This window comes from Aspergillus tubingensis, assembly GCF_013340325.1.
Source record: "Aspergillus tubingensis WU-2223L DNA, scaffold_14, whole genome shotgun sequence".
Taxonomy (NCBI): domain Eukaryota; kingdom Fungi; phylum Ascomycota; class Eurotiomycetes; order Eurotiales; family Aspergillaceae; genus Aspergillus; species Aspergillus tubingensis.
This window is the reverse complement of record NW_023336288.1, coordinates 1-231,917: the sequence shown is the minus strand read 5'-3', so window position 1 is coordinate 231,917 and position 231,917 is coordinate 1. Positions and strand designations below refer to the sequence as shown.

Sequence of the window (231,917 nt, the reverse complement as noted above, 5' to 3'; positions counted from 1 at the left end):
TTTATAATAATATTTTTTAAGAATAGTTCTATTATCTATATTACTATTATTATTATTTTACTTAGTATAAGATAAATATATTTAGTAAAGTGGTTAATAATAACTATAATAATATTATATTTTTTTAATTCAGGTAATAGGTTAATAAAGTTAATTATAATCTATTTTTATAATTATTATAATATTTTCTGTATTTATATTTATTTATAAAATTAATATTTTACAGATTTATTTCTAATGTATATCTTATATTATTTAATATAATTATAAATTTTTTATCTGAGGTTTAGAATATAGTAATTTCTAATAATTAATTCTATAGTTTTTTTAATTTCTAAATATTTTTAAGTAATTTATTATAATATATAGTTATGATTTCTATCTGCATGGTAGTTAATATAAAAATTAATTTATAAAAATAAATTAATTTTCTTTTATTATTAATAATTTTCTCTGGTAAGTCCTTGCTTATTTCTTAAAGTATTTTATTATTTTTAATAATATTAATTAATTATTTAGTTAAATTATTATCTATTTCTAGTATTACTATGAGATTAGTCTTATTATAGCTAATTAATCTATCTTTATTTTATTTTAAAATAGTTAGTTTAATAATCTTTTTTTCTATTTTATAGTCTAGTCTGTAACTTAATATATTTATATATTTATTTTCTATTTCCTTGTAATATATAATATAGAAATTATATTATAATAAGATTTTTATTTATTTTGCCTGCTTTCTAGTTAACTCTTTAATTATTATAAAATAAGTTAAGTTCTTATAATTTATTTTTATAATAATAATATGTTTTGCTTTTTCAAGATAAACTTTTTATTATTTAAATATTATTACTATAACTAGTAATTTTTTATTATAAATATTATAGTTAAGTTCTATCTGAACCAATTTCCTTAAGTAAAATATAATTAATTTAGATTTTCTATTATTTCCTGACTATGTTATATATATATTAATAGTATAATCTAATATATTAGTTTTAATAATTATTTCTTTTTCTGGATTATGCTGCACTAGTACTGGTAATATAATAAATTAATATTTAATATTTTTAAATATATATTATTATAATTCTTTTTATTTAAACTTTTATATCTTCTTCATGAGTTTAAATAGTGGTGTTATATAAATAATATATTTATCTATAAATTATTAATAATAATTAATTAATTTAATAAACTGCTGAAATTTTTTCAGATTTTTAAATTAAGACTAGTCTTTAATAGCTTGTACTTTAGCTTATTTAATATAAATTTCTTTTATAAATATTTAATATTCCAGGAATTTTATTTCTTGAATATGGAATTTATACTTTTTAGTTTATATTATAAATAATATAAATATAATTTATATAATATAAGTTTTATATATTTAATATATTTTTTTTATTCTTTAAGAAAATCAAGATATTATCTAGATAAATAATTATAAATCTGTGAAGATATTCTTTAAATACTTTATTAATATATTATTAAAAGAATATAGATATATTAATTAACCTGAATAATATAACTAAATATTTAAAATATTTATATTTTATTTTAAATATAATCTTCTATTCTTTATCTTCTGTAATATATATATAATAATATATATTTATAATATTAAGTTTAATAAATTATTTTACTTCTTATATTTTATCTTGGATTTTTAAGATTAAAAGTAATAAATATTAATTTTTAATTATGATTATATTAAATAATCAGTAATTTATATATAATTATAAATTATTATTTTTTTTAATATAAATAGAATTTTATATCCTGCAGGTAATTTTAACAGTCTAATATTATTTTTTATTAATTAATTATTAATATATTCTCATAGTATCTGTGATTTTTTTTTAAATATTAAATAAATTTTTTTATATACCAGAGACTTTCTTTTTTTAATAGAAATAATATAGTCATGTTTTCTATATTGAGATAATTTAGATTATTTTAGCTGTTTGAATAAATTTTTAAATTTTTTATATTATAATAAAATACACGGGTCGCTTCTGGTTACAGTTAGAAATTTTTATAAATTTTATAACTTTGTATTAGTATACTCAGATTTTTATTTATTTTAAATTTTTAATTTTATATTATTAGATTTAGATTCTTATATTTAGATCTCTTGTTATTCTGTATTATTAATTTTAATTTTTTATTTTTATATTTTATTTTCTGAGTCAGTATTCTTGATGCTGTACTTTTAATATTTATTTATTATTATTAATATTTATTCTAGTAATTTCTTAAGCTAATTCTGTTATAATAGCTTGGTTATTATTATTATTTATATAATTATATTTAAAATATTACTCTTCTTTAAATTTTTTCTAGTATCTAGTATATTAAACTTCTATGATATTTTTAATTTTTTATAAGTTATTTAGTTCTTGTTCCAGTTTTTTATTGGCTAGTAGATTATATAAATCCAAATTTTATATTTAATTTTTATTAGTATTATCTTGAATAATTATAATTTATAAATTAGAGATTCTTAATTTTTTAATTAATTTATAGATTATAATTCTTGAGTTATAGAATTTTTAATATAATATTATACCATTCCAATAATATTATATTAAAATTTATATATTTATAATAATTTATTACAGCTATAAATATAGTTCTTGATTTAACTGTTAATATAAAAGTTTCCAGATTTTTTTTATTTAATTCTATAATTAGTTTTGATTTTTTTTTTATTTTTTGAATATATTAAGTTACTGTATGAATTGCAGGTTTATAAAGTTTCTGATTATATTAAAATTTACTAGTACTTAGATTAGTTAACTTAGTATAATTACTTAGATCTTTAGATACTTTTCTGATTTAGTAGCTATTAATTATTAATCTGGCTAATTAGATTCTAGTTATTTTAAATATTTTCTTAGAAATCTTGAATTTTCTATTTTTATTATATAATATATTATATACTAATTATTAAAGTATATTATTTAATATATTATATTATAGTATAAATACCATCTATATTTTATATATAAATATTTATAATTAAAATATAAATAGTGACTTTTCTTGGCTTCTATTATTTTCAGTATTTTTAATTAGTAACTTATAATATACTTCTAGTTATAATATATAAAGTATATATTTATGTAGTATATAATTTAAGGAAGTTTATTATATTTCTAGTATTTCTTATTTTTATTAAAATATTTATATAAATATTTTCTATAATTATATTATGGATTTATTCTAGCTATTTCTATTTTTTAATTAATTTTAAATAAATAATAATAATAATCTAAGTTATCTTATCCATATATTAGATAAAATTCTAGATAATAAAAATATTTCTATAAATATATTCTCTAATCTTTATTTTATAACTTTTAATATCTTAAGTTTTAATATAAATAATGTTACATGATCTTCTTGAATTTTAAATAAAATTATACTAAATTCTTTTTAAATTCTCTTATAATACAGTTTAATTAATAAAAAATATTATTTTTATTTTTTTAATTTTCTTTATTCTTATTCTAATATATTAAGCATAATTTACTGGTTTCTGATAAAAATTTTTCTAGAATATTAGATATTTTACTAAGTCTCTTCTTACTGGGTTTAAGGTCTTTTAATTAAATATTATACTTTTTATCTAAAGAATTAAACTTATTTTAAACTATATCAGAATATTCATTCTCTAAAACTGGCTTATTATTAACTTTTATAAACTAATTAAATAATTTAAATAATCAGTAGGTTTCTCATAATTCTGATAATACTATTAATTTATTTATAGTAATTTATTATTTTAACTAGCTTTAATATATTCTGCTTACTGGTACTAGCAGTTATCTTTATTATATAATATATAGCTTCTTGTTATCTAATATCTGTATTATAATTTCTGTTTATATTCTTAATAAATAAGCAGTAATATCATAAACTTCTTTAACCTGATTTTTAGTAGCTCTCAGCTACTTTTAAGATTATTATTATTTCTACTTATAATTCTTTAATTAATAACCTGCTTTACTGCAGTTAAAATATAAGTAATTTTTTTTATATCTTTCAAGCTTCTTCTTAAAGATTTTATTCTATTAAGTCTAATACTGTATTATATTTAATTTTATTAATTTTAATTTATAAGAATCCTTATACCCCAGGCTTCTAAACTATATTAATTATTTATTATTAACTCAGTAATTTTATTAGTTATTTTATTAAAATATAAATCTACTAGTTTATCAGTCTTCCTTCTATTTCATATTATACTTATATAATTTATTATTAATTTTAACTATTATTATAATTATTTATTATAAAGTATCTGATTATTCTTACCAAATAAATTTTTTTTAAATCTTTATTTTAAATTCTTTTTTAAATTATATAATATAAGTATTTTTGTCCTAATCTAAGTAACTGATAACTTATAGAAATTTAGATATATATTTAAATATTAATCTAGTCTGCTTAAATTATTATAATTTTTATTTAATATTATATACTGTATTAATATCTCTGAATATTTATTCAAGATATTTCTTAAATTTAGTATAATTAATAAATATTTTCTTAGTATTATCATCCTGGTCTTCTACTAGTTTTTTTTAGTATTTATAAATAAATAACTTAAATTAATTAAATACTGTTCCAGTCAGGTAGGTGGATATAAAAAAGATCTTATTAATTTTATTTTTAAATTTTTTTTTATTTATATTAAAATACAAGTTTAACTGAGTTAAGAAAATTCTAAATTTTAATTAATTATTATTAAATAGTTCTGGTAGCCTGACTTTAACAGATTTAATTATTAAATAATTTTTAAGTAGCTGGTTCTGTTACTTTAAAATAATAATATTTTTTTATAACTAATTAATTATATTTATTAATTTTTGTATTATTAATATATATAATTAATCTTTTTTCTGGATACTAGAGCCCTGCTGTAAAGTATATAATAAATTTAAAATAATTAATATAATAGATAATTATAATTAATAAATACTTGTACTGACTAGTATTTAATATATTAAATTTTAAAATTATTTTTCTATTCCTGTTAGCTTAGCTTTACTAGTATATATATTATTAAATTCAGTTAAAGAGATATCAGATTAATAATTATTTAAGAATAACTAGTTTTAGATAAGAGAAGAGAAGTAAAATTAAATAATATTATATAATTATTTATAAATAAGTATAGATGAGTATTTTTGTAGCTAAACTTCTAAATATATAATTATTTAAAAATAATATTATTAAATATAAAGAACAGAACTAGTTAAGTATATAAAAAAGTATTTTTATATATTTTATTTTTTATATATTATTATCATGATATGTTATGCTGCTAGTAAGTTATTTTATATTATTAATATATTCTGATTATAGTACTGTTATGTTATAATATATTAATAATATATTACTGTAGTTACGTGGTATATAGCTGTTTCAGGCATTATAAAAGTAATTTAAAATTATACTTATTAATAGTTTGATTTTGCCTGAGTGCTGCTCTTATCAGTGCTTTCTGTCTGGTGAGTCTGTCTTACTAGTAGGTTGACTAGCAGGGGTCTGTAACAATTGAATTATTCTTAGAACTTATTTAAAAAGATTTATATTTTTCTAGATTCTTTTATAACTATCTCTGTAATAGTCTTGTGGATTAAAGAATTAAAAAATTTAAAAGATTTTTTATAAATATAGTTTTTAATATTTTATATAAATATAATTTAATAAATTATCTCACAGGGTTTAAGCAATAAAATTATAAGAATAAATATAATAAAATAATATAAAGAATATATCTTATTTATAAATATAAAATATGGAGTTAATTTTTTTAAGATATTATTATTAATTATTTTAACTTTATTTATAAATAGCAAGATATTCATGGATAATCTATAGATTTTATAATAAATACTAACTAAGCCTTGTAATAAGACTATTATTAATATAAGTATTTCTTATAATAATAAGTATTACAAGGATAATAAGGATTTGGATCCTTACAATTTCTAATATTAGAAAAGATATTATCTTTTGTTTTTCTCTCTTCTTCTTCTCTTCTTTATATAATTATCTGACTCTTGCTATTCCTGTTACTTTTTATTTATATTTATTTATATTATTAGATTTAAAGATTATATAAGCTGTAGTAATAATAGCAGAATAAAAGATTTTCTATACTTTTAATATAAAAAATAATAATTATTCTTGTAGTTCTTAACTTAATAATAACATAATTTTAATAAATATATACTTTTAAATTATTATATCTTAACTACTCCTGATAAATACTATAGTTTAATTATCAGTATTGATAATTGTAAGGATCTAAATCCTTATAACCCTTGCAATACTTATTATCGCGAGGAATACCCATACTGATAGCAGTCTTGTTATAAGATTTAGTTAGTGCTTGCCACATGACCCACAGGCTATCTATAAATATCTTATTATTTATAGACAGAGATAAGATAGTTAGCAATAATATTTTAAGAAAATTAATTCTATAATTTATATTTATAAATAAGATATATTCTTTATATTATCTTATTATATTCACCCTTATAATAATATAAATACTAGTAAAAAGAAGAAGAACTTCTCTTTTTTCAGTAAGAAAAATAATAATATAAAAAAGACTTTATCTGTCTTAATAACTGGGTTAAGATTAATATATATTCTAATTTAAATTTTAATAATATTAAATCTTTTTATTAATATATCTACTGGACTAAACTCACCACTGAAAAGATTAATATTATAATCTTATTTTTTATAATATAAATTTTATTATTAATTTAAATTATAAATTTTATTTTATAATATCTCTTAATCTAAATCTTAATTACTCATGATTAAGACAGATATTCTATTTTATATTGTAAAATATCTGGGACTTGTCTATTTATTTATTATATAATTATTACTTTATTTATATTAAGTAGAAACTATATCTCTAAATTAACCAATTTCAAGAAAGATATATTAATCTATATATTAATTTAAATTAGATTTTTAACAGAGAAACTGTTTCTAGATAATATATAGAGTGGTTAACGGGCAGGGTAGGATAGATTAATGGAAAGATTTATACCTGCTATCAGATTAATAATTAAATATAAGATTCTTTTATAGCTAACCACAGAACAGCTAAAAATAGAATAATTAATCATTTTAATTACTCTTAATATTAAAATAAATTTATTATACTTTTTTAAATCTTAGCACAGGTAAGATATATTTAGATTAATAATTATTTATTCTAATTATTTATATCTTTTTAAATAATTAATATAAAACTAATCTTCTTAGTTCTAAAAATAATTAGGAGAAAGAAAATAGTATATTTTATTTTATTTTAATGTAATTAATCTGAAATCACCTCAGGTAGTAATAGAAATTAAATTTTTAAAGAATTTTTTTATAATATAAAATAATAATAAATATATATATTTACAGCTCTGTTTTAGTTATATATTATTTATAGATTATTAATATTTTTTAAACTATTTCTCCAGGCTGGTAAATCTCTCTGAAAATCATTTTTTATAATAATAAATATACTTATTATTCTTTTTACAGACTTGAAAAGACTTCTAAATATTTTTAATAGATCTAAATACTATAGTGGTTAACGGCCAGGGTAGGATAGGTAAATAGAAAAATTTATATCTGCTGTCAGGTTAATAGTTAGATATAAGATTCTCTTATATCTAACTGCAGAACAGCTAAAAATAAGATAATTAATTATTTTAAATATTTTAATATTAGATTATATCTGCTATACTCTTTTAAGCTTTAATATAAATAAAATATATTTAGATTAATAATTATTGATTTTATTTATTTATATCTTTTTAAATAATTAATATAAGATTAATTTTCTTGATTCTAAAAATAGTCAGAAAAAAAATAATATATTTTATTTTATTTTATTTTAATTAACCTAAAATTACCTCGGGTAGTAACAGAAATTAAATTTTTAAAAAAGTTTTTTTTTATAACATATAATAATAATAAATATATATATCTACAGTTTTAATTATATATTATTTATAAATTATAAATATTTTTTAAATTATTTTTACAGGCTGGTAAATCTCTCTGAAAATTATTTTAAATAATAATAAATATATTTATTATTTTTTTTATAAATTTAAAAAGACCTTCAAGTATTTATAATAAATCTAAATACTATAAATTATCTTTATTATTAGATTATAATATTTTATATTATTTTATTTATTTAATTTATCTGGAAACCTGTACTTCCCAATAATTATATATATAAAAACTTTAAAAGCAGTATTCTACTAAGATTTATAAAAAACTTTATAAATTCTATTAATAATAATTATTATAATAATTATAGAATATCTCTATAGAACTTCTATTTATATTATTAAATAAAATCTAACTATTTATTATATTAGAGATATTTTATATAATAATTACTAGATACTGCAAAATCTCATCTATAAATAAGATTAAAAAATATTTTTAATGAAAACTTCTTATTATAAAATATTTTTAATATATGTAAATATAATAGATTATATTTATATTAATATACATTTAAGAATAAAATAATATTATACTAGTTAAGGTTTTCTTATTCTTTATTTTTTTAATTATTTATATAAATGGACAATCTACTATAAATTAATTATAATTTATTAAATTTATTTTTAAAAAATATTATTTAATTCTCTTTCTTTATCTTACAGATTTTTATAAATTATAATAATATTTGAATAAAGAATAGTTTCTTAATTTATATTATTTCTTTTTTAAATTTTAATATTAATTATATTATAAAATATTAGAATATTATTTTATATCTAGCTCTCCTGGATAATATTCTTATTTTTTAAAATTAATAATAAATAATTATTTTTAACCAGGCTTATTGTTACAGACCCCTGCTAGTTGACTTACTAGTAAGGCGGACTTGCCAGGCAGAAAGTACTGATAAGAGCAGTACTCAGGCAAAGCTAAATAGTTATTTAATATAATTTCAGATTACTCCTATAATGCCTGGAATAGTTATATATTATATAATTATCTACTATCAAAGTCTACTGTCAGAAGTATACTTAGGGTATATTAGTAATCTAAGATTATAATTAAATCAACTGATAATCTATTTTAAAAAGTATATAATATAATATACAGAGAATAGGATATATAAAAATATTTTCTTATATATTTATTTAATTTAGTTCTTCGTGCTTAATAATACTGTCTTTAAATAATTATATATTTAGAAAACTTAGCTATAGAATATTTATCTATATTTATTTATAAATAATTATATAATATTATTCAGCTTTATTTTCCTTCTCTTATCTAAGACTAGTTATTCTTAAATAGTTATCAGTCTGATACTTTTTTAATCTAGTTTATTAATATATATACTAGTAAAGCTAAATTAACAGGGACAGGAAAAATAATTCTAGAATTTAATATATTAAATATTAGTTAATATAAATATTATTAATTATAATTATCCACTATGTTAATAACTTTGAATATATTATATATTTTATTACAGGACTTTAACACCAGTGGAGGAGAATAGTAATAATAATAATAATAGTAATAATAACTACATATACTAATAGTATAAAAATTAATAAATATAATCAGTTAATTATAAAAAAACATCACTGTCTTGGAATAATAAAACCAGTAATTTAAAAATTATTTAATAATTAAGTTTATTAAAATCCAGCTACCAGAACTGTTTGATAATAGTAAATTAAAATTTAGGACTTTTATAACTCAGTTAAACTTATATCTTAATATTAACTAAGAAAAATTTTAGAATAAGATTAATAAGATTTTTTTATATTTATTTGTCTGACCAGAACAGTATTTAATTAATTTAAATTATATATTTATAATTACTAGAAGAAACTGACAGAGGACCAGGATAATAATATTAAAATTATTTTTTCTAGTTATAATAAATTTAAGAAATATCTTGAATAAATATTTACAGATATTAATATTATATATAATATTAAATAAAAATTATAGTAATTTAAGTAAACTGGATTAATATTTAAATATACTTTTAAATTTTAACAGATTATCAGTTATCTGAATTAGGATAATAATATATATATTTTATAATTTAAAAAGAATTTAAAATAAAGATTTAAAAAAATTTATTTAATAAGAATAACCAAAAATATTACAGAAAATGATTAAAATAGTAGTTAAGATTAATAATAAGTTATATAATTTTAATATAAAACAGAAAGAGGACTAATAAACTAATAAATCTATATTTTAATAAAATAATTAATAAAGTTATTAAATTAATAATAAATAGCCAGTATAGTCTAGAAGTCTAAAATATAAAAATCTCTATAAACTAAAATTAATAAAGCTAGATATAATATAATATTAGACTTGATAATACAGAATTTCTAAAAAAGAGTTTAAAAAATATAAAAAAAATTATTTATATTTTAATTATAGTAAGACAGGTTATCAGTTAAAGGATTATAAGTAGAAATAATAATAGTTTTAAAAATAATTAAAAGCTACCAATGAAAATCAAGCTAGAAAAATCTATAATATTATTAATAAATAACTAGAAATTTAGATAGAAACTAAATTACTAAATAGCAAGAAGTTATGAATTATATAATAAAAATAATTACTAGTATTAGTAAGCAGGATATACCAGAACCAGTTAAAATAATAAATTAATATAAATAAGTTAATAATATTAATAGAATTATAAGAAGTCCACTGATTATCTAAATTATTTAATTAACTTATAAAAATTAATAATAGTAATAAGCCAGCTCTAAAAAACAATTACTCTGATATAATTTAGAATAAGTTTAATTTTTTAAATAAAAAATATAATACTTAACTAGAAGATCTTAAATTTAATAAGAAGAAATTTAGTAAAATATTTGATATTTTAAAAAAATCTTTATTAAAAACCAGTAAATCATGCTTAATATACCGGGATAAAAATAAAAAAAATTAAAAAATAATAAAAAAGATATCTTCTATTAATTAGATTATATTATAAAAAAATTTAAAAAGAATCTAGTATAATTTTATCTAGAATTTAAAAAGATTATACAGTACTGCTTATATTAAAATTTAAAATATTAAAAAATATAGAATAAAGACTGGAGAATATATTTATAAAAATATTTTTATTATCTAGAATTTTATTTAATATATAAATAAGATAATATAAATTATTACTACCATCTATTTGAGATTAATAGAAAAGTGGAAGTAGCTGGAATAGATTTATAATATAATTATAAAAAATATTTATATAAGTACTTTAAAGAAAACAAGAGATATCAGAGATATAATAAATTTCTTTAAATTATATACTACATAGATATATATTCTGTATATTATAATTAAAAATATATTATAAATTATCAATTACAAGTACCAGAAATAGTAAATACTAGAAAAAGTTATTATTTATATTTTAATTATAGATATTTATACATAAGATATAAATAGTATTTATACTATAATATAATATATTAAATAGCATGCTTTGACAACCAGTATATAATATATTATATAATAAAAATAAAAAACTCAAGATTTCTAAGGAAATATTTAAAATAATTAGAATCTAATTAGCCAGACCAGTAGTTAGCAGCTATTAAATTAAAAAAATATTTAAAAATCTAGATAACTATACTAGATCAACCAGTTCAAGTACTAGTAGACTTTAATATAATTAAAAATTATATAAACCTATAATTTATACAGTAACTTGGTATATTCAGAAAATAAAAAAAAAAATTAAAACTGATTACAGGACTGAATGGAGAAAATCTAGAAATTCTTATATTAATAATTAAATCAAGGACTGTATCTATAGCTGTAATAAATTATTTTAAATATATAGATTTTAATATAATATTATTAAAATAATATAATATTATATTAAGAATTCTATGGCTCAGGAATCATAATTTATAAATTAATTAAAAAAATTAAAAGTCTTTAATTTATAAATTATAATTATTTAAAATAATACTAGTAAGAATTAGATATAGAATCTAGATTTATATAATTTACTAATCAGTATAAGACTAGAGCGAGGACTAAATAATTTATAAAAAAATTAAAAATATTATAAAAATTTAATATACTAGACACCGGAAGAAGCTCAGAGAAAAGTAATATTTTAAATATAATTATATAAATAATAATAATAACTTAACTATTACAATAAAATTAGCTTAAGAAATTATTAGGATAAGTACTGATAATAATAAATAAATATTAAGAATATAATATCAAGAATACTAACTTAAAAACTAAGATATAAAAATAAAGACTTAAGACTAACAGCATGGAATAATAAGAAACTTAAATATAAGAATCTAAGTTTAATAATATAGATTAAAGAATCTAGAGTAAGTAGGAATCTAAATATATTAATATAAAATTATAAAATTTATAAAAATTTCTAATTATAACCAGGAGTAATCTGTATATTTTATTATAATATAAAAGATTTAGAAATCTATTTAAATAACTAAAATAATTTAAATTATTTTAGTATAGAAAGCATGACTATATTATTCTTATTAAAAAAAAAGTTACTAGTATATAGAAAGATTTATTTAATATCTAAAAAGAAATTACAGGCATTATAAGAATATATTAATAATTAATTAATAAAAGATAATATCAGACTGTTAAAATTATTCGCAGGATATAAAATTTTATTTATACTAAAAAAAAATAATAGTTTATAATTATATATAGATTATTAATTATTTAATATAATTATAATTAAGGATCGACACCCGCTACTCTTAATCTTAGAAATCTAAGATAAGATATAAGAAGTAAAATAATTTATTAAATTTAATATTATAAATATATATTATTATATACACATCATGGAAGATAAAAAATAAAAAATTATATTTAAAATAAAATACAGATACTTTAAATATTTAATTATATTATTTAAATTAATTAATATATTTATATTATTTTAATAATATATTAACAAGGTACTTGGAGAATATCTTAATAAATTTATAATTATTTATTTAGATAATATCCTAATTTTCTTAAAAACTGAGAAAAAATATATTAGATATATAAGATTTATATTATATAAATTATACTTATATTAATTATAATATAAATTAAAGAAGTATAAATTCTATATACAGAAAATAAAATTTCTGGAATATTAAATATTTATAAAAAAATCTATACTAAGTAAGCTAAAATATAAGTTATTAGAGACTAGTCTTAATCTAAGAATCTGAAAGAATTATAATAATTTATCAAATTAATTAATTATTATTAATAATTTATAAACAGATATATTATTTATATAATATTATTATTTAAATTTATAAAGAAAATATAAGAGTTTAAATAGAAAGAACTACAGCAGTATATATTCAAAGATATTAAATATTAATTTATTATATTACTAGTACTAGTGTAGTATGATCCAGAGAAAAAAATAATTATTAAAACTAATATATTAAATTATATTATTAGTATGTATATAATACAGCCAGAAGATAATAAAAAATCTAGATTAATTATATTTTATTTAAAAAAGTTAATTCAGGTAGAACTCAACTATAATATTTATAATAAAAAATTACTAATTATAGTAATAGTATTTAAATAATAAAGAATCTATCTCAAAGAAATAAAATATACTATTACTATAAAAACAGATTATAAGAATTTAATTTATTTTATAATAATTAAAGAGTTGATTAGAAGATAGGTAAAATAAATAAAAATTTTATTATAATATAATTTTTATATTATATATTACAAGAAAACAGAAAACAGATATGTAAATATATTAAATTATAAACTAGATTATAAAATAAAGAAAAAGATTATTAAGTCAGTTATTCTAAAATAAAATAAAAATAAATTAATCAGTTATAATAAAGCTAATCTTATAGTAATACTGGAGATTAGTAGTAATCTAATTAAATAATTAATTAATATTACTAAAAAAAATAAGATACTTTAAGAAATAAGTAAAGACTCACCAAATAAAGTTATTATTAATAAAAAAAAATTAATTTATTTTTATAAATTAATTTTTATATTAATTACTATGAAGACTAAAATCATGGTTATATATTATAATAAATTACTTAAAGAATACTTAGGAGTTAAAAAAATTATAAAACTAATTATTAAAAATTACTATATTCTGAATCTCTGATAAAAAGTATATGATTATATTAAATAATATAAAATATATATTAGAAATAAATTTATAAAATATTAATTTTATAGATAAATACAAGTACAGGAAGCATTATAATAATTATAAAAATAAATAATAATTAACTTTATTAGTCTATTATCTGAATTAAAAGAATATAATACTATTATAGTTATTACTGATTATCTTACTAAATATATTTATTTTATATTAAATAAAATAATAATAATAATAATACAGATAGCAGAATTATTTTTAGAAAATATTATTATAAATTATAGAATACTAAAATATATTATATTAAATAAAAATAAGTTATTTATCTTAAAGTTCTAGAAATTACTTACAGATCTTATAGAAATTAAAAAATAAATAATAATAACTTATTATCTATAAATAAATAGCTAAATAGAAAGGGTTAACCAGATAATTAAATAATATTTAAAATATTATATTAATTATTAATAAGATAATTAGATAGATCTGTTATCTATAATACAGTTTTTATATAATAATATTAATTATTTGATAATCAGAATCTTATTATTTTATACTAATTATAGTTACTATTTAAGATTCTTAGAAATATTATTAAAGAAGTAACCAGTTGCTGATATAACTGAAGATATTATTATATTTATAAAAAATATATATATTTAATTATTTTAAGATATTAAATTTATAAATCTATAAAGCAAGATTTATTATAATTATTAATACAGAAAGAAACTAGATCTAAAGAAAAAAGAGAAAATATTTCTATTTTATTAAAATATTAGAATAGAATAATTAAGCCAGAAACTTAATTATTATAAACTAAAATTATTTATTATTAAAAAAAAGAAAGAACTAGTTAATTATAAACTAAAATTACTGAAATCAATAAATAAAATTTATTTAATATTTTATATTTTATTATTAAAACCTGTATTAAAGAATACTAAAATTACAGAAAATATAGAAATCAACAACAACACTAAATAAGAATATAAGATTAAAAGAATTCTAGATTATAAGAAAATCAGCGGTAAATTATATTATTTAATAAAATAGAAAAACTATAATATCTCAGAAAATATATAAGAATTTATTAAGAATTTGATAGACTGTTATTAATTTATAAAATAATATTATTAGTAGACAAGTCAAAGTTTGTCCAGAAAGAAGAGAAATTAACTAATTAAATCAGACTAAAATTATTTAATATAATAATAAATTAAATAATATTATATTTATCAGCCAAACACTCCAGCTTCTAGAGATTTTTAGTATTTAAAAAATTCTTTTTATTAAGATATTTTATTAAACTTGAATTATGCTCTAATATTCAACTGCTATACTTTTTAAGAAATTATTATTAATAATAAAGATATATTAGTTTTATAAAAATCTTTATAAAAGTTTTTTTAGTTTTTATAAATTTTTTTTTTAATATAATCTTATTCATGATTTAAATTACACTATTTCTTATTATTATAAAAATATTTTTTATATTTATAACTATAACAAGTACAGGCAGTACAGTTATAATTTTTTAAATTTATAATATAATTAAAATCTTAGTCACGACAGAAGAGACAAGAACTTAAAATAATAATATTATTATAAATAATTTTCTGATACTGGGCTAATTAATTAGTAATATAATTAAATATAATAGTCTATTCTGAGAAAAAAAAGAAATTAAAGAATTTAGTTAATTTACATGGGAGGATATATATCTTTATATTTTTTAAAAATAAGAAATCTTAAAGAAGAGAGAGTGATGTTACAGACTTTTACTAATTAACTTACTAGTAAGATAGACTTACTAGATAGAAAGTACTGATAAAAACAGTATTTAGATAAAGCTAAATAATTATTTAATATAATTTCAGATTATTTTTATAATACTCAGAACAGTTATATATTATATAATTATTTACTGTTAAAGTCTATTATTAGAAATATATTCAGAATATACTAGTAATCCAGGGCTATAATTAAATTAACTGATAATTTATTTTAGAAAGTATATAATATAGTATATAGAGAATAAGATATATAAAAATATTTTTTTATATATTTACTTAATTTAGTTCTTCATGCTTAATAATACTATCTTTAAATAATTATATATTTAAAAAGTTTAGTTATAGAATACTTGTTTACACTTATTTATAAATAACTGTGTGATATTATTTAGTCTTATTTCTCTTTTCTTATCTAAGACCAGTTATTTTTAGATAATTATCAGTCTAATATCCCTTCGACCCAGTTTGTTGGTATGTATATCAGTGAAGCTAAGCTAATAGGAATAAGAAAAGCGATCCTAGGGTTTGACACTTATATATAAAACTGTAAAAAATAAGTATCCTAATATATTTTTAAAATAAACTATTTAAATAATACTAGATAAAGAATTATTATAAATATATAATTACTAGTAATATTTTTATAAGTATTAATTCTGGAATTTTATTTTTAAATAAAATTTCTAGATTTTCTAGTAAATTAATATTATTAAGATTTATTATATTATTTTTAGACTCCCGCTGCCTATGATAAAATAAATTTTCTTGATTAAGTATTATATTTTATTATTATTTATTATTAATTAATATATACTATTAAATATATTCAGTTTAAATAAATAATTAGTCTTATTATTCTAATATTTTTTAAATCTTTATTTTTTTTATTAAATGCAGATCAAAGAATATCTTTTAAAATTATTAAAAAATATATTTAATTATTATTAAAGTTTCTAAACAGCAGGTGCATGTTAATTATAATTAATTATTAAATTAATTTAAATTAAAAAATACTTCTTACTCTGACTAGATATTTTCTGATAAAAATATAGATTATTATAAGATTTTATTAAAGTTTTAACTGGTATCTAGATTTTATATTAATAAAAATCTAGCTAAGATTATCTTAGAAATTTTATAAAAATATTATCTTATGTACTGGCTGTTGGAGATAATTAATAATAATACTAATAATAATAATATTATATTTAATATTATTATATCAGAATTCTAGATTTAACTTAATTAGAATATTTATTTTTATAATATTATAATAGACTCTAATCTTACAAAAATTATCTAAAATTAGTATTATATTTTTTATTTAATTTATATTATTTAGTTTTCTGTTAATGCCTTTCTTTAAAAATTATTTATAAAAATCTTATAATGTAAAATATTCTAGAAATTATTTATAAAAAACTTTTATAAATAATTTTTATAATTTATTTAATATTTCTTATCTACTTTTCTGATTTTTAATTATAAATTTAAAAAATTATATATTTTATAAATATAAGTCTCTAATACTAGAAGAAATTTTAATTTATTTAATAATTAAAATCTACTTCAGTATATTATCTTTTTTTTAATTATAAAATTTAATAAAACTTAACTTATTTTATAATTTATTATATAATTAAACTATATCTAGTTATTAAGAGTTTTATTTAATATTAAAATTATAATAATATCAACCATCTTTATTCTACTATAATAGAATAAAAATAATTAAAATATTTATTTACACTTTTATATTTTTTTATTTTTTATTTATTAGAGAACAGTGGACCTACAATTTATAAAATTTATAAAATTTATAAAATTTATAAAATTTATAATATTTATAATAAGTTTATTTAATTATTTTAACTAATCTATTAATTAACTAGTATAGAAGCAGATATCTTAAAAAAAGATTCTCTAAAATTTAGAAAATATATATTAGAAACTTTATAAATATTACTACTAGATCTACTAGGTTGAAGATTATATTTATATAATTATAATAGTTCTAGATTTTATATTAAAACTTAAAAAATTCAAGAAGGGTATCTAACTAGATAATAATATTAATTAATATTTTAAATTTTAAATTATTTTTAAAAAGATTTTTTATTTTTATTATAAAAGAATTTTATTATTAATATATTATTTATAGTCTCTAGTATACTTTCAGATCTGGATAAGATCTTTTATAATATCTTAGAATACTAGAAGTTCTTATTTTTTATAATAATATTCAAAAAGCTCAAGATTTATTTTAATATTAAAAATATATAAATTATCAAAAATCATAAGATTAAATCAACTAATTCTAAAATTAAATATATATTAATAATTATTTAAAAATTATTAAATATTCTCATATACTTACTTATTAAAAATTTTATTATTTTAGATATATATCAATTACTTTATTATTATTAAGAAATATTAGTATATTCTTAATAATCTTTTTCTAGATTCTATTATATTTATAATTAAGAATTAAAAAATAATAAGTTGATAATAATCTTTTATATTAGTAAAAGTAAGAATATAGATAATCTTAATAATAATTTTAAAAATAAACTATTATTAGAAAAATTAAATTAAATTTTTTAATTTAATAGTATTATATATATTCAGATATAAATATATATTTAAATTATATAATTTTTTTATTATTATAACCACTGACCAGAATAATATAAAAAATAATTTAAATAATAATCTATATATTTCTTTTTAGTAATCTAATTTAAATATATTTATATTTCTAGTATTATCTATAAGAGTTTAATATAGAAATTATTAAATTACTAAATTACTGGATTACTAGCTGCTGGTTACTATTATTAACTAAAAAATAAAATTCTTAATTAATAATTAATTTAAATAATATCTATTTTAATAGTACAGTAATTAAAAATATATTATTATTAATATATTATTTCTATAAGATCTCTACATAAATTATTAATTAATTTATAATTATTAATTTTTTGAATATATCTGATTTTCTTGACCTGTAGTTAAGATTAATCAAAGTAATTTCTTGATTATAATCTATTCTTAACTGTACAGTTAAGAGGATTCTTATATTTTAATCTAACTGTCAGGTTACAATTAAGGTTAGGTTAAGATATAACAATTAGATATAACCACTCTAGGGAGAGCTCATTCATAGACTAGGGCTTTCTGGAACAGTCCCACTAATGCTTGGATTCCGTCACTGGTATCACGACTTGAGCGCGACGGGGTGTTGCTTAATGTAGTACCATCTCGTGTGATACTCGTGTGATGACTGATACGTGGAGTGGGTAGCGGAAGAGGTTCTCTACGTCGACACCTATTGTTAGTCTACATCACGAATTGGCAGATGAAAAGACAAGGGGTGTTAGAAACAGTAGTGATAGGGTTGAGAGAAAGAGTGAGCTACGAAACTTGAGCGACTAGAGCGACGAGTATGATTCAAAATATAATAGATCAATTCAGAGAAGCTATCTAAAGACAACAAAAACTTATAGGGATATCATTAACACGTAAATCGGACAGTAGGGTCAAGGTACGTCTTCGTCTCCTCAGACGGGGCGAATGGCGGCGCGGTTTTGGCACGGAAGAGGGAGTTCCCATTCATTCCCTCGTAGAAATACATGTCCGCCTTCCTCTTGCGCTTTGTGCAGCGGTCGAGGTAAGCGTGGTATTCTTCCCGATCTAGAGTGGCAAAGAGATACCGGGGATGGACACAGAGGGCTTGCGCTCCTTTCTGACCAAAACCAAAGGAAGTGACGGAAACGGCCTTGATATCGGGGACACGGATCGGCCGTTGCACGTAAGCGATCAGATCAGCAAACTCCTCGAGCTTCGAATCGATATTATCAGCGTTCCGGTTACCAGGGACCAGTCCCGAGTCGAGCATCTGGAGGGCTCCATTGAGCATCCAGGCGCCCGCGGCACCCTTGGAGTGACCGGTCAGGGATTTTTGAAAGACGCTGAGGATGAGGTTGCCTTTTCGTCGACCCATAGAGCTCAGTTGCTGGTGAATGACACTGGATTCATTCTTGTCGTTCATCACGGTCGACGTGCCATGGAAGGATGCCACATCTAGATCATCGATGGTAAGCCCCCACGTAGCTAGGGCGCCGGCAAGTGGTGCGATATTCGGCTCGTTGCGCCAGAAGTCGTTACCCAGATTGAAGCGAGCATCCTTTTGATCGCGTGCAAAGTCAGCCGCTATCTGCTGTCGACGCTCATGGACGTAAGCCTCAACATCCACAGTCGAGCTCTGTGCTACCACCGCGGCCACTTCGAAGTCGAGATCCTGCAAAGCTACGTCCCGTGCTTCTGCAATCTGGCGGAGGCGGAAGTCCAACCGCTTCCGGCGATTGCGGATATTCATGAGAGGTGATGGTACCCTTGAGGCGATGTGCTTGGCGTTGGTAAGGACACCCTTTCCAGGAGCTGGTACCGAGCGACCGGCCTTGTCGCTAGATGTGCTGGTAAAAGCAATGATCCCGCGAATTGGTAAGCCCATTTTCACCGCCAGGGCTGCCGTTGTGAGCACCTGGAGTCCGGAACCTTGGGATTCCACAAAGCCGCTGCGAGTGCTCGTGGTCGGTCGGGACATTTCATAAGGAGCTCGACCTTTTGCTAATTCCTCCTCTGCATTGCTAGTCGCTTTCATGTTGGCAAACTCCTGAGAGGTCTCTGTCGTGAAATCATCACAGCCGCCGACCAAGCAGAACTTAGCTTTACCAGTGACAATGGTATCATACCCTAATTCCAGGGACTCAACAGCTGTGGCACATGCACCGACTGGGGTGCGAAGTGGCCCACTTGCCGAGAGTAGAAGCATATTGACCCAAGCCCCTGTGGTATTAATGAAAGTCTCTTGTAGGATATCTTTTGGAACATCGTGAGTGCTTTGGCGCCCATTGAACATTTTGTTCAGGGAAGTGGCACCTCCAAGGCCCGAACCAATACATGTTCCTACCTCAGACACGTGGATGTATTGGTATAGCTCATACGGATCAGTGATCCCGGAAGACAGTAACGCTTCAACCGTACACACTAGTGTGAAAAGCGTAACCCGGTCGACCTGAGACACGATCTCCTCGGGGATACCATAAATACGTGGATCCCAGCCAGTCGGTATGAGTCCAGCCACGGTGCGAGTGGATTGCATTGCACGAGGGATATAGAGTCTGGCACCCTTGCGAAGCTGAACCGTGAAAAGATCTGGTGTTGTGGATTGTTGAACTGCGGCGAACTCTCCATGTTCCGACTTCATCTGCTCAGCGAGCGACTCAGGCATATCGAGAGGTTCCAAGTCCTCTTGCAATGTAATCTCATGCAGGAAAGGCTTATTATCTGACTCAACTAGACGGATCCCGGTATGAGTCAAGATTCTTTCCTCGTAGATTGATTTCACATCGATATCGGCGACGGGCTTTTTGGTCGTAGTATCTACCCACCCGGAGTATGGAGCCCCATCGATTGTTCCAGCGAAGTGGCTGATGTATCCCATGAGCCAGGCTAGTTCAATGGTGCCCTCGAGGGAGAATTGGCCATATGCCTCCATCTCCCATCGCGTGCGAGCATTGCCCACGGGCCCTAACTCCGAGAACCCAGTCACCACTACGGTTCGATCTAGGTCCACCAGTCCCTGGAGGTCTGATCCAAGAGTGCGTATATCGCGATCGTAGTCAAGCGGCTTGGGGAAGTCCAAGCGCACATGTGCTCTCTGCTCGAGACGGTCCGAGCTGGTGTTCGGTTGGGACAAGTGGCCGGTAGTAGAGCATTGCTGCTCTAGTATCGATTCAGCGAGAAGCGCAGCCTGTATTTCGCTTCTTTCCTTGAGCTCCTGACGCAGCGTTTGAAGCTTTTCTCCGAGCCCCTGCACCTCTGCCATTCGGCCCGTTAGGTCTGCGTAAAGGGGTCTTTCCTGACAAAGCTCAGTCATTTCCTGCATGCAGAGGCAGACCAGAGCATAGGCCATCTCCTCCTGAGAAAAGGTCCGCATGCCTGCCGCCTCAATGCCCTCTGCAATGAGATCGTTCTGGTTCATCAGACCTGTTCCTCTTGTCCAACCGATGACAGCGCCGCAGATGGACAGGTATTCTTGCCAATCCTCTGAGTGCCACCGATTGAACAGCGTCTCTAATCCCAGTTTTGACTCACCGTATAGGCCATCCCCACCAATGGTTCCATGATTGGGAGACAGAGGCAAGATGACATGGGTCGGATTGGTATGACAGTGGTACTTTTCCTTGCTGGTTTTGACGGTGCCCAGCAAACGTAGAACGTTTGTGAGCATCAGACGGTGGGCAAGCTCTGATTTCGAGTCAATAGAGTCGAGTCGTCGGCCAGCCTCACTAATAGCAGCGAAAGGAATAAAGCAGTCTATGTCCCAGCCAAGACCACCTTGCGAATAGATGTACTCGATCAACGATTCGATGTCCTTAACACTGGCTTGGTTGAATGGGACAACAACGAGCTGAGATCCCTTGGCACCGTGGTCCATATAGATACTCTGGTATACCTTCGCCACCTCGGGGGTCAGGGATGAGGTTGTGACAACAACTCTGGCTCCACCCTGTAGGAAGTGTCGGATCATCGCAGCTCCGATTGAACCAATTCCCGCTCCCGTCATCAGCACGGTTTGCCCATTGAAGGACGAACCTCGGTCTTGCACCAGAGTAAGCGCATTCTGGAATTTTGCGGTCAATGCGCGACTGTAGTACCATGCACCTCCCTGCTGTTCCCTTAGGTGGATATAGGGAAGAGCACCATCCTCTGATGTTGGCGATGCCAGCTGAGCAAAAGGAATTCTATCTTCACGTTCCTTTTCGTGATATCGTATGGTTCCGTCTTTCTCGATAGTTGTACATGGCGCCATCTGTCTGGGGGATCCTTTGAAGGTTGGGCCGAACTCCAGCACATGCTTGCACAGAGCCTTTAGATTAGTGAAGATCGGGCGCGGAACTGCGGAATTTCCAAGCTTTGCCAACACCTCATTGATAACATGTAGTAGTGTCTCATCTGCCGCATTGGCAATTGCGTAGCACGCCTGCAGGACATTTTCTTGATCGAGGGTGACTTCATCTCCACTCTGCGCTGAAGTTACCAGCTCGGACAGTTCGAGGAGTCTCTGACGGGTCCAACTCCATGCCGAATCGTACGTGCGGACTTTACGGGAATCGAATCGTGGCCTGATACCGTTGGCGTAGTCTTCTCCGTGTTCCTCCGTCCAGAGATCCAGCTCTGGTTGCAGCCCGGTTTTGATGTCGTTATGGAGAGCGTCTAGTGCTTGTCGATCTGCTCCCAGGTCTAGACCGAGCTGAGAGGCATAAATGTTAAGGAGCTGTCTTGACACCGCTTTTTGAGCCTCAGACATCGCTTTCAATGCTTCTGGGTCGACCATGATGTTAGAAGCCGAGGCTCCGTCCGCAGAGGCGTGAGATGTCGGTAAAGGAATACCGTTCTTCGAAGCATAGCTCTCCACGATTCTGTCAATGTAAGCTTTTGCGTCGGGTTCAGACGAAATCCTCGTCACGGGTGCCTCTGTCGTTGCAAGGAGCAGACAAGAATCCTGCCGCCCTTGTTTAAGACCCCATTGTGTCTTAAGTCGATCTCGCGCCGCAGCGGTGGTGAAGCCACTGGGCAGTTTGGAAGTGAAAAGCGAATTAATCATGTTTGTGGACACTTTTCCGAGTACACCACTATGGCTTGCCTGGATCGCCTGCCACACCTCAGCCACAGGTGTGTCTTCAACGCGTTCTGGGAGCGAGCCGAATTCTGCATGGAGGTCTCCAACGACCTCATTTTCCAAAGTTGAGCGGCCTTGAGCTCATCAGCATCCGCAAAGAATCAAAAGACTACCCTGGACTTAACATACCGCCAGCAAGAACTTTGATAGACTTAGTCCAGTCAACATCAGACGGCGCCTTCTTAAGCGCTCGTGACACTATCGCGGTCACAATCAGCTGTGCCTTTACTCCTTCATCCTCGATTTCTATCGTTGTTGGCTTCGGTGTTGGTGCCGATATCGTCTCTGGTTGCGCTACCGGAGCCACGTCTGTTTTGACAGATGGTTTAGCAGCTGGCTTTGCTGCGTCATTTGTCCTTTCCTTCGGCTTAGATTCAACGACACCAGGTGAGTCTTCAAAATAAACTTCTTGGGTGTTCTTCTCTGAATTCAAAAGTCGTCGGGGCGTAGACCTAGTGCACTCTTGAGTCTGATACTTGCTGTCGATAGTTCGCTGAAACATGCCCGCGAGTGTCGGAGTGGGCCCGATTTCGACGATTTTGTCGCACTCCCTGCGAGAGAGGATTACGTCCTGCGTTTCAATCCATTGTACTGGGGAGGCAAATTGGTATCTAGATCAAGTAAAGCCTGGTGTTAGCCAGTGCGCTTTATGCCACGCTTTGCAATCCATGATTCTACTCACGCCATAAGCTCAATGAGCAGTATGCGAGCCAGCTTGCGCTGGGTATCCATATCGGCAGCCATGGGTGCCTCCTGCGTGCCGACCCAGATTAACGGTTCAAATCAACTCAGAGTAGTGGCAAGAAGATCTCAAATCTCTTTTTCAACTCAGACCGATTTAAATGGAGACAGATGGCATGTGACAGGGCTTCACACCCAGTTGATTACGATAGGCCCCCAATCCACTCATGGCTATGCTTAGCTTCATGAAACCCGGATCCTCTCGAGAAAGCGCCCCTTCAACACGAAGTTCAGCCCTAGCCAGTCTGTTCCGAGCACTATCTAGTAAGACCTCCTGTCAGCATGGGAGGCTTGACCATCCCACCTGACTTGTTTGCCATGTGCAGCGCTAGTGGCTAGCTCATCTCAGCTTTCTGCCTCGTGGCCGCAGCCGTTGGCGGCGCGTTTGGACCCATGGTGGAGTCCATGCTAGTCTCTGCACTTTGCTCAATTCGCAGCGGAAGCTGACGCGAGAAACTAGAGGCTTCCATGGCGCAGTTCATGGCCGATCTTATCAATACTTGATGATGCGGGGTCGGGCAACGAACCAATTACACAGAATTACAGTAATAAATACCGTAAGCACGTAGATGTAACCGAACATGTAAGTATTGTAATATGAACTAAGTTTAGAATTTATGTAATGCAGAATAGTTTCCTAAGCCACACAATTATGCCATTCCGCACTAACCGCTGACTACCGTAATAGTAACCAAAGATGACTTTGTTAAAAACCTTCCATGACGATTTCCATGTGTTTTTGCTTACCTCATAAGGCTTCTGAAGGCAGATCTTCTCGCACGGGCGGATGGTATCCGGTGTGGCAGTAACGCGTCCGCTTCCCGTAAAGTTCCCATTAACTTGCCTGCATCGGGAGGACTGCATAGAGTTGACGCCTGACAAGTGAGTTGCCTTTGATCCGTTTTACTGGCACTGTTAGTGCTGCGTGTATCTGTGCTTGAAAGGTGTGGAAGGACGCCATTCTATGACTTTCAGTGTTTTGCCTCAGGCACCCACATCACAAACCCTCAGGACGGACTTTAAAGCCTTAGCACGGACGATGGCATACAACTTTCTAGACTCTCATCGGATAACCCTTAAAATTTAATAATCTACAGATGGTATAGATGGTTCAGAGACTACCGTCATTGCGTACATAATTCACCAAACGGTTTAATATCCCCATGTCCCATCATGACCTACAGTCATTAGTCGACTCGATATATATAGTAACCTAACATCGGCCTTCATTAAACCACGAATAGCGTGGCGCGTTTGTACCCATACTAATAATAATAACAAAGCTTCATGAAATATATAACTAATCATCACGCTATGGTATCTACATTTATGCATTTTTATCACCAGCTTCCTGCCCAATAGGCAAAACCTGCCATAGCCAGTCCTCGTTCGACTTCACTCTTCCTTTCTGAATGTCGAGAAGACCCTGTTGTAGCTGCTTGCAACCATCACTTGAACCGTCAGTGTTATACGCAAAAGTTTCCTCAGTAGACCTCCGGGTGATCGACTTGATGGAGACCAGCATTGCCGCCGTGCCAACCGCGATGACTTCATCGAAATATTGGAGCTCAGAATATGGTATCTGCATTCGATGTTAGTCTGCGTAGATTACCAATCCCAGTCAAGGCAAGGGGCGTCCCCAACTCGGTGAAAGACATACCGGGCGAATCTCAACATTCCAGCCCATGGATTTGGCCAAGTCTAGGCATGTGGTGCTGGTCACACTTTTCAGGATTGAGCGACTACTGGGCACCACCACTGTGAAGGAGTTTCCAGTTTTCTTCAACCCAATGAACCCGGAGGTACTAAACTCGTCGATCTCGGAATTTGTCCGGCTGTCGAGATGTAGAGTGATGAAGTATCCCTCAGCACGAGCCTGATCACTCCATTTTAGGACGGGTCCATAATTTCCGCCGACCTTGACATGACCAACACCCTTAGGAGCAGCGCGATCCAAGTCTTCCAGGATCAAGGCGGGTATAGGCTGGCTTCCATGATATGCCCTGTAGGGCTGGACGTAGATGCAGAACTTATATCCAGTCCCCGCGGAGACGGCAAAAAAAGGATCGGATCCGAATACCAGAGGTCGAATGTAGAGCGCAGCGTCTGTATCGTGCGGAGGCACATACTCAGCATTCCCGGCAATGGCGAGATTGACACTACGCAGGAAGAGTTCCTCCGGAATGGTGGGTATAGCAACTGCGGAACACGACAAGGCTAGCCGGGCTGCATGGTCTTTGGGGCGGAAGACGTTGATCTGGCCTTGAGGGTCACGATAGGCTGAAATAGAGTCAGTTCCATATTTCTTCAGGCGTCATTCGTAGAGAAAAACTTATGTAACAATACCTTTCATGCCCTCAAATGCTTGTTGGCCTGTGGCGTTGTTAGCAATTGACCTGTAGCCTTCGACGCACATGCCTACCATAATTAAGCCCTGGGGCAAGACCATGGATGCGCAGCAAAGGATCTTCAACCAGTTGGGGCTCGGACCAATGACCAGTAGACACCGAATACTCGCATTCAACATGAGCGTTTACTGCATAGCGAAGAAACTGTCAGTCATATTACATATTCTCGTGTCTCAGTTCTCGTGTCTCAGGGCATATACTGACCATCCATAGGTGCAATACCGAGCTTTTCCCATTCTGCACGATTTGTTAGATTACACACCTGCGGCTGCGAGGGAGACTACTCGCCTAGGGACTGGGTAGGAGGAGGTGGAAAGGAACTCATTGTGATGTTTTGATGCAGCCCAGTTGATAACACTATAGAAAATATCCTGAGATTACAAAAAACCCGGGATCATGAGATATAATTTGGTCTACATTCATCAAACAATCATAAGATATATATCATTTGCTTTGCTCCATCTACTACAACATCCTCGTAATCCCGAAAGCCTTACGGGGGCTGAAACTTATTAGCGGTTAATGAAACACTGTACGAAGACAATGGGATACGCTTGTAAGATACTAAATGAATATCGAAATATTACCGGTCACGTGATGCTACAAGTCTCACCTAATATGTAGTAAGCAATATAGTTAACAACATACCATAGTAAGCACTAGATGTAGTAAGCAGTATGATACTGATTAATTTAGATGGTGAAGATGCTACTTTGAGCCTTACGAAAGATATTAGTTACCACCATGGTCCTGGTACAATGATTCACGTATCTAGTTAAGCGACATCACTCCTTGGCTTACTAGTGAACACAGCCCCCAATGCCACCCCAGTCATGGAACAAAATTCTAGAATACCTTTCACCCCAGACTAGACATGGAGATAGATGATATTACTTCAGCTTAGACTCTGAAACACGCTAGGGACCTGTTGGGCGTAGCCAACTCTATCATCGCTTAGGAAAGTTGGGACGTGCCGGGTACTTTCTGAGGCAATCTTAGCGATTCATTATGTGACCTCCATCTCTGAGATGGATGATGTGTTACACTTGAGACCAAGTTGGTCTTCATAGCACATTTGCTTACCTGCCAGTCAGGGGTCATACCGCTATCCTACCGCGTGGAAAGCTTGGCGACCCAGTCAAAAGCTACGAGGGTATCGAGAAAGCTCAAGTTCACAATGACAAGCCAAGCAACAACTATGAAGACAAGCTAAAAGCCTGCCACAACCGCATCGCTCACTTGATGCGACAGAATAACCTTCTGTAGGGAAGTATCCAGCTGCAGGCCCCAGAAATCCACTTTCTCAGGGAATAAGTTGGATCACCTGCAAAGGCACTCTTACGCCGGCCCAGACTGCGCTCGCACGGGGATCCCGAGCAACTGCAGGAACTAATGCAGCTGCAGGCTGAGCAGATCCACTTCCTCATCGCCGAAAGAGACTACTATCTCCACGAGCGAAACTTCTACCGTGACATTATACCTCGCCTCGTTTCACAGACTGGTTCCTCACAACTGCCGCCGAGACCACCTTCGCCATACGGCACGGGAACGTCCGTTGTACCGGCTTTGTTGATGAGATGGTTGAGTTTGCCTCCGGATTATTGCATCCTTCTCAGAAACGCAAGCGTGAGACGGTGGACGAAAAGATAGGTGTGTAACCCAAGTATTGTGTTCTAGCATGTGGGTATGAACAGTTGCGACCTCTGTCTTTGTATGTTGCGGACAAAAGAGAATATCAATGTATAATATTTTCTAATATTCTACTGACTATTTCTTGTCGAACGTTATCCTGAGTATACGACTCACCCCATAACGGATACTCGTGTAATTTAACAATGTGGGTTGATTTCGAATTATATTGTCGATGCAGACTAGTAGCCTTTGTTGGCCTAACAACACCATATTAGGAGCAGGTCATACTTTGGAGATTGACTTAGTCTAAAACTCTATTCCACTCGTATTCTCATAAACAGCTCGAGAGTCTTATAGATGAAGTTTCAATTACAGTTTGCTGCGATATCGATATACTTCAGTTCTCCGTACTCTTGGCGACCAAGCCTTGGCCTTGGTGGTAAGCTCTCGCAACAGTAGTTTCAAAGCTGGATCCTTGTGTGGGCGCATGATCAAGTTTTTTGGTTCTCCCCGAGTGGAGCGATCGAGCCTTGGCCGTTTGCAGTAACTCCTCGCAACAGTTCCAAGGTTGGATCCCTTGCGGGGGAAGGATTGATGTGTGGAGACATTTAAGCGTTGTTAAAGTTTAAGCATACAACAATAACCACTGGGTCTCGCTTGGTCCACCAAATCGGTCCCCTCTGGCTGTGATCTGGCGCTACCACTCGAGCTTCAACGAAGTTGTCTGCAGTACATTGACTTTCCCCACTTAGCGGCTGATAGATGTTCGTGTAGACACTTGTCATCCAAGGATAAGTGTTGGAGAGAGACAGTCTCATTATAAATCAGGGTTGCATAGGCATGACTGTCTTCTACAACTATATATGCTGCGAATAATCCGAGCTATGGAACGAGGTCTATAGCCATAGACATTTCTATTTCAACATCGTCCGGGTAAGATATTACTACAAGGACATACTTTATATATTACCAACACTTTTTATCCCATATAGATTCTAAGCAGCGGCTATGGAAAGCACCAGAATCTGTGTTGAGCGTATACCCAGCTCAAAGAAGCTGAAGCTCCCTCCTGGTAATCTGGTGTCGCCTAGCTTAGGATCAGGCCCAGCAGAGCTTGCAATGCCCAAAAATGCCTACTGGCGACCGGGAACCAAGCTTCATGTCAGATTTCTTTCTGGCAGCGAGCATGTGAAAAACAAAGTTAAATATTATGCTCAGACATGGGAGCACCACGCCAATATTGACTTTGTGTTCGATGACTCGCCAATGGCACAAATTAGGGTCAGCTTTGTTGAGGGTGGAGGCTCATGGTCTTATCTCGGAGTACAAAATCTCGATATTCCATCTGACCAGGCAACAATGAACTTTGGATGGTTTGACGATAATACTCGCGATGATGAATTCAGCAGGACAACCATTCATGAGTTTGGTCACGCTCTAGGATGCATTCACGAGCATATGAGCCCTTCAGCATCCATCCCGTGGGACAAAAAGAAGGTCTACAGATATTTCATGGGACCCCCGAATTCCTGGTCCAAGGAACAAGTTGACCAGAATCTTTTCCGTCAATATGCGCCTTCAGAGGCCTATTACACCAAATTCGATCCACTTTCCATCATGCTTTATCGTATCTCGAACGACCTAACGCTTGGGGACTATGAAACTCCTAACAACACTGTACTATCAGCCACAGATAAAATGTTCATTCACTCATTGTATCCGGAGCAAGCGCATAGTCAGGCTCGGTTTACAACCCAGGAGTTCCGCCCTCCGTCGAAACCAAACCGCTTGAACGCAGTAAATGTCAATTTTGAGCCTGAGTACAAGGAAGCTCCAAGCATTGCTGTTGGTTTGACTGAGTTGAACCTAAGCAAAGACTTCAACGTGCGAGTAAAAGCATACGCGGATCGCATCACAAAAAGTGGATGCGTTATCCACGCTGATTCATGGGCTGATACTATTCTTTTCTCCGCCGGGGCCGCCTGGTTTGAAGTTTCCAGCACCGACACTGAGTTCCAGACTGGTAGTTTCGACACACTGGAGCTTCATCCGTGGAATGAGGCCAAGCCACAAAATAGAAAACGTGTGGTTTTTGAACGGTCCTTTGCTAAGCCTCCTAAAGTTGTGGTTTGGCTTCAAGGTTTCGATATGGATAAGCGAAAGGACTGGAGAATTGCAGTTCATGCATCGAATATATCCAGTGAAGGATTAGATATCCATATTGACACATGGGGAGACAGCATTCTGTATAGCGCCTCCGCATCATGGATTGCATATCCCGCGGACAAAGATGGCATATTTAGCGGAGCGGTGGATTCCAGTATTCACCAAAATTCAACGTCCTCCGGTCAGAGTAAAGGGGGAAGAGTGGACTTTCCAAAAGGATTATTCGACAGGAAGCATAGAGTGTATACGGCTATCAAGTCATTCAATGTTAGTTGCAAACATGATTTGAGGCTTAATACTCAAACAGAGAACGTCACGAAAGATGGGTTCGATTGGAAGATTGAAGCAGGTGGAGACAGCACGCTAAATGGCGCGGGCATTTCGTATGTGGTGATTTAAGTTTATTGTTCGGTTTAGTACTCATAGTCAATTTGTTTTAACAATAAAAGTTCATCTTTTGAAAGCTGGAACATGGAAATGAAAGAAATGGAATGGAATGGTGGGAGAAAGATGCAGGTGTGGGCTCGCACTGCTGATCGCTTTTTCTGCGACTTTGTTCACGACAATTTCGACTGCTAGGAACTAAACTCCAGTATTTCATTGATTTAACAGGATCCCATCGAGGAAAGCTAGATTATTGTAGAGGAGCAGGCTATTCGTAGAGTATATTTAACAAATATGTGTAGACATGGTAGACGAGCGAGGCTTTACGAGGTGTGGGGGCCCGCCTGGTCACCCGAGGCTGAGTAAAAGTTGTATGATTACCTACAAAAAGCTTATAATTAAGCCAGACAGATACAGGTTCACCTGCTAAGAATCAGCTAGAAATCTAAAGCATTTATTGTGGTAGGATCATTTGTTAGATAACTTGCAAATGCCGAACCATATATGAAGCTAGTAGGATGCTAATTGATAAACTTTAATAGCTTATATCTATATATGAGGCTGGCTCATAAGGATCAGAAGTAGTAAAGAACCAAATTCAACATAATGTAGGTTACTAAATACCATGATAGGCAGGTTCAGTGACCTGATGACTTCATCGACACTTGATCCTTTCTCCCGCAGCTTCCATCACCAAGATAGGCCATAGGATGATACTAATGACATCCTGGAAGTTCATGAGATTGTTAATATTCTGTCAAATTATTTGGTACTGCATTACAGTTTATATTAGCTATGTAAGATATAAGATATAGGGCATAAAACTGTTAGCAATATCACTACTATAGTGTTTATTAGATAGGGTGGCTGACGACCATGTCTGGTCAGATTTCAAACATTCTTTATTTCCACATATTTGCTCTAAGAACCTATATAACTTTACCTAGCGTTGTATAGACAGACAGCGTTGTACTAATATCTGCCTTAATTACGCCAATGAAGGACAAAAGCTAATTGTCCCAAAGATCACCCACTCAAAAGAAACCAACCCATAGACCACGATCCTCAATTCCCCAACCCAATCGGAAACCACAACCACAACCACAACCACAATTAATGTCTCCACTCATCTTCCCTCACTCCATCAATTCGGCAAACCCATTCCGTGAAGAATTCCGCATCCACTATTGTTGTTGTTGATTGATAATCAATTGTCTCAAACTTCCCCCTCCCCGCAGTGGGTCATCGTGACATCAACACAATTACTCCAATATTTCCCCTTCTTTTTTCTTCCTTTTTATCTTCCCCTCATCCTTCACATTCTTCCAATTGCTATCCCACTTATCCGATATACTACTACTACACCTACAACCAAACAAAAAAGAGAAGAAAGAAGGAAGATGTCCCTCACCCAATGGACCACCCCCCTAACGGGCCTCTCCTCGCTCACCAAATCCACCACCAACATCCCGATCCCAACCCCAGGAGATCACGAAGTCCTCGTTGAGATCCACGCCGTATCTCTCAACTATCGCGATGTCGAAGGTACCATCCCATCCCCCCTTTCACCCTCCTCTACCCTCCTCCTCCTCCCCCATCTACCACATACTAACCCTCCACCACCACAACAACAGTAACAAAAGGCGAATACACCCACCACAAATCCACCTCGACCTCCACACCCGAGCACAAAGTCCCCTGCTCCGACATGTGCGGCACCATCACACGCATCGGCCCCAACGTGACCCGCTTCCAGCCCGGCGATCGCGTCCTCTCGACCTTCCTACCCGATCACATCACCGGCCAGGTCACCGACAAGGAACTGGCGAATGGGCTGGGACATCCCCAGCCCGGAGTGCTGGCGACGCATAGGGTGTTTCCTGAACATGGGCTTGTGAAGGCGCCTAGCCATCTGGGGGATGTGGAGGCGAGTACGTTGCCCATTGCGAGTGTCACGGCTTGGATGAGTTTGGAGGAGAGGATTAAGTTGAGGAGTGGACGGGGTGCTGGGGAAGGTGGGGAGGTCGTGGTGCTGTTGCAGGGGACTGGGGGGGTCGCGGTGGCGGGGTTGCAGATTGCGAAGGGGTTGGGGGCTATTGGTATGTTCTCTACCTTTTGGGGGTGGGGTTGGGTGTGCATGCTAATGAGATTGTGTGTGTAGTGATTATCACGTCCTCGTCGGATGAAAAGCTAGAGAAAGCGAAGGCGCTGGGTGCGGACTACACTATCAACTATCGGTCTACGCCGGACTGGGATCAGGAGGTGCTGCGGATTACGAAGGGGAAGGGGGTGGATGTTATTCTCGAGACTGGGGGTGCCAGGACGCTGAGGAAGAGTTTCGAGTGTATTGCGTTCGGGGGATTGATTAACTGCATTGGGTATTTGTCCGGCAAGGTGGATGATCCCGAGGATCGGATTAATGTGAATTTGCTGGCGCTGAGACGGACGGTTACGCTGCAGGGGATTATTAATGGGCCGAGGGATCGGTTTGAGGAGATGGTGGCTTTCTATGAGGAGAAGGGCATTAAGCCGGTGGTTTCGAAGGTGTTTGGGTTTGAGGAGGCTGATCAGGCGTTTAGGTTCTTGGAGAGTGGGGGGCATTTTGGGAAGGTTGTTATTCGGGTTCCTTGATTTTGTCATTATTCATTGTCGGTTTGTGTATAGAGTAAGTCTTAGTGTATAGGTAGTGATTGGAGTTATGCATTAGCTCCATCAGAAGGAGGCAGATCCGACGACTTTCCCAGATCCTCACCCAACTGTTTACCGTCCTCCGCAGAGATAGGCTTGCAGTCCTGCAGCACGAACAGCATTCTCGTCCAGTTCTCCTTGCTCGGATTGCGCCATCCGTGCATCGTCCCCCGCTGCACGGCTATGTCGCCCTTCTTCATCAACACCTTCTCCCCCGAGTCCAACTCCATGATGATCTCGCCCTCCAGGACAACTCCGTAGTCTAGACTCCGCGTGCGGTGCATGAATGGGTCTGTGTTGGGTGCGAAGTCCACCACGCGACAGACGGTGCCGTTGGGACTGACGAGCCCGAGGTTCTTGGATTCCATTTTGGCTGTGTGGGTGGAAATATCGGCGTCATTGTTGAGGTCGGGTGGGAATGATGAGGTGGTGTAGGCGACGCTGAAGCCGAATCGGTCCTCCCCGATGCTGGTCCAGTCGCCTGGTGTGGAGGAGTGGATTATTGCCTCGCCGGAGGAGTTGTGGCTGGTTATGTGACGAGTGTAGTTGGGGAGGCCGGAGGGGACAGCCATGGTGGGTGGTTTTGTTGAGTTGGGTGTTTGGTAGAGTGGGAGAGGAACGTTTTGGGGACGAAGAGCTGGACGGAGGGGGAGGGGTATAAGTGTTGTTGACTCCGTGAGGAATGCTGCAGATCCCCCGCCGCTTGTGGCTGGCTGCCGATATGCAAGATGCGCTGGCATGATCTGGTTTGTTCGGAGGAAGGATAGACCGAGATTGATGAGAATGTTGTGCATGTCTACATCTTCGGTAAGAAGGGTCCTCTTCATCCTACCCCTTGTGTTACCGGTGAGCTGGTACAGTAGTAACACGAGTCATGTGTTGTGGTTGGTCCGCATTATAGTTCCAGACTAGCTTGTGAAGCTGCCCGCACGGACAACCTTTTCAGAGCTTGGGAATGACGAGCATTGACGTAGCAGCAATGGACTGATCCATCAAACAGGAACTCCCTTCCCGTTGACCATGGTTCAAATCGGTCTTCTGAGGTACACCCAGCTTGTGGTGGCAGCCTGGACAAGCCACAGACTCCCAACGTCATCGCCTTCTTCAACTCATTCGTTGCTCAATCGGTGCCACCGATCCTTCTTCTCCATCTAATGCTCCATCCACTTGCTGATCATCCGATGTTCCACCAGTACAAAAGTCGATACAAACGGCCACCACAAAGCTGAAGCACGCACAGACACCGCCCCGGAAGAAGATTCTCTCCAGTCTGAGCTGAACAGCATACCGAGATGAACGGGTTAGAAGTCATACCAGCATCCCGGCAAGAAAGGGAAGGAGAAACCCAGAGACGCCGGTCAATCCTGACTTTGTGGAAAGGAAAGCATCACGAGAAGGTCACTCGTCATGAAGACCACCCAGGCGAATCCCAAAGCGACCTTTCCAAGGGAAAACAGCCGCAAAGGGAAATGCTTGAACAGCAAGTGCCAGAAACCCCGCGCGGCGGCGTGCATGTCCCCACCGCTATCCCAACCCTAGGGACAACGCGCGCTGGCTCGCATCAGAATCCCACACTAGGGTTGGTCGAAGATGCCATCATCCAGGTCAACCATCTCCAAGATAAAACAGTCAAGTCATGGCAGACAATCGACTCCGTGTTAAAGGCAAAGACTGCTGGTATGCCCATGATCAAGTCCCAAGTATACGATCTCGAGTGCAGAGACATGGCCGAGACACTATATGAGTATATGAGCAAGGCCCTCAAGGAGATGACATCGACACGAGATCAAATACACGAAGCTTTCGAGCGTGATCCCGGCCTTCAGAACCACCACCAAATCCTGTGGATATCGGCCGTGCAGGCAGAAACAAAGGCGCAAGACATAATGCGCCTATACAAGGCCCTGGCAGGGGACATCAATCAAACCCTGGGTGCATACCACATGGCCCGCTCGACAGCCATGATGAACAGGGAAACCTTTACGCACACAAAGTTGAGGCAGATCGAGAGCGCCGCTAGAGAGCGCCGTCCAAGCCGAGTGCCCCAAACCCAGTCTCCGGAAAGCCAATACATCGCCCGAACTGCAGTGCCACTCACAGGACCAGCGACCCCTGGGTATGCGGGACATCCCAACCCCATAACTATGGAAGTTCAGGAAGGCGGAGAGCAATCCCCTGATATCCCACTCGTTATGGAAATGCCACACTTTCCACTAAGCCTTCCTCCGAAGAAGACCCTACCAAAGATATCAGACAACATTCCCACCAGTGCACCTAGTATGAATCGTACTATCTGCGACGGACAGCAAACGGAAGAGAACACTAAGCAAGGACGGCCAGGTGTATCGGCCACGAAGAAGATGCACATTTTCAGAACGGTGGGTCAACCCTTGAATCATCTGTTGTTGTCCACTGAGACTCTGTCCTAATTACCTTTGCAGCTCTTGCGAGCCGGCTGAGTTAGCAGTTGAATTGACTTTGTCGAAATTCATTACGGACAAGACTGAGTACGTTTGACGACAAGCGAAGAAGCTTCGTTATGTGCTACCCCAGATTCGACTCAAATGGTTCAGTGGACACCAAACTCCAGAAAGAAGTGATAGCCAAACCACCCCCGCCGTCAAGAACAAATAATGAGAAAGCACCACGGACTTACCCAAGATACTGCGCGGGAAATTTCGCTGCGGTTAGCGTAGTAACCTTGTCGACACAATGGGATTGCATTCCTGAATGTCGAACCAACATCCCTGGATGCTTCGATGAAGGGGATTGAACGAGGGTGGTGGTGGTCGAGGGGAATACTCGAATCTGCGGCACATATATATTTCCGGTCAGGTGGTCGAGTCCCGCACCCTCAGGCAGTACACCACTCGACTTTTCTAGTTTGGAGAATCTACAGTTACCTTTACATACTGCACAATAATGTTGCTAATGTGAAATTAATCAATTCATACATTAACGCTCTAACATGCCGTCAAGAGGATATCCAGCCACCCAACCAAGTAGAATAACCAGCTTGGAAACACCAAGATGACACCAGACATTATGCAGTGTAAACATGAATTGTTGGTGACCACCAACACACAAGAAAAGAAGCGACCCCAGTTCAAACCTCGCCAGCCAGGGGAGAAAGAAATTAACGATGAGGAACCAATTTCTGGAGATGCAAAAGAAGGGTATATGGCGAAAGGTCTAGGTCATGGCAAGGAAATGTGAAGGGCGTGAAATGTGTGCCCGATAACCTGAAAAAACACTGGCAAAAAATAGAAACGATAGCTGTCCGCAGCGTAACGCCCATCAGAACAGCCATTAGGGATATCATATCATCATCAACCTGGTAGTCCGGCGCTCCGGGAAACGTCGCGCGGGAGGAAGGGGTCCCGCCGCTGCATATGGCCCATCGACTGGGCCGGGGGGTCGCAGACCACGACCCCGTCCACGAGGCGGTCCAAAGCCAGGACCGGGGCCAGGAGGGCCCATGTACCCTGGGGGCGGTGGGGGATATCCACGGCCGGGAGGGGCTAACGGAGACGAGGGCATGGTTGGACGGCGAGGACGAGGAGGTGGTGGAGTAGCAGCTGCCGCCCGTCGGGCGTCACGTTCGCAGTAAACCTGGCCATACCATTCAAAGTAATCCCCCTTCAGGGGAATCTGGCAGGTGCGGCATTTCAGACAGTCCGGGTGGAACTTCTGCCGATCCGCGGGCCCACGGCCACGGCGTTCAACAGTCTCAAGGTACTGACCCTCAATGCCAGTATTGCAGGTTTGGCAAAGGGAGCCGTTGCGTTCGTGATAGTGCTGGGCACAATAGGGACGGTCCTCCAGGACGTAAAAGTCAGCCGTCTGGAACGGCGTCCGGCACTGAAAGCACACGAAACAGGCGCGGTGGTATCGACCCGTCAGACGGCCATCGGCCGATGACACGGACTTGCCCATAATCATTTCACCGCAACCACGGCAGGGGCCCTTGGGCCGAGGGGAGGGTCGCGGCTGCGGTGCCGTCGCAGAACGCACCACCTCTTGCCGTGGTGGGCTCTCCTCCTCAGGACGTCGGGGTTTCTTTTCCGAAACAAGCGACAGGCTGCCCTGACTAATGGCAGGGTCAGTTGGCGAGTCCGGGCTGAATAAGGCCTCTGGAATGCGAGGGGGCTCGAGCTCGGTCGGACTTTCGAGGACCGGTTCGTCCAACACAGGCTGCTGAGACTTCTTCTTCTCCTCCTCCACAACAGCGCCCAGACGACCCTGGTCTGAGGGTTTCCGTCGGGACATGCTGGCTTCCGATGGCAGACTAGATAGAGACGTTCCACTCCGGGTGGTGTCGGACGGCGAGGAATCTGACGAGGTGATTGAATCATTCGCGGTGTGGTCGACCTCTAGTCCCAATGCTCGTGCGAAGTTGGAGACGGAGTTGTTTCCCTCGCTAGCGGAATCAGAATCCTTCCTCTGGTTGGTATCCCGCTCGTTGGTGCGACCAGATTCAGCGTCTGCTGGTTGGAGAAATTCAGAGCTTTGTGGCTTGAAGGCCTTGTACTCCCCGTTGGCCGGGGTCGCAGGCGAAGCCAGCGGCTCGTTGGGTAGCTCAAAGTCGAGCGGGGGTCCATAGGAACTCTGGGACGGGCTTTGGAAGAACAACTCTGCTGAGCCGCGGTTGCTGCTCAGACGATCGGAGTTGCTGTTGGTATGCGATGAGACTCGGAGTGCGCTCGCATTGACATGGTCAATCTCAGCCTTGGCGCTCGTCGGCCGTTCCGACACCCCGAAATCGAAGCCACTGTATATTTCACCCCTGCCTTCACGCTTGTCTGCGACTCCGGCTACCGAGGTGTCCGAAATCCTGGAGGGGCGCAGCAGTTGTTGCGGTGCAGCAGACGGAACCGGGGGAGCATCATCCACGAACTTGTACGGATCGCGCGCGACGCTTCCAAACGAAGGCCGGCGGCTCGACATGGCAGTCGACCGCTTGGAATTCCTATTGTCACCATACCGTGTGCTTGCCAGCGATGTCCGGTAGCTGCTTTTGCTGTCTATCGAAGCGCCATGTCTATGCCCAACACCCATGGCCGTCGCCGGAGTATCATCTTTCGGGAGCGGTGGCGGAGGCATATCGTCATCCAGCGCATTTCCGTCCAATGCAGGTGCCAATCGAGCCGATGGCATTGGTGGTGCTGACCTGAGATCCTTTGCGTTCGACATACCACCCGGGCGTCTGTCCGACATGGAACGGGGTAAGGGGAAAGTCGCAAACGCGGTTTCCAGGTTGATCGAATCCGGAGATTGCGGTTCGTCGGGCAACGGAGAGGTCTGGCTGCGCTGGAGCGCTCTGAACGGCGATCGCTGACCTGAAGACGTTGAAAGAGGGGAGGGGACCAACGGGTCGTGGTTGGCGATTGGGCTTGCGGGGTTCAGGAAGGGACGATCTGGAAGGCCGGTGTTAACTGCATGAGACGCATAACTCTAATATATGGATGGCGCAGGCTCGCGTGGTATCCAAATAAACATACTGGCCATTGCAGGGTCAATGCGAGGCGGAGGGCCGGACCTTCCAGACTTGGAGGCCCAGGCATCGCTGGGAGTTCTGGAGGGTAACACATTGTCTGATTTGGGCGGGGGCGGCGGAGGGGATTGAGAGGGCGAAGGAGTCGCTGCAAGGGACTGGTCAACACATTGCATTCCAACGGTGGACAGCATAGCTGAAGTCGAGAACGATTGGGGAGAAAGAATAAGTATTTACCTGGCATTGGTTTAACGCACACATGATCGCCCATGGAGGAGATTTCCACGCTCATTCCACAATTGGAGCATTTAATCATGGGCAGTAGGCCCCCCTCCATGATGGATGCCATGCTGGGCAACGGCGACAGTCTACAATAGCGAAGAGATATCCACCAGTCACTGGCTCATTGGAATGAGCGGGTGGAGGGGGGTTGTGTGAGGGGAAGGGGTAGAAAGTGGCTCGTCCAGGCCACACCGGGCGCGTGCTTTAAGGGTCGTGTGAATCTATGCAGTGCAGGACTCCTCGCATGAGGGGAACAATTTCATCCCCAGATGTCAAGGGCACGACACGACGCGACAGGACGATCTGGATGGAGCCAGAAGGAGTTGGGTTAGAGACGCATGGATGTCGGAACTGAAAAGAGTGAAGGGAGAAAGCACAAGCACCAACCATTGTTGACTGGGGGGGGGAGTGGGAAGGGCCCATCCAAAATACTAATACTAATACTAGTAGTAAACTCTTGGCTGGGGGGGAAAGAACACTAAACAACTAGACTAGACTAGCTTGGTTGCCAGTGTAGTGTGTGTGTCCAGTGGGTGGATAGTTAGCCCGTCTGGGATGCAGAAAAGACCGATTCTAGTTGGGTGGGACTCTTAGAGAACTTCCTCGTGTGTTCGCAGTGAGAAAGTTGGAAGTTTGGGGCGATCCACGAACCCTTCCCGCAATGTTTCCCCCTGATTGGCCCTGTGCCCGTCCAGCCAACACGCGTTGTTGCTTTAGCACCACTTCCATGTCTCTCTCCTTGACAACACTCCTAGACTAGACTAGAAGGGCTCTGGCTGCAGCTCGCCGCGGGTCGGAACACATTCTTCTTTGGTGTCAGGTCAGCGATTGGCATGAATTCTTACTCACAGAAGAAACCTGTAGTGAGGCTGATTTGCTTTCCGATTATGTGTCTTCAGGATAATTATTCCATGACTATCGACGGGTGATTCCTTTGGATAGGCCATCTACGGTGTGTACTGTACACTCACTGACCGAGAGTTACTCCGGTCGCATCCCATACTTTACTCTCCTTTCTACCCTACTTTCTCTCCGAACCTCCCGGTCAAGCCTCTTAATTTTCGTGTTCACACTCAATATCGGTTTGACTCTCATTTATTTTTATCTACCCCTTTCCCACATCCCCAATCAGTTTGCAACAATGGCCGATTTCTTGACCTTCCAGACGATAGTGTTGCCTCCCAGGCATTTTAGCCCCTGAACCATCATCCACCGCAGATCATCCTTCAGGGGCAACCCGCCCCCCGTGACTAACAACGATTCTCCCGTCCTCCCCCAGTCTAACTTGGCAAGTGGAATGGCAACTAGTCTAGCTCAATATGTCTTTTCATGGTGTTGTCCGTCCGTCACCTCCAGCACGGAGGTGTATCCTTCTGTGACTGGACTTGCAGGCCTCCAAATGAAGACGCACGAGCCTCGTCTATCGGTTGGAGGTCTACACCAATAATCTTCCCCTATTACTTCCCCCTATATGGAGTGTTCCGTTTCTAGCAGCATCGATTGCCCTTTACCTTTGAGGAGACCCAGCACAGGCCCCCAGAAGTGACATCTCATGCTGTTATCCCAATCTTAACGCTCAAGATGAGGATGGACTATCACCCCAACCAGGAACCCCGCAAGCAGATGTGATTTGCATCTACCCCATCTCCAACTCCAAAGTATATTCCGGAAGCTTAAGCAGGAAGCAAGGGGCCCAGTTTAACAGAGTGTATATACGCTGTCATTCCTTGGTTGGACCCGACGATCTGGGAAACCGATGGCCTGTCACAACTGGCAGATATATGTTTAGAAACTGTCCGAATTTCGAGAACAGACGGCCGGTCCCAAGGGCGTCGTCGTAACTGCTCGACTGCCCTCACGCATCTTGGTGGACCATTGTCCGGGTGATGCAGATCGAAACCTTCCAGCTGATTCTTAGCTGAGTAGAGTCCAGGAACCGGTGACCTCCGTACCATGGTTCGGCCCCAATAGTACCCGGCAGTCGGCGACGCGCAGTGCTCTCAAGATCGAGTAGGATACCTAAGGATTGTGAACAACGATGGCATGCTTTGTGCGTAGTGGAGGATCGATCTCATGATCTGGCTGACGACAGTCCATGGGTACCTGCCTACGGAATATGCACGGCTGCTGTTTCGAGTCCGATTGGCGGACAATATCCCTCTAGTAGTTGTAGGACTGTGTACTCCGTAGTGTGTACGGTGTACTGGTGCAATGCTCCGCGCAAGCTCTACTCCGTACAAAGCACTATATTCTAAACGCAAAACCTTTCAATGGAACCGCTTCTGGTGATGGATCTAACATGGTCTGACTATATATTCTGCGCGTCAAGCGGATCTCTCACTGTCTGACACTGAGTCGCAGTCGCTCGTCGTCAGCCCATGGCGTCTGAGTCGGTTAGTTTTGCTTGCCGAAGGTCTAGCCGAATCTCTGCCCGAATGTTTCCCGCCCTCCGCCAATCCCACGGCCGATTGTCAGCCTGAGGCTGCATTCCTATCCTATCGGTGCCGTGTTGCCTGAGGACCTTGCAGCGGGCGCTATCACATGATTGTGTAAACGGCAGCGTTGCAGGAGAGCATCATGATTGGTGTGCTTAGCTTGAACCCTACTAAATTACACACAGTCATTGGAACACCACACACACAGCACATGGTGGAGACGAGCACGTATAGCTATTAGCTAGTCCCCCTTTCACAATCCAGGCAGCAGTCCTGTTGGGCCGTTATGCACGCATTACCGATGGATAGTCCAGGGGTCGTGATTCTACCACGGCTCGTCTGCCGAGCTCTCCGCTGCTCCCCTGCCCGCACATCACGAGAGCTTCTTGTCGAGCTTCGTGCCAGCAGCAATTCCAACTTGTACTGACGAATTACAATTTGTGACTATTCCTCACCCATGAAGTACCTTTTGGCATACATTCTGTATTATGAACTCGCACCAATTTCAGCTCTAGTCTGGTGTCAGCGTCGGCAATGAACTGCCATTATCGCGATTCGCGGGCGGAGCCCCGCGACTCCCACTGCCTAAACGACCCACTATCGATGATGGATGGAGCCCAGGCCACATTCCGTCCCCAGCCTGGGGAGTCCATTGCCTGTCCTGAGTTCAAGTTTGTCTTTGTCCCAAAGATGGGACACCGCTGCTTGCTCTCTCCTGGGAATTATGGCACCCACAATCCTATCTCGCCGTTCATGGGCTAGCGGCAGGCCAATGCCGGGAACGGCAGAGCGGGGGGTTATCGAGATACTGCCAGATTATAGCAGATTTGTATGGCGGAATGGCCATTTTGAGCCGGAAGGGAATAGATTCAATGTACTGAAAAGTCACGGTCCGTAAGCCACATTCACTCTGTCGCACTTTCTAGCCTCTCATTCACCAGTCATACTCATGAGTGCCCGGGAGAAATGGACACAGACATGGACACGATCTGCTCACCGCAATTGTCATTTGTGGGATGCGCTGGACGTGGTTGACCTTTTACGCTTTTACGCCGGCACTCGGAAGTCAACATCTCGCTAGACAGTCCCTGAAGCCTGTCATTTGCCAGGAAGGCGGGCTAGTGCACTGTTGAGCTGGTTGGGGGTGCGGAGCAGTTTGGATCCGGATACGGTCAGCAACGTGACCCGCCGTATAAGTACCGTTCCCTCCTCGCTTCCCTCGACCCTTTCTCCTTCTACCACCCATCAAAAGCTTCAGTTCGTTAGCAATCGTCTTCAAGTCGTTCAATTCAATCTTCGATCACACTCTCTGAGGCGTGGTCTGATAAAAACCGTCAAAATTTTCGCCACACTTCTTAACTCGTAAGTTCCCCACCATTCTCCGCGATCTCCCGGTGATGGCTGCCCCTATCCCAATACCCCCAATACTCCAAGAACAGCAATTGGACCTTCCCTCAAGAAATGCCACCTTCCAGAGACCTCTCATGGCTAATCTGTCTACTTTTCTCCAGGCGGCACCACCCGTTCAACGGCCGGCGCTCATCCAACCGTGGTGGGGCACCGGACTACGCATTATACGTCCAGTAAACAACTCGCAGTTTGAACACCCGTATTATCTATCTCGCACGCCAATCGTCAACTGTGAACAATGGCTCCCCACGCAAGCTCGGATGTTGCTGCCAATGGCGCCGTGAACGGGTCCGCTCGTGCCAACGCTCCTTTGTTTACCGTCAACTCGCCCAACGTCGTGTACACCGACAATGAAATCAGAAGCCAGTATGCTTACCATACCACTGATATCACCCGCACTGCCGACAACAAGCTCGTTGCCACTCCCAAGGCCACCAACTACCACTTCAAGGTCGACCGCAAGGTGGGCAAGGTGGGTGTCATGATGGTCGGCTGGGGTGGTAACAATGGTTCCACCGTGACCGCAGGTCTTCTTGCCAACCGCCGGGGTCTTGAATGGGAGACCCGCGAGGGCATGCGCGCCTCCAACTACTACGGCTCTGTGGTCATGGGTTCCACCATCAAGCTCGGTACTGACGCCAAGACCGGTGAGGAGATCAACATTCCTTTCCACGACATGCTGCCCATGGTCCACCCCAATGATCTCGCTATTGGTGGTTGGGACATTAGCAGCATGAACCTTGCCGATTCCATGGACCGTGCTCAGGTTCTGGAGCCTACCCTCAAGCAGCAGGTTCGTAAGGAGATGGCCGAGATGAAGCCCCTGCCTAGTATCTACTACCCGGACTTTATCGCTGCCAACCAGGAGGACCGGGCCGACAATGTGCTCGAGGGCTCTAAGGCATGCTGGGCTCACGTTGAGAAGATCCAGCAGGACATTCGGTGAGTTTGCTGTGGTGTAATTGTTGCTTCCTCACTAACCGAAACAGCGACTTCAAGGCGCAGAACGGCCTCGACAAGGTCATCGTGATGTGGACTGCCAACACCGAGCGTTACGCCGACATTCTGCCTGGCGTCAATGACACGGCCGACAACCTGCTCAACGCTATCAAGACCAGCCACTTGGAGGTGTCCCCGTCCACTGTCTTTGCGGTGGCCTGTATCTTGGACAAGGTTCCCTTCATCAACGGCTCTCCCCAGAACACCTTCGTCCCTGGTGCGATCCAGTTGGCTGAGCAGCACAAGGCCTTCATTGGCGGAGACGACTTTAAGTCGGGCCAGACCAAGATGAAGTCGGCTCTGGTTGACTTCTTGATCAACGCTGGTATCAAGCTCACCTCGATTGCCAGCTACAACCACTTGGGTAACAACGACGGCAAGAACTTGAGCTCCCAAAAGCAGTTCCGGTCCAAGGAGATCTCCAAGTCCAACGTGGTGGACGACATGGTCGCGGCCAACCAGATCCTCTACGCCAAGGACGAGCACCCCGACCACACCGTGGTGATCAAGTACATGCCTGCGGTGGGCGACAACAAGCGCGCGCTCGACGAGTACTACGCGGAGATCTTCATGGGTGGCCACCAGACGATCAGTCTGTTCAACATCTGCGAGGACTCTCTGCTGGCGTCGCCCTTGATCATTGACCTGGTGCTGATTGCCGAGATGATGACTCGTATCAGCTGGAAGGCGGACGAGGCGGCCGAGTACAAGGGCTTCCACAGCGTGCTCAGCGTGCTGAGCTACATGCTCAAGGCTCCTCTGACTCCTCCTGGTACTCCGGTGGTCAACTCGCTGACCAAGCAGCGCAGTGCCCTGACCAACATCTTCCGGGCGTGTGTTGGACTGCAGCCTGAATCGGAGATGACTCTGGAGCACAAGCTGTTCTAGACGAATCTAGTACGTGCTTAGCCGTTATGCTAGGCGTTGACCACCTTTACCATTGTTAGCCAACTACAGTCACTCTTTGAATATCAATAAGTACCATTCGTACTATCCTTCTCATACTTTCTTGTTATCACTGTCATCCGTATATCACCACTCGTATATCTGACCCCGTAAGAGTATCTACTGCGTCTTCCCCAAATCCGAATACGCATTCAACGCCAACTGTCCCCCCAAATGCGCAAACAGGATATTCCCCTGAATCTCCCCCCTCTTCACCAAATCCATCATCCCCGCAAAACTCTTCCCCTCATACACCGGATCCGTAATAAACGCCTCCGTCTTCGCCGCAAACTCAATCGCCTCCCACGTCCTCTTATCCGGCACTCCATAAACACCCCCATGCCACTCCTCCCACAACTCGACATCCTCCTCACTCACCCCCTCCCTCCCCAATCCAATCCTCTCCGCCGTCTCCCTCGCAATCCTCAACACCTGCTCCCTCGTCTCCTTCGGCTTCGCACTCGCATCAATCCCCACCACCCTCGTCTTCCCCCTCCCACTCCCACTCTCCCTATCCAACTTCTCCAACAACTTAAACCCCGCCACCATCCCGGCCATCGTACTCCCCGTCACCGCACAAACCACCACCGTCCCAAACTCCACCCCCATCTCCTTCTCCTGCGCCCGCACCTCAAACGCCCACCGCGCGAACCCCAACCCCCCCAACGGATGATCCGACGCTCCCGCCGGGATGTAATACGGCTTCTCCCCGTTCGCGATACACTCCTCTTCCAACTTCTTGAGAGTACTCTTATGCTCGATCCCGAATCCAGACGGGTCAAGTCGTACGTCTGCGCCCATGAGCCGCGAGAGCTGGATGTTGCCCACTTTGGAATAGTGGGCGTCGTGCCAGGGTACCCAGTCTTCTTGGATTACTCGGCATTTTAGCCCTGTCACGGTGGCGGCCGCGGCGACTTGGCGCGTGTGGTTGGATTGGATCCCGCCGATGGAGATTAGGGTTGTGGAGTTTTGGGATAGGGCGTCCGGGATGAGGTATTCGAGTTTGCGGGTTTTGTTCCCGCCGCCGGAGGCGAGGGGGGAGGAGAGGTCGTCGCGTTTGGCGTAGATGGTGGTATTAGGTGTTGGGGGGGACAGGGCGGAGGTGATTAGTGGGAGGGCGTGGATCGGGGATGGGCCGAAGGTTAGTTGGTGGCGGGGGATGGTGCTGAAGGGGGGTGGGAGGGTGAGGGGGTCTTTGGTTGCGGTTTGGATGGTCATTTTGATAGGAGTAGTAGGGTAGTAGTAATGGTAGTAGTGGGTTGAGTAAATATGTGTGAGATGGTGGATGGTGGTAGTGGTGGTGGTAACGGAAGTATATATACACGGCCATACTAGCAGATAGTAGATACTGATATAAGGAGCAATCCGATCCCGGAGCCGATCTACTCATTTACCCCTCTTCTGATGGCATTAATTACCGAGTTTAAGCGTCTGTTTGCTCGGAGGTTGCCCGTACTGCAGTATAGGTATTATTTTACTACTAATTTTGGATGTGATTATCGGGATGGTGATAAGATTGACAGTTATCTTAGTTGTAGGTGCTGACTAGTAGCGGATGGTGTCCGATATCGTGATATGATAGTGATAGTGGTACTTACTGATTAGATAGGGGGTATCTGTTGTGGAGATGTCTTAGTATATAGTGTATTGTATTTAAGGATAAGTAGGTGGCTAGTAGTGAGGTGAGGGGTTCTGATCAGCGCGTTCGTCTTCCCGTGTACTCCGTACTTGCAGTGGTGTTAACTTGCTGCAGACAACGCTGTGCATTGTAAACCACAAGGTCCTACTATTCTACAATGAGGACCTTGGAGACTACTGCCTATATATAGACCCTCGACACTGCTACATATATATATATAGTTCACAGCTAACTCGTAATTTTTTCATTGATTATCATCAGTGTACATTATGACAGGTTATGACAGGTTATAACAGGTCATGACAGGTCAACAACGCAGCGAACGCAGTCGCCCGCCTTCATCTGCTCAAACGCCTTGTTGATCTCAGACAGCTTCTCGCGGTGCGTAATGAACTCGTCCACCTTCAGCTGTCCGTTCAGGTAGTCGTCAACCAATCCCGGAAGCTGCGTGCGGCCCTTGATACCACCAAAGGCGCATCCCTTCCACACACGGCCAGTGACCAGTTGGAATGCTGCAATCAGTTAGCATCGCGTCATATTTTAGACATTGAAAAAACTCACGGCGAGTGGAAATCTCCTGGCCAGCAGCAGCAACACCGATGATGATACTCTCACCCCATCCCTTGTGGCACGCCTCCAGGGCAGCCCGCATCACACCAACGTTACCAGTGCAGTCGAAAGTGTAGTCGCAACCGCCGTCCGTCATCTCAATCAGCTGCTCCTGGATGGTCTTGCCACCCAGCTTGGTGGGGTTGACAAAGTCCGTGGCACCGAACTTGCGGGCCCACGCCTCCTTGCCGTCGTTGACATCGACCACGATGATGCGGCCAGCCTTGTTCTTCACCGCACCCTGGATGACCGAGAGACCGACACAGCCGGCACCGAAGACGGCAATGTTGGAGCCCTCCTCCACCTTGGCGGTGACAACGGCCGCACCGTAACCGGTGGTGATACCACAGCCAAGCAGGCAGGAACGGTCCGTGGGGATCTTGGGGGTCACGGCGACAACGGAGATGTCGGCCACGACGGTGTACTGGGAGAAGGTGGAGGTGCCCATGAAGTGCAGCAGGTCCTTGCCGCGGGCCTTGAAACGGGAGGTGCCGTCGGGCATCACACCCTTGCCCTGGGTGGCACGAATCTTACCGCAGAGGTTGGTCTTGCCGGACTTGCAGAACTTGCACTCACGGCACTCGGGGGTGCTGGAAACGTTAGCAATCGCAGTCTGCGACTGCAAAAGGTATTTCTTACTAGAGAGCAACGACATAGTCACCGGGCTTCACGGAGGTGACGCCCTCGCCGACGGACTCGACGATACCGGCACCCTCGTGACCCAGAACAACGGGGAAAGCACCTTCGGGGTCCTTTCCGGAGAGAGTGTAGGCATCTGGCTCGGTCAGCCTTGCTCAATCCCGCTGTTTCAAATCACCAACCTGTGTGGCAGACACCAGTGTGGAGGACCTGGATGCGGACCTCGTGGGCCTTGGGAGGAGCAACTTCGACGTCCTCAACGGAGAGAGGCTCTCCGGCGCCCCAGGCGACGGCAGCCTACAAACTGGTTGGCATACTGTATCGTGGAGGTGACTGTTCGAGTGCTTCTTACCTTGCAGGTGATGGTCTAGAAGAGTTAGCCAAAACACACGTCAATGCTGGTCATTGCTAAAGCTGGTACAAACAAACTCACCTGTCCGACAGTGCTGGCCATGATGAATCAGGCAAAGATGGTGGCAATCACTGAACCGGAAGGAACCGGAAGAGGGAATCAAGGGAATAAAAAGGATGAGAAAAGGGAAGAAAAGGATGAAAGAAGAGGAAGAATGAAGCTCGAGGTTGAGCCAGCAATAAATTGGCAGAGTGGTCGGGTCGGCAAAGACGGTGGAGTTGGCCGATGAGGGGAGCACGAGGGGGGTAGAAGAGGGGCGCCGTGAGGGGCACTCCCTTTTTGTTCTGTTTTGCTCTGTTTGCTGGGCACATTCTAGATGTCCGGGTTTCGGGTACACGTCCCGATACCATCAATTCCTCCGTCTTGCATCATTTATCTCGCATACACTAACCATTCATCCCCTCATACCTCCGCATGAGTGTGTATGAGGGTGGCGGGCAGGGTTCGGTCCCGGTATTGTCAGTTTGTAGTGGGCCTTGACTGGAGCTACTGGATGCGTTATCTATCATGGAGGGTCAATCTCCGCCAGAGTAGTCTCAATGCATTCAAGGGCACGTAAGGGAGCTCCATTCTTTTGATATCCCTCTAGTAGAGAAAGATAACTAGATACTAAGTCACTCGTCTGGCGTACAGAATGACTCCATTGGGACAGATGATGCGATGACTCAGGCATAACCCGGTTAGGTAATGTTTTCCGGTTCTCTTGGCCCGTGCACGCCAAGAGGCCCGACGGCTGACTGTCGGCGTCCCGATCGGGTAAGTTTGATTCTCGTTGTATCAACACAGCTCTAGTCACTACTTACATCAAGGCTCGTAGCTAGACCTTTTGTAGAAGTATTCTTGGGGAGAGATCCCCTCACGTCTGTTGGAGAAAGAAAAGAGTTGGAGATATTGAGAACGATGACTTTCATCATCCTTATTTTACATTCATGACTGAAGAAATGTCCAATATGCCTGATACATGCTACAACTAGCCAACACCCTAGACAGCACAGTTTACTCAATGCTATTTCATTCCATATATTACAATCACGGCAGCAACAGTATACCTCCATACTGTGATCTCGGCAACCAAACCTGCTCCTCAAGAGCGAGCGGAGCCCATCGCCGGCCATTAGGGGATGTCATCATTGCAAAAATTCTAATATTTTATACAGAAACCGCCAAAGTCAAGGCAAAGCAAAGCAACCGAACCCCATGCTAAATTCCCATTTACCGCTGTTGTCCCTGCATCATCATGGCCTGGTTCTGTTCCTGGAACCGCTCGTTCAGGCGAGCCGATCCCTTCATGAACTTGTCGACACAACGCAGGACACAGCCCTCTTCGCGGTTGATCAGGGACTTGGTGGTGAAGTCGTTGACGCAGTCATCGAAGCAGCGCTGGACGAGCTTGGAGTACATCTATGGAGATGAGATTAGAATTGAAAAGGCCAGCTAGGGATGATATAGATGGATGATGGATGATGGATGATGATAGACGGAGGGAGGAATTGGATGGGTCAGGGAGGTATAGACGGTGTGTATGCTGGGTTCGAGTTCGACGCAAAAGGATGTCTGTTTATCTCAGGTCTCACGTACGGTCATGAATTCCTTCATCTGGCGTCTCTCCATGCGAGAGGCGAGCTCACGCTGCTCAGAGGCGTTGAGGCTGGAACTTGTTAGTACATGTCTGGGAAACCTGAGATAGAAGGGATGGCAAAGTGAGCTGCTTACGATTCCATTGTGATGTGATTGGGCTGAAGCTAGGTTGATCAAAAAGGGTAGTGTTGATAACAAGAGGCCTGGGTCGTGATGACGACCGTAGCTCCGGAGCTGCTCAACGGACCGCAGGCTCTGATGTGATCACGTGCGCAATTCAACTCCGATCAGGTGACCGGACCCGGACCGCGGGTGGTTGTGCTGACTCATCCAGTGCCAGAACCGAGGGCGATCCCAAAACGGCAAACAGCAAGACAATCTAGCTGGCGCTGTTCCATTCTTTGGGCAAGTTAAAAAAAGCACAACGGCCAGCTGGCCCCAGACTTCCATTCGCCAGAACCATGGTTCGCCGTCCACAACCGGAGGTCCATGAAGTCGAGAAGCAACCCAGAAGGACAAAGATCTTCTTTGGATTCCCACCGCAATGACTCGGGCAGGAGCCACCTTTGGTGCTTGTTGGATGATTCTTTAAGAAAATCGACAGGTCTTAGCCGGCTTCGATCGAAGGATCTAGGAAGTTTTGTTCTGGGGAGAACCATTCCACATTCCACTCCGGAGCTTAGTGGGATCGTGGTCGGGGTGATTTCATTGCTTTTGCGGTGTATCATGCTCAGAGCTTGCACGGGTCGGTTGTTGGAATGGAGCTGGTCAAGTTGTTAGCTGACTTCTAGCGGACCCAGTATACAAAACTATATTGCTGTCCCGTAGGTGATTGCGTGGAAGATGTGCCACCGAGATCAGCAGACCAGTAAGCCACCTATTTCAAGAAATTATGTGGTACCAGCCACTCGGATAGGGGCATGTTGTCTTCCAATGATAGTCGTGAACATATAGCAGTATCTCTGGTTGGTTGTTGTTTTTATACCTACGTAAATTGACCCATTTATCTAACACCACGCTTGAGCTAGAGCTGTATATACATGTCTTGGGACTCACGCGCACTCCAACAGGGGACATTCCATGTGTTATGTGTGCATAGAGTAAGCTTAGTCTTGGATGTTTGAGATTGAATGTGATGATTCAATCAATGGCATAAGCTTCCCCTCATTTCACCATCACATCGGACATTCCTATATTCGGTATGTACAAAGTCGAGCTACTGAAGAGTCGGCCCTACGATCAACCTGGCGAGGGATCCAGCCCAACAGCCTGGTGGGTAAGCTGTTGTAGATAGATGAGTGGCCACCTGGAACTGCACTCCTGAGATCGGCAGCTGACGGACTAGTTCGGGCAAGCGAATCTCGCACCACGACCGAACTAAACCACTAGACGCGGGGTCAGCATTCTCTCGGGCCGTTTGGGATGACAGCCACATCAGTCGATGGTTGGAGAACCGCGGTAAGACCCTGATGGTGCGGCATCGCTGCTCAAGGGGAAGCGCCGTGAGGGTTGCATCAGGGGGTCCATGACCATATTTTTAGCTAGAACCACGAGCAGCCGATGGGTCGACAGGCAGCCTATATACCTTGTTGTAAACGTAGTAGTAGCAGCTTGGCGGAATGGAGAGTATCTTTCCTCTTCTCAATTTATAGTTTTCTGATCGGCCATGAGGAGGCGACAGTGAGTCAACAGGGAGACAAGGTTCATTCATTCACACATCCAGTGAGGGGATCCCCGGTCGGCAAAGAGGGGAGAGAGAGAGAGGGTATTCTGCATTCGAGAGTCCTTATCCGGATGGAGAGCGAGTCCATTTGAGTGTGGTCTCCGGATAGCCTCATGTCTCAGAGGGGCCTTGACGCAATTGGCTAGAACTGGGGCAATCTAACCAGCGTAGCGGAATGATTGAAGAATGGTCCAGTTAGTGTCCCATGCTAGTGTGCCGGAGGGTCGACTAGAACCAGGGCCAGAACCGACGGACCTGGAAAAATAATAAGCAGAGAAGGAACCGAGTCCCAAAAGAAAAAAAGAAATAAAAACAAGAATTGAAAATGGCGGTTAAAAATAAGCAAAATTAGTAGATAATACTCCGTAATAAGGATTTTTTAAAAAAAATAACAGGAGAAAATAAGTAAAGAAAAAAGGGAAAAAGGGCACAAAAAAAAGGGACCTGTTTGGTCGAGGTCAAACCATCAACCCTGGAACCCTGGGGTCTGGTCCCAAGCAGGGCCACTTGCCAGAACTTCAATTCCCAGGAGAGCAACAAATCCATCTCCATGCTTGGCGGGGGGTGTTTTCAATTTCCCATTTCTCCCCCTTCTCGTTCCCATCTTCTGATTGACACATCTATCCTATTTCTATTCTAACTACGTATCTTGGATTGATTCATTCATTCCTTCCTTCCTTTACTTCTGATCCCTCGTTCTGGTGCTGCGAGGAAGAGATACATAGTCTGACTGGTGGATGAACTGGTGACTGAACTGGTCATTCCCTCTCTTCTTGTTCTTTTACCTCTCCGTCTTCCCCTTTGGGTCCCGCCTACAGCACCACGCCTCCAAGCCTGTTCGTCCGGTTGTCACGCAGTTTGGCTGGTTGGTTGTCCGGCGGTTGCTCCATCCTTTCCATTATTTCCCTCCTGTCTCTCCTCCTGTCTCCTCCACAATCATCTTCATTCATCCTCCACCTCCCCCATCATCACGCATAGCAATCACCACCATCGTCACCATCTACAACCACAACGACCAACTCTCCGAAGTATCTATCGATCTGACTGCAGCTCTGGCGTTTCCTTGGTTCAGATGATGGTCATTGGTTTCACCCCCAGACCAGCCAAGAAGCATCTCTGCTGCTGCTCACCCACGCAACCACAGTCCCATCCGCCCTGTCGGAGGGCCCCAAATCAGCCTCTCAGCCTGAGGTTCATTCCTGATTGCTAGACTCCCTTATTTTGCTCATCATTTACCACCACCATCTTCTCCCCCCGAACCGTTCATCGTTGACGGACAGTCCGGCATTCGTTGATTTGCTCGTGTTCTGTCTTGCTTCGTCTCGTTCTTGCCAGCGCTGCCTGCCTGCCCCCATCTTCCCCCCCCTCTCTCCTACATCTACTCCGGCTTCCTGCGTTCCCTTGTTAACCTCCTTTCATTTCTCACTCCACCCCTCCCTATCTCCCCTGTCTTTCTCCTTCGTGCGTTGTCCACCCTTCGCTGTCTTCCATCTCTTCTCTCCACCGTCGGAAAAATTCCCAGTGTCTGTTTTACCGGTTCCCTGCTACTGTACGTGTTTCGGACGGCGCGGCACTTAAAATCCGCTGCCTGACTAGTCCTCGTGCTATTTTGGGATCACGCCTCCCAGCCCCGGAATTTCTCGCGCCAACAACAAGGGCGGTGACGGAGGCCTCGGATTAGCAGGGTCTGGTCCGGTCGCTATATTTCTATACCTTCGCAGGCACGTCGCATCTCGTCTGGAACCCTCGTTTTCATCGCGCACTGCCCACGATGGTTACCACCGGCAAGTCGCACCCGGGTGTCGATCCCCTGCACCGGCTTCCACCCACCGCTGGCCCCCCTGAGACTATCGCAACCTCGCCGCCGTCGAAACGTGATTTGGCTTCCTGGTGGAGACAATTCAAGAGAAATACCAGAAAGGAGGAACCAAAAGGTATGTGTGGTGGTATACTAGGATCTTGGGTTGGGTTTGCTGCGCTGCGGGGAAGCTCGGCGGCGATGCGATCGTGGGGCGTCCGTGGGATCCCATCGCATCGACGCCAGTCGCCTTTTGCAGCATGCAGTTCCTTAGCTACTTGATTGTCGCGTTTGATGGGCTCTACTTTCAACACATGCTAATGAACTGCAGAGAAACCCCAGGGTATATTCGGCATCCCCCTCAACGTCAGCATCAAGTACGCCAACGTCGCCATTTCCCTTACCAACGACAACGGCGAGAGCTTCATCTACGGATACGTCCCCATCGTGGTCGCAAAATGTGGAGTTTATCTAAAAGAGAAAGGTATATCGACCATGCTGGCCGTGCGATAAGATAGGTGCTAACGTATTTCTCGCTAGCGACCGACGTTGAGGGCATCTTCCGTCTGAGTGGCTCTGCAAAGCGCATCAAAGATCTTCAGGAAATCTTCGACTCCCCCGAACGGTATGGAAAGGGCTTGGATTGGACTGGCTACACTGTGCATGATGCTGCGAACGTTCTTCGGCGCTATTTGAACCAGCTGCCCGAACCCATTGTCCCGCTCGACTTTTACGAACGATTTCGCGAACCCCTACGCACGTATCAACGACAGGTCCAGGAACAGATTCAGAACAACGCTCCGCCCGCGGAAACGGAGGCCTTCGACCACGCTAAAGCGGTCGCGGCTTACCAGCAGTTGATCCGCGAGCTGCCCCCGTTGAACAAACAGCTGTTGCTCTACATTCTCGACCTGCTGGCTGTCTTTGCGTCCAAGTCGGATCAGAATCGCATGACGTCGGCCAATCTGTCTGCCATCTTCCAACCAGGATTGTTGTCGCATCCGCAGCACGACATGTCTCCAGACGAATACAAGTTGAGTCAGGATGTCCTCATTTTTCTGATTGAGAACCAGGACCACTTTTTGTTTGGTATGAACGGCACCGCCGCCGACGAGCAGACGGTCAAGGAGGTCGAAGGAGGTCTGGCCCGTCGGCCCACCACTCATTCCAATGTTCGACGCTCGGTGTCGAGTGCCAGTGGCGGTGCGGAGAGCTTCCGAAAGTATGGAAGTTTGCGCCGGAATGTGTCTGTCTCATCGAAGAATTCGCGCAACTCCAATGCTGCAAGCCCTGCAACACCGACCTCATTGGGCGGTGTTGGGGTACATCGCAGCAATACTTTGCCGTCTAAGATGACGCCCGTGATTCCTCCATCACGATATGGACGAGCGGTGGAGAACACAGGGGTCAACTCATCGGCACACACGTCTGCGCAACACTCGCGGGCGTCCAGCCGTGCGCCTGCGCCTGCTGAGGACACCCCTCAGCCTCAACCTCAGCCCCAGCCTACTCAAACCCAGCCTGCTCCTCAACCCCAAATTGCTCCTCAAACTCAGCCTGCCCCTCAACCCCAGATTGCTCCTCAACCTCAGCCCCAGGCTCCCCAAACTCAGCCTGCTCCTCAACCCCAAGTTGCTCCTCAGCCTCAGGCTCAGGTTCCTGAAGCCCAGGTTACACCCCAAACCCAGATTGCCTCCCAACCTCAGCCTGCGCTCCAACCTCAACCTGAGTTACCTCAGACCAATGCTCGGGTGAGCCCTGCACCTAACCAGGCTGCTCAGGGCACTCCGCCACCCACAAATGGTCAAGGCTCCATAACAGAGGTGGTAGAGCCAGGGACTGGGATTGTCTATGTTCACTCGTCCACACACGGGCCCGTACCAAAGAGTGCGCTTGAAAATGGGAATGGGGTTGGCGATACGGGGAAGCCTACGGCACACCTCAGTGTGGAGAAGCCAGCTGTTGTACAGCCGACTATCGAAAGGCCAGTTGTTCAGCAGCCCATCGCTCAAAAGCCCGCTCAGGCGCCTATTGCGGAGAGGCTGATGGCAGAGAGGCCTATCCCACACCCTGAACAGGGGAGTACAGAGAAGCTTGTCGGTGACAGGCCTATCCTGCGGGAAGGACTGCCACCCATAGCTGCTTCACCCCCGCCGGCGGTGGTGACGCCGACGCGGGAACGCAAGCTTTCGAGTCTGTTCTCCAAGTCACCACCACCAAGTGGTGAGCATAAAGAGCCGCGACAGCCGAACCGCTTGAAGAAGAAGCGAATTCCTGGCAGCGCGAGTGAAAGTGCGCAAAGCTCGTCTCAGTCGCTGCAGGCTGCGACATCTGATACTGGATTGGCAGCGATTCTGCATGCTTCCCGACACGCGGAGGCCAACAATGATGCTGGAGGAGCGACGCCGCGAGCTCCTAACACTACGAGTTCCGATGATCTGAGCCCGCCACGAGAAGGCAGGCCGGAGAAGCAGCTGTTGCCGCACGAAGGTGGACAGCAGGCGGGCGACACATCGCTGCGGCCTTATGGCTCACGGACTCCATCGATGAACTCTCGGTCATCGTTCACCGATTACTCAGATGCTGACCCTACTGATGATGCGGCGCGAGCGGAGCGCAAGGAGCATCGCCGCAGCTGGCGGTTCCCGCGCTCGTCCAAACGCAGCAACGAGCACATTGGCTTGGGACTTGCGTCGCCACCGCTCATGGCCACCACACCCGGTGCCGACCGAAGCACCAGCTCGATTGGCAGTTGGCATCACTCGAGCAGAAGCTCGCCCTCGGATCTGCAGCAATTTGCTAGCGATCCGTCCTATCAACCCCTGAGTCTGGATGCGGAAGTCAGTAACAACGGGGTCTCCAAGGACGCTTCTTTCGTGGAACCCGAGAAGCGTAGCCTGTTTGGCAAGTTCAAAGCCAAGGTTGCACAGGTGCGGGATGGTGTCAAGGAGTCCACCGAGCGGGACCGGACACGAAGCCCTGTAAACTCAGAAGCCGACCTGTCGGTGTCGAGTCACACGCTGTCACCATCTGGCAAGGATAGTCTGCGAAACCGACCTGCTCCGATCGACGTGACTAGCTATCCTAAAGAGGGACAAATAAGTTCACCGGTCTCTCCGCTGCCGGGTTCAGGACTGCCTCCGGCGATCCCTGAAGAACCACGGACACCAGAGAGTCCTGTTGCGGTACCTGGCTTAGAGCAGAAGCAGGAGCCTGTGGCCGTGCCCGTTGCCTCTCCACCAGTAGAGACGGAGGGAACGGACGCTGGACCGGGGCCTGCTGTGCCCTCATAGATGAAGAATTCTGATTTTCCTTTTGTTAAGTGGATTAGGATATGGAAATGGACGACATGATTCACGCACAGGTGGCTTGAGGCTGCCATGAGGATTGTCGTTGATGCACTTATGGGTCACGAATGATGTATGTATTGCTTGTGGGATGGCGTGCCATGTGTTTTAAATAGGTGTAGATTATGTACGGTACATGACACTCCGCAGAATAGTAGAGTTTTCCGACTTGCAGAACTACTATATTCAAAGTAGATCTTTAACATCCCCTGACACCTAAGGCACCCACAACCCCGGAGTAACCCATGCAAACAAACCAAACAAAACCAATCCTCTTCTTCCACTTCCGTCACCTCCGAAGCATCTCTTCGTTCCACAGCTCCTAATCAACCTCACCACCTCCCCAATTCCTCCTCCCTTCCCTCTCTTCCCCCCTTAGGCCCATCGCCCCTCCATCAAAATGGCCTCTCCACCCCCCTCCCCCCTCACAACCAACAGCGCCGCCTCCGCGCCGCCCGACACCTCCAACAAACCCGCCGCACCCCCGGTGAACATCCTCCCGACCCAACTCGCAACAACCTACTCCTACATCCACCCAGCAGCGCTCCTCTCCGCCTTCGCCGCGCGATTCCCCGCGCTGGTCAACGACCCGGTCTCCGAAATGGCCCAGCAATTGCCCTTCCTCGCTCTCGCGCACGTCGCCTACGTGATGATCTGTCTTCCCGCCGCTGGCTCCTCCGACTCTGCCACCACCGCAGCAGCAGCTACACCAACATCCCCATCCACCCCTACTATCCCCAGCGCATCGTCCACAGGAACTACCACTGGATCAACAACGAATGGAAACGTGATCCTCCGTCCCGGCCGCGTCGGCCGCCGTCGCACAAAGGACTCGTCTTCGTCTTCTTCCTCGACTGCATCGGCTATTCGTGGACGGGTTGTTGTACGTCCATCCCCACCCCATTCCTTACCCCCCTATATAACCACCATACTAACCGACCATGGGAAAATGGAATAGGCTTCACTCCTCTCCTTAACACTGACAACCCTCCTCGCCACCCCCGTCCTCAGCATCCTCCTCATTCTCTTCGGCGCGCCGTTCACGACTCACCATGCCCAGACGGTGCTTTGCGCAGCGCACATGGCTATTCTCTCGTCTTTGGCATTGGTGTATGTTCATGGTGTTGATGGGAGTGTGTGGAAGGAGGTGTGGGGGGCTAAAAGGCCGGGGGATGTTGTTTGGGGTGGGGCGTTGGGGACGTGTGTGGGTGCGTGGCTTGGGGCCGTGCCGGTGCCGCTTGATTGGTATGTACTTCTTTTTTCTTTGAGGGGTGGTTTGGGGATGTATGTGCTAATGGTTTGCTGTGTTGTGTAGGGACCGGCCGTGGCAGGCGTATCCGATTACGTTGTTGACTGGGGCGTATGTGGGTTTTGTGCTGGGTTCGGTGCTGGGGAGGTCGGTGTTGTTTGGGAAGAGGGTGAGGTTTGAGGAGGGGGAGGATGTTAAGAAGGTTGATTAGGATATCACCTATTTCATTGCTTGGTTTGGGTTGTCGGGGTAGATATCCAGGTGTTGTTGTTGCTTCGTGTATAGCTGTTTTAGTATATCTTAATTGATTTAATTGTTCACTGTTAATGTTCTTCGTAGTGGGTGATTGTATATTTATGACTTTTTTTCTTCAATTGATCTATAAGTCTATTGCTGCAGCCCGGCAGCCTGTCCGTAGATGAAAGCAATTGCTATGTACAGTATCACTCATGCACGCAATCTCATGCAGGATATCATAACCACAAGCAGAACATTTTCAAAAAGAAATAACCAATGAGGGTATGAAGCAGATATGGTCATTAGAGAGGAGAAGGGGGAGGGTGAGAAGGGGAATAGAAGAGTAAGAATGAATGTTGGCATCATATCATCCCGCCAACCTCGACGCGTCGCGCCGACGGCCACCGCGGATGGTACAAGTCTCCCTTCGGAGGGAGCTCCGGGCGCTCCTCGGAATCACTGTCCGGGCAGATCTTTTCCGTCGGCGGTCCCGAGTTGGTCGGAGACGGCCCCAGGGCCTGCCGCATGCGCATAATATCATGCGCGTCAATTGGGATGGGATAAATCGGACCCATGCCCATGGATTCGCGTGCCACGCGCGTGAGTTGCTCGACATCGCTCCGCAGACTGGACACCTGTTCCTCGAGATTGCGTCGCGCAGATTGCTCCCGACGCAGCAGCATCACCAGTGCGCTGTACTGTTCGACGGAGATGGTATTGCATTCGTGCAGCGACGTGGAGGACGGGGCCTGCAATGTGCGTGAGCGGTGGAGATGGTTCGGGCGCAGTGTGCTCGTGCTAGACGGGCGATCGGCGCCGCCGGGCGACTTGGCGCCCGGGGTCTCGTCACTACCCGACGGCGACTGGGCCGACGATTGCTTGCGCTTGTGCCGTGTCGTCGGGGGTGACGGTTTCCTCTGTCCCGACGGCTCGGCCGGCGTTTCACTGCGTCCAGACTGTATGCGTGCGATCGCACATTCCAAGTCGATCAATTTTACCTCCAAGGTGGTCAGTCGCTGTTCCAGCGTCACGTTCTCATCGTGTTGTAATGAGTTGACTAGCGTTCCCACGGTTTGGGGCATCGGCTCCTCCGGTGCGTCTTCCTCATCGTCCTCATCCGGCCCATCCAGGAAGGACGGCTCCGTCGTGGGTTTGGGGGCACTGGCGACCGTGGTCCGGGTCGGGGGTCGTTCCGATGCATCGGCCTCGGACACCGCGCCAAAGGTCGTCGATCCGGCGCACGACTCCAGACTGCGGCGTCGCCATTGAATGGGAGACATCAGGTGATCTTTGGCCATACCGCGCAGGGCGGTCGCGCTGCGGGAGCGACGCTTGATCTGGCGCATCTCTCGGCGGCGGACCTCATCCGGATCACTGTTGGCGTGCGGACTGTTGTCCCGTCTACTGGTCGGTCGGCCCGAATGCACGACCGCCTCCAGGGCACCGCGAGATTCGTCGTCCGAAAAGATCAAGCTCGGCAGAGTGGCCCGTCGGCGGCGGGGGTGCGGTTCGAGCTTGCGCAGGGCCTCTTCCCACGAGGTGACGGGCCCGTGTTCCTGTTGCAACGGACTGGTGGATTTGGCGTTCCACGAACCGGAGAGCGGCTGCGGCTTGTCGAGCGATTGATTCGATCGCGGACTGTGGTTGCCGAACCGACAATCAGCGGAATCGTCGTCCTCCTGCCCACGACTTTTGCGGGTGAAGATCTTCCGCATGACGGTCTTGAGGGTGCTGCCGGTACGACGATGTGTGCTGGGCCCGCGAGCGATGGTGGTCGTTCCGGGATTGTATGGCAGGGTAGTGACGGCGCGATTGGTGTTGCGGAGGTTAGTAGCGATCAGGGAGGATTCGGAAGCACGAGGTGGACGACGCGTGGAGACGACCATCTGTTTGGAACTCATGGGCGGTAATGCAGTATCGAAGCAAGCGTCTGCAGCTGCAGGGTCCGAAGTGGAAGAGTCGGCTATGCGACTGTGGGCGGAGTCACTGCGCGTGGTACTTGTACTGGCACCAGACATGTCGGAACTCGGGCTTTAGAGGGATAGACAACACATGAAACATGCACGCTGCAGACGGGTCCAATGGCATACAAGAGCGCAAGGGGGGGGAGACAGTCGAAGCGATCGGTAAGGACAGATACGAAGACAGGGACAAGGAACGATTGGATATACGCCAAGGCGCAGAGCCACCAGCTGAAAGCGGAGGGGGTGGGAATCTAAGGAGTGAGGCTGCGGGCACCAGCATCAGCAGGGAATCCACTTTGGAAGGATGGATGTCAGAGGGGGAAGCTGACCTTGGCAAGAGGGCTCAAATCATGATCGATAGGTTGGAAGGAAGAAAATAGAATAGAGTGTCGGAAGGAATGAAGCCAAGGAGTCAGCAGGAGGGGGAGGGAGAGGGAGAAAGGAAGTAGAAAGTGGGAAGACGAAGGTGGTAAGATAAAAATAAATAAAATAGAGTAATAATAGCAGGGAAAGTAAATAAGAGTAAATGGACGAAGTGATAGGGAGAGACACTACAGAGTCATGAATTGGGGGGGAGGGAAATTCAAGAGTTTGGGGGCAACTGGAGACGAAGATTCACTAGTCCCCGACACGAGCAACAGGGAAGAGAGTCTCAGAAGTTCAGAAGAAGCGGGCGGGATCGGCGAAGATGGAGCAGAATACGGGAAGTTGTCGAGCTTATCAAACAACCAACAGGGAGGATCCAGGAAGAATATCCCGGGATTGGCGATGGAGAAGGAGTGGGAGTGAGTGAGTGAGTGAAGAAGAGAGAAGCAGAGAAGGAGGAGAGAGAGACAGAGAGAGAGAAGGGAGACAGAAGGAATGGAATATTTGCCCTGATAATAATAATATCGGGGGAGAATCACCAAAGAAGTATAGAGTTGGACCCCAACCAGTAATCAATCAAATTGGCATTAAGAGACGAAGGAATGGAAGGAAGCTGCAAGAGAAGAGGAAGAGAAGACCGGGGGAAAAGCAGACAGCAGACAGCAGCAGACAGCAGCAGCAGGCAGAGACGAAGGAAAGAGAACTAAAAGAGAGAAGCGCATCCCAAAAAGTGGAGCTGAGCTGCTGGTGGATGGAGAAGAAGAAGAAGAAGCGGAGTGGAATTTCGAAACACTCGCGGCGCGTGTCAGGGGGTGTATTTTTAGTTCCAAAATATTTATTTTATCACCACTAACTAACTACTGACTAACTAGTAAATATGATGATTCATTGCTGAGGAAGATTCCATTGTTTGAGTTAGTTTTTATTTTTACTAATTTACTATTCTACTATTTTACTATTTACTTGCTGGTATATCCCAGGGTAATAAAGAAAGGGTAATATTCCATTCTACTACTAACTACTGCATACAGCATATGCAAGAGTTAATTTAATTTCAACCTGTGCCGCGCCAACTCATCACTTACCATCCATGCACACTCACACAACTGAATGTTCCTCCCTCACTCCTTTGGCCCCATTCCCAACTCTTCCCTCCTCCACTAACTCACTCACCCACTCACTCACTCACTGCTTCAACTCCTCTTTTCTTTTCTCTCATCATTGGACCACGATGGCAATCCTCCATGCTGAAACACGCCAAGTGGCCTCCCTCCCCCCCTCTAACCCCCTCCGCTCCCGTCCACAACCGATTAAGTTGGCCCATCAGACGCTCGGAACCGTTCGCTTTTCACTGACGGGCCCTCCCTCCCTCCTTCTCCGTCTCCCTCGGTCGCGGTCGGACACAATCCTCATTCCTTCAATTAGCGAATCACTAGTAGTGTCTATTTAAGTATCTATCTATGCGGTGGACAGAAGCAAGGCTGACTGTCCCGCTCGTGGGATTCTAGATCCTGCACACTTTACTACGCCATGACGCATGATCTCCCCCTTCCCCTCTTCTTTGGCGTCTCCAAGGGAGGGGTTCCCGGAATTCCATCGAGCAGCCACATGGACAATCTAGATTTCTATCTAAACTATGGAATGTGGATGGTTGACGTGACAGGGGAATGCGCCCATGCTATTAGCATTTACTCTCTGGGCAATTCTTTCATCGCGTGTCTGAATTGCCTCCAATGCTATCCCTTGCGCGTATGTTTGGTTGAGTCTGTTGTTCTCCTGCAAGGGACCGTTCGGTGCAGACGTTGCACGACACTGCATCTGATTGCAGGACCTCCCATCGGTGACACTCATGGCCCAAGCAACGTCCGAGGGTACTTCGTAGCTAGTCTATCTAGGTATGATCACAACAGATCGCCAGCATCCGGATACCGCAAATCAGCATGCTCCTCCAGGAATCCCATCCATCGCTTAAGGAATCCACTGCCCCTGTGGAGAACAGTCGACGTCAACAATTTGCCTACAAAGTAAATGCTGACTACGAGAGGGGCACTCACTTGCTAATCGTCTCCGAGTCACCGCAGATGCACAGATGCCGTTTCGGCCGCGTCATGGCCACTAATGCTGTCAGTCCATGCACCCTCGCCACTTGGCAGGGATCTTACCGTTGAGACGACGCCGTTCCCCTAAGAATCCCACTTCGTGTTCGCTGTTACTGCGCACCAGACTCACCACCACCGCTTCCTTTTCACGCCCTTGGAACCCATCGACGCTGCCCAGCTCAATGCTGGGGTATTTCTCCCGCAGCATCTGCGACAACACGGCCAGCTGACCGTTGTACGGTGTGATCACCGCAATGTCTTCGGGGTGTATCCCTGCGTCCACCAGCGCATCGACGTGCCGGCTCACCACCAGAGCCTCCATGTCGTTGCTCTTACTGTCGCCCAGGTGGGCCTTCTTGCCCAGATCCGCATCCTCGGTCTTTTCAGGGAAATCACCACCTTGCGTATCCCAGAACACCAGCGGCTCTTTGGTGTCATCCGTCTCCTCCACTTCGTAAGGTAGGTCTTTCAGCAGTCGAGCCTTGACAGAGTCTGCAGCCATCAATTTCGAGTCATACAACTCGTCCGACGGAAATTGCATAATCTTCTCGTGCATCCGGTATTGCGTCGTGAGCATCCGTTTGATTCCAGGCCCGTGCATCGACAACAGTCGGTCGAAGAGAGTCGTCTCCAGCGAGACATTGTCCAGCAACTCCCCGTTTTCTTTCTTGTCTTCTTCTTTGGCCTTCATCTTCTTGACATCATCTTTGGTCGACTTGACGGTCGGCGGCAGCTGCAAGTGATCACCAGCCAGGACCACCTTGGATGCCGACAGCAACGGTATCCAGCACTGCGCCTCCAGTGCCTGACTCGCCTCATCGATGATGACCACATCGAACTTTTGGTTCTTCAGCTGGTGGCCACCTGCTCCATGCAGCGTTGCCAGCACCACGCTGCTCTCGCGGACCAGGTTCTCCACGCATTTGTTCTCGCGCTCGCGGAACTCGCGCCGCAGTTCTCGCAGATCATCGTAGATGGTTCGTCGCTCCCGCGCTGACCTGGTCTTTCGAATACTTGCCTGCTTCTGGTCGATCTCTTTGCGGACGTCGCGAACAATCTCCGCCGCCTCCGACGTATGCGTCAGCACTTCCAATGAATGATCCAGAACAGACGGCAGCAACCGCGCCGGATGTCCGATGCGCACCACGGGGACCTTCTTCGGCGCCAGTCTCTCCACGATGTTGTCGACGGAGATGTTCGACGGACCACAGACCAGCACCCGCTGCTTGCGCTGCACCATCTGCACGATGAGCTCGATCAGCGTGTGGGTCTTGCCGGTCCCGGGCGGGCCATGAATGAGGGCAATCTCGCGCGCCGCCAGAGCAAACCGAATGGCCTCCTTCTGGGAGTCGTTCAGCGTAGGATCCGTAAACTCCAGAGGCCCGATAGAATCGTAGTCTGGCAACATAGGCGAGGTCTGACCAAAGGCCACTCGCATGAAATGAGTATGCTCAGAGTCGGTCATTTTGACCATTTTCTCCATAGTCTGGTTCATCCTACATCCATCAATAAGTATAGCTTGTAGAATCAATGGATAAGTACATACCGTCTATACGTAACATCATTGGCGAGTTTGATCCTATCCCTATTAGCAACTCCACTCACCACTCTGCTACCAGCATATCCAAAGAAACAAGATAGTAAGTAGCAAGAAAACGAACTCACATCCAAACCTTCCTCCCCCACAACTCCTCCACCCCATCCTCATCCTTACTCCCTCCCCCTTTACCACCATCCTTCCCCCCAAACGCAACCCAAACCGCACTCTCCCCAACCCTCGTCACAACCCCTTCCACACCGCCACCACCACCTCCTCCTCCTTTCCCATCTTTACCCTCTTTCCCCTTCTTCCCACTACCACCACCACCCCCAGAACCAGAACTAGAACCAGAACTAATCTCAACAACCTTAACCACATCCCCAACCCTAACCCCATGCGCACCCAACCTCAATTTCCCATCCCCACCAGCACCACCATTACCACCCTTAGAACCAGAACCAGATTTAGAATTAGTAGATGTAGATGTAGAAGAAGAATTAGTAACAGCCGCATCGGCAACAAACTCCCCCACCACCCTCCCCCCCAGCCCCGTCCTACATTGCGAGAGGACAATACCCGTCAGGGCATGGCCCGTTGCTTGGAGTGTGCGCCGGGTGGATGGCGACGCGGTGGTGATGGCGCTGCTGGTGAAGAGGTTGTTGGAGGTTATTTCGGCGGTTTGTTCGGCGCGGAGGAGGGTGAGTTGGGTTGTTGCGAAGGTGGGGGGTGTGATTGGGGGGGACATTTTGTGTGTGTATTGTGTGTATTTGATGGGGTATGTGTGTGTGTATGTGTATGTAGGGGTGGGATTAGGATTAGAATTGGGATTGGGGGAAATTGGTTATAGTAATAGTTGGAGAATGTTGATAGCGCGGGGAAAATATTCATCTTAGTTGTGACTTGTGAGGGGTGACTTCTGACTTCATGCGGGTACGCTGCTTAGTCATATCTATATATCTGTGTCTCACTGCATGCATGCGTGCAGCATGATAACGAATCAACCCTACTTGGCTACTACTATGTAGGGTATCAACATGACCGTATCTATATCACGGTGAAGGAGGGTGAAAATACGAGGCATTCTCGTATCATCGTATGCTGCAGTTAATCTGCTATGGCCCCGTTTGGTGTCGATTAGTGAGCGAGGAATAGGTATGTTCTTGAGAAGAACAACACGGTGATTCTCTTCTTTCTCTTCTCTACTCTTTCTCTTTCTTCACTGAGTTTATCTTCTGGGTGCTTACTTTTGGTGTTTACTGTTTACTGTTTACTGTTTGCTGTTCAGTTACGTGCATCACTCTACTCTACTCTCTGTCTAATAGGTAAGGATGATGAAAAGACAGACTATCTAGCTGCATACTATTTCTAACTAGGTCACGTCGTGGTGATGGATATCATGCATATGTGACAGGCAGGCACGTCAACACTTGGCTATCTCAGGATGATCTTGACACTGACTCTCTGGATGAACGGCAGGCTGATTCTGAATCAGACTCAACCATCTACATCTCGGGGAGTCAATACCATGAGGTAAGTGTTCGTGTACTGTGAAGAAGGACACATGAGAAGAGAAAAAGAAGAGAAGAAAATAAATGAAAATATCACAGGCATCTATCTGCATCAAGCATCGCTTTCTGCATTAAGCGTCATGATCATAAGAGGTAAGTGTTCGTGTTCTGTGAAGAAAAGACAGATGAGAAAGGAAAAGAAAGAAAAAGAACTAACAGCAGGATAAGCATCTATCAGCTGCATGAGCATCGCTATCTGCATGGAGACGAGTTTTCGTGTTTCATCAAAGAAAAGACACAGGAGAAGAAAAAGTAGAGAAAAGAAAAGAAAACCACACCACGCATCTATGTGCATCAACTCGCTATCTGCAACAACCATCAATCATCGACCATCAAACCATGGAGATATGTGTTCCATGTTTTGCCAGAGACGAGAGTACTTAGGCACAAGAATCACTCGGTCTCAAGGAGCCCATCGCCCCATGACAGCCATCACGGCCTGTCTCTCGAACCCGCGGTCATCTCGCAGATACACCCGGTACCCTCGCAGCCCTCTCATGTCGGTAAACGCCATAAGCAGCCGGCGCAAATATCTCTTGCGGTTGTCCATCGTGTACATTGACGTGGCCCGGCCCTGGTCATGGATCTTCAGGGTTAGGCGCGCTAGATCAAAGTGCTCCCGGATGAAACGGCGCAGAACTGCCCAGTGCCGCAAGTTCGCGTCCGCGGAGCGGGCTCCCGTCTGCGGGGTGGCCCGAAAGCACAAGGGAAAGTGGAAAGTCAAGTTCTGCACCAGTATCGTGGATTCCGTGGGTATGCCACTCAGAAAGCCCATGGTGTAGGTCGGATCCTCCTCCACAAACATAAACTTGTTGCGGCCCCAGAAGACCTGACGAGCGAGCTCATGGAACTCCCGACTAACCAGGAAATAGCGCAATGGCGAGGCGAAGCAGGTGCAGCCCGTCGAAAATACCGTCTCGGTCTTATCACAGAAGCAAATGCCTCCAACCGGCGAGCAGGTGCCACAGCAAGATTTGAAGCGCAGACGGTCGCGGTAATCCAAGACGATCAGGCCCGGAACAGGATCGGCCATGCACGGATCGGACCGACAGATGAGCAGGTGCCCGAGCACCATCAGCTGAAGTTCCCGGGGCAGATACATGAACGGAAACGGCGGCACATCAAGATTGTCCGTCAGGCGGCGCGCCGTGCGCTTCATCGCAGGCAGGAAACTATAGATCTTATCCTGATCATTGCTGAAATAGAAGGCACACTTGAACAGGCTGGGAAACGGATCCATATCACGCATCACACGAACAACCACTTCCTGCTCATAGGCTTTGCATTTGAGGCTGAAGTATCTGAGATTCGGCATGTCGATTGCCGCGAGCTTGCAGAACGCCGCCCACCACGTCAACAATGTTTGGTGGGAACCACCCGCCAGCTTGAGCGTTCGGTTGTCCTTATGACCGAGATCCACATGCAAGTACCGAATATGTTCCATGCCCCATTGCAATGAAGCCTCAAAATTTTTATAGTCTGCCCGGCCGCGAAGAAACATGCTGAAGCGATTATGGGAGAAGAAATAGGCACCGGCCTCCCGGCGCAGGGTGTGACACGACAGGAACAACTGTGTCGGCAGCTTTGGATGGTAGCAGCGGCTGAGCGGAAGCCAAGGGCTGCGATGCGCTCGCAATTCGGTTCTATGACAATAAGGCGGGTCTCGCTTGATGCGGTCCCGCTCCAACGTAAAGTCGATGATACAAGAACGACGCAGGGCAGCGAAGTCGAAGATTCTATTTCTGATATTTTCTGGCAAATCGAACAGTGTAGGGCCCTTCTTTGTGACCTCCATGCTGACAATGTGAGGAACAGACCTTCGGCAAGTCCCAGGTGGCGGCGGTATGGTCAATTGAACGGTATCGAAAGCCAGTATTCAACTGTCGTCCTCGATGACACTGATTTCCATACAACCTGCACATAATCGGACCGAGTTAGTAGGTTCACCGTGTCACACAATTAACCTGATGGATGAACTTACGCTTAACAGCGCGAGTGAGAGCTTAACTCGAGCCGAGCTAGCTGTTAAGCACAGCGATGAAAGTCTTGACAACGTTATCGAAGATCAACGGAATACAACTTGATAATTTGACGGAAGAGATGTCTGGTTAACACAGGTAAACACACGGTCAACAGAGGAAGAAGGCTGGTCTGGCAAAACAGAGTGGTTGTGTTTCCCCGCCAAACAATTGAAACAAAACATTAAGAGTGACTGACGAGTTGCCTGGGGCATTCAATCTCATGACTGGGTTCAACTTCTACTCCTGCTCGACCTTCACCTTTGGCCCCTCCTGCTTCACAGCGTCTCGCTTTGGTGTTACTAGACCCCTGATTTCGCTCTTACAGAGCTTGGTTCCTGCAAGATCGCATTCGCCGCATCTCCGAGCTACAGGTAAGCAGACTGTCTGTCCTAGGCCGACCAGCAGTTTGTTAATCTCGTGCCATTTGTCTTTCGGTAGCCACGATTCCAGCGCCATGCGAGTTTCCTCCGGATTCTTCGTCTTGTGCCATCCCCAGAGATTGGTAATGCGATGAACGTGAACATCAACGCCAATGCCTTCGTGCTTGCCCCACGCCGCGCTCATACACAGAAACGCCATCTTCGGACCGACGCCAGGGAGCTTCATCAGTTCAGGAGCAGTCGACGGGATATCAGAATCGTATTGATCGCGGAGGATAATGGCTGCGGCCTTGATATACTTGGTTTTGTTGTTGTGGAAGCCCACCTTGGCAATGAGCTCGTTGAGGCGCTCAGGAGTGACGGCTAGGATGTTCTCCAGGTTCAGAGTGCTGTCCTTGACCTGGTCTGTGGGCTTCCAGTCATACTCTTCAGGCTCTTTCTTCACGATGCTCGTCGACTGGTCTCCAAGCTCCGTGTGCAACCGCTGCATGGCTACCGCCGTGACCGTGTCTTTGGTTTGGGATGACAGCATCAGTGCAATGAGAGTCTGGAACCGGCGATCGCGCGGAGAGGACGCACGCCAGTAGAGTTCAGCACAGCCCATGGTGTCAACGGGTGCAGTGGGATTTGCCTCTCGCATCTTCTTGACCATGTCATACATAGTTTCCCAGTTGGAGGGGGGCTGCATGGAGTAGGCGCCATCCTCAGTTTTGATCTTGCGTGCGGGCGTCCGTCGTGCTTTTGACGGCTTTTCAAGTGGTTCTTTCTTGACAGGTGCTTCTTCGATAGAAGTCTCTGCCTTGACAAGAGTCTCTTCTTTGATTGGAGTCTCTGTCTTGACAGCTCTCCGGCTAGAGCGCGCATTCGCCCTGGTAGACGTGGCGCTCAACGCACTCTTGCGACGCTTGGCCGGCGGCTCCATGATATCCTCGATATCAACCGTCGGCACAGACGAGAGCGACGAGGTATCATCATCACTGACAGATGCATCCGGGGCAGTAGCACCCCCAAAAGCAAAGCCCTGAAGGCGACCAGCAGCCTGAGCCGAACTGCGAGTTGTTCGTCGAGCAGGAGGCGACAAAGCCTGCAGCACCTTGGCAGTTTCTTTAGATGCCCGAGAAGTGCGCATGTTGATACCAGCTCTAGCTCTAGCTTAGATAAACTGTACTCCGTGCCGTATAAACAATTCTTCACATGAAATGAAACCATGTAGTAAATCCGAGATCGACTGAAATTAGGCTCAACAAGGGGCGAGCGACTCAGTGACGGCGGATTACACATGGGGGTTCGGAAGCCGAGACCGACCGGAAACCAATCAACCGACGGGTAGTCAAGACCCACGGCTGGCATTGAGCCTCGGCGCGACACGAGCAAGCACCGCACCGCACCCGCACCAGCCACCGCGACATCCACCTTATCTGCTTGCTTGCTTGCTTCCTATCTCCATTCATCCAACCAACTATCAATCATTCCTATCAATTCACCCCTCCTCCACATACCAACCTACACACATACACACAACCTAATACCCTCCCTCTTGAAAGGTATAAAAAGAACATGGCCTCCTCACAAACAACGCACCGCCTCCTCCGCGAACTAAAAGACTACACGAACTCCCCCAACGAAGCCCTCCTACACCTCGGTCCCGTCGACGAAGACGACCTCCTCCACTGGGAAGCAGTATTAAAAGGTGTTCCGGGGACGCCTTACGAGAGTATGCCCCCATCCCCATCCCCACATTCCTCTTTACTCTACAACACCCCCACTAACATCTCTCCCCCTTCCCATGGGGAATGAATGAATAGATGGCCTCTGGACCCTCTCCATCCAAATCCCCCCAACCTACCCCCTCACCCCACCGAAAATCACCTTCAAGACGAAAATCAGCCATCCGAACATCAGCTTCACCACGGGCGAGATCTGTCTGACGTTGTTGACCACGGAGCATTGGAGTCCTGTGTATACGCTGAGTAGTACGTTGAGTGCGATTCATCAGTTGTTGACGGATCCGAGACCCGATTCGCCGCTTAATGTCGATGTGGCGGCGTTGTTGAGGGATGGGGATGTGGCTGCTTGGGAGAGTTTGGTGAGGTTTTGGACCGAGGAGGAGAGAGCTACTTTATAATTATAATTTATTGCGGAGCGCGGTAGCGCGGAGGGATTGGGGTGTGAAGAGTGGGATATATATATATACGACGAGTTGGGGTGGTAGTGGATTATGTGTTGATAACTGTAGTTAAATACCCAGGAGTACGATGTGATACGATTATTTAAGTTCAGTCAAGTTTCACTTGGTTCAGTTGGTTCAGTTGGTTCAGTTGGTTGTAAATACACCAGTCAGAGTGACAATTCTAATATGCACACGCTGGAAACATAGTATGTATGTATGTAGTTGTAAATTTGGACAGGGTCATAAAGAGAGACATGTCATCATGAAAAACAAATTCCTTTTCAACACCATTTGTGAATAAGTTGCAACCATTTATGCAGCGCTTTCAAGGAGAGACTGGTATTTGGACGCCGGAGAAATATGCACATGCTAGCTTGTTTGCTTGCTCAAGGATCGTGAGGTATCATAAAACATTTTCGAAATGTGAGAATAAAATTTAACGCCGAATATGCACTTGAATGGTAGAGTATTGTTGTCACAGGCTGAGAGAGGCTACAATGCCATGGCCACCACGGCAGCTCCTCCCATCATGAGAGCGAACTCGCGCGCGAATCCATTGGCAGAGGCAGCAGAGTCGGTCTGCAGTCCCGGGGATGCCTTGGTGCCGGTGGCCACCTCGCGGGCGGTTTCGGTGGGATGCACGACTGTCACGGCTGTCACGGTGCTCTGCTGACCGTCGGGCAAAGTGGTGGTGATCTTGTAGGTGGAGGTGTACGGGGTGGTGGGCTGGCTGGTCGTGCTGCTCGTGCTAGTCGTATCCTGCGATGTGGAGCTCGTGGTGTGCATGGTGGTCGACCTTGCGGTGGATGAGGTCGAGCTGGAAGTGGAAGTGGACGAGGTCGACGAGGTGGTGGTGGCAGGCACGCTGGTGGTAGAAGATGCTGTCCGAGTGTGAGAGGAGGACGAAGAAGAAGAAGTGGATGAAGAGGTAGAGGCAGAGGTAGTAGAAGACGAGGAGGATGAAGAAGAGGACGCAGTAGACGAAGTCGATGAGGTCGAAGAGGTCGACGTCGACGACGAAGAAGAAGAAGAGGAGGAGGAGGTGGTGGTGACAGGAGACGTGGACGAGGAGCTAGACTCACTGCTACTAGAGCTCGACTCACTGCTGCTAGAGCTGGATTCACTGCTGCTAGAGCTAGATGTAGTCTGCACGGCGGTTGTATGCGCGGTGGTGGCGGCGGCGGTGGTGGCAGCAGAGGTGGGTTCGGCCGAGGTCGAGTCAGCGCTGCTGGCAGAGGTCTCCGCTTGAGTAGTGGCCGCAGCAGTCGCCGAAGTCGTGGCAGGTTCCGTCGCCTGGCTGGTTTCTGCAGCGCTCGTCGAATTGCTCACACCCTGTCGCTTGGCGAGGTTGGCCCGGCTGGACCGTGCAGCATCCTCCTCCACAGTCTGGGCGTTGTCATCTGCGGAATGAAAAACTCCGTGACGGAACCTTTCATACAGATGCAGGGCCTTGTCCTCGAAGCTATTGAGATAGCCGTGGGAAGTCGAGTCGACCACCGAGTTGGCGGCATCAGACTGATCGGCAGTCGGGGCCGCGATAGCAGCGCAGGCGATCAACGACAGCAGCAGGAAGTGAAGCAAGCGAGTGAGGAACGCCATGGCGCAGGATCGATGTAATTGAGTTGGATGATAAGATTCAGGGGAAGAGGGTAATCCGACGATGGATGAAACGGAGTTGACTATAGTTCGATCCGACGCCGAATTGGGTAACGGAGGACTGAGTCGAGATGATGGCAGCGAAAGAGGAATAGGAAGATGAGCGATGGCGGGTTGGCAGATAATAAAGCTGGGCGCTAGCGAGAGGAAGGCTGTGAGGTGTCTCACCCAGAGTCTTCAGATGACACAGTGAATTGGGGGTTGAAGACAAGCCACACCGGAAGGATGAGGGAGTAAGAAGACAAGAGTTGGTTGCCTGGCAGTGGATGGACTGATAAATACTAGTCAACGGGGACAAATGACTGGGCAGAAAAAACAAGGCAGGCCTGGTTCGGCTTGGCAGGTCCGAAGTGGAGCTTCGAGAAAATCCAGTCGGTCGAGATGGACAGGAATAGTATCGGAGACACGTTAGTTAACGATGCTACTAGTTTAGTCTTTCTCAAGTACGGAGTATTCCTAGCACACATTGTGGCACTGCACTGCCCATCCTACCACCACTCGGTACTAGTACGACTTGACTACTTTCTAGTATACAACGATACTCACTATTTGCAGGTACGGATAACCGGAGTTTGGACTGTCTTGGATGAATGGCCCTGAACCTTGGGGACCACTTCTTTGGCTCATCCCAGATGGGGAGGGCAGCAAGCGACGGAGGTCCCAACTAAGGTATTGTCAACGTCAGCATCAGAGTCCAGCCATTGCGCCAATTCCCTTGTAGAATAGCGCTGAATGAATGCGGTACCCCGATTGTCTAGGCTTTTAGGGTCTGCAGTCGACACATACTTGATAGATAATAAATAGATAGATAACTGAGTATTAAAGAGTGAAGGGAGTGAGGGGTATCTTCCCTACCCGCGACCGGAAATGTCAATCCGCCGGTCAACCTGTCTCAAATGTTTCACATTTTTTTACACCCCAAGAAAATTCTATAAAGTAAAAAGGAAAAACGGCGGGAACGTCCCGACTGAAAACCCCCGAAAAAGGAAGGCAATCTGAATCAATGACGACACCATGAAATCAGTGACTTTCTTCTTTTCTTTCCAACTTTACTCTTTTCTGGTGAGAAGAAATTGTGATAGGCGCAACTACTGTGAGTTTATAATGGGAGCACATGGAACTTACCGACGATCTATCTATAGCTTGATCAGAGTTAATTACTATGTATTTACTTGGTTAGTAGTTGTACGACATGGTCTGTTCTTCCCTCCGTCACTGTGACTATTGGCAACCATTGTTTGAGTGGACTCTCCCTTTCGTCAGGGGAAGATAGTTCAATCCTACGGTTCCTGGATCCCCTACTTCTCACGAAACAATAAGAAAAAATAATTCCCCCCTTCTTCAACAGCCAGAACCATGATACATACTCAGTCTATCCCAATTACCGATCGCAGACACTTCCACCATCGGTATGTAAATCCCCTCCCGTCTACCCTGTCAAAACCATCATTCCGGACTCCCGAGCAAAAAAACTAGCAAGAAACCTCTCCGCATCCGGTCAAGTGTCGGCGAGGGGGGCTTAGCTCCGATTAGGTCCCACGCTAAACCACACAGAGCCTAGTGTCCACCGGATCGGGGATCTGCTAGGCTATTCTTGGCTCTGTAGCTGAAGTGGTGCCACTATCACCACATTTTATTGGTTCACAGCTTGGGAATGAGGCTTGCACTAGTCTGTCCCTGGATTAGTGCTTTTGATCCTGGTAGCTCATCTTGCTTCTTTCCTTCAGGCAGCGTTTAGGTAGATGAATGGGTGGTGGCTTTGCCTCGTTGTTCCGCGGGTGGCCTAAGACAATATCTTATAATAAAATCGTAGGCACTGATTGTGAATACGAGTAGGAGTCGCTCCAACGCAGTCAGCCACGGCTTATAATACTCCCGTATCTATACGACGTGGCATCAGCACTGTGTTAATTACATTTACGGTAGCTGGTATCTATTGGCTACTATATTTATCCACGCCTTGCAGCCGGCAGCAGCAGCAGCACAGCGGACAGCCAAATATATCTTCCGGTCGGGTTAGACTGTCTCACTTTTACAGGATGATTAGCAAATCGTACTCTACATGAACCGTGTCACATGTGATAGTCTAGTCTAGATTTGCTGGATAGTATGTCGCCGCTCTTACTGCACCACCTATATTCCAATATTGACGGGACATATTATCTTGTACTTTCTACATCTTCTATACCTCAGCGTCTAATTTTTCAAGAACTACCCTGCAATCCGAAAAGCTTATACCCCCAGTGCAAACAAGTACCCGAAGGTATCATCTCCCCGCATGAATCCACTCACACACCGCATCAGACAATGACAGCGGCCATGGGCGTTTCAGAATCGCCCCAAGGCTTGATGTGGACTCCACTTAGTTTTTTTTTTTTTCTGACAAGTCCGTTATCCAATGGGTTGCATCGCAATTGCATATTCACTGTCCAGACGCTACCAAGCCGAGTCTTCTGTTCCTATTCCAGCCTATTCTATCAGTATAATCCTACTAACATACAGCGCGAACATGAATACATCTCACTGATGCCTTAAAAGTCCACGGCAAGGACAATACATGCCTTCAAACATAAGTTGCTTCTGTTCCCATTGACGCATTTCATGCGACCGTCAGACCAGCGATTCCTCTCGCCTTGCAGTCATCGCCAATGGCAAACTGATAGTCATTGCATCTCGAACAACGATAATATGTCCCATCACCGTCTATATAGATTTGACACACGTCACATGCCATTTCCCCTTGATAGCCATTCAAGCGGAGGATAGATTCGGGAAGAGTAGCGATCTTGTCGGAGCAATCTGACAATATGACCAAAACGTCATGAAAACACTTCGCCCTCCGACCTTCCATGAGCGCGCTTCTTAGATATCCATCCAGTGCATCTTGATCAACCTTCGGCGGTTTGAGTGATGCTGCTATCACCCTGACGTTTCCACGTACCGTCGCGCTCATTAAAGGCGTGCGTCCATACCTGTCTCGTGCGTTTAGATCGCATCCTGCTTCAAGAGTGTCTCTACCGATGCCACTGGGCCACTTTTTATGGCCCAAAACATTGGCACTCGGCCATGATGACACCTAATGTTTGGGTTGGCACCATACCGTAGTAATAACCATACTACGGTGTTTGTATCTCCAGTCCCGTTCGTAATCACTGCGCCATGGATTCGTGTTACCCTTTCACGGAGCCCGGAGGTACAAGCTCTCAGCGCCCAAAGAAGTGGAGATTCATCGGACTGGTCAAGACATTCTATACTTGCGCCTTTGGCGAGAAGCATCTTCACGATGGGCTCAAATTCTCCCCCAGCAGCCCACATTATCGGTCTCTCACCGTATTCAGCCTCAGGGTCAGCCTCCGCACCGTGAGATAGCAGAACACCAAACATCCCACTGTGCACAATCCCCAAATTCAACCCAATCATGACGACCGCCTACTTCCAAGCCCGCATCCATCACCAATTGTCCCCCCCTCTCCGCAAGCCCTGAAAAGCCCCGTCTCGCCCTATCGCCCTGCGACAAGGCTGTGTCACCAACACCAAAATCACCCTCATTCTTTTCCCTTCCCCAGGGCGACGCCTCCCAAGCCGCAACAGCCTACAAAGTCGAAGACCAAGACGAGCAGCATACATACCATTTTCACCGCAAGTGGTTGGAAATACAATAATGGTGGCTGTCGTAAATTCTGAGACAGCTCGGGTTTGCCTCTCTTTGAGCTTCATAGGAAGATATCACTGAGAAGTACGTGGGTTATAACCCTCTCCAGGAGTGGAGAATCTAGTCTTATACTGGGCTACGGGTTCTCCCAGGTTTGCGCCTGCGTTTGGGGATGGTGATAGAACGGTTGCGGAGGCATGTGGGAGTATTCGGCATAATGATAAATAGGCCCTTACGGTTGGTTCACGGAGGGGACATCGACCTGTTTTGGATATTGTAGTTACCTCGGGGGTGGATATGGCTTTGGTGAGGTGATGGTGATATATTGCCTTCTTGTTGTTGACTTTATCAGGTTGTAGCTATTGCTATTATTGCCTCGGATCGGGTATTTGGATCTTGTTCTGGCTGAGGGGGGCAGTAGGTCTGTCTAGATGTTCAAGACATAACATAGATGTAGTTTTTCAAATGGATTAATAGTTTTATGACTCTGAAAACTGTCCTGGTTCATGAAAATAAAACTTAGGCAATCGATTAGTTCTCTGTTAGTAGTCTGAAAGCCACTCTCGGTGGATGAAACTCACTTCGCATGTACCATAGAATCCAGTAATCAACAGTTCACTCCCAATATATGGCAACCGTAACTAGAAGGGCCTGGGTGGCTGCGCGTGATCGTCTTCCTGGAGTTGACTTATTCCATTGACGTTTACACGATGTGCAAGCATGTATTCCCCGAGGCCCCGAACCATCCGGGAACAGATTCAACCAGGTGTCATAAAGTTTATTTCCTGAAGAAGTGTACTAGCTTTGCTACATGCCGCTTTGCCGGGCTCGGAGGTGAACACTCGGTACCCGGAGACCCTCGGGCGGCAAAAATTCCGGGAGCATTGATCAAAAGTGAATGGAAAAGGATAAACAGGGATTGATATATGAACGGTGTAATGTATGAAAAAGAGACTTAATATTTCTTCTGGAGGCAAAAGGTTAGATAAAAAGGTATTTACACGTTCTCACAATGTCACACCTTCCTTCATCGCATCTTTCCTGCTCATACTTCAAAGAAGATATCTCCCAGAAAGCACCATGTCCACAACTACTAAGTGCACCACCGACCTATCTCAAGATGAGGTTGCCTCTCATCATCTGACCTTCAGTATAATCCCACAAATCCCTAACCATCGATCACCCTTCGAAAAAACCAAAGAGGAACCATATACAAAGAGATGCCAGTGTACCACGAACTCCACCTCTCTTCCAAAAGTCAAATGTTTCGTGCAAGCACGCATACCAACCAGTTTTGGCGCAGAGCTGCGGCTGCACGTTTACAAGAATAATGTTGACGACAAGTCACACCTGGCATATGTATTCGGAGACCACATTCAGAGCCGAAGCTTGAATCGAGCGAACAAAGACGAGACACAACTGGACCGAATGATTCGAGGAGCATATAAAGGACGATTATGGCCCGGACAGACCACCACAGATGATTCGCAGTTGAGCCATGAAGACACACCTTCTTCGAAGATGAATCCAACATTAGTTCGCGTTCATTCGGAATGCTATACCGGCGAGACCACCTGGTCGGCCAGATGTGACTGTGGGAATCAACTAGAGGCAGCAGCACGCATGATGGCCACATCAAAGAGTGGGGTGATTGTGTATCTCCGGCAGGAGGGTCGTAACATTGGGCTCGCAGATAAGCTCAGGGCATACAATCTTCAGGATATGGGCCTTGATACGGTCGACGCAAATCTTGCCCTTGGGCGTCCAGCAGATGCTCGGTCGTATGGGATAGCGACCGCCATTCTGATGGATCTTGGTCTGGGGAATGATTCAGGCAGTTCTGGCATCCGCTTGTTGACGAATAATCCGGATAAGCTTGGGGAGATCGAAGGTCCCCATGGGGAACTTACGGTGAAAGAGAGGGTACCGATAATTCCATTGCCGGCAGATTCATCGAGAGGATGGGAGTCCAACAGCATTGAGCTTCATAACTATCTACAAACCAAGGTACTACATGAGTTGACTCGCAGATCTGAATTTTTATACTGACAACGATTAGGCAGACAGGATGGGGCATCTCCTGTGAAGAGATAAAGAGTCTGAACAATGAACCTGAAGAGTTCTCGTGTCGAATAGTTATATTGGAAAGGGAACCGGATGATGTTTCTAGGACTAGACTAGATTCTTTGTAACAATACTTAATAGATCATACATAAGAGATTGCATGTGATAGATATGCAGAGATTCGAAAGAATTGATGTTTGGTTACCTACAGCAACTAGCTTGATCACTTGCTAAAAGCTCACATACTTTGTAAGAATACAACTTGCTTTCACCGGTAACTTTGTTAGTGTGTTCTGCTATATAGAAAGCACACTAAACATACGGAGAAAACTAGTAGTCCACCATCTTTGTTCAGATGTCAGAGATCTAACATCCTGTGGAATAATGATAAGTATATGGCTTACGAATAGGGCATGGTGAACACAAAAAGGAGAAGTAATAATCAATTACTTTAAGCCCATTGACATTCCTGCTGTTCATATCTGACAATTCCATCCAGAACAAATGATCTTTGGAACGTTCGGATTCTGATATCAACTTTCAAAAGTTATAGACCTTCCTTCCGCTATCGAGCAGTCTGCAGAGTTTCCACTCTACTATTGACGACTATCATTTCCGTGTTCGACAGTCACGATCAATATGCTTGCGGCATTTTGTGGACAGGAAGCAGAGGTAAAGCAGCATCGAGAGGCGAGTTGGTTCGAGATTCAAGATGATCTCATGACCATAGGAACCGTTCCAATACGTCCTCCGACGATCCCACTCAATAGGGACTAATCCATTGTTGAGATCTCCACTGGGGGAAGATAGTACTGCTAGTAAAAGCATATAAAATACGATAGTTAGCCGAAACGTCAATGGCAAAGTATGCGGTCCGAGTCTCCGAGTCTCCGAGCTTCCGGGCGAAGCAACGAGCAAGAAGCTCAGCCAGATTGTCACCGAACTGAGTCTAGACAGTGACTTCATCACATCAAGATGGACATCTCAATGTTCCCAGAATGTGTATATAAAACACCTGCTCTCATCCTTCCCCAGATTGCTTTTGGCTTCTACTTCCATCAAGCTTTATCCACTGACAATCTCATATCTCAAGTACTCAATATTCTTTTACTCCAAATTATTCCTACCATATTCTCAAGATGGTTTCCCAACACGGTGTTCACCACGGTATTCACCACGTACACGAGACCCCTATTCAGGAGCTACCTCATATGAACTTCCGTTCGTACGTCGAAGCCCTCAAGCAAGACAACGACCTCGTGGAAATCGACCGGGAGATCGATCCGGACCTCGAATGCGGTGCCATCATCCGCAAAGTCTGCGAAACTGATGACAAGGCTCCCCTCTTTAATAACCTCAAGGGAGCACACAATGGCCTCTGGCGTATCCTCGGTGCTCCCAACTCTCTCCGATCAGGCAAAGACAAGTACGGCCGACTTGCTCGTCATCTGGCCCTCCCCCCATCTTCCGGCATGAAAGAGATCTTGGATAAGATGCTCTCGGCAAAGAATGCCCCACCGATTCCCCCCAATGTTGTCAAGACTGGAGCGTGCAAGGAGAATGTGCTGAATGAGGGAGAGTTCGATCTCACGAAGCTCCCGGTCCCTCTTCTGCACCAGGCTGATGGCGGAAAGTACATCCAGACTTATGGTATGCACGTTATCTCCTCGCCAGAGAAGGACTGGACCAATTGGTCAATCGCTCGTGCTATGGTTTACGACAAGGACCATCTGGCTGGCTTGGTTATCCCACCCCAGCATGTCTGGCAGATGCAGCAGAAGTGGAAGGCCATTGGCAAGGACGTGCCCTGGGCTCTGTGCTTCGGTGTTCCCCCTGCTGCTATCATGGCCTCTAGCATGCCACTGCCTGACGGCTGTACTGAGGCTGGGTATATTGGCGCTATGACTGGCCACGCGATTGACGTGGTCAAGTGTGAGACGAATGACCTGTACGTTCCAGCTAATGCTGAGATCGTTCTTGAGGGCACTATGTCTATTACGGAGACTGGTCCTGAGGGTCCATTTGGCGAGATGCATGGGTATGATATACACAGCTTCCAATCTACACCACTCAATAGATACTAACCCTGCATGCCCCTTGATAGTTACGTCTTCCCCGGTGATTCTCACCCTTGCCCTCTTTACAAGGTGAACAAGATCACCTACCGCAATGGTGCTATTCTCCCCGTTTCAAACTGCGGTCGCCTTACCGACGAGACTGTGAGCCCAACTAATTCTAAGAATCCTCTCGATAGCCCCATATACTAACACGGACTGTCTCTCCGTATAGCATACCATGATCGGACCCCTCGCCGCTGCTGAAATCCACCAACTCTGCAAGGATGCCGGTCTTCCAGTCAAGGAAGCCATGTCCCCCTTCGAATCCCAAGTGACGTGGGTCGTTCTTCAAATCGACGGTGCCAAGCTCCGACAAATGAAGACCACCTCTGAGGAACTTTGTCGTAAGTTCGGTGACTTGATTTTCAACCACAAGGCCGGCTACACCATCCATCGCCTACTCCTTGTGGGTGAGGATATCGATGTGTATAACTGGAAGGATGTGATCTGGGCTTTCTGCACCCGTTGCCGGCCCAGTCTTGATGAATACTTCTACGATGATGTCCGCGGATTCCCTCTCATTCCGTACATGGGCCATGGAAACGGTTCTCCTGTTCAGGGTGGCAAGGTTGTCTCTGACGCTTTGATGCCTACTGAGTACACAACTGGACCTAACTGGCAGGCTGCTGATTTCAAGAACTCATACCCCGAGGCCCTTCAGGCTAAGGTCAATGCTGAGTGGGCCTCGATGGGCTTCAAGGCTGATCATTAGAAAGATGTCATTGGGTTTGTGCATTACAAACAGGTGTGTTGGGAAGGTCCAAGACCAGACGAAGTATCTTTGTCTGAAATCTAAATTTATGTACTCTATAATTATTGCTTCACTGTATACTTCATTGAAAGTCGTAGACAATGTTTTCTTGACTGCAGTTGTTATATAGTCAATTATTAACTCAGAACGTTTTGGTTCAAATAGGATTGTAGGCTATGACCATCTACTACCGACCTAACGAACATATGCCAGTTCTTCAAAATAATAAATTACCAGCTTCTGATGTACATAATCAATAACAATCAATTGTAACTATACAACTACAAAACTTACATTATACAAAATAGCTATAAAACTAAGTACATCCACCACACAACCCCAACCCTACCCCCCACCCTCATCCCGCAGCCTATGCTCCAGCCTCAACTCCCCCGGATCATTCTCCTCAAACCCAAAATTCCAAATCCTTTCAGCCATCGTCAACCGTTCCCTATGCTTTCCCAGCGCATTCGTCTTCGAGCTCCTACTCCCAACATGCTGCAATACACTAGGCGTCAACGCCCAGCGAACCTCCCCGTTCTGGTCGGCGTAACTCTCCGTGAGCATATCCACATACCCGACTTTATTCCTCTCGTACCAGGATACCAGGTCTCCGATGCGGGCCTGTGGAAAGACGAATCCCTGAGAGCAGCAGCCGAATTTAGGCATCGCGTGCACGCCCTCGGGGATTGGGAGCATTGTGTGCCGTCCGGCGGCGAAGAAGAGGGTGATTAGGAGGGGGGTGACCACGAGGGAGAGGAGGGTTATGATCTCGTTCGAGAGGTATCTGGCTGTAGAAGGGCAACAGTATCGGGTTGCTGTGGTTGTGGCCACGATGACAGACACGGCGAGGAGGGAGAAGAAGAGGTAGATGGGCCATTCTTCTGAGTTCCATCCGAGGAATATCTCGGTGTAGAAGAGTCGGAGATATAGCCCTGTGACGATATCTCTATTAGCCTATCTCTAATGGAATATCTGGCATCCAAAGGCGAAAGCATATCTTACACTGCTGACCTCCCCCTTCCTCCTCCGCCTTCCGCTCAGCGACATCCAAAGCCTGCTTAGTCCGATGATACCACCCATCCAAGGCAACAACATCATCCTCCAGCATCACTGTATACGACGTATTAAGTGCTCCACACGCTTTAAGAAGATATGTATAATCAAACAGACCCTTCTCACGAGCGAACTTCTTCGCTTCTGGCGTCTCCAAACTGCGAATATGTTCTATATCCACCACAGCCGGATCATACACAAGCACTTTATCAGCGAGAGCATGCAGCCACGGCTCCATATATGCTGGATGCTCCGCTGGATCAGAATGCGCGATGAAGATGATAAGGTACATGTCTTCTCTCTCTGTCGCGGTAAGGCCCTCGAGAATGGAGCCGACTGCGCCCTGGAGGTAGCGTGCACCGTTTCGAGCTACTGAGGCAATTCCGATGCACGTTGTGGGATGGGCGGAGGCTTTGGTCCGGAATTGCTGGGGGAGGGTGTTGCTGTTGGCTTGTTGGATGAGTTCGTTGGCTTGTTCTGTGCGGAGGGTGGAGTAGGCGGGTTTATATGCTTGGTCTTCGGCGAAGAAGGCGGATGTCGGGTCACGCCAGCATGTTAGACGGGCTAGGTTTATTGCGAGGCCGTAGAGGAAGATGAATATGAGTAGTAGGTGGCATGTGTGTGTGTTTAGAATGATGAGGGAACATGGTCGTAAGAGTCGCCTTGGGAGAAGCATTTGGGGCGTGTTGGATATAGTGTCGTGGGTTGGGAAACATTTGACAGGTCGCAGAAGATATTGGGTTGCTTGAATTAAGTAGTAGTGATATTTGAGAGACCAAATATACTCGCTTGGATGATTGGAAGTACCTAATAACGGTTTAATTTGCCTATAATCTCTCTAAAAGCCTCCCCCGGACTACGCTAGTAGGGCCTTGTAGGGATGAACGGCCCCTTAACGTGAGACTCCTTGAAGCGATGTAACATTAATATAATATCTGGACCCTGAGATGCATGTTTGTGAATCAGCATTGTCTCTCGGTGTCCTAGTGTGCAGAAAGTCCCCCAGGTACGTTGCTACGATATCCCCGTAAGCAGATAGAACAGGTCATAAGGACTCTGTAGGCTCGGGTAGAGACCTCTTAATACGATGTTAGTCCGATATAAGAGGGGGAACATGACGTGGGTTACTCTCAATGGTTCGTTCAGGCTGTAAGCGCTGCTTTGCGACGGATTTTCCCGACAGGGCATCCCAGCTCATGCAAGCCGTTCATCCGGCCCAAGCCACCAAGCCGCTAGATCGGGACCAACTCCATCTAATGCGGACTAAGTGATTAGCACAAGGCACGGGTTTCCAATCATATGGCACTCAAGTGGATGACCAGGAACCGAACTGGTCGGGGTAACAAGGCTGCTACCCCCCTAATGCTGGACGGTTCTCTCCCTAATATCGCATTTTTCAACATCTGCACATTTGGACCTCCATAGTAGCCTTTATCAGTTGAACCTGGTCAGAGGATCTCGGTCTCATCGAACTGATGAACAGCCCCATCAGCAAATATCAAATGCGCGGAGAGATCTTGTCCGTAGGTGTGATGGACTGCGACATCGATTACCGATATACACAAGCCGTCAATAGCAGGAAGATTGAGGTCCCCAACATTATCATCACGGTCACGCTGCGTTCCTCTGGGGGCTAAAGACAACGGCGTGGTCCCCTTAATGTCAACATTGGCGGTTGTGATAGTTGCTCTCAGGACCTGGTCGAGACTTTACCTTGTATAGGAATGTACTGGACTTTGCTCTTCTCATGTTTCTCGATGCCAGTTCTAGCTCCGAGCCGTTTTCAATGTCCACAAAAGCAGCTTTGAGTGCTGTGGGTATACAGAAAGTATTTCCGACCGTCGAATTAGAGTCTCGGGAACTCGGGAGCAGACATGATCGCGAAGTTCATCACCTCGTTCCAAGTATGCTATTTGACCAGCTCCTGGCTGTGCTCCCTCGCCCCCTCCTGCTCACCAGCCAGCTCTCCATTGTGTGGAAGATGCCATGCTCCCCACTATCATGTTGATTACCATAGTTTCTCAAGGCTCGGGGGATGAAGTGGTAGCATCAGCCTGTAATTTGGGGTGATGATATCAGAGACCTCATAGGCAAAGACAATAACAGCAGCGATACAGTCTTTGAGTAGGTTGTCGAGCTTCCAAACGTCGTTGGCATGGAGGCAATTCTCTGAAGCCACTCCGATATCCTCAACATTCACCATGGTATATAGATCTGCTTGTTGAGCGTGTCTTCGAGGGTGATCGTGCAGGGAGTGTGGAGGTGCTGAATGCCGTGAATGGCCTCTCGTCATGGACTCGGTTCGATATGTTTTGGTGAGACTTCAGCATCAGTGTAGGATGCTACAACATTGTCAATATTGACTCTCCCCCCCACCTCGCTAAGGGCAATGTCCGTTAGGCTCCATCCGTAAAGCAAGTAAAATTCACAACAGACCGACGAGTGTTAAAATGGTTTCAGACTGTCGATTCCGCATTTCCTGCCATTTCGTGACCACCTCATTCTTGTATCCATCCACAGTTTGTGTAGAGCGATCAGTGATGCTGTTCATCGCGCTGATCATGGAGAACTCATATACTTCTAGGAAGTACATAGACGAGCATAATGTCTGCGAAGTCCGGGACTTGGAGCAGACCGACCGTGTTCGGTATTCTCAAGGGCGATTGGGATTTCGCTATTATAGAAAACTGTTAGTTATTTATCATTGTTGTAGACGCTTATCAACCCGCACGAGAAAAGAGAAGGAAAGTTGATCAATGGAGATGATTCACTTACCTTTGCTAAATGCAAGCAGGAAAAACAGCCGAGGCGGAACCCTAAGTACTTTCTGGTTGTGGGACGGTAAAGCGGCCACACCCGCGGTGTCTTTTACTATTGAACAGGCAGGAAATGGAGACATGACAGTGTCAGACCTTATGTAATGAGTGATATTGAGGATCTTAGCTTGGGTGACTCGTAGCTGAAGAATGAGTGGGTTGCGAGAGATGTTCAGTAAGTGCAACGAGCGATGATGCAGCTTAGCACTGATTTCGCCAGGATTGTTGTTTAGGAATTTATAAATTCTGAGTACCAAGAGTAATAGGAGTTACCACCCAGGAAAGATTCCCAAATTTCTTCGTGAATGGTTATACTAGTAACTCATCAATTGAATGCTACTTGTAGGTTGGGACTTCTCTCGGAACCATTTATAGCATAGTATATATATATATATCGGGTATTTAATGGATGAATAGTAATAGTCTTCACAACAGAGCAGTACTACAAGTCCCAGAGTAGAAGGTTGCAATGACAAGGCTAAGGTGAGATGTAGTAACCACTACGAGTACTAGTAAATACTCTTCTGAACTGGTACACTACAGATGTATGACCAGGGGAAGTAGAGCTCACGATGTGAAATATTATTAGATGCTGCCACGGTTCCAGAACGAATGACTAGGATTACTATTTACTTTTCGGCATTCATAATATCAACTATAATGTATAACTTCGGTCGAAGGAGATGCTAATGATATATTCTACTATCTTGTGTCGATAATTTCAAGAAACAAGGATGGTATGCTAATGAATCATAACTCAGTCGGGCATAACGTAGTTGAGTGAAGGATACATAAAATGGGATCGGTTCAAATTCGCCTCTACAATAGCACAAAACATGTCATTTCAGTCCTGGCCAGTCAATGAGACCAGCACATGCTCGGAAGAATAGAAGCTGCGAGTTGCTGCCTAAATTTGGCGAGTCCCGTCATTTCTGGTGGGTGGAGCTGTGGTGAAATCTAGACTCTTCGTCTCGGTTGCAGAGGGCTAGACGTGGAGTCCGATGGATTTCTTGGCGACCGATTGGCACACGACACTATACCGACGGGTCTGATAGGTATTTAGCAAGATGTAGCAACCAAGGAGAAGATATTAAGACCCTCTGGATTTCAAAAAGGTGTTTCCCTTTAGGCAACTCGCAGTGAAATGAGGTGAGACCGCGGGTTGAAGTGTATGCCTTAGACACCCAAACACACTCTGTGCGAATGCCAAGAATCTCGGCTCGGTCGGACTGGACCAGTCAAGTCTCAGTTGTTTGCAGGCACCCAGATATTTACAGACAGTATGGCTCGTTGGCTACAGTACTAGTAGTAGGTCTTGTGGGAGTGGACTCGCGCCATATCACATGGCTAACGGTTTTGGGTTCCAAAGCGGTAATGTGCCAGATGCTGAAACATGCCTCTTGATTTGGTTTACCGTTGGAGTAAAGACACACCTGGTTTAGGAAGGTCAGCAGCACACAATGGGCGGCGCTAATCGGCTCCGGCGGGGCCCCCGAATCCGTGCGTTGACGTCAGCTTCCTATTTTTGGTGAGACATGGACTGTCGAATAGATAGTAGGCGCGCCATGTTCTTTGATTGCCTTTGTGATAATGCCGGCACTGAAGCCAGACTGTGTCTATATACCTGTGGCAGCGTCCTATGTGCGAGGATTGAAGCTCGAGATATCCCGAAGCAACATTTGGTTCTCAAATTCTGTCGCGATAATAGGAGTGGATGGCAATTGCCAGAGACATAGCATCCAAGTGAATCCGTGAGGGCTTTCCTTCAGTCCAAGTAAGGGAACCCGTGTCGGTCGCACAAAGTCCATGCGACCAATCTATCGAAGCCATGCCACCACCTCAACTAATTATAGAATCCGACAAGATCTTTGGAGGGTGGAAAGCGCTTGCATATAAAGTACGTAGATGCAATTGGTGTTGGCGCTGGCATGAGTGTCTCAGTAGAAGGAAGGTGAGAAGGCGGCACTGCCGTATGGTCGCTGAAGTTCAACCCAACCACAGCATCTGAGAAATGCCCAGTCGCCCAGAGGCAATAGTTCCTGGCATAGAGTCATGGCCTACCATAATACCATCTTGCCATGACCGCCCCAAGGAGTGTTCATCTTGGCTCTCTACCAACCGTAGTCAAGTAGTATGGCTCTGAGGTAAGAAAGCCACACCAGGTCCCTCTGCAGTGGCGAGACAAAGCAGGAGCCACGTTCAGTGCAGTCGAACCGAAACAGTTGGTTTGTAAATATAATCTTTCTGGGAAACCTTGATGGGACCGATCTTCCAGGCACGGCAGGGAGCGGGAAGCCTGGGTTTGGACCCCAGAAAAGGACGAGACTCCTTTTCCGCTGGAAGGTGCCTTGCTTTTGCTACTAGCGTGTGGCGGCAGGAGAGAATTTATACCCAGCCCTTGAGGTTGGGTAATCAGATGGCTGGCTACTCAGGGATCTGACTAGAATGTCAACATCATTTCTGACTATCTCTTGCCTGTGTTAAAGATGTGAATGGCCCGTTGTGAGCGATGGAATGTCAACCCTTGTAACGAGCAACCGAGCTGGTACGGGCCATGAGGGTCCCAAGGGACTTGCCAGGGACCATCCAGGGACTTTTCAGGGACTGGCCCCACCGGGAACTCTTGGCAGGCTGGGGGCCCCACCCACACGGTCGAAAAGACGAGCAGACGAGCAGCTTTCTTTGTGCGCCTCTCTTGGCTTGCATTCTCATTTGTTCCGGCCAGGGCATCGGACGGGGCCAGTCCCTGCAAAGTGGCCACGGCAGCCTTTCATCGGCGCCTTGGCCCAGTGTGAGACCCTTTTTCGCCCACAGGCGATCTGACGATCGGGATGGCCACAATACAATCTCCCCTGGGACTTCCGCTGACCTGCCGTTTGGGGAGTGTTGGATCTGCCCATTGAAAAAAAGGAAAGAATCGCTTGGATGCTTTCCTCATTGGTCCGTAGCATCTAGTTTGAGCGGAACCAACAATTTCCCACACATGCCGTGGCTGCTTGCAGGCGTAATGTTTGTTTGCTTGGCAAGACCCTGACGGATTCACAAAGGCGCGAGTAAATTACCCCAGTGGATGTCAATAATGCAATGCAGAAGGGATGGTCGGCCTGCCTCTGCCTGCTTTAAGGCGTGTGCCACCCACTCCCTCCTCCCCCCCTCCCTTCCGCTTCCATATTCGCTGGCTGTTTTTGCTCTTTCCTCCTTCACCCTTTCGGTCGTTCAACCTCGTCGCCGCTTTTCTTCCGGCATTCTTCAAATTCCTCTTCAGTCACTCGTTCAGACCTCTTTTTAGTCTCTCGCTTCTTCTTCGCTCGCTGTTCTCTAGAACCATCCTATATCCGGCGCCGCCTGCATATTTCATTATCATACCTTCTCAGTCAATTCTCACTGACAGGCCGCCCTGACACTCATTCTTCGTCTTAATACCATCTGCCTTGTATCTTCTCACCCACATCACCATCTCTCACAATGAAGGGCACCGCTGTCGCGACTGCCCTCGCTCTTGGTGCTTCCACCGCTCTCGCTGCGCCTTCGTCGACCATCAAGGCCCGTGATGATGTGACGGCCATCACCGTCAAGGGCAATGCCTTCTTCAAGGGCGACGACCGATTCTACATCCGTGGTGTCGACTACCAGCCCGGTGGTTCCTCCAAACTCGCTGACCCCATTGCCGATGCCGATGGCTGCAAGCGTGACATCGAGAAGTTCAAGGAGCTCGGCCTGAACACCATCCGTGTCTACTCGGTCGACAACTCCAAGGACCACGACGAGTGCATGAACGCTCTGGCGGATGCTGGCATCTACCTGGTGCTGGATGTCAACACCCCCAAGTACTCCCTCAACCGTGCTGATCCCGCCCCGTCGTACAACGATGTGTACCTGCAGTACATCTTCGCCACGGTCGACAAGTTCGCCAACTACAAGAACACCCTGGCGTTCTTCTCGGGTAACGAGGTCATCAACGATGGCCCCTCCTCCAAGGCTGCTCCCTATGTCAAGGCTGTCACGCGTGATCTGCGCCAGTACATCCGCAGCCGCAACTACCGTGAGATCCCTGTCGGATACTCTGCTGTAAGTCCACACATCAACTCCACTACCAATTTCAGTTGGAATAGATACTAATGAGGACCGTTGATGCAGGCCGACATTGATACCAACCGTCTTCAGATGGCTGAGTACATGAACTGCGGTACCGACGACGAGCGCAGTGACTTCTTCGCCTTCAACGACTACTCCTGGTGCGACCCCTCCTCTTTCACCACCTCCGGCTGGGACCAGAAGGTGAAGAACTTCACCGGATACGGCCTGCCTCTGTTCCTGTCCGAGTATGGCTGCAACACCAACAAGCGTGAGTTCGAGGAGGTCAGCGCTCTGTACGACACCAAGATGACCGGCGTCTACTCTGGTGGTTTGGTCTACGAGTACTCCCAGGAATCCAGCAACTACGGTCTGGTGGAGATCGACGGCAACAACGTGAAGACCCTGTCCGACTACGATGCGTTGAAGTCGGCCTACTCCAAGACTAGCAACCCCGAGGGTGACGGCGGCTACAACAAGACCGGTGGTGCCAACCCCTGCCCTGCCAAGGACTCCCCCAACTGGGATGTTGATGGAGACTCCCTGCCCGCCATCCCCGAACCTGCGAAGAAGTACATGACTCAGGGCGCTGGTAAGGGCGCCGGATTCTCCGGCTCTGGTAGCATGAACGCCGGTACTGCGTCCACCAGCACCGCGACCCCCGGATCGGGCTCGGTTAGCTCCTCGAGCTCCAGCTCGGGCTCGAGCGGCACCTCGACGAGCTCCACGGGCGCTGCTGCTGGACTGCAGATTCCCGGCCTCGCCATGGCCCCTGTGATGGTGGGACTGGTGACGGTGCTGTCCACCGTCTTCGGTGCCGGACTCGTCCTGCTGTAAGGAATGAGCTGGGTGAATGATCTTTCGTATTTTTCATGCGTTGGTTCTTTGCGTTGTGTCTCTTTTCTCTTTTTTACTTCTCTTTCTAATTTTGTTTGCTGCCGGAAGGGGGTTTAAGTAGTGCCGAGTGGGTCTCGGCGCGAAGCAGCATTCTGACATGTGTACAGTTGGGTTGGACCATCCTTAGCCGGTGCCAGTCGATGTGTAGAGTATCTAGTAATGAACGGAACCCAGGTAGCATCCCTGCTTTTTTTTTTTACTCTTTCCTACTTTCCCACATGGTGACTGTCTGGAGAGTGCAGCAGAAAAAATCAATCACCTATTCCTGTAGGCTGGCCAGATGGGCCCACATTTGGGGGGCGGACCGGAGTTTTACAGGGAAAATAGATTGCAGCGCCGCTGGCCTGACACTTTGTCCGTCTCAGGTTTGGCCGCCGGAGGATCTGGCCGGGCGGCTGTCTCCATCCCTCCGTCGCAGCAGTCGTGCTCCTGGCAAACTCCCTCTCTCAATCTATCTACTCCATCTACACTATCTATCTATCTACCCCTCATCATGCAACGATCAGTCCGGCTAGCTGACCCATTGAGGTTTCTGACCAGTAAGTCATCCCGGGTCCCTGAACTTGGCCCAAGAACCCCTTGGCTCATCTCGAGATCCATAGCCAGTCTCCCTCCTCGATGGGTGGGTTCCCGGACATTGTCCTGCACCTTGGCAGCCCTTCCAGTCTCTCCCCGACGATAGAGAGAAGAGAGACCGAGACAATCCTGGTGGCACTCGGTCAATTCCGGTGGGACCCCGTTCACGGAGAGAGACGATGGATGTGTCGAGGCCAATAGTCCCCCCGACTATGGGAGGGTGAAGCCAATGAGGAGTACGGGTTTAGTGAGCAATCCACCAGCGCGCGAACTTCACGGAGGAGGAGTGTTTTGTTTAAATGGGCTTGGCTAGGAACGAGCTCCTGGGCGCCATCATGCTCAAACCACGGCGGCCGTTGTGTGAAACTCGTGCCGTTTAGTGAGGCTTGGCACGTCCCACTGAGGAAGATAAACCTCACAGCTAGAAGCGCTCTAGCAGTCCCGCCGGAAATTGCTTATCTTGCTTCGAGCCACTGACAGCCGCCATCCCCCCGTCAGAATGGAGGCCGATGGCCGAGAATGCCCTCATCCATGCCTCCTTTGGGCGTCTGAAGAGTGGGCGTCTGCCCAGCCAGTGTCCACCCACTCAATTTTTTCAATGCATTAGCCTTGCCCTCCGCCCTCCCCCTTCAATATGATTATCATATCACCACCGTTTAATGGCTCCGCTCTCCATGTCATGGCCGTCGGACCATCCCCACGCACCCTGTCCATGATCCCTATATATCAATGGCTCTCGCCGCTGCCATTATGGATTCCTCTTCTCTGTTCTTTTCCCCATCTTCACTTTACTCTTGTTCAAGAGTTTTCATTCTTTTTTGGGCAACTTCTTTTTGCCGCCATTCTTTCTACCTTGGGTTGCTGCTGGGCCAGCTTGACATACCCAATTTTTCGACACTCCTTTTTCAAAATTTATCTTCTTCCTTCGTGGCCTATCTTTTCAACTTTTGCGCTTTTCTGCATTTCGGGTAAATCCAGGAAAAGATGCGTTCCGTTCTCCTCAGCGGCGTGGCCGCCTTGAGTTACGCCTTGGGCGTCTCGGCCAACGCCTACAACACCTCCGCCTACACCGATTCGGCCTCTGGCATCGAGTTCCAGAGATGGTGTGATACCGATGACACCGGCTTCTGTTTCGGTATCGCCCTGCCCGAGGAGACCACCGGCACCGACTTCATCGGTCAGATGGCCGTCCCTCTGTCCAGCTCCAAGGGTTGGGGTGGTGTCAGTATGTCGGGCTCCATGACCAACGTCCTCCTGATTGCCGCCTGGCCCGATGGTGATTCGGCCGTTGGAACTCTGCGTGAGGCCACGTCTTACGTTTCCCCGTCCGTCTACAGCGGTGATGCTTCCATTGAGGAGATCCCCGATGGCACCTCCGTCAACAGCACCTACCTGACCTACACCTTCCTGTGCAAGGGCTGCATCATCGGTCAGCCCACCACTTTCGACGCCAACTCCACTAGCTACTACTTCGGCTGGGCTCTCAGTGCCTCGAACCCCACGACTCCCTCCTCCGCCTCGTCCAAGATGCCCTACCACGCTGCCGGCTATGGTGGTTTCGAGGTGCAGCTGGCCGAAGCCAGGTCGTCCAAGTACTCCACCTGGGCCTCCAAGGCTGTCGCGACCCAGTCCACTGCTACTTCGGCTTCCGCTTCCTCCAGCGCGTCTGCCTCTGCCTCCGCCTCTCCCTCTGCCAGCGTTGCCGCCACGGTCTCGAACACGACCTACGATTACATTGTTGTCGGTGGTGGTGCTGCTGGTCTGGTTGCTGCTGAGCGCCTGGCCGAGACTAAGAAGAGCGTCTTGCTTATCGAGCGTGGTGTGGCCCCGACCGTCGAGCTGGGTGCTACCGACTCCTTGTCGTGGAACTCCTCCCTCACCGCGTACGACCTGCCGGCTCTGGGCACCTACATTCAGGGCTCCGACTACATTAGCCAGTACCTCTGCGATGACACTGCCGGCATGGCTGGCTGTGTTCTGGGTGGTGGTACCATCGTCAACGCCATGTCTTTCATCTACCCCCAGGAGGCCGATTTCGACGACAAGTGGCCCACCGGCTGGAAGTGGAAGGACGTCAAGGCTGCTGCCGAGCGCTTCTACGCCCGCAACCCCGGTAGCACACTCCCTTCGGCTGATGGCAAGCGTTACGACCAGGGCATGTACACCGTTCTCTCCTCCTTCCTGAAGGGTCTCGGCTGGAAGTCCGTCGACTCCCAGGAGCAGCCCAACGAGAAGCACATGGTCTACAGCTACCCCTCCTGGGATGTCGGCAACGGTATCCGTGCTGGTCCTGTCCGTTCTTACCTGCCCCTGGTCCAGGACGCCGACAACTTCCACATGAGCCTGAACACCAAGGTCCGCCGCGTCGTCCGTCGTGGTGGTCGCATCACCGGTGTTGAAGTCGAGAACTCCTCTGGCGGCATCGAAATCATCAACGTCCGCGCCGGTGGTAAGGTTGTTCTTGCTGCTGGTTCCATGTCCACTCCCCGCATCCTGTTCAACTCCGGTATTGGTCCCTCTGAGCAGATCAAGACCGTTCAGAGCGGCAGCACTGGTATCACCCTGCCTCCCTCCGGTGAATGGATCGACCTGCCCGTCGGCGACAACCTCCGTGACCACCCCATGTTCACTGTCACCGTCAACACCAACAGCAACTTCACGCACTTCGACACTGAGAGTGCCGTCTCCGGTGCCACTGCCCCCATCCGCAAGCTCTACTCCGAGGGCTCCGGTGTCATGACCCAGGGTGGCCACCGTCTGCAGTTCTGGACCTCCAACGTCGGTACTGACGGCGTCACCCGCTTCTACCAGGCCTCCTGCAGTACCACTAAGGATGGTGTCATCACCATGAAGCTGTATCTCACCCACGGTGCCACCTCCACCGGTGTCCTCGGTATTGACTCGACCGGCTCCACCACCATTGAGACCTCTCCTTACCTGAACACCGCCGCCGACAAGGAAGCCCTGACCCGCTTCCTCAACGGCCTGATCGCCGACATGAAGAACTCGACCGCTGGCTTCTCCATCGAGGGTACCGCGACCGCGGCGAGCATCCTGAACCAGCTGACCGCTGGTGACCACTACGTCGGTACTGCCAAGATGGGTGTCGATGATGGCCGTGAGGCCAACGGCACCTCCGTTGTTGACCTCAACACCAAGGTTTACGGCACTGAGAACTTGGTACGTCCTCCCTCCCCCTTTATTATCTCAGAGACCATCTCTTCTAACATATTATCTTCTATAGTACATCGTCGATGGCAGTATCCACCCTGACCTTCCCACCGGTAACTCCCAGGCCATCATCCAGATCGCCGCCGAGGCTGCCGTCGCCCGCATCATTGCCCAGGGCACCAGCGCCACCTCTGCCTCTGCCTCTGCCTCCGTCTCCGTTGCTGCTTCCACCCAGGCCGCCTACGTCTCGACCACTTCCGAGGCTGCTGCCGCCACCGAGACTGAGACCGAGGCCGTCACCACCCCTGACGCTGTCACCGCCACCGCCGTCCCCACCTCCGGCACCATCTCGTCCACCACCGGCTCTTCCTCTTCTTCTTCCTCCGCTGGTTCCTCCAGCGAGTCGGAGAGCAGCACCGGCGCTGACGACAACGAGGGTGACGACGATGACGACGAGTACGACTGCGACGACGAGGATGATGAGGACGAGGATGACAGCAGCAGCGGCGCGATCGAGTCCGCGACCGCCAAGGTAGCCGTGGCTACCACTGCCGCTGCCGACTCGGGTGCCTCTACCACCACCGTGTGGGTGACCTCGACTGCCTGGACCACTACCACCGACATGGTGGTGGCTACCAGCACTTCGACCGTGACTGTCTGGCCCACCTATGCTTAGATGGTTGACAGTGGGGAAAGGGCGCGCGCAAACTTGGAATGAAGTCTAGGCCCGTTCCATTCTCTGTTGTGTATCTACCTATTCTTATATATAGAATTTATTTTCTTATTCTTTCACTTCCTCGGTTGAGAAATGGGCTCTTTGAACTGTAGGTCTGATATCGTGCGCGACACATCGATCAAATTAGTTGTAGTGGTTGATTGTAGGCAATCTAACTTGTATAAGATAACACTGATAGCATCGTCAAGATACTATATACAGATCCTGCCCTGCCCACTCTATGCATAGAGTATGTACTAAGCGTTTCTGAGTCTATTAGCTCATTCAAAATCTTCAAGGAATTCTCAATCTACGATGTATACTTCCTCGTATTCCCTGTGATTGGATCTTATTGCTTACTTCCTCACCGGTTGCTTTTCAAGAAGAAAATTCTCTTTTTTTATCGGTGTACCGCGGTTGAAGATTCAGTTCAGTTGTTGAGAACGACTTGCTAACTACTTACTTACGGACTAAGACTCCTCCGTACTGACCGGACGGACTAACTAGAAGTAGGCCACAATTGTTAGACTACTACCCATTGAAAAGTCCTACTATTCAGTACATGATAATGTATGAAATGGGTATTATCCTTATATATGAAGATTTTGAGACCACTGATTAATCGTTTTTGATTAACTTTCTGTTTATTTTTATTTTTATTTCTTGTTTCCTCTCCAGAAAACAGGAATGAAATGTAACTAATAAGATGGTTAGCTTAATCAGTGGACCTCTCGGTTGTGACAGCCCCACTCATATTTAACGATGTTTCCCTTGTTTCATTTTCACGTGCTGGCTGACAATAACCTGATTAAATTTACTTTCAGAGAAAGCAATTTGAGATAACAAAGTAAGTAATACCTCGGGATTTATGAATCCTATGCAGTAAATCAATTCGGCCTGCCCACGCTATATACATGCACATACATGCAATGCAATGCAATGCAATCTTCCTCTAGCTGAACCAGTCAAGTAAAGTAGGTAAGTAGATAGGTCCTGTTGATCCCGACTGGTCCATACCATTTTCTCAGTACAATTCGTTTCTCATAACATCATATACGACCCCATCATTTTCGGACCCCAGGCCTCCCACCGCCCTACCCAAACGACCCTCTCGAATCCACAGAGTAATACTTTGTAGTGAATAATCTGCAGACCCAAGAGGATCCACAAATGTTAGAGCACACCACCATCGTGGTGATCATCATGTAACCAGTCCCAGTCGTTCCCCTGGAAGACGGGATCCGCAGCGAGCATGGTTGCACTGACGTCATCTAATCCCATGTCCTCCAGCGCGTAGATGGCATTGCTGTCTGCAAAGGATACCGCCAGGTCGCTGTACATGCGATGCGCATCCACGATCAGGGGATTCACCATGGACATGGACATGCTGTCAGTGGTGGCGGCCATGGAGCAGAATGACGGTGGGAGAGATGCGATGGGTGGTGGGGAGAGATATCCCGCTGCGGTTGCTGTCGTACTCCCTGGGAGATTCGCCGCAGCTGACACTGCAGCGTACGCGCTAGCAGCAGCCGGAAGTGATGAATTGGGACTCGTCGCGCTGGTACTAGGGGAAACGGACGGCCTCGGGGCAATGGGGAGAAAGGTGGACGGAGAGGCGGAGAGTCGCGGGGATCGGCCAGCAGCTCGCTAGAAGCCACTATATCAGCCTGAACTGCACCAGAAGCCATTCATGATGGGTGAAATGAGGTGTGTAGAAGTATGGTGAACGTGTACTTTTGAGGATGAAGAAGGATGATGATGATCGGTCTCACGTTTGAGCTTGGCGTGCTCTTCGGGGCTTTCGCAGGGGGTGCAGTTGCAGATGGAGCAGGTCGCAAAGGGACGACCTTTGCGGTTGATGCGAATTAGGGGTCGGTCTTTATTTATGTATCACGCTTAGTATAGTTTTGAGAGCAGCACAATTTGGAGAAGAAGAAAGAGATGAGAATACCATTGTGTTTGCAGGTGGTCACACGGTGGCCGCGGACACAAGCTTCACACGCCCACTTTTCGCCGTCGATAAGCATTCCTTTGGATTAACGATTGAATGGTGAGGGGAGTGAGATAGGGAGGGAGTGTGGAAGAGGAGCAGATGGGCATGATGGTGGTGGTAAGTAGATGGGAGGGAAGGGAGGATTTATACGTAGAAGTGGGTGGAGGTGGTGATAGGGAAGGGAAGGAAGAAAAAATTAATTGGGAATGGAAATAATCACGGTGCGATGGAAAAGAGGGTAAACAGCTACGTAGGGAAGGAGTGTAGCTAGGCTAGCTAGACACAAGACGGGGAAAAGAGAAGGGGAGCTGGCACAGCCACGGATCGACTGCATGGATGGGGATGTCACTTCATCTCGGTTGGGAGATTAGTTAGTGGTGGTTGTGGTAGGTAGAAAGAGGTATAGCCATGAGGGATTTTAGAAGATTCGGGAGGGCAAAAAGGATGAGGATCCCCGGGTTTCGATTAGCAAGAGAATCAGGAGAGGATCAAAGTGGAGATGGGGAAGGGAAGAGAGAGAGAGAGAGAGAGAGAGAGAGGAAGAAAATCTAGAATACAGTGGTAATGGTGGTAGTAGTAAGTAGTAAGTACCAAGTAGTTAGTTAGTAGTAAGTAGTAGTAGTCATAGTAGTAGTAGGGAGGGAGGGAGCAGTACTTTTCGCTCCGACGGGCCTCCACCGTATGATATCAGCAGAATCCTACTATACTATAGAGTAAGTTAGTAGTAGAGTAGTAGTAGTATAGTAGTAAGTAATGATGGAAAAATAAACCAGGAAAAGAATGCGGCATTTTCCCATCAAGTCTTCCCGACGAGCTGCCCCATCGGTGCTAGTCTTCTACTCCCTAATGGATGGTCCAGCAAATTCCCGCATACAAAAAATACCATTTTTTTGCTCGCCAGTGCCACCTTCTGGCTCCGTCTCAATTTTCTGCCTTTCTTTTTTTTTTTTTTTTCTTTCATGCTCGGCTAGACTCATTTATTATTTTTTTTCTTGTCTTTTGTTATCGCCAAAATTGCTGCTGCCTGAAAGTTCAGGGACTTGGGACTGAACAGGAAGAAACCCTAGTCAGTTGCCTCATAACCTGCAGGACAACAATACCCCGGAAGGAAGACAACACTACATAGTTACCTTCAGACTACTACTACTAGTACCTACTAGTTACTACTTTACTGGTCTTTACCTCGGGATCACAGCATATGACACAAGCTACAACTCTCTTATCCTCCGAAACCACACACACACACACACACACACACACACACACCAGCCACCCACAACTAGTAGGAGGTGGTTAACTAATCTGGAGGTGGCTGAGCAACAAGCTGAGCTTACTTCCATCAAGATTAGTCGCAACTCGCTAACTCTCGCACGAGCCAACTGCGTGATTATTCTTCCCTCGCTATTGGCTGCGCGGATCACGGTTTGGCGGTTTTTTGGCTGCAGGATCCTTCCAGCTGCCTGCAGCTGCAAGCTGTCTTTCCCTCTCGCCGTCCGAGCTTCTCTCTTTCCTGCACGTCTGGTCTGTCACTCGGTCACCCATCCATCCATCCATCCCCGGCTAAATCATGAAAATTTTTCTTTTCCACCCGCGGCTGGCTGGAGGACTTTCAGTTAGTAGTAGCAGTCTACAAATTAGTCTAGCACTGTAAAGTAGCTTTGGCTGTAGATCCTCTTTCCGATCGGAATCTCGGAATCCCTATTTGGGTGTTTCCTGGGTTTTGATAAAACCCTTTTTTTTTTATCAGAAATAGAGCCTTGTTCCCTCTTCCTTCTTACCTGCTTTCTTTTTGCCTCCTCCTCAGTTTCAAAGCCTCCCAGACTGCCCAGTGCGTTGTACTGTGACTAACAGCTAACCTGACCTTTGGATCAATGCAATCGTCTTTTTTGTTTGCCCGTTTCTTTGGTCCACAATATGTGGTGTCTGCTCATGTGAGGCCATACAGTGCATTGCAAAGGATACTATCACCACACACCTCGTGGATAGAGAAGGAAATGAGTAGATAACACTGTCATGCCATATTCACAACGCGGCACTTCAACAACCCTATGTACAAATATCACCATCCATCCACTTACCACCCCCTGCTAGCTGTGCTGCACTGTGCACTTCTCGCCTCTCATCTACCTACTATCACCTAGGAATATGCCGGGGGATATAGACAGTAGCCAAAAGCAACAACAACGGCCAAAACCAAAACAAGCAAAAACTACAGACAAACCAGCTCCCAGGCTTCCCGATGCAATGTAACAATAACAACCAAATCAAAACAACGTATGTGAAAGGTGCAGCCTGCCTCACCCCCTGCAGGTCGTGGTAATATCATCACACCTCCTGGATGTAGTTCGCCGGTACGCTCTTCGTCACCCCGCCCCGCTCAACATCCGCCCACCCATCTCCGCCATCCCGGTTCACCAGCACGAACCGGTCGCCTTCCACCATACTCCATTCCATGTCGCTGCGCGCGTCGTAGTCATACAGCGCTTCCACATACTGGAGCTTCTTGGCGCCCCGGCGCGGTGCCACAGCTGGCCCGACCCGTTTGTTGCCCCCGGCGCCGCCGCCGCCTGTCAGCGAGGCCGAGGAGTTCGAGTACGTTGAGCCCGGCCGGTCAGCCGTGAAGCCGGGGCTGGCAGACGGCACGGGTGAAGGTGCGGGCCCAGCTTCCACATAGGAAGCAGGGACGAGTCCTTCTTCGCCGCCGGACCGCACGCGCATCCAGCCGGATCCATCTATAATGTATTGGTTAGTGTTGTCAGGGTAGAAGGTGGGAAATGGCGTACCATCTGGCTCCAGGATGACGATATCGTCCCCTTCTTGAACAGTCACCTCGTCAGCTCCGCCCGCTTGGTACGCATACAGCATCTTGCCGTGCTGCTCGTTAGTCCTGGAGCTCAGCGCCGGCGCCGCGTCGTTCGCTGGCGGACCGCTGATGTATTGTGCCGGAGGCGGTGCCAGAATGCGGTTCTTCCGTGCTGGAGCGGGTTTGGTCTCTGCGACGGGTGTGGGAAGCTCACTTGCGGTCGTGGTGGGAGACTGTGCGGCATTCGACATAGATCGGTTGGCGCTGACGGCGTAGCCGGAGCTCAGCGAGTTCATCGTGTCTTTGCGGGTAAGTGATGGCGCAGTGGATGAGCTCGTAGTTGGTTCTAGATCAAGTGGTGCTGGGGTGGCGTTGGCTTGTTCTTGTCGCTCCACTTTCAGCTTCTTCTTTTCCTCCTTGGTCTGCTCACCCGGGCACTCAGCCGGTACCTTCATTTCACATTTACTATGACAGGTGTATCCGCAGTCCCGGCAGTCGAAGCCCTTGGCGGATAATCCCCATATCCTTTCTCCACACAGGTCGCAGTTGGTCGGGATCTTGAACGTCTGCGACTTGAAATTGTGGTTGCGCGCTCCGAGCGAGAGATCGCCCACCGCCGACATGATGGTAGAGGTTTCCACCTCGGCAGTCAGGCGCCTGCGGTCAACTTCATGCAGGGACTCCTGCTGGAAGAATATAGATCGGACAACTTCTACCTCGTTGCGCTTGTCCGTGCCCTGTCGGATGCTCTCCCGGACCCGTCTGGCGGTTTCCACCTCGCGTCGCTTCGTATCCGCCTCGACTCTAAGCTCTCGCACCTGTGTCTTGCTCTTGCTGAGGAGGTTGCGCAAAAAGACCTTGGCCGCCTCGTCGGTGATGAGAGCGTCGTCGTCGTGCCAGATTGGGCTTGGCTCGAAGGTCATGTTGGCCGGCTCCTGTGATTGTGTGACATTGTGGCGCAGGAACATGAGCGAGTCTAGGTGTGGAACGTTGCGCGGAATCTCGTTGATGAGGTTTGCCATGTGGTCCATACTCTTCGACAGGTAATTCTTCTCGAGCTGTGCGGCCAATGTCCAGAGCGAGTTCAGCTTCGTTACACGTGTTTCGTTGAGGTCTTGCAGGCCCTACCCGGGATATTAGCAGATTGGATCCAACCAGTCAAAGCACACCTACATCAAGCAGCTCCGGCACATATTCGTGGTAGAATCGCTCTTTCATCTTGTTTGTCACATTAATGCTGATGAGATATGTGTTCTGCAATGCCGTCAGCAATAGTCTTTGGCATCATCGTAGTAACCGACCTTAACGTTGTTCATCTCCAATATCTGCTGTTGGTACGCTGCCTGGGCCTTAGGCTTACTGTGGTCGAACGAAGATTCCATCTTCTTCCGCCTTGCCTCCACTTCCTGGCACGCGCCATCATATTTACCCTTCGCCTTCTTCAGGTCACTGTACGAGGAGTCCCTCTCCTTCTCGAGCTTGGCATGGAAATCAACATGACACTTCCTGAGCTCTTCGTACTGGTTCGCAGCTTGTTTGAGCGGCTCTGCGACATGTACAAGCAGGTCGTTACCGAAGTGATCCCGTTCAGTGGCATGCGATTCCACGGCGCTCAATTGTGTCGACCACGTGGTAAGTGAGGCACTTTCGAGGGAGCCCGGGGTCATGCTAGGGGTGTCTCCGACACTCAAACTGCTGATTTTCTTGGCTTTGCGGTCGTAGTACTTCTTGCATAGCGCCGTTAACTTTGCCGCATACTCCTTCTCGATTGCGCTGCGCTCGCGGTAAAACTGTTGTATCTCATCCAGCCATCCGATACCATTCGACACCTAGCAAGCATTCTCTTAGTTCTCGGTGAAAAAGATTTCGGCGATCATCCGGGGTATTCAGCTGGAAGGGATAAGGAGGCGGGAAGAGGGAAGTAAGTGCCTACCCAATTGTTGACCGGTTTAAACGAATCCTGCCAAGGTCCTCGATTAGCTGGAATCTGGGGTTGATGCGACAGAGTTATGTCATACCTTCAACTCCGCCCCAAAGTGAGGGGCGACATCCGGGGTAGCCATTCTGATAGATGGTCAGCTTGTCGGAGGTCACGCCGCAGGGAGACAGGCGGAGATGCGACATGGAAGACTCAAAAATGCGTCGGCCTAGCGAGTCGCGAGTCCAACCAGCAGAGCGAATGGAGCAGCCTAACTTACCTTCCACGTGCGGAACAGCCGTTGGCGACCGTGTGTGCTCCGTAGTCCGTACAACCGGATGGTGGGTAGGGGGGGATCGGGGAACCAGGAATCGTTGCCAGGCGCGGCTGGAATGGCTGGAGAGCGATGAGGAAGCGGGGAAGATGACCATACAGGACAGCCTCTGGTTGCCTGTCAGGCCACGTTGAGCCTCCATTGCCCGGCCGGAGGCTCCCTACGTCATCCCCATTTGGGCTGGCAACCGTATGGTATCGTAAGTGGTATCCCTCCACCCTTACCGCCTCCCGATATGGTTAGACTGCAGCGACTCGGCTGCTGGCCCAAACAGGCCTAGTGTCGATTCAAGGCGGTCAGCCGCGTTGGTTTTTCGACCGTCATGGTGATGGAGCTTCCCTTAGCCATTGCTGCTTTACCTGGGTGTTGAACGATCAATCGCCCTTCCTCCTCCATCATCTAACTGGGCACTGTGGAGAACGTGTCATTCTTTTCTCGTGTGCGCTTCATTTGCTGTGTTGAGCGGTTGATTCCTGTTTCAGCGCGCTGTTGATTACCCCGCCATCTCCCCTCCGTCTGGGAAACACGAACAACAACTTGCATCCGAAACATCTTCCCTAACCCCTTATCTATACGTCCTTCACAGTTCTTCTATACATCATCAGGATGGCGTCTGAAGAACCCGCTGCCGGTTCTCTTGCGGACCGCATCACCAAGCCCGAGGAATCTGCTCCTGCCGGTACGATACTAGTCTACTTCTATGCCACCGCTCGTTTCACTTCCGTGTCACTCTCTTACCAGACCCTGCTGGACCCTGACTTATGCGATCATTTCTTGCAGAAGCTCCCGAACAGACCGAAGATATTCCTCAGACCGATGGCGCCGCCGCCCAACAGGGTGGCTCCGACCTTCATGAGCCTGACTACACCGTTGAAGTCAAGCTCAGCGATCTCCAGGCCGACCCGAACAACCCCCTTTTCTCCGTGAAGAACTTTGAAGATCTCGGCCTGTGCGTGCATCCGTCAATTTCGGTTGTTATACTGCTAAAATACGGTGCTAACCCGTTGTGAAATCAGGGACCCCCGCATCCTCCAGGGATTGTCGGCAATGAACTTCCGGAAACCCTCCAAGATCCAAGAGAGGGCCCTCCCGCTGCTACTTGGCAACCCCGCGAAGAATCTGGTCGGTCAGTCCCAGTCCGGTACTGGAAAGACTGCGGCCTTCGTCCTGAACATCCTCAGTCGCTTGGACCTCTCGTCGGAGCAGTTGCAAAAGACCCCCCAGGCGTTGATTTTGGCCCCCACACGAGAGCTGGCTCGTCAGATTGTTGGTGTCATCCAAGTGATGGGCCAGTTCCTTGATGGGCTCGTTATTGGTACCGCCGTGCCGGCAGATACTGGCGCTCGTCCCGCCAAGATGGAGTGCTCCGTCGTTGTGGGTACCCCTGGTACTGTGATGGACATGATTAAGAGGCGCATCATGGTTGCGAACAAGCTCCGCGTGCTTGTTCTGGATGAGGCCGACAACATGCTCGACCAGCAGGGTCTGGGTGACCAATGTATCCGTGTGAAGGCGTAGGTTGCTCTATGTTCACTTTTCGCGCCACGCGTGCTAACGTCTATTCAGTCTCTTGCCTAGAGATATTCAGGTCGTGCTCTTTTCGGCTACCTTCCCTGCTCACGTGCACGAATATGCGTCCAAGTTCGCCCCCCAGGCCAACGAGATCACCCTCCAGCATGAGGAGTTGACGGTCGAGGGTATTAAGCAGCTGTACCTGGACTGCTCGAATGACGAGGACAAGTACCAGACCCTTGTCAACCTCTACGGTCTGCTCACCGTCGGCTCGTCCATCATTTTCGTCAAGGTTTGTACACATCCTCTACGGCATTGCAGTTACTCTAACGCAGGATTAGACCCGTGCCTCCGCCCAGGAGATCGAAAAGCGCATGGTTGCCGAGGGTCACACCGTGGCCTCCCTGACCGGTGGCATTGAAGGATCGCAGCGTGACGCAGTCATTGACCAATTCCGTGCCGGACACGCGAAGGTCTTGATTACGACCAATGTGCTTGCCCGTGGTATCGATGTCTCCACTGTGTCCATGGTTATCAACTACGTAAGCCGTGTCCTTTACATGATGATCATGAGTTTCAATTGCTAATGATGCATATTTTGTGGATAGGATATCCCTGAGCTGCACCAACCCGGCGCCCGTCAACGACAGGCCGACTTCCAGACCTACCTGCACCGTATCGGCCGTACGGGACGTTTCGGCCGCGTGGGTGTATCCATCTCTTTTGTGTCCAACCGGGAAGAGTGGGAGATGCTCAACCAGATTCAGCGATACTTCAACACTAACATCCAGCGGATTGACACCAAGGACTGGGACGAGGTGGAAGACATTATCAAGAAGACGATCAAGAGCTCCCGTGCCCAACTCGGCTTCCGGTAGAGCGTGTCCGACAAACCCTCGACGCGACGCCGCTGTCCGATGGCGGCTGCTCAACCGGGTTGATTGGAAGAGATTGGAATAAGATATGACTATGGTGCAATGTGGATTGCTTATGAAGAGTTATGAGGATTTCTTTGTGTTCAAATGAAAGTCAGATTAATAGATACCAGTTGCTTGCTCAACCTATGGGTGTTTTGGTGGTTTCGGGTTCATCATTTCCAGCCAACCATGACATAGTTCCTTACCGGCAGCCGGACAGGGGAGGGCCATGTGACCCGGGGGAGTCTCGTGATTCGGTGTCCCAACGATGCCACAAATCGGCTAAGCATGGAAGGAGAACCCGTAGCCATGGAATCGGTCGCTCATTCATTGGAGATGATGGCCGAAGTAGCTAGTACCTCAGCTCCCTTGTAGCATTTTCGCCGCGCTTCCCCGCGGAACTCCAACCGGACCGGAATGAGGGGTCGATCATCCGCATCGCCCTCGGCGTCATCGTGCATCCGCAACTTGACCGCGAGTCGGATTGCAAAACAAAATAACCGCCGATCTGGCTGTTGTTCCATTATGATCTCGTTTTAATTAGCAAAGACAACCGGTATGATAGACCAGACAACCATGGTTCAGTCTACGCCTGACCCAAACCGGGGATAGATAAGGCCAGGCCCAGGGGGCGTGAACGATAAGGAGGCAGTGCGGAGAATGAGGGAGAGATGAGGCCGTAAGATTGAGATTCGGGCCCAAAGTCACATGCAGCTGGCATGCAGCGACACCCATCGTCGCCCTGTTTTCTTGTCCCCTCCTCTCCTCATTTCATCTCGCTCTTCCCTCTTCCCTTCTTCATCCTCTTCATCCCATCTCCCCTGTTTCTTCACAGCCTATTCCTTCCCCGCATCGTCATCCAGCACCATGTTGGAGACCGATACCTCCATCAAGCCCACGTCCGACGAGGCGACAGCCCAGTCACCGACTACCCCAACCTCGCCGACTCACTCCAACTCTCGTTACAGTACGCATATTGTGGTAAGTTTGTGGAGCAGTGTCCGACTGGGGTGGGCAAGAATACTTACCCTGTGAGCTAGTTGACCACCTACCCCGGCCAAAGTGGCATCGACCCCATCCCGCTCGAATGGGGCGCCCCAGATGCTAAATCCCGCGGCCCCGTCGTTGTCTCCCGTAGCTCCGCATTACTCAAGCGGCGGAATGCTATGGGCGCACATGGTGGCAGTTACAGCATCTACAACGCCCTCGCCATTGCCGCCGGTGATTTGGAACCGAACTTCCGTCCTGACCTCAGCAACAGTCAACCTACATTCAACTTCCCATGGCAGCCTGCCTGGGCCGACAAGACCAAGATTGTGTCTATGGACCCATGGGGACATGACATTGTTAACCAGTTCCGGGACGAGCTAAGCAAGGGCTGGGATATCCGCCCCACAATGGCGGTGACCCGCGCGAACATGAACTTTGCGGAGATCGCCGACGCGGTGAAGGAGGGGAAACTTGATGTGGACGGTTCCATTGTGGTTGACTCCTCTGGTGAAGTGCGCGTTACCAAAGTCGCCGTCGAACCGGTCTGGTATCTGCCTGGTGTTGCAGAGCGGTTCGGAGTTGATGAGGGGACGCTGCGACGGACACTATTTGAGCATACGGGCGGAAGTTATCCCGAGCTGATCACCCGGCCCGATCTGAAGATCTTCCTCCCTCCCATTGGAGGTCTGACGGTGTATATCTTTGGGCCACCGGAGCGGGTGTCCGACGAGAATGTGAAACTAGCATTGCGTATTCACGACGAATGCAACGGCAGTGATGTCTTCCAATCGGATATTTGCACATGCCGACCGTACCTTGCATTTGGTATTCGGGAGGCGATTCGCGAAGCCCAGAGTGGAGGCAGTGGAGTGGTCATCTACTTCCGAAAGGAAGGTCGGGCCTTGGGTGAGGTGATCAAGTACTTGGTCTACAATGCCCGCAAGCGCGGCGGCGATACTGCCGACAAGTACTTTACGCGGACGGAGAACATTGCCGGTGTTAGAGATGTAAGCTGTTTATACCAAACCTCAAAATAGAACCTCAGACTAACTTTGAATCTAGATGCGCTTCCAAGCGCTGATGCCAGACATCTTGCACTGGCTCGGCATTAAAAAGATCGACCGCATGCTATCCATGTCCAACATGAAGCACGACGCCATCGTCGAGTCGGGGATAAAGATCCTAGAGCGAATTCCGATCCCAGACGAGATGATCCCTCAGGATTCGCGCGTCGAAATCGATGCGAAGATCAATGCTGGATACTTTACAACCGGGAAGAATGTCACAGCAGAAGACTTGGCTGCTGTGCGTGGACGCGGATGGGAGAAGTGGGAGGACATCACGGTATGTTCTGTCATTAGAATGGACCTTAATGAGGACCCTGCTGACAAGTCTAGCACTGATTGGGGTTTCAACCTACATTTAACGACGAACTATGAAATTTCGGGTGCATCATTACAGTTTGGCTGGTGACGACGCATGGCTTGCGCAGCATTACGGGTTATGGAGCGACATTTGCCTGCATGAGCTTTTAAATATAAGAGATGTAGAAAATAAAAAAAAAAAAGGTCAAAATGGGCAACCATCTATTGCCTGGTATATCGGAAAGGGTATATAGTATCAACTATCGTAGTATACACCACCCACAGGTCCAACTGACCTCCTCATTCTATACCATCACTCTCATTTGAAATCCTTGTGCCTCCTTCATTACCCACACCGCCATGATCCCCCTTCAACGCCACCCCGGATAACATATGGAACTTCTTTTTCCGTTTATCTTGTAGTCATTATCAGCACATTATACCCTTCCAAGACTGAAATAATATACTCACCAGCGTAGACCTCTCTCACACCCCGCGTTACAACCGTAACGCACGCAGCTAAGATCCCCACATTTACCTCCACCACAGCCCACAGAGCTAGTAAACTGAACTCATGCATAAAGGATAATCTGCTCTCTTCCTCACTGCTGTTGTATGACACGATGATAGTGAAATATGTCCTTGCGATAGAAATGGCAGTTACACTATCCATCACTTTCATTAGTACACACACCTGGAAAAGGAACCTAGTATGAGAAGGGAGAGACAGGACATACTAAACCCCCACAACGTAAAGACATATCATCCCTATCTTTTTCCCTATCCGCATATTCAACCCAGCAATAACGAAGATAGGAATGATTGTGATTAGTATGTTTGTGATGAGATCGGTGATTGTATACACCGTTAGTAGAATACCCCTGTTTGCGCTTGCGCAGGTGTTACTGTTATTAACATCCTCTATCGATGACCAAATACGAGAAACATGCCCCCCGCACTGGAGGGTCGTCGCGAGGATGAATGCGACCATCCATACCGCCACGGCACCAATGAGGAAAGTACATAGTCGATGAACAGGATGGGTACTGAAGACGCGTTTCCACAGAGTGAAGAAACTCAGCTTGGTCAGGCCGAGGGCGATGATCTCGATGACTTGAAGGGCGAGTTGATATTTTCTTGCTGCGACTTCAGTTTGAGCTGTCGGTTTGGTGTGGTTTGCGATGATGTCGCGGGATGTTCCTGCTAGTAGAGTACTGTTGTATACCAGTGTGAATATCTGTTTAGGATGTTAGATACTAGTACTTTGATGCAACATAGCTAGTTGGCTATTGGGCAGTGCTGGGCTTACTTACCAGTGCAGCAAGCGCTAGCCAGTCATCTGCGAGTAGGTCCAGTCGCGCTAGTCTTCGCGCGTAGAATCGAAGCGTCACGGCAGATAGAGAAGTCACGGTAAATACTGAGGTTACTGCCAGGAGTGCGGTGGAACTCGGGGCGCTGGGAATTGTCCAGTCGTGAGCCATGGCCGGCTGATGTCTCGTATCCTGGCTTTCGCCAGGATTGGTGAGCTAGGGTTTGGTGTCTCTGGCGACAGACGGAAAATATCTAGGGGATCATGATAGGAGCCATGGGTTTCGGTTACTATCGTTCAATGTGAGTGTCTATCGCGTGCTTGAAAGTGACTTCGTAAGATGAGGACATTTGAGGAGAGCTGCGGTGCAGCAGGATGACGGCGCTAAGACTAGGCTGAGGCGCTGCTGTGGCTGATGTTGGACCCTTGCAGTTGGGGGCCATTTCTGCATTGCTTCTTTCTATTTTGAGTATACGGTGTTTAGTAGATGGAGGTTAGATCATGCTATCTGGTATTTAGGTTCAACGTTGATCATGCTCTAGTATTTGGAAAATGTGAATGTGGTGGGTGCAAGTACCACTGTTCTCAGGCTATATATTTAACAGTAGTTGCCACCACCGTTGCAGCCACTACAACGCAACTCAGTGGAGTCCGGCGCATATACTAACCATGTTTAAATCCAAATAACCGCCTCATCAACCCCTCAGTTGTAACCCCCGCACCCACTCCGATATCGTTGAGTGTCAAACAGCATTCGGACTGATTGCCCGCTGATAAGTGTTCGGGAAGACATCCCGACCGGATTCTTTTCCGTCCCCGCAGCCTTCAAGTATATAATCAGCTTCCCACCAGCACGTCATTGACAGAATACTCACTCAATTGATACCCTTATTTCCTATACACACCACTTAGAATTGATAGGACCTCAACATCATCATGGGCTCCTCCGTCACCGTCACCCCTCAACCTCGCATCCCCAAAGCCGGCGTCTGGTGCCCCGCTGTGACCTTCTTCGACCATAGCACCGACACCCTCGACCTCGATGCCCAGAAGAAATACTACCAGTACCTCTCCACGACCGGCCTGGCCGGCCTCGTCATCCTCGGTACCAACTCCGAAGCTTTCCTCCTCACCCGCGAAGAACGCGCCCAACTCATCGCCACGGCCCGTGCCGCCGTTGGCCCCGACTACCCCCTCATGGCCGGCTGTGGTGCTCACTCCACCAAGCAAGTGCTCGAATTGGCCGAAGACGCCGCCGCCGCGGGCGCAAACTACATCCTCGTCCTGCCTCCCGCTTACTTTGGCAAAGCCACGACCCCGGCTGTCGTGAAGCGCTTCTTTGCTGATGTCGCACGCAAGAGTCCCCTGCCCGTCGTGGTGTACAACTTCCCGGGTGTCTGTAACGGGGTGGATCTGGACTCGGAGACCATCACCGCCATCGTGCGCGAGTCGACGGCATCGAGCGGTAATGGGGTCTCGAACGTGGTGGGTGTCAAGTTGACCTGTGGGTCGGTGGGCAAGATTACCAGGCTGGCGGCCACCTTCTCCAAGGAGGAGTTCGCGATCTATGGTGGTCAGTCAGATTTCTTGATCGGTGGTCTGGCTGCGGGCTCTGCTGGGTGCATTGCTGCTTTTGCCAATGTGTTCCCCAAGACGGCGTCGAAGATCTATGACCTTTATGTCGCTGGTAAGATTCAGGAGGCAGTTGAGCTGCAGCGCCAGGCAGCGCTGGCAGAGAGCCCCTGCAAGAGTGGAATTGCTGCCACCAAGTACGCAGCTGCAATCTTCTCGGCTCGCGCGGCAGGTATTGAGGGGGCAGAGGAGAAGCTGAAGCCCCGGACACCGTATGAGGAGCCGGCGGAGGGTGCGAAGAAGGGAGTACAAGACTTGATGAGCGCGGTGGCAAAGGTTGAAGGAAGTATATAAATGTACCTGTCAAAATATGAAGATATGAATATGCGATGCGAACCATAAAATATTTTACCCCAGATTTGGACCGACCAATCACCTGATCTGTTTGCTTTCGTTGTCTGTCCAGCTTTACTCGTCTTTACTGCCTTCCCAAATCCCCTCTCCTCGATGTCTTTCGCATAGCCCTGTTTGAAATACCATATTAACATCAGTCGAAAGATAAAGGCCTTACTTCTTTCCTCGCCCTAAGTGAAAATGGAAGATTTCGCACTTTACCACGAAGCAATGATTGCAATCGTATTGAAGTCACATGCTATCCCAGATCGCAGCTCAGCCACGTTGTGACAAGTGACGATCCCTTGCACTGCCACTCTTACTATCTCTCTCACATCCCCACACATAACTCTATCACGATACTTCTTCTGCATCCGCCCACAGTTCAGTTTAATGCAGAACTATACAGTAATATATCCACTCTTAAGCTACTCCTCCACTTATCTTACTTATGGGCCTCCAGAAACAGCTATGGCTCGGAAAGCCCATTCCCTGCTCAAATATATTCCCGGGGCTTCCCCAAAGATAAATGGGCGAAAAGAAAAGTCCAAGGAGTCGTTGGAACCCACCAATCGCCAAGACAGCCCTGATTCAAGATGCATCTTTGTACTCGAAGATCCAGCCGATTTCCCGCGCTGGAAGGGCATAATCGAGCGATTACTCCAGGTGCGGTATGACCTTGCTGATGGAAATACGTCAACATATCTTAGGAAGGACTACAATTTCTTATGGGAATATGTACCGCGTCACTTCCATCACCACTTCCCTCATTCGAGAGAGTTGGGCAGTTGGGTGGCTGAAGAGCTGTTTTCGACGCTTTGGGAAGCTGTCCATGAATGGGCCGTCAATTGCACTATTTGCGGGCTTGTCAGACGCAAGGTCCTCTCAAATCCACTGGATCCCGTTAAGGCCAGAGAACACCCCACGAGTCGTTTTCTTCTAAAGTCAAAGGGCGGAAAGCGTTGCCAATATTGCAGTTTGGTTTATCAGTGTCTCCAAGGCTATTACCCATCATTCGAGACGCATGAAAACACTCTGGTGGTAGGAATCTATCCAAATACCGGTGGTTTTTCCCTTCTTATCAGAAATACTCAGACAACCTCCTGGATAGAGTCCACATTATGGGCCGAAGCCTTTTCTGGTAAGTAACGCCATTCGCCAATACTGGAACTAGCAAATAATGATGGCATCTAAAAGAAAGCAAGAAAAAGGAAATAGACGATCACCAAGCCGCCTCAGTGTTTGACACAGCAAGCGAAAGCTCGTTTCAGTGGATTCTAAACAGCTTACCTCTAGTTAATGATGACCTGACACTGTCTAGTTTCATGCCTAGACGCTTGATAAATGTAGGAGATCGCGCCTCAACCCCAGTTCTCGTGGACCGGCCAGAAGAGATATTCCCGTACTGTGCTTTGAGCTATTGCTGGGGTCCTACCCAAGCCAATCTGAAGACCACCAAAGACACCTTAAAAAAACACTATAATCATATTGATAAGGAGCATATGCCAAAGGTTAGTTTTGCTCAGATTTTCGACCGGACCTTTCAAGATTAAGAGACTGATATTTCTCCTTAGACAGTGCAAGACGCAGTTGAGGTCTGTTGGCGTCTTGGAATAAAGTATCTTTGGGTTGATGCGCTATGCATTATCCAGGACGACGCAATAGGAGCTGACTGGTATGAGCAAAGCTCAGAAATGGACCAAATCTACTCCAGCGCACATGTAGTGATTGCAGCAGATACTGCTGAGGATTGCTCTGAAGGGTTCCTGGGAACTTCTCACATTCAACAACTTCGAGAAGTCACTGTTGATTGGGACGGCGACACATACATCTGTCGAGAAAAGCCGAACGGCCAGCGTGACGATCCTAGCTTTCTTCTAAGCCGAACACCACTCTCGCGGCGCGCTTGGACACTACAGGAAACGCTTCTTCCCAGTCGAGTTCTCCATTACACAGGCACGGAGATTGTCTTACGGCTTGGCGACACCTTCTATTGCCAATGTGGCGAGTGCAGATTCCATCACGTCGGCATCAACCAGTCAGACTGGCACCAAATTGTCTCCCACTATTCCTTCCGCCAAATGACCAAGCCCTCGGACAAGCTAAGTGCCTTATCTGGACTAGCAGCTCGTATGTCAGACGGAGATAGGGAGTATCTCGCAGGGTTGTGGTCAGACACATTGGTCACAGATCTCCTCTGGCACGTAACCGGATCTGGACTTCATGTGCGACCTGACCCCTGGAGGGCCCCGACGTGGTCCTGGGCCTCGATTGATGGAGGCATCAGTTACTTCACTCGCTTCTCATACTACGACTTTCTCCCCGCATTGGATATCGTGCAAGCCGAGTGCTCATGCACAAGTGTGAATATTTTCGGCCCGGTTTCCTCGGGATTTATTGACTTGAGAGGTAAGCTTGTCCCCGTCGAGATGGTCATCTTGGATAAGCCCTTTAGCAAGCACCAAGGCGAGTACACTGGCGAATGGGGACGAACAACCCGCGTCCATCAAGGCCAGACATCACTTGTACGAGGGTGGGGTACAGATATCTATGAAGTTCTGTGTGACGAGCGCATGGAGCAGACAGATAGAATGGGTGAAGAAGACAGCGAGACTTGGGCTCAGGGCATAGTGGATCGACAAGACCTAGGCGGGATAGTGGCAAGTAATATCTACTGTCTGGAAGTTGGAACGATTATAGATCGTGTAATAGATGTGGATGGTTTCACTGCGCTAGGTCGGAGTTCTAGGGTCTGGTGGCTTGTGTTGAAGAAAGCGGAGAAAAGGGATGAGTTCAAAAGAGTGGGAATAGGTTATAAAAGTAGCAAGGATTTCAAGCGTGACTGTGACCTTTTCGATTCTGCGGAATGGAGTACAGTGCGTCTAGTATAGAACGGGAAACACAGAATCAAATTACCACCTTGAATGCTCATCGTTATATACTAATATATACCTACAACTGAATATATTGGGAATTGATTCTATCTGAGATGCAGGTTAGACTGACCACTACACAAGTCTTCATATCAATGATATCGCTCTAGCCAATCTTGGCACCAAGTTCTATTACTGTACAGACCTCGATCTCTTCACTGCTTCCCGAACATCCTGGAGTCCTCTCCTCTGCAGACCATCTTCATCAAAATTCTCCTTCTCCAGCCACTGCTCCAGCGCTTCCTTAGCCCCCTCCTCCCAGTCATCGCGCACCATCGCAAACCAAGCGGTATCCCGACTTCGACCCTTAATCACCATATGCTGCCGGAACGTACCCTCATAGACGAACCCCAACCGCCGGGCCGCCTTCTGGGACGTGGCATTCAGCGCATTGCATTTCCACTCCACACGGCGATAGTGCAGCTCCTCAAAGGCATACCGCGCTAGCAGACAGATCGTCTCAGTGGCAGCCGCAGTGCGTTGCAGCACCGGGGAGAACATGACACTCCCGATCTCCACGGTCCAATGTGCGGGAGTGATTCGCATGAGCGAGAGGAATCCGATGGCTTTGCCGTAGCTGGGGCTGGAGGCACGCTCGTCGATCACGGCGAAGTAGAACGGATCGGTAGATTCGGATCGGGAGGTGATGGATTGCTCGAAAGCTGAGCGCTCGGGGAAGGGTCCGTCTAGCATGTAGTCCCATAGCCAGGCGAGTGCCGGGTCGTCTCCGCCGATTAGGTCCCAGAGGTCGTGGGCATGTTTGGGTTGGAGCTTCTCGAGCCGGATGTATCGCCCGCGGAGGACGGTTGGCGATGGCCATTGGGCGGGGGTCAGATCGACTGGCGGTCCAAGCGGTCGCGTAGTGGTCATGTTGTAGGACCGGGGGTTTCACGGTTTATGGGTGGGTAGAAGCGATGCCTTCGTCATGATGGGATAGGAGCATGTGTTGGAGGATTTATTTCGTCTGTAGTCATCTTATTGAACAGTCATACATCCTTGTTTCTCTCCCCTCCAGGAAGTGAGAGTCGTTCTGATTCGGTGGAAACACCGACAATCCGCGGTTGACGTCCACATTGATTGGTCTATATTGTCCGCATGGGCCCATTTGGAGGCTTGGCGTTTACACCCGGTTCCTCAGGCATGACTCATCCTGTTTCTTGCCTGCAATACAAGGCATTCATTTCGGAATATACTGGCAGCATTCTCCGGGATTCGTTCAGAAGCGTTTGGATGTCTCAAAATTGAACGACTAGGAAGCTGAGTGCAGTAGGATGATGTGATGAACTATTCTACTAGTCTATCCAGGCTGCAACTTCACTGCTATATGGTATGTTGAGCTCGCTTGGTCCTTGGGACCTATATTTGACCCCATTTCTGCTCAGGCATCAACTATATCCCGGGAGTGGCCAAACATCTATCGGCAGGGCCTCACCCACATAGGACAACCATGCCAGCGTCGATGATAGTACTGCTGCTTGTCGACAGTGCGACAGTTATCATGTAGATGGCTTATTCACCCACGAATATCCGTTGGCATAGAATCCGGCGAGGCATCTGTAACCTCCCATGTCTTAGATGAACATTGCCGGATTCGACCAAGCCAACAGCAGTCAACAGAGTGTCGGGGGCAATGTGCAGATAGCGCCAACGGAGAAGAACGCGTTTTCACAAGTCTGAGGCAAGACCATGACTTCTGTCGTTGTCATCCCAACATTCACATGTGGATCTCGGCGCAGGCATGTCTCATGACTCGCAGTTGTATCCATACACAAATCCCACTGTAGCAGGTTTTCCGCTGTAACCGAACAGCCACCGGGATGGAGTTGGTCGCGATGGCGCCTCCTGTAACTTGCACCTGTGCTTAGAGCATGGCCATAGACCCAACCCAATGGAGTTTTGCTTCGTATCGGCCCCTGCAGACAGCCAACTCAGTCCGCACGTTTCGAAGTTAGTACGTTCCTGGTCTCAAGCAGCTATGGTGTTGTTGCCAGCCCTCTCCCCTGTGAGACCCAGAGGATGGACGCTCTCATCAGAAACACATTTGTCTGTGACGAAGACAGAGTGAGGAAACCAACGAGGAGATTCTTCAGATGTTATTTGATTCAGTTGGCCATGACTTTAGTAAGACAGAAGATTCTCCAACGCGTGGGGAATGTGGTTCTCGACGGGGTCCAGTTCTCACGGTCGGGCGACTGGCGTTGGTTTCGGGCTCCATCACGTCTTATGAGACGCTTTTCTTAGCAACGAGCGGTCGGACGAACTGCCCACGACGAGTAAGAAAAATAGAGGTTCCGTCGTAAATAAATTGAAGGGTGGAAACCCATCTATATGGCGTGGTGGCTGTCAGGGGCAGCCGACAATGGGCCAGTGGGACATTCCCCCGCTGGGGTCCACCCACGGCTTTCACTGGCAGACAAGCATTCCTGGTGGTTTCAGCACTCCAAGACATTTGGATTCCGTTGCCGCTTGGAGTCCTGCCAAGCTGTCAGCTGGCTATACTCATAGCCGCCAAGGTGAGAGGGGGTTATGTTTCGACGAAGAGAAGACAAAGATGCAGAAATCTTCAGGTGTGGTTTGTTTAAGTTGGCGCTGACTGGGATCGTCGATTAGACTCATCCCTGTTGGACCCTAATCAGCTAACAAAGCTGATTAGCGCGCATTTCTGTTCCGCACAGGCAGCCATTGCATTGCTAATAAACCCTATACTAGGTATTATTAACCCCGAATTTCTATTCAATTTTCGACTCCCTTGGACTGCTCTCGGTTGAGGGGATTATTACGAGATTATTTGTCACCCAGAACAAGAATAGACAGAGGCAACCAGCCCTACCCGTGACCCACGCCTCACCCCCAGCCAATTTGATCGTGAAACCAAGACCGTTAAGCCAGGCGCCGGTCGCTTTCTTCGCCCGATTGATTGGACGAGGGATCACCGGCTGGCTTGGGCCTCGGTAGCCACTCTTCTTGCGCGTCTCGAGTTGATGAGGCAGTAGAGCTGTCGACTGCCCGCCACTGACTCGTCTCGGCACTCTCTCCACCCCTTGCATGCCCTCCCCCCCAGCCTATCATGAAGATTCAGAATTCAGTAAAGGCTTTCACTACTCTGCACCACCCCCGCTGACAGGGTCGGTCATCTGCTTTATCTGGCGCTCTGATGGCATCCCGACCACCCTGTCATCTCCGCCGATCCGTTTGCGCCTCCATGTAGTTCTTTACTTAGTAGATAGTATTTGACCGGCGAGATCCGCTCGTTCTCCATCCCGGCTATCCTTGCGTCCATTCTTTCTCTTCTCCATTCTTTCGATCGCTAACTTTATTTTTATCTCTGTTTGCAGTCCTTCATTTGTTTTTCTCCTTCTCTTCTTGCCTCCAGCTAGGGTAATTGTTCTCTTTATGCCATTGTGGCTGGTCCACTCAGTTGACTTTTTACTTTGCATCTTTTCGTTCTCTACACGCTGGGATTCGTCCTTTCATTTCTCTTCCCATTCATTGTGACCCTAACACCGATCCACCATGGACTCCGACTTGTGGTATTCCATGCTCAATGACACCCTCTGCTATGCCAATCTCTGGGTGTTGGCCTGTATGATTGTGGTTGTCTTCGCCTGGCAGTCCTCCGGCCGTCTCTCTGCCCACCTGCGTCGCCTCGCCAGTTTTACCGACCACCGCCAGACCTACCATCGCGTTCCCAATTTCCATGTGGCCTGGTTGAAGAGACACCTTTTGGATGCGCCGCTGCTGCGCTCTCGCCATAACCAGGAATGGCAGCTCTCCCGCGCCGTCAACATGGGCACCCTGCCCAGCCGCTTCCATACCCTGCTCCTGACCGTCATCGTTGTCATGAATATTGTGCTGTGCACCAACACTGTGCCTTATGGATCGAAGGAATCAACTGTTGCGGAGCTTATTCGTAACCGAACTGGTTACATGGCCACCGCCAATCTGTTCCCCCTACTGGTCATGGCTGGCCGCAACAACCCCCTGATCCCGCTTCTGCGCGTCTCGTACGACACCTGGAATCTGCTGCACCGGTGGTTGGGCCGCATTGTTGTGTTGGAGGGGCTGGCCCATGTCATTGCCTGGGGTGTGCCCAAAGTGCAAACCTGTAGGTCTATTCCAGCTTCCTAGGTTCTAAAGGCTAATGTTGAGCAGATGGATGGTCAACCGCACTCGGCACCTTGTCGAAACCCTTCATGTTCAATGGTCTCATGGTACGTCCCCACGTCTCCTATTAGAAGGCAATAGCTGATAACTTGCCCTATAGGGGATGGTGGCGATGCTCGCCATCCTGGTTCAATCCCCTTCTCCCATCCGACATGCCTTCTACGAGACTTTCCTCCACCTTCACATTGGGCTGGCCTGTGTGGCTGTGGGATTTCTCTGGCATCATGTCTACCGTTACTCCTGCCGTTACTATCTTTATGCCGCCATAGCCTTCTGGGCGTTTGAAGTGAGTCCCCCTTGCAGCAGATACTTGGTCCGAAATTAGAAACATCGGCTAACTGCGGCTCAGCGACTTGCGCGGTTGCTGATTCTGATCTACCGCAACTATGGCTTTGGTCGCCGCACAACCGCCTATCTGGAGGCGCTGCCTGGCGATGCCGTCCGCGTCACTCTGCAACTCGCTCGTCCCTGGACCTTCTCGCCGGGCCAGTACTGCTTCGTCTACATCCCGAAACTCGGAGCCTGGACCTCGCACCCCTTCTCCATCGCCTGGGGCGAAACCGGCCAGACCTTGCTGGGGTCGTACAGCGAGAAGATGGCCGAGGTGGAGATGGGCAATGACCACGGCCACCCTGGGCTGGAGTCTCGCAAGGTCAATACGGTTTCCCTGCTCGTGCGACGTCGGACCGGATTTACAGACAAGATGTTTACGGAAGCATTTGCTTACGCCCGCACCCGCTTGCCCCCGGACACGATCAGCACTTCGCCGCGGTCAACTACGACGGATATCTCCACGGCAGCCATGCCGGTCACTGCTTTTGTCGAGGGACCCTATGGCAACCTCCACTCGCTTGACTCGTACGGCACTGTTCTCCTCTTTGCCGGTGGAGTGGGCATCACACACTGCCTGCCATTCATCCGCCATTTGGTGCAAGGATACAGCGATGGCACCGTCGCTGCCCGACGTGTCACTCTCGTATGGGTCATTCAGTCCCCAGAGCACCTGGACTGGATCCGACCGTGGATGACCACGATACTCGGCATGGAAGGCCGGCGCGACGTGCTGCGGATCCAGCTGTTCGTAACGCGCCCGAGAAACCCCCGTGAGATCAGGAGCCCCAGCGCGACCGTGCAGATGTTCCCGGGCCGGCCAGATGTGGGCACGCTCGTCCAGATGGATATTGACAATCAGATCGGGGCCATGGGCGTGATGGTCTGTGGCAATGGTGGCCTGAGCGATGATGTCCGCCGGGCTTGTCGACAGCGCCAGGGCCGTACCCAGTTGGATTATATTGAGGAGAGCTTTACCTGGTGATTCATTGCCCAACGCGCCTGTACCTATATAAATTTATTTTCGATTTGTGACGTGCCAAGTAGATGAGCAGAATAGACCGTTGGCCGTCAAACTAACAAGCCGTAGCAAACCTAACTACCTTTACTAACAAATCACAGGGTCATCCGTTTCTGTGCGCCACGAGAACTGCTATTTTCCAGTCCAGCATCAACTGTAGACATCCACGCCGCAGCCGATGATAATGAACAAACATACCAAACATACACAGTGAAAAAAACAACATACTAATTCGAGCTAGTCCTGCCTATACATCACTACTAATCCTCCCCATCATGCACCACCTTCCTCGCATACCCCAACCCAACCTCACATTGATACCGCCTAAACTGCCTCGTCGGCACCCTCGCCGCAAACATCTCATCCAGCTCCTCAAAGCTCCTCCCCTTCGTCTCAGGCAGTTCAAAGAACAAAATCAACATTGTGACAGCTCCCATGCCCGCAAAGATCCACCCGATCAATCCCCCTAGATCCGCCTCGTCACTGTTATATAGGTACGGCATCGCCACGTTCCACACCGTCGAGAAGAAATAGTTAAATGTGAACCCGATGGCTAGTGACTTGGCGCGCAGTCGCACTGATGACACTTCACCTGCAATGGCCATTGCTGGGCCGATGGCGGGACCGTAGACCCACCAGGAGAGTTCGAGGAAGATGCCGACCACCCTATACTTACGTTAGTATCCACCTGGAGAGAGGCAAAGGGGATGGCAAACCATAACGCCGGACTCGAGCGTGGAAAACACCCTGCAATTCCCATAACCGTGAACAGCGTCGTCGAGAGCCCAATGCCGAACATGACCAACGCCCGTCGCCCACACACTGTCATCACGTACCCCGTAATCAATGAACTGGCAATTCCAAAGGCAATACCTATTTCCGTCATCATTCCCGTCTTAGCAGAGGACATGCCCGCTTGTACGAGAAAGTACGGCCCGTTAGTCATGAAGCTGGACCCAATCACCTGCGACAGAGCATTGCAGTAGAGGATGATCCGCGTGCGGCGCCAGTTGACTCCCTTGAAGCATTCCAGGAAGCTGGCCTCCTTGGCTGCTTCATTGCGTTGTTGCTCTTCTTCGTGTGTGCGGACTATGTCTGCCAGAATGAGCGGTGACTCCGACGCTGGGTTGCCTAGTCGGGATAGCATGCGGCCGGCCTTTTCGCGTTGCCCTTTCATGACGCAAAAGTATGGGGATTCGGGTATGAATGGGAGGAAGAGGAGGATGACACCGGGCCAGACCCAGCCGGAGGCAAAGAGCACCTGACTTGTCAGTTTATGAGGTTAGATGAGGCATATGGGTGATGTACCTTGTATGCAGTATCAGTGGACATTGCCATGCGAGGAAGCGCCACAGATGCGGCGATCAGATATCCCAGATTCTACGATATCCATTGTCAACATCACTGTATCTTGCTGATCTACTCGGCGGAAACATACCATGCAAAAGGTATACCCCGAAAGAGCAATACCTCGCACCTCAAGCGATGTAATCTCCGAAATATAAGTTTGCCCCGTGGTCAGAGCCAGACCCAACGACAAGCCATTGACAATCTTCCCCGCGAGAAACGCGCCCGGTGTCGACGCCGTATACACGACTGCAATGCCAGCGGCAGATAAACATGCCGCGACGAGGAAGGCTGCTCGACGTCCGAATCTGTCCTGGATGGGACCCGCAGCTGTTGATCCGAGCATCGTCGCGACTTGAGAAAGGGCGTTCCACAGGGACTGCCAGTATGCGGGGATCACATATGAGCCGTTCGTGAGCGTGCCAAATTTTTGTCTGTAAAGTCATACCGTAAGCGACTGTATAGATTCTTACCTATGCTACACTGGGGAACACTCACTCAAAAGCAGTCATGGACAGTGCCAGCGACAGAACCAGGTTATCGAACCCGTACATCAACGCGCCGATATTTCCATACAGACAGAAGAGGACCACGATAGGATTCGCTCGGAGTGCCTGCCATGTCGAACGGCCATGCTGGCTAGCCGGGTCGTGGATCTCCAGTGTTCCAGTGTCTGGTCGACGGACCTGCTGGTCCACCACCTCGAGATGGCTCGACTCCGACTTTTGGTCGGTGGACATACTGGCACTCAATTATGAACTCTGCTGCTGACCAAGTCCTGGGTGTGCTGCAGTTGATGATGCCGGACATGCAACGAGGCGTGGGGGAAATATAGCTGAAACCTTTGCCCCATTAATGGGCAGGGGAATGACCAGGGCCCTAGGCAGGGCGGGTCTACCCCATGGGGTAACCTAGCAGCCTGGGAGGACTCGAAAGCAATCAGAACGTCTTCCGAGGAAGCGGAAATGCCGGACCCTCCTTCATGTCGGCAATTCCGGGCCTGGATCGACAATTAGGGGGCAAGCTTTCCATGGAACAGAACGCTGGTTCAGTGCATCTCCACGCGTTCTGCAGATCAGCTTGGGCCCGAGGTGGATGAACTTTCACAAGTTTCATGCCTGAATCCTCCTTTGAGGTAACTCGACCACGTATTCTCATTACAGTATCACGGTAGAAGACCTGGCTTCAAGGATGTATTGTAGGTACAATCCCATTGAATGGTTTTTTAATGCATATACAATTCTACTACGTACCACAACATCCCTACTCAGCAAAAATGACAGGCTCCCCAGGACCCAGTACCCTCTCAACTACCCGACCATCAAGCACAATCTCCACATGAATCTTACTCGTCGCCTCGACACTTAGCGGCTCCCCCGGGGCCCACTGCACCTTAATATTCCCCCGAGAGGTATGCAACAAACCATCAGCTGCAGCCACTAATCCTCTCCGAGGCTCGATACGGACCCGCTCAAAGCCTGGCTCGGCAGGCTTCACCCCGAACAGCTGTGTGACGATCTCGTTCACCGGACTGGCGCTCCACCCATGACAGTCACTGCGGGCGTTCACCTCATCCTCCGCCCATGTCGTTAAATTATTGGCCATCATGGACCGCCATGGATCTAGCATGCTGGGAAATAGTTCGCTGTATATGCCTGTCTTTTCTGCTGCTCGGAAGACGTAGAATTTCATGGCGTATGAGCATTGTGCGAGGGAAGAGTCGGTCACGGTCTGTCTGAGGAGCTGCTTTGCAGCGTCTCCTGTTACTGTTTCGCTGAGGATGGCGAATACTTGCGTATGTTGGCTGTACTGCTCCACTCCCGGGCCGTCCAAGTATAACTGGGAGTTAGACGTGCAGCGCTGATTCACGGCACTCCGGATACTTCGCACCCGCGCCCGATACTCCTCCGCCGTGCTTATCCGCCCGACAAACTCGCACAGCTCCGCCGCATGTAGTAGGGCATACGCATACATCAAACTATTAACAGTGGCCACACCCGCGGTATGATACGCCGGAGGCATGCACGACTTGAAGATCTGCCCCGGAACGAACCAATCCTGCACCCAGTCGACGAACGGCCACGTATCCGGGTCGAACTGGCCCACTAACCCACGATCATCCAGGAGACCCTCAAAATGCTGGATGATGCTATCCACTGTGCTCAGGTACCTGCGCACTAATGTCCTATCCGCAAAGTACATCATGTGGTCATGGACCATCAGGATCCAGAATAACGAGAATTGCGGGATCTGCTTAGAAGCGAAGCCAGTCGGATACTGTGCCATGATCAGTCCGTCTGGTGTTCGACTGGCGTGGAATTCCTCGAGAGTCTTGCGGGCGAGACGGTCATCGGGGGATAACTGGTAGTTGAACAGCATCTGTAGTCGAGAATCGGATGCGAATTGGTTCTGTTCGTAGAAGGGGCAATCTTCGTATGTCTCGTGGCGGCAGTTCTGGAGTGTTCGGAGACTGATCTCCCAGATCTTGTTGAGCTCGGCACCAGCGTCGACTTTGGTGGTGATCCCTAGTGGATAAGATGTCTCTCGCAGAGAGATGCTCGTCAATGTTATTGGATTGGAAGTTGTGGTTATTTCCAGTTGCACGTAGCGAAAACACCGGAACCAGAATGGTTCGAACGAGTGCGTGTCCTGTCCGGAGGTGACAGTATAAAAGTCCTTAACACCATACAGGCGAGCACTCGCGTCCGATCGATTAGATTTGGATCTAGGCATGGGAAATGGTGCGGTCTCCACACCCAGGTCCTTTTCGTAACACTCGGAATACAGGATGCTGATCTTTGCGCCCGCTCCTCCACTGAAAGCGAAGCTGACGAACGCCGTCATCAGCGCCTCGACGCTGAGATCCACGGTGATATGTGTATCTGCTGGGATCACCACAGGCTGGTCCTCCCGAATCAGCGAAGTCCACTCGTCTTCGCTGACAGAACCAGTGGCCTTGACTATTCCATCAAAACTCCCTTCAACCTCCGGTAAATCCGGTATCGGACGCGGTGCCAGCTTCCACGGGCTCACTATAGGAAGCATCTTCACAGCATTGGACTGGAATACCGCCTTATCCCACGTCGCGTCATCATATCCAGGCATTTGCCAACCGGTTATGGTTTGGTCCTCCTCGGCGCGTTCATTGTTTGACAGAAACGGCGGACCGAGCAGGTAATTCCATTCAGTCTGCGGGATAATCTTGACGGATCGTTGCTCGATGCATGTCCATGAGGAGTCACTGGAAATGGCGAATTCGGGATGCGGAGAGTACAGCATGAACCCGGGTAGCGGCATGCTCACAATCGACGAGGAGCCCGGTACGAGGGTAGAATATCGCAGAACACGCGCACTGATTACATTTTCACCGTCACGAAGGTATGGGCGGATATCCACTGTCTCGTAGTACCATTTTCCTGGATAGGACTTGCAGGGACCCCAACTCACGCGGTGACCGTTGACGAAGAGGCGATAGCGACTGTCGGCGGAGACGTGCACAGAGAGGCCTTGTAGATTGTCTGATGGATGCCATTGAAAGGCTTTTCTGAAGAGGAAGAACCGGCCAGGGCGATTATCTTCTTCGAGATAGTGAGGTAGCCAGATCCAAGGGGCTGCGCGAGTCCAGTCGGGTGAAGCCATGGTGACTATTAAGGACTAGATGATTGTCCTGCGTTCAATCTGACAGATTACTTTTCATTCATCGAGGACAGGAGAGCCCTCACATGCTGGAGTATAGCCATCCTGCCTGTTTGTTTTTCGAAGCCAAGCAAGAGTTGCTCCAAGTCGGATATCCCGCTCGGTGGGGATTGCCCCGAATCCGATACCGGGTCAGTGCTTAGCCTAACCGTAACCTTGGTATGGACCATGTAATGCGGGGAGAGCATCCTGTGACGTCACATGACACGTCGCGTCCTCGGAAGATCCGGGGGATTATGCAGAGAAGATGGAAGGGAAGCAGAGGAAGCTCTATTGCTGCTTGGGATAGTGAGAAAAGAGCGAATGGAATCTGTAATAGGCATCTATTGAAGGTTGGTGAGGTGTTCTTTGGTTTCATCCCTTTGCGACCTGTGCCAAAACACCAGAATATATATTAGACCGGCATATTGCAATGTCTGTGCAGTAGGAGCTGTAGATTTCAATGATGAAGTGAATATACTAGGTACGATTTAGTGATATTTACATTATAATAAAAACACTAGAAATAATAGCAGATGACATGTCAAGCCAACAACTCGACGATACTTAGTATGCTGCTATAATGAGAAACAGCGGGACCATCATGTCGGGTGGTAGGTATAGTAGACGATGAACCATCTGAGAATGAACTGCATACTATGCCAGCTGCAGTTCTAGTCAGTCCATGACGAGGAAATGCTATCATGAACAAAAGTCTCACCTCTCGCCACCCCCGCGGTCGCCTGACAACCCTGGTTCCGGCAACCCATTCGCCCCTGCACCCTCTGCTTATAATAGCCACGGGACCCTGCACACACTACCAACTACACTATATCTGTAACTGCCAAAAGACAAATCCAACCACATTAAACTAAAACATCCATCATGCATCAAATGCTCATCGGTCGCTCCCGACCAGTCGTCGGCAACATCAGCCAAAGACTGCAGTCGGCGGGTACGCTGCTCCCTGTGCCATGAATGTTTCAATCTCAAGATCAGCAGCTGAATGCGTCAGACCCTACCCAACGACGACGACATATCATGCGGTCGGATACCTATCGCAAGGATAGCTCGGAACCCGGCCATATCCCCGTCAGCTCCTTACGCGTGCACGGCGCCGCCTGGGCCGTGGCTGGCGCCAGCATGTACGCTACCCTGCATGGGGTCTACATGATGCTCAAGTCCTTCCGGCAGATTCGCTACATCTAATCCTGTCATTTCTTTGAAGAATGGAACTTGTACATGTGTTGATTTGAGCGATATGGAATGACATTAGTTTGATTAATTACCAGAACTTGTAGGATTAAGAAGTATTGGAGAAGGTGGGGTTCTGCAGTGGTCTTGAAATAGTCTCGAACTGGTAAAGGTGGTTAGACTTGCACTCTTAGATATCAGCAAAAAGACCAGTCCTGTGCTGTTTGTCCGTCCGCGCGTAGGAGAGCAATATGTCGCACTTAGGATGGAGCTAACATCTGGCTCCACCACTACAGCTTTGGAGGTAATAATGGTTTCATGCGGTTAGTTATAGTCAGCTGATGTGATAGCTATACCAGGTATCGTTTCGTCATGAGCAACAGATAGAGTAGAGCCGAGACGCCGAAGGTCGAACCTAAGCTCAGTGACTGACACTACCATACCCCAGAGAGTAGCGAATTGCGAACAACTCTTCTGCATAGCTGCAATGCTGGCTGCTGGAAGAGGGTTTGTTGAACTGACTGACTGCAACTCTACGTGAAATCACGTCCGTGGTAGCTATTATTATTGACGTAAGCAATAATTGCGACACATATACCGTCGCCAACGGCGACTTTCAACTGCATCAAAATGTCTCTTGTCGAATGGGACGTCTCGGACAGAATGAGGAGTGAAGGACTCCTGAATTGCGATGCGTTGATCGAACCGACTAACCCCTGCATGGGTCCGCCAAAGTCGACCGGCTGATGATCAGTACAAAGACCCCATCAACTGCTCCTATGGTAAAGTAGTGGCAGTCGTAGGCGAAAGTCCCGGAACATGTTTCAGTGAGGATGTGTCGCATATCCATCGCCTGTTCCGGGGTTGCAGCAGAGGATAGCCAAGATGTGTGAGCGATTTGGACACTATTGCTGACAGTAGCGGCCGAAGAAAAATAATAACTGGACCATGAAGACAGCAGTGTTCTATTTGTTAGGACAATAACTGCTTTGCCAAGAATAGAGGCTGCGGAAGTTGATTGCCTAGGATGGAGAGGTCACTTTGTTCTGTTCTTTCTGTCAACAACATTGGTCGATAATATTTCCGAGGTATGTAGCTATGATGCAGAATGTGAATATGAGAATGGGACTACAATCATGGCAGATAGACAGGCACATATATCTTGATCAGGATCAGGAGAATGAAAGTTTGTTGATGGGTGTTAGAATAGGGCTCTTTCATGTCGTGACGTCATGGACCAGCTTCTCATGGAAAATTCACATGGATTGAACCACCAAAAGCACACAGCAACACAAGAAAATTCCCTATGAGTGCTTTCTGCCTTTCGATTAACAGTGGAAGGTTTCACCATCAGCCACTGCAACCTTGATCGGCACCAGTAGACTCACGGCGCCGCAACCCAACTCTGACCTGGAGCCATTCCTCAAACCTTCCTTTCCCCTTCTCCCCCCTCCAGACACCGAGCCCATGCAGACAATAACCCGACATAACGCGATGGGTGGCCACCCAGACGTGTCGGCCCAGCAGCTGGCCGACATGATGCCTATCGGGTTGGCAGTCCTTGATCACCAGGACGGGTCCGTCTTTGTGAACAAACGCTTCTTGGAATTGACCACCTGCACCTCCGATCGTGCCTTTGAGTGCTGGTGCCAGTCCATCCATCCCGAGGACTTCGATCGCGTGGCAGCAGCATATCGAGAAGCCTCTCAGTCCTACCATGCCCTCCGCATCGAATACCGTACCCGGTTGCAGCCGTGTCTATGGCGCGTGTGTTTGTTGACGCCACTGGAGGATGAGGAGGAGCGACAACGATTCAACCTGGGACCGGAAGGGGGCTTCGTTTGCACCATCACCGATATCACACAAGAGAAGACGGCGGAATTGACGCAGCGTCGCATTGCTCACGAGGCAGAGGACCGCAAGCAACAACAGGAGCGCTTTATCGATATGATCAGCCACGAGGTGCGCAACCCGCTATCGGCCATCCTCCACTGCACTGAGGATATCCTGGAGGCTGTTCATTCCCCGGATATTGGAGAGGAGATGCAGACGCAGATCGCTGAAGCAGCCGATACCATCAGTCTTTGCGTGGCGCACCAGAAGAAGATCATCGACGACGTACTAACCTACTCCAAATTGGATGCTGCCATGCTGACGCTATCTCCCCGACGCGTGCAACCGCGCCGGAATGTAGCCACCGCGCTGGCCATGTTTCGTCCGGAGCTGCGTAAACATGATATTCAATTCTCCTACCAGCTGGACCATTCCTACGCCAACTTGGACATTGATTGGGTCATGGCGGATATGGATCGCATGAGCCAGGTCCTCATCAATCTGCTCTCTAACTCCATCAAGTTCACCGCCAATTCGGGCGACGACAAGCGCATCCGCGTCTCCATCGGTGCGTCTACCCAACGGCCATCCTCCTATCCTCCGAACGTGGTTTTCTTTGACTCCGGCGAGGAGGCACTAAAACTGGACGCGACGTCACAACCCGAATGGGGCGCGGGTGAATACGCGTTTCTGATGGTGGCCGTGAAAGACAATGGGATTGGAATCAGTGACGAGGCGCAGAAGAGGTTGTTTGAGCGATTCAATCAGGCGACTCCGCGCACCCAAACAATATATGGCGGATCGGGACTAGGTCTGAATGTCAGTCGCAAGCTGTGCCATTTGCACGGCGGAGAGATTGGCGTCAGTTCTAAGGAGGGCGAGGGAAGTACGTTTGGATTCTTTTTCACAGTGCGACGCACTGCAGCGGGGCCCGGGGATGACCCTAGCAAGAGCAACGGAACCGCGGAGATTGACCGGATGTGCAGCCAGATCCAAGCAATGGGCAACGAGATGAGTGGAGTGACCGAGCGTCATGCCCGACCACGCATTCCCGAGAATCCCTCTGTCACTCACGTCCCGGAGATCTCGCGACACGCCAGCCGAGACAGTCGGCGGCTGCATACAGTGAAGATTGCCAGCGGAGTCTCCTCCCCGGCGTCGAGAGGTTCACCTGTATCAGAGGACGAGGATCATCAGGCCCCCGAAAAGCCGCGAAGTGAACCGCGGTCACACCCGCGCGAACGGCGCATTTTGTTAGTGGAAGACAACGTCATCAACAAGCGCATCCTCTCGCGCAAGCTCCAGACCTCCGGCTATCACGTCAGCGAAGCGAGTAATGGCCAGGAGGCGGTAGATGCGGTCCAGCAGCAGGGAAGTTTTGACTGTGTACTGATGGATCAGGTCATGCCCATCATGGACGGAACAACGGCTTCCCGGGCCATTCGCCAGTTGGATGGTCCCATGGCGCAGGTCCCTATTCTCGGGGTTACAGCCAATGTGCGGACGGCTCAGAAGGATGAGATGCTGGCGGCGGGGATGAACGACATTATCTACAAGCCGTATAAGATGCCGGATTTGATCGAGCGGATCAAACAACTGCAGCAGAAGGGTCAGGAATGACCCGATGGGCCATCTGTGGAACCACGCCGTACGACTTTGGCGGGTGGTATGGGATCATACACCTTTGGAAGGAATTGGCATATGGATACCCTGCGAGAGATTATGGGAACCAACCAATCAACGATCGTGACGAGGGTTAGCTCATAACGCATTCTCACCCAGAGTTGTACATTGCGTCGCGGCGGCGGGCCTTCGGAGGATTCTTCACTTGCAGGGTTAGCATCCAGAAATTACTGAATTTTGCGTCTTCATAGGACGAATCATGTCAATAGCCTCGATTGTGACACAAGCGATGAATATGCGGCGCATCTAGAGTGGACAGACAGTTGACAGGGTAACACTAAATACCCTGGTCCCTGAGTGCGGGAAGGGAGAAAGCCAACGCCGAAACAGAGACGGCGGCACTCGGTGTCACGCCAAAGCTTTTCTGGTGCTGATCTTGGACGCTGGTTTTGCGGAGCGAGAAGAGCCAGATGACTGCTTCGTTATCGTTGCTCGGCGCGTCATTACCATATAGTGGGAGAATAAGCAGCCAGGCTGGGTTGCTGGTTGCGAGGTTGGTACTTTCTGTTATAACTTCGAACGATGAACGACAGTCGGAATCGATACATTGATGCGCTGTCAATGGAACCTTATCTTAGTATCATCAATCCAAGTATGGGTACACGACGAGCATAACCGCCGAAGGTTTCACTCCGGACTCCGACGAGGATCGACACCTCCCAGCTCAAGATTAAGTTGAAGGTTCAACCTGGATATCAAGAGCAGTCTGATAGTCATCATTCATTGATCCGTCAGCCATTCGGTCGGCCATAGGATCCGAATGAATCGGGACTTCGCTTGCCTGAAGCCAGTGGACCTAGAAAGACACCAACTCACGTATCAACCTTGGACGAGCGAACCTTGTTTCGTGTGAGAATTACAGGCTGGTTCTTTGCAAATAAATCCAGCGCGAATCCAATGCAGACCGTTGTGGAGTAGTCTACATTTCAAGCATCCTGAGCTGAAGAAGGAACAACGCTAACGCCATGGAGAAAGTCAAGTATCGTTGTCGATCTGTCCACCCTCTTACTTGCAATGCCATGGTCCTCACCGGGCTTATTGTGGACGCACATCTAGATGAAATCGTATTGAGGCAGACAGCGACTCAGCTGGTGAAGGCGTGGCCCGTCTTGGGAGGGCAGCTTTACCGGTCGGTCAGTGATTAGTATCCATCATGTAGCCCCGGGCGCAATGCCGATTTTCTGAACTGTGAGACAGGGCCTCCCGTATACACTTTCCACTGGCTCGACTGTCGACCTTGCAAGTCGGACGCTTCCCAAAGGTGCAACATCCTGGAAGCATGGCGTGCTCCAGTCTAGAGAATGCAACCAACCGACGGTTATTGACGCCCTCGACCCTGAAGAACTGGATGCTGCTTTCATCTTCAATGTACCTGCCAGACCTGCGAATACATTCCTCATCCGCGTCACGCTTCTCCAGGACGCCACCCTACTTTGCTTTGGCATCAGCCATCATCTGGCCGACGGCACTGCCGCCTACGACGTAATTCGGGCCTATTGTGACCTGCTCGCGGGTCGGCCTATCACATCTCCGCTGCTACCACCCGATGCTTGTGGTCATCGAATGTCCGACCGAGTGATACTCAACGACGCGCAGGAAAGGTTGGTTCGATCCATAACCTATGCAGAGCATCTGTCCAACTTCACCATTGGGTTCTGGTCGATTCTACTACTGATAGTGAGAGTGGTCTGGTGTCTACTGCTGCGCAAGCTATGTCTGCAGGAAACCTTGGAGGAACGGTACATTTACCTGCCGGATAACTGGGTAGGCGCCATGCACAGACGAGCACTCGCTGCTTTCGCCGCCGCGCCTGTGGGTGCCCAGCCGACCAGGAACAACGTCATTAATGCATGGTTCCTCAAAACGGTCTATGGTCCCCTTCCGAGCAGTCGAGCTGACATGTATTTCTATGGTCCGCTCAGCTATCGGCGTGTGGTTAAACCTCCCCAGCCAGGGACCTACTGGATTCATAACAGCATCGGGCTATTGCGGCACAAGCTGTCGGTGTCTCAGATCCAGAATGAGCCCGTAGCCATGCTAGCAGGCAGGCTCCGTTTAGCCAGCTTGCGATATACCTCTCCGGCGTCCATCAAGGCGTTCCTGCGCATGTGCGAGGATCATGTGTCGCAATGGATGTTGCCTAAAATTCCCGCGAAGGGAAGGATGCCGATGGTTATGATCACCACGTGGACAAGTTTCGATTTCTCAAGCCTGGACTTTTCTGGAGCTGCATGCGATCAGAGCAAACCAGTCAGAGTTCTCTTCGTGCACCCCCTTGTGCGGAGCCTACGACAGGGAGTGTGGCCATCGGCATATACGCTGAAGTGTGCGCAGGAAGGTGGGTACTGGCTGCGAGCCTGGAACACTCCATCGGGATGGAAGGAATCCAGTCAAATGGTGAATGTCGATGCTCTATGATAGTTCAGCCTGGTGAAATTCATCTTAGGTAGATAGCTATTCCCCCTAGAAATCCATACTTCCGTGTAATATACCTCTTCAGAAGTGAGATGATATGTTATTGTGGGACTAGTAGTAACTTTAACTCCCAATATATATTTCTGATCTATGCCCTGCGATACAGTAGGATATAATCTTGATCTGTCCGCAGAACCTAGAATTCCTTCAATGGTGACATTCGATGGTTCGCAGAAGCGAGCACTAGCCGCCGACTGAGGCAATATCAGCAGGAATTCTTGGTACGAGTATGCACCATGATGCCAATTGATCGACGTCTTCATCGGACTACTATTAATTGCTCCCAGTCGGGTTGTCTTCTCCGCAGGGCCATCTAACCCCAATGGGGAAATGATTGTCGCTGCGTAGAGCGGAAAAACATTCCGTGTCAGACTCCAATCCCGCGAGAACATTTTATGAGGAAGAAATACACGCCATGTACTCGACAGGAATTTCAATCAATTGTACATATGCTGAACGATTAACAACACTCTTCTCCACTAAAATTGCAACAAACCATGACATCAACAGAATCTACAGCGAGGAACCCGCCGGTGGCCGCTTGCTGGGGAATCCGCCATTGGGGTGAATGATAACCTTGGTATAACCGTCCACGCGCTTGTCGAATTTGTCATATGCCGTCTCGGCCTCTTCAATTCCAATCTCATGAGACACCACGAAGCTAGGGCGCGCCTTGCCGGCAATGATCAGGTCTCGTAGCTGCCGGTTGTAGGCCTTCACGTTACACTGGCCCGTGCCGAGGGAGAGTCCCTGCTCACAATGTCAGCATCAGTGCATCCTATCCCAAAAGACCAGACGTCTACTATACCTTCTCGAAGAGCTTGCCAAAGCTGAGGCTAATCATCCCCTTCGCAGCCGACGCATCACCCGCACCGGGGTCACTGGGTCAGTCATCAGCCAACATACTCCATCGTAGTCCGAAGCCGGAGTGACAAACCTAGGAACGTAGAGTCCGGGAATACCCAGTCCACCACACGCGCGAGTCACGCGAATCATGTTCTCAAGCACGATGTTCGGTTGCTCGGTCGAGTTATCTTTACCGACAGCTTGGTATCCAACAGCATCCACGGACCGATCCACCATATCTCCGTTGTGTGCAATGATCTGATCGACGGCATCGCCCGCGGTGAAATCAATGGGGGTGGCACCGATCCGCTCCGCTGCCCTCAATCGTTCGGGGACCCGATCTACCACGTACACGCGAGATGCACCGCGCAGCTGGGCGGAGTATGCTGCCATGAGACCAACGGGGCCGGCCCCGAAGACTGCTACGCTGTCACCTGGCTGAAAGCCCGATATTTCAATGCCGTGCCATCCTACTCATATTAGCGGATGTAGTATAGAGGGTGGGATCAACGGGGTTCGTGGAGGAATATACCTGTGGGGAAAATATCTGGTATGCCTATTAGTCAACCGATCAACCAAAAGTGAGAGCATCGACTGCCTACCTGCCAGCAGAATAAAGTCCGCTTCGTGTTCGGTTCCTGGGGGGAGCTTCAGGGCATTGAAATCAGCGTAGGGAACCCGCAGGTACTGTGCCTGGCCTGATGGTTCACTCGATTAGCATGGATCTCTCTAATAGTAAGGGGGCAACACAGACCTCCACGGTAGGGTCCCATAGCCACGTATCCTGTGGGATTCAATGTCAACGCGGAAACACGCACGGCGCTCACTCAGAAGAGACGAACCGTATGCGCCACCAGCGAAGCCAGGATTCACACCCGTGCAAAACGCTGTCTTCCCTTCCTCACAGTTCCGACAACGACCATCCGCAACGTTGAATGGCATGACCACACGGTCGCCCTTCTTCAGTAGGGTGACTCCTTCCCCGAGTTCTTCGACAAGACCGAGATTTTCGTGTCCTAGATTGTTACAACCACATCAGCGTGGGTAGAGATATAAGAGTAGGGTTGAAGGTACCAAAAGTGATGCCTGGCTCTGCCGCCGTCCTTCCTTCGTACATGCTGGGGATGTGTGAGCAACATCTGTGGACGAACTCTCTTCTACCCTACTCCCCAGTTGCACTCACTGCAGATCAGAACCACAGATGGCTGCCTGTTATGGCTGTCAGTAACTGGGCGGAAATCGTGCTAGTCTACACAACATACACTGGTAACCTTGACGATAATGTCATCGGGGTGCTCCAGCTTCGGCCGCTCCACCTCCTGGACCTTGACCGTGAATGGCCCGACATAGTTCAATGCCTTCATGGATTGGACTGCCATTTTTGCTCAAACTGATGAAACAAATCCGTCAAAGGCAATGGTAATTGCAGTGATGTTTGCTAAATGCCGGCCATTCTACATATTTATGGGGGGTATAAATCAATCGAGGAGTGGGGTGAGGGGAACGACATGAGGAGTGGGGGGAAAAGGTGGGGGAGGGGCGAGACGTAAAGACCAGTGGACCGCGTCTGGCTTGTCGATGCTGACCGGGTGCGGAACAGAATTCCCAGGCCGAACATTGAACCGGCTTTAGATGGACAAAGCAAGTTGACGTTGTGATCCATGATGCTGTAGCCGTCCTTCTCTGGGCAACCCGGGAGGAGTTGGCCGTAGAAGGAGAACTCATCCGCGGGCACATCCTCGACGCTAACCCGGAGGGGACTAGTCGCTCGGCCGTCAATTGGGGAAAGTGGAGCGGCCATGGCGGGTTAAATTCCCCGATCGGTGATTTCCCCTGTTAGGAAAGCATCAAAGGAATCCAGAGTCACTTCCAACAGGCAGATCACGATGGCGACATCTACGGAGACCTCCAAAGCATGGCATTTGGTGGTAGAACTAAGCGTCAAGGATCGGCTCTTTGTCATCCATATCCAACCGATTTATAGCTCCGCTATCTCCTCGCAGCCTGCCGGACAAGCTCGTACCAAGCAAGCAAGCAATTGTTGCCCGCGTGCCCTTCAAGAGACCAGCCAAATCCCTATAAAGCTTGCACCTTCATAATTCTCAGTCATGGTTGTTATCTCGCGTTTCAGATCCCTCTGGGGTATTGATCCCGGTCCGGAGCAGTCCGAATGGAGCAAGAAGTTGGTTGAGTTCAAGGCTCACGGCTACGGTAGGCTAGCGCCTGCACTGCAATGCCCCCAAAGGCTAAACTAACGAGATATTCTAACAGATGGAATTGAGATTGATTTTGCTTTTATGACACCCGAGGAACTGCAGCTTCTCCGCAAGAATTGTGATGAGGTGGGCCTGGAAATTAGCATTCTGTCAGTATCTCGACTATAATGTAGTAGCTGCCCAGTGGAACGGCAATTGAGCTGATTGCTTTGCAGCCTCTTCTCCGCATGGCCAAAATATGTCGGCCCCCGCCCTCGTGGCTTGACCCCAGATGCTCACCTCGAGTTCTACCGAGGACAACTTCGCCTAGCGACCATCTTAAAGCCCGTGGTTATCAATGCACAATCCGGAGCGTACGATCCCCTCCACTCCGAGTATACCACGATTGAGATATTGACTCGCTATCTTCCTCAGAGATTACTGGAGCTTTGATGAATCTGTCTACTTCTACCAAAAAGCTCTTCAGGTAGAAAAGGAAGAGGGCTTTGAGGGCATAGTCTGCCACGAAACGCACCGAAACAGATCTCTCTTTAACCCTTATTCGGCCGACTACATTCTGCAGAGAGTTCCAGAGTACGTAAATCTGGTTATGGGTCTTTCCCAGTCCGATACTGATTATGCAGGTTACGTATCACTGCCGACATCTCACATTGGGTGGTTGTCTGCGAAAGACTCCTAGATCAAGGCGAAGAAGACCGTGAGATCCTCGACCGCGTGATCCCACGTGTAAGCCTGTCCCTCGTTCGAACGGAAGTAATACAGAATCAATGATTGACATATCTATCAGGTTGGCCATATCCATGCACGTATGGGAACAAAGCAGTCGTCACAGTGCCCAGAGCCTCTAAACCCTGCATTTGCTCCCGAGAGGCAATTCTTCGAGGAACTGTGGCTTCGAATCGTCAGGTCAAGACAGCAAAAAGATCCTAACTGCCGGATCACATGGGTTCCGGAGTACGGGTGAGTAGCGATTAATCCGTGGTTGTTGAGCATCCTAACATTGTACACAGTCCATTCCCATATCATCCAATCGGAACTGCTCACACCTATGAGGAGCTGGCGGACAGTGAAGGAAAACGACTGCAAGCGCTATTTGAGTCGGCTGTTGCGCAGTCATAGTATGTGATGATCATTTAGTCTGGAACATAGATACTACTGGAATAGACAGCAACTAGACTACGGCTGTGTGCTGATCCCAGACCTCTGCAGTCAAACTAGTAGATTAATATATACTACTGTTCTGTAAGACGGACATGCTATCAATGATAACACGCGTTAACTTCGCCAACTGGTGCATATATGACAAGGTGTTGTTTGAGACTCTGGTAATGGCTTTGCTTCTCTTATTTCTTGCACCCTGATGTTGGTTTTCTTTCAATGACTGGCGCAACATACTCAATCCCAGAAGGCACTGAGAACATCCAACAGAGGATGATTCTTCTTTCTTCTAATACATCTCAAACGAGATATGACTAGATGTAAAAATAGTTTCATGTGATGATACGGCTATAATATATGTCTTTCGGAAAGGTGGCAAAGATATCGATAAGGTGTCTTTTAATCAGACACGCTACGGATCAGGGCTTAGCACCTAAGGAGTAGTTTTCATCAACTTATAGTTGTCCTTTGATACATATTTCAGAGAGTCCAGGCCGTCGACAAAAGGCACATTGCAACAGAAATTACTCGTATTCATCCAAAATTGGTAGCCGAGGGCCACGCAAGCTAATGTAGTGAGGGAGTGAGTATAAAGTATTTAATATTCAACTCCTTGTCTTCGTTTCGGATAACAAAGGATTCATAGCTCCTCGACTAGAGTGATCGTTGGATTATCCCAAACGAACTCCCGGAGCTAGAACTTGGTATCATGGGTGCAGGATCTGATATCTCAACCATCCATTAGACCCAATATCCTGGAAATATGTGATAAAAGCCCCTTCGTTGACGTTGACGTGTGAAAGGACGAACTGAAAGCATAAGGACGAGAAGTTTCTTCTGCTAACAAGGGGCCTTTTTAGTAAAACATGGAATCCCTGCTACTATTATGCATGGAACTCCAAGCCGACCCTCGCATTGCGGAGTGCCCTACAAACCGGCCAGAGGAAGGAATGTACGTCGACTGGTAACTACGTCAATTCAGTGATTAACAGACCAACCAGCCTAATAGACACGAAGAAGATCATGTAGCCGTGTCTGCAGGATGTCTACTAGTTAGCCAGTAGCGTTAAAGCTGTGTTACGTACATGACCAACCAGTGTGGTCGAGGGATAGCATTTGTTATACTGTTAATGAGAATAAGCAATGGAGGCCTCAACGATATGCAGGCCAGAAGCTACTTGGTGGTGGTGGAGGCGTCTAAAAAGCCGTTGAAGGGCGTACCCATTCTTGGATGTCTATTGGGTTTTCGTCACGTCTTCTGGCTCAGACGTATGACTTCCTCCTTATTCGCTCTATAAATCATCGCTTTGCTTCAAAGTGGCAGATGTATGAGGTGTGAGTAAGTGAGATAACATTACTGCTACAAAGAAATACGGGGGCATTTCTTCATTGAATCAGTTTATGCATCATCTTCACTCCAGCTCGTATTCCCTGATGGTGTGGGCAAGCAAGGTAACCCCTAATGATTACGATGGATCTTCAACACCTGCATCCAGAGAGGTGTCGAGCGCAACCGAAAGAATCTATAGTCTAACTCACAAATGGCCCACAAATGCATAGAGGATACACAAAGATCTGCTTCGTAGCTCACAGCGGTTTTTGAACCACGAGAGAACCAAGCATGAAAAGCGGGGCAACTATCCTGTCACGTCGCCTTTCACCGACAATCACTACGACTTTGAGAGGGAAGGTCTGAAGTTAGCTCGAAAGGTTGCATGCCGAGTGATCCGGTAAAGATACGCTTTTTGCGCTAGAAACTTTCAACGCAAGACTTTCAGTCAAAAGGTAGGGAAAGGGAAATTAACGATGCCCGATCATCCTATTCTGCAGCCATACTATGAGCTTAGTGCAGAATGCACGACGCCCCGATAGAGCTACAAAACATCAAGCATTCGTGAATGCAAACTGGTGCACCCGACAGGAACGACGATCTACTTCAAAGAGGTCTTGTTATGACATGAATGATGGCCCATGGTCATTACCTCCGGGATCCCGAATGAATTGAGATTTGGGGATCGTTTTTGGTAGAACCCCAGTCTGGGCATAGCGGCTATAGCCGACTCAAGCTAAAGCACAGGATCGAGAGGGGGGATCGGCGTTTCATAGCATTATAAGCTGTATCCGCTAGACTGTATACAGCGCAGAGACCTACGTGACCCTCACATTTTAGAATTCCCAATCAGATTTGTAATTCATATTGCTAATCCTGACAATTAGTTCTCTGCGGGACGCTACCGAGCAAAACCTGTGACCAGATGCACCTGTTCTACTGCCCTGAAAGAGATACTCCGAGCCGATGCCTTGTATTCGCACAATACCTGCAGGCGAATAACTAGCGCGCAATTGGATATGGGCTGATTGGCCGATGCATTAATTTGCCAGACGCTAGCAGGGCTGATTGAGCTGTACAGGGAGCTCCTGCTCATGCACGCGTTCAAGATGTGATTGGAGATTGCAGCATGCTGTGGGTTTGGGGGGACATGGAGACCGACATTTTCACCATTTTGGGAAGGCGACCTTCAAAGCTACAATACTTCATGGCTCCATCACTTTGGTTATTATGAGACCGAGAAATTCGATGAGAATTAATATTTTCATAGAAAACAAGAGCCAACATGGACAGAAACAAAATATGACAGCTAACAAAGGTTTCAGCGCTCTTGGGTGATGATCAGCGGCGGTTAGATCCGCGAGATCTGCAATTATAGTGGAAACTGTAAGGATAAAATCACATAGCCATGGTCAGGATTTTGGTTCGGCGATCCGAGGGACATGCCTCGGTCAGCACTAAAACATACAAGCTGCAATATTCAGAGATCAGGCATATTAGGCGCAAATCTTCTAGTTATGAATTGTGACGCAACGCCGCTCATCGTTTGATTCCGCCAGATCAATCAATCCCTCATCACAACACCGCCTTGTCCATTACCTTCACCATGCGATTCCTACAAACCGCCCTTGTGGCTGCAAGCATTGCTCTATATTCACCTACCCTGGCCCAAGAGTTGTCCGGTCAGGGGTACATTCAGGTGGCCTCTGAAAATGGAGTGGAGTATCTTGGATGCCTCACCAATAGCGGTCAGTGGGACCTTTCTGCCTGTGCTGCGGTCACAGCCCGTGGAGGGGGTCAGCTGGTTACCCAACAAGGAAACTACTACACTCTCACCGAATCGTTAGACATCACTGTGACTCCGGACGCTGGAGCTGCCAAATACTGGTCTAGCACGGGCTACAATGCTCTTGTAAGTAAATGGGTAATTCACACAACAAGGCTTGGATACTAATAATCTCCCGTACAGGGTGAGCCAAGCAAACTTGAGGCCGATGGTGGTGTTGAACACAATGGGGGAGGCGGCCCGTATTGGTATGCGGCCGCTGAGCCTACCCAAGGCACCCCCGTTACCCTGAGTGCGGAAGAATCGGATGGGGCCCAGCGTGTAATTCTCGTCTGGAGGTCCAGCTATTAGAGGATTTGCTCACGGGGCGTGTATATCTAGTCTATTCTACTTTTTTACCTGCAAAAGCTGGTCAGAGAAAGTTGCCAGACCTGTTTCAGAATCTGGTAAAATTGAGGCGGAATGCGCAATGGCATCTCATGAGGGCTTCTTGATTTCTATGTGTAATCGACCCTCCAACTGCGGGCGTCAGCTTAACCCTTCTTTGTATATAGCATGTCAGACCTGCCATTCTATATGCTAAGTATACGCTGCAGTTGCTCTGGTCTCTTTTTGGGGCATCATGTCCACTGGTCCCGGCAAAAGGACAGGCTACCGTGCCTGTAACTCTATACACTTCGATCTGGTGATAGCCAGGGACTCTGAATAGCCACGAATTTCACTATGTACAGTGTGTACAATATCGCATGTAATGGGCCTAGAGCCTAAATTGTAGTATGAAATTGAGGCTCACAAAGTCATCCAATGGAGTTACACAGCATTACGGGAAAGATTTTCTGGGGCCGGGATCTTTCCGGGGCATTCGTCTCTGGAGTTGTCAATGGTTGGTCAAACAAACTGAACCTGTGTGTCCTTTCAGTCGAGTGCCAGATGCGTTGATTACTTGGCCCAGAGGAATGTCTAACGTGAATGAGCTTCTTAATCAAAAAATGGGTCCTGTGTCTTAGCATGTCTTTGTATTCATTATATATTATGTTGAGGCATTCATGTAGGCTAGTCACGTGCTGCGCTCAGACCTCCCACACAAAGCACCTCTACACATTACTTTATTTTACTCTTTCCTAGATAGCTCAATTCAACTAACTCTTTTACTTCATTCATTTATTTGTTTCATTACTTTTATTGCTTACTATAAAATATATCTTAAGAAATTATAAGTCTGGCCTCTATACTATGAAACTATTCAGGACTTACTACAGCTAGCTGCTTGCTGTTAAATAAGATATTCTATTATAAAATATTTATCTTGATAAATCTAATAAATCTAATTAGATTATTTACACATATTAAAAAAATATATTATATAAAACTACTTATCTACCTGCTTATGCCAAGCATGTTAAATAAATAAAATAATATATAAAATTAGATATAATATATTATTCAAGAATCTCTCCCTGGAAGGGGAGGTGGTAATAATAATAAAATTATAAGTAAATAAATTATCTAAATAAATTCCTGATAGTATTCCAGGATTACTGATCTTACTAAAAAAATATATAAATTTCTTAAAATAAGATTTCTAAGTTAAATAAATACTTAAGAATATCAGTCTATTAGACTTGATTAATAAGAGTTTTTCTAAATCTAATAATAAGTATCTAAAATTTAAGATATAGCAGATTTATTTAAGAATTATCTAGTTATAATTAATTTAAAATTTATCAGATAAGATACTAGATTTATTTATAGATTTTACTGATATAAAAAAATATATTAATAATATATATTAAGTACTTTAAAAAATTATTCTTAGATATAATATTATATTATAGCAAAATATTATACATAACCTGTTTAATATAAAGTAATCTTTATATATTATAATAATTAAATTTATTAATAACTTCTAATCTAACTTTACTCTTAGTAGAATCCTGTAATATAAAATACCTGTTTTTATAATAATATTTATATTTTTATAAAAGATACAAACAGACATACCTGTATAAGTAATCTTAGTAAAAAATAAGATATTAGAAAACTTAGATATAATCTGTAGTAATAGTAAATTTTATACTATTTATAGAAATATAAAGAAATAGTATAGTAAAATCAGTAAGTTAAAGATAATAATTACTATAAAAAAAAATTAAAGCTTATTTAATAAACTACCTGTTATTAAGAAAGAGTAAAAAAAAATTATATATTTAATAAAAAATATTTCTTATGAAAAATATACTATTAAAATAAAAAAAATAATATTTAAGTGTATTAACAGAGCCTGTAACTATTATAAATATATTAATTATAATTAAATAAAATATTAATATATTAATACAGCCTCATGCTTAAGATAATAAAAATTATATATTCTAAATATCTAGTTCTTCAGAGAAAAGTATAATAATTATAAAAAAGAAAAATCAGATTTAAATTTAAATATTAATAATTTTAAAAAGACAGTGGCAGCAGTATCTATAAAGTAAATTATAAAAATATTTATTTAATATATTACTCTGCATGAAACAGAGTCAGATAATAAAAATTTAAATATTTTAAATTTTTTAAGAATAGTAGTTAGAAGTACTGCTAACTACTTATTATACTAGATTTATAATATAAATAATTTCTAATATCTTATATCTGATTATACCTTACTAAATTACTATCATGATCTAGATATTTTTAGTTTTTATAAATATAATATTTCTGATAGAGGAATTAGTATTATTAAATTAATTAACTATTAAATCTTATTTTTATTTATAAATAATAAATATATTAAGATCTAGATTAAGATATTTTATTAATTAAATTTTATTTATAGTCTTCTCTCTGCAGACCTCTTATAAAAGAATTTTAAAATATATATAAATATTAAGAATCTGACCCTACGCAGGAAAAAGAATAATAAAATAATAGATATTTATAAATAAATAAAAATATACTTTTTATATATACTCAGGATATAAGATTAATTTTTATTATAGTTAATCTCCTGCTATTATACTAGTAATATAAATATATAAGATTCTGTAAGATTATCTTTATTATAAAGAATTAATAAATTAAACTTGAACACCGCAAGAATCTTTATTATAATATATATTTATTAGAGAAAGTAAAGTATTTAATATCAAGAAATCTTATTTTAAAAATATTTAATCTTATATAACTCTGGCATATGGATATGCAGTAAATCATTCTAATAAATTATAAAAAATTTAAATATTTTCTGGTAATAGTAAATAATATTATATAATTAATCAGAATAGTTATATTAAAATAAAAAAATAATATCTCTACAGAGCTGATTTAGATAAATAATAAATATAAAAATATAGTTAGCAGATATATTACTTTATAGTATTTTAATAAAAACTGTAAATTTAATAGATTCAAAAAATAGATATACCACGAAAATTAAGGAATTTATATTATAATATCAGTATTTAGAATATCTGAAGCTAACAGACTTATTAAATATTATAATAATTTATTTAATTAGATAAGTAGAATTATAATATTTAATTCAGGTCTGTCTTTAATTCTCTAGCTATTTATTATTAAATTTATTATATAAATTTTTAACTGTCTAGTCTCTGTAAAAAATAAAATTAAAAAAATATTTATTTATTTATACAGATTATTCTATAATTTTCTAAATCTTGATATCTTACTTGAGTTTTTATATATATTTAAATACTACTGTTATTAATATATACCTGTAAAAGACTATATTATCTTTAGAAAAATAAATTCTTGTACTGATACTAATTACTTTATCAGATTTAATAAAAATTATAATTATATATATCTTATTTAATATCCTGCTTTAAATAAGATTAAAAAATTAAAAAATATAATATTCTATAAAGAATATATATATAAAGATAACTGTAAAGATCCTGATAAAATAATTATATTTATTTTTAAAAATCTGATTATACTTACAGGAAGTATCTTGATTATATTTAATAAAATAATTTTATAAAATATAAAATATATAATTAATAATATTAAGACCCTCCCTGAGCAGAATAATAATATTAATTTTATATATAAAAGAATAGAAATTATATTTATATTAATTAAATCTACTGAACCTGCCCTTCCTGCCCTGCTTATATCTATTAATCTAATTTACTTAATCAAGAATTTCTGTGATTATGAAGTATTATCTATTAAATATATAAAATATAATTTCTGATTTATTAAATTTAAATCTTTTATTATTATAATCACACTGCCACAGTAATTATAAAAATAATAAAAAGAAAAAGCTTTTTATAGTTAAGAAATAAATAAATAATTATACTAGAATAGAAATCTGATTTATTTTTTCTGTTTATTCTTAAATAATATAAAATTAATATATTAAATATTTATACAGAAGCCATCTTATCTCTATTTATTTTATATTAGAAAAAAGCCATGACTATATAAATTAATAAAATTAAGTTAATAAATACTTATAAAATAATTAACTAACCTACCAGTGCTTGTGTAATCCCAGATAAATAAATATTTAATCTAAAAATTAATACAAAGAATATTATTATATAATTTTATACTTACTAAATAATTTACAGTAATTATTAGATATTTAATATTAATTATACTGAATTCTTTGTCCTGATAATAAGTAAGATTATTCTTAAAATATTTATAACTAATATAGTACTGAAAAATCTTTACTAGAAATAATATAATATTATCTCTGTTTATCTACACATGTAAATAAAAGATAAATAAATTTATATAAAATAATTAACTAATTTCTATAAAAATCTCTCTGAATATATATATTTATTTAAAATAATACTTTATAAATTATAGTAGGCGGTGTACCTGTAATACTATATTTTTAATAAAAAATTATAAAAAGTTAGCTTTAAACCCCTGCCGGAGAATCTGTATATATATAAAAATAATAATATATAATTTATTATTTATATAAATAACTCTGTTATTACTAGTTCTAAGCAGACAGATCTAATCTTAATAAAATATTATCTAAATAAAATATTCAGATTCAAAGAACTAGATAAACTGAAAATTTTATTTAATTATAATATTCTCTATAATTATAAGACAGGCAGTATCTTACTTAGATAATTTATTTATATAAAGAAATATTTTATTATTATTAAAATATAATTCTGCTCAGGTGTTGCCATCTTTATAATATTTATTTATATAAAAATAAATTATACTGAAATATTAATAGAAGAGATTAATATTAATAAATATCAAAGTCTTGTAAACAGATTGAACTGGCTAATTATTAAAATAAAATTTAATCTATATTTTATTATATTTTACTTATAAAAATATATATATACTTTTATTACAGCAAACATGAAAGCACTAAAAAATATATATAAATATTTATATAATATTATCTTCTATGGGATTACCCTGGCGGCTGATTATATTAAAAAAATTAAGATTTATATAAATACTACTCATACTAATTATAAGAATAATAAATTAATAAAAGAATAGATTATATTTTATACAGATAATTTTATTATCTAGTTATTTAATAAATAAAGCATTATTATATTCTTCTTTATTATTATAGAATATTATGTGTATAATACTGTTATTAAAAATATTCTATATATTAAAAAACTAGTACAGATATTTAATTTTAAGATATTAGATAATAATAAGATACCTCTATTCAGTAATACTGCTAATTTATTATAGATTTTTAATTATAATATCTATATACAGTTTACTAGGTGGCTAGATAACTATTACTTATTTATAATAAATCTTATTAAAATAGATATTATATTAATTTAATATATTATAAATATTAATAATTCTGTAGACAGCTTTACCAAAGTACTAGATCAGGAAAAGTTTTATATTTTTTATAATTTTTTAAAAATAACCTGATTGGCTATCCCCCCTCAGTATCCTAGATATAATACTTAATATATAAAAGATTATTTATCTAAAAAATATTTATAGCTTTATTTAATACTTCTTCGCATGCTCCTTTGCCTAGGAGGCTGTATTAAAATATTTATATAAGCTAGTTATATGCTATACTCAGACCTCCTATACAAAGTATCTCTACGCGTTGCTTTGTTTCGCTCTTTCCTAGATAGCTCAATTCAACTGACTCTTTTGCTCCATTCGTTCGTTCGTTTCGTTGCTTTCATTGCTTGCTGTAGAGCGCGCCTCAAGATATTATCGTCTACGTAAATTGCCATAAGTAGTTCTCCTGGGCAAGCTGTGTCCTCGTTGGATAACGTAACACTTTTCAATAGTATTGGAACACTTCTGACCCAAGTTCATAAAATGAGCATCTTGAAGTGCGAAATAAAATAACAATAAAAGCTAAGTGAAAGCAGGGTGACTTACGCAGGTCTCGCGTAGCTGGAGGACCCACTCTTTTAGTGCGGAGTCTTGTGGAATCATCTTATCTTCGGCCTATCAGAAGCCTTCATATTCTCTAAGGGTATGGCCGAAATACCCATCAGTCTTCAGAAAATAAAGCCTATGATATCTGCAGATCTTGGCTTTAGATCTAAGTAGCAAGAATGTAATATTCTTGATACTTTATCTCTTGGCTTAATTTCTTACCCTCAAATTCTTTTCACCCTAAATCCGATTTCAAGGGTTTTTTCTCGAACCTCCGTACTTCCACGGGTTTACGTAAAAGAATCAGCCAGTGGGGACATCGCAAACATCGCGCCTTTTAGCAAGAATAGAAGGGCGAGGAATACGAGGAGGCTTGCTTGGCAATTTATCGGAGATAGGAACAGTCGAAGCCTCGAAGGAGTAGACTTCCTGGTTAGGAATATGGATCTGATAAGATCTAGCTGAGTGGTGAAAGACGCATCAGCCCTGTCTTGGCATTCGGTCCTACTTCGTAGGAGCTTGTAAAGATAGATATGACCTCCTCTATCCAACCGCAACTATAAAGTCGCGATGCTTCCCTGCATCATGGCAGACCAACACATCATCTTCTTACACTTCAACGATCATTGAGACCTAAAACACCGAATCTCATTCAATATGCAGTTCAAGGTTAATAACATCCTTTTCCTCCGATGTCCGATAATCCAGTCTGACCATGCCAGATCCTTGCGCTTTCCGCTTTTGTGGCCACTGCTGCTGCCACCATTGACGTCGCCTTCAGCGGCTACTACTATGCCGACTGCGTCTCCCCCAGCATTGAGGCCGCCAACGTCATCTCTGGTGCCTGTGGGCCTGCCAACGGCCTCCCTCTCAAATCTTTCTCCGCGCGCATCTACTCCGGCTCCTGCGATGCTGGCACATCGCCTATCTTGAAGATGTACACCTCTACTGGCTGCACCGATGAGTCATTGTACGGCGAATACAACATCACCAGCGATACTCAATGCTTCGCGGTGGATGCAACATTCCTGAGCAATGAGGTTGTTTGTGAGTAATGGGATTATAGTGAGCAAGATGCTCTTTAAATGTATTTACTTTTCCAATAAAAGTACGAAGTTGAAAGTTCTATGCACCCTCCGCCACGACGAGGATATCTGCCAAATCCATTCTGACTGTGGAGGACGATGTGGTAGTCTACATAATGTGAATGTGGAGTTAGTTTATTGACTCGAGTAGGAGACCGGTAGGCCGTAGCTCTATGAAGGGGTGCAATTAATCCACCATATGGAACGGGAAGAAGAAGCTTCTCAATAAAGTTTACATGAGGTGATTAAATACGAGGCAGTTATGAAGGCATGAATGTCTATTTCACGCGAAATCTATGGGATCGGATGAGCATTCCATGGCAGCGTGTTCATGACTATTATCCATTGAGTTCAGAACGGGTCATAAGCAGAAGAAGTGATACCATGGGAATTATTGGGCGTAAAGAACATACTGAAAACCTATGAAATCGTAATCTATAATACCGATTTTGTATTACTGGATGTCATGCTGTCTTTAAAGCGTTAAGCAAGATAGAGTACGTTGGGTAGCAACAATAGATGTCACATACATGTATAATATGACGTAATCAATGGGGCAATGGCGCATCTGGGAGCGCGTCAGACTGAAGATCTGGAGGTGGCCGGTTCAAGCCCGGCTTGCCCCATTCCCTTTTTGAACTCTTTTTTCAATCTTCGTTTTTGCTTTCCTAATAGAGCTCTACGTAGTTTCTGATTATATCTTCATAAGTGAGCAAAACCATTTGTACACAGCAGACTCAGGTAACAGCTAGATAGGCATGGAAAAATATGTTGATGAGCCAAACTCTCATCCGATGGCTCGGGTTGATGTTGCTACAGAGCCTCGTCGTCTGAACTTGAAATATATTCTAACACAAGCTCGTACCACCCACACCTTTATTGCCTTGAGTCATATGGCGTTCTTACAGCGTCTTACAATGCCACCGTCTTCTCCGTCACATGGAATACTCTCATGTCGGGACTCGAGCCTGAACATGATAATTTTTTATTATTTGTATCAGTAGAATTCTCCCAGATGATAGAAGAGATGGATGGAGCTGGAACGAATTCGCCATAATGCATACACTAGATAGGTTACATACTTTCCACACTTGGAAATTTACTTCGTAACAGTGTGGTTTACGGAAATACTACATGTTGAGGATAGGTCGAAATGCAGTATCACCCGTCAGAATGCGAGAATGTGATGAAGCAAATGGAACCCATATCTTTCCTTTTGTCCCTTTTGGGCCGAGTTGGGCCGAACTCGAACTGTACTGTAAAGCGAAATGACAAACCGATCGTCGGACGAGATCCATATGAGCCCGTGTCACTTTGCCGTTTTGGGACATTCGTCGGCCGAATGCTGAGTCATGCATAGCTGACTCAGCTATAGTTTGTCAGCCCTGCAGTGCCAACTGACATGTAATTGGTGATTCTGCCAGCGATATTAACAATCTTCAGTCCCAGCTGGGTCTCCTTTCGGGGGCAGCTGTGATATCCTTTTGTCCATTTAAAATCTATCTTTTTGGTGGTTCCTCTTCTTCCAATTGTTCTCGTGTGATCTCGCTTTCGGCTTTACCATATACTCTTTGCTCGTTGCATCCAATTATTATCTTGTATCCGTCCTAGGGCTACTACCGGCCGTCACTACAACCACGATGGTCAAGTTCTTTCAGCCACAGCCAAAGATCGATCCCTTGCCTACAGGAATTGACCTTACTGGGAAGACCGCGGTTATCACTGGTGCCACTGCAGGTCTGGGTCTTGAAGTCACCAAGCAGCTTTTGCGCTTGCGCCTCTCCACCGCCATCCTCGCCGTGCGCAATGTCTCCAAAGGCGAGGCCTGCATCGAATCGTTGCTGCAGGACCGCGGCATTCAAACCGACAACCCCAAGCCCACAATCAAGGTTATGGAGCTTGACATGGATCGCTATGATAGCGTGCAGCAATTCGCTAAAACTCTCCGCGAAGAGGTTCCGGTGGTTGATCTCCTCATCCTTAATGCGGGAGTTGCTTCTTTAAACTTCGAACGTAGCCCAAGTGGCCACGAGAGGGTGACGCAGGTGAACTACTGCTCTAACATGCTGCTGGTTGCCGAGCTTCTTCCTCACCTGGAAGCCGGTGCGGAGCAGACCGGCTCCCCTGCCCGGATCAGCTGGGTAGGCAGTCGCTCGCACGAGTCACCCAGTTTCGAGAAAAAGGCCCCCATTGAAGCCGACGAGGGGGTTTTGGAGCATATGGACAAGAAAGAAGCCTTTGCTCCTTTTCAACGGTATAGTGACACTAAGTTACTCTGTGTGCTGTTCATGTACAGCTTGGCTCCGCGCCTGGACCCCAAAAAGGTCATCATTAATATGATGTGTCCGGGTATGGTAAACACTGGGATGAGTAACATGCTTCCACTGCACCTGCGCTTGATTATCAACGTCATCAAGGCTATTCGCGCCCGACCCGTTGAGGTAGGGGGTTGGGTTATCCTGAACGCTGCGCTCGTAGCAGGCCCAGAGTCCCATGGGAAGTTTCTGGCGGATAAGGTCATCACCGAGTAAGTCCTGCTTCTGCTTAGTCTACCATAGGCTTCACCACCTGATTTTAATTCTCTTTCAGTAAACCTGCAATCGTTACCTCTCCAATGGGCCAGGAGATTCAAACCAAGCTTTGGGAAGAAACAGTCACCGAACTGAGCAAGTTGACCACTCTTCCTCCCCAGTTTCACTAGACTGAACTGGTTAACATTCCACGACGTCGCACCATGTTGCTGCTGCTTGTTGGAAACCCTTTTGATACCACTTTGCCTCCTTGGAACCTCTTCCTGTTTCTTTCTTCCCCACGACAGTTGCCGTGGTTTTTGTATCTTCCCGTGTCTCTGCCATTCGCCGACCAGTACGAGTGGTACTGTAATGTTCATTATCGCGGCGGAACATTGTCTATCCTTGTGACACGCGCAGCAAATCTTCTCTTTGAAGCTAGATTGAATAACGCAACCCAGAAACTTTACGAGTAAGCAAGAAACTTTTATTTTGATACGATTTTGTGGCAATGAATGGAACATGCAGTCACTGGTGAAGGAGAGACGGGTTTGCGAAGAGAGGACATGTCTTATACGGCGGTGATTTTCCCTGTGCATCGATGGCTACTATCAACAAATACCTGCGGATGATGGATGTGATCTCGACTAATGACGGGGAGGTGCCAAAGGACATTGCAGGAGGTTTGGCCCTGAAACCTTTTTCGCGATTCCGAATGCCGACTGACTTCTGACGTGTCGCGAAGAACAAGATTGATGTCTTTTTTCGGTCTGCTTATTGCTTCCCATTGGTTTGTCCAATCTCTAGTCTGCACTACTGTTCTGTTTTCGTATAGTGATTACTTAATAGCTAAACATAATCTCTGTTTGTGAATCATTATATTGCTTTTTCTAATTGTCTACCTATTGTCTTTTTCTTCTTTTTTCTTGGCCGATCGAACGGGCTGGTAATAGGCACAGACAACCGCCCCCCGCCCACTTATTTTTATCCCTTTCATTTCACCTCAGCAGTGATGAGCAGACATTCAAACTTGTTGAATCAATGCTTAGTTATTCTTCAGCAGAATGGCGCTTGTTCATCTGACTGCATTAGCCACATGTGCGCTTTTGCTGGTAGTTCTCCGCGCCACCTTCAATAGTTGGAGACTACAGCGAAAGCTACCGCCTGGTATGTGCTGACATATGTGGAACTCCTACCACCATTCCATAAACCCTGATAATAGCAATCATAATATACACACGTACAAGAGTCTAATGTGAGACAGGTCCCCCCGGTGCCCCGTTCATTGGGAGCATTCTCCAATTACCCAAAGTTCGCGCGCATCTCAAGTATGCATCAATTTTGGAAAAGGCAAAGCAGTAGCTGACAGGAAACAGATTCACAGAGTGGACCAGGACATATGGAGGCTTATACGGCTTCCATATTGGTCCAGCGACAGCCGCAGTGGTTACGAATCGTGCTCTGGTCAAGGAGCTCTTCGACAAACGGAGCGCGCTGTACAGTTCACGTCCAACTTCACATGTTGGACAAAACATCATCACTGGCGGTGACCATCTCCTAGTCATGGACTATAGCGACAATTGGCGTCTATTCCGCAAAACCATAAATCAGCATTTCTCGGCTTCCATGTGCGAAAAGACGCATGTCCGCCTGCTGGAGGCCGAGCATACACAGATGATGCGCGACTTTCTCCTACATCCCGAGAAGCATATGTTGCATACGAAGCGCACAACTAATAGCATTATAATGAGTTTGCTTTTCGGTATTCGTACTCCGTCTTGGGACACACCACAAATGCAAGACCTATATGAGATAATGGAGCTCTGGTCCCAAATCATGGAGACAGGTGCTACCCCACCAGTGGACATATTTCCTTGGCTGCATTGGGTGCCACAGCAGTGGTTTGGCCACTGGGTTGATCGCTCACAGGCGGTGGCACGTGGTATGAAGCGGCTGTATGGTTCGTTCCACCGACGGGCCATCGAGGCGCGTCGTAGAGCAGAGAGCGCCTCCCAGTATTGAGCCCGCAGCTTCCTCGACGACGTCCTTGATCTGCAAGAGAAGCTTGGTCTTACGGATAACCAGGTCGACTTCTTGGGTGGTGTTATGATGGAGGGAGGCTCGGATACCGGTTCCACAATGCTTCTGGTCATGATCCAAGCGTTGGCGCTCCATCCTGAGATTCAAACGCGAGCACAAGCTGAGCTCGATGCAGTCTGTGGAGAATACCGATCCCCAACCTGGGAGGACTTTCCTCGTCTGCCTTACATTAACATGGTTGTCAAAGAAACAATGCGCTGGCGACCCGTCACACCCTTGGCCTTTCCACACGCTCTCAGCAAGGATGACTGGGTGAATGACTACTTCCTCCCAAAGGGAACCGCCGTCTTTCTGAACGTCTGGGGCTTACATCATGACGAAAATGTCTTTCCAAACCCCGACCAGTTTGACCCTTCGCGGTTTGAGGGCCGGTATAAGCTGGCATTTGAATATGCCGCTTCCTCCGAGTACATGCAGCGTGATCATTATATCTACGGTGCCGGACGACGTCTGTGTCCAGGGATTCATCTGTCCGAACGTAACATGTTCCTTGGTGCTGCAAAGCTTCTTTGGGCATTCAATTTCGAGCCGGCGCGGGATGAAAAGGGCAATCCCATCCCCATCGACGCAGACCCGACCACCAGCTACACCGAAGGTTTCCTGGTCTGCCCGCGACCGTATAAATGCAATGTTGCGCCACGATGTTCGGCTCATGCGGATACAATTCTCAGAGAATTTACTTGGGCTGAATCCGAAGTTCTTTCTCAATATGCGACGCCATAGGTTTTTCGTTCCACACTCGTGCTAGCATTCACTGAAATAGCTTCTATGAGCCTGTTCGTATTAGCTGAGGTTCCGGCTGCTACTTCTTTCTCGGTGCAGCTTTACAGCTGTAGGAGTTGCCTGGCTGACGCTTGAAGGAACGGGTGACATGGTAAGGAAAGAAGGTCTTATCCGACGTGAGGCGTAACGTAACCAGCTACTCAAGTGACTAATCTAAAGGATCTCGTCAAGATATTCCGTCCTAGTAGCTGTGTAGAAGTTCATTTCTCTATCTCGCTTTTAAGCAAGCGTCGGTTAGTCCACTTATGCAATGGGTTGAAGGTTCGTTGGGTTGATTTGCAGTAACTGACGCTGGCACGTGCAGGGGGTCAATAGAGTTGTTTCTTCTGTAAATATCAAGGATCGGACCTTCGGGCCAAAACAATTTTCTGTCGAATATATGACGAATGCGAAATACCTAGATCTTTTCGCTCTGTGTCAGCATGGCATTCTCCAAAGCTACAATCGCTAGTATGACATTCATATCCATTAGTACTTCCAGACATCATTCCAGTTCACAAGGTGCCATTGCTTAATCGCCATATAGCAGGTATAATAGTACACCGTTTACTCGATGCTCTGAATTCTTCATTTCATCGGTGTGGTAGCTTCGGCTTTACTGTTGTAGCACAAGGGAAAAGATAGATCAAATACATATACATTGAGTCCGGGGTAATTGTAAGGTGATCAATATGGTATTACCAGTCATCTAAGCACTATCCCCTTTGCCTAAAGATGACGAACGCGAGATACTTCCAATTCTATCACAAGTTAACGGTGTGGTGCGAGTGTGTTCAGATGTGCTCGGGTACCATTTGGGTCTAGCCAACGAGGATGACCAAGACTCGAAATCAGTGAGACTGGCAAGAACATCCTGATCCAGGCCACTGTCATATTCTACGGCAAATACGTTACTCGTCGGTCCAGGTCTGGTGCCCGAAGGCGTTTGGGGTGCGGTAGCCGTAGACGGGGCATATTGATTGCGGTGGTTGTGGATTGTGGATGACGAAGACGATGAATTCGGCAAAGGAAAGATGCTCTCGTTCACTGTGTCCTTCTCAGTACTCTGACTTCCAAGTTCAAGGGTGTATGGGAAAAGCCAACATTTGTTTTCGTCCAGCTTGTCAGTGATTCGGTTAGCGAATTTCATTTGTGAATCCACACGACTCTTAAGGTCAACGAGAACCTGTATAGCGAGCGGAATTCGCGCCTCTGATGAACCCTCATCACATTCCGGATTATCCGCACGAGATTCTCCCGGCGAATCTCGCGGAACTTGGTAGTATGAAATAGTGTGGTCGATAATTTCTTCGATGCAATATCGAGCCAGCACAATATCTTCTGATTCCGGAAAGCGATGTAAGTAGACGAGGATAAGAAACGCACATTGAAGAGGGCCATGATATTGATAGCAAAACCATACGTAAGGGGAGAAAGCAGGGGTTTGATAGAGCTGCAGGAACATACGCAAGTAGCTCACGCAGAGGTGTGCTACACTGGAGATACAGTGCTTGTCAATAGAGCTGTCGGACCAGATCGTGATGATATCAAGGATTCATACCTGGTCCATGCTCTACATGATTCCGGATCCGCACTGTCCGGGGCAGGTAAGAACGGCTTTTGTAGAAGTATAGCTACCTCCACTTTGAGCAAAATCAACATTATTCTTGTCCAAGCCGCGAAAACAGTAGGATGAGTGCCATCATCCTTATAAAGTGCTGGGTGTGTGATCGGAGATGCTTTGGCTAGTCGGGAGGGAATTAATCCCTGTTCAGGAATACCTTGTGAAGGAACACGGGCAATCAGTTTATCGATCTTCTGTTGAAGCTTTTTCGCCAATGTCACAAGTTCAGTAAATTCAGTCTGAGCCAGGTGTCGTCCAGTTTGCAGGCGCGAAACGATCTTTGACTGCACACGCGCTGTTTCAGCGCGCGCTATGGCGAGTATAACGGCTATGGACTGTTCCGATGGACCAGGAACTAGATCCGGGGAAAAGTGACCAGAAAAGTCACTAATATCATCATCGCATGTATCAGTTATCATGCTGACAATGTCCAGCGCCTCGGGAGCGCAACAAGGGGGTAGGCCTGTGCATATGCTAGACTGGACGTCAAGCCCAATAATATACCACCAGGCTCGACGACGGATTTCCCGATCAACGGGGCTCAATGAAGATGACCAAGTTCCTTCCCGATGCAATCCCATGCTCTGGGCAATGCAGATTGTTGTGCTGATAGAGACCATATTGCGCATTGGCCCAACATGTCGGTCCAAGAATGTTGCAGTCAGCAGCGTAGACACTAGCGTGTTCAATGTCGGGTGTTCGAGGTGTTGGCATAGAGACATACTTGTCGTACAGGCCGACTTCAAGTGGGCTATCGTCGTTTCTTTCCGCAGACTCTGCAGACTGCCGCGTGTCCAGCTGGCCGGCGGTGCAGCGCATGCGCCAGAATATAGGATGGCAAAGAGAAGGCAGAGAAAGGTTGGGTCGTCGCGGATCTTTTCTGGGGGAAGCGCCCTATCGCTATTGCGGCACCAATCCCAGAACCTGTCGTAGTCCGCCCGTAGGGTTGGGCTATGCACCAGAGGGGAAAGAGGCCACACCGCGAAGAAGAATGCATCAAGGAAGGTATCGCTCACAGGCTTCGTAGGTAGGGACCGTAATAGATTGAACATCCCCAAGGAGGATATGTGTCTGAGGGGCCGTTCTGGTGAAGCGTCACGGTTGCAGTCAAAGAAATCATCACTCATAGATTCCTGCCGGTAGCCCAATAATCAAGGTCAGTTCATGCCTGGCCGCCGGGTTTCTGCTTACATCGCTGGGCAGTACTGACTTTCCCGGCCACAAATCCCCAAAATGCTTGACCAATGTACCGCGCACGTGCTCCCCGTCGTACGCTCAGATAGTCAGAACTGATAAGATAATGGTGACTGATAGAGGCACTGGGCGCTCTAGCGGATCCTGAGACTGCAGTGGCGGCATCTTGGGAGGCACTTGGCGTTTTGCTTCTTCTTGCCCTAGCGGAGGCTTGATGGTTCTCGGGCAGCTGGATGGTCTCGTCCCAGGAAGGCACTGTCGGATTTTGCAAATCAACCTCCTGTTGGCGTGATAGTGGTGCCGGGGTGAGTATGGAGGAAGAAAGCCATTGATGAGGAACAGAGCTAGCATCGCATCTAGCTTTGGCAGAATGTCTCTGAGGAGGAGGAGCAATGAAAGAAACGTTGCCACGCGGAAGGGGAGCCTCATCGCCGAGATCTATCACATTTCCAGAGTCTTGTGTCATCCAGTGTGACCAGGTAAAACCTCCTGTTTGCTTCTCCAAATCATCGGCAGAGGATTCCTGTCCATTAGATTTATCCCCCTGGGGTACAGGAGGAGACACTTGGCGTACACGGCCAGTACACTTATCGCGGGCCATATTCTCGTAGACACAATTCTCCTTCATCCGGACACAATTGGCGCATTGCGGATGTTCGCGGCCGCAGCGAACTTTGCGACGACGGCAGACAATGCAACTCAATGATAATCGGGGCCTTTTGATCTGGCGGGGTTTAGGTGGTGGCATGGTGGTGAAAGTCGTACTGATGCAAGTAGTTGGGATGTAATAATGGTGTCCAATAAGTGTGGCGAGATATAAGGTACCTACTATTACTATAGAGAAAGGGACTACCAGCACGACGCAGCAGACAGTAGTGATTATGGCAGTACGGAACGAATAATTACTGCCACAGTCACTACTATACACTGGGATGATATAGCAAGTGTCGGTTTCTGTAGTCGATGGATAATAGCAAGGTTCGTTCTACAGCCAGCCCCACCCGCCTTGTGGCAAGTCAGAAATCGTTGCCTTGTCCAAGTGCCAGTTAGACAGGCATTGAGACAGCAGTGCGGTAAAAAGTAAAATGCAGCGAGCGGCATAGGTCGACCTGATGATGTACTGCAAGTTGTTGATCAAAACCCCGGCGTTCGCTGCTAGATTCGCCAGAGGTCTTGGTCCCGAGGGTCCAGTCTGTCGCGTCCCAAAGGGTAAGCAACGGGATCGGATTAACTCAACCAACTTGCAGTGCGGCGGGCGAGTTTGTCCGAAGCCAGTTCGATGCCCTCTGAGTTCCCGCCAATGACCTGTGTCTACTCATTACACTTTTCCCATCCCGCCCGTACTAAGCTTGACATGGGACCACGGCAAACTGCATGTATGCCACCCATTCCCTGATGATCTCTGTATTGGCATTCATCATTTCAGCGATCCTGCTCAGCCCGAGCTAGTGGATCCCTTCCCTTAATACGGAGCGCACGATTGCACTTCAAGGCTGAATCCCTCGCATGACGAGGAATTTTGCCCGTTCAGCCTTGTACTCACAGCTGAATTAACTTTGACAGTGGCTTTCACCGGTCGGGTATCCTTCTGTGCCGTAGGCATCCGGCAGACGGACAATTTCTCTCACTCTAAGATCGAATGAAGCAGTAGCCACAAAAAAAGAGAGAAGTAATAAAACAAACAAAAAAGATTAACGGAAAAGGTTCATCTCTTTTCAATATATTCAATCAAGTGGAGTAAATCATGGTGATAATCTGAATACCTCTATATCATCATCTACACTATGGACTAGCCGGTACTTTAGGCATTGGGAATACAAAGGTTAACCTGTCCGGATGGTAAGTGCATTTCGGGCTTCCATTGGATTGGTCGCGATTATCCGCCGTTTATGGCTGAAGATTTACAGGACTGCTCTCCCGAGAGCGCAGAGCTGCTCTAAGAAAGCAGACTGGGTTCGTGACTGGCCAGATTGATTTGTATACTTATGCTCCGAGAAAACTCGTGCTTCTACTCTTAGTTCAGTCCGGGTCCGTGCAATGCTGCTGTCTCTATAGGCACTCATTTGCATGTATTGCTTTCATACTCATATGGAAAATATAAGATATACCCCAAGCCAATGCAGGTGTTTATAGATAAAGGTGACAGAGGGGCACAAGACATATAGACACTAAAGCCCCTGCATAGTCGACAAAATGGTCCTCTTGACTGAATTGACATCTAATTAAGCGAGGTCGCTCGCCTAAACATCTTCCGCGCAGAAATGTGAAGATACTTAGTAGAGAGGTATACACTCGAATAATATCATTCCCCCTCGGGGGCAGACGGACGGTCAGCCTGTTCCAGCTCACCCAGGTAACAATCTACTTACCTGCTCCAATGACCTGCACATACTTACGTATCTCGCCATACTCTCATTCCCACACATGGTATGGTAATGAGTGAATAGGTAGTAGGACCCAAGATACACAACCAAGTCATCCTCAGTCTCTGGCAGCTTCTCCCGCTAATACAAAGGCTGTTTCTAACCCTTTCCTGAGTGCAAGAGAACAATCTGTTCCCCAATTCGGTTCGAGGAGATCCAGGTTTCTACTTATAGTATTATTCTTGAATTCAACTCTACCTAGTCTCTTGCCGCCGTAGTGGTGGCCGAGGTCATTAGTATCCTTACTGATCCGATATAAGGCGCAGGTTCTAAGGTAATCATAAATATAAGACCATAATTCTATCTTTCACACCACATCTCGGGATGGTCCCCGTGTGTAGGTGCAAAAGTCTGTAGGAAAACCCCGAGGGAAGAAAACCTACAGAGATCTGAGGTACAGGATTTGTTTTGGTCACGGCAACCCTAGGATACACAATTCAAAATGCTCGTCCTGTCTATGCATTTGGTGGATTTGGGTACCACTCAGGATCTGGGGCTACCCAATCACTCGACCACTCGATCGTCTCGAAGCACGTTGGGACGCGGTCATTATCGGCGGTATCAAAGAAGCAGAATTTCGTTCCCCCCTTTTTGCCAATGAAGTAGCCCGACGTAGTAGGCTTGTAGCCTTTTTCCTTCATCACGTTTATGCGCTCATCCATTGTCAAGGTGCTCATATCATAAGCAATGCTCTGCACTCCCTCTTTGTTGCCGTGCTTATTCAAATAATCTTGTATAACAGACTTTCCCTTTTTGGGGTGCATAACCTCGATAACTGGCGCCTTTGAATCGGGATTATACGCAAAGGCCACATCCATCTCATATAAATCGTCGCCTGTCTCGTCGTAGTATTTCTGATCCGAAACGGTATCGGAGTTGAAGCGGTATACTTGAAAAGGTCCCAAGCCGACTGAACGTAGCTCGTCGAGGGTCTTATAAAAATCTGGTGTGGCAATGCATACCTGGTTGAGGTTGCCTAGAATATTTGTTGAAGACATGTCGAGGGAGCCACGAAGAGGGAAAATAAGAGAATCCGAATTTGTTTCTTCAGAAGGAAGCTCGTCTCTGAGTATATAGTAGCAGAATTGAATATGGTAGTAAAATAAACCGGCCAATGCGGGGGTTCGTCTCGATCGTAGATAGTATTTATATATCGAAAGCTGTCTACTAGCAAACTTCGGCGTCGTAGTAGTCATAGCGATTGTTTTCATCATGACTCCATGCTGTTGGAGGAAGGGTAGTATAGATCCAGAGTATCATAATGATGTAGTGGAGTTACATTTGTATTATGGTTTGATACTATGAGGATTGATGAAGAGAAGGGTTTATCGAGGTGTCATAGTCAAAGTAGTACCCGTTTTCAGCGTGACTCCATGCTATTGGATTAGGTATGGTACAGCGTCGAAGAAGTGCCATGATGTAGTACTATTGTCTGTTAACTATGGCTTTATATGTAGAACTTTGCCAAAGCTATCATAGCAATGGTAGCACAATTTACATCATGACTTTATGCTATTGGGGTAAGTTAGTATAGCACAGCTTCCGTTGGGGTACAACAGTTGGAGTACAGCTACGAGTTGGAGTACTCGCCCATGTTAGTAATCCTGACATCCCGCTACACCCGGTCGGCCACATACCACTGTCACATGTCCGACCACAACAACAGGCGCTTCAAAGAGCCTCAACCTTTTTAAAATGGGCTCTAGCTTGACATTCAGCAAGCCTCCAGCCAGCACCTACGTGTTCAGTATTACGACACATTCCCTGAAGCTCAACATCAATAATACAAGTAGCAACATCCGCTTACTACCGAAAACCCAAAAATCACGAAGCAGTTTCTATGTGGTAGAGAGCCGCTTTGGATATCGAAGTCTCATTTGTCTTCCCTCTATGACGGCATTGAAGTTGTTCTGGGAGATGGCACTAACGGAGGTAGCTCAGTGGAGTAAGTCTTTGGTAGTAAAGAGTAACCTGATGAGTACATGCTGAGATCGGACCCGAGAGACACGCTGGGGAGACCCAATCGGGACTGTACGAGCGTAGAACATCCACAGCTTTGGGCCTTTCAAATGAACACGCCATTGTGAAAGTACCCAGAACCAAACAGGAATATTCTTGTTAAGGTTCTCTTGCTGATCTGGAGCAACTAGCCGATATCGTGAGGCGGCCATATTCCGGTTACGTGCCAGCTGGGAAGCTTTCCAGTGGGAACATTGTGATGACAATAGCGACGAATATAATTTATCGCGAACGCAATCAAAGAAATTCCCACAGTTTCATTGATATTGGAATAGTTGCGTACTACGAGAGCGTGGCAGTACATCCTGGTGTATAGGCTATTCTGGGCGCGAGCCACCAGTATTGAACTTATCGTGTCTAAGCCCCGCCTCATCAAGGGAAAGGCATTTGCACTGCGTGCCTTCCAAAACACAGATATTCTGGCGACCCGTATGAAATTACAAGCCCAGCTGTGCCGAAGAAACAAAATGACTACCCCCCGCACACCTGTAGCCTGTGGCCTGTGGAATCCAACGATATCCCATAGGACAGACACCCATTTCCCGCAGTTTCCTCTGTGCTTCTTCCTCCTTCTTCTTTCGCTCCTCGATCTCAACCATTTGCCGAACAAGCCTCCTAACTAGCTCTTCATATTGACGTCGTTCGGCATCGTCTGGGATCTCTGAGTTGTTTTCCAGTTTCTTTCGCAAAGCCTTTTCCTCATTAATGATCTCCGCATCGTGCTTAATTTGTGCGTCGTGTTGTTTTCGATCAGCTTGCAGTTGGTCCCAAACCTCGTTAGATACCCCTGGATCGCGAGGCCCATTCAGGCCGGCCTCTGTTGGAGGTGCTGCATCTGAGTCAGTGTCTGGTGGTGTCGACGGGTTATCTTGTTGTTTTGCCCAGGAAGCAGCTGTGAAGGAGGGTGCCGCGTGGGAAGGTCCAGCCATCGCTGGCATGGCAGCGAGGGAAGTCGGCAGATTCGGGACGGTCGCCGTCGCCCGCAGCTGGCGCTCCTGAATTGTGGACTGGAGGACCGCATTGATCACTTCTTCAGTGATCACCAGCTGTGTCTGGCCTTCCTCTAAAGGAGATGAAAAGACTCTCCTAATAATGGTGTCCGAGATGGTTTTCACATCCCGGCCGTTCCCCCAGCCAGGAAGAGTAGATAGGCGTTCAAAGGACGCCAAGATGCGCGTGTGAAACTGGCCATCAGGCTGCCGAACAACAGATTGATCTACTTGGTGGACCTGTCCCAGACTGTCCCGCAGAAGTACCCAACATTGAGAGGGAGTCAAGTTCTTGAATGTGACTGTCTCCGAGAAACGACTGGTGAGGCCGGGGTTCGATGCCATAAGGCGATTGATGTCCTCGTCATACCCGGCCAGGATAACAATCAGCCTTTTAAAGAATTTCTCCTTTGTCAAACAATCCACCAGCTGGTCCATGGCCTCTTTCCCAAATGTGCCGTCTGCGAGCCGGTACGCCTCGTCGATGAAGAGAACGCGACCCAGTCCCTTTTCAAGAAGTCTCTCGGTTTTTGGGCCGGTCTGGCCCACATATTGTGCGACAAGATCGGACGATGAGCACTCCACTACTTCGGGGGCCCCGAGAATCCCCATGTCATAAAAGACATGTCCCATACGGTGTGCGGTTGATGTCTTGCCAGATCCTAGATATCTGTCAGTTCACACAGACCTCCGCCAGTACCATGACCGCATAAGTGCATACCTGGGGGGCCGCGAAACAGGAAATTGAAAGGAATCTTTTCCCGAGCATCCAATCCGAGTTTTTTCATGTTCCTAGCCACATGTTGGTAGCCCTCAAACTGCGTAACGAGCTGCTCACAACCCACAACGCCTTGAAAGAGCTTCCGACAGTTAGCGACCGCATTCTGTTCTCGGTCAAAATCAGGATCGAAGTCCTGTGGCTCTAGAATGTCAATGTTCCTAGTCTCTCGCGCGGACAGTCGCTGCTGGTGGCGTAGTTTAGCCTTGTCAAGAAGGATATCTACCTCGCCAGCATTGCCGAAATTCGGTCTGTTTCGGGCACGACTAAGACATTGGCGAACGACTGATTTTGCCTCTGCAGTCGCGCGAAAACCAAGTTGTTCAAGCTTGAGATTCAGTATGTCTTGGAGACTATCGTCGGTGAAATCCTCGAAGTCGAATGCGGCGCTCATAGGGAAACGTCGCGAGAGGCCTTCGTTTACTGTCTGGAACATCCTTTCCATCGCATCCCTGTATCCCAGAAGCAGGACACAGCCATCGTCACCGGGGACGCTTTGTACTTCTGCAACCAAAGTGTCGATGACCGCCGTCTTGAATATATCCGGATTAGTACCCCCATCTGAAGATGAGGACGTACCCCCTAGCATGTACGCTTCGTCGATGACTAGAACCTTACCAAGAGTGGAGGCCAAGATGCCCTTCGTAGCGGCCTCCGAGCCCCCAATGACGTTGCCAATGAAGTCAGATGGGTTTTTGACGACGACTAACGGAGGGACAAGTGTCAGCAAACGGGATCCAATAGCTACAGATAGACAGACAGCCGGTGGAAAATTACCTTCTCCGTTTGAAAGATATCCCATCTCAGCTAGGAGCTTCCCGTATAGTTTTGCGACTGTAGTCTTGCCGGTGCCTGGATTTCCGACGAAGACCTTATTGAGCGAAAACTCCACCATGGGCTTCTCCTCCAGCTCGCGTTGGTAGTTAAAGGAAACCGTGTCGAATAAGGCTTGGACCGATTGCTTCACCTGGCGGAGACCTGTTAATGCTTGCAGCTTGTCCCAAGTGGTGTTCTTCTTAAGCACTGTGCGCGGATCCAGACCGAGAAGATCCTCCTTTGTAAGAAGCAGGTCGTCGGTGGACTTTTTCAATCTTCGTTCTCGCTGTAGTCGCTTGGCCTGACGCTCTGTGATACGTGCGAAGGCATTGTGGACGCTACGAGCGTTTCCGAACCCCTCACGACCGCGGCCGCGACCGACACGCCGTGCAACAATGCGCATGTACAGTCCATCCGGCCCATCCTCCACCCGCATTCGTCCCTTATATTTCTTGTTCATGTGATGATGGAGGATTGTACACAGTTCCTCATCTGAATAGTCCTGGAACTGCAGTTCAATAGGGAACCTGCTTGGAATACCGGGATTGTGGGCAAAGAAGCTCTCCATATTCTTATTGTATCCAGCAAGGATGAATATGACCTTGCCTGTCAAATTCTCCACTTCTGCCAACAGGAAATCAAGAACCGAGCTACCCCCTGCATTGTTGCCGGAGGTTAACTGATAAGCCTCGTCTATAAACAAAGCTCCTCCACCGTTCGACTTTATTTCGTTGAGATGTTTTTGGCACCCGGCAATGCCGGCGTTGGCGAGTTTCGAACCCGATGTCTCAATGAAGAAGCTTCCCGGGATGACCCCAACAGACCCAAGGAATTCGGCATATAGACGCGCCACGGTAGTTTTACCTAGATGTTATAGTCAGTGGTTGGAAAGATTGGGCGAAGATGTTACACGAACCTGTTCCTGGGTTGCCAAGGAGAGCTGCCCCGAACCGCTCGTCAGACAGACTTGCCCCCTGCCGAACGACCACATCCACCTTGGCCTTGATGGCAAGAAGGCTGTCCTTGACGCTTTCGAGTCCAATCATGCCCATCAGTGTGTCCAAAGCTGCGTTCGACTGGCCTTCTTCTGTCTTCTGCCTTTCCCACTCATCTCGTGCAGCCGACTTGAGAGTGACCGTTTTGGGCTCACTGTTATCGCTACCAATGCTACCAGCTGATTCATTCGTCGCAGCTGACCGGGAGGTAGTGAGGCGACTTGCGACCGCAGTCAGGCTCTCAAGCTCCTTTTGCTTTTGAGCAAGAGTCTCTTGATGATCTCGGACCATCTGCTCATTGGTCAGACGTTCCCGCTGCATTTCGATTTTGTACTGAATCTCCGCAAGTTGCTTTGCATGTTCAAGCTGGATCTTACGTCGCTTCTCCTCCAGCTTGGCATCTTCAATTCTTCTCCGCTCTGCCTCAATCGCCTCCTTGTGACAGGTAGGGCAGACCCTGGGCTCTCCTTGGGAGCATTCCCAGTAGTAATTGTGGTTTTTAGGGCAGATTTTATGCATAGTCATTGTGCATTTTATATTCTTGTGATCCTGAGCGCGGTGGCACCGTCGAATACATGTGTGAATCCCACATGGGAGTAAGGTGGAGCTATAATTGCCATTTGAGTTAACCATGGAATAAATGTATTTGGATTGAACGCTGACATACCATGGATCCGAACATCCTCCATCAGGACATTCCTCCTCAAACCTTTCTGGAGACTGGACGACGATCATGCGATCTGGATGGGTTTCACATTTGAGGGGAACACCATCATATACCTGACCATGGGCCTGAAGCATCTCTAGCAGAGGCTTCCACGTGGACTGTCCTTTCCGGCTTGCTAGGAATGTACTCGCGTTCCCAATCATCACCAGGGCATTTCTTGCTCGGGAGAGTAGAACATTGACACGCTCCGGAGCAGCCATGAAACCAATATCCCCCACCTCATTGCTACGCGTCAGGCTCGCAATGACGATGTTCCTCTCTTCGCCCTGGTAATTATCTGCCTGGGTTACCATCTATCGCGGAGTTTGGAAGGTTGGCGCGCTTACCTATGGTTGATATGCGAATTGGATCTCTAATCACCTTCGTACTCCCCGGCAACTGAAGACCGGCCTGTATGAGGTCGTTCGCATCCAGGTCGTTCAGCACCGGGTCATTTGTTTTACTCAGCTCCGTCCGCAGCAAAGATAGCTGGCCCAAGTACGGTGTCAAAATTACAATGTCCTCCGTGCCGTACCCTTGCTGCCCCAGGTACTTGACAACCTTCAACGTCATCTCCACCTCGAATGGATTCTGCTTGCTAGCCTTCAAAGTTGGATCCCTTCTTTCGGCACATTCATGAAGTTCACGCTCCAGATGGCAATGGTTTACGAATACGACGTCAGTTTGGAACCCACGGAGTGGTGGTCGCTTGCACGTCCTCTCCGAATCCTGCAAGTCCGGATATGTCAGATGCCGGACAAGTCGGGATATCTCCGGGCGCATGCGGTGCTGTGTAGTGAGGGAGCTGTGTGGATGGCCCTTGGAGATAAGTCGTTCAAAGAGGGAGCGGTTGAGGTCCAGCCCATCACCTTTTTCGACGGACAAGTTGTAATTGTTGATCTTCGGGCACAATTGCTTGTGGTTTCCGATTAACACCAGCTGCTGCGTGTCCATAGTCATGGCTGTCAGGATGTGACTTTCCAGGATCTCCCCGGCCTCCTCCACAATGACGACGTCGGGTTTAGCGACCCGCAAAGCTGGTGCATATCGAGCGGCTGCGTTTGTTGTGCAGGCCACAATTCGCTTATTTTCAAGAACGGCGCAATGTCGCTTGTGATAGAAGTATTCGTCCAGGTTCTTAGAAAGAACGTTACACCTCCTGACGAGCTCAACCAATTTAGTGGATTTCTCAAAAGGAATGTTTCTCTGCCAAGTCTCTATCAACTCCCGGCGCCTGCAAAATGCCATCGTCCAGATATAAGCGTGCTGAGGACTGGTGAGGTCGCGGAGAGTACCCGCGTCCCGCCCATGCCGCCATGCATCCCAGAGATAGTATTTTCCAATACTTTTGCCTCGTCTTCCGATGCGTTGCATACCAGTTGGCTCTTCGGGAACGGTGAATGCGTCGAAGAAGGTGCTGTCCTCGGACAACTCCAAGTATTCGAGCATGTCATCTTTGGAAATGGAGTCACGGCTGTACTCTGCGGAGTAAGATTGCAACTTCTTCACTGCTTCTTCTAGTTCCTCCCTTTTCTGGCTCACAAAAGACCATGAATCAACGCCCGATGTGCCTCGAGACTGCTCAAACAGCCCCAGCTCCTTTGTACGCGGCGTAGATTTGGAACCAAGCCGTACCATGGACGTGGTTGGGATGCCAATATCCAGAAGGTCCTCAAGGAACTGATCCAGTGCATGGTTCGTGTAGCAAATAATCATGAGGGTCTTACTTGTTTTATCATGCAAAATCTTGGCAATCAGGGCACCGAGAAATGACTTCCCCGTTCCTGTAATGGCATTTGTTAGCCTTAAACATGACAGTTCACAGAGCGGGTGTATATTCACCAGGTGGCCCTTGGATTGTGCTTATGCTTTGCTGCAAACCGTCCAAGAGGGATTGAAGCTGCGATTTGTCCAGGGATATGCTCTTCGTGGTATGGATGATTCGATGAAGTGACTGGCCCTCGCTGTTTCGTATCTGTTCAACAGCAGTTTCAAGATTTTCATCCAACGTCAGCCGCTCCGGTGAGGGAGCTGGCGCAAGCAGTATGTTTGACAATGAGTATTCTATCACCGATTGCAATCGCAGGAGAATTGGCTCATATGCAAAAATGGGAGTGTTGACAACCAGAAATGCAAATTGGAGCCCCATCTTAGCGCATGCGAGAACGCGGTGGAGGGCGGCATCACCAGACAGGCTCAACGCGACCGTCGGGACGTCATCTGTGAGATCTGACGACCCACGATCTAAAGAAGCAAACCCGACAATCTCCATCTTATCCAACAAGCACCCAAAGGTCTGGCGCTTTAGGAAGTTGGGCGTATCACTCAGTAACTGTTCACGTTCGGCCTTGGGCTGGTGAGATAATCGGGGAATGCCTTTTGTGCATTCGAATTGAACACTACAGGCTCTTCGACGGTTCTCCTCCTCACCACAGCTGACGCCCGTGAACTTGAGTCCATAGATGATCAAGGCAGATCTTCGCCCCTTTCTCTGACCACGAGCAAGCTGAAGATCACTTCTTAGTTCTGCCAGCATGTCTTTTCTCAACAGGCGAAACTGGTTATCGTAATGAGCGACCGATCGTTCATCCACTGAAACCTGGTAGATGTCATCCATACGCCGATAGAAGGGCCTCTTCGTCGAAGCGATCTCATCTGGGGTTGGCAGGATAGAGATATCACGAAAGCACTCAAAGTCATTGTCATGTCTGCCACCGGGCCGGAAGTCATCCTTCCGGTCTACCCTAGTTCTGAGGGTCTTCAGGATGCCATCAATGCGATAGCCGATAGTGCGAACCTCTAGGGAGGATGAAACGAGAAATGTCCGGGCCTGCGAAATTTGCTGGGCGGTGGCGATGATTTCACTGGGGCAGCCCTGGGTACTGATTATTTTAAGGAGCAACCATGCAAAGCCTCGATCAGCCTGGTCACTAAGCCTTTTCTGGCTGTGGAGCTGAACAAAGGCATTCCAGAATGTAGGCGGTTTGATGATACTGAAGACAACTTGACGGAGAAATTGTCCACTCCCAAAATCCTCGATTGATGGGTGCTGTATGTAACTGAGGAATGGGGCCACGGAATTGTTGATAAACTCCGGCGATAAATCCAGACGGAAGCTCTTCTGAAGCGAATTGCTCAGAGCGGGGGAAGCAAGCACTCTTTCAATACAGCGTAAATGATTATCTTGACCACAAAGAGCTTCTAGTAGCAGTTTGGCATCACCTGGTTTTGTCACCTGTCTCTTGCCCTTCTCAAGGAGCACCTAGTGCTTGGAGAGCCTATCGGAGCGTGTCGCCATTGGGAAAGGGGAAGCCAATATGACTGATCGCAGAGAAGGGAAAGTGTGATCATTGAGGGTAGATGAGTCAAGAGCAGAGCAGAGATAGCTAAATCCCGCCAGAACCCCGCCTGCAAGGGAGAAAGGGAGATAAGCCAATGTAGGGTGAATGACGAGGCTAACATGTGAATGGTCGCATAATTGACCTGGGTGCGATCGCAGGCCATGCTTTGGTACCCGGCGAGAGCAATCCTCGATCTCGACTATGCCCAACCCCACCTGGTATCATTGGTAACAGATCAATTCAAACAACCTTGAGACTCTATCAATCACAGCGAATATTATCATGTGGAGGGCTCCATCAGGCCTTTATCCACCCAAGCCTTGTGGTGCTCGGCGAGGCTGGTCGGGTGCCAGACAGCCTGGGAACAGACAAGGCTCAGCTGCCGAATCCCCAGCGCCCCCATACGGTCCTCTACTGTTGGAGATTGACAATACCGAACTCGAAAAATCCGAGGAATGCCCCCTAATTACATCCTGCCAGTATGTCAGTTCGTACACATGGCTAGGCCGAGCCACGCCATCGATTCTGGTACCCGGTATGTTTCCCACCTGCCACCGGCAGCCACTGGAGCAATAATAGTGACAGAAATCACTCTGCAAGGCGAACCGCCTATCTGGAGCCCCGCAACTGAAGGCAGCCAGCTAAAACCGGATCGGGGGGAGTACTTTCGCGACCCTAATGCGGCCAGGTATCCTTCTTATCCGTGGCAGGCTTCATTTGAGGCAATTAGAAGGCAGAGTCTGGACTACGATATCGCCAATATCGATATAGTAACCTGCTCCAGTACTTTCGGAAACCTCATCCGGTTCGCTCGAGGCATGGACAAAGACTTCAGGTTCATAATGGAAACGGCTGGAGATAGCGTATGCTTCATCCGAAGGGAGAATTCGCCCAACGATCTAATCCCAGATGTCCGTGGCTACGGACATACATTCCTTGATGAAAATACAACGTGGGGACCGGGACTTGCTGGTTCCGAATCACACCAGCGAATAATCTAAGTATACCTTTGGAGGCCTAGACCTTCTCCTTCGATTTGAATCAGATGGTTATGTTCCAAAGCAGTCCCCGGAGATGTCATCCAGTAACCTACAGGCAAGCAGGGACATCTCTACTGGGGATGTAGACTCCGATATTGATGGCTTGATAGCAAGGCTTCAAGAAGACCACAGTCCTGATCTTGTTGAACACCCCGGAAAACTTACGATTCAGGAAGCTGGGCGACGGGTCGACCAGCGCGATATCATTGATATTAAAACTCGGTCAATGGTTGACTTCAAGACAAAGGCCATTAAAAAAGAAATTGATATGACCGACCTGACCCCTCGTCTGTGGGTATCCCAGATCCCGACCCTTATCGTGGCCTATCACAACCGCGGACTGTTCGAGGAGATCCGGGTACAGGACATGCGAGACGAAATCATTCGGTGGGAACGAGAAAATGAAGAAATGCTGAGACGGGTGGCTTGGCTGCTCCACGAGCTGGTACATTATGCAAAAAGTTCAATGACTAGGCTGGAAGTCTGTCGATCTGGTGCAGGCCCTATCCAAATACGACGAGTCACAGGTGATAGTCCTATGGCTCTAGCGCCGGAAATGAAAGCGAGGTTGACAGGAAGAGTCAGTCCGGACGTATCCAACCACAGATGCATTTCATCGCGTGACGATAACTTTTCTGACCGACGGCTTGGCTTCGATAGTTCAGATTCGAAGTCTGAGTATGGTGCGAGGGACTCGAGGGACTAGACGGCCTGGCCAGTGCACGGTGATTTTCGTTATCTTTGTCCCTTTTCCCCCTGCAACGTCCTGGTTCGTGTCCGGTAAACATACAATTCAATGGTTTGTAATTGGAACTAGCACACAATGTGAAATACAGTAGAGAAGAAATCTTTTTCTAGGCATCGTGTAATAAGGACTGGCGACGTGAAGATACTCATGGTTATAGATAATGAAGCGTATAGAGGAGGCAGGTGGGTATAACGTCTGACAATACTAATATCAATACTAGTAGTAGTAGCTCTATTAGACATTCCTTCACAGCGCATGAATTACCTCTCCTAATATGTAATTCTAAAATAATGCTTATACCTCAAAGTAATTGTACTATCCTGGCTATCCCCCGAGGTAAGAAGCGTTGAGCTATCGAAAATGAAGCTAGTATCACTTCAAGGTTGTAGTGTAGGACTATAATTACCTAATAGGTGTGACCCACACTGTCCTGCTAGAGCACTTGCACTATGAGGCAGTCACCAGACAAGTGGTCTGACAACTACATCGTATTACTGCCCGGTAGCCGGTTATAAATCAACACTTCAGAACAAACAGATCAAGCTGAGCGCTGGCAGAGAATGATTTTAGCTTATATCTGGAAAGTGAAGGCATTAGGGGATGCACGGACCGCAACTCCATGTGAGGCTAAGCAATTTCCAATGTTTGAATGTCTATAATTTATTAAAGTTTGAATCGTGACATAGTAGATCACAATGGCTGGACTTTCGTGGACATTCATTGCCAACATGGCCTGTATCAGCCTGATAAGGGCATCTACTCAGTATAAGTAACTCCTACTATATTGATTGGCACTCTGGCCGCAAATATTTAGCTCTGTCAAAATACCCAAAACAGCGACATGAAGATTAGGCAACTGATGGAATAAGCAGCCAAGGAAAGCTATTTAAATACAAAAAGAAAAGATACATACTAACGGTGGTAAGCCTGATTTAAAGCAGCGCTGACTGAGTGTCGGTAGCAGTCAAGGAATATAGCACTCAAACATAAAAAGGATGCAATTTTAGTTCACACTACATAAATCACCACGTTTGCTCGATGCGAACTTTAGCTTGTGAGGACGGCGGAGTTTCGTTCGAGACCCCTCTACTACATATAAATGCCCTGTTAGCTAAAGTCTACCGGCCGGTGCACCGAATCCCCATCCGATGGCGGAAGAGAATCATCGGCTGGAAGATGGGCATTTTGTCCAAAACTGCCTGTATCCAAGGATGGTCCCGGTTGAGTGTATATTTGGATCGAAAGTAATCGTAAGTCTCCTCATCATCTTGCCAGTCGTAGCCAGGGTAGGGCGGAAGGAACAGCACGTCACGATCCGGAACGCTTACCGGGGCTCCGGCCTTGGCCTCTTCACCCATCCGGTAGAATACATTCCAGACCCAGCGACGGTCAATGTATTCCTTCCACCGCGCGAGTCGGTTACGCAGTGGCTGTTGGTCATCTTCCAGAAGCGCGAAGAACTCTGCGGCGGCCGCCTGCTGGATCTCTCGAGTCCATGGTCTTATAGGAGGGGCAGGACCAGTAGTGGTGCAGGTGGTGATATCAGTGGGGTTTTGCGTCCGCCAGAGCTGATGGTAACGGTCCAGGGTTTCTGAGTCATTGGGATCGACGTAGCGCACAGGGTCCAGCTCGAATTCCCCGAACAACCCGGTCCGCAGCGCTTCACCGTCGTCCTTGAAGTCAAAACTGACAGTCCGTATTAGAACCAACCAGTGGTCTCTCATTTCATACTTGTCCAGTGCGGCAACGCGAACGTTGCCGGCGAAGAAGGGGTCGTCGAATTCCTGCCAAAGGTGTCGGTCAGTGATGGAGATCGGGTTGTGTACTGCTTTCCGAGTCACCGCGCAAAAATATGGGATTGCGTTGTCCTCGTCGTTCCAGAGATCGTATGCGCCCAGGTCTCCTTCGTCCCAGTTGAAATGCAGAATATCGATTCCCGGTCGGAAGACAACGTGCTCGTATGCGGCGGGATAGTACGGTCGCGGGATCTCGGCGTCCGCCTCAGGGTTGTAATATTCTCGAAGAACCAGCAGGCGTGACTCCTGGCACACAGCTGCAAGGGCCGGAAGTCGGAGGTGATAGCGATGATGGACCCCACAAAATCCACGGCAGGGTTCATTGTCACAGATCGGACGATCAAATTCTACTATCTGAGGGCCCGGGAGGCATAATCGCCAGATTGCATCTCGTATTTCCCAAGGCAGCTGTGGGAAGAAGACGAACGACTTCATCGAGCCAGTAGAGGTGAATGATGTTTCTGTGCCGAGAAATTTGTTCTCTCTACTCAACCTTTTCGGAAGGAGAGGAGAAGGGACGAGGAGTGGATGAGAGAAAAGTTGGAATTCAATGCAAGTGGAAATCAAGCATTGGAGTCATTCGGATCCCAACCAATACTACTACGAAAATAGACACACGCTACGAGATTAAGGGGCTTGGGAAAGGAAACTAGTGTGACAACCTGAAGACTACACTGACTAAGCAGGCCAAAAGGAAGCCTGTGTATTTCAAAAAGGGTTGTAAATATAGAGAAAGAAAGAAGAACTATCTACTCTCTTGTGATAGGATCTACGTGCCAGGGTAGAAAGTGTGACAACTAGTCACATGACTACAATATAGTATGAAAACGCATTTTGAGTCTATTAACTCAGATTCTAGTCTTGTACGGTTTTACCAGGTAGTTAACTGAGACTACTGAGTGATTAGTAACCTGGATAATTTATTTCTGAATTATACCAGGATCAGATTACGATTCTTGGTTGAAATAGTCATACATTTAATTCATGCATTAAGCACGCGGCTGATAATCAGATAAACATTTACTTTAAACTAGAAGACAGCAGATGGACTATTGGACTGCCTAAAACAGCCGCAATCAACACCAGTTTTGGCTGTCAATATGCCAATCCTTCAACCATTCCCCTGTATACTTATGCCCATGTACTATTAAGAATCAATTATTATTCTATTCAAATCTCATTAATTCATAGTGCAGTATACCTCCAGATCTACTCTTCTTTTTTTTTTAGTGCTAATACTAACTTCCTATATACCGTGCTGTAGTCTTTAAAAATAGCAATGTAAGTGTATTATATACTAAATATGATTATATTACTATTTTTAATAATTATATAAATATTTAATTATATTATATCTATTTATTAGTGAGACCTAAGATTATATATATATGTATATATTTATCAATTTATGATATCTATACCTAATCCTGTATTTTTTAACCGTTTTGCCTCAAACGGTTAAAGAAAGGGTCTAAAAAAGCCACTCTACTCTTGCAATAGCGGCATCGTCGATCTGGAGTACCTGTGAGTCAGTGGAAAAAGCATGTCTTTATTGCATAGTTGGAACTAATGTTGATATTTGATAGTCTCGATGAAAAGCTAAGTGGTACTTTTTAAATTTGATGGTTCGGTTTGAGTTGTGGGGGAAACTGGGTATCTCTTCAGAATGTGTATCATTTACCAATAAAAAAGAAACACTTCCAACGGATGAAACAGGATGAACATAAAAAAAAAAGGCCGAAGAAAATTCATTCATGGGAGGTCTAGTCGTCTAGAAAGCACGGTGAAGTGAGGAGAACTTAGTTGCGGATAGACCATATCTTCTTTAAAAAACGAAGAACTAGTTCCTCATATGTCCAAAATTTGGCACCTCGGTAGCCAAGCTATGTGCTACAGTCTCTGGAATTTGTCCAAGTGGCCTTTCCGAATAAAAAGCTCTTGAAGTTGCCGTACAGAATGTCTAAGATGTGTAATAGCGTCGTTTACAGTGCATGCTCTTACCGCACTGCAACGTAGTGCCGGATCTTTCTGCCGTCCAATCATAGCAGGTTAGTCAAACCCCACCACTGTAGCCCTCGACGAATGTTATACAAGCTATCATATTTAGCTGCAAGTGCGCGGGGCCGAAACCACCTTTTGTTTTCAAAAGACGTCATACATGTCGACTGACGCGCGGATCCTAATGTCCAAGCACAGTACTGTGGTCTGTGATAAACGGCAAATGCCGCACAAACACCTCGAAAGCAATTTTCAAAGAAAAGGAACAATTTACTCATGTTACTCAGTGGTGGTATATTTGCGCAGGCACGATCCCATTACAATTAGCATCATCTGAGGCGTAGGAAGCGTCATCTTTGCTGATATGGCCTTAAATCCAGACTTAGAGTCTGTTTCTCCGAGTACTTCTACTTCTAAGATTGCCATCCCGAGATTATCGATTCGTGAAGTGGCCGTGGGGCCACGCACTAGGAAGGCGTGTAAGGAATGCAGAAATCGCAAGGCCAAATGCGACGGTCGCCAGCCATGTAGTCGATGCGCGGCTTGTGGAATAGAGTGCGTCTACATTGATGGGAAAAGAGAGACCATGGAGAGGTGCGTTCGTATTCATGCTGCGCTGAGAAATTATAGTGACCGACAGATTTCAGGAGATACCGAGATCTTGAAAGTCAGGTTCAGGTGTACGAGAAACTCCTGCGCCGGGTACAGTTTCGAGTCTCGCCCGAGGACGGGGACCTTATCGCTCGGACTCTTGCCCATGTATGCCACCATCTGAATGACTGTTTATAAGCTTTGGCCCCTACTAATATCTTTCAAGTACAGCGAGACATCTGACATGAAGGGCACCGTTACAGATCGTGGGCAGTCCCAAACAATAGGGGATGGTGCCGTGTACGCAATAGAGTGTGTGCAGGAGGACCTTCATAGTAGCAAAACTTTACAGCCCATTGGATTTATTGGCGGTCCTTCTGAGCTGTCCTGGATTCAGGATTTGAACCAGGAGGTCGAGAAATACACAATATCTTCGGATGGAATCTCTCCGAATGAAGTTCCAACTAATGACTCAGAAGTTTTGAGTAGGGTGAGTTATTTCCTGGATGATCAGGAGCTGGCCATTTATGGAAACATTGATCTTCAGATTCAGCCACCTCAAGGTGTTGCGGAGCGACTGCTTTGCCTATACTTTCAGACTGTGCATCTTTCGTTTCCCATTATCAGCAAACTGTCCTTTACGCAACAAGTGGGCAGATATTACGCCAATCCAAATTTACGTCCGCCGAAGAAATGGCTCGCGATTTTGAATTTGGTTTTCGCTGCCGCTGCCAAGTTTGCCCATTTAGTACCTCAACATTTGATGCAGTCCATGGATAGCCCGACGGAGTATTTCTTCCGGGCTCAGCAACTCGCTACCGCAGAAAATCCATTAATTGAACATCCCAACCTTCAACAGGTACAAATTGAAGGTCTCACTGCGTTTCTGTGTATGGTGTTGGGCCATATTAATAGGTGCGATGGCAGTTTTGCTTACCCTTTGCTTGCCTTTCCTTTCCTCTTCCCTTCTTAGTTTACCTCTGTTCGTCAAAAGCCCCCCACGTCCTCACCGAATCGCAGGTCCCGGAGAGTGTGTGGTATCGCAATAAGGTCTTCCATTGCTATGGGAATAAATTTGCGGAATCAGAGTAAAGAAATATCCAATACTTCTAGAGAGATCCGATACCGTGTTTGGTGGTCACTCTATACACTGGAAAACACACTTTCAGTGATGACTGGCCGGCCTACTGGAACTTCAGATAGGTTCTGTACGACACCTTTGCCAATACCTTTCGAAGAAGAGCAATTTCATCAAGACCCTGCTGTCAGACTCCTAGCGGATTCGGGATTTCGTGCTGAGTATATGCGGGACTTTACATTCTTCGGATGTACCCCTGCGAACAGGCCTCCAAATACCGACAAAATTGGCGGCCGAAGGCCTGACTCCAAATTTCAAGATATTGTCCCCAATACTTCTCGATATTTTCTCTATTTTGTCGAGCTGACCAAGATCATGCGTCAAGCAGTTGATTCCTTGTACAGTCCGGGATTCGCAAGACGTCCTTGGCTTACCATCTATGCGGCCATGATAGACCTGGTGCACGAAACAGACGAATGGCTTTCCGGTTTAGCTGCAGCCTTTAGCTTCAAGGATCATCAAGGATCAGGTCAATTTGACAGGTGGAGGTGGGGCCTTGCCGTCAGATTTCATAGTGTGAGGATTACAATATGTCGGCCCTCCCTTTGTCGGTCGGGAAGGCACAGACAGGGCACCGAGCCTTCCAAGGATCTTCAGGAAACCGCAGATATATGTATTGATTCAGCTTGCCAGCTTCTGGATCTCCTGCCCGATAAGCCTGACGGTATCTGGTTGGCCCAGGTATCTCCATGGTGGTGTGTCCTGCACTACCTCATGCAGTCAGCAACCATACTGCTGATAGAGCTGGGCTATCGCATCGGAACCGGTGCAGACCAGGCCGCTTTCGTCGAATCACGCATTAAAAAAGCGCTAGACTGGCTTTCCACTCTGGCGGCTGATGATCTCGCTGCTGAACGTGCTTTCAGAGTCTGCGATAGTCTTCATCGTCGGCTCCTTCTCCGCTCGATTATCGAACAGGACAGAGTTCCTAGGTTCTCTGCGGCGCTGTCAACAAAACTTACGCCTTCTGACGATGTCCCAAATTTAGTCTCCCAGGCTGAGCACAATTTTACTCATGTTTCCGTTATGCCGCACAGAACGGGAGAGTCGGCATTTATGGACTCAGAAATGAGGAACGAGACAATGTTTCATCCAGCGCTCCAGACACCATACGACGAATTCATGCCGTACAATTTGGACAGTGCATGGAACTGATCATAGAAATCAGCCGTTATCAAGTATGTGATAGAATAATTAGACTATCACAGTTAGAATCATCAGGAAGATATATTACAGTAGTCAGTAAATATGAAGATCATGCGATTATCCATAGGTATCCTAGCTAATCATAATAATTAAAAGATAAGGATCTCTTATCAATTATCATTGAACTGCTACTAATTCCCTAAGAATTAGTCTATTCTGCATTTATGTGAATATAGGGTACCTTTATCTTTGATATGTAAATTTATGATATTTAATAAATAATAATTCATTTCCTACCTACAGTGGTATATTAAAAGTTTGTCTTATCCCTTGTTCCACGCTAGCCATTCCGCTTTCCTAGTTAAGCTATCTAGAACTCCATCTAGAACTTAATAAGGTATATACTAACTATTCACTTAAATGTCTGCTTGTACGTGATAAAATATAATTTAATATAAATTTAATATTTCAATATTTCAATATATATAAGAATATTTTTAGTCTATATGACTTTTGATAGATATACATATAAATAGATAGAATAAATAATTCATATAATGATATCTTTATATAAAAATACTAGATCTTTCCATGAAGATAAAGATCTTATATATTTATTATATTAAAAAATAATCAAAATATTTATTTAATCTTTTTTTCATAAGATATAGTATACATATTATGCTTAGTAATCTGTTACTTTTTAGAAATATATTTCCAAATCATTGGGAATGAGATACATAGTATTACTATTCTAAGTATTCTTATATTTTTTGATAGTTTATATAGTAGAATAAGAAATATGTAAATAATATTTATGGATTATCAGGATTTATTTAACTACTTTAATTTATAAACTCCAGCTCGGATCTCTGGAGTGGTGGAGTTGATTCTATATATAATAATATTTTTATATAGCTTGCTTACTTGTTTCAAAATTTAAGACTTTATATATACTAATTTAGTAGACAGAATAGTTATATTCTAATTTATTTAGGAAGGCAGAAGCAAGAGTAGTTGATATAGAACATAGGATACAGCAAACTTTTGTCATACCACTGCAGACTGACTTGGCTAGATCTTGAGACTACAGTGATGTGGCCTCAGCGGCTTGGATGAGTGCTGTAGACAGCTAAGCAAGGGGGAAATGGTGCAGGTTGGGTCTTGATCGGTGACTCACCTCCAGGAGCTGGTTTCAGCCCTCTTTTGAACCTGCATCCTGTGTATCCCACCTAAGGCCGGCACCATTCCTTCCACCTTCACCAAACAGCCAATCCACTTGACAGGACTTCCAGAGCTAGGGCCGTCAAAAGAGTGACTAGAAACTCAAGGCCTCCTGGGACCCTATATATACCTCTGATAAAAGACAGCGCTGATACACTTAAACAAATTATTGGGTCCTCGCCACAGTGACTCATATTCGAGGACTGGTCGTATAGCCAAGGAGCCTTGATTCAACTACCAGGGCTTAGACAGATACATTCAGCTTTCTGACGGGAATTTCCAAAGGAGGACGACCTTATTTAGCCAATTATGTCTAGCTTCTACCCTCCGTTCTCTAAACGGTAGCAACGATGATATGAAGGAGACGGTCCCAAAATATTTTCGACTGCTACTGACGGAAGAATCATTGATGGTTCCAAACTTCCAAGGTTGAACATCCCAGATAAACTGCAGATAGTATGTCGCAGTGTGAACTACGGATATAATACGTCCCGTGCGGGTTGTGTAAGGGTTCATGTAAATTACCCTTGTGTATTTTTCGGAAACCTTGGCGTTTCCGCAAAAACGCCCGTGGACCTTGTGAGACCTGCGTTTGTCGCGTATTCCAGGGTTGTACTAGGGCCAGTAGCTTGAAAACCATGCATGGGTATAAAGACCCGGTCGCATCCGCATATATTCCACGCTTTGGTTTCACAGGATCAACCTCGGAAATCCAGCCGCGGACGTGAACAACAATTCTGGAGACGTTCGCAAAGCTATCCCTTTCTGCCCATCATGGCCAAAACACTAGAAGAGTTTGCTCAATTAGAGCCTCTCTGGGACAAAGCAATCCAGCATCCAGCGGAAATTTCACCTGATGAAAAACACCAGCTGATGCAATGGCCGCCTTTAGAAGAGATGCAGGCCAACACAACCAAATACTTGGGTATGTCAGTTGAAAACTTGCTTCAAAAGGCAGCTACGGACCGTCAATCCCTCACATACGCGGAATGTCGTCTGATTCAAGATCATTTCCGCATTACGCGAATTCTTGACAAGGGTGATCGATTCGCGTGGCCGCAGATGCGTCCTGATCTTTACGATAAACTGAAACAGGCACAAGAAGCAGCTCTTTCACCAATAGAGCTTCAGGCCGTTCAAGCTGTGAATGAGGTATATCCTCAGAAAACGTATGATCACTTGGAGGCAAGGCATGAAAAGCGAAAACAAGAACCATTCCCAGATCTGCAAGATTGGGTGCGAAGGATTGTCGTTCGTGAAGATGATAAGAGCTGGGGCTTTGTCTTTTATCATCAGAAAGGAATGGCCAGACTGGATGAGTTTAGGGCGCTATTTGCCGAGGTCCTTGAGATGCCTTTCTTTTTTGAGGGATATGAAGAGATACACGATCACAAATTCGCTCAATTTGTCCCATTCGAGGCCGATGAAAGCGACATCAGCCATTTACAGCAGTGAGTTTTCCTACATAATATTAAAGACATTGCTAACAATCAGCCAGAGAATTTCGTGATCGCCGCGAGAGGGGTGACTTAAAGCCGGGTGTTCTCAAAAATGTGTTCTTCTTGTTGACAGACGAGGCTCGTTCAACTTGTGGCACATATGGCCCAGATATGTACTATGGATGGATATGGGCAATTGATCCGGACTGGCCTCTGTCGGGGCCAGATGAGGATGGCTATGATGGCCGCCTCAAAATCAGCATCACCCAGATCTTTTACCGTTTTTACGAATTCATGTCAGATGGTTTCTCGCTCAAAGAAATTTGGCAGGATTTCCATTACGTCAATGCTAACAAATTGTACCCAAGCTCTTGGCGGGAGCCAACTTCCTGGCACTTTACCCGACTTGAGAAAGCCAAATGGCCATACAATTGATTTGATGCATATGTGTCCTTGATGCTTGTTATGTACATAGTACCAGATAGTGAGCATCATATAAACATTGAAAATGTGTGATATCCCTAGAAAATGCATTCTTCCTTTCGCCGATCCTTTCTAGTCATATCATTGGAAAATACTCCACTTTCCTCCTCTTTGTCAGCTAAAAGCCAACTTGAAGCAACTAGCTACCTGGTGTGTGCATATAAACGAAGATTGAGTCGTCAAAAATCACACTTAGTCGAACCGACTCTCTGAGCAGCCTCAGATCAGCCGTGTAGTTTGTTGCGACCTGATATGCGTGCGATCCCGGGGTAGCTGCATTTTGCACCGCTTGCCATGTGACAAGTAGCTCATCAATACGCGAATTAAGCCAATTGGAGGCCCACTGAGCCATTCGTCGCATGAAATTTGTCATGAAAGTTCTGAACAGATTAGGCGCACTGAAGTCTCTTTGCCCGAACACACTGTTGACTGCTTTTTGGAACACACGCAATTCGTTATTAGCCGCGCCATATGTATCAACAAGGTGACGGTTCACAAGCTGCTCGTTCAAGTACTCGAACACAGCTATAACCTGAATTTAACGAATGAAGTTAGCACATAAATGAATAATTGAAGGAGGCTTCGCGTACCATTCGTATTTCATTGATCCCAGCCCGTCCAGCTCTCTCATCTGCCACGTTTAGATTCCTCCAAGTATCATCACCAATCGGCTTCTTCCCTGCGAACAGCTATAATCAACCATTTAGCGAACTTCTCTTTTCTGCATCAAAATTACAAAGAGGAGGCTTATCATAGTAACATACCCTTCCTTTCATCGAGTTCAAGTGAGTTTCAGTATTAACTAATCGAGCGGGGTTAATCTTTGAGCCGAGACTGTCAAATATCCGAATAATTGGAGTTCCAGTTGCTGTGGTATGGCCGCTAGCCCATGTCGAATAATCCTGATTCAGTAGTTGTGCAATGTCCCAGGGCATACGTTTGCTCCCAGTGCTGAAGTCTGGCAAGCCCTGCACAGCAGGTAAAGTTCCAGTAACCATAAATTCAATTGAGCGAGGAATCAATTGAAGCTCGAAAATATGCTCAGCTATGAAGAAGTAGAAGGGTTAATACATGTACCATATCGCCCCATGGGAATAATTCAATGCATCATGATTTGGGAGCACTTACTGACCCACGTCCAAAGATTGTTGGGCGCGTTAGGATCAATAGAGGTATCAGTACATACATGTTGATTTGCGACCGCAAATCGCACTGTTAGTCCATTGGCATTTGCAAGGTTGTCACCATTGCCACCATTTGGATAGGCCACTGATGTAATAATCATGATTCGCTGCTGTCCAGTAATTGGGTCAGTACCGCAATCAACGGTGAAATCCCTGGGAGCTCCATCACGTTTGTCCAGACTGTGAAGAGCTCGTTTGGTTGATGCACCATTCGTTCCGTAGGTATCGGGGTCAATCGAGTATTCATCATCAAAACCGTCAAGATCGCTGATAGCGCAGACTTCATCTAAAGTACTGGGAGCTGTACAATCCTTGATCATCTGGTTCCAGTACTCTAGGTTGCAAATGATGCGACCTGCAAGATCCTCTGCAACTACAGAAAACAGTTCACCTGTAACATCTCTCAAGAATGGTATAAGGGTGGAAGTCGCTAGATAAGTAAACCGAGCGGCGATTACGTCGTTCCACACCTTGATTTCCTTGACGGCTTTGTTTGTCCTGCTCGTCATGCGATAGGTGTAGATGACATCAGTCGCAACAATTAGAATTGAATTGCTTGTGAAGAATGATTGTTGATCTTGACGTTTCTCCAAAGATGTTCCCGAGGTGCCGGCATACCGAGGTGCATATTCTATAGGCAACATGTCTGTGAAGCCTCTTTTATCGTAGCCCACACCAAAGGTATCATCGTAGCCGTACCCATAGCCGGTAGAGCATGTAGGATTTTCCAACCAGTCTTTAAGATCAGCCGTCCAAAGCTCCACCATAGGGTCTACCTTTTTTTGGGTCGTGGTGTAGTTGGGAGAACAGCACTTTGCACGGGAGCCAGTCTTTTTGTTACAAGTATTGTAGTGCTCCATAGCTACCCGTACTTTGTCCTTGGGACAGCTTGAGAAGCAGTAGCCACTCCCACCACTTCCACTACCACCATCGGCAGGAATGACTTGGTATCCTGTTTCGCTATAGTCGTCAAGCCACTCGCAGTCGTCGAAAGTCATGTTTTCATCAGAGCTGTCACAGCAATATTTGCGCTCCTCATTCAGGTGGGTTCTCCAGTCGCCACCGCAAGCCGATCCTCCATTGCCATTGCATGACTTAAGGAGAACATCGGTCTTTTCTGCTGGGCATTTCCATGAATCGCATTCGAATGAAGCACCCCATTCGCATTTCTCATAGAGCGCAGTACTCTTTTGACCACTCGTACAGCAGGCAGCTTGGTAATTACCAAATGCAGTTGAACATCCACGGTCGGTTCCGCCAATTTCAAAACTACCATCTGGACACTTGCCTTCACAGTCACCGTTGTTGAAAGTGTACCAGCCGCAAGTCGGAGCATCTTGATCAGGAGGGCAGCACAGACGATGGTCCTGATTTTTGAAGATACAGCCTCCATCATCAAGCATCCACTCACCATCATGATGTCTATCATCGTCATGACGGCGGAGCAGAACCCATCCATCCGGGCAGAGGTCTCCACAGTTTGTCCATTTGCACTGATCATGTTTGATTTTGATTGTGTCGTCTGTCTTGATTGTGTCGGGCAGAGCTTTAAACTTGCGCTGGGCTGCTTCTCCCAGGGCAAGGGAGTAAGTCCCATTGGTATGGTCATGGCTTACTGCCCATACCATAAGGCCACCTAAGCATTTCCCTCGGGCAAAGTCGGCTTTGAGCTTGAAGGTGTCGATATCATCATAGGATACCCATTGATTATCATCCCATGTGATCATCTTCACTGCAGCATCTTTATCGTATGTGATTCTGGGGCGTTTTCCCGCGATAATCTCGTCAATCTCGGAGTTCATCAGAATCCCAACCTCATGACTGCAGTCTCCAGCCTCCGCCCCGGACGCAAAAAGGCAGCCAGGCTTAGTACATGATGGGTCTGCAATTGTATATGCTCTGCCGTAAAATGCTATTCCAAGAACTACCTGATCTGGTGGAATATTGTTTCGCCATAGAAGATCCAGAGAGGCTTTAATCTCAGTGAGATTGGTATGCGCGTCGAGGAATTCACCAGTCCATTTGTTTCCTTTGTCCCAAGTTCCATGAAGATCGTAGGTCATGATATTGAAGAAGTCCACACTTTTCCTCATATTGCCGATGTCAAAGTGTTGCAAGTACCAGAAAGAGGCAGGCAGAGTTATACTAAGACCATCTCGACCGCCAGTTCTTTTGAGTGCCGCTTTGAGATTCTTCAAGAACTTGGGGAAGTTGTCAAAGTCTTCTGGACGACCACTTCGATCGTCCGCTGCTGGATATTCCCAGTCGATGTCTACGCCATCCAAGTCATATGTGGACATGAACTTTGTGAGGGAATTAAAGAACTTGTTTTGATTAGATGTCGATGCGGCCAGGTCAGAAAATGTCGTTGCAGTTGGGCCAGGGTCATTATAGCTCCAACCTCCAATAGCAATATACACTTTGAGATCAGGATCTTCTTGCTTGAGACGGGCGACTCGCTTGAATAGCTCAATATCTGCAGTCAAAGAAGGTCGAACCTCGAATGTATCTGGGTCAATGACTGCAAAGGCCACATTGATATGGGTATAAATTCCCAAAGGAATTTGCTCCGGCCAGAACTGTTTGCATCGACGCCGAGTGCTCCAAGTCTCATAGTATCCAACGACACGCTCTAATGTGTGCGTTGAATTATTGCAAGAGGGCTGTTTCACTGTTTTCTTCCCACAGAATTCTGACGTTGTTCCACAGAAGCCAAACTTTGAGCAGCATACGTTCAGAGGACAAGATGATTTTTCAGACCAATCTAACCCAAAGCCCGGGTCACATTCTGCTTTTCTTTCACAGCTAGCAACACAGTCATCTCCGCAGACTAAGAAAGGGCTTTTGTTAGATATTGAAAACCAAGTATGTAGCGATCCAAAAACTTCTCATTGAGTACTTACACTCTGGTCCAAGTCCACAGAATCCAAATTTGTTACAACAGCCTTGTGCACATGGGTTGTTGGCATCACAACCCAGCTTGTAGTCGCAGGTATCAACACAGTCTGCGCCACAGAACTCATCACCAGTGCCGCAGTAACCATGCTTCGAACAGCATCCAGTTGCACAGGGGTTCTCTTTGCTACAGTTCTGTCCTGCGGTCTGAGCAATGAGGAAGCACAGGAAAAATAAAAGATACACCAGCCGGGGGCGTGAAAGGAAGCCCATGGTTCCCATAACAGAATTAGAAGCACCAAATGGCTCCTAAAACCAACTCTTGATGAGCTTCCAAGATATGATGGGACTATACTAAAGGTAAACGACGAAAGGCATCCCTAAGTTATCTTTCCAGGACTACTCGTACCATTTGTAAGCTCTAAGAAAGACTAGCTTAAGCGAACCACTGTGTACTAAGACATTGTCGTTATTTTCATCTTAGCTTCGATGCTTTTTCGCGATTGAACAGAAACGTGCGAGTAGTTAGCTAGCGTAGAAACCACGCAGTTAGCTTCAAAAGTGGCAGCGCTGTACGGAGTACCTTGCCATCTGTAGCGGAAATTGCTATGCATGGTCCCACTACTGCCAAGTCAGCTCTAGAAGAACTTGAACGCGATCAAAAACATTAGTCGATGTAACATAGCAATCTTATTAGCGTCGTTAATGGGCCAAATGAAAATGTACAGAGATTTCAGACCGACTCAAACTCGTCCGCTCGCTTAACCCAAACAAAGAGCTAGTAAGTTTGCCTAGTTGAAGCCCCTGACCGGCACTTCTTCTCCTTGGCGGCAAAATGAGTACCTGCCTGATTTTCGTAGTTCTAGATACAATCTCAGTGATAATCGCAACATTCTTCCAAGTTTCTCACGAGGGAAATAATTGCAAGAGACAACTAAGTTCACGATTGTCAAAAATTTTGATCGTATTCATTGCTTATAGTGATGATCTTTGCTTTTTCCTCCCAGGATCTGCCTCACCCGCATCTAAATCTAAGGGTTTTCAGGGTCCGAACCCATTTGTCTTGGCGTGTGTTTTACCGGAACTACCGGAGCCCGGGGGAGGCGGAAAGCTTGGCGTAATTCAATAAAGCCGCTACGTAGTAACTTTCAAGCATCCGTATCTGAGACATGTTTGTCAGTATTGTTATTGTTCCTTTCGCGTGCCACCTGTGAGAGGACTCATTCGAGCACGCGTCAGTTTACTACTAGCACCGACGGTGACTTTGGAAATACTGCCAAGGTGCATTCCATGGTCAGAACCCCTAATATTCAACCAGAAATGCCCTCAACCAGAGAACACAGGCATACTCATACGCTTACCAATGTGACGTGGGTGGTCTTTCAATTAGACCTCGGGGGCCCTGGAGGTTTGCTTTGTTTTTCTTCTCTGTTTCCAAATGGTAAGATTTCAATACCTGAATCCCCATAGAACAAAAAAGCGTGGCTCATTTCAGGGGTAGGCGAGTTCCGTGGTAACTCGCTCCTCTAGTCACAAATAGGCTTTGACAAGTCCCGCAGCACCGGCCAATTACTGGTTCCGGTGCTGTGGTGCTGCGACCATACCTATTTAGACTAGATAATTACCTATATAGGAAAGTGTTCGGCATGGTAATGCCAAGACGGGGCCAAATCAGCATGACTTGTCAAGGCCTAGTCACGAAGCTCTAGTCAAGCCACATATGTTTGAACCTTGGCCCTGAGAACGGAGTGGGCTTGGCAGTTCACTATTTTAGCGGCTTGGTATTCATGATAGAACCAAGACCACCGCACGAAGTATACTAGTATGATACTAATTGACTTATGTGGAGAAATCATGACAACTAATGCTACCTTCAGGGCACCTTCTGCGGCCTCGTCAAAGGAAATTGCACCTCGCCTAGACAACCCACAAGGCCGCGACCTGACCGACATAAGAAATGAGCTGTGGAGAATATACTTGACTTACTCGGAGTGCATGAAAACAAACTAGCGTCCTTGGGATGTCTTAGAGGTGTTGTACAGGGTCGCATTAGCCACCTATGATTAGTGCGAACTAAAGGCTATTCGGTTGTGCTTCTTCGATAACTAGTTACACATAGAGCCAGGCAATCCCAACGCAGACTTTCCAGTGACCAACGACACAGTTTTCCCCGTGTTGGACAAACTGAAGAGCTGCCGCCGAGATGCTTCGACCACTTGTCGGGGTCTTGTGTCTCTTTTTCTTGTTCGGGTGGTTGCCTGGCATATCAGCTTCTCAGCATGGACATCACACCCACCTCCATCTTTACCGACGACATAATGGGACCGAGAGTGCCGAGTCTGACGGCTCTCCCAAACATATTGTTGAAGAAGCTCTGAAAGCTTTGAGAATTGCCAACAAGCTTCGTGTGGAGAATTCTCAATTCAACAAATGGGAATTCCAAGATAATACTTCCCAGGACAAAGGATTGACCGATGTCCCGCTTTCAGACTACTCAGACTCTACGAAGAATGTATCACTGGCTCAGCTGAATAGACGCTCATCTATCAATGATTCAAGCGCACTGGAGTCGAACCCAAAATACGGCTACACCTTATCACCCGCAATAGTCAAGGCTGCAAAGGATGTTGCGGAATCTGAGAAGCCAACCCCTTGGGACATTGACTATGCCTCTATTGCATCAAAAGTTCGCGCGAAATGGAGTGCAGGCACAAATGACACGAACGCAATGGTCCAGAAGCTATCTCGCTCGAACGGATTGGATCAATACACTTCCTTCGGACAGCCAGACGGTCTTCAAGAACCAACTGAAGAAGGCGTCAGTAAAAGAGACACTTCATCGTATTGGATGGCAAGTGTAGAGAAGAATGGTGCTAGCCCCTATGCAGCATTCGGCTACAAGGTACCATACATTCCATACCAGGAATTGACTTCTCTAACAATACGAACAGGTCTGGAGAAATGTGATGGACTATGGAGCTAAAGGTACGTAGCATAATCCAGGCCGAAATTTTATTATGGGATAATCGGTTTAACCATTCATTCAGGAGATGGTGTTACTGATGATACTGCTGCCATTAATCGAGCAATCTCTGACGGTAACCGATGCGGTGCCGATTGCAAATCTAGTACCAGATACCCAGCTGTCGTCTGGTTTCCTTCTGGTACTTATCTTGTCAGCAGTCCTGTAATTCAGTATTACAACACACAGTTGTTAGGAGATGTATGTATCCATTCTCTTGACCAGCCTTTGGTAGAGACTAACTTGTCTTCTTTTCTCTAACTTAGCCTACCAATCTCCCTACAATTTTGGCTGCTTCGAGTTTCGTTGGCCTTGGTGTGATTACGTCCGATGTCTATGTTGGTGATTCGGAAGAATGGTACTAGTTTTGTCACTCAGCATTTGCATGAGTATGCATAATGGGTGCTGATTTGCTAATATTTGTACAGGTATCTCAACACTAATAACTTCTTACGAAGTATCAGGAATTTCAAAATGGATATCACGCGCACTGACCAATCAGCGTACGTCTGCGCCATTCACTGGCAAGTCGCACAGGGTACCTCTCTTGAGAACATTGAATTCTATATGCTGCAAAATGTCGAAGGAAATACCCAACAGGTATGAACAGAGAATCTACTTCTTGTATTCTTCGTTGGCTGACTTTGATGATAGGGTATTTACATGGAGAATGGCAGTGGTGGGTTTCTAGCTGACCTTACATTCGTTGGAGGTAACTTTGGGTATGTAGAGCACTTGAATGATCTACCACCACTAGTTTATTAATCACAAAGCTGACTATATCTTTAGAGCATATTTTGGTAATCAGCAATTCACTACAAGTCATTTAGTGTTTGTGAATTGCAAGACGGCTCTCCAAGTTCACTGGGATTGGGCTTGGACAATGCAAGATGTGGTCATCGAGTCCTGTGGAACCGGAATACTTCTGACTGGAGGTGTAAGCTTTCTCTCTCCTCCCTAAAGCACATTAAACTCTATCACATCCTATCTCGTACACTAGATATACTCGAACCATAATCTAACGAAATATCACCAGGCGGGCGGATCTGCGAGCACCGGACAGTCTCTCGGTTCATTCATTCTCGTGGACGCTATCATAGCCAACACACCAACGGGCATTGTCACCTCTTTATTGGCCGAGAATTCAACATCTCTTCTTTTGCAAAACGTTGGATTCTTTAATGTGCAGAATTCCATCACTGATAGTGTCTTGTCAAAGGTTCTCCTCGCGGGTGGCAACGAAGTTCCAGTTGACAACTGGGGCTTTGGCCGAGTTACCAATGCAAATGGGGAAAGTTCTTTCATCAATGGAGCCAACATCTCCCCTATGAATCGTACTGATTCTCTTCTATCAACTGAACTGGCATATGTCAAGCCTAACTTTTATACTCGTCGTCGTCCCAAATACGTCAATATCAGACAGAGTCAAATTATCAACCTCAAGACCGCCGGTGCTAAAGGCGACGGTGTGACTGATGACACCACAGCATTAAACAGTATTTTCGCTGCAGCTGCAAATATGTCATCTATTGTTTACGTTCCATATGGTGTCTATATTGTTACTAATACTGTTAAAATTCCTGTTGGGTCTCGAATCATCGGACAGGCTTGGCCACAGATTATGGGGAAGGGCAAGAATTTCCAAGATCAGTTACATGCCCGACCGGTCGTTCAGGTCGGTGAGGTAGATGAATCGGGAGTAGTTGAGATTCAGGACATGATGTTTACTGTGTCTGGAGCTACCGCAGGTGCCATCTTGGTTCAATGGAATGTTCATGAGATTACACGCGGCTCAGCTGGTCTTTGGGGTATGAACAAATCCAGTGATACAAATTCTTTTTCCAACTGGAGTGCTGACAATATTTACTTAGATTCCCATTTCAGGGTTGGTGGGGCTGTAGGTTCAGAGCTACAGGGTGACAAATGTCCGAAGGGCGGCGGTATCAACACCGACTGTATTGGTGCATCTGCCCTCCTTCATGTCACTTCTAAAGCCTCCGCTTATATCGAGAATTCCTGGGCTTGGGTTGCCGATCACGACTTGGATGCTGCGGATGAGGCTCAGATTGACATCTTCTCTGGTCGCGGCATTCTTATTGAAAGTCAAGGTCCCACCTGGCTTTATGGGACTGCTTCTGAACACAACGTTCTATACCAATACCAGTTTTCTAATTCCAAAAATGTGATTGCTGGTATGATTCAAACCGAGTCACCATATTTCCAGTCTCATCCTGCAGCGCCATTGCCCATTGTGACTGGTGGATTTCCAAATGATCCTCACTTTGATAACTGCACAATCTCTTCACCAGCTACGTGTGCGGTCTCGTGGGCCGTCCGAATCGTGGACTCCTCCAGTGTCTATATACTTGGCGCAGGTTTGTATAGCTGGTTCTCTAGATACTCACAGGACTGTCTTGCTACTGAGAACTGTCAAGATCGAGCCTTTGAGATCGAAGAAAGCCAAGATCTCTGGATCTATAACTTGGTTACCAAGGCTATTATCGAAATGATCAGTCCTGTAAATGAGAAGCCCACTCTCGCCAATGATAACAAAAATGGGTTTATGTCGTCAATTCTTGCTTGGCTGAAAGGATCGACTGACACAACTGGGCAGCGGGTTTTCGAAGGTTTCACTATCTATGACACTAATATGCTGCCTTCAACGTTTTCGGATGCCTGTATTACTGCTCTCACCGCTACTATCAAGTGTGATCTCCAGGTATTCCAGTTTGGAGAGCCTCAATACCATGGCACATTGGGTAACGATACTTTGACCGACTTGGTTTGTGATCAAAGTTGCGGCGATTCACTAGCGAGATGGTTTACCAACGCGGAGGCAAATTGTAATGGTGCCGTTCTTCTTGATCACCCAGCCACAATTCTGGGTGGAAACATGTGGGAGGGATGGAATGAGACTTGTTACAAGGATCCGACGACAGGCAAATACTGCAATGGTAAGATTGACATTCCTGGATTCATTGTTGGGTGCCGCTAACCTCTTGAAGATGTTATAGGCCAGTTCACGCGTGTTGCAAGCGTGGACCTCATGCCCAAGGATGAGATGTGCTCCTATTGCTACAAAACTAAGCTTCAAATGATGCAATCAAGCCCCTATTCCTATTACAACCAGCGATACAAGTACAATCTTGAAACTGTTATAAAGAACTGTGGTGTCACTTCTAACACTACAATTCCTGATGATCTTTCTGTCACTCAACCGGAAGACGAACCGTTTTGCCCAGATGACAGCTCATATACAACCAAGGATGGCGATACTTGCACATCTATTGCCCTGGACTACTCTGTTGCGTCTGCAGCCCTGTACATGGGTAATCAGGATCAGATACGCGATTGCAATCAGGTCGTTGTTGGGCAAGAATTGTGTCTACCCCTACCATGCGATCACACATATGTCCTCAAATCGAACGACACATGTCGTAGTATTGAAGAGGCCAACGCGGCAATCATGTTCGACAATAGCACGAAGAGAATCATTCCTCTTCGCCAAGTCAATCCCTGGATTGATACATACTGTTCCAATCTTCAAAGTACTTCTTGGGCCTATGGAAAGGTCTTGTGTCTAACCCCTCAGTCGGGGCTTTTCAACGCGACAGATCCAGTGTCTACGTCCTACAATCCTTGGGGCACGGAAAGCTCTGGCTATGGTTCATGGGTGGTTCTCCCTCCAGATAATGCCACTGTTGCAGCCGGAACCACCAAGCATTGTGGGAAATGGCATACAGCCACTACTGGGGATACTTGTACACAGATTTGTGTCCAAGACAGGATCACAAGCAATTTGTTCTTGCAGGTTAATCCTTCCCTGCAGTCTGCAAACTGTACGGGACTTCTCATCCCAGGAAATGCGTACTGCACTGGTCCTATGCGCGGTTGGAATTATACTGTGGCAATCTAATCGTGGCAAGAGGCTACCTAGACTCATGGGTGCAGGCGTATACTAGGTTTCTCGCTGCTCTGTGTGTATTCCATGGTTTGCTGTTGGCACAGACATGAATAGACGCCTGTGTAGCAACTCGATAACAAAAAGTACCATATGTTCTCCCTAGACACAAGATTCACGCTTCTCATACACATTTCACGTGTACATATTCAGTCACAGGTTGTTTTGCTTCTTGCCAGGGTACCAAAACTTGAGGTATTCCCGCTTTTCTATACGCCGTATCAACCTCAATACCTTCGATAAAACGGCAATAGATGGGGCCTGCCATTAGCCAATCTCCGCTCATCAAACTTCGTTCATATGTCCTACCACCAATACAGATTCTCTATCCCCTTTTTCTTAGCGGTCTTTGCTTGACCTGTGGAAAATAAGGACATGAATCTAGACATAATATCAGCCTCTCCGGACGATTGACAACTATTATTTTATCTTAAGAGAACAATGGAATTCAACTTTTTACCAGTAGATCCGCTTGCCGGCGCAGCAAAACTTCTCGAGGGACACGCTTCGCGATTTGGAATTACAAGCACGTTATTCTAAGCCAACGAACGTACGCTGGGAACTGATAGATAGATAGATAGATAGGGACTGGATTACCCCAATACTAGCGCGGCAGGATGTTCTTGCAGGGTACCTACAGCCGGAATAAGTCTCTAAACTATAGAATCTAATTAAACAGGATTTTATTCTTTTTCTATATAATTCTTTGTAATATTACAGTATTGCTTGAATAATATAATTTAAATATAAAAATATTCTTAATTTTAACTAATTAATCAAAATATCTATAGCTAAACTTTTATAGATATTTTATAGATATTTTTATAATAATATATTTCTGTGGGATTTACTTGATTTTATTTCTTATATTCTCTTGATATTTTTATTTTCATTTTTTTTATTTCTGATGTAATTAACTTTGTTAATTTATTAAATAATCAATAATAAAACCTCTTCTGCTATTCTGATCTAGAGATTTATAATTTAATTACAAAATATCTAAATTAAGATTAAAAGATATAGAATTTCTGAAAATTTCTTATAAAAATGTAGAATTTGCTCTTTACTATAGGTAATTAATTTTAATTTTTATAAATCTTTTTTGAAATCTCAATATGCCTTTAGTATTCTAAAAAAAAATTATATTTATGGATTTTAATATATATATTAAAGTCTTACTTTTACAATAGCCGTGAATATATATTTATTAAAATATTAAAATATTAAAATAGCTGATATTAACTAGTATTTTTTGATATATTTAATTTTTATTCTTAACAATAAAAGATTTTATTATTATTTAATTTATAGCAATTAGAAAGCTTAGTACTTTTCACAATAATAATAATAAATTTTAATAAAATAAATCAGATTTTATACTTGAATTTTTTCTTAATAATTTATTTAGCCAGTAACTTGTTAGATTATTATAATATATTTTTTAATTTTTTTAATTGTTTTTTTTTATCGGCTTAATAGAACATTTCTGTAATTTTATTATATTTCAAAAATATGGTCTCTATTTCGACTTTTTCAATTTTTTTAGAGATTCGGTACCTGATACTAAAATAATTTAAACATTGATATCATTTTAGTTTTTAAATATTATATCTATGTTTCTTGCTGCAGAGAGCTCTAGAATTTAAAAACAAAATATTTTTAATATTTTAAAATTATTTATATTTAATTAATGAATTTTTTATTAATATTTTTTAAAGCAATGCGGAAATACTTATAAAAGAATAATAATTAATAATTCTTTAAAAAAGGTTTTTTTCAGGAAAACCTGTATACCAGTTTTTTTATAGAAAAATGAATAAGATTTATTAATTATATAAAAGTCTAAAGATTTTAATAATTATTTATATTTCAAGAAAGCTTGTATATTTATAAGAATTACTAAATTTCAAAAAAAGTTTATTTTCTAGAAATTCAGCTACTTTATATGTTTCTAAAAGTTAATATTTATTTAATAAGTTTTATATCTTTTTATTATTGTTTTATTACTTTTTTATGAATTTCTCTAATTTTCTTTTACTCTTTAGCTAATTTCTGTTTTGTTATCTGGTAAGTAGAGTGGTTATACTGACCGTTATACCTTAATCTAATCTTAACCGTAACCTATCAGTTAGATTAAGGTATAAAAATCCTCTTAATTATACAGTTAAAAATAGATTAAGATTAAAAAATTACTTTAACTAATCTTAACTACAGATTAAAAAACTTAGATATACTTAGAAAGTTAATAATTATAGATTAATTAGTTATTCATACAGAGACTTTACAGGAATAATATACTAATAATAATATATTTTTAATTTACTATATTATTAAAACAGGTATTAATTAGATTAATTATTAATTAATAATTTTATTTTCTAATTAATAATAGTAGCTAGTAGTCCAGTAACCCAGTAGTTTCTATATTAGACTTTTATAGATAATACTAAGAATTTAAATTTATTTAAATTAAATTATTAGAAAGAAATATATAGATTATTATTTATATTATTCTTTATATTATCTGGGTTGATAGTTATAATAATAAAAAAATTATATAATTTAAATATTTATTTATATCTAGATACATAAAATATTACTAAAATAAACAAAATTTAATTTTCTTTTTTTAATAATATTTTATTTTTAAAATTATTAAAAATATATTTAATATTAATATTATTAATTATAACAGTTAGAAAGTCCTAGTTATATAATAAAAAATCAGAAATTAATTATAACAGAATTTTTAATAAGAATATCAGAATATCCAGTAATTTCTTGATAATTATTGATATAAATATAATTTTAGAAATAATTAAATTATTTATTTAGTCTTTGATCATTTATACATTTTTAATATTAAAATAAATCTTGAGCTTTTTGAATATTATTATAAAAAATAAGAACTTCTAGTATTCTAAGATATTATAAAAGATCTTATCCAGATCTGAAAGTATACTAGAGACTATAAATAATATATTAATAATAAAATTCTTTTATAATAAAAATAAAAAATCTTTTTAAAAATAATTTAAAATTTAAAATATTAATTAATATTATTATCTAGTTAGATACCCTTCTTGAATTTTTTAAGTTTTAATATAAAATCTAGAATTATTATAATTATATAAATATAATCTTCAGCCTGGTAGATCTGGTAGTAGTATTTATAAAGTTTCTAATATATATTTTCTAAGTTTTAGAGAATCTTTTTTTAAGATATCTGTTTTTATACTAGTTGATTAATAAACTAGTTAAAATAATTAAAAAATTATTATAAATATTATAATTTTATAAATTATAGATTTACTGTTCTCTGACAGACAGGAAATAAAAAAATATAGAAATTTAAATAAATTTTAATTACTTCTATTCTATTAAAATAGAATAAAAATAGTTAAGATTATTATAATTTTAGTACTAAATAAAGCTTTTAATAATTAGATATAATTTAATAATTTTATAAATTATAAGATAGATTGAGTTCTATTAGATTTTATAATTGAAAAAAAGATAATATATTAAAGTAAATTTTAATTATTAAATAAACTGAAACTTCTCCCGGTATTAAGAACTTATATTTATAAAATATATAATTTTTGAATTTATAATTAAAAATCAGAAAAATAGATAAGAGATAATAAATAAATTATAAAAATTATTTATGAAACTTTCTCACAGATAACTTTTAAAGTATTCTATATAGGACTTTTAAAGGATAATTTCTAAAAAATATTATAGAAACTTTTATAAATAATTTTTATTATATATCTTTTTAATTATCCAGGAAATACTGGAAGAGGTTTCTAGCTTTTTATTATTATTTTTTATATATATTTAATAGCTTTATTAGCAGCCTTGATTCAAAGTTTCTGAAGAAAGGCATTAACAGAAAACTAAATAATATAAATTAAATAAAAAATATAATACTAATTTTAGATAATTTTTGTAAGATTAGAGTCTATTATAATATTATAAAAATAAATATTCTAATTAAGTTAAATCTAGAATTCTGATATAATAATATTAAATATAATATTATTATTATTAGTATTATTATTAATTATCTCCAACAGCCAGTACATAAGATAATATTTTTATAAAATTTCTAAGATAATCTTAGCTAGATTTTTATTAATATAAAATCTAGATACCAGTTAAAACTTTAATAAAATCTTATAATAATCTATATTTTTATTAAAAAGTATCTAGTTAAAATAAGAAATATTCTTTTAATTTAGATTAAATTAATAATTAATTATAATTAACATACACCTGCTATCTAAAACCTTTAATAATAATTAAATATATATCTTTTTAACAGCTTCAAGAGGTATTTTTAAATCTATATTTAATAAAAAAAATAAGAATTCAGGAAAATACTAGAATAAGAAAATTATTTATTTCTTTAAATATATTTAATAATATAAAACAGCAGGCCACAGATAATAAGAAAATATAATATTTAATTAAGAAAACTTTTTTTATTATAAACAGCTGGAGCCTAAAGACAGTATAATAAAAATTAATAATATTAATTTATTAAAAAATTCAGAAATTTTATCTAGAAATAAGATTCTAGAATTAATATTTATAAAAATATTACTAATAATTATATACATGTAGTAATTTTTTATTTGTTATTTATTTAATAATTTACTTAAATATGTATTAGGATATTAAAATTAATTTATAAAACTAGTCTTAAAATTATTAATTACTAGATACTGTAGAATATGCGAGCATATAATATAAAAATATAAAAAGTTTATTAAAAAATAATATATTTTTTAAAAATAAATTTATACTGTTACTGTCTTTTCTTAATTTAAGTAAAAGAATAATCTCTAATCTTATATATAAATATAATTAAAAATAATTATTTATTACTAGTCTTAAAAGATAAAGATTTTTTCCAGAAAAACTAGATATAAAATAATTTTTTAATATTTTATAATATATTTAATATCAAGATTTAAAAAATTAATATAGACTGAAAAATTATTTTTCATTTAAATATTATCATGAATTGTAAAAATCTGTGAGATAAAAAAATTTAATAATTATAAATAATTTATAATAGATTATTCATCTGTACAAGTAATTAAAGAGAATAAAAAATAAGAAAAACTTAATTAATATAATATTATTTTATTTTTAAATATATATTCATATAAATATAATCTATTATATTTACATGTATTGGGGATATCTTATAATAATAAATTTTTATTAAAAATATTTTTTAATCTTATTTATAGATAAGATTTTGTAGTATCTTATAATTATTATATAAAATATTATCTAAAATCTTTATATTTATAGTTATCAGGAAGTACAGGTTTCTAGATAAATTAAATAAATAAAATAATATAAAATATTATAATCTAATAATATAAATAATTTATTATATTTAAATTTTTTATAAATACTTGAAAGCCTTTTTAAGTCTATAAGAAGAATAATAAATATATTTATTATTATATAAAATAATTTTTAGAGAGATTTACCAGCCAGATGAAAAATAATGTAAAAAATATTAATAATTTATACATAATATATAATTAAAATAATTAATTATCCTATTTTTAGCTGTTCTGTGGTTAGATATAAGAAAATTATATATATTTCCTATTAATCTGATAGCAAGTATAAATTTTTTTATTAATCTACCCTATCCTGGCCGTTAACCACTCTACTGGTAAGTTTTATATTCTAATTATCTTCTTAAGAATTATATTAATAATCTTTTGAATCTGGGGATCATGTGACTTATATAAGATAGTCACATGATGAGGTATATAATGACTGTGGTAATGGCTGTACCACATCCCAGGACTTATTGTAATAATACTGTAATGACACATCGCAACCCATAGAATTGCTTGGTCGATCTGGTGATCTGGCAAGATCGTCTGCTGCTTTCCGCCTTCCCACCGACTTCCCCTCGTTCTTCGGGGTAGGGTGTTTTGCAGGTGTGGATAGTGGAGGCGGGATGGTTGGAAATCAAGTGGATGCAATGTGACATCATCAGCTGAATTGCTCTCGATTTTTCAGGTGATATGAGGACGAGCAGTCAATCTAATTGGTTTAGGGCACTTGCTCGGAGATGCACAGTCATCACATTGGAGACCGTGGTGTCAGGAAGTACTCCACATGTTTATCTCACTTACCATAACCATCGACTTGCAGAATATCCTGGACTCACCCCACTTGGACAGTCTGATGGCGAGCTGAATCTGGATCCGTGATCTCCACCAATCTCTCGAAGCAAACACATTTTCATCATCTCGCTTGAACAAATTATCAACTGTAGATACAGGTACAGGACAAATACAAACCTCCTTCCTTCGCTTGCGGGAGAGAAAATGCGGTAATCTGAGGTTACATAGTCAAGCTAAATTCCTGCCCTCTCAAAATACAGCTCCAGTGGATTTTTCTTACCATCCGATCTACAAGAATCCTATGCGTCGTGACTTAGTTCCCCACCATCTAAGAGAAGATCTTTTCCTAATGTTTGTTAACGCTTAGATCATGTTGATCCTTTCCATGTTTTCAATGGTGTTTTCGGGCCTTCATTGATTCCCCTCTCAGACTCCCCAAGATTTAAGTCGCCGGATCTCGCCCGGTCGTGCGTTATGGGTGGTCAGTCACTGAGAAAAATTGAATCTCTCTTCGCACCTATAATCATAACCAATAAATTCTTGCGATATCCTCCACCATGTCCGGCCAAAGCAAAGAGTACGCCGACATCATGGGCCGAGAAACCTCCTTCGGGACCTTCCTCTTCATCCCCCAATGGTTCTCTACCCTGCGACTAGGCTCAGTCGGCTACTTCGACCGCACAGGCGAATGGAACGAAATCACTAACCTGCTCGAGAAAGGGCAGGCCGAAAAGGACGGATTCAAGCCATTTAGCCACGACCTGAAACTGCGCGACGTCCGTGAGACCCATTGGCAGGCAGGATCCGCCGAGACCGAGACAGGCCGGAGTTCCCGTCTCACCACTGAAGCCAGCGGTGCTATAGCTGCTGCGCCCGTTGAGGCGTCCGTCCAGGTTAAAACGAGCTCGTCGACGACGGGCAGTGCGGCGCTCATCACGTCGTCTGTGGTGCGGAACTATAGGTTCCAAGGGGACTTTAAGGGGCCGATTAAAGATTGGGTGGAGGATAACGCCAAGGCACTTGTTGAAAGAAGAAGTGATATCGAGACGCAGGGACTGTGGGCAGTTATGGGAACATGGGTGACGGACGAGTGCGCCATCAAGATGACAAGCGGGAAGGGTCAGGAAATTGACGTGTCGTTCGACCTGGGCGCTACGGGGATTGGGAAGCTGGGTGCGGGCGCCGGGGCCTTTGACAAGCTTAAGCGGGAGGGGTGGTGGACATATCCCAAGAACGAGGTATTTCCAGGTTGCTCCTCTACCATCCTACTGTTGGATACTGATGGCATGCAGAAAAGCCAGGGCTACGTTGTTTCGTTTGCAGGAGTTGAGTACTCACTTCGGTCTCTCCACAAGCTGAGAAGCACAGTAAGCTTTGATTTTCTTGTACCCTCAATGGCTATTGACTGATCCAAACTAGCCACTCAAGGTGTATAATGAGACAATCAGCCTACCCCCTAAACGAGACCAACCTGGGTCCGCGGAAAATGAGCATCGAATGGCGCTGTTATTGAAGTTAGCGCAACTTCATCAAATTGAAGATAAGGAAGAGAAGGAGGCGGAGCTGCGAAGGCTGGCAGAAGAGTATCCCGAGATACACGATCTTCATTCGAAGTCTCAGTGAGGGGGCTCGACGATCCATTTCTGTTCCTATCGCAATCTAATTCTGGCCTATTGCTGTATGCTGTTCACCTGCCCATTGCTTTAACATATCCGCATGAATCTGTGAGATGAGATCACCTGATCTCGGACCTAGTCACCTAGCCACTGGGGAGATTGTATGGGCATCCATGGACTCACGCATGTCAATCCAAGTTTCTCAGAATGGCCGTGGAATGCAGTATGGCAGGGTATATGCAAGAGTATTCTCCTTATGTCCAGCGGTCTATGTGGTTTTGATGTTACTTGTCCGGGTCAGGAGAGAGTTTACTTTTTGTCATTTATATGTTTTCTGCTTTGCTCTCTGCTTGCTTGCTTTTTGGTATGTGTCTCATGTTCTTTGTCATTGTGTAATTGCTTATTCGCTGTTGCCCCTTCAAATAGCTACTGAATTTGGTTCTCGATAAGCATTAAATTTGGCAAGTTGCGTATTGAGGATATCTACAAACCAGGCCTGCGGACACTCCTTGGGTCCCTGGATCCATATTTCCGATACCTACTCGCATAAACATCTGGTGAATACTTCCAGCCCAGGCGTCTCTGTTTATTTCTGACTGCATCCAGCCAGATCTCTCTCCGCGAGACAGGAGTTGGGTCAATGAAGATAAACATTTTATCCACCCCATCATCCCGAAAAGCCTGGGCGCGATCTTCCAGCCACTGTGTATCAGTATAATCTTCCAGATCAAGTGTTCTGTAACCCCACTCCTCCGAGAGGTCCATTCCATCTATCAACTCCTCTAGATCTAACAGGCTTTTGGAATCAATCGCACTTTGCACGTACACTGAGAGCTTGGGGTACGGCAGGCCACCTGGGACAGTTAGAAGATTTCCTAATATACAGAGCTTTATATACTGTAGCATACCTAGACTCCACTCGATATTCTCTGGCTTAACTGTGAGGTGGCAGTAATTCCCCGGAACTAGGAGCCAGAAAGACGCCCATCCAATTGCCTTGAACCTGGGGTACTTGTGGTTCAGCAAATTTGGCGACCTAAGCGGGCTTGGACCACATGGCTCGAGGATATGGCTGTTAGAGCTGAATAACTCAACCGCACGTTGGAATTGCTCATCCGGTATGCATATTACTAGGTCCTGGGCTTATGGCTTATGGTTAGATGGCATTCCCTCATGTGCTCACACGATAGAGGGTCTTCACGTACACGTGGTACACGCGTAGTTCCATAATAAATCAGTGCTTGTTCCTGAACAAAGCAACATTGTATCCCAGCATCGGTCAAGATGGATAGCATCTTAGATACTTCTTCGTGAGGCTGTAGCCCCTCGTTTATTTCTCCGACTGCGAGTGGATCAAGCGCTGGAGAGATGAACACTTTCTCGGCATTCACTTTGGGATGGTCCATATTTCCGACTTGAGAATTTAGATATGGATTAAGTGTCTAATAGTGTTATTATTGTTGAAAGGTCCCCTCGAGAGCTGGAAGAACAATGAGATGCCTGCCAGGTTTAGTTAGGTTGGTAAGAAGGAGATGAGGGGAGACGGGATCAAAGTGGAGCCCATGGTCACATGATGCCATTGCTATCGCTTGCCCACCCAATAAGGCTACAAACAGTTGCTGGTGGGATTTTACAAAGTATAATCAGATATAGGCCTTCTTAAAATTGATTATTGAGATTCTAATTGTGGAGCTGAGAATCTATCACCATATCACACTCTTCAGGGTTATCAAAACACAATATTTCTATCATTCTAATGTCATTTCCTGCACATGTTCCTATATTAATACCTAAGGCAGTAGTTGTGAATCACTAATTACCTGGAGACAGATCTGATACAGTAAGCGTCTTCTCGGGTTATTTACTGGTTTATTATTATTGTGTAGTCTTGTATTGGTTGATTAATAGATTAGATTACTTGTTCTTATCATAGTTATTGTCATCCTTGCATAGAAAAGTAAGGCAAGTCAATATATATTTTAGACATGGCAAACGGGCGAGCCGGGCGAGCTTTAGAGGGTCAGGAATCTGCCTGTTTAAGCTTCAAGCTCTGATTAGCCAGGCTTAGCTAAGTATTAATACTTATTACTGGATAAAAGAGCTCGCCTGTAAGAGTTTATGAAAATTTATTAAAAGATTTAAAATATATATTTTTTATTAATTTAAGTTAAAATGTGTCAAGAGACCTATTTGTTACGGACTCCTGCTAGTTAAGCTACTGGTAAGACAGACTTACCAGGCAGAAAATGCTGATAAGGGCAGTACTCAGGTAAAATCAAACTATTATTTAATATAATTTTAAACTACTTTTATGATATCTGAAACAGCCACGCATCATATAACTATAATATATAGATAAGTATATAGTATATAATATATTATTATAGTCTAGAGTGGTTAACAGCCAGGGTAGGTTAGATTAATAGAAAAATTTATACCTGCCGTCAGGTTAACAGTTAAATATAAGATTTTCTTATATCTAACGATGGAATAACTAAAAATAAGATAATTAATTATCTTAATTATTCTTAATATTAAGATTTATTTATTATTTTTTTATAGACTTAAAAAGGCCTCCAAGTCTATATAATAAATTTAAATATTATAAATTATTTATATTATTAGATTATGATATTCCGTGCTACTCTATTTATTTAATTTATTTAAAAATTTATATTTTCTGATAACTATATAAAGACTTTAAATAGTATTTTACTAAGATTTATGAAAGGCTTTTACAGATCCTACTAATAATTATTATTATAATAATCATAGAATATCTTTATAGAATTTTTATTTATATTATTAGATGAAACCTGACTATCTATTATATCAGAGATATTTTGTATAATAATCACTAAATAATATAAAATCTTATTTATGAATAAGATTAAAGAATGCCTTTAATAAAAACTTATTATTATAAAATATTTCTAATATATATAAATGTGATAGATTATATTTATATTAATATATATTTAAATATAAAATAATATTAGATTAATTAAGTTTTTCTTATTTTCTATTTTTTTAATTATTTATATAAATAAATAGCCTACTATAAATTAATTATAATTATTAAATTTTCTTTTAAAGAATATTATTAAACTTTTTTTTTATTCTATAGATTTTTATAAATCATGATAATATCTGGATAGAGAATAATTTTTTAACTTATATTATTCTTTTTAAATCTTAATATTAAATATATTATAAAATATTAGAAAATTATTTTATATCCAGCTTTCTTAAAAAAAATCTTTATTTTTTAAGACTAATAACAGATAATTATTTTTTAATTAAATTTATATATAAAACTAGAAGCCATTCTTCTACTTTAATTAAGAAAAAACAGTAATAGTATAAACTTATTTTTAAAAAGATATATTATTTCTTAATAAAATTCTTTATATTTCTTATATTATATATTTATATATTTTATAGTATCCAGCAGTTAATAATTCCGGGATTAATTTTATAAATTATTATTTTTATAAGAATGATAAAAAATAAGTATTTCAGTATATTTTTATATATATTATTAAATAAATATTAGATAAAGAATTATTACATATATAATTACTAATAAGAATATACCTTTAGGTACCGGGGTTGTTAAATACAGCCATCCTGGTCACCATTTTCAGACATCCTGGCCCCGGAAACTAAACCTGAAATAAAAACTAATAAATATTATTTTAAAGAGCTAAACTTACACGGGCAGTAATATAATAATAATACAGTTAAACTAAAGTTTACTATAGATCTCAGCAGCCTTCAGCAGCCTTCAATAGCTATACTACTAAGATAATTTAATAAAGATTTACTAAGATTTTATTACTTAGAGATATTTACAGGACTAAAAATAACAAGCAAATCTTCTTTAATAAGAAATAATTATTTTAAATATATATAAATAGCTATAACTGTTTTCTTTTTTTTAATAATATTATTTATTCTCTTTTTTATCTTTTTCTGTTGCTATCAGATAGTTTTTATATATAATAATATATTTAAATTTTTTTTAGAGAAAACATGCTTTAGAAAATAATAATTTTAATTATAAATTTTATTTATATTATATACAGCAGTAAAAACTGTATCTAGAAAATAGATTAATATTATTAAAATACTTACTAAATATTAATATTTCTGCAGTATCAGTGAGAGAGAAATAAATAAAATATTATTTAATTAATTAAATCTCTAATTTTATTATAATATTATTTATTTTTATTATTAATAGATTCTGTACTGAGGTATACCTGGACCTGAATAATTTTTAAAAATATAATTTTAATAAATATTAAATCCTGGTTTAACTAGATTAAAAAATTTTAAAAATTTATTAAAGTTTATAACATGCTTGCTAACTACTGGAGAACTTTAAAAAAATTATAATTTTTAAAAGAATTATTAGAAAATAGATATAGATATAAAAAAATTGTTTTAATATAAATAATAATTTTTAAATATTTATTTATGAGATTTATCTAATAGCAAGCTTTAATATATGAATATTATTAGTTTAAGAATAGCTTTATATAAATATATACTGCTAAAGCTAATAAACTAATTAAATTTTTTTATAATATCTTATATTTTATCTTATGGATTATAATCTAATATTTATAAATAAAAAATAATATTTTTATATTTTCTTAGAGCTTAATCTGTTCTGTATCTCTATTAATTAAATTATATTTTTTTTAATATAAGATATTATTTTTAATTTCAGATAGACAGTACTTTAGTATTATCTATAAATATATTAACTAAAATTAAAATATCTTTATCTTTTATTAAGAAGTATCTATGTAATCTAGATATTAAAATTAACTTATAAAATAATAATTATAAAAAAAAAGACTTAATATCCGAGATAAGCTTATATTCTAATTTAAGAAATTTAAATTAAATAATAATAATTATAACTAAATTATTCCAGTATTATAGATAACAGATATTTTAACAGAAATAAAAAACAGATATTATTTTTAGCAGTATATAAAGTTCTATATTATTTATAATTTAATATCTAGATATTACTATATTTTAACCACTATTATATCTATTCTGTATACTAAAGAGGAAGAAAAAATTTTTTAATTATAAGTTATTAAATTATATAATAATAAAATAATATTATATACTTATTTAATTACTAAAAAGAGATATATTATTAAATATAAGAATAATTTAATATTTAATATATTATTATAGCTTCTAGCACTGATAATGTATAATAATATTTTTAAAACTACTATTTAAAATATATTTTATATATATATAATACTAATTCCTGATTATTGAAAGAGCATTTAACTGAAAAAAAAATTAAATATATCAGTTTTTATAAGCCTGAATATACTTTCTAGAATTATAAAATATTTAATTTATACTCTCTGAAGTCCAAGACCTGGAACTAATATATTAAATAGATTAAAATATAAAATAATTAAAATATAATTTTATATAGAAGATATTCTAGTATAATATAATTAATATTATTAATAATAAGACTACTTTTAGTACTACTTATTTTTTATAACTTATATAAATATTAATTTAAATAATATTTTATTTTTAATTTATAATCAAGTCACAGATCACAAATCTAATACTATAAAATATTATTTAAATAAAATAATTAATTTTAATATAATAGTAATATTTTATAAATATCTATTAAATAAAATTATTTAATATAAGCTGAGATCAGTAATCTTACCAGTAAATAAAATTATATCTATTAAATTAATAATTATCCAGGCTAAAAAATCATTATAAATCCAGAGATCTGTTATTTTTAAAAATTTATTATATATTAATTACAGAAATTTATAACCAGAGTTACAAACATATAAAAAATACTATAAATATTAAAATTAATAAATAAAAAATATATATAAATACTGAGCTTAATAATACATTTACAAGTCTTTAAAAAAGAAAAAAAAAGAATTATTAAAAATATTATAAAAAATAAATATAATTATTTTTAACCAATAGTACAAATTTAATTAAATTTTTTTAAAACTAAATTATAATCTTATATAGCCCAGACTTACTAAATTTTTAAATATAAAAAACTTATTAATCTGCTCCACTATTTAATTTCTATTAAAATAAATAAAGAAACTTATTTTTAACAGTTAAGATATATCTACTTTATAATCTAATAATAAAATTAAAAAAAAGTCCTTAATATAGTAAGCAGTTAATAATTATACTAAAATTTTAGATAATAAATTCTTTATTTATTTATATTATTAAAAATTTTAATTTATTATAAAATCTATTCTGTTTTTTAAACATATATCTCTTATCTATTAATTATATAAAATAAAAAAGCAAAATAAATAAATTTTAAAATTATATAGAAAGAATTCATAAGTAAGAACTTATAATATTTAATTCAGGATTTTATAAATACAGACTATGTAAGCTAAAGAATATTAATTTTATATTATCTAATATATCTAATTTTAAGAATTATATCTATACTATCTATAGAATTAGACTTAGACCCTAGTTTAATTCATTTAAATAAATAAATTTGACTTCGTGAAACTTGTATAAATTTTAATAATTTAAGAATAAAATTCTTGACCACAACATGACAGTATATTATTAATATAATAGATAATATTAAGAAGAAGACTTTCATTACTTTTTATAAATTTAATTACAAGAAAAGTTATACTACATTCTACTAGAAAAATAATAAAATTAATAATTACTCTGATATAAATAATAAGTAGATTAGAACATGCCATAAGAAAATTAGATAAACTTTAATTTAAATAGAATATAATTAATTAGGAGATATCTATAATATAAGACTAGGAGTCTGGATCAGAGCTGGAACCAGAGTTAAATCTAAAAATATTAAAATTAGAATCAGAAAACTACAATATTCTCTATAAGTAGAATTAATCTACTGAAAAGATATAGAGAAACAAGTATAATTTGTTTATTCTATCCTACTAGAGATTGAATTAGGGAATTTATTCTATATTCAAACTTCTTATAAACTGCGGTAAAGTCAATTGAAAGGTTTTTCTTTTACCAGAAATAAATTATAATTTCTTTTAATCCGAACCTTCTTGTGCATGCAAGATAAACTTTTTTATAATATAATTAGAGTGGTTAATGGCCAGGATAGGGTAGGTTAATGGAAAAATTTATACCTGCTGTCAGGTTAATGATTAGATATAAGATTTTCTTATATCTAACCACAGAATAATTAAAAATAGAATAATTAATTATCTTAATTATTCTTAGTACTAAGATCTACCTGCTATATCTTTTTAAGTTTTAATATAGATAAAGTATATTTAAATTAATAATTATTTATTTTAATTATTTATATTTTTTTAAATAATTAATACAAGACTAATCTTCTTGATTTTAAAAATAATCAGAAAAAAATAATATATTTTATTTTATCTTTAATTAATCAATCCGAAATCACCTCTGGTAATAGTAAAAATTAGATTTTTAAAAAAACTACTCTTATAATATAAAATAATAGTAAATATATCTATTTATAATTCTATTTTAACTATTTACTATTTATAAATTATAAATATTCTTTAAACTATTTTTATAGACTGGTAAATCTCTCTGAAAAAGATTCTAGATAATAATAAATATACTTATTATTTTTTTACAGACTTAAAAAGACTTTTAAATATTTATAATAAGTCTAAATATTATAAATTATCTATATTATTAGATTATGATATTCTATATTATTTTACTTATTTAATTTATCTGGAAATCTATACTTTCTAATAATTATATAAAGATTTTAAATAATATTTTATTAAAATTTATAAAAACTTTTACAGATTCTACTAATAATAATTATTATAATAATTATAGAATATCTCTATAGAACTTCTATTTATATTATTAAATAAAATCTAACTATTTATTATATTAGAGATATTTTATATAATAATTACTAGATATTACAAAATCTTATCTATAAGTAAAATTAGAAGATGCTTACTATCTTTAATAAAAACTTACTATTATAAAATATTTTTAATATATATAAATATAATAGATCACATTTATATTAATATATATTTAAAGATAAAATAATACTAGACTAGTTAAGTTTTTCTTATTCTTTACTTTTTTTAATTACTTATATAAATAAATAGCTTATCATGAGTTAATTATAATTATTAAATTTATTTTTAAAGAATATTATTAAACTTTCTTTCTTTATCTTATAGATTTTTATAAATTATGATAATACCTGGATAGAAAGTAGTTTCTTAAATTATATTATCTCTTTTCTAAATCTTAATATTAAGTATATTATAAGATATCAGAAAATTATTTTATATCCAGCTCTTCTAGAAAAGATCTTTATCTTTTAAAACTAGTAGCAGATAATTACTTTTAATCAGATTTATATATAAAATTAAAAGCTATTATTTTACTTTAGTTAAGAAAAAACAGTAATAGTATAAACTTATTTTTAAGAAAATATATTATTTTCTGATAGAATTTCTTATATTTTCTGTATTATATATTTATATATTTTATAGTATCCAGTAATTAATAACTCCGGGATTAGTTTTATAAGCTATTATCTTTATAAGAATTATAAGAAATAAGTATTCTAATATATTTTTAAGTAAACTATTAAACAGATACTGGATAAAGAATTATTATAAATATATAATTATTAGCAGTATTCCCATGAGTACTAATCTTGAAATTTTATTTTTAAATAAAATTCCTGGACTCTCTAGTAAATTAATATTATTAATATCTGTTATATTATCTCTAGGCTTCCACTATCTATAATAAAAGAAACTTTTTTAATTAAATCTTATATTTTTTTATTATCTACTACCTGCTGTTTTGTATTATTAAATATATTTAGTTTAAATAAATAATTAATTTTATTATTTTAATATTTTTCTGAATTCCTACTCTTTTCTATTAAATATAAATTAAAGAGTGTTTCTTAGAGCTGTCAGAGAAGATATATATTTAATTATTATTAAAATTTCCAGACAGCAGGCGGATGTTAATTATAATTAATTATTAGATTAATTTAGATTAAAAAATATTTCTTATTCTGACTGAATACTTTCTGACAGAGAATATAGATTATTATAAGATTCTATTAAGCTTTTAACTGGTATCTGGATTCTATACTAATAAAAATCTAGTTAAAATTATTTTAGAGATTCTGTAAAAGTACTATTTTACTTACCAGTTATTAAGAGTAACTACTGATAATACTAGTAATAATAATATTATATTCAGTATTATTATATTAGAATTCTAGATTTAACTTAGCTAGGACATTTATTTTTATAATATTATAATAAACTCTGAATTAAGACTATTAATAAAACTATTAAATATATATAAAAAATAATAATAAAAAACTGGAAATCTCTTCCAGTATCTTCTAGATAATTAAAAAGATATATAATAAAAATTATTTATAAAAAACTTTTATAAATAATTTTTATAATTTATTTAATATTTCTTATCTACTTTTCTGATTTTTAATTATAAATTTAAAAAATTATATATTTTATAAATATAAGTCTCTAATACTAGAAGAAATTTTAATTTATTTAATAATTAAAATCTACTTCAGTATATTATCTTTTTTTTAATTATAAAATTTAATAAAACTTAACTTATTTTATAATTTATTATATAATTAAACTATATCTAGTTATTAAGAGTTTTATTTAATATTAAAATTATAATAATATCAACCATCTTTATTCTACTATAATAGAATAAAAATAATTAAAATATTTATTTAAGTTTTTATATTTTTTTATCTTCTATTTATTAGAGAATAGTAGACCTGTAGTTTATAAAATCTATATTATTTATAATAATTTTTTCAACTATTTTAACTAATCTATTAATCAGCTAGTATAAAAATAAATATTTTAAAAAAAAATTCTCCAGGGTCTGGAAAATATATATTAAAAATTTTATAAATATTATTACTAGATTTATTAAATTAAAAATTATATTTATATAATTATAATAATTCTAGATTTTATATTAAAATTTAAAAATTTAAGAAGATGATAAGCTTAGAATAATTTTTTATATTAATAAAAATTAAAATATAGATAATCTTAATAATAATTCTAAAAATAAAATATTATTAAAAAGAAAAGATTAAATTTTTTTTTAATTTAATAATATTACATATATCCAGGTACAGATAAATACTTAAATTATATAATTTATTTTATTATAACCACCAACCAGGATAATATAAAAAATAATTTAAATAATAATTTATATATTTTTCTTTAGTAATCTAATCTAATTATATTCAGATTTCTAATATTATTTATATAGATTTAATATAGAAGTTACTGAATTACTAGACTATTAACTACTGGCTGCTATTATTAGCTAAAAAATAAAATTATTAATTAATAATTAATTTAATTAATATCTGTTTTAATAATACAGTAATTAAAAATATATTACTATTAGTATATTATTTTTATAAAATCTCTGTATAAATTACTAATTAATCTATAATTATTAACTTTTTAAATATATTTAATTTTTCTAATTTACAGTTAAGATCAGTTAAAGTAATCTCTTAATCTTAATCTACTCTTAATTATATGATTAAGAAGATTCTAATATCTTAATCTAACCATCAGGTTACAGTTAAGGTTAGGTTAAGGTATAACAGTCAGGTATAACCACTCTATATAAGAGTGATAACTATAAAATCATTAATATTACTAATCTTAAAATAAAAAATCTGAGTATATATTATAAAAATTAAACTAGAGCAGACTTTTATATTAAATTAATTTATCTGGTACTAATATACTATAATAAAGATCTATATAAAATTAATAAATTTAAAATACTAGTAAGAATAAAAAGAGAGTACCTACAGTTTATTCCAGATAAATTAGAATATATATATCTATGATTACTTAGCTGTGATTTTTACTATCTAATATCTTGGAATTATTAATATAATTAATTATTACAATAATAAGAAATAGCTGATAAAAATTAAAAACAATAAAGTAAAGCTATAGTATTATTCCTGATAGAAAAGTCTATTAATATATATAGAATATAGATTGAAGTATTTAATATCTTCCTGATCTTATCTTTTAAGCTATCTCTATTTTTATCTTTATAAACTGTATCTGTTAATCAGTATTAAGCTCCGGAATATCCCTGATATTCAGTATCTTTGAGTAGCTAGTCTGAAGAACTGGTAATATTCAAATAAAAAAATTCTAGTCCTAGAATCTAAAAGTTCCTTTTGGAGTAAACTTCTGATAAAATAGCCATAGAAATCAGAATTTATGTATTGATTCTGTGACTAGTACTGTAAGAATATAAATAAATATTATAATTTATATTACTTAATTAATTTTATTAGCTGTAGGAAATCTGCTACAGTATATAAAATTATAATGGTACTAAAAATAATTGTACAGAGCAATAAATTACCAGTAGATCAGATAGTTTTATTAAATACTGGTCCTCTAGAAAGGACAGCACCATTACTGTACCTATAATAATAATACTTATAATTCCGGATACCAGTCCTACACTGGTATGAAGATCAGGGTCCTCTACCTACAGAGCCATATATAATACATACAAAACTAATAACACAGCTAGCAGAGCCTATTATCTTGACATTAGTCAAGAATAAATGTCCCTGACTGTTATGTTTAGGTTCATTTGTGATGAACACACCAATTTCGCCATTGCCAGTCGGAACAAGCCCAGTTTAACCTGGGCAGTGCGAAGGAAATACAGTCGTTGGGGAACCAGAACCAGGAACAGGGCCGCTGGGAGCAATCCAAAGAAACCATCCTCAAACAGTAGTGTGAAATCAAATGGACAACAGTTGGGGTTAATACAAGGACCGAAGACATTGTCACTGTCTGACAGGCATTCCATGGTGACTGATGATATCATAGTGGAGAAGGGACGAATTGACGGGGATGATGGGGGTGGTGACCTGGATGGTCCCGGGCTACTTACTATAAATACTGGATGGGGTAAGAACCAGGCATCCCCCCCCCCCCCAATCATCCAATAGAGTGGGGCATCCTTATCTGAGCATTTGTTTTACTCCCGGTACCCCTGGCCACTAGGTTAGAACTATCATCACTCACCCTGGCTATTTATCAGACATTTGGTGGAACAACGTCCGTACGGGTCAAGAGTGACAGGATGCTATCTAGGGGAATGGTAGAGGCACAGACAGGCGCTAAGCACTCACAAGCATAGCCAAGCTTGAGCCATCTTCCCCCACTCAGTAAACCGCTGGCCTGGGCACTTTATCTACTACTGATACCTACTTGCCAAGCTTAATATGATCATGATAGGTATCAATAATAAGCATACACCGACTGATGGTACGGAACTTCCTCTTACACATTGAGTATGAAAATATTGGACACTCCACACCTCGAAGGTAACGACCCTGATGGTTGATACCGAGCTAGCTTTTGTTCTCCTCCATCATGAAAAGGAGCGGATTTCGCTTTGTTGAATTGATCCTCACGGTTGACACCTAGGCTGAATAATCGGAAATCGAGCGTTCCGTTAGGCTCGGAGTAAAGGCGACCGGGTCCCTGATTCCCTACTCCGTACATGCTTACGGATTACCCCGCAGATGCAGCAAAAGGATCGCGGGTCATCGGTGTGATACCCGCCGTGGTATAGTTTTTGGTTCAGAGTCGGGTTTACCCTGGAGTCAAATCATAACGAGGGAATTCATACCCATTAGGTACATACACCGTCGGCTGTCCGGACGGAGAATGCTTCATATGCCGTTTGCGTTCTAGCGCCGTCTCAGTTCCCTACAGTCCATGCGAATGTCAGCCCCCCGATACCCCTGTCCGAATGGATCTGGAGATATTGTTGGTGATTACCATTGGCAGCGATCATGGCACGAGCGGCAGGCCCTGCAGGAAACTAAGATTTTTGGTCGGTGACAGCCGTCGTGGTTTCTTTCCGCGTGCATGAAGCCAGCGCTAATAGCGAGACGATGTCACATTACTGCATGATGGCGATAGAGGCTCGATTTCAAGCAAACATTATTGGGGGAGACATATAGCCTAGGCAGATAAGGCAGGATAGTAGGTGGTCTTCGTGGCTCATGCGGTCATTTAAGCGTGTTTGTCGTAATGCATCCAGAAGTTCATCGAACTTGAGCTGCGAGAGCTCTGTTCTTCGATGGCTGTTCTTGTGGGACATGTGAGTTCGTAGATTAATCAACCCCCTCCCCCCTTTTCCGGGGAAAATACTGAAGGCTCTTATAGTTATAGGGGGAACAGCTATATGCACACAACCACTAGGTCCTTCGGCTTCCGGATTCCATCGAAACAATGAATGCAGAAATAGATGCACAGGTGGCAATTGAGGCCCTCCATCGTAGGAGAGTCCAGAATCGTCTTGCACAGAGAAACCGTCGTATGTCCCACGCTTGTGATTCTCTGGCTTAGAAATTCCGATCCCTTTCAAAATGACTAATGACACTGGATATGAAGGCAAACGACAAGCTGAGCTAGAACAGTTGCGAATGCAAAATTTGGCCAATAAACAGCAAGAACGCCCCGAGGAGAGGCGGAATGAGGAGACTATGGCCGCCGACAACAAGTCGGGTCAAAGCTGTCCACCAACGGTGGGAGACGGTGTGACTGGTGAACAAACAAATACAACAGCGGGGTCTGATATGTCAGTTGATTCAACTATTGGAATGCACAACTCCCCGGTTGAACCCCTAGCGGTAATTGCACCTGACAAGTTGTCATGGCATCAAGATGGATATGTCGGTGGAGGCTTGGATTTGAGCCCAAGCACGTTGACTGGGTATGATAAGATGAATGATTCAATCACAACCTTTCTCCTTGACCCGGAATTGGATCTGCCACGGGATAGCAGCACGCCCAAGTTAACCTCTATTAATCCCACGTCCGCCAGCACCCCTCAAGCCCGCAGCAATCCACTTCTGCACCAGGAGAGCGCTATACGAACCACACGATCAAAATTCGAAGTCCACCAGAGAGTCTGTAAGGCTCAGGCGACAAATTGCGGAGTGATTCGACATCAGTGTAAGGAAGGGCTGCCCACTGTTCGAATGAACGTTCCCACGAACCTGTCGGCCATGATGGAGATATGGGACAATGGCAGCCTGCTACACAAATACAGCTCAGAAAGCCAGGGCAAGACAGCCCTCCACATAAGTGCCGAGCGTGGCGACGTTGGAATTGTGCAGTTTCTCCTTATTCAAGGGGTAGACGTCAATTGCGCAGACGGGTGGGGACGTACTGCATTGCATTATGCGGTACGAGCTGCGCATGTTGATATTGTCACGCAGTTGCTTGCAGCGGGCGCCGAAATCGGGGCTCGCGATCATCATGGCCAAAGCCCACTGCATGTCGCAGTGGATGTGGGTTCCGAGGTGATCGTGCGACTGCTAGCAGACGAGGGCGCAGACCTCAATGCCCCCATCGATATCCCAAACCATATACGTGAGGGAGCGTGATATCTTCGTGTGAGGATCCTTCAGGCTGAATGCGCTTCTATGTTTCTTTGGGAACGATATACTTTCCTATAGCCCGAGAGGAAGCACAATGGACATCGTGATATTGACTTGCAAATATCTAATCAGATTGAGATGAATGGCTTTTCATGACTAGCTACATTAGAAACTCCAGTTCCTTATGTAGGCAAAGACGCACCGTGAATTACACATTGACATCTTTCTGACTACCAACAAGCCAAAGAGAGTAAGTTAGTGAACTACGATGACTTCGCTGCTACAGAAGCTAGTACTATATATTCAACGGCGGCAGATGGCGTAGTGGTACTAGGACCTCACCACACAAACCTTCATACTACGGAAAAAAAAAAAAAAAAAAAAAGACTGATTGGGTATTGAGAACAAGTATAATATATAATGGAGGTTTTGAAAGAAATACAAAGTCATAATAACTAGTAGTTAGACTGAGAAAGGGCCCTCTGAAAGGGCGCGCTAGTCGAGTATAAGGCAACCATCATCATCATATTATCTAGTTAGAATGGGGCAATGTTTTCAGACTGTCAATATTGAGGACGTGGGTAGAATTAACGTTTATGATTGTATAGTAGAGACTGTTCAGCACCTAGATGCTATTTTTCTAGGCTCAGAGAGTTGTTCTTTTGTTACAGTATCTTTAATGTTCAGCAGAGACTAATAGGGATAAGTACAACCGGGGCATATACTAGTAAGAAACCCGCCCCCCCCCCAACAAGAAGTAACCGTGCAACGGTAAAATTAACGGATCAGGAGAGGATGATAAAGAGTAGAGTAGTCTACATGTATATCCGCAGAGGATGACTTATATAGCAGAGCCGGTGATAGTGGACTCATGAATGCTAGGACTAGTACTACCGCTGTTGCTTGTAACACACTCCCATGGGCTTTATTAAATCCCCACTGATGTAGGGACGAAAGATGCTTGATCCCCGAACTCAACGCAGTCAATCCAGTCCTTTTTACAAACACCCATGAAGCATTCCAGAGGGTACCTGTCAAGCAATCTCCCCGGATTCGTAGTCACCGACATCCTCGTGGTCAAGAAACCATCCGTGAATTTCCTTGAACTTATGCGTCATCACACGGTAGGGGTATCCGTCCGGCCGTCTAAGGGCGACAAAGTCGTCCTCATCCAAGGCATTCCGCCGCTGCCAATCCAAGATGGTGTCGTAACTCTTGCACTGGTGTTGAATGTTGAAGTCCGGCCATGCATGGTCCAGGGTATCGGTCCAGATATGCGTGTAGACATCTGTGTTGGCCGAGCACATGATATTCTGGGCCAGGAGCCACACGCAGTGCGACAGGTGCAGCCGATGCATCTCGGAGGTGGTATTGAGACCGCCGGGGTATTTGGCGCCGTAGTAGTGGCCGAAGTATGCCTCGCGCCGCAGGGCATCGAGACAATGCATTTGATGGAAGGCGTCGATGCGGCCGAAGTAGCTGTCGTTGCCGCGACCCCAGCTGGGCGGGATGCGGACGGCCTCCGCCGGATCCTTGCCCATCGCCAGGACCTGGCTGCGAGTCAGCGCAATTGGTCGGGTATCATACAAGGCGGCCCAGGCGCGATCGATTTCGATGCTGGGTTCCTGGCGGTAGATGGTGGGGGGATCCCTGTTGAGGAGGGTGGCGTCCATCCGCTGCGGTGCGACCCGTATGTCCACTTCGTCCAGGATCGGGGCTATGAGTTTTCTGGTGCATTAGGGAACAGTGGCTAGGAGTGGCTGGTGACGAAGTTCTACTCACACGGCATGGAGACCTGTTGAAGGCAGTAGTTTCGCTGTGTATCCTCTCCGCGCTCCTTGTACAGTGGGGGAGACGGCGATAGGGATAGCGTGAACATTAGGCTTGATATCAGGAAGAATCCCAGGTTGAGCCATAGAAGGCGTACCGGATCAAGCAAACGTCGTGTGTTGTTGGAGTCTGGAGCAAAGACATCCCCCTCACAGTTGCATTCAACAATCCCGTCTTTTTCGGAAACCAGATGATGAACTTCACCGGAATTTGGCAGAGTTGTGTACAACTGCACAGTGGCTCGGAAAATAGGAGCAGCCCTTGTGGCAATCCATGACTGCAATCTAGTACGCAGTGACTTTCCTTCGGCCATTATGTGTCTTTGGGATTTATGGTGATGTTCTGTAGGTGATGGGGCTGTGTAAGACTACAATGTGCTTTCAGACCACAACAACCCCTCCCCCAACACATTTTCAGACCTCACACGGCCGAGAGTTCTTACTCAGATGTCTTTGTGAAGATAGGCTAATTGAATGATGACAGTGACTTGTGGGTCTGGCTGGTATGACTGTCAGCACACCACCCAGCATGTCAGCATGACATTTTGCCAGACGATTGGCACACAACATGTGCAATGAGACCTTCGTTCCCAACTCTACATCCTAATTCTAACCAGCGTTACCCTGGAACAGGTAGTATGATGGACGGCAAAAGACACAGTTATCACTTTTGGCTCCTGCTTGGCCTCACTGTCACGTTCCTGGGAGCCCTTGCGGTATCCTTTCTCCGCATGAACAACAGTGCCGACTTTTGGATTCCATGGCTAAGGGTATCACATATATCATGCGATTCAGGAGCTCTTGGTCCCTATTTAGAGACATTTTCCTATCATCGATCTGAATCAGAGGTGGCGTCTCCGGATCCCTTCTCTGCCAATTGGATGGACAGCAGTAGTACTGGGTTCGTTCAGATACACGAGGCCGGTGGGAAGACAAAGCACTACGGGGTGTCGATGTTTCATCAACTGCACTGTCTAGAAAGCCTGAAGATGGCCCTTAAGCACGAGTCGCACCATACAAGGTACTGGGAGAGAAGAGGGGAGGGCGAGGGCGAGGGCGAGGGCGAGGATCATTTAGAGCATTGCCTTCAGTATCTCGAGCAGGTAAGATACTATCACATATTACGCACTTGCATATCTTGTGCTGAAATCTGCCCTTCACAAGGCGATTATGTGCGCAGCAGATGACACCATCGAGCCATCCTTTGTCGCTGAGTTACCCACGGGTGAAAAGGCTCGAATTATCAATGGCGACGGCGTTGTGCATCGGTGTAGAAATTTTGACGAGGTCCAACAAGCTATGATACTCAGCGAAAAAAATCCGTTAGTTTTGCAGAGACGATTAGGGGAAGGAGATACGTTGCGTATGATTATGGATTCGGTGCGTTGACCTCCAGCTGGGAGGAACACATGCGACGGCATTAACCACGCCCTATGTATCTCAGTATTCGAACACATAGATGAGGGCTGTGTTTGATGAGCATGGATTTCACATACATAAGTAGAATATCACCCACCGCTTGGACAATACATCTACTGTTCGATATCTATTATGAGATGGAAAGCGCAACAAACTTCTTTGATGGCGACGGCCAATATTACGCATCCTAGGACATGGAACTATATGAAGCAAAGACAAATCGGGTAAATACAGGAAAGATCCATGATCACCCCGTCTATCATCAAAAGGAAAGTACCTCCACAGAGAAACACTCCAATATATTGAACAGCTTCCTTCTTACAGACCACTTGCTGCGGTCTTTTCCCTAGCGGCCTTTGCTTCCTCGGGATGCTCCCGCCAGTATGTGAAGAATGTATTGCCCGGAAATTCCATATACTGGTCATCAATGCTCTCCCACGGCGCATTGTCAAATCCCGATTCCCGCATAATCTCTTCCGCTTGCTCCGCGGTGACATTGTAATTCCAGTAGCTGGCCTTGTGTTCCTTGGCCCATTCCTGGATCTTGGTAAAGTTTCGACAGGTATGCGTGGTTGCCAATCGTGGCACAATGACCTTACTTGCTGGGAAGTTGACCCGGAAGGGAATTGGAGCAACGTCTGCGTGGCACATGAGGGTTTCCCTGATGGAGTCAACACAGTGATCTAGCAATAGATAATTAGCTAGGGGTCAAAAATGTTTCCGCAAACGCTTGTACGGGATGACTCTCACCCCAATGACGGAATTCGATGCTTTCACGGTCGATGACACCTTTGTCATTCGTCACGCCCGCCAGCCCTGGAAACCGTTCGGGGTATAGTAGCATTCGCAAGTCGTTGAGGCAATGCAGCTCGTGCCATACATCAAGCTGTACGAGATATTCGTCGGTTCCAGGAACCTTTAGCGTTGGATGGGGAAGCATCCTCGCCTCATGTTCTGGAATCTTGGAGATTCCGACTTTGATCGGTGTCAGGTATTTTCATCCCCGAGCTCAGCAAGGCCAGCACTTACAGTTATATAGCTCCTGCCACAGGCGGTCCGTTTCGTCGGTCGGAAATCCCATGTATGGGGTCTTCTCAAAGAGCGCAGCACGAAATTTGTGTTGCTTGATATACTCGATGGCCTCGTTGGCAGGTGCTGAATGAGGCAACCTGGGTCAACCATTGGTTTATGATAGCAACATATGAGAACGTACAGTATACTCCGATGGTGGGATCCTGGAAAGGTCGATGCGATAGACTTCCAACCAATGCGGCGATAATCAGTAATAGAATGGCGTTGGACACATAGAGGGTGACAATATGAGCTCTCGAGTATATTCTAAATCGTGGCGGTTGCTTGGTATAGTAAGATTCGATGAGGCTTTCCTTTTCATGGTGACGGATGGAATCGATAGAGGTCTCTGTGGATGATCGCTCGGGCATCATGGCAGAGTACGGAAGACGAGTTGAAAGGGGAGAAGCCTTCAGGGCGCAATCAGCAGGGAAGTTTGTGGGTTCTCGTGGATGCCAAAGACTCGCATGCCCGCAGGTCAGCACATTCCTGAACATGGCGCCTGTCATCCGTGTTCTGACAGCAGCCACTTGATGTGTGCTGACAGTCGTAATCCTATCTGCTGTGAGAGGTCTATCCATATAATCGTGTTCTCCCTCGCCTACCAAGGGAAATATCATTCGCATTGCATCGAACAAACTGAGTTCTGTCTTGAAGTATCATTCACGGTCTCGGACTCTATATATCTTGATAACCGTACAATCCACAATGAAGATCGCTGCCGTTCTTACCCTGGCCATTGCCACTGTTCTCGCACTGCCCGTTGGTATGATCCCACCCGATAGGTATCGAGATTCCGATTATATAAACTAAGAATTGCTAGCCGATGACTCCACTGCGTTGGAGAAACGCTGTGGCACCGGCAAGCGCGACGAAATTAACGTCGCAGTTCGGTCCGCCGTGAACACTGTCAAGCACAAGCGAGAGCTCACGGAGATCGATGTGGATGAGATTTCCGCCGCCCTCTACTCGTCTTGGTGCACTCCATGAGTGCTCAATCTAGTCACCATTGACTGGGCTGCCTTGCAGATGTTTGCGGAAGAAGGATTGGGGAGCCTATGGTCACGGACCTCATGATTTGAACAAGAGATTGAGTGGGGATCTGGAGTGGGAGGGGGTCGGAACATTGGGAATCCGGATGCGCCAGTTACCTACCATCTTTGCGAGGCGATTAGAAGCTGCAGGCATCAATATAACAGGGTGGTAGTTGAACGATTTCCGTTGGTCGTATCTTCTTTGGTCTTTTCGCCTCCTGACGAAATTATTTGCATCTCCTCCAAGTCGGAGATCACGTAGAAACGCACAAAGGTACTTCCGGCACATGATACCATTACTGATGATCTGTTATAAATTTCAGACTGGTCTCTGTCCTTTGTGGCTTTCCTCTGTGGGTTCACCTTTGTGTATATGCCGTCCAGGTTATATCACCCTTTTTGATTTGCCCTTTCTCGCGTGCCTTGATTTTATGCATTTACGTTGGGGTTGAAATGTTGGATGTATCAATCAGATAGAAAGTCATGGGAGGGTACCACTGCAAGACATCAGGCTTAATTCTACACTATGGGTTCTGGGGACTGTTCAACAATCTCCAGGTCTCCAGTCCATTCAACCCATCCCACTTGCGGCATTGATGTGTAGTTCCATATCCACTTAGAGTTCTTTTCCCTGGATCTGGGCCCTCGAGTGTTGCATCCCCGGCGCAGAGGATCGCTTGCCGCAGATAATCAACGCAATGCTCCATGTGGCGTACCGACTCCGAGTCCTCCGCGTGATTCTGTTGTCCATTTCCACCCGGAAAATGTAGAGTCGCCACGTGAAGCTGTTTCAGACAATGCAGTTGGTGATGCACGCTAAGCATGTAGACATTCGCCGTCCCTGCCAGGACATCTTTATTCGGTGGTAAGGAATATAGCTCTGGCCTTTGCACATGCACAAATGCCGTCGTTTCTGGTGCCGTTGTGCCATTAGATTCAGGGAGGGTGCGAGATATAGAATGATGTAACAGGTAATAATAAATGAACGCATACCGTAGGCACCCCAGGCAGCCTCCACTTCAGCAACGCTCGTCAGGTTAGTCATGGTGGCAGTTCGGGTGAAGTTGCGGGAAATCCATGGTACTGATGATAGGAATCAGTTCCGGGCGAGGCAACGAAAGTGAATTCTCACACTTACTCGGCGGAACGGGGGATGCTGGCCAAGGCTGGGACGCATCCGAGTACGATCTCACTAGAAAGAGAATTGTCGAGGCTTCCAACAAACATATTCCAAGTAGGCTAAAAAAAGCAAATGGATGAAAATACTGAAGTGCCGAGGTGATCTTGTAACTGGTTGAAGTCGTCAAGTTAGGGTTTTGGAATGGGCGCTTTCGCGAATTGGCATTCGGCTCATCCCCTGCAACAAGTTCATATGACGGTTCCATATCGAGATATCCACAACGTTGGTACACACACACACACAGAGAGAGAGAGAGAAAGCCAACCGATCACAACTGGACTCAAGTCAAATCAAGTGAAAAAAAAGCTCGGATCAGGCCCGTACTGTATTTCACTCCTTTGGGTTAGCCTTGTCAGCACACAGTGCGTCATTTTGCGATGTTCTAATTGGACCACCAGATACACATAAATCAACAGATTTGAGTCCCAACCCCGCAATCTGATAGCAACCCAAATCGCTACACTGTCTCTGCATATTATCTTTACATACCACGAACACGAGGTATTTACACCTCCATCCTTGCATTGAAATATGGCTGCTGCGGTTTCATCACAATTCCGCTACTCCACTGGGGCCGTTGCGACATCCGAGACCGCTAAGGCATTCTCATGGGAGGCCCCGGTGCCTGTCAATACATTCTGGGATAGCTTTGAATACTCCGTCGCTCGTAACTTTCTGGCCAATTTCTCCGATGCTGAGCTTACACAGCTGCCCATTGACGAGGCAAGTTCCGATGACCACCGAATCAAGCTGCAGCTCCTCCTACGGCTGCTCCAAGAGAAACTAGAGCAGGAGGAGGCAGCTACGTCGCCTCCGCAGTCTCTCTACACAACCGATTACCTGCGCTGGTACCAGTTGTGGCAGGGGATCTATTGTCTTCAAGATAAATTGGATCTTCCCGAGGCCGAACAGACCGTTCGGATGCTGGTGGAAAAGAGGACCGACGAATCAAATGTGGTGCCACTGCACATGCTCGCAGACCACCTGGTGAAGATTAGGAAGTACCAGGAAGCAGAGGAAATTGAAAGGCCGGTTTGCACATGGATGGATTCACAGCCGCACTTGGGACCATCTTCTCCACAAGCCATCAACGCTCGCCGGATCATTGCCCAAGCCTTGTGGGGGCAGGGACCATCAAGGCGCTCGGAAGCCGAAGCCCTGGTGGCCGAAATCCATCGGCTCGTGGACACGATGGATGGAGGGAAGTTTGGTGTTTATCAGGCTGAAGAGGAAAAGCTCAACGAGGAGCTTGTGGCCAAGCTCCACATCTCCTGACCTGGTTTGATCTTGTGTCGCGGCTTGTAAGCCCGACCATCTGTAGACAATGACGTTGAAGTGAGGCTTCTCTATCGTGTGGGTAGCTGCTAGATATGAATCAGAAATGGTTCTCTGCTCTACACAGACCCCACCATCTTCTACTCGATTTTTACTCTAGAAATCTAAGTAACGCTTCTTTATAATCTTGTCTTAACATGTACACCTGCAGTGTTACGGTGTGCTAGATACCATAGGAACCTCCCCACCACAAATTGTTCATTGTGGCGGCCCCCACGCCATTTTCTTTCGTCCACTGGTTTATGCTGTCGAAATTCCGACAATAATGAAGTGTTCCAAAGTCAAATGACACATCTCTAAATAGCTCCGTCTCGGAGGTTGTTTCGCCGTTATAATAAAGAGTGACGGCTCCGACATCACCCCAACACTGGCGATTGGTACGAAGTTAGCCAAAAGTCCAAATCCAGGCGTTGGAAGTCCTTACCATGATAGCATGACGCAGTCGCTCGATACACTGGTATGCTCTATCCCATACCAGGGAATTCTCACCTTGAAACGAGGGGAGATGAGTGAAGTTGTCGTCAGAACGATAGCCGAGCTGCCGGAGAAAATTTAAGCAGCCTAACTGCACAGCATACTCAGGGAGTGCAAGGATAGCACTCGCATCACCGGGGTCCCGAACCCAGGCAGGATCATCTGCTGAATCTAACTGTCCAAGGCTCTGCAGCCGGTCTGCAGGGATCGAAATTGGGTGCTCTGAAATCGATATCAGCTATGTCCCTTTGTTTTCTTTTCTTTTCTTTTCTTTCTTCCTTTTTTTTTTTTTTTTTTTTTTTTTGCACGCTGGTCTTTCTCCGGGGAACTGGAGGATGAGCCAGGTGACAGGGCAGAGAATCAAACGCACGTGGAAGTAACTCATTCCACGCATCCTCAATCTCTTGAGTTGGGCGGAAGCTAAAATATGAAGTCTTTATGGAAAATTGGTGGTTTTCGAACGTTTCCCAGTGGTACTTGATAATATCCAGCGCCGGCGACCAAGGGTAGGTGAGCTTGTCACAGCTCGCCTCACTTGGCTCAATATGCAAAGCCTTCAAGACGATCAGAGCGGCACAGACAAGTAAAAGAGCACAAGCCAGCAATGAACAGAGAAATTGAATATTTTTGCAGCCTTGGATGAACATGATTGGTTCTGTCGTGGGACATCAATATTGCTGGCTGGCCTGCAACTTGACCATTCAATCGTAGTTCATGATAGTAAGACACTGAAATGTAGTGAAGCGATGTCGAGGCGGGCACGTTCTGGGAGCGTCTCGGGAAGCTTCCATGAAGTGTTTGTGTGCTGACAGGGGCGATCTCGAAGGCTTACCAGGTCGCCCGTGTCATGTCCACACTAAAATGTCCTGCTGACGCCAGCACCCACTGCAAGTACCTTGAGCCTTTGGCCTGTTCTGTTGTAGCCCTGACACTTAGCATGCAGTTCTCTCTTCGTCTATTCTACTGGAATGATTCTTCACCTCGGTACTGGGTAGATTGAATCACTCTCAGACAAAGTCGTTCAAATGTTCAAGTATAACACCCTGACGCCCGAAAAGGACGAGGAAACCCATGATGCCACAAGCAATTCTTTGAGCACAGAGGAAGAGGGCATTATTCCTCTGCTGGACGAGAACGCCGAGAATCAGCGGGCGCATGATGGGATACCAACTACTCGTGTCTCAAGCTATTCTTTTGTAGTTCTACTTGTCGGTGTCGTGTCCTTCATCTTCTCGGTGCTGTTCTACGCCGTTCGACACTCCTACGCAGCAACAGACTCTTCATGTCAACGACGAATGTGGGCTTACAGTAAGCTACTCGCATCCCACTAGGATGAATACCAGCTGACGGGAAACTCAGGCCCGGAATCGGACTTTTTGCAGTACGAATCGCGACAGTATGATTCAGATTTAATCTCTCACGATTTCGTGGGCGTACCTACCCAGAGCCGTCGGGACGCGTGGGATACACTGTGGAAAAGTAAGTTTGGTTCCAGCCTTCAGCCTAGCAAGTACGAAATTTGAATTGTGTCTGACAATTAACGGTATCAAAGCCGGACGATTTAGCTTTCCGTACGACAAATTGCCCGCCATAAACAAATCAACAGAGGAACGCGAGTGGTGGAGTCTGCCTCCACCGCGTGAGCAAGAAGTGATCGCAATGTCTGAAGGTCGGTGTCGCCTGCAACCCCCCCTTTCATGCTCATTACGCTTTAGATAGGTTCTGACTGCATAGCAGCAATGCATCAGGTCCACTGCGTTGGCGTACTTTGGTTCTTTGTGCATCGGAATGAATGGGATTACCGCACAGCCATCAATAAGACGGAAGAATTCATGCAGATTCATTCTCGCCACTGTAGTGTCATGCTGATGAACTTGATCAAGTGTATGGCCGATGTCACCCCAGTACTCTTTCAAAAGGACACCGGGAATGTCATTTCGGGAACCGGGTTGGGGGCTTGGAAACCGCGAGATGCGCCCCGTCGATGTAAGAGATTTGACAAGATCTGGGATTGGGAGCGCAAAAACAGCATCTGCCCTATGGGGTGTGTACCCGAAGATATAGCACGTCTCTATCCTGGGACTGCCTAAACCTGTGAAGAAAGGCCTTTGTCAACGTCATGCTTCGTGATGGACATGTTTCCGTCTAAGAGTAGTCCGTCCGGCGTTAGCAAAAAAAAAAAAAAGGCCACTTGCGATCAGTTCCACCAACATCCAGCCCCTTCCTCCATCCTCCCGATCTTCGCAACTTTTCCTGTTGCTTGATGCTTCTCCTTTCTCTGTGGCTATTATCCTCAAGCGACACTGCTACTGACAGTCACCCTCCTGTTCCCCGCCTCTTCCACTGATCTAATATTGAGAGTAGCGCACCCTTTCTTTCCCCGGAGGAAGCGCATCTATCTTCACCATGAGAAGCCGGTTATACACATGATAAGAATTAACCCAAACCAGAGCCACGCTGGTAGCAGGCAACCTTTGTTCACCACCTTTAAAAAATATTGACAAGAAAAAAATCCAAAGCCAGAGGAGACTATGGATGTTCTGATCCGCAGTTAAATTACCTATAGTTCGCTGCACAGGCCGTCTCCCGCTCTGGATACAGTCTCTATTTCTTGCCAGTTACATATCCTTATTTCCCAAACTCCCAGCAGTGGCGTGGTGGTTTACCGAGTGTTATAGCAGTAATATATATTATAATATGGTTAATCAACGAACCTCTTACTTCAAATCCTTATCAGTTGGTTGACGTGATGCCGACAACAGCTTAACAAGTGCAGGCGTGGTTGGATATGTTATTATATAAGATCAGATGACTGATTCCGCTTGTGCTCCTGCAGTTTCTTTCTTTATTAATTATTCCAGCCCCCTGTTTATCTCTGTAATACTAATATTCATCTGTTTGCCTCGTCTTCAAGCATACTAAGCTAGGATTGGTCCAAATGTCTTTATACTATTATATCAGGACTCTGCTTTTCTCACATGTATCAGCTGGTAGTTACTACACTGTTACTACACCAGTTCTTACTGCAGACCGTGATCAGCAATAACTGTATATTTGAGATAGAAAACATCCACACGGTTCATGTCCTGCGCTAAGCCAGTTAATTTTAATCTAAATAACCACCCTAACGCCCCAGAATCGCAATGCAGCAGGCAATGGATTTCAAAACACAGGCTGAATAAGTGATATGAGTTTAATAAAAAGGTTCTGTATATTAGAAACTGTCAGCCTGCTCTCCCCGTCTCTGATTTTTTTTAGACTTCCCGCCTGGAAAAGTGTACAGCCTTGGTAGATAAGCTTCTGAATATCTGTATTTTACTTTGATTATTATAATAACCAACATGGAAAGTTATATTATTTATCAGAATAATTTCTATCTTAGTAATAAAGTAGAGTATAGCAAGATATAGAATAACTAATATACTTACTGTCCCCACAGGTCCTACTATCCTGGCTTACAGTATTTAATTATAAATAATATCTACTGCCTGAACTGGACTAACTGTACAACCAATATTAATTTATTAATATGTATTAACAGCACCTGGGATATATATAACTATACTAGATATTTCTATTATTCTAAAAATCAGAGCGGCTTCATACTAAAGAAAACAGATTAAATAGATTGTTTAAACTTTAACTTCCCGGAAAATGCCAGTTATAACATACTTAAATTAATTAATTATAGTATTATTTATTCAACCGTGATATTAATAAATAATACTGATATTTACTGACTGCTAGTTATTTTAATTACAAGTATAATATTAACACCAATATTAATATCTATTTTGAATATTATAGTAATAATAATATTATTTACTACCTCAGCTCTAAATTCAGATAATTTATTATATATTAACACAGGTACTATAGCAGGTGGTATAATAAATAATATTATTAAAGTAGCTGTAATCACTGTACTTTTTTTTTTATAAGATATTCAAGAAAGCCAGTACTGCAGTCCCTGCCGCAGGGCCTGAGTTAATAATATTTATAATATAGTTACAGTACAGAACCATTATCAACTTTAAGTAAGTTAGATAGCTATCCAGTACCAGCAGAGCTGATATTATTAATTAAACTAAAATATAAGTTATCTAGAAGCTACTAATATACTTAATTAATAATATATCTTATATAATATACCCACTAGCTATCAGATTATTTATATTTCTTAATTAGGGGAGGTCGCTCGCCGCAGGATTAATTATAAAATTAAATTAAGTATTTAATAATAGAGAATACTGTCTGTTTACTAAGAGTAAAACTAGATTCCAGGATTAATAGCTGATTTAAAGAAAGATCTTTTTAGTTGGAATAATTTTTAAAATATTATTAGTAAACAAAGTTATCTTTAATAACTATACATCAGGGAAGCTGGCTTCCGAAATTTATTTTATAATTATATCTTATCAGCACATGAAATTATACTGTAATATAATATTGAATTTTTATTTTATTCCTTTACTTAGCTTTATTATAATAGAGCTTGCTCTTTAAACCTGGATAGCAGTATAATATTATCTAAATATTATATTTTCAAAGATCTTTTACTACGTAGGGAGACCTCTGCCTAGGCTGGAGAGGATTCCATAGATTCTATAGATTAGTAGTTGCAAGATTTTACCTCGGGTACTATATTATCTTTTTTATAATACTCTTCCTGTATTCTTCTTTTAATAAATTAAATATCCTGATCCATATTTATTATATATTTTACTGATTATCTCTGCATACTATACTTATTTAAATAAACTAGCTTATTGCTGGTACTTTTTTTAATTACCCTCTTTATTCTTATTTTCTCACTCATCTAAATAATAGTTAAGACTTTTATTATAGCTGATAAAGATACTCTTCCTTAATATATACTGTTTATTTTAAGCCCAGCTCTGAGTTTGTGCATCTCAAAGTCTGTATTATATATAAAATATAATAATACTATTCCCGGGACTGCTAAAAAACTGACTGGAAAAAATATAAATATATATATAATAAGAATACTGGTAAGAAATTTACTAATCTTTTTATTATAGAAAATATGTTCCCCTGTCTCCGAAGCCTTAAAATATATATTTATAAACTTTTTTACTAATTATATAATAAGACTTGGCTATACAATCACCCTAAGAATAATATCTATTAGTTATTCATTAATATATACTGGATACAGATAGAGAATAAATATATCTTTCATGAAAATATAGATCTGGATTATATTTATAACAGTATACCAGATAATTACAAAGAATTTCAGTATTTCTTGTGTCTGACAGAAAACAAATATAAGTTATTATTTTAATAACAATCTCCTGAGAAAGCAAAAATATATATAATATTTAATTTAAGATTAATAAATAATTAGAGCTTACTTACTTATCTAGTAGAAAAAATAGATATTCTAGACTATTATAAGAATTTATTATTTCTAATATAATTATAAATGTTTAGAGAACAGGTATAAAAAATAGAACTAGCTAAACAGTCAAGGACTATAATAATACAGTAGATAATATAATTTGAGAAAAGAAGAAAGTTATTATTTTAAAGAATTATATAGATTATACTATAACTCCTTTTCAGGACTTACTAATTATAAGATTATATTAATGGATGAATATAAATACTTTTATTATAAGACTTTAATTAAAATCCAAGTTCTAAGCTTAATATAAATATTATATAAGAAAAATACCTGAAACTTCCTCGACACACTTTCTCCAGTTATTAAAATATAATAATATTTACAGGATAAGACCTAAGTCTATATATTTTTATTCTAATATTTTATTATATAATAATCTATATATGCCACCCCATGAACTTGTAGTAAGATATTAACTATATACTTAACTGCTATAATCCCTCTTCCTTTTAAAAAAAAAAAACTATTAGACCAGGACTATCTCTGTATCACAAAGATCTGTATATTCAGCTATATAATTATAACTATTAATTTTAAATTTTCTTTCTATTACTCCTGATTATCTTTTATGCTTTGACCAGGTATAAATCTTTAGAAATATCTTAAAAAAGATTAGATTATATCCAACTACTTTCTAGTCTTTATTATTTTTTAATAAACTGTCACTCATTATATTTTCCAAGCTGATTCTTATTCTGATTATATTTATTTATATACTATATAGCTCTTTTATCTCTCCCAGTATTTTATATAGGAATTCCAGTTAAAGTCTGGAATCTGAAATTTTATATTTAATTAATTTTTTTTCACCCATGTTGATAGCTAGTAAGAGAAAATTAATAAATTTTAATAAGTTCTTTTGCTTAGATATTAATTTGTATAATAGATAATAGTATCCAGACAGAAAACTAAGTTATTTTTTATTTTTTTTTATTTTTACTATTACTACAGGACTGATATTAATCTTCTAGTAAAGAAATCTTCACAACAAGATAATGGTTAAATAATATCTGAAGAAATTATAAATAATATTATTTAATAAAACTCTTCACAAGAAATACAGTAATAGAACTTTTATTTCTTTAATTAATTATTATGTGGAGTTATAAGAATTTAAAAATAAAAATATTCTTTTTAAATATAATTAATATATTTAATAGAAATTTAATCAGATTAATATATATAATAAAAATTTAAATTAGATTAGTACCCTTTTCTACAGACTTTAAATTTAAATAAGTCTATTAAATATTATAAAAATAAATATTATAATAATAATCTAGTAGAGAAATCTTTACAACAGGACAACAGTCAAATGATGTCTGATAAAGTTATAAATAATATTATTTAATAGAACTTTTTACAAGAAATATAGTAATATAATTTTTATTTCTTTAATTAATTATTTTATAGAGCTATAAGAATTTAAAAATAAAAGTATTTTCTTCTGAATATAATTAATATATATAATAGAAATTTAATCAGGTTAGTATATATAATAAAAATTTAAATTAAGTCAATATCTTTTTCTATAGACTCTAAGCTTAAATAAGTTTATTAAATATTATAAGAATAAATATTATAATAATAAATATTACTCTAATAAGTATTATACAAAGTAATATATTAATATTTTTATAATAAATCTTAAAATAAGAGATTATTTATAGGCGGCCTAAGTACCTGGTATATAATAATATTTATTTTAATAATTATTTTAATATTTAGTATTATTTACTTTATCTAGATTATATACTTTTCAAGAAGTATTTCTTTTTATAAAAATATTAATACCTGATAATCTGTATATATACTTATAGTTATTTATAAGAAAATAAAGATTATATGCTGGACAGCAGGTTGTAAAAATAATAATAATATAAAAATAAAATAAAATAAATAAAAAAATAATATTATATTAATATATTTAAATCTGTACGATCCTGCTGAGCCAGCAGATAGTAAAAGAAGATAATATTATAATTAATAGTCTTATTACAGTTCTTGCATATAGGTAGTAATTTTTCTGTAAAAGATATAATAAGAATTAATAAATAAGTAAATGCTATATTTGTCTATAATATTATTTTTCTTAATATATCTTGTTCTCTCGGTCCTCCGTGCAGCTAGTAAGATTAGAGGGAAAGAGATTATAGAAGAAAAAAAAGAGAAAAAAAATAAATCTTATTATTATATTTAAATTTTTATAATTTCTGCAGGGAACAGATAGTTAAATAGAGCTTAGAAAGTAAGCAGATACCATGTTTACTTATGATATTATTTTTCTTGATGTGTCTTGTCCTCTTACTCCTTTGTATAACTAGTAAAATTAAAGAGAAAAAGATTATAGAATAAAGAAAAAGAAAAAAAAATAAATTTTATTATTATATTTAAATCTCTGTGATTTCTGCAGGAAATAGATAATTAAATAGGACTTAGAAAGTAAGCAAGTATTATATTTATTTATAATATTATTTTTCTTAGTATATCTCATCCTCTCGCCCCTCTATGCGGATAGTGAGGTAGAAAGAAAAAGAAATTATAAAAAAAAAAAAAAAAGATAAATTCTATTATTATATTTAAACTTCTATAATTTTTATATAAAATAAATGGTAGAGCAGGTAACAGTATTTTTATAATATTAAAAACTTTCTTTTTACTTAGTATACTTTGTCAGTTTATCTCTTTATAAGACTACTAAACTTATATTATAATAATTATCTTTAAATCTCTATAATCTTTATAGAAAATAGATAATAGAGCAGATAATAGTATTTTTATAATATTATAAACTATCTATTCTTCTAGTATACTTTATTATTTTATTTCTTTATATAACTGGTAAGGTACAGAAAAAAAAAGATTATAAAAAAAATAAATAATAAAAATCTAATTAAATAGATAACTATTTCTCTAGATATTTTATAATAATTTATATCTTATAAAATTGTCTTGGAGAGAATTATAGATTTTATATATTATATTAATTTTTCAGATATTATACTCTTCTTTTTAAATAAAATCAGAGTAATATAATTTATTAATATCTATTATAAACTTACTTTAAATTTACTTTCTTAATATTTTAATATAGATTAAAAATAATAGACAATATATGGTTATACTATAGAAAAGAATATTCTTTAAAATAAAAAAAAAATAAAAAACTAAGTTTTAAAAAAAGAAAAAAAAGAATAGAAAAATACAGAATAAAAAAAAAGAATAAGATATATAAATAAAAATATAATACTAATAAAAACTAGAAAGAACTAGGAAGAGTAGGGATAAAAAAAATAATAAATAAAAATAAATATATACTACTATCAGTATTCTAGTATATATAATAATCTTATTATTCTTATTTTAAATTTAGAGAGATCATAGGATACTGGCTAATACTAAATAAATATTATAATTTTAAGTATTATAATAATTATAATATATAATATATTTATTTTATTTTCTAAGGGTCCTATATAATATATATACTATATATTCTATATTCTATATATCTGAGGAATTTTACTAGTATTATATATTCTAAGAGTCCCTGGCTATGCTGTATTAGGACTATTAAGTATTATAAAATTAAATATTATAAATAATTATCTCTACTGACCGAGCAGGCTATACTGTATTAGGATTATTAAATATTATAAGATTAAGCGTTACAGCTATTCAAAAAATTTTATATATATAAGATTATAGAGCTATAAATATATAAATAAATCTATAATAATATATTTTATTTATTTTATAAGGGTCTTATATATGCTATATAAACCAATATATTTCTATAATATTATATATTCCAGGGATAGTAGATATATACTATAATCTATATTTATTTATATATATTCCAGGGCTTCTACTATCCCAGAATATACTAAATTAGAATTATTAAATATTATAATATTAAGTATTACAGGTAGTTATTCCTACTGACTGAGTAAACTATGCTATATTAAAACTATTAAATATTATAATTTTAAGAATTATATATAATATATATACTATATATATAATATATATACTATATATATAATATATATACTATATATTTTATATTCTATATATCCCAGGGATTTTACTAGTACTATATATCCTTAGAGTCCCTGGCTATACTATATTGGGATTATTAAGTATTATAAGATTAAGTATTATAGATGGTTGTCTAGTAGGAAAATCTTTACAACAGGACAACAGTCAAATAATATCTGATAAAGTTATAAATAGTATTATTTAATAGAGCTCTTTACAAGAAATATAATAATATAACTTTTATTTCTTTAATCAATTGTTCTGTGGAGCTATAAGAATTTAAAAATAAAAGTATTTTCTTCTAAATATAATTAGCACATGTAATAGAAATTTAATTAGATTAATATATATAATAGAAATTTAAATTAAATTAATATTCTTTTCTACAGATTCTAAGTCTAAATAGATCTATTAAGTATTATAAAAATAAATATTATATAAAATAATATATTAATATTTTTATAATAAATCTTAAAATAAGAGATTATTTATAAGCAGCCTGAATATCTGATATATAATAATATTTACTCTAGTAATTATTTTAATATTTAATATTATTTATTTTATCTAGATTATATACTTTTAAGAAGTATTTCTTTTTATAAAAATATTAATATCTGATAATCTGTATATATACTTATAATTATTTATAAAAAATAAAGATTATATACTGGACAGTAGATTATAAAAATAATAATAATATAAAAATAAAATAAAATAATTTAAAAATAATATTATATTAATATATTTAGACCTGCGCGATCCTGCTAAGCTAGTAGATAATAAAAAAAATAATATTATAATTAATAGTTTTATTATAGTTTTTATATATAAATAGTATTCTTTCTGTAGAAATATAATAGAAATTAATAAATAAATAAATATTATATTTATTTATAATATTATTCTTTTTAATATATCTTATTCTCTTACCTCTCCGTACAGCTGGTAAGATAGAAAAAAATAAAAAAAAAAAAAAAAAATAATTTTATTATTATATTTCATTCTCTATAATTCTATTAAATAAATAGATAATAAAGCAGGTAGCAGTATATCTATAATAATAAGAATCCTCTTCTTATCTCTGTAATTACTGTAGGAAATAAATAATAAAATAAAAATTAAAAAATAAGTAAATATTATATTTATCTATAATATTATTTTTCTTAATATATCTCATCCTCTCACCCCTCTGTATAACTAATAAGATTAAAAAAAAATTATAAAAGAAAGAAAAAGAAAGAAAAATAAATCTTATTATTATATTTAAATCTTTATAATTTCTGTAGTAAATAGATAGTTAAATAAATAACAGTATTTTTATAATACTAAAAACTTTTATACTTAGAGGCCCTCTGGCTGCTTAATATATTTTATCAGCTTATCTCTTTATAGGACTACTGAACTTATATTCTAATAATTATTTTTAAATCTCTGTAATTTCTACAGGAAACAGATAATTAAACAGGGCTTAAAAAATAAGCAGGTACTATATTTATCTATAATATTATTTTTTTAATATATTTTATTCTCTTGCCCCTCCGTGCAGATAGTAAAATAAAAAAAAAAGATTATAAAAAAAAAAAATAAATTCTATTATTATATTTAAACTTCCGCGATTTCTGTATAGAATAAATAATAAAATAGATAATAATATTTTTATAGTACTAGAAGCTCTTCTTCTACTTAATATACTTTATTAATTTATTTCTTTATAGAACTGCTGAACTTATATTATAATAATTATCTTTAAATTTCTATAATTTCTATAGAAAATAAATAATAGAACAGGCAGCAGCAATTTTATAATATTATAAATTATTTATTTTTCTAGTATACTTTATTATCTCATCTTTCTGTACAGCTGGTGAGGTACAGAAAAAAAAAGATTAAAAAAAAAATAAATAATAAAAATTTAATTAAGAAAATAATTATTTCTCCAGATATTTTATAATAATTTATATTTTATAAAATTATCTTAAAAAAATTATAAATTTTATATATTATATTAGCTTTCCAGACATTGTACTCTTCTTTTTAAATAAAATTAAAATAATATAGCTTATTAATATTTATTATAGATTTACTTTAAATTTACTTTTTTAGTATTTTAATATAGATTAAAAATAATAGACAGTATATGATTATACTATAAAAAAGAATATTCTCTAAAATAAAGAAAAAAATAAAAAAATAAGTTTTAAAAAAAGAAAAAAAAAATAATAGAAGAATATAAAATAAAAAAAGAAAAAATAAGATATATATACAGAAATATAATACTAATAAAAACTAGAAAGGACTAGGAAAAGTGGAGATAAAAAAAAATAATAAATAAAAATAAATATATACTACTATTAGTATCCTACTATATATAATAATCTTATTATTCTTATTCTAGATTTAGAGAGATTACAGGACAGTAACTAATATTAAATAAATATTAAAATTATATTTTTTAATTTAGAATAATCTATTACTTATCTATTAATTATATCTAATATATTAATATTTATATAGAAAGAAGAAGCCCTATCCCACTGGGGTTGGTACATCATATATATGATTCCTTTAGGGTTCCCGCGATTTATATAGGGCTGATTTCTTGGCATAAGATATAATAATATTAATTTTCAGAATACAGTATTTTCTTTTAATTTAAAATCTATTTATCTTAAAATTTAATAGTATATAGTTATACTAATTAATTTCAAGAATTCTAATTTATAAAAAGATTTAATAATCCTACATGATATAATAATAATATAAAATTAATAAGTTTTATTAAGATTTTATTCTAATTTTTATTTTATTAAAATTTATAATTAATACAGTTCTACTAGCATCATATCTATTAATGTTTTAATAGATATAAATATTATATAAAGTATATTATATTACTTCATAATCTGTATACAGAATTAAATGTTTAATTATTTTTTAATTTTATATAACTATTATATTATAAAGAATATGATACTATTAAATCTTAATATAATATAAAAAATTAATATTATTAAATAAATATTTCTTCTTCCTAGAAATCCTACTTTTAAATAAAATATATATAAAATAATTAACTACTAATATAAATTACTAAAAGTTATAACCAGTTATATAACAGTTTTTAATAATTACTAACTAAAATAAATTATAAGTATTCTATTATATTATATATAATAGTTATACTAGTATTTACATACTACTGTAAAATTATATTTAAAAAATAATAAGAGAATAACTGTCTGAAGCTTATATTATAATTATTTATTATTATTAAAAGTCTATTATTTTTCTATTTTTAATTTATTTATAAAGAATTATATTATTATTTCTCTTTTATATAAAGTAAGATCTTTTCAGGTTATTTATTATTAAATAAGAAATTATTATAAAGTAATTATTATTATCTAGATAATTAATTATTATTAAATTATATTTTTCTGATATAGTTTATCTTATATTTCTGATAATAATTTTTCTGAAATATTCTGGTATACTGATAATAAAATAAAACTAGTTATATATTAATTATATATTAATTATATATTCAGAGACATATAAACTTACTTAAAATTTTTATTAAATTTAGATTGTTTTTTATATTTTTTTTATTTTATTATATATTTTTAGAATTTTTAGAATAATATTAGTAATCTTCTTAATTATCTCTAGGATTATGAAAACTTTCTCCAGTACTTTGATCAAGAAATCCAGGAGTTTAAGAATATTTTCTATAGTAAAGAAAATAGGTTTTTTTTTATAAAAAATTATAATAACCAGAATAAGAATAGTTATAATAATAATAATAATTATAAGACTGGCGGGCATAGTAGCAGGTATAATAATAAATATAATAATTAATTAAGATAATATTAATAGAAGAATTAATTAAAAATATAATAATATTTTTTATTAGGGTTTTATAGTTTATTATTTTTAGGGTTTTATTAGGGTTTTATTAGGGTTTTAGGGTTTTTAGGGTTTTAGGGTTTTAGGGTTTTAGGGTTTTAGGGTTTTATTAGGGTTTTA

The 231,917-nt window shown here is 43.1% G+C and overlaps 65 protein-coding genes and 1 non-coding gene across 66 annotated transcripts; 35 read left to right on the top strand and 31 right to left on the bottom strand.

Annotated features, from left to right (window-relative positions):
- Positions 1 to 25,847: 25,847 nt before the first annotated feature.
- On the bottom strand, positions 25,848 to 27,253 carry AtWU_10843 (branched-chain amino acid aminotransferase; the record flags this gene model as incomplete). The annotated part of the gene is made up of 6 exons (XM_035505946.1): positions 25,848 to 26,102; positions 26,181 to 26,800; positions 26,867 to 26,893; positions 26,943 to 27,056; positions 27,133 to 27,165; positions 27,250 to 27,253. 6 exons carry the CDS (start codon positions 27,251 to 27,253, stop codon positions 25,848 to 25,850), a joined length of 1,053 nt encoding a protein of 350 aa, XP_035361839.1.
- Positions 27,254 to 29,568: 2,315 nt separating this feature from the next.
- Positions 29,569 to 31,125, top strand: AtWU_10842 (peptidase M12A, astacin; the record flags this gene model as incomplete). Its single annotated transcript, XM_035505945.1, has 1 exon — positions 29,569 to 31,125. The coding sequence occupies one exon, from the start codon at positions 29,569 to 29,571 to the stop codon at positions 31,123 to 31,125; it is 1,557 nt and encodes a 518-aa protein (XP_035361838.1).
- Positions 31,126 to 32,510: 1,385 nt separating this feature from the next.
- On the top strand, positions 32,511 to 33,741 carry AtWU_10841 (zinc-dependent alcohol dehydrogenase family protein; the record flags this gene model as incomplete). The annotated part of the gene is made up of 3 exons (XM_035505944.1): positions 32,511 to 32,655; positions 32,745 to 33,209; positions 33,272 to 33,741. 3 exons carry the CDS (start codon positions 32,511 to 32,513, stop codon positions 33,739 to 33,741), a joined length of 1,080 nt encoding a protein of 359 aa, XP_035361837.1.
- Positions 33,742 to 33,806: 65 nt separating this feature from the next.
- Positions 33,807 to 34,370, bottom strand: AtWU_10840 (cupin domain-containing protein; the record flags this gene model as incomplete). Its single annotated transcript, XM_035505943.1, has 1 exon — positions 33,807 to 34,370. The coding sequence occupies one exon, from the start codon at positions 34,368 to 34,370 to the stop codon at positions 33,807 to 33,809; it is 564 nt and encodes a 187-aa protein (XP_035361836.1).
- A 720-nt stretch (positions 34,371 to 35,090) lies between these two features.
- Positions 35,091 to 36,227, top strand: AtWU_10839 (aminotransferase class IV family protein; the record flags this gene model as incomplete). The annotated part of the gene is made up of 1 exon (XM_035505942.1): positions 35,091 to 36,227. The coding sequence occupies one exon, from the start codon at positions 35,091 to 35,093 to the stop codon at positions 36,225 to 36,227; it is 1,137 nt and encodes a 378-aa protein (XP_035361835.1).
- An 889-nt stretch (positions 36,228 to 37,116) lies between these two features.
- Positions 37,117 to 39,641, bottom strand: AtWU_10838 (LIM domain protein; the record flags this gene model as incomplete). The annotated part of the gene is made up of 3 exons (XM_035505941.1): positions 37,117 to 39,215; positions 39,300 to 39,440; positions 39,530 to 39,641. The coding sequence occupies 3 exons, from the start codon at positions 39,639 to 39,641 to the stop codon at positions 37,117 to 37,119; spliced, it is 2,352 nt and encodes a 783-aa protein (XP_035361834.1).
- Positions 39,642 to 42,958: 3,317 nt separating this feature from the next.
- Positions 42,959 to 43,596, top strand: AtWU_10837 (uncharacterized protein; the record flags this gene model as incomplete). Its single annotated transcript, XM_035505940.1, has 3 exons — positions 42,959 to 43,074; positions 43,165 to 43,371; positions 43,521 to 43,596. 3 exons carry the CDS (start codon positions 42,959 to 42,961, stop codon positions 43,594 to 43,596), a joined length of 399 nt encoding a protein of 132 aa, XP_035361833.1.
- A 61-nt stretch (positions 43,597 to 43,657) lies between these two features.
- On the top strand, positions 43,658 to 45,306 carry AtWU_10836 (inositol-3-phosphate synthase INO1; the record flags this gene model as incomplete). Its single annotated transcript, XM_035505939.1, has 2 exons — positions 43,658 to 44,361; positions 44,409 to 45,306. 2 exons carry the CDS (start codon positions 43,658 to 43,660, stop codon positions 45,304 to 45,306), a joined length of 1,602 nt encoding a protein of 533 aa, XP_035361832.1.
- A 177-nt stretch (positions 45,307 to 45,483) lies between these two features.
- AtWU_10835 (putative 1-aminocyclopropane-1-carboxylate deaminase) lies at positions 45,484 to 46,581 on the bottom strand (the record flags this gene model as incomplete). Its single annotated transcript, XM_035505938.1, has 1 exon — positions 45,484 to 46,581. One exon carries the CDS (start codon positions 46,579 to 46,581, stop codon positions 45,484 to 45,486), a length of 1,098 nt encoding a protein of 365 aa, XP_035361831.1.
- Positions 46,582 to 47,299: 718 nt separating this feature from the next.
- On the bottom strand, positions 47,300 to 48,704 carry AtWU_10834 (bifunctional alcohol dehydrogenase/S-(hydroxymethyl)glutathione dehydrogenase; the record flags this gene model as incomplete). The annotated part of the gene is made up of 6 exons (XM_035505937.1): positions 47,300 to 47,514; positions 47,564 to 48,201; positions 48,251 to 48,386; positions 48,433 to 48,547; positions 48,603 to 48,617; positions 48,684 to 48,704. 6 exons carry the CDS (start codon positions 48,702 to 48,704, stop codon positions 47,300 to 47,302), a joined length of 1,140 nt encoding a protein of 379 aa, XP_035361830.1.
- A 1,170-nt stretch (positions 48,705 to 49,874) lies between these two features.
- Positions 49,875 to 50,383, bottom strand: tim9 (protein transporter TIM9; the record flags this gene model as incomplete). Its single annotated transcript, XM_035505936.1, has 3 exons — positions 49,875 to 50,063; positions 50,241 to 50,310; positions 50,376 to 50,383. 3 exons carry the CDS (start codon positions 50,381 to 50,383, stop codon positions 49,875 to 49,877), a joined length of 267 nt encoding a protein of 88 aa, XP_035361829.1.
- A 3,351-nt stretch (positions 50,384 to 53,734) lies between these two features.
- AtWU_10832 (putative Rho GTPase activator (Sac7)) lies at positions 53,735 to 57,054 on the top strand (the record flags this gene model as incomplete). The annotated part of the gene is made up of 3 exons (XM_035505935.1): positions 53,735 to 53,897; positions 54,093 to 54,245; positions 54,302 to 57,054. The coding sequence occupies 3 exons, from the start codon at positions 53,735 to 53,737 to the stop codon at positions 57,052 to 57,054; spliced, it is 3,069 nt and encodes a 1,022-aa protein (XP_035361828.1).
- Positions 57,055 to 57,508: 454 nt separating this feature from the next.
- On the top strand, positions 57,509 to 58,568 carry AtWU_10831 (PIG-F family protein; the record flags this gene model as incomplete). Its single annotated transcript, XM_035505934.1, has 3 exons — positions 57,509 to 57,991; positions 58,067 to 58,353; positions 58,424 to 58,568. The coding sequence occupies 3 exons, from the start codon at positions 57,509 to 57,511 to the stop codon at positions 58,566 to 58,568; spliced, it is 915 nt and encodes a 304-aa protein (XP_035361827.1).
- A 388-nt stretch (positions 58,569 to 58,956) lies between these two features.
- Positions 58,957 to 60,612, bottom strand: AtWU_10830 (uncharacterized protein; the record flags this gene model as incomplete). Its single annotated transcript, XM_035505933.1, has 1 exon — positions 58,957 to 60,612. One exon carries the CDS (start codon positions 60,610 to 60,612, stop codon positions 58,957 to 58,959), a length of 1,656 nt encoding a protein of 551 aa, XP_035361826.1.
- Positions 60,613 to 62,825: 2,213 nt separating this feature from the next.
- On the bottom strand, positions 62,826 to 65,308 carry AtWU_10829 (putative DNA helicase; the record flags this gene model as incomplete). Its single annotated transcript, XM_035505932.1, has 5 exons — positions 62,826 to 62,910; positions 62,979 to 63,039; positions 63,087 to 64,519; positions 64,570 to 64,602; positions 64,689 to 65,308. 5 exons carry the CDS (start codon positions 65,306 to 65,308, stop codon positions 62,826 to 62,828), a joined length of 2,232 nt encoding a protein of 743 aa, XP_035361825.1.
- A 1,226-nt stretch (positions 65,309 to 66,534) lies between these two features.
- On the bottom strand, positions 66,535 to 67,926 carry AtWU_10828 (uncharacterized protein; the record flags this gene model as incomplete). The annotated part of the gene is made up of 1 exon (XM_035505931.1): positions 66,535 to 67,926. One exon carries the CDS (start codon positions 67,924 to 67,926, stop codon positions 66,535 to 66,537), a length of 1,392 nt encoding a protein of 463 aa, XP_035361824.1.
- A 463-nt stretch (positions 67,927 to 68,389) lies between these two features.
- AtWU_10827 (endonuclease III domain-containing protein) lies at positions 68,390 to 69,661 on the bottom strand (the record flags this gene model as incomplete). Its single annotated transcript, XM_035505930.1, has 1 exon — positions 68,390 to 69,661. One exon carries the CDS (start codon positions 69,659 to 69,661, stop codon positions 68,390 to 68,392), a length of 1,272 nt encoding a protein of 423 aa, XP_035361823.1.
- Positions 69,662 to 70,089: 428 nt separating this feature from the next.
- On the top strand, positions 70,090 to 70,657 carry pex4 (putative ubiquitin conjugating enzyme (UbcJ); the record flags this gene model as incomplete). The annotated part of the gene is made up of 2 exons (XM_035505929.1): positions 70,090 to 70,246; positions 70,338 to 70,657. 2 exons carry the CDS (start codon positions 70,090 to 70,092, stop codon positions 70,655 to 70,657), a joined length of 477 nt encoding a protein of 158 aa, XP_035361822.1.
- A 537-nt stretch (positions 70,658 to 71,194) lies between these two features.
- AtWU_10825 (putative GPI anchored cell wall protein (Dan4)) lies at positions 71,195 to 72,301 on the bottom strand (the record flags this gene model as incomplete). The annotated part of the gene is made up of 1 exon (XM_035505928.1): positions 71,195 to 72,301. One exon carries the CDS (start codon positions 72,299 to 72,301, stop codon positions 71,195 to 71,197), a length of 1,107 nt encoding a protein of 368 aa, XP_035361821.1.
- Positions 72,302 to 77,090: 4,789 nt separating this feature from the next.
- AtWU_10824 (GTP cyclohydrolase II) lies at positions 77,091 to 78,096 on the top strand (the record flags this gene model as incomplete). The annotated part of the gene is made up of 2 exons (XM_035505927.1): positions 77,091 to 78,017; positions 78,070 to 78,096. The coding sequence occupies 2 exons, from the start codon at positions 77,091 to 77,093 to the stop codon at positions 78,094 to 78,096; spliced, it is 954 nt and encodes a 317-aa protein (XP_035361820.1).
- Positions 78,097 to 79,213: 1,117 nt separating this feature from the next.
- Positions 79,214 to 80,903, top strand: AtWU_10823 (UbiD family decarboxylase; the record flags this gene model as incomplete). The annotated part of the gene is made up of 3 exons (XM_035505926.1): positions 79,214 to 80,112; positions 80,179 to 80,293; positions 80,364 to 80,903. The coding sequence occupies 3 exons, from the start codon at positions 79,214 to 79,216 to the stop codon at positions 80,901 to 80,903; spliced, it is 1,554 nt and encodes a 517-aa protein (XP_035361819.1).
- A 384-nt stretch (positions 80,904 to 81,287) lies between these two features.
- On the bottom strand, positions 81,288 to 82,674 carry AtWU_10822 (uncharacterized protein; the record flags this gene model as incomplete). The annotated part of the gene is made up of 3 exons (XM_035505925.1): positions 81,288 to 81,877; positions 81,948 to 82,055; positions 82,116 to 82,674. The coding sequence occupies 3 exons, from the start codon at positions 82,672 to 82,674 to the stop codon at positions 81,288 to 81,290; spliced, it is 1,257 nt and encodes a 418-aa protein (XP_035361818.1).
- A 772-nt stretch (positions 82,675 to 83,446) lies between these two features.
- On the bottom strand, positions 83,447 to 84,201 carry AtWU_10821 (uncharacterized protein; the record flags this gene model as incomplete). The annotated part of the gene is made up of 2 exons (XM_035505924.1): positions 83,447 to 83,705; positions 84,011 to 84,201. The coding sequence occupies 2 exons, from the start codon at positions 84,199 to 84,201 to the stop codon at positions 83,447 to 83,449; spliced, it is 450 nt and encodes a 149-aa protein (XP_035361817.1).
- A 4,078-nt stretch (positions 84,202 to 88,279) lies between these two features.
- gel1 (1,3-beta-glucanosyltransferase gel1) lies at positions 88,280 to 89,725 on the top strand (the record flags this gene model as incomplete). The annotated part of the gene is made up of 2 exons (XM_035505923.1): positions 88,280 to 88,882; positions 88,952 to 89,725. 2 exons carry the CDS (start codon positions 88,280 to 88,282, stop codon positions 89,723 to 89,725), a joined length of 1,377 nt encoding a protein of 458 aa, XP_035361816.1.
- A 1,620-nt stretch (positions 89,726 to 91,345) lies between these two features.
- On the top strand, positions 91,346 to 94,208 carry AtWU_10819 (putative cellobiose dehydrogenase; the record flags this gene model as incomplete). Its single annotated transcript, XM_035505922.1, has 2 exons — positions 91,346 to 93,541; positions 93,606 to 94,208. 2 exons carry the CDS (start codon positions 91,346 to 91,348, stop codon positions 94,206 to 94,208), a joined length of 2,799 nt encoding a protein of 932 aa, XP_035361815.1.
- Positions 94,209 to 95,420: 1,212 nt separating this feature from the next.
- Positions 95,421 to 96,274, bottom strand: AtWU_10818 (putative Cu-dependent DNA-binding protein; the record flags this gene model as incomplete). The annotated part of the gene is made up of 3 exons (XM_035505921.1): positions 95,421 to 95,894; positions 95,982 to 96,124; positions 96,199 to 96,274. 3 exons carry the CDS (start codon positions 96,272 to 96,274, stop codon positions 95,421 to 95,423), a joined length of 693 nt encoding a protein of 230 aa, XP_035361814.1.
- Positions 96,275 to 98,565: 2,291 nt separating this feature from the next.
- On the bottom strand, positions 98,566 to 101,106 carry AtWU_10817 (putative actin polymerization protein Bzz1; the record flags this gene model as incomplete). The annotated part of the gene is made up of 6 exons (XM_035505920.1): positions 98,566 to 98,972; positions 99,024 to 100,167; positions 100,217 to 100,297; positions 100,345 to 100,872; positions 100,977 to 101,003; positions 101,062 to 101,106. The coding sequence occupies 6 exons, from the start codon at positions 101,104 to 101,106 to the stop codon at positions 98,566 to 98,568; spliced, it is 2,232 nt and encodes a 743-aa protein (XP_035361813.1).
- Positions 101,107 to 101,901: 795 nt separating this feature from the next.
- dbp5 (ATP-dependent RNA helicase DBP5) lies at positions 101,902 to 103,685 on the top strand (the record flags this gene model as incomplete). Its single annotated transcript, XM_035505919.1, has 6 exons — positions 101,902 to 101,974; positions 102,076 to 102,244; positions 102,312 to 102,809; positions 102,862 to 103,099; positions 103,149 to 103,349; positions 103,416 to 103,685. 6 exons carry the CDS (start codon positions 101,902 to 101,904, stop codon positions 103,683 to 103,685), a joined length of 1,449 nt encoding a protein of 482 aa, XP_035361812.1.
- A 906-nt stretch (positions 103,686 to 104,591) lies between these two features.
- AtWU_10815 (putative GTP cyclohydrolase II) lies at positions 104,592 to 106,117 on the top strand (the record flags this gene model as incomplete). The annotated part of the gene is made up of 4 exons (XM_035505918.1): positions 104,592 to 104,705; positions 104,765 to 105,721; positions 105,777 to 106,058; positions 106,112 to 106,117. 4 exons carry the CDS (start codon positions 104,592 to 104,594, stop codon positions 106,115 to 106,117), a joined length of 1,359 nt encoding a protein of 452 aa, XP_035361811.1.
- Positions 106,118 to 106,945: 828 nt separating this feature from the next.
- On the bottom strand, positions 106,946 to 107,559 carry AtWU_10814 (GMC oxidoreductase family protein; the record flags this gene model as incomplete). The annotated part of the gene is made up of 3 exons (XM_035505917.1): positions 106,946 to 106,999; positions 107,076 to 107,315; positions 107,392 to 107,559. 3 exons carry the CDS (start codon positions 107,557 to 107,559, stop codon positions 106,946 to 106,948), a joined length of 462 nt encoding a protein of 153 aa, XP_035361810.1.
- Positions 107,560 to 108,323: 764 nt separating this feature from the next.
- AtWU_10813 (dihydrodipicolinate synthase family protein) lies at positions 108,324 to 109,313 on the top strand (the record flags this gene model as incomplete). Its single annotated transcript, XM_035505916.1, has 1 exon — positions 108,324 to 109,313. One exon carries the CDS (start codon positions 108,324 to 108,326, stop codon positions 109,311 to 109,313), a length of 990 nt encoding a protein of 329 aa, XP_035361809.1.
- A 1,733-nt stretch (positions 109,314 to 111,046) lies between these two features.
- On the top strand, positions 111,047 to 112,243 carry AtWU_10812 (HET-domain-containing protein; the record flags this gene model as incomplete). Its single annotated transcript, XM_035505915.1, has 1 exon — positions 111,047 to 112,243. One exon carries the CDS (start codon positions 111,047 to 111,049, stop codon positions 112,241 to 112,243), a length of 1,197 nt encoding a protein of 398 aa, XP_035361808.1.
- Positions 112,244 to 112,417: 174 nt separating this feature from the next.
- On the bottom strand, positions 112,418 to 113,155 carry AtWU_10811 (GNAT family N-acetyltransferase; the record flags this gene model as incomplete). Its single annotated transcript, XM_035505914.1, has 1 exon — positions 112,418 to 113,155. One exon carries the CDS (start codon positions 113,153 to 113,155, stop codon positions 112,418 to 112,420), a length of 738 nt encoding a protein of 245 aa, XP_035361807.1.
- A 2,643-nt stretch (positions 113,156 to 115,798) lies between these two features.
- Positions 115,799 to 117,764, top strand: AtWU_10810 (ferric reductase family protein; the record flags this gene model as incomplete). Its single annotated transcript, XM_035505913.1, has 4 exons — positions 115,799 to 116,390; positions 116,438 to 116,496; positions 116,550 to 116,735; positions 116,799 to 117,764. The coding sequence occupies 4 exons, from the start codon at positions 115,799 to 115,801 to the stop codon at positions 117,762 to 117,764; spliced, it is 1,803 nt and encodes a 600-aa protein (XP_035361806.1).
- A 296-nt stretch (positions 117,765 to 118,060) lies between these two features.
- AtWU_10809 (maltose permease Mal61) lies at positions 118,061 to 119,887 on the bottom strand (the record flags this gene model as incomplete). Its single annotated transcript, XM_035505912.1, has 5 exons — positions 118,061 to 118,466; positions 118,517 to 119,061; positions 119,109 to 119,180; positions 119,239 to 119,581; positions 119,646 to 119,887. 5 exons carry the CDS (start codon positions 119,885 to 119,887, stop codon positions 118,061 to 118,063), a joined length of 1,608 nt encoding a protein of 535 aa, XP_035361805.1.
- Positions 119,888 to 120,410: 523 nt separating this feature from the next.
- Positions 120,411 to 122,786, bottom strand: AtWU_10808 (putative rhamnosidase B; the record flags this gene model as incomplete). Its single annotated transcript, XM_035505911.1, has 1 exon — positions 120,411 to 122,786. The coding sequence occupies one exon, from the start codon at positions 122,784 to 122,786 to the stop codon at positions 120,411 to 120,413; it is 2,376 nt and encodes a 791-aa protein (XP_035361804.1).
- A 921-nt stretch (positions 122,787 to 123,707) lies between these two features.
- Positions 123,708 to 124,031, top strand: AtWU_10807 (dihydrodipicolinate synthetase family protein; the record flags this gene model as incomplete). Its single annotated transcript, XM_035505910.1, has 2 exons — positions 123,708 to 123,777; positions 123,838 to 124,031. The coding sequence occupies 2 exons, from the start codon at positions 123,708 to 123,710 to the stop codon at positions 124,029 to 124,031; spliced, it is 264 nt and encodes an 87-aa protein (XP_035361803.1).
- A 1,479-nt stretch (positions 124,032 to 125,510) lies between these two features.
- On the top strand, positions 125,511 to 127,469 carry AtWU_10806 (histidine kinase G2; the record flags this gene model as incomplete). The annotated part of the gene is made up of 1 exon (XM_035505909.1): positions 125,511 to 127,469. The coding sequence occupies one exon, from the start codon at positions 125,511 to 125,513 to the stop codon at positions 127,467 to 127,469; it is 1,959 nt and encodes a 652-aa protein (XP_035361802.1).
- A 1,028-nt stretch (positions 127,470 to 128,497) lies between these two features.
- Positions 128,498 to 129,950, top strand: AtWU_10805 (ferric reductase NAD binding domain family protein; the record flags this gene model as incomplete). The annotated part of the gene is made up of 2 exons (XM_035505908.1): positions 128,498 to 128,665; positions 128,730 to 129,950. 2 exons carry the CDS (start codon positions 128,498 to 128,500, stop codon positions 129,948 to 129,950), a joined length of 1,389 nt encoding a protein of 462 aa, XP_035361801.1.
- A 570-nt stretch (positions 129,951 to 130,520) lies between these two features.
- Positions 130,521 to 132,232, bottom strand: AtWU_10804 (glutathione-independent formaldehyde dehydrogenase; the record flags this gene model as incomplete). The annotated part of the gene is made up of 10 exons (XM_035505907.1): positions 130,521 to 130,757; positions 130,816 to 130,888; positions 130,945 to 131,323; positions 131,386 to 131,400; positions 131,456 to 131,551; positions 131,608 to 131,637; positions 131,696 to 131,869; positions 131,928 to 131,971; positions 132,037 to 132,062; positions 132,116 to 132,232. 10 exons carry the CDS (start codon positions 132,230 to 132,232, stop codon positions 130,521 to 130,523), a joined length of 1,191 nt encoding a protein of 396 aa, XP_035361800.1.
- An 83-nt stretch (positions 132,233 to 132,315) lies between these two features.
- AtWU_10803 (glutathione-independent formaldehyde dehydrogenase) lies at positions 132,316 to 132,654 on the bottom strand (the record flags this gene model as incomplete). Its single annotated transcript, XM_035505906.1, has 1 exon — positions 132,316 to 132,654. One exon carries the CDS (start codon positions 132,652 to 132,654, stop codon positions 132,316 to 132,318), a length of 339 nt encoding a protein of 112 aa, XP_035361799.1.
- Positions 132,655 to 132,961: 307 nt separating this feature from the next.
- AtWU_10802 (sugar phosphate isomerase/epimerase family protein) lies at positions 132,962 to 134,188 on the top strand (the record flags this gene model as incomplete). Its single annotated transcript, XM_035505905.1, has 7 exons — positions 132,962 to 133,064; positions 133,125 to 133,218; positions 133,285 to 133,422; positions 133,484 to 133,642; positions 133,693 to 133,795; positions 133,857 to 134,029; positions 134,080 to 134,188. 7 exons carry the CDS (start codon positions 132,962 to 132,964, stop codon positions 134,186 to 134,188), a joined length of 879 nt encoding a protein of 292 aa, XP_035361798.1.
- A 2,975-nt stretch (positions 134,189 to 137,163) lies between these two features.
- AtWU_10801 (uncharacterized protein) lies at positions 137,164 to 137,694 on the top strand (the record flags this gene model as incomplete). The annotated part of the gene is made up of 2 exons (XM_035505904.1): positions 137,164 to 137,469; positions 137,527 to 137,694. 2 exons carry the CDS (start codon positions 137,164 to 137,166, stop codon positions 137,692 to 137,694), a joined length of 474 nt encoding a protein of 157 aa, XP_035361797.1.
- Positions 137,695 to 144,384: 6,690 nt separating this feature from the next.
- On the top strand, positions 144,385 to 144,782 carry AtWU_10800 (histidine kinase-, DNA gyrase B-, and HSP90-like ATPase family protein; the record flags this gene model as incomplete). Its single annotated transcript, XM_035505903.1, has 2 exons — positions 144,385 to 144,396; positions 144,450 to 144,782. 2 exons carry the CDS (start codon positions 144,385 to 144,387, stop codon positions 144,780 to 144,782), a joined length of 345 nt encoding a protein of 114 aa, XP_035361796.1.
- A 583-nt stretch (positions 144,783 to 145,365) lies between these two features.
- On the top strand, positions 145,366 to 145,438 carry AtWU_t258. Its single transcript has one exon. It is a non-coding gene; the product is annotated as a tRNA-Phe (tRNA).
- Positions 145,439 to 146,452: 1,014 nt separating this feature from the next.
- AtWU_10799 (short-chain dehydrogenase/reductase family protein) lies at positions 146,453 to 147,513 on the top strand (the record flags this gene model as incomplete). Its single annotated transcript, XM_035505902.1, has 2 exons — positions 146,453 to 147,339; positions 147,402 to 147,513. 2 exons carry the CDS (start codon positions 146,453 to 146,455, stop codon positions 147,511 to 147,513), a joined length of 999 nt encoding a protein of 332 aa, XP_035361795.1.
- An 873-nt stretch (positions 147,514 to 148,386) lies between these two features.
- AtWU_10798 (cytochrome P450) lies at positions 148,387 to 150,145 on the top strand (the record flags this gene model as incomplete). The annotated part of the gene is made up of 4 exons (XM_035505901.1): positions 148,387 to 148,489; positions 148,587 to 148,650; positions 148,699 to 149,277; positions 149,353 to 150,145. The coding sequence occupies 4 exons, from the start codon at positions 148,387 to 148,389 to the stop codon at positions 150,143 to 150,145; spliced, it is 1,539 nt and encodes a 512-aa protein (XP_035361794.1).
- A 748-nt stretch (positions 150,146 to 150,893) lies between these two features.
- On the bottom strand, positions 150,894 to 153,750 carry AtWU_10797 (Zn(II)2Cys6 transcription factor; the record flags this gene model as incomplete). Its single annotated transcript, XM_035505900.1, has 4 exons — positions 150,894 to 151,231; positions 151,289 to 151,680; positions 151,746 to 152,941; positions 153,019 to 153,750. The coding sequence occupies 4 exons, from the start codon at positions 153,748 to 153,750 to the stop codon at positions 150,894 to 150,896; spliced, it is 2,658 nt and encodes an 885-aa protein (XP_035361793.1).
- A 2,130-nt stretch (positions 153,751 to 155,880) lies between these two features.
- On the bottom strand, positions 155,881 to 156,423 carry AtWU_10796 (VOC family protein; the record flags this gene model as incomplete). The annotated part of the gene is made up of 1 exon (XM_035505899.1): positions 155,881 to 156,423. One exon carries the CDS (start codon positions 156,421 to 156,423, stop codon positions 155,881 to 155,883), a length of 543 nt encoding a protein of 180 aa, XP_035361792.1.
- Positions 156,424 to 157,881: 1,458 nt separating this feature from the next.
- On the bottom strand, positions 157,882 to 165,079 carry AtWU_10795 (AAA family ATPase; the record flags this gene model as incomplete). The annotated part of the gene is made up of 8 exons (XM_035505898.1): positions 157,882 to 159,095; positions 159,155 to 159,916; positions 159,989 to 160,891; positions 160,944 to 161,479; positions 161,690 to 162,026; positions 162,076 to 163,512; positions 163,571 to 164,886; positions 164,964 to 165,079. 8 exons carry the CDS (start codon positions 165,077 to 165,079, stop codon positions 157,882 to 157,884), a joined length of 6,621 nt encoding a protein of 2,206 aa, XP_035361791.1.
- Positions 165,080 to 165,351: 272 nt separating this feature from the next.
- AtWU_10794 (geranylgeranyl pyrophosphate synthetase) lies at positions 165,352 to 166,815 on the top strand (the record flags this gene model as incomplete). The annotated part of the gene is made up of 3 exons (XM_035505897.1): positions 165,352 to 165,604; positions 165,655 to 166,041; positions 166,091 to 166,815. The coding sequence occupies 3 exons, from the start codon at positions 165,352 to 165,354 to the stop codon at positions 166,813 to 166,815; spliced, it is 1,365 nt and encodes a 454-aa protein (XP_035361790.1).
- Positions 166,816 to 167,975: 1,160 nt separating this feature from the next.
- On the bottom strand, positions 167,976 to 169,088 carry AtWU_10793 (2EXR domain-containing protein; the record flags this gene model as incomplete). The annotated part of the gene is made up of 1 exon (XM_035505896.1): positions 167,976 to 169,088. One exon carries the CDS (start codon positions 169,086 to 169,088, stop codon positions 167,976 to 167,978), a length of 1,113 nt encoding a protein of 370 aa, XP_035361789.1.
- A 2,149-nt stretch (positions 169,089 to 171,237) lies between these two features.
- On the top strand, positions 171,238 to 173,535 carry AtWU_10792 (fungal specific transcription factor domain-containing protein; the record flags this gene model as incomplete). The annotated part of the gene is made up of 4 exons (XM_035505895.1): positions 171,238 to 171,245; positions 171,299 to 171,410; positions 171,469 to 172,157; positions 172,263 to 173,535. 4 exons carry the CDS (start codon positions 171,238 to 171,240, stop codon positions 173,533 to 173,535), a joined length of 2,082 nt encoding a protein of 693 aa, XP_035361788.1.
- Positions 173,536 to 175,524: 1,989 nt separating this feature from the next.
- Positions 175,525 to 176,624, top strand: AtWU_10791 (uncharacterized protein; the record flags this gene model as incomplete). The annotated part of the gene is made up of 2 exons (XM_035505894.1): positions 175,525 to 176,201; positions 176,249 to 176,624. The coding sequence occupies 2 exons, from the start codon at positions 175,525 to 175,527 to the stop codon at positions 176,622 to 176,624; spliced, it is 1,053 nt and encodes a 350-aa protein (XP_035361787.1).
- A 187-nt stretch (positions 176,625 to 176,811) lies between these two features.
- On the bottom strand, positions 176,812 to 180,900 carry AtWU_10790 (glycoside hydrolase family 18 protein; the record flags this gene model as incomplete). Its single annotated transcript, XM_035505893.1, has 6 exons — positions 176,812 to 177,204; positions 177,263 to 177,361; positions 177,437 to 177,717; positions 177,801 to 180,548; positions 180,626 to 180,686; positions 180,760 to 180,900. 6 exons carry the CDS (start codon positions 180,898 to 180,900, stop codon positions 176,812 to 176,814), a joined length of 3,723 nt encoding a protein of 1,240 aa, XP_035361786.1.
- Positions 180,901 to 182,954: 2,054 nt separating this feature from the next.
- Positions 182,955 to 187,689, top strand: AtWU_10789 (pectin lyase-like protein; the record flags this gene model as incomplete). Its single annotated transcript, XM_035505892.1, has 10 exons — positions 182,955 to 183,653; positions 183,703 to 183,736; positions 183,799 to 183,974; positions 184,040 to 184,131; positions 184,202 to 184,373; positions 184,428 to 184,495; positions 184,563 to 184,710; positions 184,810 to 185,581; positions 185,645 to 186,727; positions 186,779 to 187,689. The coding sequence occupies 10 exons, from the start codon at positions 182,955 to 182,957 to the stop codon at positions 187,687 to 187,689; spliced, it is 4,155 nt and encodes a 1,384-aa protein (XP_035361785.1).
- Positions 187,690 to 194,458: 6,769 nt separating this feature from the next.
- AtWU_10788 (uncharacterized protein) lies at positions 194,459 to 195,524 on the top strand (the record flags this gene model as incomplete). The annotated part of the gene is made up of 3 exons (XM_035505891.1): positions 194,459 to 195,139; positions 195,194 to 195,268; positions 195,321 to 195,524. The coding sequence occupies 3 exons, from the start codon at positions 194,459 to 194,461 to the stop codon at positions 195,522 to 195,524; spliced, it is 960 nt and encodes a 319-aa protein (XP_035361784.1).
- A 476-nt stretch (positions 195,525 to 196,000) lies between these two features.
- AtWU_10787 (FAD dependent oxidoreductase family protein) lies at positions 196,001 to 196,923 on the bottom strand (the record flags this gene model as incomplete). Its single annotated transcript, XM_035505890.1, has 3 exons — positions 196,001 to 196,371; positions 196,426 to 196,654; positions 196,723 to 196,923. 3 exons carry the CDS (start codon positions 196,921 to 196,923, stop codon positions 196,001 to 196,003), a joined length of 801 nt encoding a protein of 266 aa, XP_035361783.1.
- Positions 196,924 to 209,057: 12,134 nt separating this feature from the next.
- Positions 209,058 to 210,080, top strand: AtWU_10786 (ankyrin repeat domain-containing protein; the record flags this gene model as incomplete). Its single annotated transcript, XM_035505889.1, has 1 exon — positions 209,058 to 210,080. One exon carries the CDS (start codon positions 209,058 to 209,060, stop codon positions 210,078 to 210,080), a length of 1,023 nt encoding a protein of 340 aa, XP_035361782.1.
- Positions 210,081 to 211,108: 1,028 nt separating this feature from the next.
- Positions 211,109 to 212,217, bottom strand: AtWU_10785 (oxidase ustYa family protein; the record flags this gene model as incomplete). The annotated part of the gene is made up of 2 exons (XM_035505888.1): positions 211,109 to 211,791; positions 211,857 to 212,217. The coding sequence occupies 2 exons, from the start codon at positions 212,215 to 212,217 to the stop codon at positions 211,109 to 211,111; spliced, it is 1,044 nt and encodes a 347-aa protein (XP_035361781.1).
- A 1,423-nt stretch (positions 212,218 to 213,640) lies between these two features.
- AtWU_10784 (oxidase ustYa family protein) lies at positions 213,641 to 214,764 on the bottom strand (the record flags this gene model as incomplete). The annotated part of the gene is made up of 4 exons (XM_035505887.1): positions 213,641 to 214,005; positions 214,073 to 214,297; positions 214,352 to 214,477; positions 214,536 to 214,764. 4 exons carry the CDS (start codon positions 214,762 to 214,764, stop codon positions 213,641 to 213,643), a joined length of 945 nt encoding a protein of 314 aa, XP_035361780.1.
- A 337-nt stretch (positions 214,765 to 215,101) lies between these two features.
- On the top strand, positions 215,102 to 215,383 carry AtWU_10783 (ankyrin repeats (3 copies) family protein; the record flags this gene model as incomplete). Its single annotated transcript, XM_035505886.1, has 2 exons — positions 215,102 to 215,159; positions 215,217 to 215,383. 2 exons carry the CDS (start codon positions 215,102 to 215,104, stop codon positions 215,381 to 215,383), a joined length of 225 nt encoding a protein of 74 aa, XP_035361779.1.
- Positions 215,384 to 215,951: 568 nt separating this feature from the next.
- Positions 215,952 to 216,472, bottom strand: AtWU_10782 (uncharacterized protein; the record flags this gene model as incomplete). The annotated part of the gene is made up of 2 exons (XM_035505885.1): positions 215,952 to 216,340; positions 216,421 to 216,472. The coding sequence occupies 2 exons, from the start codon at positions 216,470 to 216,472 to the stop codon at positions 215,952 to 215,954; spliced, it is 441 nt and encodes a 146-aa protein (XP_035361778.1).
- Positions 216,473 to 217,138: 666 nt separating this feature from the next.
- Positions 217,139 to 217,882, top strand: AtWU_10781 (uncharacterized protein; the record flags this gene model as incomplete). The annotated part of the gene is made up of 1 exon (XM_035505884.1): positions 217,139 to 217,882. The coding sequence occupies one exon, from the start codon at positions 217,139 to 217,141 to the stop codon at positions 217,880 to 217,882; it is 744 nt and encodes a 247-aa protein (XP_035361777.1).
- Positions 217,883 to 218,105: 223 nt separating this feature from the next.
- Positions 218,106 to 219,063, bottom strand: AtWU_10780 (uncharacterized protein; the record flags this gene model as incomplete). The annotated part of the gene is made up of 3 exons (XM_035505883.1): positions 218,106 to 218,309; positions 218,367 to 218,638; positions 218,787 to 219,063. The coding sequence occupies 3 exons, from the start codon at positions 219,061 to 219,063 to the stop codon at positions 218,106 to 218,108; spliced, it is 753 nt and encodes a 250-aa protein (XP_035361776.1).
- A 378-nt stretch (positions 219,064 to 219,441) lies between these two features.
- AtWU_10779 (oxidase ustYa family protein) lies at positions 219,442 to 220,506 on the top strand (the record flags this gene model as incomplete). Its single annotated transcript, XM_035505882.1, has 4 exons — positions 219,442 to 219,724; positions 219,776 to 219,895; positions 219,969 to 220,085; positions 220,154 to 220,506. 4 exons carry the CDS (start codon positions 219,442 to 219,444, stop codon positions 220,504 to 220,506), a joined length of 873 nt encoding a protein of 290 aa, XP_035361775.1.
- Between the last annotated feature and the right edge of the window lie 11,411 nt (positions 220,507 to 231,917).